Genomic DNA, 288,358 nt, shown 5'->3' on the forward strand with positions numbered 1-288,358 from the left:
AAACACTAACGGCAGCTAGCGCTACTGGCATTTGGTGGTAGCTTCAGGCAACAAACAGTTTTCATGGGGCTGGCTGATACCTATTTCAACGCTTTTTTTGTGAAAAGGGCGATACTTACAAATGTAAACATAAGGCTTTTTTTTATACATGCGAATGAGGGCTTTAAAACGCAACAAATTAACCTAAAAATTTGGATTCTACGATATTGCTTTCATAAACTACAGCAAAAAATACATCGGGCGAAACTGTATTTTTGTTTGTTTATTTAAAGTTTCGCCCTCCACGCTCCATGCAAACAAGAAGGGCGATACTTATTTTGCTAGCAGTTTAGAGGCGAAACTGTTTCATTCGAATTTTTTTTGGATAATCAAGCTGATACCAGCTGTAAATACCCACTGAGACGTTCAAAAAATTGTTTCAAAATCGTTCAACACGGGTCCAACGATGGACGTTCGTTGAACGGTTATTTGGACGTTGTCCAAATTGGTCCAACGAACGTCATTCATTGGACGATTTCGAAACCAACCGTTCTTAGAGGGTAGTAACAATGATCGCTCTTGAAAAAACCCGGACGAAATCGGTGGTGCAATACTGTAGTTATTGTAAAAAAAACATAAGGGCGATACTTCAATGCTGATAGGTGGGACCGAAAAAGTAAACAATCGCCAAAGGGGCGATACTATCATTTTGTCGATTTAAATAGCAAAAACAAATTTTAATTTAATAATTTCAAATACTTTATGCAGTTTTGGGTTTCGATCACTGAATCATGCGATCTAGGATGTAAAAAATTAAAGGGTTGTGTACAGGACACGACCACGGTGACATTAAAAATATAGCTTTTTTATCTATCACACATATCGACACACGTTCTTGTTCACTCGCCTGTTTTCATATGTTACAATTTGCTATATACCCTCCCCATTAAAACATAATTTATTGAAGGTCTTTTAACGGTAATCTATTAATTAATCAAGTATCTCACTAGGTGATTGGCATTATTTGGCTGATCCATCTAGTAAAAATAGGCTGGTCTGTCCAGAAAATATATTCAAAAGAAAAGTTCCATATTGAGAGCTGTGATGAGGAAACCCACGCCCGCCAACGGAAATATACAGATTCTCCATAAAATATGAAATTTCATTTTCCATTTAAATTTTCAATAATGTACTAATGAACTTAAGTAAACAATCTTAAGTGTAAGTATTTCTTGATCGATTAGTGGTGGAAAAATGAAATTATTTGATAAATTACATTGTTATGCAACGTTCGCACTACCAGTTAAAACGGGTTTTTATGCTATCTTGGTGACATTTTTCTTGTTGCTAATTATTAAAACGTGTTATAACTCTGTAGTGTAAACATTGTATTATTAAACCAATTCTGCAGCGTTTTATGTTATGTAGGTGTTTTATGTGGTAATAGGACTGACATAATTATATCTTCAGTACAGCGGTTTGTTTCATAATTTAAAACAGATTTATTTTAAAATTTAAATTAGTATACCCAACCGTATTTGTTGTATACCTTAAAACGCAATTAGAACTGTGTTTTAAATACATAGGGTAGGACAGATATTCTGACTGGTTAAACTGGGAAAACAATTTTAAGTTCAGTAACGCTTAAGACATGGCTTGAATTTGAATCGAAAAAGAACACCCGCTTCAACTGCTGCTGGGACGGTAAGTTCTGTTTTAAAATTTTCCGTTGTGTGCAGTACGAAACAAAAGTGTTTGAAATTAGAAAACAAAAAGTTCTGCTGGGAATGTGATTGTTTCCGATGCAATTACACTAAGATTTTTCACGCAGGGGATACAGGCCGTGTAAATGAAAACCGCGTAAATTTAAAAAAACGCGTTAATGAAAACCGCGTAAATTTCAAAATCCGCGTAAAAACCTGAGTGTACTCTCCTATATAAAATACTACGCTGCTGAACAGTGCAATAACTACAGAAGCACGTTGTCAGATGCCTTACTGATAAAAAACATATAACCGAAATATGAAACATATGAAAACCAATTGGCTCTTTACCCTACGCAGCTACAAAGCGCCGTAAACATGGATTAACAAGTTACAACGCACACGCATGCATAAAAATAAATATATTTTTTTCAAACGCAACACTCTTAAGCAGCACACACCGTATTGAATTAAATCCAAACCACCCCGCCCACCCACTTTGCAAATCATTCTGTGACACCATGCTGGTACCCGACAAATCCGCACACGGCCACCGCTGTCGAAAATGCATAGCGTCTACCGCTTATTGTAGTGCCCAAACACTGCAGCCATGATCTTACCCGTTCGACATAAGAACAAAAACTGATTCAAACGGGTACGCGTCACCTCTATTTATAAACTAACCGTATATGGTTTAGTCACTTAGGTGCGAGTGTGTGCAAATGCCAACGTTACCGAAAATCGATAGCGCTTATTGCATCGCCCGGAGACGACGTTGCTCGTGTGGGATAAGAGCAACAACTGATTTAAACGGACATGCGTTGCTTCTATTTATGACTTTTCGTGTTTCATTGAGCAACTAAGCTGCCCTCTTTTGACGGCTGTGTCTGAGAAATCTGCCTCTGTTTTTTGTGTTTTTTGTGAACTTTTTAATTTTACCAATTTCCAAAAGTCTACTTTTATTGTCATTGTCATTTCTCAGCCCACACCCTGGCAGACGTTCATCCGCCCATCTAGACTCTGTCAAGATGAGGACCTACAAAGCCTAACTGTTCGTATGTGCTAGTCCGTATAGCACACCAGTTTCTTCCACAAGCAGGCGCCGGCTGTTAACCAGTCCCACAAGTTTCAGATACATTACATAGAGGATAGTTGGAGACAGAAAATGAAGAGATAGTAAAGAGATTTTGGTTTGCTGAAACGAGACAAGAAAAGCAAAAGCAAAATAATTGATTAGTTTTTTTTTTATCGGGCAGATGGGACTGCAGCTTAACGTAACGTCAAGTTCTCTATTTTGTCTGGTCCAATGTATCCTGCTCCTAACAACGCGTGCTAAGTCGTCAGTGATGCAATTAAAACTTCGCATTGATTCCGCTTCTATTTTCTTCCTGATCTCCTCATTGGTCCCCTAGGTCAGAAGCGGATCAATCGACTGTTAAGTAAATTAGAGATCGCAGTCAGCCGTGATGTCCGCGAATTTCATACATACATACAAACTATTTGGCGCAAGTTCAGAGCGTGTAACGTCGTGTCATCTAGTCTGTCATCCTATGGAAAATCATCCAACCATCGCCTTGGGGTCAACGTCATATTGGCAAATTTCGCATTGAATCCGCTTCTGTCTCTTCCTAATCTCCTTTTTGTCTGCTAGGTCCGAAGCAGAGCAATCGACTATTAATTGAAACGGTAAACGCGAATACTTTTCCTTCGACTGTGCTGTTTCTTCTCTATCTTATAACATAACTCGATTATCCCTGTTCTAGTCAATATACATATTCATTACATTATGGACCAGGCAAACCCTTAATTTTTCTATTATTATTATCCTGAGTAGCTATACCAGTGAAGGTATTTTAGGATTTCGCAAAAGAATCTCTGCCAATAAAGGCGTAAGCAATATTTATCCACATAAAGTTTGCTCAAACCTAATGTCCGCCTAGTTCGACTCGAATAGACCACACCGACCCGAAAGGGTTGCTCATCATTTGTGAGAGCCGGTGTGCTTGGTCGAGTTTAATAATCATAAGAACAAATACTGAATAATTAACTATCTCTTAGGTGCCAGTCCTGCACTCCTTTCCTGAACTAGCCTCATACTCACGATCAAAAGAGTCGACAACTAGTAGGATCCACATGTCCCCTACCCAAGCGAATTGATCAACTTGTAAGTAGGAGCACATATCTACCAACCAGCCAAGAAGACTTCCGAATCAATGAGAATGGACCATGCCAGTCGAAGGCCACAGGCCCAGCGCCACCTCGTACAGTGTCATTGTCATTTCTCAAGATGAGAACCTACAAAGCCTAACTGTTCGTATGTGCTATTCCGTATAGATTTTGGTTTGCTGAAACGAAACAAGAAAAGCAAAACAATTGTGATTAGTATCGTAGCTATAATAAATAAATAAACGATTTCTCCTCTGTTGTCGGTTTCCCTGTTCGCAGTCCTCCCTCCTGTTCCTGATCTGTTTGGGCCACTGGCTTTCCGTTTCCTTGGCCGTCCCGCTCTCCCGCACACATCGTAGCAGGAGAAACAAATGAAAAGACAAAACAAAACATAATGAAAATAAATGGAAGTCTGCTATCTGTGCCTAAATTGATGTTGCTTCTCAGTTTTGCACGACCCAGGGGGGACTTGGCCTTGATCCCAATGCTCTGTCACCGATGTTACGTGATATTCGTTATGGAATATTCTTTGTTTGGGGGCCATTCATAAACAATGTTGTACGTTTTTTTATCCCTGATCCGCTGATACGTCTAAAATTCATTTTTAGTTTTTTTTATCTCGTTACGTGACGCTCTTCCCTATTGTCAATATCCAACATCATTTATGAATGATCCCCTGGTGATATATTTAGAGCAGACAATCCAATGAGAAATAGGATTGACAGGATTTTAGTGCGCTCTTGGCACCTTGTGTCACATCTTCATGTTTGTTATACATACTAAGTATACCAAAGCATGCGATGTGATGACCGGAAGATTAGAGAAGCAACTCCTCCCCTTCCCCCCCAATTTCCAAAAGTCTACTTTTATTGGGGAGATATTAAATTATTACCAATATTTAAGTTAGGTGTTTCTGAATCGGTTGGTGTATGAATGATTAAAATCCATCTAGTAATATCGGAGTTATAAGCGTGCAAACCTTACATAGTTTCGTTACATGGGAGATAGTTTAGATTTTAGAATGACACCTAGCCCCAGATAGTGGAGTAAGACATTTTTAATGTCAAAACACAATAGTTCTTAAATAGGAAATAAAACCAAGCCTTGAAATATTCAGTATTGATTTTCTGTGAATGGTGTCACTGCTAGAACCGCCCTTTTCGAGAAAAAAGCGTTGATTTCATCGCAATCCAATAACTGTAAGCTGTGTTACAATCGAAATAGTGTGATAAATAAAATACATAAAATATATAAATGTATTCACTACGGAGCTATTAACGCGTTGTGGTTGTTGCCATATGTGACTGGATAGAACAAAATGCACAGTGAACAGTTTGGGGCGAGGTGATATTTAGTTACGTCGCACACAGCGGAGACTAAGGGTGTTTATGTATTTTGTACTTGAAGTGATCGTAACCTAACAGTACCAAAGTTTGAAACGGTAAAAAACTGGATCTAATTTTGTTGCACGATATTTGAAAATCCGTCGATCCCATCAACTTTGGGGAGCGTTTGAAATGCAATGAAAATCCCAACCCAACCTAAAAATAAAACTCAAAAAATACTATCATTACCAACGTTCATTTAACTTAGTTTGCGTATATTACTAAACTATAAAATATAACATTTAAAACGTACTACACAAAGTTCGTGGAGCAGACTGTCAATATCACAGTGCAGTTGCTATCTTTTTGTTTGTTTTATACCATTTATTTTTCTTTTTCTTAGGGTTATCTGCTGACCCGTCTATCGCTTTACGGTCCTCTGAAGATAATCCGAACTTGGAGTACCATTTTTGCTTCTTCTGTTCAAGTTCCCGGTCTTCCGATTTCGATGCGAGTTCCGATGTACTCGAATGAGCTGGTTTGGGTTTGCTTCTCAGTTTGAATGTGTTGGTAATATCCCACGAAGAATGTGACTTTTTGGCTGATTGTTGAGTATTCACTTCACTGGAAACTGCAAATTTGACTTCTAATTTCTCATCATTCGCCACAAGTGATTGTTCAGTTATAAGTCGTGCTGGTGTGTTTACATCGTTTTTATGTTCAGGCACGATGACAGAACCGACGGGATTGGTTTCACTCCTATGAAAATACAACACAATCAGAAGCCGTCTTTTATTGATTTAATGTACATTTATACCTGAATTGAACTGATGGCGATTCTCCTTTCACTTTAATAGCATCCATTAATTTGTCCCAAAAATTGTATAGTTTGTTCGATCGTTTGTAGTCCAAGATAAAATAAAATTTTAGATTTGCTGGCAGCTCAAGGCGTTCGTAGACGCATGGTATGATTTTGCGTTTTTTCTGCTCAATCTGCAAAGCTTGAGCGAATGTAACAAAAAATTCGTTCAGCGGACTTCTCAAGAATTCTTTTGAAATGACCACAACCAGGCGTCGGCAGCGCTCGGAAATTAGACGTATTATTGCCTCGTGCTCAAAACTGATTCCAGCAAGAAGATCTCGATCCTTAACACAAATCTGACACAATTTTAAAACAGTAAAATCAATATAAATACACAGTTTGAATAAAAATCATTTACCTTCAGTTTTCTCTCCTCCAAGCGTTCAATAATTTTTGTAGCAAATTCAACATCCGCATCTGCAAACAACACGAAGGCATCGTAAAATTGCTTATGGTTATGAGAGTCGTCAATAGTAATAATATCTTCATCCGAGCCACATTCGTCCAGATTCTGTTTCTGCTTTTCTGATTCGGCTTCTCGATTCATTATTTTTTGTCGTTGAGTTAAAAATGCTTCGGCATCTTCATCTGAAATTTAAGAACGAATCAAACATGTGTGGTAAAAATAAAAATACTATTCAATTGAGCATTGAAAACTTAAAGCACCTTTCACCGTCCACATAAAATAAACCACATACTTACAAAATAATTTGCTGCTACTATCCAGAACATCCCACCGATCAATAAAACCAAGAATGTTTTGAAGTTCCTTTAAATTAGGTGAACTCTTTGCTTCTCTGGCAGCTTCTTGCCAAAGATCAATTACTCGTCTTGTAGGATTGACATGATTCTCCAACTCGGTAACGTAGTGGTTCTGTAGACTTAGTACTTGAAACAAACCTCGCCAATCACGGCAGTAGCCTTCTTCGGATTTGAAAATCTTCTTGTTGTTTAATAGCGCAGATAATAATTGAATTGTGCGCTGTCGCAAGGCGTTCAACGGAATTGTTCCTAAGTCGATGCGTTCGGCGATAGAAACCTCTACCGGCTGTACAATGGAAGAGTTAACCATTTTCTGCAGCCTCCAAGAATTTAAACTAATTAACTTTTATGGCAATGCCACAATATCAAAATGCGTATTGGACACTATCGAAACGTTTTATCTTATCAGTGACAAATTAACTAAAGTTTTTGTAACACAAACAAAGAAACATGAGATATCTATTTACAATAATACTTCGTGTTTATCTAGGTGTTTATTTGAAAGTTTGTATATGTATACCTATGAGAGAAACTAGCCACCAAAATATTTAAGAGATACTACCCGGTAAAGTTCAGCCGGAAAATGAGCCGGAATTCTGGCAGGTTCCAGTTAGTATTACGGTTGCAGTGGCTCAACTGGTTCATTTTTCGACTGAACTGACTGCATGCATGGGTAGTAGCCAGCGATGCCAGATTTACAGACATGTCTGTATTTTACAGACTTTTGATGTCTCCTACAGACGTAGCCAGAGATCTACAGACTTTTAAAAGTGTAATAGTGTTTAGTAAAATTGCACTAGAATAACTGTTTTCGAATACGAGTGATTCCTTCACAGTAGAATTCTACTTTCAATCTATTTTTAAAGTAAAATTTTAGTGTAACTAGGATTTACACAACCATCTACAGACTTTTACAGACATTTTATTCTTCTACAGACATTTCAAAAAAACATGTGGCATCGCTGGTAGTAGCAGAACCTACCCTCTAAGAACGGTTGGTTTCAAAATCGTCCAATGAAGGACGTTCGTTGGACCAATTTGGGCATCGTCCAAATAACCGTTCAACGAACGTCCATCGTTGGACCCGTGTTGAACGATTTTGAAACAATTTTTTGGGCGTCTCAGTGGGTACCCTCTAAGAACGGTTGGTTTCAAAATCGTCCAATGAAGGACGTTCGTTCGTTGGACCAATTTGGACAACGTCCAAATAACCATTCAACGAACGTCCATCATTGGACCCGTGTTGAACGATTTTGAAACAATTTTTTGGACGTCTCAGTGGGTAGTGGCAAATAGCCGTACGAAGAGATTATAACTACTAGAGGGCGCATGTCGCTGTTGACATTAGCCCAGTTAAACTCATTCCGTAACCGGTTCGGATTTCTTAATGGAGTCATTATGGATTCCAAATCAAATGCAACAACCGACTCAGAATCGGTTGTTGCATTTGATTTGGAATCCATACTGACTCCATTCAGGATTCCGAATCAAATTCCGAATGGTTTGACCGGGAGGCTGTGCACGCTGACAAAGTATAGACTTTTCTACGGCCCACTAACACTACATCACTAGCTGGTGGAAAATAATAAACAAAGACGACAAAATAAAATGGGATTGTTTTCGACCAGGAAGCTGCAAATGTGTTCGTGAGACCGGGCGACAAGAACTCAATAAGATCAGGGATACCAGGTAAATTTTTCCTCGAATTTTTCAAATGTCTTGCCTTTTCTTAAAAAATGTCTTCATTTATCTTCAGCGGGCAGGATTCTGAATCGGTTATTGATTTTGAGCAAGAATTCTGCCAGAAATCAGTCACAGATCCGAATAAATTTGTCTTCAAAAAGAAAATCACGTCTTCAAAATGAAGACAAATCTTCAAATCTGGCATCTCTGCATAAGATTGACTTTTTCTGTAAGTCGTTTTTACAAACATTGCTTCACAGTTTAATGGCAATGTTGGTAACCACGGCTCACAGTATAGCGGCCTTTACACGTTCAATATTTTTTTCAATACTAGAGAGTATTGACAAAAGTATTGCCCGTGTAATGGAAATTTTTTATTGACGATGTTGATTTCAAACGGGACTGAAATATTGTAACAATATCGTCAATACTGGTATTGACAAAAATATTGAACGTGTAAGGGCCACTTATAAGTCAATTTATGTCGTCTTGCTGATCAACTTCGTCTGCGTGCACAGACTAATTATGATGACTTATTAGGCTGTGCACGCTGACGAAGTCGACAAAAAATTGCGTTAACTGTGAGCCGTGTTAACTAACACTGTCGTTTAGCTGTGTAACAATGTTGGTAAACATGGCTCACAGTAAAAATAATTTTATGTCGACTTGCGTCAGCGCCCTCTAAGCAGGGTGGCCAGTCAGAATTCCTTAATATCAGTAGGGTCACTAAAAATTTATCGGTAGGCCGGGTTTTTGTCCCAAAAACGTAGTATTGACATAGAATTGTAAAATACTGACAACACAGATCTCTGACTAAATCCAACCCAAAAAATGAATGTTGAGTAGAATGTGTCCAAAATCAATAAAAATCGGTAGGTTTCGGTAGGAATAACAAAATATCGGAAGTTTTGCCGTGGTCGTCTGTGAATCGGTAGGGAAGACCAAAATCGGTAGGACTACCGATAAATCGTTAGGTCTGGCCACCCTGCCTCTAAGAACGCCTTCTAAGAACGGTTGGTTTCAAAATCGTCCAATGAAGGACATTTGTAGGACCAATTTGGACAACGTCCAAATAACCGTTCAACGAACGTCCATCGTTGGACCCGTGTTGAACGATTTTGAAACAATTTTTTGGACGTCTCAATGGGCGGTTGGTTTCAAAATCGTCCAATGAAGGACGTTCGTTGGACCAATTTGGACAACGTCCAAATAACCGTTCAACAAACGTCCATTGTTGGACCCGTGTTGAACGATTTCGAAACAATTGTTTGGGCGTCTCAGCCCGGTCAGCGTGGCAAGCAGAAAGTTAGCAAAAGTTGAGCAAAGCGAAATTGATGCTGGCAGAGTTTCTGCGAGCATTTTGCGCGATTTGTGCGAGAATTCTGGCAACGAATTCGCTCAAATGCAACAACCGTTTCTGACAGAAGCGGTTAAACCAACCGGTGCTGCTCACTTTTATCCACAATCGAGCCAGAAATGTACGTCCAAGATCTCTGCACGCTTCCTGCCACATCTTTGTCAGATGTTTCGCTCGATTCGTGCTAAATTCACAGTTTATGTCCGAGTTATGCCAGGGTTTAGCTCGGTTCCTATCAAAATTTGCCAGAAAACGCCAGCGAAACCGAGTTCGCCCTAGCTCAACTAACCCGACAGGATACGCGCAGAAATCTGACAGGGCTGCCAAACCAAAACTTACAGAAATCTAGCAGAGCGGTCTCTGTCAGAAAATTTGCTCACTGGGAGTGGGCGTGCACAGGCTAATTCGATCGTGAACCGACAAATAGGCCTAAATAACAAATGTAAACAAACGGATATTTTATTAATATCTTTAAGGAGAGTAAAAATACTTCATAATAAATGTAAAAACTCATTTGTAAATGTTGCACACATCATGAAAATCAATTGAAAACAAAACGGCGGATTCGACTTTCATTTGTAAACAAACCGAATGGCGCGTTACGCCTCCGCATTTCTAAGGTAGTGTATGCAGGCAAAGCATTATTGTTTACCAGGCCCGTAAACAATGACACCCCTATGTCAAATGCCGAAATGACCATTAGGCAATCCATTAGACATTTGTTGGGCAATTCAGCGGTGGGTTCTTTCAACAAGTCTACTCCTGCGAACAGAAAAAATCGTCCGACAAACATCTTTCGTTAGTCCGATTCGTTTGATATTGGTTCGAATCAACGATATTGGTGGACGTCGCACCCCTTGAAGTAACGTCAGAAGAAGTAAACGAGAAATAATCAGCTGATCAGAAACGTCTCATGGATTGCCTAATTGAGTTCTTTTCGGCTGGTCTCACGAACATGAATGAAGTTTCTTGGTTGAAAACAATCCCATATGCTTTTGCCGCCTTTGTTTATTATTTTCCACCATCTAGTGATGTAGTATTTGTGTCATATGGCGTGTACGTACATGAGCCGTAGAAAAGTCTATAAGCCCGCTCCGGACGTGCACGCTGTTATTGTTCACAAACACTAGTAAATTTACATTTGAATTCACAGGTATCCATAGGTAAGCATTCTATTTTTCTCTAGAGAGTCAAGGGAAAAAAGGACTAGGGCTGCAGTGTCCGCCGATACGATGTACCGTGCGCAGTATGAGTTTTATGAGAGAACCACCGGGATAAAGCTACCTTGTTCATCACGGTAAAAAATCGTCACGTTGAGGTAAAGTGATTTACTGTTGAATTAACACTACTTTCCAAACATTACAATACGATATGCCAATCCATTGGAATAGATCATATCCAAGGACTACGAAACCAACAGCAAATCACTTTAATTTGGAATGCTTTGCCCATTGCTGTTGAGTGATCGTGTATTGAATCATGTAGATTTCCGTAATCCAAAAATAAATAAAGGCATAATAAAATTGACCACAATAAAAGCTTATAACAATCACGCTCTAGAATAATCAGGGAATACCGATTTTCCACTTTTCGCTACCATTTGTGAACATTTATTTGTGATTTATTAGAGATATTATAGTGCTGGTACTTTTGACAACTTAAAGAATGAAGAATCTATTCAAAATCAATATATTTGTACAGTGGTGCGAATTCAACAGATATACATAGAAAACTAAAGGTGGATTCCATTAAATAGCTTTCAAAGGCTACATTAGATTGGTGCGGATTGTGAATTATTAGAAAATCAAAACTAAATCACTTCGTTTGGTAGTGATAGAAGACAATATGATTTAAGTGCATTGTCGTTTGGATTAAACGTGACAGTTTTTTTACCGTGATAGAACGGGAAAATCAAACGTCACTGCAGATTCAACTACGACCACAGTGACCTACAAATACGCAAAATATTCAACATAAACCGGTGATTTCATATGCAATGGAAACGTATTGATTTATGATTTTCGTTTCACTAGAGAGGATAATTAGAGCACTCTAGGTAGAGTGCAAACAAGACGAATTTGACGTATCCAAACGAGCGAAAATTTGATGTATCCGAACGAGCAGAGCTTCTTGTTTTGGAACTACGAGAACGAAGTATTGTGATCGTAGTAAATAACATTTGAAATCGCGAGCAATTTTGATCACTAGACTAAATAATATTCTGATTCAAAAGAAATTGTGTTTATCATTTAATAAAAGTATGTTCATAACCAAACCACTGCTGGATTTTCACAATCGAAATATTACTGGTTCTGAAGACTGACTCAGTAGCGGTTAAAATAAGTTTCGTAAATTATTGTTCACTGATAAAATTAATTTAGCGAGTACACATTGTTGTTCTCAGATCAAAATACTATTGGAAGTATTTCACATGGAACATTTTACCAGATAGGAACAACATGGTCAAGATTAGCCATATCAGCCAAATATGTATATTCTGGTTTGATACTTACTGTTTTCACCAGCTCCGATAAAAGATCGAAAACATTATAAGGCAATTTATTCTTCGTTTCAAAGAATACACTTAACAGCTTGAACATTTTCAAGCGATGACAAGCTTTCTTCTTTGCCAGCACTGCTTGCCAACTTATTTAATGTTCTCTTACACGCAGAAAAAGATTTGTAGGTTCAATAAAATTATGCATTAAATTCAATAAATTAAATTATTGGTCGGGAGACAATAAAATTATTTATTGAATTCAATAAAATTTATTTATTGTTTCAATAAAACAAAATTATCGTTCCGTTTTTCAATAATTATTTTATTGAAATTAAAAGAAAATTATTGATACTAAAAATGTATTTATTGAAAGCAAAAATTTGTTGTTGTTCTAATAAAGAAATATTTTCAAACCAATAAGTTTGCCGTGAAATATACGACAAGTTGTGACATAGAGGGAGGGGGAGTAAGCTAGATCGTTATGTAACATGTTATCACCGAAGAAAATTTTTTTTCAAGGAATTGGTTACGTAAAAGAAGGGGGATGGAGAAATTTGTGACAATTTGTTACAGAGGGTAGTCAATTTTGGGTAATTTTCGCGTCACGTAATTTATGAATGATCCCTTATCACCGGCGCCTTTGTGCGTGCGGCTCACAATCTAAATATGCCTCGATCAATCTCGAACAACGCGCCCATTCCCCTCATTTAGGCAGAGGGCGGGGAACAAGATATTATTTTCTGACTTTTACAAATATTTTCAAGAACATTATAATCGTACGCTGTTTTGAAATTCAAATTTTTTGCATCGATTCATTTTTCAATTCAAACTATGTTGGATCCTTTCTAATCAATACAAAGTAATTGAGGTACCGTCAAACGGGGTAACTTGCAACAGCAGGGTAAATTGGCACACTTTGACATGTTTATTGCCCGTTTCGTCTGTAGATAGACTTTCGTTCACATTTTGAAAGCAGCAAAATAAATATCATCACATCAAATGCACGGGGGACAGCAAATAAACAAACCGAACATCTTATGCACAATCCTAGAGAGGGCGTTAAATGTTGTTTTTGTTAGCCACTGCAACAACAAAACTGTGGTAGATGCGGTGTGAGCATATTTTCGTGCGACAAAATTATTTTGCTGTGAGTCTATCTGGGGGTAAAATTCGCGGCTGGATGTTGTTGGCTCGAATCAAAACTTGTCGAAAGTAAAAGAAGTTCATTTCATATCGTCAACCTGGCGTCCAGGTGATTAAATCGTTTGAATTAGGTTTTACACCAACCGACATAACCCCGCAAAACGAGCCGGATGAATTTCTTTTGACAATTCTCGGTGGTTTGTTTACATGGAAGTTACGTGAGTTCGAATGTAACAGATGAGCAACCGTTGCGCTCGCACTCACGCATCTGACAAAGTAAACAAACCACCGAGAATTGTCAAACATGAACTTCATTCATTATGAGTTCATTCGTGTCGTCATCTTGTAGAACTCAATTCAACGGGGTGCTGGAGCGTTGGCAGAAAATTTTTATTTCCAGATTAAATTTGACTAAACTTCCCAGTTTAACTCAGCCGGAATACTGGCTGGTTCTAATTCATATTCCGGCTCCGGTGACACAACCGATTCAAGTTAGAATGTTTAAGGGGTACCATTTCGATGCGGCTTAGACGCATAACTGAGGCCTAGGAACTGAAGCGGCGCAAAGCCGCTGAGGATCCGCCGGGCGAGGTGGCCACCGACCCGCCGTTGGAAGCAAGCGAACCTGTGATCCACTCGTTTGCCCGGCTTACTCAAACATAGGGGCTATTCCTAGTTGGCTGGATGTTGTTAGCTCGAATCAAAACTTGTCGAAAGTAAACAAAGTTCATTTCATATCGTCAGCATGGCGCCCAGGTGGTGAAATCGATAGAATTCAACGGGGTGCTGGAGCATTGCCAGAAATTTTTTATTTCCAGATTAAATTTTACTAAACTTCCCAGTTAAGCCCAGCCGGAATGCTGGCTGGTTCTAAGTCGTATTCCGGCTCCGGTGACACAACCGATTCTAGTTAGAATGTTTAAGGGGTACCATTTCGATGCGGCTTAGCCGCATTACCGAGGCCGGGCGAGGTGGCCACTGACCCGCCGTCGGAAGCAAGCGAACCTGTGACCCACTCGTTTGGCCGGCTTACTCAAACATAGGGGCTACCCCAGTTTAGACAGCACGCGCAAAAGCGATGTGGCGTAGCCACATTGGGTGGTGGACACAAAATAAAATTGGCAACGCTAGCAAAATGTAAACACAAATGAACACTCCGAATGAACCTATCGTCAATTGACATTTCGACGAGTTTTGATTCGAGCCAATAATATGGGCCCGGGAAGTTTAGTAAAATTCAATCTGGAAACAAAAATTTTCTGGCAACGCTCCAGCACCCCGTTGAATTCTAACGATTTCATCACCTGGGCGCCAGGTTGACGATATGAAATGAACTTTGTTTACTTTTGACAAGTTTTGATTCGAGCCAACAACATCCAGCCCCTAAGACAAGACTTGACAATAAAGGGGGGGGGGGGGAGTTCGTTTTTGTTCCAATTGTACCTCAGTATGGGCCAGTTCCTGATTGGTTGATTCTGACTTTTTGCACTGAGCGCAATTGAGTTCTACAAGATGACGACACGAATGAACTCATGATGAATGAAGTTCATGTTTGACAATTCTCGGTGGTTTGTTTACTTTGTCAGTTGCGTGAGTGCGAGTGCAACGGGTGCTCATCTGTTACATTCGAACTCACGTAACTTCCATGTAAACAAACCACCGAGAATTGTCAAACGAAGTTCATCCGGCTCATTTTGTAGGGTTATGTCGGTTGGTGTAAAACCTAATGTTATTGCAGGGTTAGCGAAATGATGTTTGGCAGTGTTGCTATATTTATAGGAAAATATTGTAATTACTTTTAACAAATAAAATTATTATCGTTAAAAGAGTAAAAACGATAAAAATCAACAGAAATTGTGCGCCAAAGAAGAACAAGTGTCTATCAAACATTTGCCGTATACGTGGTTGGTTATCTTTAACAAAAATAAGACATCAATCAAACTATAATCTAAAACTTTTCAGAAAATGGCTTCATCAAACCTTATTAAACACCAATGACATAGAAAAACGGTACCCGTCATCGATATAGTGGATTAAAGATACAAAATATTACGGGCATCAAATAAATTAACAAGAATCTATTTTCATTAATATAAATAGCAACACCGTTCGGAAAATTTCGGCAGGTTAAAAATGCGCGAAAAGAAGAATGTCGAAGGAAAATAAGAAGCCGATTGTCATGTCTTGTCTTAGAGTATGACAGAGTAATTCTTTAAGTTTCGAGTTTTCCCAATAGAAAAGAAGCCCGTACGTCGTGCTTTGGTCCACTTCAACGGTAAGACCATTTCATTTGTCCTTCTTTCGTACATGTTGAGTAAACAATCGCAAACGTTATTGTTTGAAAAATGTTTGTTTACCATCTTTAATCAACGTGATAACGTCAACGCACTGGCGATATTGATTTCCCATACGCGGTAGCATGCAACACTATTTTGTTTTATTACAATTAATCCTACAGCCAGCAGGCAGAATAAATCATTTAAGATAATAGTTTTGGTAATGTTTTGAATCGTTTTACATTTCTTACAAAAGAAATGTATAGAATTCGCTCAAACTTTGAAAACTTTTTTCGAGGCCACGGAGGGCTGAGTCTTATAAATCAATCGACTCAGCTCGCCAAATTGGGACAATGTCTGTATGTGTGTGTTTTTTTTAAGCAGTAAAAAATTTTTCAGGAAAACCTTGAGACTCGAGGGAAAATGCACAAAAACCCCAATGTCTCAGGGAAAGGGTTTGGGATGCCATCTTTGACCCGCTAAAAACCACTGCTCCTGCCCAGAACCTGATTCCTCCCCGGCACTACCTTACGGCATTACTTCGGGGAGGGGTTTTTATGTGCATAGCACACACTCTAATTCAACTATTTACTAGTTCGTTTCTTCCGCAGGGTTACAGTCCCACTCCTCGACACACCACCAATTCTCCACCATCCACACAGACTGGCAATTTCTGCATGGCAGTCGGAAAGCTGGCTGTGAGTCGAGACTTAGAGCCCTTTGGCTTCCTCTCGTTCCGTTTCGCTCTACTTTCCCGTAGAGCCATTCAGCTCTCGCCCTCACCTGTTCGCGAAGTACTCGGTCTAGTACCCAACAATGGATCTAGCCTGTTCTCCTGCAACCAAGCGGTAGATTTCTCCTGATTCCGATGTTCGTTTTTGTGAGCCATTTGGCTCTCTGCGTCGTCCCGATCTACTCGATATAGTCCCCGGCGGTGGATCTAGCCTACTCAACGGGCCATACAGTAGGTGCTGAGGCTAGGGGCAGATCACCCTAAGAATGTATAACAAATTTGCATCAAATTGAAAAAAATGCATTTTATTTCCATTTTTGCATCAGCTTTGCACTGCCCCACAGAAAACTTTGTTTAACAAACGTCCTACGCCGATCCACTTTATTCGACGTTTTGTTGAATGTAGGGCTAGTTTTTCTGTAGGGTTTTGACGTCTTACACGCAACACAAACAACATTGCACGCAACACAAAATACATTATGAATTTCTATTTTAAATGAAATAAATGCATTTAATTTCGCTGATTTTTAAAAATGCATCACAAGTGATCTGCCCCTAGTGCTGAGGTCTATCCGGCGATTCCGGGTGGAGCGTAACTTCCGGTTCACCAGCGCCCCAACGCCCACTGCTAGCTCTGCGACGCGGTCTACTCGGTCTAATCCCCAGCGGTGGATCTAGCCTACTCACGAGCTACCCGGTAGGGTGTCGAGATCGGTTCGACGATTCCGGTGAAGCTTGACGTCCGGTTCACTGGCGCCGCGACAACCCAATTTGGTGGTACGTCACGTACTACTCAACTGGTCCCCGGCGGTGGACCTAGTCTACACAGTCGGAGAGTTCCTCGGCGGTGTGCGTGTTTTTTTTTGAGAGAGCGGTAAAAAAAATTTCAGGAAAACCGTGAGACCTGAGGTAAAATGTACAAAACCCTAATGTCTCAGGGAACGGGTTTTGTCTGCCATCACCCGACACGCTAAAAACTACTGCTACTGCCCAGAACCTGATTCCTCCCCGGCACTACCTTACGGCATTACTTCGGGGAGGGGTTTTTATGTGCATAGCACACAGTCTAATTCAACTACTTACTAGTTCATTTCCTTCCGCAGGGTTACAGCACCACTCCTCGACACACCACCAATTCTCCTTCATCCATTCAGACTGGCAATTTCTGCATGGCAGTCGGAAAGCTGGCTGTGAGTCGTGACTTAGTGCTCCTCCCCTACGAAGACAATCTGGGCGGCAAATTTCAGACTGTCTAATTCACCGAGCCCTTCGGCTCCCTTGTGCCAGTTAGCACCGCAACTCCCTTCTCGCACCATTCAGTGCCGTTTACTCGATGAGCACCAGACTTGTTCGCGAACTACTCGGTCTAGTCCCCGACGATGGACCTAGCCTACTCCGACGGAGAATTCCCCGGCTAGAGAAGTTCTCCCGAAACCGAGCCAACCAACCAGGTGTCGAGGTCAGTTCGGCGATTCCGGGGGAGCAGGGCGTCCGGTTCGCTGATGCCCCGACGACCTGCGACTGGTGGTATCTCGTCGCGGTCTACTCAGTCTAGTCCCCGGCGGTGAATCTAGCTTACGCCGACGGAGAGTTCCCCGGCGAAGGAAGCTTTCCCGATACCGATTCTTTTTTAGTTTTAGCACCACAATTTCTTGAGGCTTTTGGCTCCCTATACGGTGCCATTTAACACCGCAACTCACTGGGCCCTCCATCTCCCGCCCTTACTTGTTCGCGAATTACTCGGTCTAGTCCCCGACAGTGGATCTAGCCTACTACGACGGAGAATTCCCCGTCGGAGAGGTTCTCCCGAAACCGAGCGGTAGAATTCCGCCTATACCGTTGTTCGTTTCCGTCAGCCATTTAGCTCTCCGCTTCGTTCCGATCTACTCGATCTAGTTCCCGGCGGTGAATCTAGCCTACTCAACGGGCCAGCCAGTGGGTGCTGAGGTCCATCCAGCAATTCCGGGTGGAGTGTAGCTTCCAGTTCACTGGCGCCCCAACGACCCACTGCTAGCTGTACGACGCGGTCTGCTCGGTCTAATCCCCGGGGGTGGATCTAGCCTGCTCTCGAGCTACCCGGTAGGGTGTCGATGTCGGTCCGGCGATTCCGGTGAAGCCTGACGTCCGGTTCACTGGCGCCCCGACGACCCGAACCCGGTGATACGTCCAGGCTTGTTATTTGCTCACACTATGAGCCACAAAGAGCGAAATTCACCGATTGAAAATAGAGCAGCACAAAAACACTGCGATGTGCAGAACGACCGCACAAAGAGAAACTTGAAAACGAAAAAGAGTAAGATCTGTGCACCAAGAGCTGCACAATTTCGTTCAAAGAGTCACCTTGAAGAGCCACTTTTTTGTGCCTCCCCTCACTGGCAAGCAGGTAGGAAGGCGAATCAAACTACAATTCAGATAAAGTTAGATCGGAAGAAAGTTTTAAAAATGTTTTATGGTTACCTCCTCTACTTACGTGCACGTGGGACCAAGATACACATTAAAGAGCCTCTTTATTTCTACTCTCTGTGGCGTGCAGCCATGGAGTAGAATACACGTGTGGGAGCAACACGCATCGGAGTGAAGAGGTTTATTGTGAAAGAGAAAAGCGGTGGTTCGCATGAAAAGTGCAAAGAGCGTTTGTTATTCTTCTCTTTATTTGCTCTGAGGTGCATAACATCCCTGGCTACGTCGCGTACTACTCAACTGGTCCACGTCGGTGGACCTAGTCTACACCTGGGACGGGACGTGCAAAGTGAAATAAAGTAACTGTCACCGAGAACCGGCAATGGCCTGTCACTGCGAACCGGGCCTTTCTTGATGATTTTCATTTCCTTGTAATAAACAGTGTCTGGGTAGTATCGTAATATTCTGGCTCTATTCAAGGTGTTTTTAGAAAATATACTTTACATGTTGCTTGGATGCATGTACATGCACAGAAACAAATCTAAAAAATGCAACGACGGCAAGTGCAATATTATTATTCTGCTCAACAGTTATTTAGTTCAGTTGTTTTACATAGCACAGAGATACGATAACATCATTCATGTCATGTATGAGCTCTATTATTTTCGGCAGAAATCTATGCCGCATCGGCACAGCACTGTCGTCGACATTTGCTTGAAATTATTTTGCAAGCTGATTTTTCACAGCAAAATAATATAAATATCGGGAAGGAAAAAGAAGGCCGTCTTCGCATGTCCCGTCCCAGGTCTACACCATGGTCGATCCGGCGATTCCAGTTGGAGTGTAACTTCCAGTTCATCGGAGCTTCGATGGCTCGAAGCCGTGCTACGTTGATGGTCGTTGCTCCTCTCGCCAGCATCGTTGCAACGCTGACATGATTTGAACGACTGTTCTGTTCACCGCGTCCCATTTTTCTTTATCCACGCACATTCTTTGAACAATATTGTTCATGTTAACGTCCTCACCGACAAAGGTTCTCATTTCGTTTTGCTCGTGCTCGAATCGCAAGCATTCGAGGACCACATGCTCAGGTGTCTCCTCTGCATCACAGCACGCGATGCAGAACGGCGAACTCGCGTGGCCGAACCTGTGCAGATACTTTTTGAAACAGCCGTGACCAGACAAGAACTGCGTCATGTGGAAGTTCACCTCCCCGTGCGCTCTGTTCACCCAGACTGACAAGCGTGGATTTAGTCGATGGGTCCATCTACCGTTAACGGCGTTATCCCACTGATGCTGTCACTTGATTAAGGTGTCAGCTCGGACTCGTTTACAGACTTCTCTCGTGCCACGATCCCTATAACACTCGCTATCTTCTTCGAGTAGGAGGTTTATGGTGTAACCCGTCAGGGTAACAATTGAGCACTGGGTGGAAATATACCCTTTCGTGCGTACTCTCTCCGTAGAGTGTATTGTTTAAGAAAATTTATGCTCACCGCTGTTTTGTACCGTTTACACTAAAGTTGTAAATTTTTGTTCATTTTCTCGTTTGTGAACGGTTTTGTTTGTGCAGATAGGTGTAGTAATCTTTGTTGAACATTTGTATATAAGAAACATAGGGTTTAGGTAGGTCACCGCTCTCCTCTCGCTGTAAAAGTGATTGCTAACTATGCTGTACCATGGCAATGACAGCTATGCGGCGGTGTGTTTTTTTGGTGGTTGTTTGGTGGAGTGAAAAAGGCGGCCATCGAGATAAGGCAGATAGTGACAGACCACGGTAAAATTCAGACGTCCCCGTTACACCAGTTCGGGACAGTTTCCAGCCACAATAGCCGTAGTGCGAAGTGCGCGTGTGTGACGGAAAGTTATCCGTCGTAAAGTGCCGGCCCGTGGTTTGGGCGCTTGTTTATTTTGTGGTGCTGGATCGCCGTCGGGGGAAACTAATCATCAAGGAATTTTCGCTTCCCCGGCTAACCGCAAAGGATCCAGACGTACCAATCCGCCCTCGCTGGGAAGGATAGCCGAACGAGCTTTGCTCTCCTTCTCAGCTAATAGCCAAGGAGGGTGAAGCAGGGTGGACAGCGGCTCCCACTGGGAAGAACACTGTGGTGTCTTCCGGGATTCTTTGCGGGGAGCAAAGAATCCGGTGATTCATCACCACCGTCGCTAGGGAGGTTCCAACAAAGGAGCCAAGCTCACCTCCCTAGCTAAAAGACAAGGACCGCTGCCGGAGCAGCCAACGAAGATACGACCGAAGGAGAACGCGGCCGTTGTTGACCCGGCCGGTCGGAAGAAGCCGCACGCCTTTCCGCCCGCAGCAGTGAATCACCAGCAGCCGTAGTGAAGTGGAGGGAGAGTGGACACAGCAAATAAAAGTTGGTAAATTTAGTTTATTTGTTTGTTTACTTTTTGTTGTGAAACGAAAATCCGAAATTCTGTAGAAGCACCTAGGCCGCCCTGAAAAGAAGGGTACGCCGGGCAAACAAGAACCCGATTAGTGGGCAAACCCCTACTTACAATATATATATATATATATATATATATATATATATATATATATATATATATATATATATATATATATATATATATATATATATATATATATATATATATATATATATATATATATATATATATATATATATATATATATATATATATATATATATATATATATATTAGAGTGGCACGAGCCTGTATGAAAAAATTTGAATACCGCTGAACCAAGTTAGAAAAATTCGTAATTCTTCAACGAACTCCTACGCTTAATCTGAATCAAATCTGTTGGAGCATGTTTTAGCACAAATGATTCTAAGTTTGTATGAAGTTTACTATGAGAAAATAATACATTTTCATTAAATTCATAAATATGCCGCCTGGTGCCCCTGAAAAATATATTGTATGCTACATTCTATAGATTCAGTCAAGTAGAACAACTTCTTCTAAAGACAGTTCATAGCTACACTCAGGCAAAAAATACAGCGAATTTCATAGGAATATCGTATACTTTTTAGCTACAAGTAGCGCGTATGAAAATCATAAGATTATCTTATGAAACGGCATGTATTTTGTCAAATCGGTTTGCTATGATTCCATGTTCCATAAGGCATCTTTTATTTATCATAAGACAATATTATACATTTCTCATATGTTTATGAGAATCATAAGATACTCGTATGAAATTCAAACGACTGGCATATGCAATACCTTATAAAATAATAAGATAATCATAAAAGCCGTATGTTTTTCATGTTAATCTTATGAAAACATAGTTTTGTTACTTTTCTATGCATCATAAGATAAATCTTATGAATTTCGTTATACGTTTTGCCTGGGTGTACGACAACTGGTTCATGAATTGTTGCAAAATTCAAGTTTCGTTGACTTGAAAGTTATGAAAAGAGGGCTGTCTCTGGCTACCCGGCGTGCTGAACCTTCAATCAAGTGAACCTTGACGTATTTGTTGTGGTCACTAGTTATACCGTTGGTGTAAAGCGGAATTATAGTCCAGATGATATCATCCGAAACATGTGATCTAAAGGACTTGGGATCGAATCGTAACAGAATTATTTTTTGTATTTTTTTGTGTACAATAATATACGTTGAGCAAATTGAAATTGAAACGAGACTGAAGCGGGAAAGAATTCCATTATTTTGAAGCTCAACTGGTGTTCACCACATCCCTATGGAGCTGGAACTGGAACGGCTATAGAGTGCCTTGTAAACTGAAGGTAGGTTAATTGAGTAAGCCGGGTAATATCTGTCACTATATGTCAGCAAGAGTGTCTCCAGCCATGAAGCACGATTTGATTTCAACTAAAACTTTTGAACGAATCATCTAGGGATTAAGATTAGAGTAGCATCGTGAATATAGCGTTAGAACATAATTTTGCTAAAATAAAATAACACGTCGGAAATAACGGTTACGATCTCCCTTATTACTTTATTTGAAACGAACAATTCTACATAATAATTTTCCCACTTTACAGACAACAAAAAAATTAAAAAATTAAGAACCGAACTCATGTCCTTTAGATTGTCTATTTATGACGTTCGCATCTCAACTATAAAACCGGCTATGTTGATAGCTGCCTAATTCGGTTTATGACTAGCATATCACGGTTAACTTGATTGAAGTATCAGCCAGAGTATCCAGATAAATTCAATTTTCACCAACGATGTAGACACTTAAGCATTGTATAAAGAATAACTTTTGAACCAGAAGTCGCAGCCTATTACACTCTTCGGGGAAGTTGTACATTGTACTCGTATCTACCGAAATTAGCATAGCATATATTTTTAGAATACATAAGAACGTATCTACGAAATATTAAATAAAGTGGATCGTTTATCCATGTTAAATCACATACAAACTTTAAACCATTTGTGCTAAAATATAGTGCAACCTACCAAATCAACATTTTGCATGGTTGAATGAGGTCGTATAGCGAATAGTTTTAGATCGGTTCTACTGAATTCTAAAATTTGTGCCACCCTAATATATATGCATTACCTACACGTACATAACTTGCGATGCAAATGAATTTTCGGTCCTACCTCGAAACTTTCAAATGTCTGCCCGAGACACATGTATGGCAAAATTCAATTGCTAGGTTTGTTCCCTAGTTTCCAGTGGATAATTACTTTTCAAGTGGATAGTACTACCGTTACTACTCACATTATTGAATATTTCATTACACATATGTATAGTGGGATCAAAAGGCATTCGTCTAGCTGCTTTATTTTAGAAATAGGCCACTTTAAAGCATGGCATGCACAAATAAAATAAAGGCCAAATCGGTTAACAAATACTATTTGAACTGACTGGAAGTTGAACTCACTACACATTTTTTTATAGGACATTCAGGCGGATGTCCTATAAAAAAAATATATTCAAACCTTAACCACTTAACCAACCAGGTTTCTTCGCAATAACTCTGCAATTGTCACGTATAATAATAACCGACAACAAATGTAGTGCCAGGACATTACTTTTAACGGAGCATTTCACTTGTAGAGAAGTGAAATTCGCAAACAAAATAAGTGAAATGAAAATCCCGTTTCACACTTCCCAGTTTGCAGAATCAAACCATCAACAGAAACTTATATCAGTATTCAACAAACCAACATAATCTTCTTCACATCTTCAATCATAGCCACACTACCGTTTGCTATAAGAAAACTAATAAAAGAGCACACTCCTTCGTAGTGCGCTCTGGAGCGCGCGCCGTGGTGAATTCTTTGAGAACGCCACACATAATTGAAAGAGCAAGAGAGCGCGGTCTTTCTCACCCAACTACGCCACCGTCAGCAAACACTTGAAATTCATTTATTTAGCTCCGATAGAAAGAGCGTTCTGTTTTTTTCTGTGGTCTGTGATCATTGAATGCATAAAACAGGTGTGCCTGTACATCATTGAAATGATGCCTGGCGGCAGTCATGGATTTTATATGTGAGTCGCGGTTCATTGGACGCAAAGAGGCGGTCCTAGCAACGCTCGCTGCTTGGTTGAATTGTTCGGACCAATGAACGCTGATAATTACCACTTTCACATAATATATTATTTTTGTTATTTATAGTAGTAGTACATTTTAAGGAATCAAATACAATATACGTGCACATATTTCCGATCAGATAGTGTAAAAATATAGCGATTTCGATCACTACAACAGAAGTTATTCGCATTTGAAAACTGGGAAAATATCTCAGCAGAAACTTTGAAACGGGACCCCTATACACAGTGGGACGAACCCGGACTTAAGTCCGTATATGAAGGTTACGCGATATTCTCGCTAGTATTTTTCTCGTATCAGCTGAGCCATCAGATAAATTTTGGCGAGATTTTTGGTGATTTTGACCTAAAATGAATGTTTGTGTTTTTTGCATTATTTGAACATAGAAACTACATCACGTTATTTTGGTTTATCAAAGAAACGGTTGATTTTATGCATTGAATTACTTCACCAAAATTATCCGTGTGATGAAATTGCATCTTAAAATCGCCAGAAATAAGTCACAAGTTGGTTTAGTTAATGTTTAGATAACTGTTTGTCATAAATTTTGATTGAATTGGAACTTCTAATGCTGTAACAACAGCGACGCCCGTGGATGCCCGCGATCACACTATACTCATTCAAAAGCTTTTAATTTTCTCTTCAAAGTAAGTCTATGCTAGTTTTTTGAAAACTTGCGATAAGCAGTCAAAATTAAAAAAAATAATTAATGGAGACGCATGGTTATTACTGATATTGAAATCGAATAATAACTTTATAGTTAGAACAATGACACGAATACATGCACAATTTTCAGACAGTATTGAGAACAAGATCTACGAGGCTTTTACTAGTGAGAGCCGAGTGGGAAGTATGGTTTTTAGATGGTGAAGAAAAAAATGTTAAAAAATCAGTAAATATGTTCAACCAGTTGTAATGTGTCATTAAATGTTTCTGAAACCATTTCATGGTAACTGACGCAGTAAGGTCAAATTGAGTGAACACAGTTGAGTTCTAGTCATTTTGCAAGACTATTTTGATCCGAATTAGTATAGCACTGATATATCTTAAGGGTACGCGATATTATCCAAATAAAATAAGACCATTTTTAAATGAATTATATACGCGAAAAAAGGGTTTTTGATTTTTTTATATAAGATATGAAATAAGCAATATAAGTAAATTAAAACACAACTGCGAAAAAAATCCTTAACCATCTTGTTGAATAGTGAATGTCATAAAACATTCCACTAAAACACTCAAAATGTTTGTTTTGAACTGTATCTAGCCGGCCCTCTGAAACCCCTTGTCTTTTTGAGGGTTAAAGAAAATGTAGTTTTCATATCATGTAACCCACTAATGAATTGAACGTTTCAAAATTAGTCGAACACATCTTATTTGATCCGAAAAAACTAAATAATCATTTCTGAAGCACCATAATGAGATATAAATCAATTCGTTTCAATATATAAAATAGATTCTATAGCTTACCATAATTAATATTGAAAATATCATTATAAAAGACAATACTTACTTTTGAGCCACCCTAACAAAAAGTAAAGTTAATTTCTATTTTTATAACCTAAATAGGAATTGAGCGTACAAAAAGTTCTTTCAAAAACTTTTGGAACCTTCGCAACAAAATAATTATTTTGAGCCACCCTAATGTATGATGAAAGTTTTTTTACAAGTGTTAATATCAAAAACGATTTGGCACATGAAAATTAATATACAAAAAGTTTAAGAACAATTTCGATAAAATATATGTTTTGGAGACACACTAATGAATAGTAAATGTTTATTTTTAATATGTTTTAATATCAAAAACGAATTCAGCGTACCAAAATTACATAATACCACCGTCCTATTTGAGCCGATACAGAAAAGTTTTGACTTTAGTCCACCTTTTGTTCTAAATCGTGCAACTGTGCTATATTGAAACGTTAGAAGTATTCTACTTGAAAATGATTCCGCTTAAGGTGTCGGACTTGCCCCTAGTTCCCCTATCTAGAGTTCCACCAGTCCAGCGTTGCCATAGTAGCGGATTTTTCCGCAATCCTGCGGAATTTCCGCAATTTAAAATAGAGTGGCGGATTTTTCTGCGGATTTTCTGAATTTGCGGATTTTTTGCGGATTTTTCATGAATGAATCAAATGGTTGGCCTTAATTTTTGAATTTTAAATTGTATGTTTAATCACAATACCTACATTATATTATTTTTATAAAGTAAACAATTGATTTCGAAACGGCAAAGTAAATTTCGGTTGCTGAATTTCAGCGAAATGGTTTCAGAGTTTCAGCAACCATTGAGAACTCAATAAAAATATAAGTGTTGAAGTTCGACAAAAATACTATAAACTGAGATTGTTTCTTCGTTCCCGCTTTATTAAATTTTTAAGCGTTCAAATTTAAAAACGCTAAAGTTTTAAAACTTTAAAGATTTCAAAGTCAAAATTTATGAATGTTTAATTTTTTTGTTTTGAATTTCTGAATATTTTCCTTTTTGATTTTCAATTTATTAAATTTCAAAAGTCTTGGATTCTTAAATTTTTATATTTCCGATTTTTAAATTTTGAGAAGGAACTCCAAAATCATTGAATTTTAAAGTTTTTAATGTATAATCCTTTAAATTTTATGTTTTTAAATTTTATAATTCCCAAATTCTGATATAATTTTTACATAATAAAATGTTAAATTAACAAATCTTCAAATTTTAGGATCTATGCATTTTTAAATGTTTAACTTCTTGAATTATGAAATATATTTATTTTTGAATTTTCAAATTTTTTAACCATCATATTTTTAAATTTTCATGCATTTAAATTTTTTAAATAAAAATTTTTTTAATATCAAATTAAATCTACAATTAAACATCCAAAAACTTTTAATATCTTAATTATTTATTAGGTTTTTATATCTTCAATTTTTTAAATTTTTGGGTTCCAAACTTTTAACCTTGAAAATTTTTGAATCCTCAGATTTTAATATTTTTTTTTTAAATCAATTTTTTATACCTTTAAACTTTTAAACTTTTGAATTTTGAAATGATTTTCTTTTTGAAATTTCAAATAACTTATTTTTTAATTTCATAGTTTTTAGATTTTTAAAGCATTTAATTTCTAAAATTTTAAATAATTAAGCTTGAAGTTTTGAAGCATTTTGATTTTAAAATTCGTGAGTTTAATATCTCTTCTGAGACAGATACTCCCGAACAAGCTCACAGATCAAGAGACCGTGGATACTGTGATCTCCAGGTCGGCTTGCTACTGGGTAATCGAAGGGGCTTCGCGAAACAAGGTTGTGCACAAAACTATTGTATTTCTAGGATGTGGAAAAGGGAAATTTATTTAAATAAAAATGAGCAAACAAAGTGTTGGTGTGTGGTGTGGTTTATTGGGCTATTGTAGGTTTCAAGTTCGCTTTCTGCTGCGGTACGTACCGATGCTGGGCTGCTCGTGGTGTTCGCTGATGGCGAGCGCTCGCTGGTGATTCGGGCGATGCTCGCAGTTCGTTGGGTTTGCTGTTGGTGCTGGTGGTACAGCTATGGCGTCCCGATTTGCGGGGGTCGCAAAGGCTCCAGTCGATTGTAACGGCGGATGGGTGGCGTGGCGGGAATGGAACTTTACGGCGTCTTCCTTCTTTGGCTCGATCAATGGGCCACGGACGATACCGTATTGGATTAACCGAGAAGGGCCCTCCTTTACGTTTAGGGCACAATACCCGAGGGTTCACAGGGCTCTGCGGCACCTGTACGCTAATTCCTTGGCAGTTAAACGTCAGCAGATTCCTCTGCCTAGGCCGAAACGTGTTCGAGTGAGTGTTTTATTCGGGTATAAAAAAGGTCCTGAATGAACAGCACGGTTGGGATCTCCAAGATGTCCGCTAAATATTATCTCACTACTTATAATTCTTTTCACTCACTTCCGACGCACACGAATGTCGCGGTACTAATGACCAATGGCGGATTTTGCATGGTCCCCTTTCCTTACTACTGCCACCCACCATTACCATTTCCATCCCAGGTGTAACCTATCACCACCTCATTCAGCGGTGTATTATCTCTCAGTGAGCAACTGTTAGCTCACTGTTCAACCCATTACAGCCCGATGTTGTTATTTACAATTGCTGTGATGTGTATTTGTCCCTACTATTTAAAATTCATATTTATTTATTTATTTACTAACTAATACTAACCCTACTAACAGTAACATTAAGAAACACAACAGTTTTAAAAAATACAATAATGCACATAAAAATCATCGTGACTTGTAACGACGGTTATAAGTTCCTGAGTTAGATTGTTTTTACTTCGATTATAGACGTTTTAGCCTTTGGGTAATTTGCCTCCATTTTCAGGATAGAAAAATCTCTTTAGAAATCTCTCTAACTCTATGTGCGAGATTGATAATTGAACCCAAGTGAGCTGCGAACGAGGTAAACGATTTGTCATCTACGCTATGCCCGCCTTTTGAATTTGATTGACACATCCTTAAATTTTTGTGCATTTTGGTATTTTTTTTAGTTCAAGTTTTTTTTTTAATTTTCGATGCTTTTATTTTTGAATTTTAATTGTTTTATTTTTTTTATTTTTGGAATTTATTGGATTTTAATTAGGATTTTTCGATCTTTTAATTTGCAATTTTTATATTTCCAATTCTTGTTTTTTTAAAATGTTCCTTTTTGAAAATTTCTGGAACAAGGTGCGCAGAACTAAATATGCGTCCGGTCAAATTTCCGCATCTTCTTTAGTTCACTGAGAAAGAGGATTTTCTCCCAAATTCGGCGGCGAGTGTGGAGTTTCCAGTCAAACATTTGAAAATTGAAAAATAAAAGTGATTCATACATAATGATAATAAATTGTAAAAAAGCTCGAAAAGCCCTTAACCCTTTCATGCCCAACTTTTTTCTAGTTCAGGTAGGGTTTAAAAACTATTTTTCCTTGAAAACGGTGGGGTCAACAAACACCAAAAGCCTTTTTTCATAAAGCTAGGTGGTACCCTCGCAGTGCTAGAAGCTGCTCAATTTTTACCTTCCAATGCTCAATACAATTTTTCTAGAATATTTACAAAAGTCCACTTGCGTGGAAAATGTAGGCAAAGACTGTCTAAATTGATAGGTTTTATCACTTCTCAAAAATATTGCAACATAACGAAGATATATGAAAAATTCATTTTCCGTCTTCAACGTAAACTGTCCCTGGCAGCACTGCTCCATCTGAATCCAATCAGACTAATTACAATAACTTCAGTTCTAGAGCTGATCCTTGTAACTTTTAATACTCAAATGAAACGCAATAGTCACATTCATTAGGCTTACTTATTTTTGTGAGCAAATCTTGCCTCAACCAAAAGTTATAGCTGTTTAAAAACGTTGTTGTCCACAAACAACATGGGCATGAATGGGTTAATGGTGGAAAAAAATAAAAAATGGGGATTTTATTACTTGCGGATTTTTGCGGATTTTGACGTCAGCCGGGGATATCACATTTGCGGATTTCCCAAAATAAATAATGGCAACGCTGCCACCAGTAGAAGTTTGGACAAGACAAAATAGACAACCATAATTTCAATGCACTTGGCTTAAAGAAGTTGGGTTATGCTTGAAATGGTTAAAGGAAACTATAGCCATAGAAATAAATGTTCTAGTTTTGTTGAACATTAAATTTTGACAAAAAGTTGCCTAAATTTTGTAAACATACACCGATATTTGACAAAGTATAAGGTAATTCAGGGCAAATGGCATACACTGCATTTGCCCTGAATTACCTTATACTTTGTCAAATATCGAAAGATCTACGGTCCGACTGTAAATCGTTTCATTTTCGGAAATGGAATAGTTTATTAATCAATGTGATAATAAATCCCGAAGTTGTTGTAACGGCATTTAATTATCAAGGGACTGGAAGGTGAAGTATATTTTTCAATATTAAGAGCCATAGTACTCAAGGGAGAGCAAGAAGTTGAAGGAAGAAAGTTTAGAAAGGCGTGGAATAGGGTTATTTGAACAAGTTTAGCGTGTCCCGGCGACTTAACCTTTTGCCTGCTATCGCAGGAGTTAGGATCTTTTGGCATTAGAATGCAAATCACCTGAGTCTGTGGCATGTCCGAACGAGCGTAAAGTAACTTTGTACTTCATGCTGTTGGAACCGACTTGAAGTTGATTCAATTTTTTCGATGCACTTTTCATGGAATTAACCAGAGAACAAAGCCTGTCAATACCACAATACTTCCTACTTGAAACGTTAATATACGATGCTCCGCTCATTTGAATTCGAAAAACTTCTGCTCGTCTGAATATGTCTTGTCCAGACTTTTTCTAGAGGCCATTAGTGTTGTTTTACGAGAGACGCGTTAAGAGATGATGTGTAACTCATTATGCCGATGGAGCTACTGTTCCGAGTTTAAATTTGCCAAAATTTTTCACCGAAATCGTTCTAGTTGTCATGTCAGTTTGTCGGTGTTATAGTTATGGAATGTAAATGTAAGATTAATATTTCTTGAAAACACACATTAGGTTTATGTGCCAGCAAATAGTGTCTATCTGCCTCCGCTAATTGCAAAAATCTATGTGTGAAATCAATAGGCATTAAGTTTACATTTTTTGAGTGTCAAATCTACTACCCAGTAAAGTATCCATTATTCCGGTCGAACTTTACTGGGCACTTATGTGCTTTTCCCCAGTCAAAAAGGGCAAGTTGCTGGCTAACGGGGGGCTATTTGCCAACTCGGATGCGCCAATTGCCCTTCAGGTTGCCAGCGAATTGCTGCCAATTAGGGGGCTATTTCAAATACAACATTTGAAACGCCATCATTTTTTTGCCGCTCTACCCGCCCTTAAATCGCCGCAAAATCTCCCAGAGAATGCACCATTAAATCGCCCTTAATTTCCTAATATGAAAATTACAAATAATACTTATTTTCGGATTCATTATCTACTCACATAAACTTATCAGTATACTAGGTAATCACCACCAAACTATAGGAAATTGGTATTGCACACCAAAACTTACCACAATCTGACTTTCATTAAGTCTTTAGGTCAGAGATCTTGTTCCACTATACTTACACATGATTCCACAATTTACCACATTCGTTATTTAGCCAAGTGCACTAGATAAACAAAATACAAGCGGGAACCTTTTAAAAAAGCCAAACATGAATCGCCATGTTTGAAAAACTCAAAAAAAACAACTAAATTAACTGAAATTATGTTTTATTGCTATATTGGTTTTGTATTTAAATAGCACACTATTGAATAACAAGCAAATATGAATAGATTTTGGAAAACGTGAAAACTGCCATACATCAGTCAATCTATCCCGGACAGAGTCTTCAATAGGGAGCACCTAAGCAATTCAATCAGATACATGAGGTTAATATTTTGAGAAGACTTTACAACCTGTCTACAAACAGAATAAAATTTTATATCATGAAAAATCCAAAATAAAATTTGGATGTTTCGTGCCTGCTAGGCGACACTGTGCGCGTGTTCCTTTGCGTCAGTCGCTGCTCGATCTTCGCACGAGCAGGTCCTGGACAATAATGTCTGGACGATGCGATAAGTGTGGACGATGTGAAAGAAGAGTACGCGATACACTTTGCGCAATTGCATACAGTAAAGCTATGGATGCGATAAGTTCGAGTCGTGTATACACGATGATTTGCAAAGTGGGTGGGTTTTAGTTTTGTGTTAGGTGTTAGGTTAGGTGGGTTTGAACACTGCGACGTGTGTGCATGCCGCTTGTAAATTTACGTTGGTATTGCGACAAAGGGAACAAATTAATTTATTTTTATGATTGTGTGCCCGTTCGGGTAATGAGACGCCAAATGTTTTGGTGGTTGGTATGTACGTAGGGTAATTAGCCTATTGGTACACTCGTTTTATATTTCGGATATACGTGATGCGTTCTTGGCACTAAGGTATCTGGCATGTTTCTGTATATTTATAGCACGGGCAAACTTAATTGGGTTTGCGTCTACTGAAATGCAGTGGTGTGTTGAACATGTTGGTGGGTGAGCGGAGGTTTTTGTTAGAGCAGTTTCAGAATTGATTTTTATTTTAAAAAGGGTAAACTAAAGCGATCTTTGGTAGTCAACCTACACTGATAATATAAATTCGTAAATATAATAAAACCGATCATGCAATGCACGAGTTCATTCGTCGTTTTCTTCAACGAAGTATTTTCGTGCATTTTAAATATTAGGTTTCGTTCATTCCATGAACAAGAATGGCCGGATGGTAAACCAAAGCTTTTGTAAATTTTACATATTTAGTATAAATTGCACGAATGTATCGTTGATAACGACATTATTTTTCGTGAATGAAATGAAATGTTTTGTTTATTTTAATAAACGTTTGTGTGTATTACAAACGATTTCGTTGGTCACACGAATTAAATTCGCTCATCTTACAAAAGTTTTCGTATTTATTAGCATGTTATTTTTTCAATCGATCTTTTGATATTGATGTTTGAAAACAACGATTTCTTTTAATTTAAAAAAATCGATCTTGCCAAATCCATTTTATTGTGGTATGAATAAATGGCCACTTGATGAACGAAACTTTTCGTAAATTTTACTTATTTAGAGTACATTGCACGAATGTTATCGTTGATAACGACATTATTTTTGGTGAATGAAACTAAATATTTCGTATATTAAAATAAACGGTTGTTTATATTACGAACGTTCTCGTTGGTCGCACGAATTCATTTTGTTCATCTTAGAAAAGTTTTCGTATTTATTAGCAAATTATTTTTTCAATCGATCTTTTGGGATCGATTTTTTTAACTAATAGGATCGATCTGGCAAAATCGAAAATCTGGCAAATTTTATTTCATCCTGCTCCCTTTTATTGAGGACTAGAAAGATTGTGGTGTGAAGAAGTGGCAGCTTGATGAACGAAAGTTTTCGTAAATTTTACATATTTAGTGTACATTGTACGAATGTTATCGCTGATAACATTATTTTTCGTGAATGAAACGAAATGTTTCGTTTATTTTAACAAACGCTTGTTTACATTCCGAACAATTTCGTTAATCGTACGAATTCATTTCGTTCATCTAAGAGTAGTTTTCGTATTTAATAGCATAGTGATTTGCATTGCTCCAGCAGAGAAAAACTCAAACTTATTCATACAAAATCTATGAGCAGTTCGCGATGGCTCAACTGAATCCGTACTGCTTCGGATTCTGGATCAACTGGAAGCGAAAGATGTTCAGGAAATCTTCCTGAAACTGACGGACATGGATACAGTTACTAAATAGCCAGACTGAAACCGTCGTGATGGTAAACAATTATCTGACGTATAGCAACAAGGACTCCATGTTCTACCTCTATTGAAGCTCTTTCACGGTGTGTTTGATAGAACAATTTTATTCGAAAAAAGTGGCATCGTTAAGACTTCAGCATGTGATAGAATTGGCTTTTCCCTTTCGTTTGAAAGTAAAATTAAAATATTCTGTCGGGGGCTCCAGAACAACTTTTAATTTTTAAGTTTTTTTTATTTTTAAGTTTTTTTTAAGTTTTTTTAATATTATTTTTGATTAAACTCGATTGGATATTCAGTCATTTAATTTTATTTCGATTGAGAATCCTGATAGACAGTTTCATGAAGGATAGAAAAATAATTCGATGAGATTTATGTTTAAGTTTGTTAACTTTTGGGAATCGCTGCACATTGAACAGAAATCGCAATAGTAAATGAGAGATAAAGGTTTTGTCTATTGTACGAAGATGGCGATCTCAATATAAAAGTAAATATAGTGAGTATCACCTTTACCCGAAAGACGTGTTGCTGTTAATGACTCCAGATTCTGAACTGAACTGGCAACTCTGTCTTCTTGATATGTGGTCTTATTCCATATCATGAGGGAAATGAGGGAAATCTTCAATAAACAGACTTGTATTACTCTGTGAATTTACTGAATGTATGGTCCAGCCTGATATTTTCTTGTTCGTTTTCTGTTGTGATCCGTGTTCAACGAGTTACGTCTCCGGAATTTCTTCTTAAAGGAAATTATGAAACTTGGTTTTGTTTTTTCTAAGATTATGTGAAGTGTGTTGGATTTGGTAATAAAATTTGAGGACAAGCAAAGCTCTGCATCTATAAATTCTGATGAAATGAGTCTACCCCAAAAGATAACAAACATGGATCCAAAACTCAAAGAGCTTTTTTCTCTTTCAATCATTCAATTCAAGGACTCTCAACTCAAAGTTGCAATAAAATCCGTCGTTTATTATGACTCGAACTGTCTACTTTAGTTCATCAAATATAAAGCTTTGAATTTAAGCCAATTGTATTTTACCAGGCAGGGTAGGATCAGGAATAAGGGTCATTCTAGTTTACATTAGCTATCTCCTAGAGCGAGAAAAGAAATGAAAAGGGCATGATAAAATCCATTACTACATTAATTAACATCTTGAACAGGTATAAGATTATCGAATAAATTTGGTCAACACCTTTCCACACCTCCTTGTTCATAAGTGTCACCCAAGAACCGGAGGAATCTGAAAATATATTTTTTCTGCTGAGAATGGGACTTTGTAAACATTGAAATTTATCTGAATTTACTTTTCATTTAAACCCAACATTTTTTGAAAGTCAGGCGCGGGGCGCTCCAAAAAACTGGTAAAATTTTAATAACTTTTTCGGGTGATTTTACATCGATTTAAGGCTTTCTATGAAGTTGTAGACAATAGGATTGTTCATCAGATTCTCAATTTTAGTATTTTTTGAATGTCTATAGTACCAATTAGTAGCAAAAATGCGATTTAATTTCTTTAACAAACTTAAGTTTTCAATCAAAAACTTTATAATAAAAAGTTGTTTTAGACCCCCCGACAGAGTATTTTAATTTTACTTTCAAATGAAAGGGAAAAGTCCATTCTTTCATATCCCGAACTTTTACAGATGCCGATTTTTTTTGAATAAAGCTGTTCGACAAAGACACCGTGCTTTTGACGTTGACGGTTCGACGAATTGTGCTCGTAAATATTATTAAGACTTTCGTATATAGTAGTGAACAATTCGTTTGCCTAATGAAGCCGTTTCGTATTAAGCCAATGAAAGTCGTTTCGTGGTTTTCACGAAAAACTCGTAATAAAAAATAAATCAATCAGTGTAAAAGTAAAGCCATCTGACGATGAGAAAAGATCGCATAGTTTTTGTCCAAGGTTTGCAAGCATTAGTATTTTATGTTGTTCAAATTCCGTAGGACTTATTAAGCAGCGTAGTATTTTATATAGCAGCTTTCCTTCAACGCCAACTGGTAACCTTTGCGGAATGGTGCGAGTTCAACCGAATGACCCTAAACCCCAAGAAATGTACGGTCATTACGTTCTCGAGGAAAAAAACGCCAATTCGATTCGATTACTGTCTAGTTGAATCCACGATTGACAGAGCGAATTGTGTCAAAGATCTCGGAGTTTTTTTCGATGAACAACTGACGTTTAAACAGCATATCAGCTATATTGTCGCAAAGGCATCACGCTGTTTGGGGTTCATAATGAGAATATCTAAACACTTTTTAGATATTTACTGCTTGAAATCTCTCTACTGCTCACTCGTTCGATCAACTCTGGAATATTGTTCAGTTGTGTGGAACCCTCATTATCTTAACGGCGTCCATCGAATTGAGACAGTACAGCGCAGATTTGTTCGTTTTGCCCTTCGTCGATTGCCTTGGAGCTACCCTCACCAGCTGCCAAGTTACGAAAGCCGGGGTTTGCTTATTGGCCTCGATACATTGCAAGTGCGGCGGGATCTATTCCGTGCTATGACGATTTCGGATATTTTGCAAGATCGAATTGACTGCCCCGAGCTTTTCAGTGCGATAAATATGAACGTTCGCCCTCGTGCCCTTCGCAATAATTTTTTCCTCCGATTACCTCTTCGCCGGACTAACTATGGAGTAAACGGTGCCATCATTGGTTTGCAGCGGACCTTCAACAGAGTGTCATCCGAGTTCGATCTTCACATTCCACGTAGCAGATTACAATTTGACCTTTTAAATAGATTAAGAAATTATCATTAGGACCACACTGTGTCTGTTGATATTAATTGAAAATAAATAAATAAATAAATAAATTACTACAAAAAATGATGCAAACATTGTTACTCACGCTTACACGTTGTATTTTTTTCTACTTTGTTTAGCTGAGCTATAGCTCGGTGCAGCGTGCTAGCTATCGCCGTGCTAGCGAGAGCTCTCGCTCATCGGTACTCGTGCTACTTGCTAGCTCAATGAACTTAGCTCTGACACATTATGAGCCAGTGCATAAGAAGAGCACACGGTGCAGCACCGTTCTTGTGCATGCCTGATGTGCCGTAACCTGTTTTTACTGAAGACACGCACGCTCTTGAAAAGTTGCATTTCCAGTGTCATTACGGTTGTGTCCTGTAAACAACCCCTTTTTTAACAACAGCTAACGATAAACATTAGACAACACCACAGTTTGATTTCCAAAGCGGTAAGAAACTTCGAAAACCGACATTTTACAGAGCAACAAAAATATCGATCGAGCCCAAAGCGAAATGCACTTTGTGTGAGGTTCGCTATGTAATGCATTTTTGTCTTGGAGCAATATCGTTTCATTCGCATTATACCAGTTACAATGCAAAAATCGCATTGCAATAAAACTTATTAGCATGTGAATCATACTATGCATATTTTTGTTTCTCAGTGTAAGGGTCCTATTCTCACAGTCACGTCATCTAGTAACTAGAACGAAATTTCCTTCTAGTCATTAGTTGATGTGACTGTGAGAAAAGGGCCCTAAATTCACAGCTGACTATATAATGGTTCCAGACTGGTCAACATAGTTATAACTTTAGTTGGAATAGGCTTGTAAGGCGGAACGAGTGTTTTCACGGATACTCGTTCAAATGATATAAACTATTTTTTTCAAACTTCGATGTCTGTTTTCTGTGGTTAAGGATTTCGAGGAAATGTGGTATTGAAACAATTACCATGTCTATAAAAAATACACACATTTCTACATTTTATTGTTTAAAAATAGAATTTTCACTAAATATTCATCTAATTAAGAATAATTAATTGATCATCAACTAATATACTCATTTCGGACGATAACTGTTCTCAGCTACCTCCGAGCGATCGTGATGATGGAAGATTTTTTAACCCCTTTTCGAGCTTGTCGGCGTCGCCAGCCGAAAAACGATTTTTAGCTGGTAGGCGTTCCTGCCGCCTTAGAACATGATTACCAGCAGATTGCTTCGGTTTTTGGATATTTTCATCAATCAGTACAGAGCAACTGGTGCCGTCCACAAGCCCCGTTCCGGCATTAATGTCAGTGAACAACAATGAAATTTTGTCTTGTTGTGAGGGTATCAATGAAGATATGTCATTATTATTATTGTTATTATTAATATTAACGTCATCAGCATAAACGTCGAAAGAGTTGTAAGTGATTGGTGGGTAATCTTTCAAACGGTTTTCCGCATGACGTGATTGGTTGGTGTTTGATTTATTGTTGTAGTCTTCTGATTGGTGCACATTATGTGCGATTGTCTCACCAGAATTGGCCATTTCCGAAATAGTATTCAACGGATATGTTTTCAGTTCAGAAACATTATTAAACACTGTATTGATGCCTAAGATCTTCAGTACTAGATGGGGATGCGCTAAAACTATTTTTTCTAAAGTTTCAAAATCAATCACATTTTCAGTCTGCGTCGAACAGGACATTTCCTCCGAATATTTTTGGGACATAATAGACTTTCGTCTGTACATGTTTTCGGAGAAAGTTTCAGTTCCATTGGGACTAGGAAGAGCTTCGCCAAACGCATTCATTTCTCTACACCACATTTCCGGGGGATGAGAGCTGCTTCGAGCTAATGTAGTTTCGGTATCCCGCATAATGCCAATAGCACCATTCTGCAGGTTGGGTATAGATCGTGCCGGAGGAAAGTGCCCCAAATCGAATTGGGAGTTAATTGTAGAGTAGGTCATTTCCTGGAGGGCTTGTATCGCATTTCGAACCTGTTCAGAAAAAAAATCAGTGAATGCTTTTTTCCATATATATATATATATATATATATATAAATATATATATATATATATATATATATATATATATATATATATATATATATATATATATATATATATATATATATATATATATATATATATATATATATATATATATATATATATATATATATATATATATATATATATATATATATATATATATATATATATATATATATATATATATATATATAATTCATGGTCGATTTACCTCCATACTCAATGCTGCAACATCGTTGTGAAGCGTGGTTACCTGGGTATCTAACCGTTCAACGGATGCTCTGGCTGGGTGTATCTTTTCTTTGCTACGTAGTTCCAGATTAAGTCCCTCGATGGAATTATTGCTCTCGGTTACCGGATTCATGGTGGTGACCTGAACCGAGCGTTGTCGTTCGACACGCTCTCTCAGAGCCACCAGAGATTTATTGCGGCTGCGGAAAAATACACGAATGAGTACAGATTGTTATTGTTCTGGTAAAATACACGAAAGGAATACTTCGTGAACGACGAAGCGTGAAAAACCCGGTTTGCCAAATCTGCATAATTGAATCTGTCTAACTAAAGAATGCTTTGATTTGGTACTACAGTATGTAAAAAATTAAACACACCCCTTTATCAATCCAGTATTTTTGTTCATAGGAAAGGTTTGTTGTATTGCATGTTGATTTTTGATTTACTCAAAGCCAACAAATTAAGAACTAAATAAGTTTGTCGTCGTAATAAAGTGTGGCAGTCAAGAAGTGGTAATGGGATTAAATAGAAAATAACGAATATACAGCATGTAAAATAATTAAAGAGTCTTTAATTATTTTACATGCTGTATATGGTCAAGGCTTCTGTCTGTCACGTTACAAGTTTACGCCAATTTCATGAGATAAGTCTGCAAATACGATAAAATAAGATTCTATCACAATTGCACATGATAGAGGTCCCCAAACCTCACATTTTTTGTACAGAAAGTTATTTTCTATAATGAACGGTTTTCGCTTTATTGTCATTTTAATACGTCTGTCACGTTACGCAATTTTCGCAGTGAGTTTGCAGGTTGTGCGACCTAATTGTAAAAGTCTGTTCCGTTGGCCCCCAAATCAGCGTGAACACTGTTTTAAGTTGAATCCTGGAAAACAAAGAAGAGTTTAAAATACAGTTCCCTGAAGAAAAACTTACTTTTTTGATTTTATGGAGCATTCTCAATGATCTGTCACGTTACAACCAAAATCTGTCACGTTACAGTTGTGTATTTTTTTTATTGAAGCAAGAATATCGGGACAGTCGTACACAAAACATCCTTGATCTGGGAACTAAGTATTTACGAGAAATGTCATGCTTATTTTGGAAAAATATTGGTTTTGATGAACAAACGTGAATAACTTATGAAAATATCGTGATTTCACGAAGTAATACGTTATGCCTTTGGAGGGACGATCTTTCATGAGCATTTTGAATTGATAAAAATTGAAATGCATTCTATAACTAAATTATTTTAAGATGTTGCAAATTAAATGAATTTTTGAAATACGTTTAATGTTTTTCTTATAAAAACTTTTAATGTTATTTTCTTCAAAATATAATTATATTTAAAATATATTTTTTTATTTGCAAGTATATTTTAAACTTGTTAGGTTTTTTTACGCTTGGTATTGTGAGTAATTTGTAATTGTAATTTGTTTATTGAGGGCTTTTACCAGATGGTCATTCGCCCTGCGAATAATTTATTAAAAATGCGTGCACACTCAATTCGGCTCTGTAATTTCCCAACAGCTGCATATTCAGCAAATTTAGAAACTGATATCTCAGTAAAGTGAGATTAGCTTTTTGATTTTCGGTGAAATATTATCCGAGTCTCAGCACTCGAAACGTCACTTTTACTGAGATCTCAGCAAAAAAAATAATGTTTGCTGTATATCAGCTGTTGAGATTTCGGCAAAAGATGCAAAAAAGCTGAAATTCGGCAGAAAAAATTACGTGTGTATTTTCACATTTTGATATTTTTGCTGAGTGAAAAACAAAAGATTTTGGAAAATTTTTCTCAAGAGCATTTTGTTTCGAAATGACATTTAGTAATAATATTTTATGAGAAAATTATGTTTATGACCGGTAAATACTAAGAAATTTAGAAGCATACTTGAAGTCGTTGTGAAAAAAAGCTTTCTAACTGATAGCTTCATCATAATTGAATTACAGATTCTTCTATTTTTAGATCATAGTTGTTTGTAATTGCACAACATATTTTTTGTTTGTTTTTTGAAATATTTCACCAAAACATGTTCATATAGAGAAATTAATTCCCTAGAACTCGCTATCATATAGTTTTTCTCCACAAATCGCGATTTTCGAACAATATATTTTTAAAGTAATGCATTCAAGGTCTCATACGCCCTTTTCAAATATTACTGTTGAATAAAAATGGTTTGTTTAATTGTGTAAAATACTTAGTCTCCCATACAGATGAAATGTAAAAAGTTTCATCAGAATCGAGGATGATCACCATTTTTAACACAATGGATCATATCGAAGAAATTGCTTTACATCAGAAAATATCTGTCACGTTACATAAGTTCAACTGGGTTTTCTCAAAAAAAGAATAAAACTTCAAGGTTTTCACAATACTGTTTCAAAAAATAGACTCGAAGTAGTAAGAAAAAAATTAAAGTGTTGTGTACAGGACACGACCACGGTGACATTAAAAATGTAGCTTTTTTCAAGAGCGTGCAAATGAATTTTATCTATCACACATATCGACTAACGTTCTTGTTCACTCGCCTTTTTTCATATGTTACAATTTGCTATATACCCTTCCCATTAAAACATAATTTATTGAAGGTCTTTTAACGGTAATCTATTAATTAATCAAGTATCTCACTAGGTGATTGGCATTATTTGGCTGATCCATCTAGTAAAAATAGGCTGGTTTGTCCAGAAAATATATTCAAAAGAAAAGTTCCATATTGAGAGCTGTGATGAGGAAGCCCACGCCCGCCAACGGAAATTCTCCATGAAATATGAAATTTCATTTTCCATTTAAATTTTCGATAATGTACTAATGAACTTAAGTAAACAATCTTAAGGTTAAGTATTTCTTGATCGATTAGTGGTTGAACAAATGAAATTATTTGATAAATTACATTGTTATACAACGTTCGCACTACCAGTTAAAATGGGTTTTTATGCTATCTTGGTGACATTTTTCTTGTTGCTAATTATTAAAACGTGTTATAACTCTGTAGTGTAAAAATTGTATTATTAAACAAATTCTGCAGCGTTTTATGTTATATAGGTGTTTTATGTGGTAATAGGACTGACATAATTATATCTTCAGTACAGCGGTTTGTTTCATAATTTAAAACAGATTTATTTTAAAATTTAAATTAGTATACCCAACCGTTCTATTTGTTGTGTACTTTAAAACGCAATTAGAACTGTGTTTTAAATACACAGGGTAGGACAGATATTCTGACTGGATAAACCGGGAAAACAATTCTCGACAAACATATGATTACGGCCTAAAAGCCAACTGTCAAAATCCACTTTGAATAGAAATTCCAGACAAACCGTTACTAGTCAAACACAGTTCACAACAGTTTATGAAAGAGAAAACTTTTCTCTTTCATTTACTACCAACATCTGTGAGTGGCGTGTAACGGTTTGTCCGGATTTTCCATTCAAAGTGGATTTTGACAGTTGGCTTTTAGGCCGTAATCATATGTTTGTCGAGAATTTTAAGTCCAGTAACGCTTAAGACATGGCTTGAATTTGAATCGAAAAAGAACACCCGCTTAAACTGCTGCTGGGACGGTAAATGTAAATGTAGTTCTGTTTTAAAATTTTCCGTTGTGTGCAGTACGAAACAAAAGTGTTTGAAATTAAAAAACAAAAAGTTCTGCTGGGAATGTGATTGTTTCCGATGCAATTACACTCAGATTTTTCACGCAGGGGATACAGGCCGTGTAAATGAAAACCGCGTAAATTTAAAAAAACGCATTAATGAAAACCGCGTAAATTTCAAAATCCGCGTAAAAAAACATGAGTGTACTCTCCTATATAAAATACTACGCTGCTGAACAGTGCAATAACTACAGAAGCACGTTGTCAGATGCCTTACTCATAAAAAACATAACCGAAATATGAAACATGAAAACCAATAGGCTCTTTACCCTACGCAGCTACAAAGCGCCGTAAACATGGATTAACAAGTTACAACGCACACGCATGCATAAAAATATATTTCAAACGCAACACTCCCCACCCACCCACTTTGCAAATCATTCTGTGACACCGTGCTGGTACCCGAAAAATCCGCACACGGCCGCCGCTGCCGAAAATGCATAGCGTCTACCGCTTAGTGTAGTGCCCAGACGCTGCAGCCATGGTCTTACCCGTTCGACATAAGAACAAAAACTGATTCAAACGGGTACGCGTCATCTCTATTTATAAACTAACCGTATATGGTTTAGTCACTTAGGTGCGAGTGTGTGCGAATGCCAATGTTACCAAAAATCGATAGCGCTTATTGCATCGCCCGGAGACGATGTTGCTCGTATGGGATAAGAGCAACAACTGATTTAAACGGACATGCGTTGCTTCTATTTATGACTTCGTGTTTCATTGAGCAACTAAGCTGCCCTCTATTGATGGCTGTGCCTAAGAAATCTGCCTCACGAATGGTAATTTCCCCGACTTTCGTGAAATTTTTAATTTTACCAATTTCCAAAAGTCTACTTTTATTGGGAGATATTAAATTATTGCCAATACTTAAGTTAGGTGTTTCTGGATCGGCTGTTGTATGAATGATTAAAATCCATCTAGTAATATCGGAGTTATAAGCGTGCAAATTCTCGATCTGTCACGTTACAAGTTATTTGTTTTTCATTACTTCACAATTAAAAATAAGCATTAATCCAATTTCATCTCAAATGTATAAGCAATATCGTCAAATTTAAATTAGACTACTATGGAAAAATGTAGTTTCATGCAAAAAGTTGAAAATATAGATTTTATTAGCCATTTTATCTCCTTGTGATCTTTTAGTCATTTTCATGTCATGTAAAAAGCATCAACAATGTAGATGACAGACATGGGAATTTTTTATGGACTCGCCATTCATATTGTTTAATATTAGAGGATATACACATACGAAAAAGAAACATTTTGGCGCGAAAATTGACAAAAAAAATTCACTGGTGGTCGCCATTTTCGGAGCCTTGACCATATGTAGTGATGTATCATAAATGTAAATGTATCTATCGTATAGAAGAGGGAGATAGATTTATTCCGATTTTGTAGCTAATCCATAGTTTTTTCCTTTTTTATAAACGACTCAGAGCGAGTCAATCTTTTTCCTTTTTTATATTGTAACGGCATTTAATCGGCAAGAGACTGGAAGGGGTGAAATATTTTTTAATATTAAGAGTTATAGTACTCAAAGAAGAGCAAGTATTTGAAGTAAGAAAGTTAAGAAATTCGTGGAGTAGGGTCATATGAGCAAGCCATAGTGTACAAAACAATGAAGAGACGTGCAACAATTGAAACCACCTGGTAGGGGATCAATCGCCCGTTGACCGATTGAATGTGAGTGAATGGAGCTCTTTGAATTCATAATCACATGCTGCTTGGTTTTTTGAAAGACTTCGGAATAATTGGCGTGGACCACAGATCAGTCGAAGATTACTGTATATAAATTCTGCCAAACAATATTTTACGATACTCTGATGAAGAATAGAAAATGGAAAATGCACTGAAGCATGAACCACGAGCTGTACGGTTTAAACAAGCAAGCTGACGTGTCATAAAGCTGATAGAAAACGGCAGGTTTTGGGCATGTAGCGCCCATACTCGCTAGTGTGACCAGTGGAGAACCTGCAATATGTCGAGTTTGTTGGAGGTATGCAATCGAAATACGTGTGGAGCTTATAATTAGATGTTTGACGACTGGTTATAGTATATCCAAAGATATTAACAACTTTCTTAGTGTCTTATATGTAAGCAAACTATATATTTGTTAAATTAGTTATGGAATTTGCCTTTCGACTTCGTCTCATCAGAATCCGACTCTAACGAACTAAGCTAGAGCCGGATTGACGCTAGCTCCAGAAAACGGAGACACAATTTGTGTTCCTGAGCGAACTCCTAATCAAGCGTGATGTCCCGCAAGGAAAGAAGCTCATTTTAAGCTGATGATAATTAATGAAATTAAAAAATTGGTTTGGCTTAGCAAACCAATGCAATATGCACTATGCTATATTTCTCCTTAGTGAAGAAATTTTTTTGAACCAAAACTCCATTTTTTAAAACAACCTTTGCGCGTGAAGAGCACAAAACCTATAACTAAATTAGGTATGGAATTTACATAACGACTTCTTCTCATCAGAATCCGATACTAGCTTTGTGACAGGACAAAGCTAGCGCCGGATTGAAGCTAGCTCCAAATAACGAAAACATTATTTGTGTTTCTAAGCAAACCCCGAGTCCAGCGTGAAGTCTCGCATCACTCTATCCCTTGAGGCACGTAGCCAGAGGGGGGGGGGGATGGGCTAGGGGGCTAAAGCCCCCCCCCCCCCAAAATGTTTTAAAACTAAATTTCAAAAAGAAGATTGTCAGCGACTTTTAATAATTTTGTAGCTCATTCGGTGTGAACAAATGCTTGAAAAAAAGTTAAAGAAGATTGCTGTTTCCAACAACCAAAAGCAATGGTCACGAAACTCGGTGGGGTTTATGCTTCTGTTCGAGCCAATGCGAAGCGAACGACAAATATATTTACTTTTACATTGTGTGCTTTGTCTTAAGAACAAAGGATACTCCTACTATACTTCTTGCTCTAATAATCTGTCGAGATGAGTAAGTCACAGAAGCAAAAAGTAGTGCTCCGGCCAAACACTGTGATTATTAACGATTCGCATAAGACCAAGTATTCGTGATGAGGAACATTTTCTGTAGGTGAAAATGGAGGTTAGACTTACGATAGTCACCATTATCGAGTTCTACAATGTCAGGTATTTAGCGCTCATAGCGTTCAACAAATTGAGCCAGGCGTAACTATTCATATTGAATAATTTAAAATACATGGTTGTGTGTGACAATGCTATAATTAAGAGCTTCATATATATATGAACAGTGTAAGCGTCGGAAGTCTCTTCCTTGAAGATTATTGACACTACCGCGTGTTTCAATTTGTCGTATTAGTATTTAAAATATAAAGCAGGAAATGTTTGTGCTTGTATGATGTGTTTACTGTAAACCGACCTTCCACAAGTCTCACAGTTGATGGACCTTTGGAAACCATACTACCATCAGCATGCAGCCACCATAGCTTTTAAAACCCACCACCAGATGTCATCGACGGAAAGGGGGTGGTGATAAGCTAAGGAACGGGTGGGGTGGCGATCGATCTGATTGGGTAGCTCGCTACGCGTTATATACCGTAGACGGGGGCATTGAACTTGGCCAAAGGGGAATTTTTTCGTTTTTATGCTTATCTAAAATATTTATTAATGTCCAATCATGTGATTTAATTGTGGAGGTTTAAGAAGACAAACCTATTTTTTCCGCAGTTACCCTTTAAATTTGTTTTGCATTTTAGTGTAAAAGAGAGCCATTCAATGAAAACAAGTTTTATATTACATTCTACTTGGCAAATAAAATATCGGGAATCCTGAAAAAAATTGCAAATTTTTTTTATTATGAGAATAGTTATTTTCAAATGTTCACACCCTTATGATGAAAGGTATATCCCTTCGAAGCGTCGCATTATGGGTAGACAGGTGACCAAAAATCGAAATGCACGGCAACTCCAATTTCATTCAGTTCTATTCAGAACTTTTATATACCCTTAGGAATGACCGAGTTTACTCTGGCTTGCTTTGATCAACTTCTCACGGGAAAAGGTCGATCTCTTCCCCGGAAAGCGGCGAAAGTAGAGTTGGTTCAAAGAGCAGATATTGTAGCTGAAAATTATAAAAGTGAAATTTAAATTGTAAGGAGCTCAAGCGGACACAGGTAAAGTCCTTAGATATGGTCATTCCCCAGAAAAATCACGAATAACCCGTCAGGAAATTAAATTATGATACATGTTCTGTTACCCACAGGACCCCGCAGTTTTTGCTAAAAATCTATACGACGCACAGTACGTTGGCGGTACGCTTTTGTACCACGCAACGCCATTGTTCCGGGTATTCCGGCTTGCCATCGATTAGCCGAGGACCAAGGTCGCAACCACCCTTGGTGTAATCCAAAAACCCCTCATCGGTTCCAGTCCAGCGGACGGCAAAGGCCGTAGACGCGGAGGGAAGAAGCGAAAAAGGTCAGATAGAATTAAGAAGTGGAAAGTGAGTTTGTGAATGTGAGGAGAATAAAAGTAGAGTTTGCATCGAAGAATCAGGCATTTCCTTGCTACCCGCGAGACTCCAGGATAAGCGTGCCGACCCCGAGTTCTTTGTTTCAGGGAGTCTCAGCAGTGCTCACGGCTGGGACTGGCCAACACTTACAACAGTGAGAAAATGAATGTTACACCGCTTACTTGCAAATACATTTTGGTAGAAATGCAGTACAAAACATAATGCGATACTGCAATGACACATAGTAGGGGAAACCGAGGTGATTTGAAACAGAGGGGAGTTGAACCCATTACTAGCGAAACAGTACAGTTAGAAATTCAACAATAATGTATTTGTTTTTGTAGCATATCGACGTATTACCATTCCCGGTTTCCGTGGGTACTCCGGGTTGCTCGGTTACCTAACGCTTGGCGCGGTTCGCTATCGTTCGCTTTAGTCCTCGCGAAGGTTCGTTCGTAACTGCCTTACAGAAGCTCACGCACTCCTCTCCCTATCTCACATCGCTCTCTCTCTCTCTCTCTCTCTCTCTCTCTCTCTCTCTCTCTGTCTCACTTGCACATTTATTATGCAGGGGTGAATTTAGTATAGCAGGAAATCGCTTCTAGGGTAAATTTGTTTATTAAACTTATTTAAATTTATTTATTATTTATTTATTTATTTTTAAATTTATTTAAATTTTTTTATTAAAGTGAATATGTTATAACATTATTTAATTTCTCGACCCAATAGGGTGATGAGCCCATTATTGCTATGTTTCTATTATCACGCTACCCATTTGAAGCCGTTGGTTAGAGCAGTGTCTGCCATCTTTGTTTAACGCATTGAGTCAAATGGTAGCGCAACAATAGGGGCACTCGATTCGTGTTTTCGTTGCGCTCAAACACGAGAATTTCACTGTTTTCAGCGCTTGTATATTATTATCTTGGTACTTAGCAACGAAGCAAAGCTATTGATGCCAATTTGTACGCATTCCATTGTTTGTAGGCCGAGTAATTAATGAATCAGCGAGGCGCCCTCCTTAGTATGGTGAAAATAGGCACTTCACCCTAGTTTTATTTATATCGTGCCAACGAAGTTAAATGAGTGGTTGAGTATTTACGGAAACCATACTACCATACTTCGTTATATTTTTTTCAAATTAGTGTAAATAGGGTATTAAGTGGTTGGATCATGACAATATCATGATTATGTAGTTAACATTTATGGATTGTATGCGTTTCTTTTCATTGTCGTATTGTAAATGTATTGTAAATCGTCCTTGAAGCTTCAATTCTCGACCTAGGAGGAATATGCATTTGTTCCAATTGTTTACTTCTATCAGATTTTGAAGCTTGGAGCGAAGGGACCATAATTCAAAATGAATCAATTCCTGCAGCTATGGATACCAATTTACTTATTTTAATCAACCTATAACAGTTATAAATAGTATCACTGGTCATATCAACCATTTTAATCAATGCAGAATGTCCTACGGGAACTGATTGAAAAATTATACATGCCCAAATCAATGACAAATAGGTAAAGGATCTTACTATTATTACAGTTAAGATCAGTGTAGAAATTCTTATATTTGAGGCCGAAATCAAATATTAATTTTCAAAACAAGTGTCATGTTAAACGTAGATATACATTGTTGAAAAATAATAATAAGAATGAATACCATTTTAAGGATTATCTTAGTGTGAATGAATAAAAATAACACAATTGTATCATTTGGTGCTTTAGAAAACGTTTTGATAATATTTAAAGTAATTGGTTACTTGTCACAAGTCACATAATTTGTTGTATCAACGTAACTTGGAGGATAGTTGAAACAAAGAGAACACTGTTATGAAAATAAATATATTGATGGTTTGTTATTGATTTGTATAATTTATTCTGACGTAATTTGATAAAGCGTAAACATAAATAAGAAATTTAAAAATAAGTAATCATCGAATGATAGTTTTTATTGATTTATCTAATAAAAAATGTTTCAAGAACAAACTAGTACGTTTCAGTTCTTTGAAAAAACGGCAGTTGGTGAGGAAAAACAGGCATTCACGTGCAATGCCTAAGAGTTGCGCAAGATCTGCTGGGCAACCATTGTAACTTGTTTTATTATTTTTATTGTTGGAAATAGATAAAAAAAAACCACTCTATTTAAAATTTTTTGAATTGCACCCAATTTGAATTTCTGTATTAGGTCTGTGCACTCTGTACTCTTAGTATAAATACTTGGCATTACATCCAAGCGTACTAGGCAAATAAATATTTAAATTTACTGAAAACGATATAGCTGAGACGACAGTTTTTGTTTTCGATTAGTGAACAGTCCTTTAGTAGATAAAACTCCGGTCAGTTGAGTAGATTAATTCATCGAAATATAACTTTTGTATTGTCCAGAATTCCGTGAATTCCTACTATTTTTCTAACATTGAAAAAATGGATTATAATATGTTGGATTAAAAGTATTAAATATGAGAATTATTGGCGGTTTCACAGCAAAAAAATCTTGTAACTTTGCGTTTTGTCAAATGTACATAAAAGGAGCGTCTCAATTCACATTTAATTACAGGTAAAAATGTGAGTTATTCGGCTTTTCCTAGGTCATTTAGTCGGAGTTTTACATCAAAAGAGTCATAATATAATCTGACAGAAAAATGCGTCACTACGTTGTTTTCGTCAAATGTAATTTTAATTTTTTCTAAAAGTGTATAGCATAGTTGGTAAACCGTTTAACGTGATTAAAATTAGTGTGTTTGCAGCAAAAGAGCGAAGTGTATATAAGAAAGCTATTATGTCACTGTTAGGTGAAAATTACTGTAAATAAACATTTATTTAAACAAATTGACGTACAAGATGTCCGAAAATCCATCGAATAAATTTTAGTCATATTTTTACATACTCCTATGTGCGACTTTCAACGGTGAAAATTGTAACTTGTAAATAAGTTTTTGAATTGTTTTTACTAAGAACTTTTCAAAATTATGTTCAGTTTCCAGTTACTATTTTAAGTCGCCGGAATTAACACATTATTATGCAACAAGTTTTAAGCCCTCCCCCCCCCTCCGAAGCATAATCCTGGCTACGAGCCTGTACCACTTAATATAATATTCAATAATAGCATTGACCTCTGGGTCATATAATATTGGATACTGTCCTTCTATATAACAGCCATCCCACTCCCTGTTTAGATATTCTTCAAAATAAAATAGTTCGAGCTGAGGATTCGGCAGTTTATCAGAAAAAAAACCTGTTTTAATCCACCTAGCGGTGCAATTGTGCCTTTCTCAATCATGAACACGAGAATGTTTGCGTTGTTTATATTCATTAAAAGCTTTCAAATGCAAATTATACATTTTATTATTATACATGACATGACAAATATACAAGAAAAGAAATCATTATTCGAATTCTAAAATTTTGTGAAAGAAAAAACAGCCACGGTAATATTGAACTGAAAAACCTGTTTTAATCCACCTAGAGGTGCAATTGTGCCTTTCTCATTTCTCCAAACTTTCATTTAATAGCTGGTTCGTACAATATAACATTATGGAAATGTCTTTCATTCTTATTACACTTGGTAAGTATATAAGAGCACCTTTTTGCATTCATCGCGGTATCGGTTTGAATCGGAGTTTTCTTTGTGATCGCACTCCACAACCCGTAACTCCGGAGCCGGAAGTCGGATGAAGATGGAATTTAATATCAGTTTCCGGGGACGCAACACCTTTCATTTGAGACTAAGTTGATCATATCGGTCTAGCCATTTTCGAGAAACCAATATAACCGTTATTCTGAATTTGGATGCTTCCGGATCCGTCGATGGTGGCCAGTGTGGCCAAAGAGACTTTGAATGACTGTTGGTGACCTAGATCTACAAATTCAACAGTTGTGTTTACATTTTGGAAAAAAATTCACCTTTTTACATTCATCGCAGAATTCGTTAGAATCGGGATTTGCTGCGTGATCGTACGTATCACCCTGTAATTCAGAAACCAGAACTCGGATCCACACAAAATTCAAATGCAGCTGATGGACCTTTCATTTAAAATCAAGTTTGCCAAATCGGTTCAGAAAACTCCGAGAAACCGATGTGGACAAATCAACAAATTTTGTTTTGTAACCATACTCTTCAACTCGTAATCCGGAACAAGATGTCGGTTGAAAATGAAATTCAATAGCAACCTATGGGAATATTATACCTTTCATCTGAATCTTAGTTTGTAAAAATCCGTTCAGCCATTTCCGAGAAACCGATGAGGACATTTTGTTAACAAATCTGCACATACACACATACATACATACATGCATACATACACACATACATACACACATACATACACACAGATATTTTGCGATCTCGGCGAACGGAGTCGAATGTAATATGAGACTCAGCCCTCCGGGCTTCGGTTTGAAAGTCGGTTTTTGGAGCAATTGCATAACCTTTCTATATGAGAAAGGCAAAAGAATAATATTTAATTAGCTTAATCAGCATGAGTTCAATGTTATCTTCATGTGATTATATTTTGAAATGTTGGTGAAATGGGTTTGAAAGTGGAGGGAATGGGTAGAGTGGGAGTGGAGGATGCGTCAGAAACCCTTCATCTTATTTCGGTATACAGGGTGGATGAAGGAAATGCGGGCGTGAGGGTGGTCCAAGAGGAGGGGAGTGATGAAGGAGGTAGGTGCAAGGGCAAGGCGGGGGGAGGGGCGGCGACGCAATACTCAACTGCATATTTTGCCTTCCATTTGAGACTTGGTTTGAGAAAATCGGTTCAGTCATCACCGAAGAACCGATGTGACCTTAATTGTAGAATATGCCCGGAATTCCGGACTTCCGGAATCGTCGATAGTGGACAATATATTCAAGGAGTGTTTGATTGGCAATCAGTTATGTAGATCTGCGATTAGAAGTAATTTGGTGACCATTTCAATAGTTTTTAGCCTCTGAGGTATTACGATTGTACCGATTTATATGGGAAATACCAGTGTATCCTTACTAACACCCCTGTAACTCCGGAAGCAAAAGTCAGAACAGAATGAAATTCAGCAGCAGTCAATGGTATTACTGTATCTTTCATTTGAAATCAAGTTTGTAAAAATCGGTAGAGAATTCGTTGGGGAATGGGTGTGATATTAGCTTAGGAACTTGGCGGTTTCCCCGGGGGCGTCATGAACCGTCATAGGTGGCCAATGTGGTCAAAGCTGCTTTGATTGATCATTAGTGATCCAGACCCGCAAACTAGAGTAATGTTACATCAATTTTGCTATGTTTTACTTCATTTGAACATCATGGTGGTACCAGTTTATATGGGAATTTGCTGTGTGATCGCACTCTTCAACCCGTAACTCCGGAACCGGAAGTCGGATCAACTAAAAATTCAATAGCAGCTTATGGGAGCGTTATACCTTTCAGATGAAACTAAGTTTGCAAAAATCGGTTCAGCCATCTCTGAGAAAATTGTGTGAGTTTAAATGACACACACACATACACACACACAGACATTTGCCGATCTCGACGAACTGAATCGAATGGTGTATGACACTCGGCCCTCCGGGCCTCGGTTAAAAAGTCGATTTTTACAGTGATTGCATAGCCTTTCTTTATATGAGAAAGGCAAAAAGGTGCGAAATCGGCAAAGTCCCAAAAAGTCGATTTGTTACAAAAAAATTTTTTTTCGAGATGACATAAAATCTCGACGTTTCATGCATTTTAAAGATGTTTGGCATCAAAAATACGAATTCGATTTCTGAAATTTCATGGGGTCCCCCTTTGAAAAAAAAAAATTGAGTTCCGGCTTATATGGGAATTTCATATGTGACCGGACGATTTAGTCTATATTTCCGGCTCCATATAAGCGATCCGTACGAAATTTTATAAACATCTGTGGGGATATTATAGCTATCATTTGGGACTAAGTTTGTGAAAATCGGCCCAACCATTTCCGGGAAACTGATGTGAGTTCGTAAATTTTGAAAGATGGCCGCTTTTCCCGGGCACTTCCGGAACCGTCTATGGTGGTCAATGTAGTCAACGAAAGTTTGGTTGGCCGTCGGTGACCTAGAACAGCAAATTTAAGTTGTTTGAGAGACATTTTAGCGAAATTTTTACCTTTTTTGCTTTCATCGGAGTATCGGTTTGAATCACAATTTGCTATGTGGTCGCACGCCACAACCTATAACTCCGGAACCGGAAGTCGGATCGGGATGAAATTAAATAGCCATTTACGGGGATGCAATACTTTTCGTTTGAGGCCAAGTTTAATCGAATCGGTCTAGCCATCTCCGAGAAACCGATGTGACTGTTATTCTGAATTTAGATACTTCCACCGGGGCTTCCGGAACCGATGATGGTGGCCAATGTGGCCAAATAGACTTTGAATGGATGTTAGTGACCTAATACTACAAATCGAAGCAGTTGTGGTAATATTTTCGAAAAAATTTTACCTTTATGCATTCATTGCAGAATTTATTAAAATCGACATTTTCTGCGTGTTCGTACTCATCACCCTGTAATTCCGGAACCGGAAGTCGGATCCATTAGAAATTCAATAGCAGCCTATGGGAACGTTGCACCTTTCATTTGAGACTAAGGCCTTTCTTTATATGAGAAAGGCAAAAAGGTGCGAAATCGGCAAAGTCCCAAAAAGTCGATTTTTACAAAAAAAATTTTTTTCGAGATGACATAAAATCTCGACGTTTCATGCATTTTTAAGATGTTTGGCATCAAAAATACGAATTCGATTTCTGAAATTTCATGGGGTCCCCCCTTTGAAAAAAAAATTTGAGTTCCGGCTTATATGGGAATTTCATATGTGACCGGACGATTTAGTCTATATTTCCGGCTCCATATAAGCGATCCGTACGAAATTTTATAAACATCTGTGGGGATATTATAGCTATCATTTGGGACTAAGTTTGTGAAAATCGGCCCAACCATTTCCGGGAAACTGATGTGAGTTCGTAAATTTTGAAAGATGGCCGCTTTTCCCGGGCACTTCCGGAACCGTCTATGGTGGTCAATGTAGTCAACGAAAGTTTGGTTGGCCGTCGGTGACCTAGAACAGCAAATTTAAGTTGTTTGAGAGACATTTTAGCGAAATTTTTACCTTTTTTGCTTTCATCGGAGTATCGGTTTGAATCACAATTTGCTATGTGATCGCACGCCACAACCTATAACTCCGGAACCGGAAGTCGGATCGGGATGAAATTAAATAGCCATTTACAGGGATGCAATACTTTTCGTTTGAGGCCAAGTTTAGTCGAATCGGTCTAGCCATCTCCGAGAAACCGATGTGACTGTTATTCTGAATTTAGATACTTCCACCGGGGCTTCCGGAACCGATGATGGTGGCCAATGTGGCCAAATAGACTTTGAATGGATGTTAGTGACCTAATACTACAAATCGAAGCAGTTGTGGTCATATTTTCGAAAAAAATTCACCTTTATGCATTCATTGCAGAATTTATTAAAATCGACATTTTCTGCGTGTTCGTACTCATCACCCTGTAATTCCGGAACCGGAAGTCGGATCCATTAGAAATTCAATAGCAGCCTATGGGAACGTTGCACCTTTCATTTGAGACTAAGTTTGTCGAAATCGGTTCAGCCATCTCTGAGAAAAATGAGTGACATTTTTGGTAACATACACACACACATACGCACATACACACACACATACATACACACGCTCAGACATTTGCCGAACTCGACGAACTGAATCGAATGGTATATGCCACTCGGCCCTCCGGGCCTCCGTTAAAAAGTCGGTTTTCAGAGCAATTGCAATACCTTTCTATTGAGAAAGGCAAAAATTTTACCTTTTTACATTCATCGCAGAATTCGTTAGAATCGAGATTTGCTGCGTGATCGTACGTATCACCCTGTAATTCAGGAACCAGAACTCGGATCCACACAAAATTCAACAGCAGCTGATGGACCTTCCATTTAAAATCAAGTTTGTCAAAATCGGTTCAGAAAATTCCGAGAAACCGATGTGGACAAATCAACAAATTTTGTTTTGTAACCATACTCTTCAACTCGTAATCCGGGACAAGATGTCGGTTGAAAATCAAATTCAATAGCAACCTATGGGAATATTATACCTTTCATTTGAATCTTAGTTTGTAAAAATCGGTTCAGCCATCTCCGAGTAACCGATGTGGACATTTTGTTAACAAATCCGCACATACACACATACATGCAAGCTTAGAGCTCACCGGCGACTTAACCCTTTGTCTGCTACCGTAGTGGTCAGGGTCTTTTGGCATTAGAAATGCGAATCACCTGAGTCTACGGCATGTCCGAACAAGCGTAAAGTAACTTGTTACTTCATGCTGTCGGAACCGACAAAAAGTTAAGTCACGGTAAACTTCCACACTAAGCATTTGCGACGTTGAAACTCATTGAATGAGCCAGTTTTGTTTGTTCCCTCACCAATTGCCTGCCTGAGTGATTTTATTTTATCGACTATTGTGACTGTCTCAGCGTGTGTGACAATATGGTCACATGTGTTGCTGATTTGCACGGTGTCAGCAGCTTTCACCCAACGCTGCAACGATGAATCCCCATCACGGTAAGTTCTATTTTTACCATTTTTTTTGTTAACCATTTTTGTTAACGACGTAGACTCAGGTGATTCGCATTTCTAATGCCAAAAGACCCTGACCACTACGGTAGCAGACAAAGGGTTAAGTCGCCGGTGAGCTCTAAGCTTGCATATATGATCCTTCCACGCTTTTCTAAACTTTCTCCTTTCAACACCTTGCTCTCCCTTGAGTACTATGGCCACCGACAAACTGACATGACACTGTATTTTCAAATTTGGCAAGATATTATTAGAGAGTCGACGCAAAATTTTGTAACTCGTACTGTCAAACGGACGTTCGTTTGACAGTACGAGTTACGAAATTTTCAGTCAACTCTCTAATAATCATCCAAGCTACTCTATGTAACTAGAGTTCCTCCAGTAGAAGTTTGGACAAGAGAAAATAGACAACCATAGTTTCAAGGCACTTGGCTCAAAGAAGTTTGGCTATACTTGAAATAGTTAAAGGAAACTATAACCTTAGAAATATATGTTCTAGTTTTGTTGAACATTTGATAAACAGCTGAATCAATTTTGTAAACATATATATAAACAATATTTGACAAAATATGAGGTAAATCAGGGCAAATGACATACACTGCATTTTCGGCGAAAGATCTACGGTCCGATGTGCAATGTGATAATAAATCCCGAAGTTGTTGTAACGGCATTTAATTAGCATGACACTGGAAGGTGAAGTATATTATGAGCCATAGTACTCAAGGGAGAGCAAGGATGTGAGGGAAGAAAGTTTAGTAAGCGTGGAATAGGGTCATTTGAGCAAGCTTAGAGTTTCCCGGCGACTTAACCTTTTGCATGCTACCGCAGGAGTTAGGATCTTTTGGCATTAGAATACAAATCACCTGAGTCTGTGGCATGCCCGGACGAGCGTAAAGTAACTTGTTACTTCATGCTGTCGGAACCGACTTGAAGTTGATTCAATTTTTTCGATTCACTTTTCATGGAGTCTCCAGAGAACAAAGCCAGTCAATACCGCAATACCGTGCTTTTCCAAAGGAGACACGACGATTATTTTTCGTCGCAGCAAGATTCGCAGCGCTATTCGGCGCACGATTCATCGCAATGTATTTCTTATGGAAGGACACTAATAAAAGGTGGTGCAATTTTGTGTAAAAAACATACAAAAACCTGAAACTTTAGAAGCACAGTTTTAGTCAGTTTTATTGAGAAATTCAGTTAAAGTAAATAATTAGCATACATTAAACTTGGGTAATGCATATTTTTTGACGTTTTCAGCATTTATTATCAAATGCGCCAATTCAATGCGTCGCCTCAAAATGATTAAACGACACGTTTCCAATAAAACGTGCAATACTTTCTACTTAAAACGTTAATATACGATGCTCCGCCCATTTGAATTCGAAAAACTTCTGCTCGTTTGAATATGTCTTGTCCAGACTTTTACTAGAGGACATTAGTGTTCTTTTACGAAAGACACGTTAAGTAATGATGTGTAACTCATTATACAGATGGAGTTACTGTTCCGAGTTTAAATTATTTGCCAAAAATTTTCACTGAAATCGTTCTAGTTGTCATGTCAGTTTGTCGGTGCTATGGCTCTAAATATTGAAAAATATACTTCACCTTCCAGTCCCTTGCTAATTAAATGCCGAAAAAACTGTTGACAAATTAACTCAATAGGTCGTTAACAAAAATGGTTAACAAAAAAAAAATGGTAAAAATACACACATACATACATACATACATACATACATACATACATACATACATACATACATACATACATACATACATACATACATACATACATACATACATACATACATACATACATACATACATACATACATACATACATACATACATACATACATACATACATACATACATACATACATACATACATACATACATACATACATACATACATACATACATACATACATACATACATACATACATACATACATACATACATACATACATACATACATACATACATACATACATACATACATACATACATACATACATACATACATACATACATACATACATACATACATACATACATACATACATACATACATACATACATACATACATACACACATACATACACACAGATATTTTGCGATCTCGGCGAACTGAGTCGAATGTTATATGATACTTGGCCCTCCGGGCCTCGGTTAGAAAGTCGGTTTTTGGAGCAATTGCGTAACCTTTCTATATGAGGCCCCGTGGTGGTGGAGGAACGCTACGTGGGAAGCTGAGCTGCAAGCAACCGGGCGGGTCATAGGTGGTGGATAATGCTTAATCGCGATAGCAACTAGTTGTGATTCGCGACCCGAACCAGCAGTGCGGGCTGTCTGCGGGTGTGGTAGGACGAGGTAGTGGGCCCTATACGTTCTAGGCCTAAATACCACATGCCCTAAAGCAGCCCTGACAAGGCGAGCCAGCGCCGCCTTTAAATAAGCGCTTAGCCCAAATCCCTCTCCTCCCGTTATCCTTCCTTCCTTCCTTCCTTCTGCGGCTGTTCGCCCATCTAAATATGGAAGCTGTTCTTCAATGTCAGCTTCTTTCACCAAACAGCCTAGATAAGCCGTCTAGTGTCGGTAGTGGTTGTTTCAACCGACTAAGAATTACACTACGGACTACCTGTTTCAGTGGTAAAAATCTACCAAACAGGGAACCCCAATTCCATAGTGTCATGCGACCCGTGCTATGGGTAAAATTGTTGAGGGGGTTTAAAACATTCTCAATGGCGAACGGAGCCTGGGAAGAGTTGGGCGAACTCCCCAGTATGCTGCATTACGCAGCGGAACGTTCACTCTACACACCGATTTTTTTTTCACCGATGATCCACTTAATTTTGCCGAATTTTTTTTTGGCTGGGGGTTTGCTGAGACTCTCGGCTGATGGTAGTTCGGTGAAGTTTTGTTGAGTTTCGATTATCAAATTTCGATGTGTACAGATGAACCTGCCCAGAGGCCGTGTGGTTTCCGGCCTATAATTGAGCCACTGGAGTCCTGCTCCCATGTCGTAGGAGGCGACTGAAAGTAGGAGACCCTAAGTCAAGGTGTAGTTCCGTGCCGAGGACTTAATGACTGGAGGGTCTAAAATATGCCAGTCGCGCACGGAGCGTTTTGGGTTTTGCCCTTGCTGTGTTATGCGAATCTCTGACACAGTGGACCATTATTTTCTTCGCAAATCGTGGGAATCAATTGATCATGTCCCATTTAAACCTGATATGGCTCGCTAAATGCGTTAACATCCCAACTCGCTTGGTGTCCTCTAGTTGTTGTGCAATTTGTGTTGGAGATGAAATGTACAGTTCTCTAATCAACAATGGTTAGAATAGCACAAATCAATCTCCAACATAAACGTACAGCAACTATGAATTTGTCTCGACTCATGCAGGAAGGTAAAGCTTCCATAGCATTGGTTCAAGAACCGTATTTCCATAAAGGAAACTTCTATTTTGGAAAGTTACTTAACACTGCCTTCATTGCTTACAACAAGACAGGCATGACTAACCCACGTGAAATGCCTCGTGCTTGCATTCTTGCAAATAAGGCTATTGACGCGTGTCTCATATCGGAGCTCACAACTCGCGATATCTGTGTTGTCACAGTTTCACTGACTGTCGGAAACGTAGACAAAAAATACATATATTGTTCAGCATACCTGCCGCATAACGAATCATCTCCTTCTGATGATTTCAAAAGCGTTGTATCATATTGTAGCAGAAATGGGCTTCCGCTCATTATCGGCAGTGATGCGAATGCTCATCACATCATTTGGGGCAGCTCAGACATCAATCTGAGAGGCTCTGAACTGATGGAGTACATAAGTAGTACAAATCTCAATATTCTGAATGTGGGAAACCGACCAACTTTTGCGAGGTCTGGGAGGGAGGAGGTGTTAGACATAACACTTTGCTCTGATAGAATTTTGCATGAACTGGGAAATTGGCAGGTTCCAAATGAAACTGAACCGTCTCTATCCGATCATAAATATATATTTTTCGATAATTTTGATGTCACCTTCAATGTGGTGACATATCGTAATCCTAAGTCTACAAACTGGGACCTCTTTTTGGAAAACTTGGCGACTAAATTTCATGGATATTTTCCAACAATTAGTCAACTAGACGACTTAGATGACGTCGTGGATACGACAAACTCATTCATATTAGCATCCTACGAAGAAGCTTGTCCACTTCGTACTGTTAAATCGACTAGGGGAACCCCTTGGTGGAGGGCTGAGCTTGAAAGAATGAAGAAATTTATGAGTAGAGCATGGAACCGGCGTCAGCGTGATGACTCCAGGGCTTTCAGGTCAGCTCGTAGTGCATATAAGAAATGTCTTAGATCTGCAGAACGGGCTGGCTGGCAAAGCCTATGCACTAATGTCTCTAGTCTGAACGAGGCTAGCAGATTAAATAAAATTCTCTCCAAATCGAATGATTTTCAGATGAACTCCTTGAAAACCAGAGATGATGTTTATGTGACGGACGAAAAAGATGTTCTTAATTGTCTCTTCGACACACACTTTCCAGGTTGTATCGATCCGGAGTTGAACAATGTTCACAGATCTCATTCTGGTGATTCGGACTCGTGGGCGTTAGCACGCACATTGGTTTCCACTGAATCGGTCAAGTGGGCAGTTGACAGCTTTGCTCCATACAAATCACCCGGAAAAGATGGAATACTTCCCGTGCTACTGCAAAAGGGATTCGATATTCTTAAACATGTCTTGAAAAAGATTTTGCTTTCCAGTCTTGCTACCGGGTATATCCCGAAAGCATGGCGAGAAATAACTGTTAGATTTATTCCCAAAGGGGGGCGCTCAAGCTATGAAGAAGCCAAGAGTTTTAGGCCTATCCGCTTAAGTTCTTTTCTTCTGAAAGCTTTGGAACGGATAATCGATCATCACATCAGGAACGTTAGTTTAGTTGAATATCCACTGCACAAAATGCAACATGCATATCAGTGTGGGAAATCCACGATCACTCTGCTTCACGATGTTGTTTACAACATTGAGAAAGCCTTCTCGCTCAAGCAATCTATGTATCTCAGGTTGGATAAACGCAATGTTTAGTAACCGCATACTTTGCTCGTCACTGCGACAGGCTGAGATACGGAAGTTGAGTATTTGCGGTTGTCCTCAGGGCGGCGTTCTGTCACCTTTGTTATGGAACTTAGTAGCTGACGGCTTGTTGAAGAAACTCAATGAGCTTGGATTTCCAACCTACGGGTTTGCTGACGATTACCAAATACTAATTACTGGATTTTGCATCGGAACAATCTTTGACTTAATGCAACAGGCATTAAGAGCTGTCGAACAGTGGTGTCGACAAGTTAAACTATCAGTTAACCCAAGCAAAACTTCAATGGTTCTTTTCACGAAGAAGCGAATAACAACCGGGGTTCGTCCCTTGCAGTTCTTTGATTCTGAGCTGCTGTGTGCAGATCAAGTCAAATACGTTGGAGTCATATTGGATTCCAAACTGAATTGGTCTGCTCACATTGAGTTCAGAGTCAAGAAAGCGTGCATGGCCTTCGGGCAGTGCAGACGAACTTTTGGAAAGACCTGGGGTCTCAAACCTAAATACATCTATTGGATTTACACGACAATTGTACGTCCAATACTGTCATACGGATGCCTTGTGTGGTGGCAGAGGGGAGAGGTGGTGACAGTCCAGTCAAAGCTAAACCATCTGCAAAGAATGGCGCTCATGGCGTTGACTGGTGCTTTCACCACGACTCCGACTGCTGCTCTTGAGGCACTTCTAAACATCAAACCATTACACATACACTTAAAACAAGAAGCACTATCATGTGCATACAGACTGCAGGTTACTGGGCTTTGGAACAGTAATCATGTTGATCTTGCTACCAGTCATACACGATTGTGGTCACAAATGGTTACATGGGGTGAAGATATTCTTGCTCCCAGCGATATTACACTCACTTGTAGTTTTCCTTACAGAACATTCCATGTGAAGATTCCCTCTCGAGAGGAGTGGTTGTCTGGCTTTATGGAAAGACAACAACAAACGCAAGTGGTTTGCTACACTGACGGTTCTCTGATGGAGGGACGTGCTGGTGCTGGTGTCTACTGTCGTGAAATGAGATTGGAACAATCTCACTCACTAGGTAGATACTGTACTGTATTCCAAGCAGAAATCTTTGCGATTATGTGCGGGGTGCAATCGGCCCTTCAACTGAGTTTGTCCGGCAGAGTTATAAACTTCTGCTCCGATAGTCAGGCTGCAATCAAGGCCCTTAGCTCAGACAAATCCCGGTCCAAGCTAGTGATCGCGTGCCGAACCCAAATCGAAGAACTAAGCATTGTCAACACTATCTACCTTGTCTGGGTGCCCGGACATTGCGGTATTACTGGAAATGAATGGGCTGACGAATTGGCCAGGGCAGGTTCAGCGATTAACTTCGTTGGTCCTGAGCCAGCGCTGCCAATTTCGACAAGTTGGATAAGGGAAAAAATACGGTCCTGGGCTTCGTCCGAGCACCGCAATTATTGGAGAAATCTTCAAACGTGTCGCCAAACAAAGGCGTTTCTAGAACAACCATGCCCAGTGGTTTCGAAAAATCTCTTACATTTTTCAAAGCTCCACTGCGGCATGCTGACCAGGGCTTTAACCGGCCACTGCAAACTCAATTATCACATGGCAACTATTCAGCGCGCTGAGTCTTTTTCATGTGATCTTTGTGAATCCGACTACGGAACCTCATATCATCTGATATGCAACTGTCCAGCGGTAGCGCAATTGCGATTTCGGGTCTTCAGCCGTCCTTATATAGACGAAACCATGTTTGGTCGACTGAAACTCAGAGACATACTAAAGTTTCTTGTCCAATGTGGTAAAGAGCTTTAGGCTTATTCGCAGGCAAGTTGAACTACTTGTGAGTTTAACTTACCTGTTGTTTATTTTTGTTTTGTGCTGTTATTTTTCCCACCCTTCCAATTCTACTTCCCTACACCTCCTTGTCCTTTCCTTCCGCTCAGGAAATGATGAAACACACGGCAAGGCACAAATCCCCGACTATGTACGGGGAACGTGCCATTTGAGCCAATATATTCTGATTCTGATTCTGATACATACATACATACATACATACATACATACATACATACATACATACATACATACATACATACATACATACATACATACATACATACATACATACATACTTACATACATACATACATACATACATACATACATACATACATACATACATACATACATACACACATACACACATACATACACACAGATATTTTGCGATCTCGGCGAACTGAGTCGAATGTTATATGATACTTGGCCCTCCGGGCCTCGGTTAGAAAGTCGGTTTTTGGAGCAATTGCGTAACCTTTCTATATGAGAAAGGCAAAAGAATAGTCATTAATTAGCTTAATCAGCATGAGTTCAATGTTATCTTCATGTGATTATATTTTGAAATGTTGGTGGAATGGGTTTAAAAGGGGAGGGAATGGGGGGTTAGTAGAGTGGGAGTGGAGGATGCGTCAGAAATCCTTCATCTTATTTTGGTATACGGGGTGGATGAAGGAAATGCGGGCGTGAGGGTGGTCCAAGGGGACGGTAGTGATGAAGGATGGAGATGTAAGGGCAAGGCGGGGGGGGGGGGCGGAGGGGCTCTGATGCAATACTCAGCTGCATATTTTGCCTTCCATTGAGACTTGGTTTGAGAAAATCGGTTCAGTCATCACCGAAGAACCGATGTGACTTTATTTGTGGAATATGCCCGGAATTCCGGACTTCCGGAATCGTCGATAGTGGACAATACATTCAAAGAATGTTTGATTGGCAATCAGTGATCTAGATCTGCGATTAGAAGTAATTTGGTGACCATTTCAATAGTTTTTAGCCTCTGAGGTATTACGATTGTACCGATTTATATGGGAAATTCCAGTGTATCCTTACTAACACCCCTGTAACTCCGGAAGCAAGAGTCAGAACAGAATGAAATTCAGCAGCAGTCAATGGTATTACTGTATCTTTCACTTGAAATCAAGTTTGTAAAAATCGGTAGAGAATTCGTTGGGGAATGGGTGTGATATAAGCTTAGGAACTTGGCGGGTTCCCCGGGGGCGTCATGAACTGTCATAGGTGGCCAATGTGGTCAAAGCTGCTTTGATTGATCATTAGTGATCTGGACCCGCAAACTAGAGTAATGTTGAACCCATTTTAATATGGTTTACGTCATTTGAACATCATGGTGGTACCAGTTTATATGGGAATTTGCTGTGTGACCGCACTCTTCAACCCGTAACTCCGGAACCAGAGGTCCGATCAACTAAAAATTCAATAGCAGCTTATGGGAGCGTTATACCTTTCATATGAAACTAAGTTTGCAAAAATCGGTTCAGCCATCTCTGAGAAAATTGTGTGAGTTTAAATGACACACACACACATACACACACACACACATACATACACACACACAGACATTTGCCGATCTCGACGAACTGAATCGAATGGTGTATGACACTCGGCCCTCCGGGCCTCCGTTAAAATGTCGATTTTTACAGTGATTGCATAGCCTTTCTTTATATGAGAAAGGCAAAAAGGTGCGAAATCAGCAAAGTACAAAAAAGTCGATTTTTATAAAATAAGTACAAAAAAGTCGATTTTTATAAATAAATTTTCGTGATAACATAAAATCTCGACGTGTCATACATTTTTTTCGATTTCTTAAATTTCATGGGGTCCCCCTTTTGAAAAAAATTTTGAGTTCCGGCTTATATGGGAATTTCATATGTGACCGGACGGTTCAGTCTATATTTCCGGAACCATATAAGCGATCCGTGCGAAATTTTATAGACATCTGTGACATTTATAGACATCTGATATTATTGCTATCATTTGGGACTAAGTTTGTGAAAATCGGCCCAACCATTTCCGGGAAACTGATATGAGTTCGTCAATTTTGAAAGATGGCCGCTTTTCCCGGGCATTTCCGGAACCGAAAGTTTGGTTGGCCGTCGGTGACGTAGAACAGCAAATTTAAGTTGTTTCAGAGACATTTTAGCGAAATTTTACTGCTTTCATCGGAGTATCGGTTTGAATCGCAATTTGCTATGTGATCGCACGCCACAACCTGTAACTCCGGAACCGGAAGTCGGATCGGGATGAAATTAAATAGCCATTTACGGTGCGCAACACCTTTCATTTGAGACTAAGTTTGGTTGAATCGGTCAAGCCATCTCCGACAAACCGATGTGACTGTTATTCTGAATTTGGATTCTTCCGCCGGGGCTTCCAGAACCGATGATGGTGGCCAATGTGGCCAAAGAGACTTTGAATGGATGTTAGTGACCTAATACTACAAATCTAAGCAGTTGTGGTCATATTTTGGAAAAAAATTCACCTTTATACATTCATTGCAGAATTTATTAAAATCGACATTTTCTGCGTGATCTTGCTCACCACCCTGTAATTCCGGAACCGGAAGTCGGATCCATCAGAAATTCAATAGCACCTTATGGGAACGTTGCACCTTTCATTTGAGACTAAGTTTGTCAAAATCGGTTCAGTCATCTCTGAGAGAAATGAGTGACATTTTTGGTCACATACACACACACAGACGCACATACACACATACATACATACAAACATACATACACACGCACAGACATTTGCCGAACTCGACGAACTGAATCGAATGGTGTATGTCACTCGGCCCTCCGGGCCTCCGTTAAAAGGTCGGGTTTCAGAGCAATTGCAATACCTTTCTATTGAGAAAGGCAAAAACACTATAACTATAATGCTGAGATATAAAATAGAACAATTCTCCCACTGAATAAATTAATAACTGCTTTGGGCGGTCAAAATAGGTGTAACCAATTGTACACTAGAATCAATCCACATCTCTACGCACCCCAGGTCTCATGTCAACTCTAGATTAAGGAATAATTTGTGAACTATAGTTACCTATGTATTAATTTCGCATGTCTAGGACTAGCGGTGGCGTTGTGGGCAGGAGATTTAGTTAAGGATGTATTTAACGGGGATGTTGTGTTGGACTCCGCATCCGACTGATTTTCGTCATCTTCACTAATGGACGGTAACGCTAGGCATGGTGCGTTGTTTTCCATTTCCTCCTCTGCTTCGTAGCCTTCGCGCAAATTGTATGTGAGATCGTGTTGGATGTCGTTGGCGAACTCCTGCTGGTACTCTGGATAGAGGCGCAAAACGTCCACCAGGCCACTCATATGTATGCTTTTCAAATCACAATAGGTGAGGGCCTGCGTAAGTTGTAAGGATAATTGAATTTCGTAAAATTTACATATTAATTAAGATCAGCATAGATGGATTAAACTCACTTTTACGTCCCCACTGCTCTTCACAATAGCATCCTGTGAGCCCTGATTTCCGGTGTTCCCCTGACTGCTATGCAGTAAATGTATGCTTATATCACAACCAACTAAATCACCTTTCCCTATTTTAGATTATTTAATTCAAATTACTCTCCGAGACTGCCTTGAATTTAAATTCCTCACCTAAGATAGCAACTACCATATTGTTCTGCATCACTTCCATGGATCCGTTGCAGATGTAATAAATATAGCTCAATGCATCTCCTTTATGAATAAGATATTCGCCTGGCGCGCAGAAATTCGCCTTGATATGTAGTGATAGAAGTTTCAAGCAGCCCTGTGGGAAAAGGAATATAGTGAGCATTAATAATAGGGGAAAGTTAGGCAATATGAGCACCCTAAAGTTGAAGGCTAATATATCTGTAGCAAAACGTGCAAATAATGTTTTCCTGAAAGCTCGACCGACTTCGCACACGTTCCTCTCAAACGGTTTTTCGCGATCGCGTATCAGCTCGTATATAGGGCAAAAGGTCCGAATTGGACCAACCCATATTATATTATTCATAAACCGATTAAACGAAAACAGTTGATAGTCTCGCCCAGATATTAAATAAAAGAAATTATCCTACAGATCCAAAATCACGATAATGAACTTGATTTAATTAATCGTTGGTGCCAACAAAAACGTGTTTTTCGGCTTACACATTTTTCAACAGTAGCGCTCCGTAGTAACATTCGCCCCTAGTGCACACACTAGAAAACTGAGAACCGCAAAATTTTGTGAGATAGAATTGAGCTACATGACAGCCATGAAAATGATATATACGCTTTTCATAATATTACTATAGCTGAGAAACAGCTGGGGTCCGAATTGGCCAGCGGTCCGAATTGGCCCACTTACCCCAATTTTTCATTTTCAAATATCAAACGAGGTTAATAGTTTTCAAACTCTTTGAAAATATTCATTGTATGTAATGACTGACTTTGGCGGGCTACTTTATTTTTGGGGCAAAATGAGCAATCTTGAGAGGCAAAATGATCATGTCGCCACAAAATCATATTTTATAACAAATTCAGAGTTAATTTCACTTCTTAGTACTAAGAATCTTATATATCATTTATTTCGTTACATATTTTTCTTACGGTTCATGGTTCATGGTACAGGCTTAACAGCTTTTTTGAAATATTAGATTCAAAAATCCATTTTGCTTAAATAATATCTTTGCGAGTACTCTTCGCGAGCAAATATTTTTTTCAGCCAATACATGTAGTGATCCAGGAAAACTAGATGTTCGTCTACAATTTTTCTTGTCAATATTAATGTTTGTGGTACATATAGTATATGACACAATCGTTAATGCGGCCAGGCCATTTGTACAGCCAGGCCAAATTGAAGATAATTCAAAATTACACGGAAATCAAATTATTCTTTTAATGAAGAATTTAATCAGCAAGTTATTTTGAACCTTGAATTAGGAAGAAACGTGGACAACCGACTGTTTCAATTTTATGGTGGCTTGATAAATCGTTGAGAGTGACTTGGTTATGAGAGTTAATGGCACTCCTTTGGTCGTATGTTCTTTGGATGGGATAGAGGTATTTAGCCTTGTTCTGGTTAATGAGCCTAATTTATAGCGCCGTAACACGCTCTCTGAAAGTTCTTTAGAAACCGAACCAACCAGCCAGGTGCAGAGGTCAGTTCGGCGATTCCGGTGAAGTAGGACGTCCGGTTCGCTGGTGCCCCGACGATCCACGACTGGTAGTGCCTCGTCGCGCTCTGCTCAGTCTAGTTTCCGGTGGTGAATCTAGCTTACGACGACGTAGTATTCCCCAGCGAAAGAAGTTCTCCCGAAACCGATTCTTCTTTGGTTTTTGCTATATTTCTATCAGGACAACCGGTAGGGTGCCATGCTCGATCCAGCAATTCTGACTCGCATTATCTTCTGCCCTTCGTTCGTCCAGCAAAGCAGCACTCTGCTCTGGAAGTAGCTTTTTAGGATCTGGCAGATTGGGCCGGATACTCGAAATGCGGAGAGATGGGTCATCTTGCGAGAGACGAGGTTGAAGTGGATGCTTTGCACCAGAGGACTGTAACAACCATCAGATGGGTATCTTCAAATACCCTGTCTACAAGACGGCGATTGTAGGTAATGGTGATAATCCAGATAAATTTGAATCACAGCGACACCACACAGTAACTGTTGTGTTAGACAACCACAGAAACTACGTGTGACGTTGCTTTGATTGCAGCCGTATCAATTCCCACTGATAACGGTAACTGGGTAGCGGATAGAACGGGAACGGCTACGATACATGTAATGGGAAGATTCACCATTCAAGGAGTAGTAGAATATTCATACGACGGCTTCGTGATGGCCAAAATCAACGGCGTCTTCGTGTACAGCTACTACTCGCCTTCAAGGTGGACAGTGGAGCAGTTTAGTCTAGCGGTTTCCTCATTTCCACAATATTTGGCGACCAATCCGAATCAGATGGCTCGATAATTCCCGTAGAATGCCTTTTGCCAACTTCTTCCCAGATCTTAGACAGTTTCTTTGGGCTCATGTGATAAGGATATCGGCAAACGATCACCGCACATTGGAATTAATTTTTGATGACAATCCTGTGCTCTGTAAATGTGGTTGGGATCTACTACACCAGTGCATAGGACCTTTGTCATATTTTGAAAAGTATACGGGTGATGAACTTCTCCAATGATTGGTAAGGATTGATCGTTCGCGAACCTGGAATGGTCGTTCCAAACTTTTTAAGGAAGTTTCCGAAAACTTTCGGTATAGCTTTTAGGCTTTGAAACGTCCACTGCGATTATTACAAATCGATGGTTATCGAACGGGTCACTAAGGACGATAGTTTCGACAGACAACAAATTGTCATAGCTCTCATCACGAGCCGGTCTAAACTGTCGTAAATCTGGGGATTAATTGTAAGATATTCCTCGGAACGCTGTTTTGTTGCCAACTGCAACTTCAGTTGGCTCTGATCCCGTTTTTCGGCATTCGTTTTTTGTTTGTTTTGTGGCGGATTATCAGAATATGCAGCAGCTTCCCGAGAGACCTTAAAACATTTTGAGTAAATCGGCATCTTGGAGGCGTCGATCGATTTGCCAAGACTCGTTAATTCTGAGACCTTGTTCACTAGACTGAGTATTAACATTTGTTTATAATCGACTTTCACGTTCAGTTTAAGTACGTTGAGTTTTTCGCTCGGTGCTGCTGGAACGGTCATAGCACTAAATATCTTTTTCTTTTCCAGGAAGTATTTGCTACGTATCTGCCGGTGCTGGAGAGCCTTCATCTTTTGCATAGCATCAGGTTCAGGGTGTACAAAAAAGTTCCTGCTCGCACATCTGTTAAAACGTAGCATAACTCGTTACGGTGTTCAAACATTCATTTAGTCCAGTTTCTTCATCAGTTTCAGCATATTTCCAAGTCTTGCCATTAGCGACGCGTTGTGGGTGTCGCGAAGAATTCTCCAGTCCCGCCTGGTTTTGGTGTAATTCTAGAACGTAATGCTGGTTCGAGAAATTTTTGGTGCATCGAGTGAACGACGCAGTGCCAGAAGTCGTACTTAATTAGTTTCTTTAACCTTCCGAAAGTCGCGCTAGTGCACTGAGGGCACGCTGCTCTGAAAATCTAGCGAAATCGTCTTAGCGCACCAGCTCGTTCAGTGGGCCATTTGCGCGACTTCCGGAGGGTTAAGTTCCATTACGTACCCTAAAGTAGGTTAGATACCGCCGATATGTGGGAAGCATGTGACAATTTTTTTTGTATAAAAGATTATGTCCGCGCAATATACATAGTGGATGTAAGAATTATAGATCAGTTGAAACAAATCACATTCGAGTAAGGTCGCGTTCTTTACTTCGAAAATAAATTGTATTTTTTAGTTCGCGGAAAATACTGTATCTGAAAGTGTCAAGGTGTCCGAAAATCTAGCCTATCGCGCGAACATTTTGGCCCTTCGGATACGGTACAGGACAGGTTCTTGGACTACTAGACTACTATATCGGACTACTTAGTGCGGGAAGAAGCCCCCAGAAAGTGCGGACAATCATCGGACCATTGTGTGGTGTACAAAGACGGCGAACAATACGCCGTGAAGATAATTGGTAGTTTTGAATACTGGTCGCCATCGCGGACGCCGAGTGACGCTACCGCCGCGGGATTGGACACCATCGCGACGACGATCGACGCCACGAGGACCTGAGAGCAGTGATCGAGGATTAAGGACAACGGCAGGAAATTTCGGTGAAGTATTGCATGAGTTTCGGTAGCCTGTTGCATGTGGCTCACCAAGGTGTGACGTGAATAAAGATTTCAAAGTATTTTTTTGTTCAAGTATTTTATTCAATTAGCACGTAGCACGGGTTGTGTATGCAATTAAATTGCTTGATCTCAGAATTTCTGCTGATTTTCGATTATCGATTTTCTTTTGGTTGGTTTCCCATAGCGGCTGTCAATAGGGTTGTAAGTCTGTCTGTCTTGCGGGTCGCGAAGAGGAACGTCGAGTCGATCGGTTGTGTTTTGAGCAAAACAAGTGAGTGCAAAGTTGTGTGATATTATTGCAGTGAAGTGTGATATTACCAGTGTAGCTAGTGAGATGTCCGGAGTACTGAAGGCGCTGCTGAAGCGCGAGAAGCAGCTGCACCATTTTACTGAGTTAATTGACCGCTTTCTCCACAACTTCGATGAAGAGCGTGATTCCCGACAGCTTAGTATTCATCTCCAGAAGCTGGATGAGGTTGCGAAGGAATTTTATGATGAGTGCGGAAAAATTGAGGTACTGCAAATAAACGAAGAACTGAAGGAAGTTGCTGGAAAAGATCCCACGGCTAAAGAAGAGGCAGTGCAGGCTCGCAAAGATAGCGATTTCCAGGTGATGCATCAGTTTTATGATAGGTTTTGCAATCTTAAGGCGGAATTGATAGAGCTTCAAGCGGGGACGGCCCATTTGTTATCAGGTTCCGTTAACCATCAAGCAGCAGGACCGGTCTCACGAGTTAAGCTACCTGACATTCGGCTGCCTTCGTTCAGTGGAAAAATTCGTGACGTGACGTTCAGAAACACTTTTCGCAGTCTTATCGACAATAACTACCAACTGACCGATGTAGACAAATTTACGTATCTCCGATCTTCGCTGTCTGGTGACGCATTGCAGGAGGTCAATTCTTTGGAGCTTTCGGCAGACAATTACAGCGTAGCGTGGAAGGCAATGGTGAGGCGCTACGAGAATAAGAAGCTGATAGTGAAGGCACATTTGGACGCAATATTATCGCTGGAGACTCTGAAGAAGGAGAGCTACGACGGAATCAATCAGCTCATCGGGGAGTTTGACAAAAATCTGCAGATGCTGGAGAAAATCGGAGAAAATACGGCTGGGTGAAGTACTCTTTTGGCGTACATGCTACTCTTCGTCTCTGGGAGACTCATCACGGTTCTACTGAAGTCCCACCGTATGATAAAGTGATCGAGTTCCTCCGAAATCATTGCTCTGTACTACAGTCGATCAGCACATCAAGACCTTCCGTTCCAGAACACCGACCAACAAAGACTTCATTCTGTCACATTACAGCGATGGCAGATGTCCGTTCTGCAGTGAGCCGTGCTGCCCACTGCTTTCCATTGCATGAAGTTCCAACGAATGAAGGTTCCAGAGAGAAGTGAAGCTGTGATAAGAACATGTTGTGTCGCAATTGTCTGAGCTCTGGTCATTACGCACGATCTTGTGCCATCACTGTCGTCAGAATGGTTGCCAAAATTAAATCTGTATTTTTGTCCTAAAAAATCTTTTCATCTGTATTTACTCTTCGAAAAATCTGTGTCGATATCTGTATCGAATCAGTTGAGTCGTTTAACCTTTTGCTGGAATATCTATCAAAGATATTAATTCTTGTGGTTTAAATCAGTCAAACAAGGACCTGTTTACATTTTCATAAAAAACGCTACAAGTCTGATATTTTACATCCAGAAACTTGAACTTTATCGATGTGCACAATGGAAACTTTTTTACATTTCTTATGAAAGAAATGTATAGAATTCGCTCAAACTTTCAAGATTTTTTCCGAGGCCCGGAGGGCCGAGTCTTATATACCAATCGACTCATCTCGACGATTTGGGACAATGTCTGTGTGTGTGTATGTAACGGACAAACTCTCATTCGTGTTACTCAGCAATGGCTGAACCGATCTTATCCAAACTAATTTCAAATGAAAGAACTATCAAACAGTAAGAACGCTATTATTTGTTTTGGATTCTGATGTTTAGTTTCCAAGATATGAATGTTTGAATGCGTAAAAATGGCATTTTTTGCAGTTTTTTCAAATTATCTGCCGAAATTGACAATATAGATTAACAATTTATATGTTTTTAGACAGCTTTAACAAATACCTTTTGTACAAGCTATAGATTGTTGAAATCGGACTATTATCAAAAGAGATATTTAACATTAAATGCGGACGAAAGATTTTTATCATTTCCCATTGCCAGAAATATAACCAAAAACATGTAATCTATTATTAACGCCAAAATGGCTTATTTTAGGTCAATAGTATCTTCGGAGAATTTAATGGAGGCAATATGTCCTTTCTTTTGGTATTGTGCTTTTGCTGATTAATCCCCCTATGAGTGAGATATTTTCACAAATTTTCTTGGAAGTGATTATATCGAAATGATGCCTTCAGAAAATTTGTAGCTCTTACTTTTGCGAATAACTTTACTGAAGACTTCACATATCTATTTTGAATACTTTAAAAGTTATGGCTTGTTGTTCATTGATTACTCTTTGTCGCCTATTTATTGTCCAATATAGTAATAATCCATTGAAATAAGCCAAACATTATTTCGATAAAACGAATTTTGTATTTCATTTTACTATCTACAACCGCTAGAAATAATCACTGAACACTTCCAAGTTGTCTGGAAGGAACTTGATAACTTATCAGTGCAAAATTGTTCATTTGTGCGAACCTTCTGACTGCAATTTTTCTAACTTATAACCATCGGATCGATCTGAAACATATCGGAAAATGAAAAGCGAAATAAATAATTCCAAGCAACGGCGTAGCCAAGAGAAGGTTTTGGGGTTTAACACCATACAACCCCCCCCCCCCGCAACACCAAAAAAAAATTATTGAATTGAAGTTGAAAATTTATTGATGCAAACTGATTTAATTCAATATTACAATAACAATTATCTGATCCGTAGATTGATAACCTGTTGTTGTAAACATCATGAGGACTTTTGATAAATTGTCCTGATATGTAACTGATGTATTGGTCTTGATTTCACAGTTGTCTAATAGCATAAATATCAAATTCCTGCCTGAAAACATTCCAATTGAAAATTCCAGAGTTCTTTAATCAATCATAATACTCAGTTTTCATTTCAAATTGAGCTCGCTTTTGTAGAGATGTACTGTAATGAGGGTCTTTATTTAATAGAAAGCGAAGTTAAAATTGATTTAATGTCTATGAAGCATAGAACTGCTCCCCAAAAAAATGCATAACTTTCAACATTTGCTAAAAATGTTTTTGCCTTTCTCATTCACTCTAAAATTCGTCAATCAAATCCCGACCTGGAGAGCCGAGTGTCATATGCCAATCGACTGAGTTCCTCGAGATTGGAAAATGTCTGTGTGTGTATGTATGTGTGTATGTGGAAAAAAAATGTGACCTCTGTTTCTCAGAGATGGCTGGATCGATTTGCACAAAGTTAGTCTCAAATGAAAGGTACAACCTTCCCATCGGTTGCTATTAAATTTTTTATTGATTGGACTTCCGGTTCCGGAGTTACGAGTTGAAGAGTGCAATCACACAGCAAATTCCCTTATAAACTGAAATGAAAAATTTTCAAAATCAAATTTGTATTTTTGATGCCAAATGACTTTAAAATGCATGAAACATTGAGATGTTTGACAAAAATTGACTTTTTTGGACTTTGGTACATTTTTGCCTTTCTCATATAGAAAGGTTATGCAATCATTCTAAAAATCGACAATCATACCGGCCCGGAGGGAGTATGCAGTGAGGGGTTGCTACTTTAAAATTAAAACTAGTTTAAAATTTCTTAACAAGTTGAAAATTTTCGGCAGGACCTGGACCTCCCGGATCTTTCTCCATGATCCGCCGCTGGTTTCAAGCGATGTTTCAGTATCACATAGTATCCCTATATCGTGGCTGTCGATCCGTTGTATGTATGTGCAAATCGTATTGTACATGTAATATTCATTTCCACCATTGTATTAAACATAACCAGCCATGGAATCGTAGGCTGGACAAATGAAAAAAGCACAATTGCACCACTAGGTGGATTAAAACAGGTTTTTATTTTGGGAATGCGTCGAGTTGAGACGAAAACGTATTATGATTAATAACGAGGATAACACTTTCCGAATGTAGAGAGAAATTTATGAAAAATGACGATTTCCATTCGATTCTAGCAGGTTCTGATCGATTTTGATGAGCATTTGATTTTTGTTGTATGACCAATTATATGTATAGGTCAAATGTTTAAAAATAGTAATTTAAGGTCAAAATAGCATCATTTTGAAACCGCCAATTTCGGAGGTTTAGTATCTTCGATGAGTTTTACAAACGTTAAACAGCGCATAATTTGATAAAATAATTTTGACGGCATATCGTCCAAGAAGTATTTATGGTGATTTTTCTCAGGTTAATATTCATGACTACAATAAAGTTTCAACGAATTCGCTAAAGACACGAACTCTGTTACTATTTTCTGAAAAATTAATTCTGCATAATTTTAAAACTTCAAAAATTACGGTTTCGGAATTATGCCGTTTGGACAGTATGATCGATTTTCACCAAACCCCCACCAAACCGAATTTCTGGCTACGCCGCTGATTTCAAGTAAGTATAGAAACAAAGTCGTTCTACACTCGTTCACAAGAAACTTTTTCGAATGCTGAATATCTATTATAATACATTGAAACCCCGATTTTATCAGCCAAATATGAACATATGTTTGATGGGCTCTAGCAGACGAACAAGACTGAATTCGAGAAAATCCTTTCTTGAGCATGTTTTCCTTATCATGAAGATGGAAATATGCAAAAATAAAAAGTTCATCATAATCAGAAATAGTTATCAGATTACATCAAGGGATGGGAAGAATATTTTAACAGCTTCAGTTTATTATAAAGAAAAAAAATGCCCGATTTAGTCCATGTCCCCATTTTGTCAGCCTAAAATACGCCATGAGACTGATAAAAATGGGTCTTTATTGTATGTATTATTCACTGTGTTTCACATTAATAGGTACATTTCATTTTTGGAGATTTTTTTATTGCATCGAACTCCAACAATTTTTAGGTAGTTTTCAAGGGGTTATTTTATAGACTTCTTCCAAAATTTGGCGAACCTATTCCAATTCGTATACCAATTAATTGGTGTACTTAAGGGTTTATATGTTGCAGATAGAGAAAATACTGAAATTTTCAGCTTTTTTCCTACACAATATTACGAAAGCTTATTAAACAATTTTTCCTAATAAGGTTGTGAAAATTATAAACTATTTGAAATTTTTTAATAGTTTAATTTTTTATTTAACCGTGATTTTTTAATAAATAGTGATCATTTCTTCACAACTTAGTCTATTTTTCATGGCTTGAGGTGAGCACGATCTCTCGAATTGCTGAACTGAAAATTATGGAATAGAAATTAATTTTTAGTATTCTTTACAGATTTAACTCGCCGCGCAGATAGCTCTGAATTAGACCCGCTGATGCCCTAAGACGATTTCGCTAGATTTTCAGAGCACTGTGCACCCAGTGCATTAACGCAAGTGACGGAAGGTTATCGAAAAGTTTCGTGAAAATGAAAATTCCAGTAATGATGATGATTTTCCCAAACGGTTCGTTTTCGAGAGGTTTTTATTTGTTCTTTGGCATTAGGATTAGCGATAATAATTTAAATCAAGGATACTACTGGGAAGTAGTATCCTTGATTTAAATTATTATCGCTAGAAAAAGTCGATGTCGAAGTAAAATCTGGAACTATGGACGCATGCACTTCAGAGATAGCGTGATATCAGGAGCTGCGATTTCATTTCAACGCTTTTTTGTAAAAAGGGCGATACTTACAAGTGTAAACATAGGGCTTTTTTCATACATGTGAATGAGGGCTTTGAAACGCAACAAATTAACCTAAAAATTTTAATTCTACGATATTGCTTTCTTAAACTACAGCAAAAAATACAACGGGCGAAACTGTATTTTTGATTGTTTATTTAAAGTTTAGCCCTCCACGCTCCATGCAAACAAACAGGGCGATAATTTTTTTGCTAGCAGTTTAGAGGCGAAACTGTTATTTTCGTATTTTTTTAGGATTATCAAGCTGATACCAGCTGTAAATAGTAACAATGATCTCTATTGAAAAAACACGGACGAAATCGGTGGTGTAGAACGGTAGTTATTGTAAAAAAACGTAAGGGCGATACTTCAATGCTGATAGGTGGGACCGAAAAAGTAAACAATCGTCAAAGGGGCGATACTATCATATTGTCAATTTCAATAGCAAAAACAAATTTTAATTTAATAATTTCAAATACTTTATGAAGTTTTGGGTTTCGATCACTGAATCATGCAATCTAGGATGTAAAAAACACAATAGTTCTTAAATAGGAAATAAAACCAAGTCTGGAAATATTCACTGTTGATTTTCTTTGAATGGTATCACTGCTAGTATCGCCCTTTTCAAGAAAAAGCGTTGATTTCTTAGTTCTCAGTCGCGTTGGAAATTTGAGTAAAGTATAAACTTCAAATCGATTCAAAAAAAAATTCCATTTTTTTGGCTCAGTACAATATATAACCCCTTTAGGAAAATTCAGTTTTCCCACCACAATTTAGATATTTTATTAACACAGCATTAATAATAATTCGTTGATATGTCTATTTTATGGGCCATTTTTTCGCTTTCCCATTGATTTGGTTTGAGATTTCTAGCACTGATGTTGTCCTATGCTGATTTGAGCGATTCTCTGAGTCCTGCAACTATCCCATGTAGTATGTGTTATCAAAAACATCGCGATGGATCAAGTTCTAAATGTTCTCAAACGATATAATATCCGAAGAGAGTGATAAGAGTTATAAGAAATGTCTCATCACACTGTTAGGTGGATTAAAAACGTTTTTAAAGTAGCAACCCCTTATTGCATACTCCTACCTGAGCCTTTATTGGTAAAAAAAATAGTAGACGATTTTTAGAGTGATTGCATAACCTTTCTATATGAGAAGGGCAAAAATGTCCCAAAGTCCAAAAAAGTCAATTTTCGTTAAACATTTTTTTCGAGATTTCATCAAATTTCAACGTTTCATACATTTTAAAGTCACTTGGCATTAAAAATGCAAATTCGATTTTGAAATTTTCCCTTACCCCCCATTGAGAAATTTTCATTTCAGTTTATATGAGAATTTGCTGTGTAGTCGCACTCTTCAACCCGTAACTCCGGAACCAGAAGTCAAATCAATAAAAACTTCAATAGGATGGGGTTGTACCTTTCATTTGAGACTAAGTTTGTGCAAATCAGTCCAGCCATCTCTGAGAAACAGAGATTCCTTTCTATGTGAGAAAGGCAAAACAACTGTTTTGCGGGCATTTTGCATGACCTTCACACTTAATTTTCACTCAAAGAAATTCTTCACCAAATTACGGATTGTCTTGTTTGTAGGCCTGCAGGCTTGTCGAATACCTGCCATATTTTTTAGGATAAGCGCGCACAGTTTTCACTATTGAACGATCGTTTTCAATCTAAAACGTTACGATTTCAGCGAGTTCTTTTGATATAAATTGACGCATAGCTAAAATGACACTAAATGACTTTTCAGAATTGTGTTTATCTGTCAAAATCGGCTGGAAAATGGTGGAGTTGTTCAATGTTGAAATAGAATACATACAGACAACAGTGCAAAATATTGATTTTCCAACTTACACTTGTATTTATCAATAAAAACCTGCTCTATCTCAAACTTTAGAGCATCCATTTGTTCTAGGAATTTGATCATCGATAGTCATAGAACAATACTGTATACTTAGATTTTCGAGCTTTCATGAAATTTTTTTCACGACCGATGCAAACGCTGCGTTTGGGACAAAACCAAAAGGAACACAAACGGTCGCACATGAAGTGTTGTCCCCGAACACGATTGAAGTGTTTGTTGAAGCTCAAACAAAGCGATGTATATTAACTCTAAACCTGTAAATAACTCAAAATGAAGATTTGAAATGCCAAACCAGATGTATTTCTAGTTTCATGTGTATTTGGGAACAACGCAAAAATGGTCAATTTCTGTCCCCCTTTCATCCGGCGATCTATTCACTCAATAAATCTACGTCCAAAGATGAAATATTTATACAATATATAAACAATAAAATGGCATTTAAGATTTCTCCAAATTAATTTTATTACAAACCTACCGGTGTGATACGGAAAAATCAATTCAATTATTAAAAACGAGTCATAAATGTATTACTGATTTTTATTGACGACCGTCAAAAAATCCTTTAAATTTTTTTATAGATCTATGATTTGGGAGCCTTAAGCCTATACCAACATATTTCAGAACAACTTTCACTTATATTAGCACATTAATTTTCATGAGGTAAACGATACAAGTGCGTGGGATGTATCTAATGCGATTCTAATTATGCGTTCAATGCATGTCGATCGGAAAAATATCTTATTTTGGATCCTGTTTAGATCTGAATTTGCTTTCGTAGACTGTTCCCCAAAGCTTCAATTTGATAGTTGGATTGCAGACTATGTGTTAAATATGTTAAAAAACTTTTAGGCGAATTAGGGAAACCAACAATAAACCGTCCTAAATCGTTATGATCGTGGGATAAATTAGACTATCGTATGGGGTGAATTACGCGAGATAAAATTTAACTTGTTATCCCAGCATTTCCCTCGAATATTTGTCTTTTTGTATTGTTTCACTGTGTAAGGGACTAAGATGCTTAGTCCCTTACACAGTGTTCAGGAACAGGTTTCTGAATGTAAAATTATGTTTTCACCCGACTGAAAATCATCTTTTTCTGACAGGGTAATGATGGTAAACAATTTTCAGCAAGAGGTACGTCATGGGGAACAATATTCGGAAAGAGGTACATGGAACGAAAAAGGTTGAAAACCATGTAGAAGGTCAATTTTTACCAAAGTATTCAGAATGTTGCAAAAATTATTTGCGTACTGTTCGTGAAAAAAGAGTTCCGCTTTCGACGGTTTTGTCATTGGTGCAGTTGAAGTACAATATGTGACCAAAGATCAATTCCCCGAGACCGTCCCTGTCGAAATTTTTAGTAAACGCTTAAAGGCAGCGCTATGAATTACTATATATATGTATATATAACTATAAATTCGCGGCATAGAAAGCAAGACGTAATGCTTGATGCTGTGGTGATACATGAATCAATTTTAAAAACACGCTGACATGACGAGGTTTGCAAAGACGACGGAGTTATATATTGTACATGAGCTCCACTTCGTTTTACATACCTGTGACGCGGATTCAAATATAGGTAGCTGTAAAATCTCCCGATGTAGATGCATTGAAATGTCACCTCTCAGCTCCTCTGGAAATTCCTTAAGAATCTGAAGTAATACAAAAACATCTCTTTCGTGATTTTAAGTCGTATTCACACATTACAACCATTAACGTACCTCGTATATATCGATTCCGTGATTCAGTGACCACATCGTTTGAAAGTAGTCCTGCATCCGCTGCTTCAGCTCTTTTGGCATCTAAGTTCGTTTCAAAGACATATGTAAAAAAAACAAACAGAACTCATGATAATTTGTCCCCGTTACACAACCAGCTCCGAAGGGACATCTGTTCAAAAGCGGAATGGCACATTTACCTGGTGCAGCGCGATGAAATCTTTCAAATCACGCCACTTGCTCTGGTAGAGCGAACGACGTGAATACATCCTTTGAATAATAGCTGTCACGTTTCCGAACACCACCGCATGCATGAGAGCTGAAAAAATAGTAAAAAAGAAGCGCAAATCCATCATCATGTTTTTTTCTGTCGTACCTGCCCATGTAGAAGATGAAAACATAACACTGCCAGAAAGTCAGTATCATTTCCAACGAACTGCATCAGGAACCATTCTCGTACTCGAGAATTCATTCTGCTATGTTTTTTTTCAACATAAAGCCCATTAAAATGAAAACCCTTATGTTGCATATTAAAGAGATAGCCAAATTGCAAGACGCGTCTAGCACATGTGCTGCTCCATCTCACAAATTGGATCAAACTGAAAAGGTCCTCCTAGCCTTTTAGGTAATAGCACAATACGCTTCGAATAACGGTTGTATCAATCCAGATATGTATTTTCAATGACTTCAAATGAGAGCTATTCGATTCGCAAGAGTAGCTTCTGCAAAAGTAGTATGCACTAAAAATTTTGCATTTTGCCAGTTGTATAGTGTTCATGGCATCCGGTCTTTTGGGATTTTTTTCCAATTTTCATCCATACTCGATTTCTTACAATCTACAAAGACGCGGTTACTATGAACTCAGCTACAATATACACTTTCTGTAGAAATCTGCATTAAACTACCCTCGGGCATCCCATCATTCCGCATCGAAATCGTATGACACTTTTGGTTCCATCACATGAACAATGTTTGCCGTCTGATCCACGAATGATGAATCACATCGATATCGCTGAGGACAGAGAAGTGGCACAATTTTGAATCAATATTTATGTTGAGTTTTTCGTTATAAAAGATCAGCACCCTTGAGGTTATATATCTTAATATTTGTTTGCTACAGTGTATCAGGTAAACCTTTTATATTAAATTTTTCGGACCCAAAACGAGCACGTTGTTAAATTTCATCGTTAACCATGATGCATGCACCATAGGACATATTTCCAGTTATACTCTGCGCATTTTGGCAATTGCATCAACTTTATTTGTTGCCAAATATACACTCAAGTTTTTTGTACCTGTTTTTTGCGCGGTATTTTTACGCGATTTTTTACGCGGATTTTGAAATTTACGCGGTTTTCATTTACGCGGATTTTGAAATTAACGCGGTTTTCATTTACGCGGATTTTGAAATTTAGACGGTTTCTATTTACGCGGTTTTCATTTACGCGGCCTGTATCGCCCACGTAAAAAAACCTGAGAGTATTGAGGTACTATTAATCGGGCTGATGGAGTATTCGAACCACTACTTGTAATCGAAACGTGATTTGTCTTATGATTGACTTAAAAAAAAACCCTTGTTGAAATAGTTATTACCAGAAAAGCCCTTAGTTATTCAATATCGGACCAATTTTCGAGTTTCGTTCTTTGTAATCCATATAGTTTCAAAATATCTTACTTCATAAACTGGATTGCGCAAGTATTAAACATACACTTAATAAGTTATCAAGATTACCCCGATGTACGTTGTTAGTTATGGATTTAGGCATCTTCAACTCATATCTGTCAACATTTAACTGTGCTACTGCAGTCGTAACTGGTTTACCAACCTTAATAGTACACCTTTTGGCATCATCTGTGACATAAAAAAGAAGAGCTACAAACCAATCACGTGAAATCACTATCCTTTCATACACTCAGGTGCAAAATAAATTTCTAGAACATATTTTCTAGCAGAATAGATCAAACCAATCGTTTTTAACGAAATCGAATTTCAATTCAGTGAAGACCCAATTTAATCAGATCCCGATTCCATCTATTCCTGATTTTGTGAGCTTTTTCATCCGATTTTTTCAGTCTCGCGTGAAATTCCGTTTAATGATCTTTGGTAGAAAACCCAAGCCAAATTCGAGTAAATCCTTTGTTTAGCATTTTTTTCCTTTGCAACATATGCAAAAATATAAATATTTCTTTTAAATCTTGCACTGGAAGACCGCCTCAAGGAAAACTTACATTAAATAATAAGAAAAGGTTATTCGTCGGACAAAAGAAGAATATTTTATCAGGTTCGAAACAAATACGGGTGTATCAATGTCCTCATTTTTTATCCCTTTATGGGCAGCTAGGGACGAGGGTGGTGGCAAGCGGGTTTCATCTATCCTTGACCTGACGGACGAAGCTATGGTGCCTTGAACACAGGCAACGCAGATCCAAGGCCATCATTGATATGATAAGTTCTGCGTTTGAGATGTACTTCACCCGGTTGCCAGACGAATACCTGTAATTATTACGTGTGATTTTGTATGTATATGTCTAATTGTGAGTCTTACTGTGGTGGTTTGTGCGTGGAATGTGTAAGTTTTAGCGTTCGGGTTCAGGGATGCATACTAGAGTGGCTTGCGGTTGTATGGGAAAACTTCAAAATGATTTAAACTAGCGAGCACAGCACTTTTTGAGTTCCTTTTGTGGTCCCAAATGCCTGTGCAAAGTTTGGTAGCGGTTGGTTGCTTCCCGGGTTTGCGCATTGCGTTCGCAGTTTGCATGGGATTTTATATGGGGAAATCAATTATTTTGCATTTTAATTAATAAAGATCTCTATTTCACTGATAATGAAAAACCAGTATGCACTATAGTTCACACCTTGGTTAACAACTTTGTCGAAGACCGTAACTAGCTACGAGTTTTCAAAAAATAGTTATAACGATTTTAAAACTTATGGTAAAATCCAAATGCAGAAATTGATTGGTTTTTCCAACACTGCCGACATCGACATTAAAAATTTAGATAAATGAGAATATATTCATCGCAGAGACTTGGTATCTTTGAATGAAATGTTCAGAATGAATTGCTGAATAAAATAGACGTAGTCAGAAAATGAAAAGAAGAGGGGGTGGGGGGGGGGGTCTTGTGTACTCCCCAGTCCCTTTTTAGATTGTTTTGTATAAGACAAAGAATCATTACGTCCTTGTAAAAGTCAACGACTGAACTTTCTTAATATTTTGATAGACCCAAATATGAATCATACTTTTACAATATTTAGGATTTACATCTACAAATTTATGTTATTTTTGCTTGATGCAAAAACTAACTCAGGTCTGGAAATCGCGTTGGGTTCCAACCTGAAGTATATTGCTGGTCCACCAAGATCACCTCTGTTTTGCGTGAACCTAACTCAATTTCATAAAAAACGCTTGTTTGAAGTAACTATCCTGGTTTCGTTCCTAGATTCTCAAACGAAAACTTCAATAAAGACAATTCCGAGACTTCAAGGAATCTAAGGATATGCATTTTTTTTTAAATTCTGACTCTGAACGGCTAAGAAATAGGGGTTTAAAATATGTAAAACTTATAAACCGTTGTACCATTTTAAATGAGATAACAGTAGAGCCCTTTAATAGTAGCACTCAAACACGTAAGATTAATTTTTAATTCGACGGTACAAACCTGCGTTGAAGATGTGCTCCTTATGTTATACTAAACTATCTAAAAAGGGAACTGGGGAGTACACAAGCCTCCCCCCTCCATCTTCTTTTGATTTTCTGACTACGTCTGTGTTATTCAGCAGTTCATTCTGAACATTCCATTCAAAGGTACCAAGTCTCTGCGATGAATATATTCTCATTTATTCAAGTTTAAAGTATCGGTGTCGTGGTGTACTGATAGTGTTGGAAGAAATAATTAATTTCTTCATTTGGATTGAACCATAAGTTTTAAAATCGTTATAACTATTTTTTGAAAACTCGTAGCTAGTTACCGGTTTCGACAAAGTTGTTAACCAAGGTTTGAATTGTTTTATAAACCTGGTTTTTCATATTGAGTGAAATAACGATCTTTATTAACGTAAATGCAAAATAATTGATTTCCCCATATAAAATCCCATACAAACTTTAAACGCAATGCGCAAACCCGGGAAGCAACCAACCGCTCCCAAACTTTTCACAGGCATTTGGGACCACAAAAGGAACTCAAAAAGTGCTGTGCTGAAAAATGTCATTTACGAGCCACTCTAGTGCATGCTTGTCTGAGTTGGCGTGGATGCTCAGTAGCCTGGCCTAAAATACCCTAAACCTCGAAATCAAAACCTTGCACCTGAATATGATAGTTTGGGTGGCTAATAAGCTTCCCTGAAAATTTCAGCTCATTTGGTACACTGGAAGTGGTTCCGCAAATGGCTCAAAGTTTGTATGGGAAAAATTGACCAAATGTATGGAGAAACGTATCAGTTTCACATTTTCGGATCTAGGTGGCGTTGCAATCGATCAATGTTTTTCGTGAGAAAAATGAAGAATCCTTTTGTAACAATCAATCGACTTGTGAAGACTGCAAGTCAATCCAACAAAAACTGACAAAGTTATAAGCGCGCAAAGTTGATGGTGTCATGGGTTGTCTGATGACTTTCTGATGAGGAACAGGCTACTGCAGAATTATCCCACTAGATGGCGCTATGGAGTATGCAAATGATCTATAGTTAACTTATATATTGGGTCATATCTCATGATCGGAAACACTTAGCGGGGTGGACGCTTCGGCAAAGTAAATCATAAGATCCAGGGCTTTCCGACTGAGCACATTTTAATTAAGAATTCTTCCACTGGGTGGCGCTAGAGTGCCTGAGCTTTTCTTATACATATAATATTGGGTCATATCTCGTGAGTGGAAACACTTGACGGAATAAAGTCTTCGGCAAAGTAGACTATATAAAATCAAGGGCTTTCCAACGGAGAACAATTTTATTTGAAATTCTTCCCCTGTGACGCTAAGGCTTATAAAAATGTCTGTTCGCATACGAAGAAGAATCTAGCGCCTTCTAGCTGTCATCGTCACCAAAATTCACCAATCATCGACATTTCATCGACATCTTTACCAATGCCCAAAATTAGACCAGAGAGAAGGGTTTCCGGGACAACTTGTTTCCGACTGAGCCACTATAAAAGGAGCAATGACAGCATTGGGCAACCTTCTTGCCCGACTGTAGAGGAAACGTCAGTGTCATCCGATGTCATAGAGAGTATTTTTCACAAAGTTTATATTAGAAGTTTTAAGTTATTTTATTTTGAAGTTATATGAAGAATATGTAGTTAAGTGAAGAAAAGCTGAAATAATAAAATTTAGTTTAACTTACCTGCTGTTTGAGCCGCGTTCCTGTCGAAAGTCCATCATTCCTGCACCGTCGTCACTTAGCTGCATCCACCATACCTGAAAAGGAAAAAGGGATCACTTACCTGTAAGTTCAACTCCACTGCTTTCGCTGATCGCCGTCATCTGGTCCTTCGAGCCGGATAAGTGTCGAAACTCCACTTGTCCGCAACCGCCATCCCATTGTGGCGAATCGAATCGCCATCTTACGTCCGCCATCCTGTGGATCCACTAGGCTGGGAATCGGCCGCCATCCTGTATTCAACTCTACCAGGAGGAATTCATTTGTACAAGGCACATTTATTGCCTCAAAAAGGTAATTAGTACTCCATTAAGTTTCACCCGTCTCGTTTGAGCTACGCGGTCTTCCGTTTGCAGTTCCCGTTCAAAATGTCTACAGAACGACGCATCAAATCGCTCAAACTACGGCAGCGTAGTATCCAGACGTCCTTCGATCTCATCAAGGCGTTCGTGAATTCTTACGAGGACGATACTGACGCCAGCCAAGTTCCGGTACGATTAGAGCATCTTGTATCGCTCTGGTCAGACTTCAACAAGGTACAAACGGAGCTTGAATCACTCGATGAAGTCGGCATTGGACAGCAGTTCAAGTATCGCACCAGCTTTGAATCGTCCTACTACAAAGTAGAGGGCTTTTTGCTCACCATTAATAAAACACCCGTTACACCATGCGCCGCTTCTACTTCTCCTTATGCTGGTCATTTTCCTCCATCGGCATCGCACGTGCGTTTGCCCGATGTAAAGCTCCCAGTGTTTAATGGAAACTTAGACAATTGGCTCAACTTCCACGATTTGTATTTGTCACTTGTCCACTCATCGGCAGAACTATCGAACATACAAAAATTCTACTACTTACGCTCTTCTCTGACTGGGGACGCTTTTAGGTTCAAACAATACTCATTAGTGTCAACAATTATGCGGTAGCCTGGAACATGCTAGTGGACCACTACCAGAACCCTGCGAGGCTGAAGCAGACCTATGTGGATGCCCTGTTCGACTTTGCCACCATCAAGCGAGAATCTGCGTCGGACCTACATTCGCTCGTGGAGAAGTTTGAAGCCAACGTCAGTGTGTTGCAGCAGTTGGGCGAGCAAATGCAATATTGGAACATCATTCTTATTCGCATGCTCAGTATACGACTGGACTCAACAACACGGAGAGACTGGGAAGAATACGCGTCAACTAAGGACACAATATCGTTCAACGACCTCACAGCTTTCATTCAGCGTCGCGTGACTGTGCTGCAAAATATTCACCCCAAGGCCGTCGAAGCACCGGCAGTAAATAATAACGTGAAGAAGCCAAACTTTCGTCCAGTTGCTAGTAACGGAGCTAGTCAGTTTAATCCCCGAAAGTGTGTCATATGCAGTGAGCATCACCCGTTATACCAGTGTTCAACATTCTCGAAAATGCCCTTAGAAGACAAGGAGAGGGAAGTACGTCGTCATCAGCTGTGTCGTAATTGTTTGCGTAGGGGACATTTAGCCAAAGATTTTTCGTCATCCAGTACGTGTCGCAAATGTCAAGGTCATCATCATACTCAATTATGTGCTGGTGGGGTTAATCATGGGAAGTCAATAGATTCGTCTGTCTCCAAACAATCATCTTCGCAATTGCCCGAACAGCAATCAGCACCGTCAATATCAGCCACTGTCGTCGAACGTGCAAACTACTCGACATCGAGCCACGAGCGGCAATGCGTTCTTTTAGCTACTGCCGTCGTTATCTTAGTAGACGACAACGGAAACCAGCACACTGCAAGGGCACTTTTAGACTCCGGTAGTGAGTGCTGCTTTATTAGTGAGGCTCTCGCCCAAACACTCAAAGTTCAGCGAAAAAAAGATATCACTCCCGATCGCAGGAATCGGGCAATCATCCACTCAGGCCCGCCAGAAATTCGCAACGACACACAGTGATCAGTGAATTTGATGAAAACTTCACACTAAGGTAATTTTGTGACGCTGAATTCATATTTGATGTTTATTGTTTGTTTTTTTGGTTGCCTGAAAATTTAGGCACCAAGGGTGGTTCCAAAATTCAATATTTACGAATATAAAGTGCACATCTGAAAGTTCATTTTCAAAAAATTGGGTGTGGTGAATTTTTAAGCAGAATACACATTTTTTCAATTGTTGATAATGATAAGACACATCCAAACATTATATTACGAACCCTGGGTAATCAAAGGCTACCAGGCGTCTCCTTCAGACATATCATGAAAAATCACCTTTTTTTTACCTCGGGGCAGAAAGGGGCAAAACAAGATATTCATTTTCGGAAAGTACACTAATTTTTAAGTATCATGAACAACAAGCGATCTTTCCGAACTGTTTCAAAAAAAGTACAGCCACTTTGAACATTATAACTTTTATTTATTGCACGATTTATTATTTGTTCTTCATGTCCGAGCGAGAATAAACGCTTGCATCGACTATATCGAATGGCAACTATAAGTCCAGTGAGTAACCTTTCAAATGAAACCAGTTCGACCCTAATCGGAGGCTTGACTAAAAAGATATATTCATTTGAATAATTTTGGTTTGAAAACAGCTTTTCTCTGAATTCATCATCTATTTCACTTATGAAGTTCTGTAAAAAATCGAACTTTCGTCCTCAGGACTTAATATTTTGAGAAGACTCTATTCAACCTGTTAAGAAACAGAGAAAAATGTTAAATCATGAAAAACCTAAAATAAAATTTTGAGGTTTTGTCCGGCTAGGCAATACTGTGCGACAGTACGGTCACGCATCAGCAATTACACTGCTAATGTAGAATTTCTAGTGTTCCCAAGGCTCACTGTAGACTAGGGCATTGCAAAAAAAACTTTTTTTTGAATCCTCAAAGGCCCCCCCTCTCATATTGTGACAAATGTCAAAGTAAGCTCAGATGCCAAATTTCACATCATTTGGACAATTTTAGACCCCCGCCCACTTCGCTTGAAATTTTTTGAAATTGGTACTATGGGAAAATATGGAGGAAAAATACATTAAATGCTTTAACTTTTGAAGTAGCAATCAGAAAATTACAATTTATACCTCTTTTAAAAGGAAATAATCTAAGTATTTGAATGGAGATATATTTGTTTCTAGAAAAATACGGGAAAGTGGGGTACTGGGTCATTTTGACCCCAAAATCCCCTATTTTTAATGATTTTTCTGCTCCGTGATGCAAATCATACATATTTTGTAGTTTTTCTAATGTGAAAAAATCTCAGAAATCGAACGGAACCATTTTGACCTTAGTTCGAATACGAGAAGTTGGGGTTATAGGACTTTTTGTCAGTCATATTAAATTTTATCATTTTCTCATGCATATATCTCTATTATTCTTCAATCAATTTTCATAAAATGTAACTTATTGAACGTGTAAAATTCTGAGGAATAAAACAAAAATAAAAACGTTGAAGGTAAAATTTAGAAACATCATACTTTTTGATATTTACTCTACAAATCTCATTTTTTTCATTATTTGTCATAATACCTCAACTTCCCCTATTTTTCCAGGAATGGAACTTTTCTCATGTGATCCCTAAGCAAATTTTACACTAAAAGTAGTAAATTAAATAAGAATTTTGTTGTTAAATGGAGTTAATATGTGCGATTTTATGATAAAAATGTGAAATCGATACTATATGTCAGATAATTTGATGTTCCTGAATTTTACCGGTAACGAATCTATTTTTGTTATAATCCTAAGGATTTTCCACGTTCAACAAGGTATAGTTTATGAAAATTGAGTGAAGAATAATAGAGATATATTCACGAGAAAATGATGAAGGTTAGTATTAATGTCAAAAGGCCATTTAACCCCAACTTCTCGTATTCGGACTAAGGTCAAAAGGGTTCCGTTAGATTTCTGAGATTTTTTTACATTAGAAAAACTACAAAATATGTATGATTTGCATCACGGAGCAGAAAAATCATTAAAAATAGGGGATTTTGGGGTCAAAATGACCCAGTACCCCACTTTCCCGTATTTTTCTAGGAACAAATATATCTCCATTCAAATACTTAGATTATTTCCTTCCAAAAGAGGTATAAATTTTAATTTTCTGATTGCTACTTCAAAAGTTATAGCATTTAATGTATTTTTCCTCCATATTTTCTCATAGAACCAATTTCAAAAAATTTCAAGCGAAGTGGGCGGGGGTCTAAAATTGTCCAAATGATGTGAAATTTGGCATCTGAGCTTACTTTGACATTTGTCACAATATGAGAGGGGGGGGCCTTTGAGAATTCAAAAAAAAGTTTTTTTTGCAATGCCCTACTGTAGACTTACCAACAGCTTCTGTTGACATCACATCTTGGCGAATCCCACCTGAAATCCAATTAGCAGATCCATCATTTTGTAAGGCCAATCCAGTCGACCTCATCCTAGGCGTCGAAGTCTTTTTCGATCTCTTCAAGGTGTCAGGCAGAATTCCATTAGGCGACTCGATGCCAGTGCTTGTAAACTCGGTACTTGGCTGGATAGTAGCGGGAAAGACCACGCACTGCAAGCCCATCACTCCCGTCGTGGCGAACGTAGCTACAATTTCTGATATACATAAATTGATGGAAAAATTTTGGACATTAGAGGAAGGTCATTCGTCTCCCTGCTATTCGGTAGAAGAAGCGGAATGCGAGGAACATTTCCGTCAAACCGTCTCTCGTGCGCCAGAAGGACGGTACATCGTCAGACTCCCACTAAAACGGGACACACTAGCCAATTTAAGCGATAATCGCGGCACTGCTATCAGACGGTTCCATTTGTTAGAACGTCGGTTAGCACGTAACGAAGAGTTAAGTCAAAGCTCAACAACGAAAGTACGAGTCGTCTTCGATGCTTCGTGTAAGTCAACCAGTGTACCACCTTTAAATGACGCTCTGATGATAGGTCCAATCGTGCAAGATGAGTTAAGGTCCATCATCATGCGTTCTCGGAAGCATTCTGTAATGCTCATCGCAGACATTAAGCAAATGTATCGGCAAATTCTGCTGCACGAGCAGGACACTCCTCTGCAACGAAATGTTTGGAGAAATTCAACTGACGCATCCATCGACACATTTGAACTCAAAACCGTTACTTACGGAACGGCCAGCGCCCCTTTCCTAGCCACACGAGTGTTAAAACAACTAGCCGAAGACGAACGAACTAATTTCCCTGAAGTAACTGCTGTACTCGAAAAGGACTTTTACGTAGACGACTTGTTCACTGGCGCGAGAAATATTAATGAAGCTACAACACTACGGAAGCATCTAGAAATTCTCCTAGCGAAGGGCGGATTCGAGTTGCGTAAATGGGCATCGAACGAAGAAGCTGTTCTAGAAGGCATCCCGAATGAAAATCGCACGCTCCAGCCATCCGTCGATTTCCATCGTGATCAATGCATCAAAACACTTGGCTTGCATTGGGAACCGGCTTCAGATGTACTGCGATACAGAATCCAACTACCCAGTTCAGATACAACCACCTCACTCACCAAACGAATTGCACTCTCACAAATTGCTCAAGTATTCGACCCACTTGGATTGGTGGGTCCGGTTGTTACAACGGTTAAACTTTACATGCAGGCACTATGGACGATGAAGAACGAAAATGGACACTCTTGGGGATGGGATCAGGTACTGCCGAAGGCGATGATAGAACGATGGATCGCATACCAATCTCAACTTACCCTTTTGAACGAACTGAGTATCGAACGCTGCGTGCTATGCCCAAATCCAACATCGATTCAACTACATTTGTTTTCTGATGCTTCGGAACGTGCCTACGGGGCATGTGTTTATGTACGGTCAACAAATTCAGCAGGCACCTTCAAGGTCGCCCTGCTAACAACTAAATCGAAGGTTGCACCACTCAAGCAACAAACCATCCTACGATTGGAAACGTGTGGGGCTCTACTAGCAGCACAACTTTATGAAAGGGTCGTTGAATCTCTTCAACTACCAGTCCAAACATTCTTCTGGTTGGACTCAACTACGGTACTTAGCTGGCTCAAATCACCACCCACAACTTGGAACACCTTCGTAGCAAATCGTGTTTCCAAAATCCAACAAGCAACGGTGAATTGCACCTGGCGACATGTAGCAGGGAAGGAAAATCCTGCCGACCACCTATCTCGAGGAATGACAGCAGAGATACTCCTAGAATGTGTCAACTGGTGGCAGGGAACAACCTGGTTGCACCTTGATGACAACGAATGGCCCATACAATGTCCGCTTGCAATCGAGGATCCTGAAGCTTCCATTGAGGCGCGCAAAGTAAGTTGCACAGTAGCACCGGTGGAACCCGAACCATTCATCGACCAGCTCGTCGGTAGATTCTCCCAATATCAACGAATGCTGCGGATCGTCGCATATTGTCTTAGATTTACTCGAAACTGCCAGGTCGCAAGGGAAAATCGACCAGAGAACACCTGCGTTACTGTAAACGAAACACATGAAGCAGAAACAATTTTAATTAGACTCGTTCAGCAGCAATCATTTGTGGAGGAATGGCGATTAATCGAAAAGTCAATACCTGTTTCCACGAAATCACGAATCAAATGGTTTCATCCTATGCTATCATCCCCTGAGCGCCTGATGCGAATCGGAGGAAGGATAAATCAATCACAGCAACCCTACGACGCGAAACATCAAATCATCCTACCGTCATCCCATCATTTGTCAACTCTACTTGTAAGAAGATATCATGAGCGACACCTTCATGCCGCTCCCCAGCTGCTAGTCAGCATTCTACGTCTCCGGTATTGGATTATAGGAGCTAGGAACTTGGCACGCAAAATTGTCCACAAGTGTGTTGTTTGTGTCAGAGCTCGTCCAAAACTAATCGAACAGCTCATGGCTGAACTACCAGCGAAACGCATCATCGCAAACGCATACATAGCAGTCTTTATATGTTTCTGCACGAAGGCTGTGCACCTGGAATTGGTGGCAGACCTCAGCACTCAAAATTTCATACAAGCACTTAGACGTTTCGTTGCTCGTCGTGGATTGTGTTCCAACCTATACAGCGACAATGGTAGAAATTTTGGAGCTGCTAACGAACTAAAAACTCTCATTCGCAGCAAAGAACATCAGCAAGCAATTTTCCAGGAGTGCAACGAAACCGGAATCAAATGGTACTTTAACCCACCTAAAGCTTCACATTTTGGCGGCTTATGGAAGGCTGCCATTCAATCGGCACAGAAACATTTCGTTCGAGCTTTGGGAAACCGTACACTAGCTTATGACGACATGGAAACACTATTAGCGCAAATTGAATCCTGCCTCAATTCGAGACCAATCGTGCCTCTCAGTGACGATCCTTCGGACTACAATCCACTAACACCAGGACACTTCTTGACGTGGTCAGCATTGAAGGCCGTTCCTGATGTCGATCTGTCCACTGTGCCTTTCAATCGCCTAAGACAATGGCAACAGACTCAAAAAATCCTGCAAGATGTATGGACAAGATGGCACACCGAGTATCTTTCAACTCTTCAGGCGAGAACGAAGTGGTGCAATCCACCGGTACAGCTCGCCAAAAACCAGCTTGTTATCATCAAGGTGGAAAACTTGGCTCCCATGCGATGGCCAACTGCTAGGATTCACGAACTGCATCCCGGTCCGGATGGCATCACCAGAGTAGTTACACTACAAACACCACAAGGGAAATTTACTCGTCCTGTTGCGAAGCTTTGTTTTCTTCCCGTCGTGTCATCGGATGAATCAAATGCAGCAGAAGCAGATCACCTGAAATAAAATACAACGCCCTTTAAAAAAGGGACAAGGTAAGCACCTGTCCAATATTCCCTAAATCCTTTGAACCCGCTACCGGGTCTGTTTTATTCGCCAGAAATAATTGTCAACAGCAACCGTCGAACTCGTGGCAGCCAATGAAATAAAATGCAGAAACGTCATGTCAGATGATCATCGATTTTAGCGCGAGGGACAAACCGTTCGTTTCATCGACTGGCAGATAGCGGATAGTTGGGATGTTCAAAAATATGTTTTCTGAAGGGGTCAGGATGTTCGCATACGAAGAAGAATCTAGCGCCTTCTAGCTGTCATCGTCACCAAAATTCGACAATCATCGACATTTCATCGACATCTTTACCAATGCCCAAAATTAGACCAGAGAGAAGGGTTTCCGGGACAACTTGTTTCCGACTGAGCCACTATAAAAGGAGCAATGACAGCATTGGGCAACCGTCTTGCCCGACTGTAGAGGAAACGTCAGTGTCATCCGATGTCATAAAGAGTATTTTTCACGAAGTTTATATTAGAAGTTTTAAGTTATTTTATTTTGAAGTTATATGAAGAATATGTAGTTAAGTGAAGAAAAGCTGAAATAAGAAAATTTAGTTTAACCTACCTGCTGTTTGAGCCGCCGTTCCTGCCGAAAGTCCATCATCCCTGCATCGTTGTCACTTACCTGCATTCACCGTACCTGAAAAGGCAAAAGGGATTACTTACCTGTAAGTTCAACTCCACTGCTTTCGCTGATCGCCGTCAATGTCCTATTCTGTTTTTATTAGGTTATGCTACGTAACCCTAAACACTTGACGACGCGAAGTCTTTATAAATACAATTCGGGTTAATGAGTTTACTTTCGCCTTGTTGCTATTATCACCCTACTAAACGCCTTGTTGCTAGGGGCCGTACACTAATTACGTAAGGCTTTTTTAAAGTTTTTCAACCTCCCCCTCCGCCCCAGATAAGAGCTCGTAAGATTTTGGTGAACTCCCCCTCCCCCTACATAAGATCTTATCATGATTATCGTAATTAAAAAATCGAATTGTTAATTCATCAAATAATTAGATAGCGAAAACGATATGTATAGAACTATTACAATAAAACTCATGACAAAATTTAACTGTAATCACCTGAAGAATGGTAATTGCATGCCAATCTCGCCCAGTAGAAAGAATAACTGTTGTCAGATATTCAATTTGGTCCACATGATCTGCTTTGCTATATTCCACTTCCTTTGAATCTATTTTCTTGTGATGTAGAATTTAAAAGAGTTTATAACCTCTTCTGGCATGAATTTATTCTGAGTTCCAGCTGCGACGTTTATCGTACGCATAGCTCCGAGTTAACCATCTTCAAATTTTCTTGAATTAAAATACATTTCACACTCTGGAAATATTCGACATTAAAGGTCTTTGACAATCGCATGTTAGAACATTTTCCAGATACCTTGCGGGTTTGAATCGAACATTTGAAAAGAACAAAGTCGGTCTAACAACACGAAGGGTATCAACACTTCTTAACTTGTAAGGCATATTGGTACTCCAGTTTCCTAACAGAACAATGTACAACCAAGAGCCAAAAAATTACTCATATTGTTTGATATACAAGGATTACATGGTACAAATGAAAATAATTCCCTTTTCTTATCAAAAAGAATATTTTCCTTATGGATTTAATTTTTTAAACTTGTTTTGTGATATTACGTAACAAAGGACAAACCCTCCCTTCCCCTCAGCTAAGAATTTGTAAGATATTTTGAAACTCCCCCTCCCCCCATATGCCCTTACGTAATTAGTGTATGGCCTCCTATTAGTACCCTACTAATACCCTAATCCGTTGGTTAGAGCAGCGTCTGCTATCTTTATTCAACGCATTGGCTCAAATGCTAGGGCGATAATTGCGAATTAAGACTTTGTTCATGGTTTAACACTCCTTCGTCATTATCAACAGCTCGAGATGATATGTGCTTGAGTACAAAATTACTTATTTGAAGAAAAATTTATGTCGGAAATTCCGTGTTATTTGAGGAAGCCACGCAAAAGTTTTTTTTAATAACAAGCAAATTTGTTGAAGTTTTGGATTTTTTAATGGCTCCTCCAATTTATTCCGTCAAGTGTTTCCACTCACGAGATATGACCCAATATTAAATGTATAGGAAATTCTCAGGCACTCTAGCGCCACCCAGTGGAAGAATTCTTAATTAAAATGTGCTCAGTCGGAAAGCCCTGGATCTTTTAATTTACTTTGTCGAAGCGTGCACCCCGCTAAGTGTTTCCGATCATGAGATATGACCCAATATATAAGTTAACTATAGATCATTTGCATACTCCATAGCGCCATCTAGTGGGATAATTCTGCAGTAGCCTGTTCTTCATCAGAAAGTCCTTGACATTCTGTTCCAGTTTGCTGAAGATACTACCCTTCCAAATGGTCAGCATTTCGTGTTATTGAAAGTTGAAATTCATGTAGTTACCTCATGCAAATCGTGTGTTCATCATAAGCCGCTTTTTTCACTTTCTACAGAGCCACCCCAACTACAACCCATGACACCATCAACTTTGCGCGCTTATAACTTTGTCAGTTCTAGTTGGATTGACTTGCAGTCTTCATGAGTCGATTTTTTGTTACAAGAGGATTCTTCATTTTTCTCACGAAAAACATTGATCGATTACAGCGCCACCTAGATCTGAAAATGTGAAACTGATGCATTTCTCCATACATTTGGTCAATTTTTCCCATACAAACTTTGAGCCGTTTGCGGAACCACTTCCAGTGTACCAAATGAGCTGAAATTTTCAGGGAAGCTTATTAGCCACACAAACTATCAAATTCAGGTGCAAGGTTTAAAATTCCTCACATTGCATTTTTTCATACAACAATCGCGATTGATTTTTCGCAAACCCGTCTTAGACCTTCAGTGCGAGAGGTGGAACAGTTGGTCAATGTGAAAATGGAACTTCATCTTACAGAGATTTCACACGTCCAGTTTCACCACACCAGGAATGCACTACTAATAAGTTATTAGTAATAACGTTCAACTCCTCAGCCGAGGCAGAAAGCTTCGTAGCAAAGAACAACATGCAACATGAAGTTGAATATGAAAACGTCAAAACCAAGGTCCCCGTGTATATGAACCTTGATCTAACGGAAATACGCCTCCATGATCTGACACCTCGTACTAGCACGGATTATATTAAAAGATTCATGTCGAAGTATGGAGAAGTGGAATCCGTCTCTAACGACACTTGGAGAAACTTTTATCCTGGCATTCTCAACGGTGTTCGGGTTGTGCGAATGCGGCTGTACCAACTTATACCTTCTTACTTGACTTTCGAGGGCAGATCATCTCAAGGTGTTAACTACATACAAAGAACCCTATGCACATACTCTGGGCAGACGCCCATGTGCCAGTTCTGTAATCAGACTGCACATAAAAAGCACCAAAAATCTAACAGCGACAACCTTTCTAGCGATGATGATATGGGCACAAACACGAGCGAGGGGGAAGGCAGACAGATTAATCAAAACCGTCAGGGTCGATGTCAAACAAGCCTTTTAAGAACAAACTCACGATCCGATGCGTGAAATCATCGAACTAGTAGAGTAGGAAAAAGGAAAAAATCTGCGGTTCTCACATTAGTGATGCGTCATGCCGAGAACATCTCCACTAGTTAAGACCTGCAATGAGAGAACAATTATCTGTTAGATAAGTACATTAAAAAAATCGATATAGCGAGAAACGACTGCATCACGTTTGTTGACCGTGGTTTGGTTGTTTTGTGCTTGCGGAATATTTTGAGGTTAAGCGAGGCACAGGAGGGATGACATTTCCAGATCGAGCCAATTCGGTCATAAATCCATCCCCGTACCGGTCGGTGTCGGTTCGAGTCGCAAGCAAATTGGTGGAATGCTAGACGAAAAGCACGATGACTTTGCCGCATGGTGGTGCGCATATCGATCTTCATAACTCAAACCCATTGTTGGCGTGATCTTGTGATCTTGATCTATGCAACTTGGCGCTAGTTCTTCATTTTTAATAAAGTTATTACGAATTGATTGCTTGCCTAGCTCTCGGCATGGGCTGGTTGGTTGCCCCGGCGGTATGCGCCATGAAGCGGTTAAGGTGTCAGTTGACTTATTAGATAGTTGTTCACGATTGCCTGGATGTTTCATTCTAAATAAAACGGATGATATTGACACGGAGGTGATGAAGATGATTTTGCAATTTACGTAATGGACCATCGTATCGGTGCATGAAGAGATAATGTGTTCTGAAAACAGTGTTGGCGCTAAGACGCCAATGAGATCTCATTTTTAAGAATCCTCATTGTGGAGAATAAGGCCTAGATAAATGAGTCATACCGGAAAGCGTAAAATGTTGGTATCATTTTATTTTATTTCACTCCTGGTGAATACAGACCTTGCATGTATTATTGGTTGGCCTCTGATATCGCATTCTCTTAAAAATATACAACTATGATCATTGCTTCGGCTACCTTCGAGAGAGATAGACGTGTTTTCTGCTATCGTCTGCTCGTTGTGAGTTTGGTTCGTGGTACGTTGCCCTTTCGGGACAGTTTTGAGCGGTAGTGGTGTTGGCATCGCGTTGGTTTTCTCCCGCGCAATTCGTTTGCGTGGTTGTAACGCGTCGGTTCGGCAAGACCGTTAGTGCACAGTGCTGGTTGTGTGAGTTTTGTGTCGGGCGGTGGGTGGAGACGGCGTCTTCGCTTTCCGTCAGCGATAGTGTTTCGGCGGCAGCTTGGTTGTGCTGTGGAGACATCGATAGGCGGCGCGGCGTTATTTTGCTTGTGGTGGTGACGCTACACATTTCAGGCGGGAGCCAGTAAGCAAAGCAGTAGAAGTCAGCAGCGGTGTTGCAGCGTAGGCTGATTGGACTGCGTTGGGCGTCTTGACTTTTCGCGCCATTCAGCAGGCGCTTCATTGAGCAGCAGAAAAGTTAAGTTTTTATCTTTTATTTTATTATCTCCTCATCTTTGATTGTATCTGATTTTCTTAATAAAATTTTTATTTGTGACGGTAACACCTGCCGTCCCAATGTCTGACGAGGACGACATGGGCGTCACTCCCCTGATTAACCCAACCGGTGCAATACCGAAAATTCAAAACTCTAACCAAAACTCTTCTTTCCCCCTACCTCCCCTGATTCCCTTGGGTTTGGGTACTGGTTCTGGAACGGGTTTAGGTACGGGTTCGGGTAGTGGTACTGGTGGTACCAGTTACAATAACATCGTCCCTAACCATGCTCCGCGCGTTCGACAATATAATGACCGCCCAGGCGATCGATTCGTGGTCTATTTCCGGCCAAAAGGAAAACCTCTGAGGGTCTCCCAAATTAGTAAGAGCTTGACTGCCAATTTCTCTAGCGTGCGCGAAATTATTAAAGTCAACGCGAATAAACTTCGTGTCGTGCTCTCAGATCGGAAACAGGCCAACACAATAGTTAATGATCCACGCTTTAATATTGAATATCGCGTGTACATTCCGGCCAACGTAGTCGAAATAGATGGCGTTGTAACGGAAGAATCATTAACTTCCGCCGACCTAATGAATGGTGTGGGAATTTTTAGAGCCCAAACCCTTCTGCAGGTTAAGATACTAGAAGTTAAACAGTTGTACTCAGTATCAGGCACAGGCGATACAAAAGTTTACACTCCTTCGAGATCATTTCGACTGACATTTGAAGGGGCTGCACTACCAAACTACGTACTTTTGGACAAGCTACGACTTCCAGTCCGCATGTATGTACCCAAAATAATGAGCTGCACTAATTGTAAACAGCTGGGACACACAAATACCTACTGTTGCAACAAAGTGAAGTGTTCAAAGTGCGGAGAAGCACACAACGATGACACATGTACAAAGGATGCTGAAAAATGCCTTCTTTGTGGTGGCATCCCTCACTCTACACATGATTGTCCGACATACAAACTACGTTCTGATAAGCTTAAGCGTTCCACGAAAGAGCGATCCAAACGCACTTTTGCGGAAATTCTAAAAGCATCGAATCCGAACCCCATACCGTTGCAAAACACATTCTCAGATTTATCTGACGATGATGGATGTAGCTCGGAAGGGGACACCGATTATGTACCTACTGTCGGTGCCAAAAGGAAGAGAAGTGCTGCCTTCTCCCAGAAGCTCCCACGCAAAAAAGGGCGGACACCGGCCAAGCCATCTACCTCAAAAAAGCCATCGACAAATAAACTAGCAGCCCCTGGTTTCCAAATTCAAGGCAAGGACTTTCCGAGTCTTCCAACTGAAAATAAAAATCGCAGCGCTCGACCACAGCAGGAGAAAAAGACTGACACAGGTCTGATCTCCTTCAAAACAATTGTAGAATGGATTTTCAATGTTTTTGATATTCCGACGCAATTCAAGAGTATTATTTCTGCCTGGCTTCCAACTATTAGTGATTTTGCTAAGCAACTAGTCGCTAAATGGCCCCTCCTGTCTTCACTAATCAGTTTCGATGGCTAATACGTCGAACAGTATTAAGAATACCGTCATAATACAATGGAACAGTAGAAGCCTCATCCCAAAATTAGACACATTCAAGCAACTTCTGCACCACACACATTGTGACATTTTTGCAATTTCTGAAACATGGCTTCGGCCCGATTATACTTTAAACTTTCGTGACTTCAATATTATTAGACTAGATAGGGACGATCATCATGGAGGAGTACTTTTGGGAATACGAAAATGTTACTCCTTTTATAGAGTCAACACTCCTGCCTTCACAGGTATTGAAGTGGTGGCCTGTCAAATACAGATCAACGGAAGAGACCTATGCGTTGCATCAGTTTATATCCCACCTAGAGCCCCGATAAACTTCCAGCAGCTCAAAGGTATAACTGAAGCTCTCCCTGCGCCCCGCTTAATCTTAGGGGACTTCAATTCACATGGTCTCGCTTGGGGGGAGTCTTACGATGATAATCGTGCCCCTCTCATCTCTGACCTTTGTGATGAGTTCAGCATGGCCATCCTGAATACTAAGGAAGCCACAAGAGTCCCAGCCCCTCCAGCTCGAGCAAGTAGGTTGGACCTCTCTCTATGCTCGAACTCACTGTCGCTTGATTGTACTTGGAAAGTTATTCAAGACCCTCACGGCAGCGACCATTTGCCGATCGCTATTTATATTTCCAATGGACCCAGTCCAGCGGAGCCAGTAGGTATTTCGTATGACCTTACACGTAATATTGACTGGAAGAAATATGCGGAATCGGTAGCAAGGACAATTGAGTCTACTGCAGTTATGTCACCATTGGACGAGTATAACTTCCTCGTCAGCCTATTTTACGACAGTGCAGTTAAAGCTCAAACTAAGCACTTCCGTGAAAACACCTTTCATGCACGCCCCCCAAACCGATGGTGGGACAAAGAATGCTCGGAATTGTATGAAAAAAAATCTAATGCATACTACAAATGGCGTCGAGAAGGCAAGCAAGAACTTCGTGCCGAATATACCTCACTTGAGCGTAGGCTGAAAAACCTTATTAAAGCAAAAAAGAGAGGTTTTTGGCGTCATTTTGTGGAAGGCTTATCAAAAGAGACTTCAATGAGTACTCTTTGGAAGACAGCCAGAAACATGCGTAATCGGTCAACGACAAATGAGGATGTTGGATATTCAGACCGCTGGATCTTTGACTTTGCTAAAAAGGTATGTCCAGATTCGGTCCCCGCACAAGAATTCTCCCGAGATACTTCAAATGACACCAAGCTTTCTTTCTCGATGGTGGACTTTTCAATAGCTCTACTATCGTGTAACAATAATGCCCCGGGGCCGGATAACATCAAGTTTGCCCTGCTCAAAAACTTGCCTGACTCGGCTAAGAAACGCTTGTTGAATTTATTCAACTGTTTCCTCGAACAAAACATTGTTCCGCACGAGTGGAGACAAGTTAAAGTCGTTGCTATCCAGAAGCCTGGTAAACCAGCTTCAGACCATCATTCGTATCGACCAATTTCTATGTTGTCCTGCATACGAAAGTTGCTCGAGAAAATGATCCTTCGTCATCTTGACAACTGGGCCGAAGCAAACCAGTTGCTCTCGGAAACACAGTTCGGTTTTCGCCGAGGCAAAGGAACAAACGACTGTCTAGCGCTGCTCACAACGGAGGTGAACATCGCTTTCGCCAAACGTCAACAGATGACCTCGGTTTTTCTGGACATTAAAGGAGCGTTTGATTCAGTTTCCATCGATGTCCTGTCAGAGAAACTTCACCGTAGTGGTCTTTCACCCAAGCTGAACAATTTCTTAACCAACTTGCTACGTGAAAAACACATGAGTTTTGCGCACGGTTCTTCGTCGACGTTGAGATTTAGCTACTCGGGTCTCCCCCAGGGTTCATGCCTTAGCCCACTTCTGTACAATATTTATGTCAGCAGTATTGATGATTGCCTGACATGTAATTGCACATTGAGGCAGCTTGCAGACGATGGCGTAGTGTCGGTAGTAGGCACGAACGGCAAAGATATGCAAAAGCCTCTGCAAGACACCCTAGACAATTTATCTGTCTGGGCTAACGACCTGGGCATTGAATTTTCGGTGGAAAAGACAGAGATGGTTATTTTCTCGAAAAAACGCGATCCCGCTAAATTCCAGCTTCTGCTAGATGGCAAACCAATTACCCATTCGATGTTTTTCAAATACCTAGGGATCTTTTTCGATTCCAAAGGCACATGGGGTAAACATATTGGTTACCTGAAACAAAAGTGCCAGCAGCGAGTAAATTTTCTTCGCTCTATTACTGGAACTTGGTGGGGTGCTCATCCTCTCGATTTGATCAGATTGTATAAAACAACTATCTTATCAGTGATTGAGTACGGAAGCTTTTGTTTCAGATCCGCTGCCAAAACACACATCCTTCAGTTAGAAAGAATTCAGTATCGGTGTTTACGTGTAGCTTTGTGCTGCATGCATTCTACTCATACGATGAGCCTTGAGGTAATAGCTGGAGTGCTACCTCTTGCCGAACGGTTCTATGAGCTCTCACTTCGACTTCTGATACGCAGTGAAGTAATGAATCCGCTCGTAATCAACAATTTCGAAGCGCTGCACAGTTTAGAAGTGCATACAAAGCGCATGTTCCCTTATTACGACTACTTAACGCTACCTAGTCCATCAAAAATAAATCCTGCTGAAAATATCCCACTGCATTTTAACAACCCACAGATTACTTTTGATCTAACCATGAAACATTTCACACAAGGTATCCCTGATCACCTGCGACCGTCGATTATACCAGCTATTTTTTCGGCTAACTATAATCATATCGATCAAGACAAACAATTCTTCACCGATGGATCAAGTATTGATGGATCAACAGGTTTCGGAGTATTCAACGTGAATCATAGTGTTTTTCGCAAATTGGAAGAGCCATGTAGTGTGTATGTTGCAGAGCTGGCAGCAATACATTGTGCTCTTGGCCTAGTAGAGGTTCTGCCTTCTGCCAAATACTTTATTTTTTCGGACAGCCTCAGCTCTATTGAAGCTCTCCAATCAATGAAACCGACCAAGTACCCTTCGCATTTTCTGTTGGAAATACGAAGGAGTCTTCGTGCTTTGGTCGACCAGTCATTCCACGTGACATTTGTGTGGGTCCCGGCCCATTGCTCAATACAGGGCAATGAAAAAGCAGACGAACTCGCCAAAAAAGGTGCAACCGAAGGCAATGTCCTCGAAAGGCCTATCACGTACAGCGAATACCTCAACTTCCCTCGGCAAAAGGCCCTTGCTGCCTGGCAAACGAGATGGACAATGGGCGATAAAGGGCGGTGGTTGTATTCTATTGTCCCAAAGGTTTCAACTAAACCTTGGTTTAAAAGTTTCGATCTACCAAGAGACTTTATTCGTTTCGCGTCAAGACTAATGTCAAATCACTACAATAGTAATACTCACCACTCACGTATAGGACTTGCCGAGAGCGCCCTTTGTGATTGTGGTAAAGGCTACCAAGATATTGACCATATCGTCTGGTCGTGCTCAGAGCCTGGCTCCGACCATCGTGAAGCCAGAGAAAAACTCAATAGAGTTCTACAAGCGCAAGGAAGGCCGCCCGATATGCCAATTCGGGACGCCCTGGCAACTCGAGACCCCCAAACCCTTTTACCCATATATCTCTTCCTCAAGTCGATTAATGTGAATCTATAATGTTTTGTTTTTCTTATACTAGTTATACTTAGCAATGTATCACAATTCATCAGCAGATATCTACATCAAGTACCCCTTCTCCCCAGTTCTCGTTACAGACATTTTGACTGTAACGAGAACTGGGATTTCCTTGTTGCAGATACACCATCCGTCACGAGATTCGACGTCGGCGCGCACGAGGGAGTTGCGCCATACCACCCAACGAGCGATCCATCCCAAGGACCACCAATCAGCGTAATGGACCACCGGTTGCTGCCACACCTGCCAGGAAGAAAAGCGGACGATTCGATAAGCGGACGCGCCACCTAGATACACGTCATGACCCACAGACCAGCAACTATATTATTTCTTATATTTTATAATATATTGTAATGATACTCCGGCTCATTAACACCGAAAGGCTCCCGAGCCAACCAAATAAAGTCGAAGGAAAAAAAAAAAAAATACAACTATGATCCGAATGAATAAACGAACGAACACATATGTTGAAGATGTACGAAGCGAACATTTTATTCTTCGTTCACTTTTCTACCTACATGTTTATGCATGCACGAAAGCGAACCATACTGAGAGAAAGAGCGGTAAATAAACATTAAAAGACGCTCGATACTCGAATCGGGAGAAACTGGCTGATGTGTGCATGTAAGCATCTCGTTGCTTCTATACCGCAGAGCCTGTCGCCGTCTCATCGTCCTATCTGCAAGGGTATGTGTGCATCGTGCATGAAAGAATCGCGATAGAGCGGCCGAGAGCAATATTCTGATGCACGAGAACTATTACCCGAGATCGGAATAACGAGAGGCCAGTGTGCGCGTGTGAGTATGTACGATGCATACAGATCGACGAGCGAAAATACATAAACCTCGTACGTCATTCACCCAACCACGTTTACCGCGAATAGACGCGTCCGTACAGTGTTCTCATCGATTCACGACATCAGCAAGCGGCAGAAGGTACACCCGACCATCGCTCACCACCAAGAAAGAAAGTTAACACAAGAACCGGAAAGCAGTGCGCCCAGGACAGTCGACAAAAATAATGTTCGATGGTTTATACATATTTTGTTATCTATTTTGAATGAAATTTTGAATTTGTAATTTTTGAAATGCACATTATTTTCAAAAAGGCGAATGACCCTCGAGGTTAAAGTCTTAATAAATAAACAAACAATTTGAACAATACAACGAAAAGTTATTTTTGCTAATTTTTGATGTGTGTTTACCAAGTTTACCGTAAACACTCCATCACTCATTAAACGTCGTTGGCGTTGGAGGATTTGTGGGCGCGATATAAATAAAACAAATGCATTTTTGTTGAATCTCTAACGGTACTGTTTCACTTGTAATGGGCACTGTTTCAATTCTCCTCTGTTTCAAATCGCCTCGGCTCCCACTACTTTTTAGGTATTATCCGAACTTTTGGTTGCTTGGATAGTTTCCGTTCCGTCGAGGCGGAACACGGACCACTTTGTACAAAAACGCAATAAAACCGGTCAAAGATGACGCTGATTGATTATAATGCACGGAAACCGGATCATAACATTTTACTTATGGAGACAACATTCTGGAATAAACCCAAAGGTGCCCCACAAATGTAAAGTTTGCTGCTGTCTTTCGGCAGCTAACACCACCTGCTTTATGATGGACAATCGTCTCAGTGGCGAGTACCTCCACCTCTTCTAGTGATTTCCCGACCACTTGGAACACCACATCATCCGCGGAACCGACAATCGTTACATCTCAGGGAAGGTTCAGATTCAATACTCCATCGTATACTGCGTTCCACCGCATCGGGCTGAGAATAGAGCCCTGAAGAACGCCCGCTGTGATTGCCATTCTTCCATCTCCCTTGTCTGTCTCGTAGATCAGTGTTCGGTTCTGAAAGTAGTTCTTTAATATCCTGCAGAGGTACTCAAGAACCCCCATGCTCTACAGCGAAAGGGCGGTAGCTTCTCAGCTAGCACTGTTGAAGCATTCGTCATGTCTAAGGTAACCACCACGCATTAGCAATATCATTTTCTCTGCTGTCTCCGCAGCTACCACAACCGTTCAGATGGCAATCATGGTGGACCTGCCTATAAGGAAACCTGTTCAGGATTACATCCAGCTTTCCAAATTCACCAATAGACATATTGATCTGTACGCTAATAGATCTCCAGGAGATTTTCCCGGCATCGGTAGCAACATCAGCTTCTGTCGGCTTCAACTATCGCAACATTGTAATCTTTTGTATTGTTGTTTTCAGAACCAAGTTTCGCCATCTCGATCAGCTGTTCGTCGATAATTTGAGCTTCTTGTGGCCAGATCGTTGGTTCAGGCTGCGGGAAAAACCTTTCTATGATGACCTTCATCTTCCTCGGGCATTCGTGTTTGCTTTATGGCAAAGCTCCTCAATGCAAGCTTTCTTGCTCAGCTTGACTGCTTTGTTAAGAGCGGTTCTTGCAGCACGTTCCCCTCTTTCGGTATCATTACGAGCCCTCGATTATAGAGGTTTAAACATAAAGGTCATTCGCCTCGCCTTCGGGTTAGAAAAATCTTTTATGAAAAATTTCTAACCCTATGTGCAGGATCGGACCTCGAACCCAGGTGCGCTGCGTACAAGGCAAACGATTTACCAACTACGCTACGCCTTACCCGATCCTCTGACTTCTTCTCCAGGTTCGGAAGTTTACAATCGTCGTTTTGTACCAGGCCACCGTCTCTCGGTTTCCCATTCCTCGGCATGGTCGCATTGCACGCCCTGGTGAGTACTACTGTCATCTCGTTCGCATTTAGGTCGAAGAGGATATCTTCAAATTTACGGATTTGAAGATAAAAATAAGATAAATTTGAAGATATCCTCGCTATTTTCCACCTTCACTTGTTTAACTCTCTTCCACATGATTCAGACTGTGTCCTGTTACCAATGCTGTACCGGATCGCTTGAAGGTAGCTATGGGTATTTCCTCGCACACTCTTCAGTTCATCTACAAAAAATGAAATCGGTAATGGGTTCCTGGCACTCCCTGTTGTTAGTGCTACCTTTCTTTGTAAGATCTACATTTAGCTTTACTAGAGCCTTCTTGATCGCCGATGGCCAGTTAAAATCCTTTTGAATCCAGTATCCATCCCAATTCCATAAGTTCTGGTTTTTGGAATATTTCAGAATTTAAGTCTCTTCGGTTTCTCGGGAAACTTTATTCGATTTTCACAAACTTAGTCTCGAATGGAAGGTTTATTAGCGGACTTAGATCTGATGAAGTTCATACGAATCGCACATATGGCTGTGCAAATACGGTCTGAACATACGATCCCATATGAAATCTTTAAATGTCAAAAGCCTATCAGCAAATCCCATGCATATTGAATATTGAACCACATATAAATCGCCAGGAATTTGATTTTAATTCAAATTATTTCCCTATCGAAATTAATTTCGAATGCAACCACCGATTCTGACTCTAACGACTGTTACATTTAAAGTGGAATTGATTCAGAAGCCACTCTGTATGAGCCTTTCCATGAGGCGCTTGTTTGACAATTCACAGGTGGGACCTTCCTTCTGCGAACAGTAAAACGACGTCTATCATTAATCATATTCATTTGATGGTAGGCCGGATCGACAATTTTATTCGGACATCGAATCCACCCGAGGTTGATCAAAACAAAAAAGAACGATATATCTCATGGGATAGCAAATTACGAATCAAATCCCGGATGGTTTTTGATGATAGGATGAAAACGTGCTCTCTGACAATGCATAATAAAATAATGAGGGAATGTACATTTCAAAACTATTATAATTGTGTTCAATGACGAAAAGAAAAATTATATGAAAGTTATTGTTTTATAAAACGTATCCATTTTTTTACTTTGGTTTAAAAAAACCACTGATTTTTTCAGCGATTTTGAAGAGGGGGGGGGGGGGGGGGTTAGGGCGATAATTCAAAAGTAAGTGCACAAAATTCATATTTTTTGTGTGTAGAATGAGAGTCCTATTTTCCTTTCTAAGCAGCTTGGATTCCTTATTGGACATTCAACTACTCATCAACTTGTTAGAGTAACTAACATGATAAAGGAAAATATGTCGGAGCCGTTGCTCTGCAGTTGCTCTTCTAGACACTGAAAAAGCTTTCGGCAAAATTCAGCACAAAGGATTAATTGCAAAAATGTGCGATTTCAATTGTCTAATTTACATTAAAAAATATCTTACCCATCGTACCTTACAAGTATCTTATCAGAATTGTAAATCTAATATGCTACCCTTTAAATCAGGCGTCAATTTTGGGTCAAGCGATGCTCGAATCCTATATCCTATCCTCTGATCTTCCAAATTTATCCGCCAGCTGTAAACAGTCATTTTTCTGTGAGCCTGAAAGCAATTTGAGGCCGACTGCAGCGAAGCTTAAATATTTTCAATGATTATCTATAAATGGAAAATTTTCACTAACGCAGTAAAAATACAATTGCTTGTGTTTCCACATAAACCGAGAGCTTCTTCACTGAAATAATTAAAACATAATCATATTACTAAATTTAATGGTTCAAGTTTAACGTGGTCGCATCTAGTTAAATACTTATACATAAAGTAAATATTTTTGGTAAAAAGTTTACATTTAAGGATTACATTGAAGCAAAATGCAACAAATATATAAAATGATTATACCTTCTTATAAACAGGAATTGTAGGCTCTGCCTAAAGAACAAATGATTAATTCGCTAAACAAATATTTAGACCGACAATGCTATATGTAGGGCAAATTTGGCAATTTGTTATGCTACCAGAAAGAAAACGCTTCAAAGGATTCAGAGCAAAGTGATATAGTGTTTTTTCGCGCATTCGAGGTGTGCTTCTGAAGTGAACCTTGAAATGGGCTTTTCCCATACAACAACATTAAATTTAATGTGGACCAACATGGGTCAGATGAAAAATGAAAATAAATAAATAAATATTGATGCGTACTCCCTGGTTAGGGGCCGTACACAAATGACGTAGCTTTTTTTCGGCGATTTTTGACCCCTCCCTCCCCCCTCGTAGCATTTGGTCACAAAATTCTAACCTCCCCCTCATAAATAACGTAGGATTTACCTACCCCCTCCCCCTAGTCCCATGCAAAGCGGCCGGGGATGAAAATAAGTTACATATGTTTTTCAATTATTTGAAATACATGTCCTTTCAAAATGTTTGACGACTTTTATCAACATTTTCATTATAACAGAAAATTGCGTGCAAAATAAGCCCATTTCATGACAAATATAGTGTTGATAGTTTTGTTTTGAATTTTATATGTCAAGGGGAGCATGAAGAGAAGTTCCCCCAGTTCACAATCCTGCAGCTGCCAATGATTCTAAGAAGCATACGTTCATCTAAATTACTAAATTTTGTTTGGTTGAATCCGAAGTGAAAATTTAATTCAGCTTCCAAACTAAGTCTACTAGTTAGCAACATTAGCTAAATCCGTAGCAAGCTATAATGTAGCAAGTTAAATCCGCCTACAAAATCATTTCGTATTTTTGCGTAACTTGCAATTCCGTAAATCGTAATTTACCTCATGAAAAACCGCATCAAAAGTAACTTGTTTGAATTTAAATTTATTTCTCTTGGGAATGGAGTATCATTAAATTATTGTGTGTAAACAATGGGTTTTAAACTTAATGCTACGTCGCACAACTTTTGACCCTACCCTCCCCCTCGTCACACTTCGTCTCACTTCGTCACAATTTTGGTATACCCTCCCTACCCCCCAAAATGCTACGTCATTTATGCATGGCCCCTTACGCACAAACATATAGCACCGATTCGCAAACATAGAACCATTAGAAATTATGGCGAACAGTATAATAAGCAATTTCCGACAAAAATCATTGCAATCGTCATTTGTAACGATTTATGTTAGTTTTAAAAAGTTTTTAAGTTGATTTTAAAATCTTGTTTAGTTCCTTTTTCCACTTGACAGGTAGGCTTTAAACTTACAACTACAAAAATCATCTAACTGCGAAAGTAATAATAATTAACGGAATCATGTAAGCAAGAGGGATGAAAAGTTATCACTTGTGGCTGAACACCTACTTTATTAAATCAGAAATGTAATAAAATATAACGCAGGTTCGCTTAGATCTAACCTTTTAATAACAAATTTCGAAAAATTAGCCTCACTACCAGATTGTTGGTTTGTTTTGTTTTTCTATAGGAATCTACAACACTACAACAAACAAGTTGCCATTATATCGTCCCACGATATATCTTACTCAGATAATTTTGTCGAAATCAATTTTCGCTTGCGGGAAGAAATCTGATTGCTGTCTGCTCAACCATGAATCAGAGGGTGGTGTACGGTTTTTGTCGGACGGATGAGCGAACATAAACAATGATTAACTGTGAGACTACTACCGGACAAAAAATTTAATTTCATGACAGGCAATGGCGTTGAAGGGAAGAATAAACGATTTGGGCACGGTGTAAAAATGGTTATTGTTATTCTAGCCGGTGTTTGAGCAATTAAATTTTATATAACTCACGGGAGTAATTTGATATAAAACTCCAGTAAAAATTATCGAGCAGCTTTAAAAATGTGTTTAAAAACTAGAAACTGACCGTGGCGGTTGAACACAAATTACGATTTAATTAGAAACCAGTCGAATAATTTTGTTATGTTTTTAAAGTGCAATATGCAAAGTTCATATTGACCAATTAACAGAGGGAGTGACAACTTACACTCGGATACTGGATCAAGAAGGAATTATACAATTTGGATGTTAAGTATTCCGTATTTAAATATGTGTTTCTTTGAAGCATTCCTACTTCTATTCGCAGAATATACTTTATCTCATGAATGACAGATACTTATAAATAATGCGCAATAACTAAACGCATGAACTTATTAGGTTAATAATAAAAATAAATGTTCAAACTCTGTAGTGCTATTTTGGTTTACCAGGGTAAACGTATTGTGCTGAAGGCCATGTGATTAATGATCCTAATCTGAAACAAAACGTACACCACGGTGTATACCATTTCTGTTCGTTCAATCTATCACGTGCTTATCTGCTCATGCATTTAATACTCACACAGTGCGTGAATGAGTGGTATGTGGGAGATACACTTACCACCAATCAGCATCATGATGATACTGAAGATTTTCTCGCTGATAGTTGTGGGTGACACGTTGCCGAAGCCAACCGACGTTAGACTAGTAAACGTGAAGTACAACGACGTTATGTACGCTTCACCGTGCGTTACGTTCGTTACCGGTATTTTCAACCGTTCTGCCAACGTGTGGATCCAACCTGCGGCGAAATGTGAAGAGAAACATGAACACGAGAGAATTATTTAGCACACTTTGTATGAATACCGCTAGTTAAATTTGAGTTCCGTGCCAAACTACCATTCATTCTACCAAACCGAACCATTGCAGTCACATGGTTATACACACCTAGGGCACGTTCGAATGATCGACAATCCATGAAATGTAAAATGCTTGATAGCTGAAAATGACATGTCGATTCAATTTCCTCTAACGACTAAAACGATTTGTAAGTAATAATGATGTGTGAAATCGGTCGTACCGTCTACAGATATGTAACACAGAAGCGACTTGAATTCTCCAAAATTGTACATGTGCCGTAAATGATTCAGTTTCTTCTGAATAAGTGAATAACCTACAAGTTCTCGAACATATTTATATGCAAAGACTGTAAACACTATCGTTTACGTGTTACTTGTGTCCGCTATTAACCTTCTAATCCTAGTGCTCTCATTAATCAGAAATTCAGTAGTGGTTTCATCATACACACTTATTTTGAGAAATTTGTCGTCAAGTAATTTGCAGAGGACCATGCTTTTTCTCTACTAGTTACATAAACATAAACATTCTTAATTCAAGTCGATCGAATCAATAATTCCAAACTAATATAACCTAAGAATACATTTTGCATAATCACACCCACTACAAATAATCCTGCTAAAAAGGAATAAAGCTGTACACACACGAGGCGACAGAACACACTCCACAAGTATCTATTGTGGGTTTCTTGTTCTTGCTACTCCAACGTGATAACAGCAATAGCGTTGGAATAGGTGGAACATAATCCATAGTGAATATTTTTTATGGCGTGTGTCCTGTCGCCTCGTGTGCGAACAGCTTAAGGGGTTATATACAGAGTTGTGGCGAAAAAGTGAGCTAAGTTCGTGATTTTTTAAAAGTGTTTAGCACTTTATAGAATAGAAAAAAAAAGTTGAATAAAAAAAAATATTCTAGGTTGTCGGAGTTATGGCTCATCCTCCGAATCGTGTTTTTTTGGCAGAGGTTTGCGATCAACGCTCTCATAGCCGAAGCATTCAAATGAATCCAAAAACTGAAAAGATTATTGAAGAAAAATGTATTGTGGTGTAGTTGAACGGATCGGTTTTTCTAATAAAAAAAATTCTTTCAAGAAACATATGTTGACCAAAAAATTGAGTTTTGTGTTGCTCATAAATTTAAACAAAAATTCATTGCAAAGAATCGAATTTTTTTTGATGAATAAGGAAATTAAAACACACGAGAATGTAAATACAAACAATTTTTTTTTTGAAAATCGGATGAATAGTTTTTCACGTTCATCGCAACTTTACTTTTCAAAAAACTCCATCACGAGATAATTGCGTTTAAACTTTTGTGTTAACTTCATTCGTGGAAAATCCAGCGGGCTACAAATGGCTGCAATTTGAAATCTAGTGCTTCGATCTGGATGAAATTTCGCACAGATATTTTCAAAAGTATGTACTTTCAGAATAGTCGATAATTTTTTTTTCAATATTTTGAGTTCCAATTTTTTATATAATCCCTTGACAATCAAACGAAACTTCCTAAATTAATAATGATAGTTATCTAGAAATATGTATTGAAGTGAGAACCGTTACCTAGTCATCTGAAAAAGGTACTTTTTCGATATTTCAGTTATGGGCCAACTTGTTTTCATGCGGAAGTCTATTTATTTTCCTCATTTCTACTTCCGATTTCCCTTCCTTAGAATGCTTTCGGAGGACTGTTTAATGATGGCTCAGTATTACCCAATTGGCCGCAAGTCCGGTGCGTTCGAGAGATTAAGACTTTTTGGAACAAAATTGACCTCTTTAGTCTTGTATAGCTCCAAATCACCTTTCGAGTCATGGCTTCAGGGTATATTCGACTAGATAAGCGAATGACTATCATGAGACCTCAGAAGTGGACACTGACGTCGGCGGTACACATGATGATGAGTTATGTTCTACCTATGAAATGTAACTTGTAACAAGTTACTTTACGCTTGTCCGGACATGCCGTAGACTCAGGTGATTCGCATTTCTAATGCCAAAAGATCTTGACTCCTACGGTAGCAGACAAAAAGTTAAGTCGCCGGTGAGCTCTAAGCTTGCATATATGACCCTTCTACGCTTTTCTAAACTTTCTCCCTTCAACTCCTTACTCTCCATTGAGTATTATGGCTCTTAATATTGAAACATATACTTCACCTTCCAGTCCCTTGCTAATTAAATGCCGTAACAATCGCTGAAATACTCACTAATCGAAAGCTTAGATACTCCTCTCTCATCTGAGACTAAATTTAAAATGGTCTATCGGGGAGTGCAGAACAATAATTTTTTATCATTTTAATGATTATTTTTGGAGATTGCGTTTCAATGAATAGCTCTCAGAAGATATCTCACTTTTAGGGGGATGAATCTTTAGACATACAGTATCAGAGGAAGGGACTTGTAACGTAAATAAATACTGCCAATGACACCAATGATCGACATTCGCGTTAATTAAACTTTTTAATTTGAACATGGCATATTTTTTGTCTCTGGTAGAACAATATTACCACAAACAAATCAATATCACTGATGTACACACTATCCGGAAACTTACTTCTCTTTTAAAGAAGACAAGTTTTGAATTATTCTTCCTAAGGTTCTAGAACTTTTTTATTTTGGAAAAAAATATCTAATTTTATGTAATATAGTTACTATTAATTATTTGTATGTCGATCTAGGAAACTTTTTTTAACATTCATGAATAATTGGTATCAGAAAATATTTTTTTTGTTTATGATGTATTTGTGTTCGTTAAATTCAATTGGTTATGTGTATGTATTGGATAATATTTAAATTTAGATTTTTTTTTCACAAACGAGCATCCCTTTGATCAAGAAGTAATTTATATATATCGACTTCAATGATTACAGTGTTTGTTAGTACATATGTTATAAGAACATTGGCTTCTGCTTCTTATTTCCTAATATCTGCCTTCTACTTCAATGATAAGTGGGAGAAAACTATCTTTGTGAATCAACCTTCCGAAATTGGTTGACATTTTGAATACTTTCTTTTTGGATTTGCGATCAATACACTAAAATATTATTACATTTTACCTTGAAAATACTAGGGGAATTGGGGGTAAGACGGACATTTTAAGGTTATACTCAAATAAAACATAGTAAAAGCATGTTTTTGTCAACATGAAATACTCTATGTTGTAGCTCCATATGTTGGCTTTTGGATAGTTTGTGGTTCTTCTTAATATATATATGTGCAATTCGAGGTGAAAAATAACGTTTTGGGGTTCAATTTAAAGTTGAAGCAAATGATGTATTTTCTAATATCGTTTTTTCCGTTGTCATAAAGAGGCTACACAATCACTTCCAATGATCAGTCAAATCATTTATACAAAACTGGAACGTTACATATTAAATACGCAATTGGTAACATCAGTTCCTCGATTACACATAGCCAGAACATGTCTTCTACCTTTTCCAGGTCCTAAGAATTCCGTATTCAGCCTCGGTCACATTAACGTACATCTTGCAGTCTACTACATGTGAGACTTCAGCTAACTGGATATTTCGTTTGACTGCTAGAATTTCATTTCTACACGCGAGACATTCATATAAGGATGAATCAATAGAATTAATCAAGACTGGCCGTTTTGCCCCACCAGTACACATATTTTTTAAACGCTCGCACTTATTTACTCGTATAAAAACTTACCTTCTATTTTCCACAAAGATGTCATTTAAGAGTTACATTATCGAAATACAAGAAAAAATCCGCGAAAAAATTGATTTTGTCCTCGATAAACCTTAAAATCAGAGACTTAAGTAGGTCTTACATCAACATTTCCTACCCTATCCTAAGTATCGGTGAAGATGGTCGTGGCCGGCAATAACAATTCTCATGCTATTGGTTTACTGAACTCATAAGAGATAAAGTTCATTCCCGATCATTTATCTTACAAGCAAGATGAGTTGAGCTACCTATAGACAACATGATAATCGTTAGTATGCAATCTACGAATAGCACCGTGCTTCGCAACGCAACGCAACGCAACGATAAACCTTAAAATCAGAGACGTAAAAATTACATCCGTACTAAGATGCACTACTGATTATCAATGTTTACTTAAATTTTTCGCTTTTAACAATATTCAAGGCCTACTGAGTTCTTCATAATTCAAGGATATCCATAAAGAGAGAGTACTCATATAATGCAATTGAACTTTATATGCTATATGCCTAAAATAACCATGTGTCCGTCTTACCTAACCTGTCCGTCTTACCCACAGTTCCCCTACTATATAAAAAACGTTACAATTTTTCGCATCTATCGAGTTGTGAAAAGACTTAAATAGTTGAATTTTTGGGCCAATATAGGGTTATAATCCTGTTAAAATAACTTTTTAGAAATTCTCCACGTCCGCGACACAATACCCTTTTGTTTATATCTGAAGTTATTAGAGTTTTTTTGCTCGGGATTCTTTTCGGACCCTTTTTTATTCAAAATTATACCATTTTCGGATTTCTCTAACCACTTTACCTTTATTTGATGTATTTGGATCCTTTGTTTCGGCTATTAATCAAATCGAAATACTTGATAAAGTGCACTTTAAAATTTCAACTTTCCCATATTTCCTATAATAGGATTACAACTTTGAACAAACATATAATCCATAAAAACAGGTAACATCCTGCTGCTTCCAAACATTTTCTCGGTGACTGCAAAACAGTTCATGAAATGATTTTGCGGAAAATATAATGTTCTACTAAAATGTGGACCATTTATCTTATGTGTTTCTAAAGATGGTGTCTAAATTTTTAATTGTCAACGAAGCTAAAAACGAAAACAAATCTAATTGAGATAAAATTGTTCAAAGAATCCATAGAACAATGGTAGAATTTTGGATGTAACATCTGTTACATAGGAGCCCCGAGCAAAAATAGATTGGTCCAAGAAATTTTGAGATATGATTTACACCGCATTTCGTCGAGGTGCCTCCTGAAGATTCACTGTCTGCATCCAGTAAATGGTGTCTTTGAAGGTTTTCATTAACGTTACAAGTCCGTTCCTCTGACAGTGTGTGTTCACTGATTTAACCTCCTAACAGGGAGATATCTGTTTTGAGCTACAAATTGAAAAATTGCCTAAAAATTGATCATCAAAATGGAAAAAAAAATGTTCTAGACCCCCCGATAGAACATTTCAAAGTTATGTTCAGATGAAAGAGGAGCATTCAAGCTTTCGATTAGTGAATATTTTAGCGATACTGATTTTTTTGTCTAAATATTTTCTACTAGAGACACCGTGTATGGTGTACTTTGATCCAGGATTTATTTTTGGAAATTTGCGGCATCTCTCCCGAAATTGTGCTACAACAACTATGAATATATCTTGCCTTGCGCAGGAAGGAAAAGCTTCCATAGCTTTGGTTCAAGAACCGTATTTCTATATCGGAAAGCTACACTATCTTTGTAGCTTTCAACAAAATGGCATGACAAATCAAAGTGAAATCCCTCTTGCATGTATACTTGCGAATAGCACTAGTCTTTTATCCGACCTCACAACTCGCGATATTTGATATTTCGCTTCGTGTTGTCGGTCTTACCCGCAGCGTTTTTAAAATGTAATTTTTCTCCATTTTTTGGCAACCAATAATTTTTAATGAACCCAATTTTTTGAAACGCTGAAAAAATTCTGTGTTAAAAACCATCTAAACAAGGATTATGCATAGAATATATAATTTTTGGAGCTTTGCGGTATTTTAGAAAAATGATTGCGCTTAAGGTGTCGGACTTGCCCCCGGTTCCCCTACATCGTTTATACGTCTCCCAAAACTACAAACTGTGACCTCTGCGAAGAGGGATTGGCGACTAAGTTTCATATGAGTTCTTCAACGATTGATCTCCAAGTAACTTGGTGAGATCGTAAATAAAACGGATTCACTCATAATAGCAGCATACTAATAGTGGTAAGCTTGAATCTATTTGGTCCCGCCACACGATTTGATTTTAGACCTGAGTTTAGTCCGGCCTAAGACGATAGTACCTGTCATTGCAGAAATGGCTGCATCCTGAAGCCAAACGAAAACTGTGTAAAAGGCCGTCATCTTCCACTTGCATACATTGTTCCTCTTGCATACATCTCAATAATTTGAATCAATTCTTTGACCTTTATGTGTAATATTATGGCCCATGTTGCACACAAACCATATGAGGGCAAGTAAGCAAGTTTTTTCCCGTACGAAAAACAGGTGTAATCGAATTTTAAATGCATTTTTTTAATATTTTTATCGTCCTATATCTAGAACGTGCCACACGCTTATTTCAAAACGCCACATCGAAGAGTTATATTGCAGGTTAGCAGCAGTCGAACCATTTTGAAAAAAAAAACGTCGAACGAAATTTTATAATTGGATTCAGAGATGAAAATTGTTTTCGTTTGTTATTAGAAAAGATTATATAATCACAATTTGTACCGTTTTCTAGTTAAGTCTTCTCACAAAGAACACAATAAGCAAGTTGAAGTTTATTTATATTTTTACTGCTTTCGAAAGAGTTCAAAACTAAGATTGAATAAAAAATTGTAAATGAAGCCATGCCATATAGCCTAATTAACACTTTTAAAAATGACGGAAAACAAGGTGCTACAAATATTCTCATTTTGATCGTTATTTAAATGTTATCGGAGCTTGCTTATATTGTTTCGCAATTTATAATTTCTAGCATATCATGAACGACTTGCATTTCCGCTGTAGTACAAATTTTCGTTTAATTCTTAATGATAGAACAGATATGCACAGGGTATGAAAGAGTTGAGAAAGCTGAGACTAGACAGATGACTTGGCAAAATGACGCAAAAAGTTAAATACGGAAAAATCGCCTAAATCGTGTCGGAACTTATGGGGGGTTGTGTAAGGTATTATCGGCCAAAAGTTGGACACTTTAATTTTTTTTTCGATACAAAGATTGTTTGTCTTTTCAATCAGGCGCCACATCGAAAACTTGTTTTGCGGTATACACTATAATTCAAAATTTACTGGACCAAACGACATTTGCACAGTTGTTTTTCACAGCATTTCAAAAGTAATTAAGGGAGCTTTTATTTTTTGGTCGATTTTCGATTTTTTATAGCACTTTGTAACCAAAGTCCGATTATTGCTAAAGCAACGATTAACATGTTATTGTAAAATAATAATATTAAGCAGTTTGAAAAAAGCTCTTGTGGTTGCCTGGGCAATGATGTGAAGAAGAACTGTGCAAAATTAAGAACGATTGGTCCAAGAAATTTTGAGATATGATTTACACCGCATTTCGTCGAGGTGCCTCCTGCAGATTCACTGTCTGCATCCAGTACCAGGTTCAATTTGTAAATCTATAATTGTCAATTCATTACCAGACAGATCGCAGACTATAGGAAGTAACTAATTGAAATTTTTATTAATTAAAATTACTGGACTTTTGGTATTTCAGGCTTGATTGGGTATTCGTGCTGATAATTTGACAATCTGCATTTTCAGCAAAGTAGGTCTGTCAAATTCTATATGCATGGTTAGTAGAGTAGTTGAGTATGATGGTATAATAAGCTCTACCACGCTAAAATGTCAGATTTCTATTCCATGGACGAAATAATTATCTGAAGCAAATAAATAATTTTGTATGGCATTTTTCATGTGTTGCAGAACAGCAACTGATACAAACATTTCAAAAGATGTAAGCTTCCACTCTTTTTCTATAAGCATTTGATTTAATTTGAAACGTCAGATTTGGCTGAACTGTCTGACTACTAAGTGTAAAGTTGGAGAAGCTCTCTAAGTCCTTGGAGTGGCTAGTGCCTAACAATACAACTCTATAACGTTCTCGATAGTATGCATCATTATTAGCAAAATAGCAAAATAACGTTTTATTAAATTAAATAATAAATTAATAATAAATAAATAATTGTTAAGGCGGTTACACCAATGTAGAATTTTAAAACAATCGATTTTCAATTTATTAGTCTGAAATGTGCTTTAAGATGTTAAAAATTATATCCTAAAACATGGAAGACGAAAACAATTCATAAATGTACAAATTTCCAACACGTTAAAGTTCTAAGTTCAGAAAAATCGGCTACAAGTTGACAAAATTGTTCTCAAACGCTACGGAACGAGAAATTTGACGAAGAAAAGCTATTTTACAGCAAGAAAATATCGGAATGAAAAACAATTTTCCATGTTGTCTAATTTACTCATTTTCTTTAACTTGAATTTGTTGTTCTTTAACAGTGACGTGTAACGCAGATCAGAACGCAGCCATACAAATGACAACATCGTTTGATTAAAGCTTACCAAATATTTTAGGCCGGTTTAAAAGATAGTCCAGTTTTAAAACTGTTGGTACGCTTTTGTGCTTACGGGTATAAGAGTCCTCATAGGGATGGATCGAAATGCCTTCGAGTTGGCTCGCAAAGCATACATCAAACCCCTTTGATCCTCTGAGCGAAGCGGTTGGAAAAGCCTCTGCACAAATGTCTCAAGGATCAACGAGACCAGTAGATTAAATAAGTTATTTTCGAAATCGAAAGACTTTCTTGTCAGTTCGATTAGGAATGCAAATGCTGAATACTCGTCTGACAAAGATGTACTCAACTGTCTTTTTGACACACTCTTTCCAGGTTGTACGGAGCCATCACCGACTACAAAAGATATCCAGAATAGTGGTCGTAGCGGCAAAGTTTCCCCTAACAAAAAATCACCGACGACTGCCCCTGAGTTCGTTTCGGCTAGTTCTGATTCTTGGGTATTTGCTCGAAGAATTGTGACAACCGAATCGATCAAATGGACGATTGAAAGTTGAAATCCATATAAGCTTCCAGTAAAAGATGGAATCATTCCAGTTCTAACTCAAAGAGGATATGTACATTTCAAGCATATTTTGAAAAAGGTTCTTACTTGTAGTCTTGCAACAGGATACATTCCATTAGAATGATAAGAAAAAGTTGTAAAACTCATTCTCGCGTTACTTATGAGGAGATAAAGCACTTAAGACCGATCAGTTTTCCTTCCTTCTCTAATCAGTGGGGCGTTTACTCGACCACTACTTTCGGGATGTTAGTTTGGGCGAGCACCCGATGCACAGTGGTCCCAAATAGCAAAAAAGGGGGTTTTTTAGATTGCGTCCAAACGGTTGACTTTAGCAATATGGTGTCTTTGAGAAAGTTTCTTGGAGTAGAACTGACCTTCTTTCTGTCTTATCGGATTGATGATCAATCCCCCTAATAGTGAGTTACGAAATTTATTTTCTTCAATAATTCAGATAGATAAATACTTACTTCATCAAAGTTGTAGAGAAACTCATTACAAACATTTTATCTGAAAACTGCAACTCTCTATCTTTTGAGCTTTTTGAGATATGGGACATTATTTGTAAAAGGCCCCTTAAAAACAGTTTTTTCATCATAAGTTTTCTGCTGAATTTTTTCCATTATATAAATGTTCTAGAACATTGTTAAGAGTTTTAAACTGCATTACTTTGCCGAAGACGGAAATTTGCTATCACTAGTACGTGTGGAGATATTCACGTTTTGCCTTTCTCAATAGAAAGGTATTGCAATTGCTCTGAAAACCGACTTTTTAACGGAGGCCCGGAGGGCCGAGTGACATATACCATTCGATTCAGTTCGTCGAGTTCGGGAAATGTCTGTGTGTGTATGTATGTATGTGTGTGTATGTGCGTATGTGTGTGTATGTGACCAAAAATGTCACTCGTTTTTCTCAGAGATGGCTGAACCGATTTTGACAAACTTAGTCTCAAATGAAAGGTGCAACGTTCCCATAGGCTGCTATTGAATTTCTAATGGATCCGACTTCCGGTTCCGGAATTACAGGGTGATGAGTACGAACACGCAGAAAATGTCGATTTTAATAAATTCTGCAATGAATGTATAAAGGTGAATTTTTTTCCAAAATATGACCACAACTGCTTCGATTTGTAGTATTAGGTCACTAACATCCATTCAAAGTCTATTTGGCCACATTGGCCACCATCATCGGTTCCGGAAGCCCCGGCGGAAGTATCTAAATTCAGAATAACAGTCACATCGGTTTCTCGGAGATGGCTAGACCGATTCGACTAAGCTTGGCCTCAAATGAAAGGTATTGCGTCCCCGCAAATGGCTATTTAATTTCATCCCGATCCGACTTCCGGTTCCGGAGTTACAGGTTGTGGCGTGTGATCACATAGCAAATTGTGATTCAAACCGATACTCCGATGAAAGCAAAAAAGGTAAAAATTTCGCTAAAATGTCTCTCAAACAACTTAAACTTGCTGTTCTAGGTCACCGACGGCCAACCAAACTTTCGTTGACTACATTGACCACCATAGACGGTTCCGGAAGTGCCCGGGAAAAGCGGCCATCTTTCAAAATTTACGAACTCACATCAGTTTCCCGAAAATGGTTGGGCCGATTTTCACAAACTTAGTCCCAAATGATAGCTATAATATCCCCATAGATGTCAATAAAATTTCGCACGGATCGCTTATATGCGTCCGGAAATATAGACTAAATCGTCCGGTCACATATGAAATTCCCATATAAGCCGGAACTCAAATTTTTTTTTTCAAAGGAAGGACCCCATGAAATTTCAGAAATCGAATTCGTATTTTTGATGCCAAACATCTTTAAAATGCATGAAACGTCGAGATTTTATGTTATCTCGAAAAAAAATTTTTTCTAAAAATCGACTTTTTGGGACTGCCGATTTCGCACCTTTTTGCCTTTCTCAATAGAAAGGTATTGCAATTGCTCTGAAAACCGACTTTTTAACGGAGGCCCGGAGGGCCGAGTGACATATACCATTCGATTCAGTTCGTCGAGTTCGGCAAATGTCTGTGTGTGTGTATGTATGTGTGTATGTATGTATGTGTGTGTATATGTGCGTATGTGTGTGTATGTGACCAAAAATGTCACTCGTTTTTCTCAGAGATGGCTGAACCGATTTTGACAAACTTAGTCTCAAATGAAAGGTGCAACGTTCCCATAGGCTGCTATTGAATTTCTAATGGATCCGACTTCCGGTTCCGGAATTACAGGGTGATGAGTACGAACACGCAGAAAATGTCGATTTTAATAAATTCTGCAATGAATGTATAAAGGTGATTTTTTTTCCAAAATATGACCACAACTGCTTCGATTTGTAGTATTAGGTCACTAACATCCATTCAAAGTCTATTTGGCCACATTGGCCACCATCATCGGTTCCGGAAGCCCCGGCGGAAGTATCTAAATTCAGAATAACAGTCACATCGGTTTCTCGGAGATGGCTAGACCGATTCGATTAAGCTTGGCCTCAAATGAAAGGTATTGCGTCCCCGTAAATGACTATTTAATTTCATCCCGATCCGACTTCCGGTTCCGGAGTTACAGGTTGTGGCGTGCGATCACATAGCAAATTGTGATTCAAACCGATACTCCGATGAAAGCAAAAAAGGTAAAAATTTCGCTAAAATGTCTCTCAAACAACTTAAATTTGCTGTTCTAGGTCACCGACGGCCAACCAAACTTTCGTTGACTACATTGACCATCATAGACGGTTCCGGAAGTGCCCGGGAAAAGCGGCCATCTTTCAAAATTTACGAACTCACATCAGTTTCCCGAAAATGGTTGGACCGATTTTCACAAACTTAGTCCCAAATGATAGCTATAATATCCCCATGAAATTTCAGAAATCGAATTCGTATTTTTGATGCCAAACATCTTTAAAATGCATGAAACGTCGAGATTTTATGTTATCTCGATTTTTTGCCTTTCTCAATAGAAAGGTATTGCAATTGCTCTGAAAACCGACTTTTTAACGGAGGCCCGGAGGGCCGAGTGACATATACCATTCGATTCAGTTCGTCGAGTTCGGCAAATGTCTGTGTGTGTATGTATGTGTGTGTGTATGTGTGTGTGTGTGTGCGTCTGTGTGTGTGTACGCGAACACAATCTCACTCACTTTTCTCAGAGGTGGATGAACCGATTTTGACAAACTTAGTCCCAAATGAAAGGTGCAACGTTCCCATAGGCTGCTATTGAATTTCTAATGGATCCGACTTCCGGTTCCGGAATTACAGGGTGATGAGTACGATCACGCAGAAAATGTCGATTTTAAGAAATTCTGCAATGAATGTATAATGGTGAAAATTTTTCCAAAATGTGACCACAACTGCTTCGATTTGTAGTACTAGGTCATTAACAGCCATTCAATGTCTCTTTGGTCACATTGGCCACCATCATCGGTTCCGGAAGCCCCGGCGGAAGTATCCAAATTCAGACTAACAATCACATCGGTTTCTCGGAGATGGCTAGACCGAATCAACCAAACTTAGTTTCAAATGAAAGATGTTGCGTCCCCGTAAATGGCTATTAAATTTTATCCCCAACCGACTTCCGGTTCCGGAGTTACGGGTTGTGGCGTGCGATCACATAGCAAATTGTGATTCAAACCGATACTCCGATGGAAGCAAAAAAGGTAAAAATTTCGCTAAAATGTCTCTCAAATAACTTAACTTTGCAGTTCTAGGTCACCGACGGCCAAACAAACTTTCGTTGACTACATTGACCACCATAGACGGTTCCGGAAGTGCCCGGGAAAAGCGGCCATCTTTCAAAATTTACGAACTCACATCAGTTTCCCGAAATGGTTGGGCCGATTTTCACAAACTTAGTCCCAAATGATAGCATAGATAACATCCCCATAGATTTATATAAAATTTCGCACGGATCGCTTATATGGGTCCGGAAATATAGACTAAATCGTTCGGTCACATATGAAATTCCCATATAAGTCGGAACTCTAATTTTTTTCAAAAAATTTCAGAAATCGAATTCGTATTTTTGATGCCAAACATCTTTAAAATGCATGAAACGTCGAGATTTTATGTTATCTCGAAAAAAATTTATTTATGAAAATCGACTTTTTGGGACTTTGCCGATTTCGCACCTTTTTGCCTTTCTCATATAAAGAAAGGCTATGCAATCACTGTAAAAATCGACTTTTTAACCGAGGCCCGGAGGGCCGAGTATCATACACCATTCGATTCAGTTCGTCGAGATCGGCAAATGTCTGTGTGTGTATGTATGTGTGTGTGTGTGTGTGTGTGTGTGTGTGTGTATGTGTGTGTGTGTCATTTAAACTCACACAATTTTCTCAGAGATGGCTGAACCGATTTTCGCAAACTTAGTTTCATCTGAAAGGTATAACGCTCCCATAAGCTGCTATTGAATTTTTAGTTGATCCGACTTCCGGTTCCGGAGTTACGGGTTGAAGAGTGCGGTCACACAGCAAATTCCCATATAAACTGGTACCACCATAATGTTCAAATGATGTAAAACATATTAAAATTGATGTAACATTACTCTAGTTTGCGGGTCTGGATCACTAATGATCAATCAAAGCAGCTTTGACCACATTGGCCACCTATGACAGGTCATGACGCCCCCGGGGAACTCGCCAAGTTCCTAAGCTAAGGTCACACCCATTCCCCAACGAATTCTCTACCGATTTTTACAAACTTGATTTCAAATGAAAGATACAGTAATGCCATTGACTGCTGCTGAATTTCATTCGGTTCTGACTCTTGCTTCCGGAGTTACAGGGGTGTTAGTAAGGATACACTGGAATTTCCCATATAAATCGGTACAATCGTAATACCTCAGAGGCTAAAAACTATTGAAATGGTCACCAAATTACTTCTAATCGTAGATCTAGATCACTGATTGCCAATCAAACATTCTTTGAATATATTGTCCACTATCGACGATTCCGGAATTCCGGGCATATTCCACAATTAAAGTCACATCGGTTCATCGGTGATGACTGAACCGATTTTCTCAAACCAAGTCTCAAATGGAAGGCAAAATATGCAGTTGAGTATTGCGTAGCCGCCCCTTCCCCCCCTCCCCGCCTTGCCCTTACACCTCCCTCCTTCATCACTCCCCTCTTCTTGGATCACCCTCACGCCCAGATTTCCTTCATCCACCCCGTATACCGAAATCAGATGAAGGATTTCTGACGCATCCTCCACACCCACTATACTAAACCCCCATTCCCTACACGTTCAAATGCATTCCACCAACCTTTGCAAATTATAATCACATGAAGATAACATTGAACTCATGCTTATTAAGCTAATTAAATATTATTCTTTTGTCTTTCTTATATAGAAAGGTTATGCAATTGCTCCAAAAACCGACTCTCTAACCGAGGCCCGGAGGGCCGAGTCTCATATAACATTCGACTCAGTTCGCCGAGATCGCAAAATATCTGTGTGTATGTATGTGTGTATGTATGTATGTGTGTATGTGTATGTGTGTATGTATGTGTGTGTATGTGCGGATTTGTTAACAAAATGTCCACATCGGTTACTCGGAGATGGCTGAACCGATTTTTACAAACTAAGATTCAAATGAAAGGTATAATATTCCCATAGGTTGCTATTGAATTTCATTTTCAACCGACATCTTGTTCCGAATTACGAGTTGAAGAGTATGGTTACAAAACAAAATTTGTTGATTTTACCAAATCGGTTTCTCGGAATTTTCTGAACCGATTTTGACAAACTTAATTTTAAATGAAAGGTCCATCAGCTGCTGTTGAATTTTGTGTGGATCCGAGTTCTGGTTCCTGAATTACAGGGTGATACGTACGATCACGCAGCAAATCCCGATTCTAACGAATTCTGCGATGAATGTAAAAAGGTGATTTTTTTTCCAAAATGTAAACACAACTGTTGAATTTGTAGATCTAGGTCCCCAACAGTCATTCAAAGTCTCTTTGGCCACACTGGCCACCATCGACGGATCCGGAAGCATCCAAAGTCAGAATAACGGTTATATTGGTTTCTCGAAAATGGCTAGATTTGCTCAACTTAGTCTCAAATGAAAGGTGTTATTGATATTAAATTCCATCTCCATCCGACTTCCAGCACCGGAGTTACGGGTTGTGGAGGTCGATCACATAAAAAATTCCGATTCAAACCGATACCGCGATGAATGCAAAAAGGTGCTCTTATATATACTTACCAAGTGTAATAAGAATGAAAGACATTTCCATAAAGTTATATTGTACGAACCAGCTATTAAATCATAGTTTGGAGAAATGAGAAAGGCACAATTGTACCTCTAGGTGGATTAAAACAGGTTTTTCAGTTCAATATTACCGTGGCTGTTTATTCTTTTACAAAACTTTAGAACTCGAATAATGATTTATTTTCCTGTATATGGTTGTCATGTGATGTATAATAATAAAATGTAATATATGCATTTAAAAGTTTTTAATGAATATAAACAACGCACACATTCTCGTGATTCATGATTGAGAAAGGCACAATTGCACCGCTAGGTGGATTAAAATAGGTTTTGCCTTTCTCATATAAAGAAAGGCTATGCAATCACTGTAAAAATCGACTTTTTAACCGAGGCCCGGAGGGCCGAGTATCATACACCATTCGATTCAGTTCGTCGAGATCGGCAAATGTCTGTGTGTGTATGTATGTGTGTGTGTGTGTGTATGTGTGTGTGTATGTGTGTGTGTCATTTAAACTCACACAATTTTCTCAGAGATGGCTGAACCGATTTTCGCAAACTTAGTTTCATCTGAAAGGTATAACGCTCCCATAAGCTGCTATTGAATTTTTAGTTGATCCGACTTCCGGTTCCGGAGTTACGGGTTGAAGAGTGCGGTCACACAGCAAATTCCCATATAAACTGGTACCACCATAATGTTCAAATGATGTAAAACATATTAAAATTGATGTAACATTACTCTAGTTTGCGGGTCTGGATCACTAATGATCAATCAAAGCAGCTTTGACCACATTGGCCACCTATGACGGTTCATGACGCCCTCGGGGAACCCGCCAAGTTCCTAAGCTAATATCACACCCATTCCACAACGAATTCTCTGCCGATTTTTACGAACTTAATTTCAAATGAAAGATACAGTAATGCCATTGACTGCTGCTGAATTTCATTCGGTTCTGACTCTTGCTTCCGGAGTTACAGGGGTGTTAGTAAGGATACACTGGAATTTCCCATATAAATCGGTACAATCGTAATACCTCAGAGGCTAAAAACTATTGAAATGGTCACCAAATTACTTCTAATCGTAGATCTAGATCACTGATTGCCAATCAAACAATCTTTGAATATATTGTCCACTATCGACGATTCCGGAAGTCCGGAATTCCGGGCATATTCCACAATTAAAGTCACATCGGTTCATCGGTGATGACTGAACCGATTTTCTCAAACCAAGTCTCAAATGGAAGGCAAAATATGCAGTTGAGTATTGCGTAGCCGCCCCTTCCCCTCCCCTCCCCACCTTGCCCTTACACCTCCCTCCTTCATCACTCCCCTCTTCTTGGATCACCCTCACGCCCAGATTTCCTTCATCCACCCCGTATACCGAAATAAGATGAAGGATTTCTGACGCATCCTCCACACCCACTCTACTAAACCCCCATTCCCTACACGTTCAAACGCATTCCACCAACCTTTGCAAATTATAATCACATGAAGATAACATTGAACTCATGCTTATTAAGCTAATTAAATATTATTCTTTTGCCTTTCTTATATAGAAAGGTTATGCAATTGATCCAAAAACCGACTTTCTAACCGAGGCCCGGAGGGCCGAGTCTCATATAACATTCGACTCAGTTCGCCGAGATCGCAAAATATCTGTGTGTATGTATGTGTGTATGTATGTATGTGTGTATGTGTATGTGTGTATGTATGTGTGTGTATGTGCGGATTTGTTAACAAAATGTCCACATCGGTTACTCGGAGATGGCTGAACCGATTTTTACAAACTAAGATTCAAATGAAAGGTATAATATTCCCATAGGTTGCTATTGAATTTCATTTTCAACCGACATCTTGTTCCGAATTACGAGTTGAAGAGTATGGTTACAAAACAAAATTTGTTGATTTTTCCAAATCGGTTTCTCGGAATTTTCTGAACCGATTTTGACAAACTTAATTTTAAATGAAAGGTCCATCAGCTGCTGTTGAATTTTGTGTGGATCCGAGTTCTGGTTCCTGAATTACAGGGTGATACGTACGATCACGCAGCAAATCCCGATTCTAACGAATTCTGCGATGAATGTAAAAAGGGTATTTTTTTTCCAAAATGTAAACACAACTGTTGAATTTGTAGATCTAGGTTCCCAACAGTCATTCAAAGTCTCTTTGGCCACACTGGCCACCATCGACGGATCCGGAAGCATCCAAAGTCAGAATAACGGTTATATTGGTTTCTCGAAAATGGCTAGATTTGCTCAACTTAGTCTCAAATGAAAGGTGTTGCGTCCCCAGAAACTGATATTAAATTCCATCTCCATCCGACTTCCAGCACCGGAGTTACGGGTTGTGGAGGTCGATCACATAGAAAACTCCGATTCAAACCGATACCGCGATGAATGCAAAAAGGTGCTCTTATATATACTTACCAAGTGTAATAAGAATGAAAGACATTTCCATAAAGTTATATTGTACGAACCAGCTATTAAATCATAGTTTGGAGAAATGAGAAAGGCACAATTGCACCTCTAGGTGGATTAACACAGGTTTTTTTTTAAATCGACTTTTTGGGACTTTGCCGATTTCGCACCTTTTTGCCTTTCTCAATAGAAAGGTATTGCAATTGCTCTGAAAACTTACTTTTTAACGCAGACCCGGAGGGCCGAGTGACATATACCATTCGATTCAGTTCGTCGAGTTCGGCAAATGTCTGTGTGTGTATGTATGTGTGTATGTATGTATGTGTGTGTATGTGCGTATGTGTGTGTGTATGTGACCAAAAATGTCACTCGTTTTTCTCAGAGATGGCTGAACCGATTTTGACAAACTTAGTCTCAAATGAAAGGTGCAACGTTCCCATAGGCTGCTATTGAATTTCTAATGGATCCGACTTCCGGTTCCGGAATTACAGGGTGATGAGTACGAACACGCAGAAAATGTCGATTTTAATAAATTCTGCAATGAATGTATAAAGGTGATTTTTTTTTCCAAAATATGACCACAACTGCTTCGATTTGTAGTATTAGGTCACTAACATCCATTCAAAGTCTATTTGGCCACATTGGCCACCATCATCGGTTCCGGAAGTATCCAAATTCAGAGTAACAGTCACATCGGTTTCTCGGAGATGGCTAGACCGATTCGACTAAGCTTGGCCTCAAATGAAAGGTATTGCGTCCCCGCAAATGGCTATTTAATTTCATCCCGATCCGACTTCCGGTTCCGGAGTTACAGGTTGTGGCGTGCGATCACATAGCAAATTGTGATTCAAACCGATACTCCGATGAAAGCAAACCTCCTTCGCACCTTTTTGCCTTTCTCAATAGAAAGGTATTGCAATTGCTCTGAAAACCGACTTTTTAACGGAGGCCCGGAGGGCCGAGTGACATATACCATTCGATTCAGTTCGTCGAGTTCGGCAAATGTCTGTGTGTATGTATGTGTGTATGTATGTATGTGTGTGTATGTGCGTATGTGTGTGTGTATGTGACCAAAAATGTCACTCGTTTTTCTCAGAGATGGCTGAACCGATTTTGACAAACTTAGTCTCAAATGAAAGGTGCAACGTTCCCATAGGCTGCTATTGAATTTCTAATGGATCCGACTTCCGGTTCCGGAATTACAGGGTGATGAGTACGAACACGCAGAAAATGTCGATTTTAATAAATTCTGCAATGAATGTATAAAGGTGATTTTTTTTCCAAAATATGACCACAACTGCTTCGATTTGTAGTATTAGGTCACTAACATCCATTCAAAGTCTATTTGGCCACATTGGCCACCATCATCGGTTCCGGAAGCCCCGGCGGAAGTATCTAAATTCAGAATAACAGTCACATCGGTTTCTCGGAGATGGCTAGACCGATTCGACTAAGCTTGGCCTCAAATGAAAGGTATTGCGTCCCCGCAAATGGCTATTTAATTTCATCCCGATCCGACTTCCGGTTCCGGAGTTACAGGTTGTGGCGTGCGATCACATAGCAAATTGTGATTCAAACCGATACTCCGATGAAAGCAAAAAAGGTAAAAATTTCGCTAAAATGTCTCTCAAACAACTTAAATTTGCTGTTCTAGATCACCGACGGCCAACCAAACTTTCGTTGACTACATTGACCACCATAGACGGTTCCGGAAGTGCCCGGGAAAAGCGGCCATCTTTCAAAATTTACGAACTCACATCAGTTTCCCGGAAATGGTTTGGCCGATTTTCACAAACTTAGTCCCAAATGATAGCTATAATATCCCCACAGATGTCAATAAAATTTCGTACGGATCGCTTATATGGGTCCGGAAATATAGACTAAATCGTCCGGTCACATATGAAATTCCCATATAAGCCGGAACTCAATTTTTTTTTTCAAATGGGAGACCTCATGAAATTTCAGAAATCGAATTCGTATTTTTGATGCCAAACATCTTTAAAATGCATGAAACGTGGAGATTTTATGTTATCTCGAAAATTTTTTTTTTATAAAGATCGACTTTTTGGGACTGCCGATTTCGCACCTTTTTTCAGTTCAATATTACCGTGGCTGTTTTTTCTTTTTCAAAATTTTAGAACTCGAATAATGATTTATTTTCCTGTATATAGTTGTCATGTGATGTATAATAATAAAATGTAATATATGCATTTAAAAGTTTTTAATGAATATAAACAACGCACACATTCTCGTGATGCATGATTGAGAAAGGCACAATTGCACCGCTAGGTGGATTAAAATAGGTTTTTGATTGAAAATAGCTCTTTTTCCAATGCCGAGAACTTTTAAACGGGCAAAAACGGGCAAACCACTTTGTAAACAAATTAAAGTGCAAGAAAAGCACAACAAATGCTGGAAAAATCAGATCTCCCCATGGCGGCCCTCTATGGAAATACTAGAGCTGAAATTTGTCCATACTAGAGTTGTTCCGGCATTAAATACATCACTATATATTACTGTTAGTTCTGAAATAAAGGGTTAAAGTCGCAATAATTAGCCTTTCTTACTTTTGTAAGCACGTTTTGAGTAAATACCCAAGCAACCAAAAGTTGATATAAAGGAGCTGCATAAGCTTCTCGTTTAAAGTAATTTTGCAATACGTTTTATGTTCTAATAGCGGGTTAAGCAGTTCTATGAAAGCTTGAGCAGCTTGAAAGTTCCCTAAGAACTTTTTGTGAATTTTAAAGTGTGCTTTTAAAGTATTATCCAAGCTTCTGTTTGCTTGGGTCAAAAGTTACAGTTTTTCAAAAACTCAATGCATACGCCTGACACCGGAAACTGACAATTCACTTGCGCCTACTTCATAACAATGGCGCAAGTGCAACCAAACGGCAAGTAATTAATAGCATTTAATGACGGAATTAGACAAACTTCAGCTCTAGTATTTCCATAGAGGGCCGCCTTGGGGAGATCTGATTTTTCCAGCATTTGTTGTGCTTTTCTTGCACTTTAATTTGTTTACAAAGTGGTTTGCCCGTTTTTGCCCGTTTAAAAGTTCTCGTCATTGGAAAAAGAGCTATTTTCAATCAAAAAAACCTATTTTAATCCACCTAGCGGTGCAATTGTGCCTTTCTCAATCATGAATCACGAGAATGTGTGCGTTGTTTATATTCATTAAAAACTTTTAAATGCATATATTACATTTTATTATTATACATCACATGACAACTATATACAGGAAAATAAATCATTATTCGAGTTCTAAAATTTTGAAAAAGAAAAAACAGCCACGGTAATATTGAACTGAAAAAAGGTGCGAAATCGGCAGTCCCAAAAGTCGATTTTTATAAAAAAAAATTTTTTCGAGATAACATAAAATCTCGACGTTTCATGCATTTTAAAGATGTTTGGCATCAAAAATACGAATTCGATTTCTGAAATTTCATGAGGTCTCCCATTTGAAAAAAAAAATTGAGTTCCGGCTTATATGGGAATTTCATATGTGACCGGACGATTTAGTCTATATTTCCGGACCCATATAAGCGATCCGTACGAAATTTTATTGACATCTGTGGGGATATTATAGCTATCATTTGGGACTAAGTTTGTGAAAATCGGCCAAACCATTTCCGGGAAACTGATGTGAGTTCGTAAATTTTGAAAGATGGCCGCTTTTCCCGGGCACTTCCGGAACCATCTATGGTGGTCAATGTAGTCAACGAAAGTTTGGTTGGCCGTCGGTGACCTAGAACAGCAAATTTAAATTGTTTGAGAGACATTTTAGCGAAATTTTTACCTTTTTTGCTTTCATCGGAGTATCGGTTTGAATCACAATTTGCTATGTGATCGCACGCCACAGCCTGTAACTCCGGAACCGGAAATCGGATCGGGATGAAATTAAATAGCCATTTACGGGGACGCAATACCTTTCATTTGAGACCAAGTTTAGCCGAATCGGTCTAGCCATCTCCGAGAAACCGATGTGACTGTTATTCTGAATTTAGATACTTCCGCCGGGGCTTCCGGAACCGATGATGGTGGCCAATGTGGCCAAATAGACTTTGAATGGATGTTAGTGACCTAATACTACAAATCGAAGCAGTTGTGGTCATATTTTGGAAAAATTTTCACCTTTATACATTCATTGCAGAATTTCTTAAAATCGACATTTTCTTCGTGATCGTACTCATCACCCTGTAATTCCGGAACCGGAAGTCGGATCCATTAGAAATTCAATAGCAGCCTATGGGAACGTTGCACCTTTCATTTGAGACTAAGTTTGTCAAAATCGGTTCAGCCATCTCTGAGAAAAATGAGTGACATTTTTGGTCACATACACACACACATACGCACATACACACACACGCATACATACATACACACATACATACACACACACAGACATTTGCCGAACTCGACGAACTGAATCGAATGGTATATGTCACTCGGCCCTCCGGGCCTCCGTTAAAAAGTCGGTTTTCAGAGCAATTGCAATACCTTTCTATTGAGAAAGGCAAAACGTGAATATCTCCACACGTACTAGTGATAGCAAATTTCCGTCTTCGGCAAAGTAATGCAGTTTAATAGTCTTAACAATGTTCTAGAACATTTATATAATGGAAAAATCTAGCAGAAAACTTATGATGAAAAAACTGTTTTTAAGGGGCCTTTTACAAATAATGTCCCATACCTCAAAAAGCTCAAAAGATAGAGAGTTGCAGTCTTCAGGTAAAAAGTATGTAACGAGTTTCTCTATAACTTTGCTGATGTAAGTATTTGTCTATCTGAAGACAGAAAGAAGGTCAGTTCTACTCCAAGAAACTTTCTCAAAGACACCATATTGCTAAAGTCAACCGTTTTGACGCAATCTAAAAACCCCCTTTTTTGCTATTTGGGACCACTGTGCGATGGTTGCAATACAACATGCATATCAGCAGGGGCACTGGCGGCTCCATGGGGACGCACGAGCTGGCTTGTACACCCCCCCCATATTCAACCAAAAAGAGGATTCCTTAAGAAACATATAAAATAATTTCTATGTTTCATTTCACAAATTCTTCGCCAAACTCCACGCCTGCCAGGAGATGCGTGTCCAAGATTTGAAATTGCATTTTCCAAATCGTGCATCAGATGCATTATTCCAAGCTGTACATGAAGATACTGACGAAGCTTGATTGCGTAGTACAGGGCGACGACATCTACGTCACGGCAGCCTTCGAACAGCCTTCTGGATAAGAATATAATACATCGACTGGAAGAGATAAGGTGGTGAAGATTTTCAAACTGTTGCCTTTTCTCAAGCAACACAATTGTTCCATTCTGTTTTAGCTGGATTTGGCATCTTGTGATTACGGAAAAGACAATCGTCAAGCGGAATCTCAAGAAGACGCGAAGGACAGTTGTCAGCGACATGTAGTTTAAAGGAAAGGAAAGTGACCAAGGAGACCGTGCAAAATTTAACGGGAAGATTCAATTTGCGTTCACTAAAAAGGAAGCTTGAGTGAAATTTTCTCTTTATTTTTTATTAATTGAACTTGAAAAAAATGATTTGATTTTTTAATGAATAGTTTGACTACTTTACACACATTCTTCTTGCATGAAATGTGTTTCAAGTAAATTTGACTAAAATCGACTTTTAAGGACTTGCCTTTTTTCCTTTCTCGTTCCACTCAGTTCGTTGAGATCGAAAAATGTTTATTGCATGCGACCCAAATTATTACTTCATTACATATAGTTTTTTTTGCAAAACGAAAATGTTTGGCACAGTAGAGCTTTTTTACTTTTTCAACCTGAGTTTTGAATTCCTTTTGTGATCTCAAATGACTGCAAATTGTGAAAGCGATTGAATTTAATGTTTAGTGCTTAATGTTTGTGTGGGAATTAGTATGGGAAACAGTTGCTTGTAAGGAGTTATTTTTTAGAATGATATAACGATTCTAAAGTACATAGAAAGATTTCTGCATATAATCTGTTGACAGAATCTGTCAACACTGAAAATATGCAGTTCAATCCAAAATATTACTGAAAATGTTCTTCGCAAATATTTTATATCTTTTAAATAATTATTTAGAATGATTCACTGAATCGTATCTATGTAGTTAGGATATTTAGGAATGTCAATTTGAACTATTCTGGTATCATTCATCAGAGGTGTTTTCTTAGTATTTGCTCAATCAATTGGCACGGTCTTAATATTTGTAAACAAATTGTCATTTGTTTGAACCGCTATTAGGACAGTTGCAGTAAAAGCGTTTAAATTTTGCTCGATAATTATTAAGCTATTAGTTGTTTAAGGTTCCGTCTTAAAGGATATGTTAATCGTGGAACATTTTCATGATATCGGGAATTATTCCTGATTAGCCGTCGAAAGAAGAACAGCCCAATTATGAAAATTCTCATTCACATTTTTCAACAATCTTTAAACACGATGCGCAGAGCCTGGGAGTAACAAATCGCCCCCAAAAATTTCACAATCAGTTGAGACCAAAAAAAGAAACTCGAATATTGTTGTGATCGCTAATTAGAATTATTTTATTTTTCATACTACGAGTCTTATGCTCAGGTTTGGAGTTTGAAATACCTTAGAGTGTGCCTTCTAGTGACAACACCGAAATTAATTGGAGGGCGGTAAATAAATTACTAGTCCTCCGTGAAATCGTAGCTTCTGTGCCACATTTCGGATAGTTAATTACCCTCGCGAATATCTAACAGCGACGATAGAATGATGGAACCGCTTAATCTATCGATTAAAATAATTAATCTCGGGTAGGCGACCCGCTGAGTGCACAACGGGGAACATCGAGCAAGCACAAACATTTTCACTTACCAATGTCCCAGTCAACATCATTAACGAGTCTTTCTTTCTCTGCTATCACAAACCAAACGCAAGCCAGCCAGTGTGCAACTAAAGAGAAGCATAGCATCAGCAAAGTTAAAATCATAGCCGTGTATTGCGAATATCTATCCATCTTTTGAAGCAATCGTGCCAGCCGTAACAATCGTGTTAATTTGACTAAATGAATGTGAGATTCCTGTGCGTGAATGTAATAATCGGATAAATACGGGGAGATAACCAAAATGGGAAAGAAAGAAAAAACTTAATTAGTATCATAGCTCCCAGCGTGGCTAGTCCTAGGTGTAGGACAGTGACAGCATTTCAGCGCAAGGACATCTAAATGTACAAAGTGTGTTTGTGTACGTGACATATTAGAGATGGTGTGACTTAACCACTCTCTGTGTACAGGAAAATCTGCATAATGAAATCATCTAATACAGACACAACAAGGATAATAATTGCATTAGGGCTTACCTCCCCACTGATTACGTTACTCGCATAGAGATGATCAAACGGCAGGGCAGCCAGCAGATCAACCACGAACCAACCTCTTAGATAGTTAACTGCTATACTTTTAGAATCTGATACAACCTCACCCTTCCGGGACACGTACGTGGTGCGAAAGTTTACTAAAATATCTGCAACGAAAGCGAAACAAAATTTAATTAAATTGCTGAAACTGTTGGCCTGAACCTCTTGAACCAGATTGAAAAACTATTCATTTCTGAGAAACGATGAGCAGAAGATTGTAGATGAAGAAATGTTTTAGTTTTAATCAACTTCCTTGCAGGAACATGTTCACGCAAAATATTCCCTACAATGGTAGTAAAGTGGATCAATCCTATCGGAAAGTTAATGAAGTTTTGTATGATGATAACATTCACCTAGTTTCTTTGCAGTAAATGTATTGATGCTGTGTTATCTTCGGAGTAGAATGAAAATCTCTCCAGTGTGCAAACGATTTGTTATCGGTCGAGCTTTTCCTTTGATTTATGGGTTCACAACGATGAATAAAAATACAAATTGGATAGTTGTTTCGGAATTCGAAATTTTTTTAACATGAGTTTAAATTTTATTTAGTTTCTTGCTATCCGTTACATCGATCCTGCTTATTTTTTAACTAATTAAAAGTAATGAGGTGTTCTTCCATTTAAGGATCATTCATAAATTACGTAACGATTTTATGGAGTATGACAAAGGGGATGGGAGAATAGGCTAAAACATCTCGTAACATGTTTTTTACAGAAGAAATTTTTTTTTGACAATTTGTTACGTAATAGGGAAGGAGTGGATAGAGAAATTTGTGACAAATTGTTACATGCGGGGAGAAGCGAATAAATTTTGCACAATTTTTGCGATACGTCATTCATGAATGGACCATTAAAATTATGTAGGACGGATAAAAAGTTTACTGAAAAAAATATTAGGGGAACCAGAGGCTATCCGAACCTACCTAAGCAAATCGCCCTTTTAGATGAATAGATGTGAAAAAAATAATCGGTCAAAGGTCGTCATTGTTAGTTTGTAACCTCAGCTACATTTTGATGCCCTTAAAACTCATTTGCACCACTCCATGGCAGCGCTAGGCGATGATTTGCAAAACTCTACGTTTTTCCATCCTTTTACAATGTAGGGGTAGGTAATTCGGATCTCCCCACGGGACTATTCAGACCGCCATTTTTTTTTAAATTTTGTTGCAATAGAATTATGTTTACCTATGAAATAAACTGCGTTACAACAACTTAATTTGGTTAGTCACAGCTGTCGATTTACATATCATATGTTTTCTTTGCTGTGGTTTATGCAATCGTGTGCGTAGCCGCAAGTCGCTGAACGGTGGTAGATGGAACAGGGGGTCCGAATAGCCCCGTACACTCATTTCGCTTAAAAGTGATGAACGTCTTGAAAATATCTGTGTTTCCACCCAAACAAAAGTCATTCCATAACATAGGAGCCTCAAGCTTTCCAAAACACTTCCTGATATTTTTTCACTTTTATTTGTTACTTTAATCACGATTTTACTGCTGAATAAGACTCATCTGTCAAAATAATATTTCAGGATGGCGCTTTCACGAATAAGTACGATAGTCAGAAAGTCTGACGATTTTCTGCGGAATAGAGGGGATCCGAATTACCCCCACGGTCTTAATAGCCCCGGATCCCTCGAATAATTTTTATAAACAAATTGAAATAACGATGATTTCTCAATATATTTTTAATATCTTTTCAGCCTAATATTGTTGAATACTTCTTAATAAAGCATTAAGTCAGACCGGACTAAGTGACAATATAAACGAGTTCAAAGTTTGAACCGCAGCATCCTTTACATTATAGTTGGAAATTGATTTTTGCCATAATTCTTGTTTATTGTTACATATTTCAAATCTGGCAAAAGTCGAATACAGCTGAAGAAATTGCACCATATGTTACCGACCATATGTTAAAATAAAATCGATTTTAATCCACTGAACAGTGTGAGGAGACATCTTTGCCTTTCTCATATAGCCCGTTCCAAACATCGACTTTTAAACCATACACTATTCGACTTAGTTCGACGACATCGAAAAATGTTTGTGTTCGCGTATATATGTATATGCCAATTAATGTCACCTATGTTTCTCAGAGAGAGCTGGACTGATTTGCACTAAGTTAGTCTCGAATGAAAGGTAGAGCCTTCCTATCAACTGCTATTTATTTTTTTTATTATTCGGACTTCCAGTTCCGGAGTTACGGGTTGAAGAGTGCGGTCACACAGCAAATTCCCATATAAACTAGTACCAACATGATGGCCAAATGATGCAATACATATTAAAATGATTACTTGGAATCGCGAGTCTTGCTCACTAACGATCAATTAAAGTAGCTTTGACCCCATTGGCCGTCTGCGATGGTTCTTAATGCCCCGGGGGATTTGCAAAATTTCTAAGTTAATGCCATATCTATTTTACAGTAAGTTCTTTGCCGATTTTCACAAATTTGATTTCAAATGAAATATATGACACTCTAACAGCTAATGAATTTTATTTAATTTTAATTTTTTTTTTTTGGCTTCGGAGTTATAGGTTAGTTAGTACGGTTACACAGGAATTTCCCCTATTAACCGTTTCAAGCGTAATACCCCAGAGATTAAAAATCTACTGAAATGAACATCAAATTACTTTGATTTGCAGATCTAGATCACTCATGAACAGCCAAAGATTTTTTAAGCTATTATCTATTCCGGAATTAAAGCCACGTTGGTTATTCAGTGATGACTGAACCGATTTTCATAAACCAAGTATCAAATGGGAGTCAAAATTTCTTATATGGGCCACTTAAATTAGGCGATCGATGGAAGACCAAATTTTTTGACAGTATTTAGCATTGCAAATTATGGGGCTTTGCGAAAAAAAAAGTTTTGTTCGTTATATTGACATTAAAGGTCTTTGGCTCGTTTATTTAAAAAATACTACGGGTGACCTGATTGACCAATTTTAATTAACTAACCAGAGACGAAATTGTCAATTGTTTGTGATTCGAATTGTCAATTGCTTCCGATTCGAAAAGTTACTATTTGTATATTTTTTAAACAATTTTTTATGACAAAATGAAATAAAAAGGACCTCTTTTTTGTTCGAAAAAATACCACATATACTAATTTTAGTACCTAACACCATGCAGTCAAGAAATAAAATTACCCGCCATTTGTGACTAAGGACGAGCAGGACGAAAAAAAAACGAAAATTTGGGGTCCCAGGAAACCCCTGGTGAAGAAACTAAAAAAAATTGGAACTAGGCTTTACAGTCCAGGAATCAGGAATCAGTAGCGTCTGGCTCAAATGGCACGTTCCCCATATTGATCGGAGATTTGTGCCTTGCCAAGAATCGTCTTTTCATCATTTTCCTGTTGGGAAGCATTGGGGAAGTGGTAAGGTTAGGGGTAAGGAAAACAACGACACAGAACAATTAAAACAGAGCATTCTGCACCCCCGGAGTGATGCTGAACGATCTGCAGATGTTACAACAGCAGGAATAAAACTTCCAACCCCCGGAGGGATTTAGAACCTCTACCCAAACAGTGAGCGGATATATCAACACCCCCGAGGGGATATTGAGATAACAGAACGACAACACCCCCGAAGAGATATTGTCATTCAAATACGGCTAAAAAAACTATAGCTCTTTACCACACAGGGTTAGGAACAAAAGCATATCCTTAAATTTCAGCTCTCTGTACATAGGTTCATCTATGTATGGAGAACCAAAAAACCGGATGCGCAATTGCATTAATACAGGGCAATTGCATATCAAATGATATGATGTTCCGTAATCGGATTCACAAAAATCACATGAATAATACTCAGCGCGCTGAAATGTAGCCATGTGATAATTGAGTTTGCAATGTCCAGTCAGTGCCCTGACCAAAATACTGCAGTTGTGCTTGGAAAAATGCAACAAATTTCTTGACATTTTCGGACTCACATCCGGCAGAAAAGCCTTTGTTTGAACGCAAATTTGCAAGCTACGCCAATGTTTGGCATGTTCGAATGCAGCCCAAGAGCGAATCTTGTGCTTTATCTAACTTATTGACGGTGGTAGAACTGGTTCTGGGCCAACGAAATCAGTCGCAGCGCTAGCTCTAGCCAATTCGTCCGCCCATTCATTTCCAGTAAAAACCGGAATGAGCGGGTACCCATAGAAGGTAGATAGCATTTGAAATGCTAAGTTCTTCGATTTGAGTTCGACATGCGATTACTAATTTCGATCTCGAATCTGCCGAACTAAGTGCTTTCAGGGCAGCCTGACTGTCAGAGCAAAAATAGATTCTTTTACCGCAAATTCCCTGTTGAAGTGCGGATTGTACGCCACACAGAATCGCAAAGATTTCTGCTTGGAATACGGTACAGTATCTACCAAGCGAATAAGATTGGTTTAATCTCATCCCATGACAATAGACACCAGCACCGGCTCGGCTCCCCAACAAAGAACCGTCCGTATAACAAACTACGTATTATTCAAGTTGTCGCTCCATCCAGCCAGACCGCCATTCCTCACGAAGAGGAATTCTCACATTGAAAGTTTTAAAAGGAAAACTACATGTGAGTGTAAGGTCACTGGGAGCAAGTGTATATTCATCCCAAGTAACCATTTGGGGCCACAGTCTTGTGTGGCTAGTTACACCACTTTGAGGACATCCGCAGACACTCAGTTTCCTCATCTCTACTTGTCTTAACGATGAGCACAGATGTCGGTTGCTAAGCGTTGCGTGTATCCAGTTCGTGATATATGAAGGTACTCCATGATCTAGTGCTGTTTCCAAAATGGATTCGAAAGACACGTTGTCAAAAGCACCTTCAATATCGAGAAAAACTCCTAAACTTGATTGCTTTTGTGAAAAAGCTTTATCAACGTTGTAGACAACATTGTGTAACAGGGTGGTAATAGACTTCCCCCGCTGATATGCATGTTGCATTGCATGCAGCGGGTGCTCGCCCAAGCTACCATCCCGAATGTAGTGGTCGATTAAACGTTCCACTGATTTGAGAAGGAAGGAGGTCAGACTGATCGGTCTTAAGCTCTTTGCCTCCTCATAAGTGACGCGGCCACCTTTGCGAATGAATTTGACTGTTATTTCCATAACTGACATACTTCAAACCCACCGGATGCCACGCGGCCTCTAGGCTGGTTTTGTCCGGAGAAAGATAATAGAGTTATCAACCTCCTGGTGGACCACAGCCAGTTACTGGGGAGTTCGCCCGGCTCTTCCCAGGCTCCGTCCGCCATTGAGAATATTTTAAACCCCCTCAACAATTTTACCCATAGCACGGGTCGCATGACACTATGGAATTGGGGTTCCCTGTTTGGTGTTACCACCGGAACAGGTAGTCCGTAGTGTAATTCTTAGCCGGTTGAAACAACCACTACCGACACTACACGGCTTATCTAGGCTGTTCGGAGAAAGAAGCTGACATTTATGGACAGCTCCCATAGATGGCCGAACAGCCATTTGTGACTAAGGACGAGCAGGACGAAAAAAAAACGAAAATTTGGGGTCCCAGGAAACCCCTGGTGAAGAAACTAAAAAAAATTGGAACTAGGCTTTACAGTCCAAGGCACAACTGAGAAAGTTTGGAAAGCCATCTTGGAAAACGAAAAAAGGCAGTTTTTTCTCACACCAGTGGAAAAATCTTCATGATAGTGAATCAGTCATAGTCAAGCTGCTTTTTTTCGTTTTCTAGTTATATCCAGTCTTGAATATAAACTCAAACAAAAAGCGGAATTGGGGCAAAACGAGCGTGATAGTGCACCGCGGTCATTGTATATGCAAGCAAAAAAATTTTTGAGACCATTTTACATAGAAAACATCTAATTTGGTCAACTTTATCCAACCTGTTCAAAAAAGTTTTGGGTTCATTTTTTCCCACTATATGACGTGCGTGAGCTTTTGTTTCGTGAAGGCTTTTTAAGAAGCAATTTTGTGTAGATTTTTAGGACATTACCATTTCGCAAATAATCAAAATATCGAAAAATACCATGTACATCGCTTGCCATCATTCTAAAGAATCGAAAAAACTTTAGTTTCAAGCGCTAATAGAATCGGGAAATAGATTTCTGGTTGTGGACTCTTTCCAGAAAAAAAACGCACCTACCTGAATATGTTGCACAGCCACAATCTTGCGACAAACTTATTTTTTGTGCTTCACAACTATTTTAAATCCCATTTTACAAGATCTCGAATCACCTTTTTGTTGCTTCAAGAAAAGTTTGCGAAATATCAATTTTTTTTGTGTTCTGCAGTGAAGCAACCCCTTAAACGTGTTACCAAAGGTCAATTAATCAAAAATCAATATTCTAGTATAGCTTTTGCAGTTTTCATTTTCAGCAAACATATCCTTTGGACGATTTTCAGAGGATTTGATGATAAACATTTTCTTCTAACAGATCAATCCTCTAGAGGGTGTGCGGAATCAAATTGAATCACAAGAAAAGATTTGTCAAAATTCACTAATTCAACTGATCGTTTTTCAAACTTTCTCAGAATACAATTTAATATATTAAAAACACTTGACATATTGGTTTTATTTTACTTCATAGCTATATCCAAATGCACATACCTTTTTCTCAACACTACTCATAATATTTTGTATAACATGTGGGCCAACTTGTTTTCCTGTGTGAATCCATTTTTATTTCATTCCTGCTTCCGATTCCATGCTCCCAGAGTGCTTCATAATGGCTCAATTTTTCTCATTTAGCCGGAAGTCCGAACCGTCCGAAGGATTGAGTTTAACCTCCTTAATCTTGTACCACTCTAGAACATCGTTCGAGTAATGATATTGGCTTAATCTGGCCAAAAAAGCGTAGAATCATCGTGAGAAGTGGAAGTTGACGCTTTTGGAGGTAGTATTTTAGTACACCAGCTCATTGACTATTCCGGTTGTCACGAATGGGATGCTTAGCTTCCACATGAGCAAATTGCCGGCTAAATATTTTTCTTTGTTGGCAAACTTAGACATATTCTGCTTCCTTACTTCCTTAGGGTCGTTTAACATATGACCAGCAGTGAAGAATAGGAGCCCGAGAATGTGCCGGAAATCTACCTTCACGTAAGTCTCATCAACTTTGACGAGTCAATACGCTTTCGTCTTCAGATGAGTGAAGAGTTTACGCATACTTGATTTTCTCACTGCATTCTGCCGTTTATTTATTTTGAACTTTGTAGGTGTGTAGTCACATTGTTTTACATGTTGCACAAAAGTTTCGCTTGAATGCAATTTTTTCACCACGTCTCTCACGGAACTATTGGGATTCCTTTCGACAGCTTCAACTATTTGCTTATGTTCCTTCACGCTATAGGGAGACCTAAATTGACCACTTTTTTTCTTCCTGTGGATAGTCAAGCGTCCGTTGTAAAATACGACATACCGCAGGTTGGACCATACCCAGATTTTTACTAATGGTTCGGTGAGAGAGATCCGGATTTTTTGGGTACGTGTGCAAAATTTATATAAGCCGCTGATGTTCCTCCATTTCCGCGACGGTTACACAATAGCTAGTAAAATTTACAAATTTACATTACAGACATTAAACTAATTTCACCCAATATTTCAATAGAAGATACCTAATGGATGAAAAGTTACAGCAATTTGAAAGTGATACAATTTGATTCCGTGCACCCTTTAGTTTCTATTGTCGATATAAGTACTTATAATATAAAATTTGACTTTCCTTTATCAATTTTATGCAGAAATTTAAAAAAATATCATAATCATTATCTTTTTTTATTTAATTATACTTCGAATCCCTTCTATGTAGCTGTAAATAAATTTACTTTCGTTTGCCACAATCAGTGATATTGATATTCAATAAGGGCTCATAACTTTTCAACGATAATGTTATACAGTGAAATCCCGTTTTTATCATCCTCTTGATGAATTTTAGGCTAATAAAGCGGGACATTGACAAAATCGGGACATATATTTTCCATTCTTTTTAATAAACCGAAGCTCTTAAAATATTCTTCTTTAGTCCTTCTTTAGTCGTAACCCTTTCTGATTATTTAGTTGAAATTTTCTGTCCTGGGGGTCTGACAGCGCAAAATAAAAAAAAATTAAATTTTTATTTTTGCATTTTTCGGATCGCTAAGATAAGAAAAATATGCTCAAGAAAGGATTTATTCGAATTCAACACGGTGCGTCTGCTAGAGCTCATCAAATTACCAACTATCAATTTTCCTATGAGGCTGATAAAATCGGGTCAAAAATCGGGGTAGACAAAATCGGGTGCTGATAAAATCGAGTCTTCACTGTGTATGTTTCGCCATAAAATAAATTATTCGCCCTAAAACAATTTTAACGTTGTCTGAAGACTGCTTAAGTTTGTAATGCATACCGTAATAATTATATGAATAGAGCAATTTTTCTAAGACAAAAATGAAATTTCTTACATCTCTTCAGAAAACTCTTCTAAAAATTGTTCTACAACTTTACTGAAAGTAAAGTTGTAGAACAATTTTTAGTAAAGTAAAGTATGATTAAACAGATAATTTTTTGATCTAGGTAAATTAGAACACCGTAACTGTTGTTTTAACAAAAAAGAAGAGGCTCACAAATTCCGAAAACTTTCACAAACTTTTTTGCGATAAGTCTGAATGAATTCCGCTGGAGCAGTATTGCCAGACACAGTTTCTGTTAACGGGGCATAATGAAATTCTGATATACAATCTTCGTTCTCATACGACGTTACTGAAAACTGATCGATCAATTCAGAGTGCTTTCGACTACGTTTTCCACGCAATAAGACTATTGTAAATATTTTATGAGAAATGTTTTGAGCATCTCCTAGCACTGAGAGAAATGCACTTATTTTGATCACTGAACAAAAATATCTCATCCACTTATCACAAATCCACCACGCTTCGGTATTCTCGTTTCGAATTTTGTCTCCGGTATGATGTTAACAGAATAAATTAAGTGGAACACCAGGCTGTTTTCATTCAGCCTTAGTTGAACAGGACATCAAAGCAAATCATTTGCATATTATCCGATTCAAGCAGCTAGCGCACTGAATCAATAGAACTCAATCAAGCGTCAGAAGCGATATAAAAGTAATAGATCTATGAAACCTTACCCTGGATTGAGCAACACGACACAAAACTCAGCCCCCGCACCTTTCCGTATATAATCGTTTTACTTACCAACAATAAATAATGCCTCAACGATAACATCGGATGCCATGGTTAAACGATCAGTTTTGACAAATGCGGCGTTGTAAGGTACTGCGACGGCGACGTAAAATGTGGCCACCAGAATCATCCAGTCCCAGCATCCCTTGAACATTCCGTAATGTGACAATATGAAACGTGATTTCTTTAAGGCTTGCGTTTTGTATTCAGGTAGCGGGGCATCGCTAGAATGTAATATATTCTAATAAAAATATAAACAGGAAGAAAAAACAGGACATAGAGTCAGAACAAAATTAGATTAGACCACGTGGGTAGTTGTTTGTGATGTGGGAGTCGGTATGTTCTACTGAATCATATTCGAATAGGTATGGGGTAATGGCAATCAGGATAAAAAATCACGCATTCTGTTTATACTTACACTATTAAGTTTAATTTTAGTCTTCATTTTTTCCGGCTTATAATGACCAGACAGCTGATACAAAACCGCACGCGACCGTCGTCGGCCCATGTTTACTCCCGGGGGTATTTCCAAACTCTCATCCTCTGCCCCATCGTCTGCAAGCAAAGAGGTTTCAGCTGATCGAAATCGTGCTCCCAATAAAGCAGCTAAAATTACCGATGATACAAAATGTAGGAAAGAATGGACTTATTAAAAATACATCGAGATGCAGAAGAAAACAGGTTCTAAAGGTGATTGCTCTGAAGAATCGCACAAGTACTATTGAATAATGCTGATATAAACAGTTGAAAATGTGCAAATCCAGACGGACTACTGCAGTCGAGAAGAGAAAGAGTGACAAGACACCGACGTAACTCCACCACTTATATATCTTCGAACAAGTGCTTTTCCACGGAAGATAAAAACTCAAAAGATTGTATAATATTGTAAAAGATTCTAACTAGTTGCCATCCTAAATAGCTATGTTATATTTTCTAATGTGTTTGTTGAAAATTTCAAAGAATTAAATATTTACATGTGTATGAAGATCGCTATTTCAGGCCTGAACCGTATGATTTTCCATATGATTTTTATTTGTAAAGATGTCCATAGTTTGTTTTTGTACTTGAGGAAGATCGTTGCGTAGATCGACCTATTATGATGAAATCGTTTGAGCAAGTCTCAAGAATGTGTTGTGTGATTCACGTGTGAACACAAACTGAGGAGAAAATTCAATCGTGTAATTTATCTTGTCAGGATATTCAAGGTGACAATATCGGATGTCGACAACGACCAATAATTGTGAACTATACCGTTTAACAATATTCTTGTAATGTGGCTTTCATTCGTAAAATTTTTCTAATAGGGGTCATGGTAACTCTAAAAAAGATCAAAGCATGCGTCAAAATTGTTAGTGATGGTGACTGCTTATAAAACGTGGTAATGATGACGCCGTCAGTACTAAACGTTGAGAAAACTGCTGCACATATAAACACAAAAGTTTTCATTTTAACGGATACTAAAAACTTCCTATTAAAGAAATTTGAATGTGGATAAAAAGTATAAGTAGATTTATTTTCCTTTTTTTTAATTTTTCCTGCTAAATTTCAATCATATCAGCTCATATTCCACTATTTTGAAACAGACGATATTTGAAGCATCTAATTACTTTTTTCCAGTCAAACAGATTGACAAAACTATAACAAACCATTAAGGCATTCCCCTATTTTAGCATCTTCTGAAGAAACTGAGATACCAGATAGTTTTCTGAAAATAGCTACGTCTAATATTTGAAATACCTCGAAACATTTTTTTTAAAAGCTAGTTGATAAATTCTATTTTATTCGAAATTGTGTTTCAAGTTTATTTAGTATGCTTATTTGGCATAGCACTATATGTTGAAGTCCAAAAGAAACAGATTTAGATCCGCTTTGAACTTGGTAGATAATTTTAGAATTTTTTTTTCGAAAATAAAGGAAACATTACGGGATGAAATTAGGAATAAGTCTGATGGTTGTAAATTAATTGAATTCAACGAAAATTTAATTTCTTTATGATTAACTTTAATTGATCGGTGTTAAGTCAGACGAGACTAAGTCGCAAAATCTTTAAAAAATGAGATAATTATAGCAATGGATAAAGAATTTCTTCAGATACATTTGGACATTGAACATGTAAAAAGTTAATGGCGAATTATAACGTAAAGCATACCGCGATCCAAACTTTGAACCCGTTTTTCTCGAAATCAGTACAATGCACAGTGTTTTAAAACGTCGTTTTCGTGCTCAAAATTAATAGCTAGACGCCGTTAACTTTAGCAGTATAGCTTGTTCGGAGAAGTTCGTGCCTTTATAGTTGCGCATCTACAGCAATATATTTTCAGTAATTAATTCATCTATAAGTGATATACGAAATTTATTTCGTGAACTAATTAAGATAGAAACTTTGTATCTTCGGCAAAGTTGTAGAAAATATTACTACAAATGAAATTGCTGAAGACACTATATATCTAACTTTTAAAGTTTGCGAATTATGGAACATGTTATATATATGTTATAAGACTCCTTAAAATTGTTTTTTTTTCATGATAACTTTTTTAGTCATTCTCCTACGTTCTTAGAATCTTCCACAAATTTATTTACGGTACCGAATCACATATTTTTGAGGAAGAAAATAACTTCCTGTCTGTTGTATTTACAAAAATATTCCAAATTCTGCGATATTTTTAAGGTAACTCTCACCTTTAATAATCCGTTAAGAAGCAAACAACATCACAAAATACTGAAAGTACTACCTATTTACTTTCATCTAGTGGCTGATTTCCCGAGTATTATGTTCAGAACAAGTCAGTCTTCCCGAGTATTATGTTCAGAACAAAATATTTTGCAGGGGTATAAAATATGACAGGGGTATAAAAGATGATTGAAAATACCGTTTCTGAGAGCAACATTTAATTTGTCCGATAAATTATGCACCACTGTGCATACCAAAAATCAGTATGAAGTTCCAACTACCTCATAAGCACCTTACTTAAAGTTTTCAGCGTGAAAAAACACTTTTTTTGTATTTTTTAGAAATTTGCGTGAAGCAAATTTGTCAAAACTTTTGTAGGTATATTATAGTGTATCATTTCAATAACATGGTGTAATTTTTCTATTCTAAAATATCGACAAGTGGCTCGGTGACGAAGCATTTTGTAGAACGTCTCTAGAAAAACATGATTTGCGGTATTACTTGCCATTCCATAACTACTTGATCGATTTCTTTCAATCTTTGCATAGACATTCTATTTAAAATACCTAACTCCTACGTTGAGTTTTTGAGATAAATTTTCAATTACTATTCTTACTAAGGGGTTCAACGTCGATAAATGTAAGGAGATACGTTTTTGGCGCTCGGACATTCTAAGGCGCTGCGAATGTATCCGTAAGCCTGTGTCATCGAGTGGATGAATTCTATCAGTGACTTGGGAGTGTTATTTGACACTTCGCTTCGCCGCCCACAACATTGCCACAATGGATGAAGCTTTTGATCCATTGGGCTTTATGAAACGGAACACTACTGATTCCGAGGACTTAACGCGTTGAAATGTATATATTGCGCAATGATCCGGAGCATTTTGAAATACGCTGTTCAAGTATGGACGCTATATAACGCCGCTCAAAGTAATCGATTGGAGCGTGTTCAAAGAAGCTATGTACGATCTGCTCCAAGAAAACTGCCATGGAACGACACAATCCGTTTGCTATCATATAATAATAAATTTATGCTGCTGTATTTACCAACGCTTGAGTCTCGTCGTACCTTCTTGCGAAGAATGTGCATTTTCGATAGGTTGTCGAGAAATATTATTTGTTTGTTCCGCCTGAGTTATAAGAAATCGTTCGTTGGGCACCCTACAGTATACGGCCAGAATAATCCGGTAGACAGATATTGCAGCACATTTAACGAGTCTTACGAATTGATTGACTACCATTCTACTAAATCCAGGTATAAGTTAGCATATATAAACTTTTAACACTATAACAATAATTCATTTACACTTAATATGTTACCGTACCGAAGCCCAATGCCCCTCTCGCTCTGGTTGTTATACATGTACTGTTTATGATCTCATGATCGCTTTTAGTGGCCCAATCGTCATTAATTTAAGTCTACTTTGTGCTTTATTTATAATATCTACTGACGACTATGTTCTAGGAATAGTGAAAAAATAATGAGACAGATTGTAAACAATTTAAAATGAATGAGTGCATTTTAGTACCATATAGAAAGTGATCGCATGTCAGTCCCATTCCAAATTTAAATTATATTTCTGAAATTACTTCAATGGCTCAGTATTGGAAATCAAAATGTTTTAAATAATTGAATCCACCTCAACCTTCTATGTAAAAGTTTGACACTAAGTGTCGCTCCTCTCTCCACTCTTGCAGTGATAACTTGCATTCGTTGCTTCGTACCACACACATGTAATTTTAGAGAAATTCATGGGACATACAGGCGACCCGACAGGCGCGAATATCTCATTGAATGTCAATCTTTGAGAAAAAAACCAACCCCTAAATCGTCTTTTCGAAGTAGCTGAATGACCGGTGGATAAAATTCGTGTTTACTAGCCTGTTTTCAAGAATTTATTATAGTACAACAATCAGGAGCGGATCCAGAAAAAAATTTCGGAGGGGGTCCAAAATTTCGACTTTTAAATGTTCATTGTACAATACGTAATATGTAATACCCTCATTTAATTAAACTCAGTTTTGGTAATCGAATCTGGTTTGCAAAGATTTTGAACTTATAATGAATTTAAAAAAGAAACTTTTTTAAAAATTCTCAGGATGTTAAAAATTTTGGGGGGGGGGGGGGGTCCGGACACCCAAGACCCTCCCCCTGGATCCGCCACTGACAACAATGACATTAGACTTTTCAAGGAAGGTTTACAATGCTACACCCGATTGGCACACCCTAATTTCACTACCGCCAAAAGAGATCACCCGAAAAATGTGATAGTGTTGCATGCACTATGGGAATCGTATTGAGCCTGTGATAGAAAACTGATTTTTACTGAAATTTTACTCGTCTATTCCCAAGGAAGATACTTTACAGATATTCGCGAACTATTAGGTACTATCTTAGCTCTATGCTTATTGTGTTAACACTCATATTGTGCCAAGTATTGAATGCATAGGTTTATTCGATTCGATGTTATACTGATTTTGGCAAAGGGCCTTTTGGACAAATAATTTTGCGAACCTTTCACCACACGGTCACAAAACATACAAGACTGCGCGAATAAATTTTAAACAATTTTCATGCAGTCTTTCGAACCACAGTCATATAAAACTGTTCCATTTTTTGTGTTAAAGTTCATTTATATTTTCTATGCAATAAATTCCCATCGGTGTGCCGGAACATTTGAGATTGGTCAATTGAAATAACTTCACCCAAATTTCTAAATTGAAATTTCAGAAATCTTTTATCTTATTTCGGGGTCGATGAAAGGAATGCTGGTGTGAGGGTGGTTCAAGGGGAGGGGGAAGAGGGTGGTATGTGTAAGGATAAGCGAGGGGAGGGTGGGGGGTAATGCGACGCCCAACTGCATATTATATCTTCCATTTGAGATTTGGGTTGAGAAAATCGGTTCAGTCATCAGCGAAGAACCGATGTGACTTGTGAAATATGTCCGGAAGTCGGGACTTCCGGCATTGTCGATAGAGGACATATATTCAAAGAGTATTTGATTGGCAATCAGTAATCTAGAAGTAATTTGGTAACCGTTTCAATAGATTTTTAGCCTCTGAGGTAATACAATTGTAAAGGTTTATAAGGAAAATTTCAGTGTGACCTTACTAACCAATCTGTAATTCTGGAACCAAACGTCATAACCGAATGAAAGCCAATAGCAGTTAGTGGGAGTATCTTATCTTTCATTTAAAATCAAGTTTCAAAAAAATCGATGAGATATTCGCTGTGAACTAATCTTGCATACATTTTAATATGTTGATCCGTAACTCCGGATCCGAGAGCCGGATCAACTTAAATATCAGTATCGGCTTATGGGAGCGTTCTTCCATTTAAAGCCAATTTAGTGTAAATCGGTTCAGCCATCTCTGAAAAACTTGTGTGAGTTTGAATGACACATACCCATATACACAGACATTTTCCTTTCTCCCGAGCCTCGGATAAAAAAGTCGATTTTTAGAGTGATCGCATACCCTTTCTTTATATGAGAAAGGCAAAAAAGTATCGTCACAAACATTACATCCGCAGCCGAATGTGGATTGAGGAGACCGAGGCTAGTTGGCGGTGTTTTCAGTTTTCATTTTTTACCGCTTTCATTTTGGTAGATCTTGCAAAGTAGAACACGTTGCATGAAAGGGCAGACTGTTGGCAACATCTCCTAATTTTATGAAAATGTTTGATACGTTGTCTTCATTTCTAGAGACAAAAATATGCGACGCGGAAAAGCCACCAACGTACTCCAGCCCCGGGGTAAGTTGGCGGAATGCCAGAAAATAAGTAATCAAATGGAAATTCGATTACATCAGTGGTCTTTATGAAATGTGCCAATTGTCTTTTTAATAAAACTGTACATTATTCGACACTTTTCATTGTATTTCAGTCTTAATACCCCGTAATTTTGACTTCGACGAGTACTCCATATTCAAAAGCAAATTTTCGAAATTCTTCAGGCGATTGTCCGAAGTAATTTTCCCCTGTATTGACAAGAGACACGAGAGAAAATTTCTCTTACTTTGGAGTGAATTCCAGAAATGAAAATATTTCATGGTTATTTTTGCATTGTAAATAATACCGCCAACTTGCCCCGCGAGCATCACCGCCAACTTGCCCCAACCGCACATCTTATAAAAAATGATTTAAAAATTACTTTTGTGTATGGATAGGTATAATATCTATACGGATACTAAAAGCTCTTTTCACGCACTATCGAAAAATATAATCATTCTGCGAATAGATTGGTAACAACCTTAAATAACACAAAATGTTTTAAATTAAGAAAATTTACAAAGTATGCTCAAAAACACAATACCGCCCACAGCTTCTACAAAACAAAATGGTGTGCAACAAGAACACAATTGGATAATGAGTTTTACATTACTTGAGGTTCACATAGAGAGACAGCGCTTTATGTCTAATAGAAACGGAGAAAAAAGGATTCTGCCAACTTACCCCAACCACCAACTAGCCCCGGGCTCCCCTACTGTCCATAACATTATAAGTTTCCATACCTCTAAAATTTAATGTTTGTTCGTTATTTTGGTTTATTTTTCAATATTCAGATACAATTGTATTGGTAATGTATCAAATGGGTATGAAATGTGCTTGAACTAAAACTGTTCACCTCAATGAAGAAATCCACGGAAAAACAAAAAAATGGTAAGGGATAAGTATCTCGCATAGTCTCTCGGTAAAGTTCTACGAAGGTATGGTTTAGCAAAGCGTAGTTTTTTCTAACCTAACGTACATTATGCCAATCGTCCATTATGCCTAACGTATATTTTGCCAATCGTCCATTGTGCCCAACGTCCATTATGTCAAATATCTTTATGGCTGACCCTCACATTTCAATAATAACGATCGCCGTTAATTTTCCTCAGGACATTTATTTCGGTTAAGGATCTATTCTACAGAATATCTAATTAAAAGTGCAATTCACAAAACAACTAATGTAAACTCTCACTACAACTACAAAACTTCCAAAGTTCCTCAGCATATAAATATTATTCATGGATGGTTCATGGCCCTGCTGGATACGGATCACTATTATGTATGACTACATTTCAAAGCGTTCAAATTACAAAGGCAAGCATTGAGTGACACCGAGGGTATAATATATGTATATAACCACTTACCGCTATCACACTCGTCCGACATCGACATCTCCGACATCTTTGCGGTGGTAACATCCTTGTGGGAGGCGAGAAACAACACCACTTCCCGCTTCTCGTTTTTGATGGGGACGATATCCAGCAAACACCAAAACGGCGTACCTAAGAGAGTGAGTGAATGAGCAATTAGACCAATCCTGTTCCTGTCTAAACCGTAGCTGATATTGTAAATTTTAATCTTTCATGCAAACACATTTAATTTAAAACTTTTATTAGTACCATTTTCCAGAACATTTACAGGAAATTATCCATTAACTGCAAGACGTGAATCTACGTACAAAAAGTAGAAGAACAACGTCATAAAATATTCACTTTGTTAGGACACGGCTCTGTAACGCTTCAAGCTTACGCGCTGTAATAAATTATTTATATCCGCAGGCAGCATCTCGACTTCGTTTAGCCGCTGGTACTATGTGCAGAAATGAAATTACGTACAAGCGTTCAAGCTACATTCAAACACATGTTTTTTCAACAACCACGCAATGAGTGTCAATAAAATTATAAGAATGGTAAATTATTCCTAATGCATATAATGGTGTAATTATTAGAGTGGGCACAGTTGTACGGAAAAACGTAGACTTGGCCACAAAAAGCCAGTACCAATTTTTTTTTGGTTCCATGCCAAATTTTAGGGTCGATTGCTTATGACCCGGCGTAGCGCAATGCGTTTGAAATTTGTATGAGAATTCGTATGGTAAAACCTTATTTCTTGTATTTTCATTTCTAGAGACTCCAAATTTACCTGGTTAACCCATTATTGCCCAACCTACTATATATAGTAGGTGCTAAGAAGAACTCCTATTACTAAAACAATAACGCAGACCAGGCATTATCAATGAGTTAATATTGTTAATATACTCTTGCAGAATACGTTTAGAGAAGTTAGAGTGGTTAAACTGGTGTTTATGTTTTGTTTTCAATCAATTTTTCCTTAAGGGGTTACACATTTTTGTCATGATGAAAAAAATCGAATTTTTGTAAATTAGATATTCTGAAACTACATACGCTGAGGAAAATTTTCTCAAAATTTCATTAAGATCGGAATACTACATCTTGAGTTACAGCTATTCAAAGACAGCTACCCATCGACCACTGGTAGGCGGCGCGTAGTGCTTGATACGCTAGACCGTTGACTCGCTGCACCGACAGTAAAACTCGATTATCTCGGAGTTGTATTTTGTTGAAAAGTTCATTCGCGGCGATCACGATATCTCAAGAACCAATTAATCGATCAATCTGAAAATTTCACTAATTGTTCCTTATTATATCAGCTACCTTAAGTACAGAAAATACAGTAAGTGGGTTGAAGTTAAGGTCACTTCTACACGAACAACAGTGGAAACAATCCACATCCTCGATGAACTTTTCTCTGCCTATGGAGTACCTACAACGCTTGTATCCGATAACGGACCGCAGTTTACCGCTACAGAATTTAAACATTTTCATCAGATGAGTGGGATTAAATATCACAAACTTTCTGCGCCGTACCATCCAGGTACGAACAGCCAGGCGGAGCGATATGTCCAGACTATGAAGCAGGCTCTTAAATCCATGGGCACAACGAAAGGTTCTCTTAAAACGAACATCAATGAGTTTCTTCGGCAATATCGAAAAGCTGCACATTCCGAGACGGCCGAATCATCCGCCAAACTTTTTTTGGGGCGCAATATTCGTACTCAGCTAGATTTGGTGAGACCACTTGATGCGAATACGAGAATCACGGAGAAACACAAAGCGAACTTTAACACGCCATTCCGATCATTCACTCCGGGAGTAGTATATTTTTTTCTGGAAACGTCCGAAGGGATAAGTGGATTCCAGGAATTATAATAGAGCAGATTTGGGAGATTTACACTACAAAATTGAATACCGCGGAAAGTATGTAAAACGTCATGTCGATCAAATTTAGCTTTATCGTCACAAGGAAAGCAGCAATGAGTGCTCTGACTCGTCAACTTTTCTCACACCATTACATGCACCACGGGTACCCGATGAAAAAGGTGAGCTGCCACGGCGGGTGCGTCACTATGATTCTGTAATGACGTCACAAAATCAGTCATCCGATTCGATGAACAGTTAAGAATTTTCTGTTGCACTCGGATCTCCAGAGGAGCGTTTCTCAACACCGTGCAGTAGTCCAGAAATGCAGACTAGAAACGCTGATCTAACAGTTCTGCGCCGTTCAGAAAGACAACGCCGTCCACCTCTGAAATTTTCCCCGTAGAAGGGTAGAAATGTTGTGTATGTCCTTTTAACTTACTGTTTTTGGTTCAGTGCATGCTGCACGTGAATATGTTGAAAAAAATAGCAATCAGTTCTTCGCCATGTTTAAAATAGTCGACGTTATAGTCGGATGTAATTTCTGTTTGAGAATAATAAATGTTTCGGTCGAAAGTTAAATCGCGTCGTTTCGATTAAATAAGAAACTCTCACATACACGACAACTATTATCACGATAATGATCAATACTATGAATAGTACGACGAAGTCGAAGAGCTCCCCAGCACTTCAAGCGCCGACGTCGCTGAAGAAAATACAGCATAAAAACCCGATACAACTGCTTGCGAGAGGAATTTTGTAGAGTGGAACCCTATATGGTGAGGCCTACCTTACCATATAGAAATTTAAAGACCACAATAGGCACCTTTCCATTCCTGATTGACACAAGTGCAAACATCAGCATAATTGATCCGAAACTAGCCTATTCATATAGCATTTCTAAACCACATAGTTTTTCAGCAAATGCCATATCCAGTGCGAATGGAAAATTTGACGCAACGTCAGCAATAGACATTAATTTTTTACCCAAAAATTTATCATACAGCGAGGTTTCACTTCATTAGGGTGACCATACGTCCTGCTTTCCCAGAACATGTCCTGGTTTTGCATTAACTGCCCTGGTGTCCTCGGAAGTCGAGGAAAATGCTTGATTTGTCCTGGTTTGCTCCTGTAAGCCTAATATATTTCTATTTATTCAGTCTTCGCAGATCGCAGTTACGACCGACCGCAACCATAACTGCAACGTATACTCATCCTCAATCGGAATGCGACAACAAAACTTAATACAGTCGGTGTTTGAAACTAAACAGTAAATTCAACAGCAAATTTGCAAAGGCAGTTTAGAATAACTGAAGTCGTCGTTATACAAGCCCACCACACTCGTTACTAATAACGTTTAAAACCTTGGCCATAAAGGAAAGATACGCTATGGAAGACACCATGCAATACGTCGTTGACCATGATAATGTTAGGACCACGATACCCGTTTATATTGACAATGATAAGATTGATATGCGTCTGAATGATCTACACCTGGGTACTATTCATAAATGTATAACAACCATTATGTCGGAATACGCAACGGTGGAATCCTTTAAGTTTGAAACCTGGAGAAAATTTTTCTAGGTATTTCCAACGGTATTTGTTTCGTGAGAATGCGAATGACGGAACCTATTCTTTCATATCTGAACTTTAAATTCAAAGCAAAACGCGTGACCAAATCTCAAATCACGTTGTGCACGTATGCAGGACAGACCGCTACGTGCCCTTCGTTGTTACACGAGAAGACACACTACGAGAAACCATGTACACAAACCTCTAACGAAGCAATATCAACTGCAAGCATACCACACAGGCCTTCATCAACATCAACTAAATCACAAACCACCGGGGATGCAGCTCGGGCACCAATGAATACTGGAACAACAGAACATACGCACAACGTGAACGATCGTTGTGATGCGCCCACTACTTCCCAATCAACTACCAGTACCACCGATAATAAAGTAAATAACAAAGAACACGGATAAGCGATCGTGACCCGTAGGCCCCACAAACAATTCAAACGAGGTAATCGAGAAAGCCCATACAACATTAGCAGCGAGGATAGCATGAACTAAAATGATAAACCGAGAGAAAGCGATTCACAAGCAACAAGAGACAATGAAGTAAATGGATCTTCAACAAGAAATAAGATCTTTATTCAAAGTAACAAATCGCGTACAAAAAATCCGATGGATATACAATAAGATTCGATTTATTTATTTTTATTTACACATTGATAATATTAAAAGTTCCACGGCTCAAGTAATGCATTGAGGCGTGTCAAATAAATGAAATAACTAATGGACGATTAACATGCCTTCACGCCTGGACGCTGAACAGCGACTAACCGCCGAGTCTAGCATCCTACATAACAGGGAGTATATTATGTCGCGCTTAAACCAGTGCTGCAAAATTTCAAAATCAGTTACTTATTTCTGCTTGTATTTACCGAAACCAACATTCAGATTCACCGCCTCCCTCATTCATTAACTTCCAACTGACTGAAACTTCATGTAGAATTAAATGCTTTAGTGCAGAGGACATATTAATTCCTTCATCAACCAAAGCATTTATTTGTTTTTATGTAGACAGTTTGAAGGCAGAAGCTGGCATCTTCTACATTTTCGAGCATAAGTAAACTGAATAATCTATATCTGGTGCACTTTTGCTCAATAATCCCACTCATAGGTAGAATGGAAACATAATTCAGTTTGCTTCTGAAACCGAACATGTCCGAACCTGAATGCGCTGTGTCGGGAGAACGAATGACGAGGGAAACGAACCGAACATTTCATTCATCGCGACGGGCATGAATTGAATTTGGTTTTCTTTCAAGTTCACGAAGGGATGTCATTTTTTTGAAGCTCGGGCTCAAACTGATATCATTTACACCAAGCTAACCGCCAGTTTTCATATAACAATCGATTAAATGGACAATTTTTTGGTAACAACGGTAGATTTTGCAGCTCTCAAATCGAGGGATAATGGTTATCATTGGAGATTGCCAGGCATAGCGCAGGGAAGCTACTTGGGATCGCTGATGTATCTGATTTACGTCAATGTCGTGTTTTTAGTACTGAAAATTCCTCGCCGGTCCTGCACAGACCATCTCAGCATGAAACGTTTGCTGATAGTGCATGAAACGTTTGCCTTCGTCTAAATCCGAAAAAGTTCTTACTGATCGAATTCCGATGAAAGACTTTCTGGTAGAGCGCTTCCTCCCAGACGCCCAGAACTTTTTTACTGTCGAAGCTCTCCCTGCCAGACCACAAAACTTTTTAACTGCCGGAAACATGCGGAAAAGGTAATGTCGATAGTAACGGGGGGAAGCAGTACCCTTTCGACTGTCCTGGTTTTTTACTCGTCTGATATGGTCACCCTACACTTCAAGCACACATTGATCTAAGTAACAACATTTTGTACCTTAAGAATCACGACGGGAAGCTGACAATACCCCTACTTCAATATATTCCCAAGGAAAATTCTTCTAACAATCTCTTCAGAACATCACATTTATCTTCAAACGAACAAGAAAAAATTACATGAAATACTTGAGGGCAACAGATCAGTTCTTCACGAGCCAAACTCGAAATTAACGTGTTCTACGACACTTGAATGCTCGATCAATACCACAGACTGCATAATCGAGCACCAAAGAGTTTATCCCTACCCAGCAGCCTATACGGAAGAAATTCATTCGTTATCGAGCACTCAGTCGAGATAGAAGTCTTTTGTCATCGGTCCGTACACTCTATAGCGACAAATAGTGTTAATCCGCGTTCAAGGTTATTTACACACTCTGCGCCTAGTTGAGGTTTCAGTATTTTTTCCCTTCTTTTGTGTTTCTGTTTCTGAGTACCGTTAGCCGGTCAGTGAAGTGAAACGGTGTTCTTCTAGTAAGCCGTCTGGATACCGTTACATACACAAGCTAAGTATTAGTTTTCGTTTCCCCTTCTTGGTTGTCTTAATAACGTGCACTGGGCAATAGGCCCGTGCAAAAATGACTTCCCCTGACGGCGGTTCATCTCAAGGTGAGATGGACGTCGAAATAAAATCGGCTCCCCGGCTCAAGGTATATCCGAGCTCGGCCACCGGGCCATTTGTGATCTTCTTTCGGATCAAAGAAAAAAAGTGTTTGAATCTGTTGCAGATTTCTCGAGTTCTGACGGATCGGTATTCGGCCGTGACAGAAATATCGAAAATTCGGCCTGATAAGCTTCGGGTGGTGGTTAACAGTTCAACTCAGGCAAACGATATTGCTGGATACGAGCCCTTTACGAGGGAGTACAGGGTGTATATTCCAGCTAGCAGGGTTGAAGTCAGTGGGGTCGTTTCCGATTCGAGTCTGAATTGCGAGGACCTGCTAAAATATGGGACTGGCTGTTTCAAAGACCCCATGCTTAAGCCAGTGAAGATACTGGAATGCAAACGTTTGCATTCAGCATCAGTCGCAGCTGACGGGAAGAAAACATACGTCAACTCAGACTCTTATCGGGTGACCTTCGCCGGCTCTGCCCTGCCTAATTACCTCCTTTTTGACAAGGTTCGTCTACCTGTTCGCCTCTTTGTGCCGCGGGTCATGAACTGTACTAATTGCAAACAATTGGGACACACAGCCTCCCATTGTAGCAATAAAGCCCGCTGTGGGAAATGCGGTGGGAATCATGCGGATGATTCCTGTGGTAGAGATGTCGAAAAGTGCCTTTACTGTGGGGGAAACCCACATGATCTCCCTTCATGTCCCGCGTACTTCAGGGACGCTCTAAGCGATCTTTTGCAGAAATGCTTAAGATAGCTACGCCACCTGTCTCTACGAACATCTTTACCAACTTGTCTACTGACGAAGGCGACTGTGATGAACCCCAGGAGGGAACATCTTCTGCTGTGCCTAGAAGTAGTAGAAAAAGGAAGAACATTTCCTCTTCCAAGCTTCGTCGTAAAGGCCAGAAGGTGTCTCTTCATGGTCCCCCTAAAATAACTACTCAAGGAAGTACTGGTGCAAAACCGAAGCAAGTCGCTCCCGGTCTCAGTAACCTGAGCTCAGAAAAGGAGTTCCCAGCACTTCCAGGAACATCAAAAACCCCAAGTGTTCCCATATCTCAGCCAGAGAAAGAAAACAGTGCTGGCTTAATAAATTTCTCTGACATTGTGGACCGTATTCTTACAGCGTTAAACATTTCTGACCCCCTTTAAAGTATCTTGATAAGCTTTCTCCCCGCAGTAAAAACATTCTTGATGCAGTTCACTGCGAAATGGCCCCTCCTTTCAGCGATTGTATCCTTCGATGGCTAATTCATCGAACGAGGTCAAGGATTTAATCACTGTTCTACAGTGGAATTGCAGAAGCATTATCCCGAAAATCGATTCGTTTAAAATCTTACTAAATAATTTGAAATGCGATGCATTTGCCCTATGCGAGACATGGCTCACTTCAGAAATGACCCTACACTTCCACGATTTTAATATTATTCGCTTGGATCGAGAAGACTCTTACGGAGGAGTACTTTTGGGGATCAAAAAGTGCTATTCTTTCAATCGGATCGACCTCCCCTCGACACCAGGCATTGAAGTTGTCGCTTGCCAAACCAGAATTAAAGGCAAAGAACTTTGCATTGCTTCCACCTACATCCCCCCTAGAGCCTCAGTTAGCCACCGACGTCTTTGCGATATTGCGGAACTCCTCCCCGCACCGAGGCTAGTTTTAGGTGACTTTAACTCCCACGGCACGGCATGGGGTTGCCTTCATGACGATAATCGATCTACCCTACTCCATGAGCTTTGCGACAACTTCAATATGACTATTTTGAATACGGGTGAAATGACACGGATTCCTGTCCCTCCAGCGCGACCGAGCGGCTTAGATCTGTCCCTCTGCTCGACATCGCTGCGGTTAGATTGCATGTGGAAGGTAGTCTCTGATCCCCACGGCAGCGACCATCTGCCAATCGTAATTAATATTGCTAACGGTTCAGGGCCACCGAATACAATCAATGTTTCGTATGACCTCACACGAAATATTGATTGGAAGAGCTACGCGTCCGCGATATCCGAAAAAGTAGAATCGACACAAGAGCTTCCTCCGGAGGAAGAGTACGGGTTCCTGGCTGGCTTGATTCTCGATACCGCGATTCAAGCTCAGACTAAACGCGTACTAGACGCGAATTCACGCGGGCGTCCTCCCAATCCATGGTGGGACAAAGAGTGCTCAGACGTGTACGCGGAGAAGGCCGCTGCGTATAAGACCTTCCGGGACGACGGGCTGCCAGCTAGCTACCGACAGTACGCGATGGCGGAAACGCGCATGAAGAGTTTGATAAAAGCCAAAAAACGTAGCTACTGGCGCCGGTTCGTCGACGGACTAACGAGAGAAACATCGATGAGCACTCTTTGGAGTACGGCCCGGCGCTTACGAAACCGAAACAGTACCAATGAGAGCGTGGAATATTCAAACCGTTGGATATTCGATTTTGCCAAGAAGGTTTGTCCGGATTCCGCCCCGGCACAGAAGATCTACCGCGCCGCGTCCCCTCACAATAACGCGAACGAAACACCGTTTTCGATGGTGGAGTTTTCACTTGCTCTCTTATCATGTAACAATAAAGCCCCAGGGCCAGACAGAATCAAATTTAACTTGTTAAATAATCTGCCAGACTCTGCCAAGAGACGCTTGTTGAATTTATTTAATAAGTTTCTTGAGGGTAATATTGTTCCTCATGACTGGAGGCAAGTGAAGGTCATTGCCATTCAAAAACCAGGAAAACCAGCCTCCGACCACAACTCGTATCGACCGATTGCGATGCTGTCCTGTATCCGAAAGTTGTTCGAGAAAATGATCTTGTTTCGCCTCGATAATTGGGTTGAAGCAAATGGCTTACTGTCAGATACACAATTTGGTTTCCGCAAAGGCAAAGGGACGAACGATTGTCTTGCGTTGCTCTCAACAGAAATTCAAATGGCTTATGCTAGCAAAGAGCAGATGGCATCAGTTTTCCTAGATATAAAGGGGGCTTTTGACTCAGTTTCTATCAAAATTCTTTCTGAGAAGCTGCACCAGCATGGTCTTTCACCGACTCTAAACAACTTTTTGCTAAACTTGCTGTCTGAAAAACATATACATTTTTCGCATGGTGATTTATCGACATCACGAATTAGCTACATGGGTCTTCCCCAGGGCTCATGTCTAAGCCCCCTTCTCTATAACTTTTACGTGAATGACATTGACGAATGTCTTGTCAATTCCTGCACGCTAAGGCAGCTTGCAGATGACGGTGTGGTCTCTATTACAGGTCCCAAAGCCGTCGATCTGCAAGGACCATTGCAAGATACCTTGGACAATTTGTCTGCTTGGGCCCTCCAGCTAGGTATCGAGTTCTCCACGGAGAAAACTGAGCTAGTCGTATTTTCAAGGAAGCGTGAACCAGCGCAACTACAGCTTCAATTAATGGGTCAAACTATTGCTCAGGTTTCAACTTTCAAATATCTCGGGGTCTGGTTCGACTCTAAAGGAACCTGGGGATGTCACATTAGGTATCTGAAACAGAAGTGCCAGCAAAGGATCAACTTTCTCCGTACAATAACCGGAACATGGTGGGGTGCCCACCCAGGAGACCTGATCAGGCTGTACCAAACAACAATATTGTCGGTGATGGAGTACGGGAGTTTCTGTTTCCGCTCCGCTGCGAACATACATTTCATCAAACTAGAGCGAATCCAATATTGTTGTTTGCGTATTGCTTTGGGTTGTATGCACTCGACACATACGATGAGTTTAGAAGTGCTGGCGGGCGTCCTTCCGCTGAAAAATCGATTTTGGGAACTCTCCTATCGATTGCTCATCCGATGCGATATCTTGAACCCGTTAGTAATTGCAAATTTCGAAAGGCTTATCGAGCTCAATTCTCAAACCCGATTTATGTCCTTGTACTTCGATTACATGGCACAAAATATCAATCCTTCTTCATACTATCCCAACCGTGTCAATCTCTTTCATGCTTCTGATTCAACTGTTTTCTTTGACACATCCATGAAAGACGAGATTCGTGGAATCCCGGATCACATACGCCCGCAAGTGATCCCAAGCATCTTTCATAGTAAATTTCGAGAAGTCGACTGCAACAAGATGTTTTACACCGACGGGTCAAGCCTCGACGGCTCCACTGGCTTCGGTATATTCAATCAAAACCTCACCGCCTCATTCAAACTCAATGATCCTGCTTCAGTTTACGTCGCAGAACTTGCTGCTATTCAGTATACCCTTGGGATCATTGATACTTTGCCCACCGATCATTACTTTATTGTCTCGGATAGCCTCAGCTCAATCGAGGCTCTCCGTTCAATGAAACCTAGAAAGCACATTCCATATTTTCTGGGGAAAATCTGGGAGCGCCTGCGTGCTTTGTCTGCAACATCGTACAAGATTACCTTAGTTTGGGTTCCCTTGCATTGCTCCATTCCAGTTAATGAAGAAGCGGACTCTTTAGCTAAGGCGGGCGCTTTGCAAGGTGACATATATGAAAGACCAATTAGCTTCAGCGAATTTTTCAGTATTACTCATCAGAGAACCCTCGAAAGTTGGCAAACATCATGGAGCAATGGTGAACTGGGAAGGTGGCTACATTCGATAATCCCTAAGGTATCGACGAAACCTTGGTTCAGAGGGATGGATGTGGGTCGGGATTTCATTCGCGTGATGTCTCGGCTCATGTCCAATCACTACACGCTGGACGCACATCTCCGGCGTATTGGGCTCGTGGATAGCGGTATCTGCGCTTGTGGCAACGGTTATCACGAAATCGAACATGTTGTCTGGGCATGCGCCGAGTACTGTTCTGCCAGATCTCAACTATTCGATTCCCTTCGGGCCCGAGGAAGATCACCCAATGTCCCGGTTCGAGATGTACTAGCAAGCCGCGATATTCTCTACATGTCCCTTATATACACGTTCCTCAAAACCATCAATATCCAAATTTAAATGCCCCTATCTTTTCTCTTATCATTCCCAGAAGTGCCCTCTTCCGCCTACCGTACCCCAACGATGGTTTGATACGACTCCAAGACGAGACAAAACATCTGTCGAATGAACCAACAACACGAGATCTACAGTACAACATCACACGCGCAGCGCGGTGTGTTCCCGATCCGTATCTGAGCCGTACTACGAAATCGTCTCGAGGAACCCCTGCCGGCTCGAGGAAAACCGCCCGGCGTCCCAATACTTGATACATCCGTTCGAATCTGTAATCCGGGCCGTTGATTCCTGATGCCGGAAACTGAAGTTTATATCCCCCCCCGTTCAGTCTTGTCCACCCTCTCTCCCATGTCTCTGATACACAGATGTATGTCTTCACCCCCTTCTCCCCTTGAATATCTTCCCAAAACTTATGTGCCCCCCTATCTTCTAGTGTTAGTTGATCAATCCATTCGAATCTGTAATCCTGGCCGTTAATTCCTGATGCCGGAAACTGAAAGTTTATATCTCACCCCCCCCCCCCCCCCCCCCCCCCCCTTCAGCCTTGTCCACCCACCCTCCCATGTCTCTGATACACAGATGTATGACTTCACCCCCTTCTCCCCTTGAATATCTTCCCAAAATTTATGTGCCCCCCTATCTTCTAGTTTTAGTTGAACAATATTTAATCTCGTTAAGAAATGCGCAACAGTACCACTACTTTAAAATAGTCCTAATTAATTCCCCTTAATCTTGAACCACTCTTTCTAGTTATCTCTAGTTAATAAGCTTGTAAAATGTTCCGCTTAGTTAATAATTATTTTTTCTACAATCTCCCTTCTAAAAATCATAAAGTGAATTACTATACAAAGAACACACAAATGACCCGTCCCCCAAATCTTACGAATATTATATTATACCCTCTTTGATATGTATAAGTTAGCTGTAGTTTTTTTTTAGTTTTATTTTATAAAACAAAATAATATTGAAATGTGTATCCCCCTAGTTTTAAGAAATTCAAAATGTAAAACAATGAAAAAATGGCACCTTTAAGCTAACGCATACGTGCCTTATCAAATAAACAAATTGAAAAAAAAACGGAAGAAATTAACAAACAAATTGACAAATTACTAGCCGATGGCATTATACGACGATCGCATTCCGCTTGGAGTTTGGATTGTTCCAAAGAAAACAGATGCATCAGACAAAAAAAGTTTAGAATGGTAATCGATTATAACAACAAAAAACAATAGCAGACCGATACACCATGCCAGAAATTAATTATATAATAGAGCAGTTAAAGGGTCAAAAATATTTCACCACTCTGGACTTAGCATCTGGTTTTCACCAGATACGAATGAAAGAGATATAGAAAAAACAGCTTTCTCAATTAACAGTGGGAAGTATAAATTCACACGAATGCTATTCAGGCTAAAAAATGCCCCGACTATTTTTCAACGAGCCATTGATGATGTGCTAAGAGATCAAATCGGAAAGATTTGTTACGTCTAGATAGACGATGATATATTTTTTGGAAAACTATACTATACCGTATCACTTTAGCGAAATCAGGGCTAGTTAACGAAAAGATTTTAAGTCAAAACGAACTTCATGTGATAGTACAAAATTTACTAAGACAGAATTTAACAATTCACACACGAAGCAATAAATTGAAACATCAGGAGCAACCAACGATAGGGAGATGGCTCTTCTCATAAAAACACCCGTATTGGACAGAGGGCAGCATAATTTTTAAGAAAGCGGAACTCCATCCAGTCTTACGAGATAAACAACAAATCCATTTGAAGCACTCCTTTTATTTAACACATACGAACAGAGACTACATAATCAAAACTATCGCAAACTATTTACGACAAAACGACATACGTGTAGCAGAGCTATAGACCAACCTTCGGTAATCAGATTGCTGAGTGGACATTTATGTAAACAGATAGCTAGGTAGCTTAGTACCAAGTTGGATATAATAAAATCAGTCTTGTTAGAACCGCAGTAAGTTACGTTTGTGTTTTTAAAAAGCCTTTCCGATCGCGGAAAATTTATGTCGCGCTATTCATTCAACTTTCAGTCAAAATATCTTATTTTTGCACGAAACGGTTTTGAGCAGAGAGAAAAACTAACTGCGTTATAGACATAGGGGAAGATGGGGTAAAACGCACGCCCTAAGGAAATATGATCACAACTCAGCTAAAGAACATCAATTAGAAGAATTTAATTAATGATATCGTTTAGGCAACATTTTCCTCTGTAATCACAATCATAACGCTTTGCAAAATATTCAAAAACATAAAAATAATTCCGTTCTACAAAATTATTAAAAATTACCATTTGAAAAATAAGCGGGGCAAAACGCACCTGTGCGGGGGCAAAATGCACCACAACAACGGGGCATAATACACCACAATAACGGGGCAGAATGCACCGCAACAACGGGACAGAATGCTCAGTGAACAAGCAAGTAGGTTTGTTTTCTGACAGGATTTCACCAAAGTGTGCCATTAAATAGCCTTAGGTGATGCAATCAGTAGGTTTTCAGAATGATTTTTCTGTTTTCGATTAAAAACCAGCAAAATCAAAGAAAAGGGTATTTTGCCCCCAATGGAGCAGAGATGTAAATTTAGCAAAAAGTGGATTATTTTGCAGATTTTTCATATGTAGTCCGATAGAATAATGAACAACTGCATAAATAGAACTGGAATGCTCTGATATAATAGTAAAACAGCATTTATAAAAGCTAAAAATCCTTCTTACACGAGCCACAATAATCAAATGAGAAGAGTACGTTATTGTTTTTTGTTTATTTATCGAGGTGTTATTGATTTACGATTATCAAACTTTGACAGTGTATGTTTACTATGGCGGACTTCCGACTGGTGTTACCTTTCTTTACAAATTTTCAGCAGTTTTCGATATAACCAAGGGGTGCATTTTGCCCCAGGGGTGCGTTTTACTTCATTTTCCCCTATATGCACTAGCCGCAGCTCAATGCGCTTGGATCGTTCACGCCACTTTGCAATCACGTTGTTATATGTCGCTTTAGCTCAGTCAGTAAGGGGGTCTCTTTGATGATTCAATGATTGTCGGTCCAAGTCTTGGTATACTATTTGACGGAAATTTTTTTACGTCGGTATGATCACCAACATATGTACATAAGCTTTTATTGCGCGATTTGTGGCCAATGTAAAATTAATCACACGCATAATTTTACATTATTGGTCGCGTTCCCTTTATGTGCAGTATAATTAGTATAATTTTACATGATTTTTTTTATCTGTGATGATATCGTTTAGCCAACAATTTCCTCTGTAACCACAATCATAATGCTAACTAAAAATATTCAAAAACATGAAAATTACTCAATTTTTAAAAATCATTCAAAATTATTCTTTGAAAGATAAGCGGATCCAAACGCACCTATGCGGGGCAAAATTCACCACAACAACAGGGTAGCATGCTCAGTAAACAAGCAAGTAGTTCTATTTTCAGACGGCATTCATAAAAGTGTGCCATTAAATCGCTTTAGGTTATGCAATTATTAGTTTTCAGTCTACTTTCTACTTCTGCCCAAGCCAGACGTACAATCGAACCAAGTGAACAACAGCTAGCAACCTCTCGATCTAGTGTGCATTGTCTCGAGAACAAAGGAAACATTCAATTTATTCGTGCCGTCATGAGTAAAGTTGACGAAAAAAGTCTGCTCCGACCCAACACAGCGGTCGTTGACTTTAAATTCTGTTCAATAAGATTGAGTTTTAGTGAAGTGGAATACCTGCTGAAGGTGAAGATGCAGCTTAGGCTCAAGGAGGTTATGTACCTTCAGTATCATCATCTTCGCAATGTAGTACTCATATCATTCAACACGTTAGCCAAAGCTGAACGTTTTGTTTTGCTGAACAACTTGAAGCACGTGGCTGAAAGTGATAAAGTTGGAATTAAGATTCCCGTGTATATAGAAAAAGACTATGTAGATGTAAAGTTACATGACCTATCACCACGTACCCCTCCTAATCTAGTTGCAGAATACATGTCGCGATACGGAGAAGTAGAATCCGTTACACCTGATACGTGGAGAAATTTCTTCCCGGGTACACCTAACGGTGTTCTTGTGGTAAGGATGCGGATCGAAAAACCTATCCCCTCCCACTTGACTATAAAACTTAAAACCCACGAATCTACTATTAATCAAACTACGTTATGCACCCACGAGGGGCAAACTCCTACCTGCAAGTATTGTAATCAGACAGCACACCACGGACAACCTTGCGCGGAAGATACAGAGGAGAATTCATCACTACCGATTCCCAACGAATCCACGGAAAACCAACCCAAAAAAGAGTTTTCAATACCAATACCTGAACCACAAACGGTTGCAAAATTTGTGGCAGCTGTTCAGTCCATATTGACAACTGCAAAAGCAGCATCCAGCGCCCCAAATACCACTGTAAGCAATATCGGCGAAGAAGATAAAAATAATGACGACGGATTTACACTGGTCACCCGTAAGGGTAATAAGCAGGAAAGACCATCTGAGCACCAAGACGATAGAAGAGAATTAAATGATCCCCATGACGCAGTAGGCGAGCCGCGAAAGAAGGTCTCCGCTCGCAATAAAAAGTTGCGCGCACGAGATCCATCGGGTAATCAATAATATTTGCTTTTATTTTTAATTTTCACATATTGTTAACATATGAAAGATCCACGGCTCCGTTTAGCTACCGCTATGAGCCGTGTCAAATAAACGAAATATAAAAAAAAAAAAAAAATTATTAGTTTTCAGAACGATTTTTCAGTTTTCGATTACAAAATCAGCAAGATCAAAAGGGCACATGGAGCAAAGATATAAATTTTGCAAAATGTTAATTATTTAGTCCATTTTTCATATACAGTGCGACAGAATAGCGTAAACAGTAAAAATAGTACTGGAACGCACTGATATAATAGTATTTATATGGCTGAAAATTATTATTGCGCGAGCATGATTACATGAGAAGAACACGTTATTGTTTTTTGTTTATTTCTCGGACTGCTATTAATAAACGGTTATCGTACTTTGAAAATGTATGTTTACTATGCCGGACTTCGAGCTGGTGTTAACTTTTTCTAGAAATTTTCAGCAATTTTCGATATAAGCAAGGGGTGCATACTGCCCCAGGGGAGTGTTTTATACCATCTTCCCCTACTGATCATCAACATAATGTATAATTTGTATGAACTAAAATGCACCATCCAATATGAAAAGTAAAACTTTTTATCAAGCTTTGTGGTAAAAATCAATAAAGAAATCAGTAGCCTATTGAATTAAATAATAAATTAAACCTTGAAATACGTTTTTAAAAAGAAAAAAAACCTGTTTTAAGCCACCTAGAGGTGCAATTGTGCCTTTCTCATTTCTACAAACTATGATTCATTAGCTGGATTTGTTCAATAGAATTGTGGCAATGTCTATTACATTCTTATTTCACTTAGTACGACTACCACGAAAGTAGACGCAGACTCATTTTAAACAAAAAAGTATAGGGGAGACCGGGGCTAGTTTGCGGTGTTTTCAGTTTCCATTTTATAGCGCTTTGATGTACATAGATCTTGCAAAATAGAACATGCGGCTGTAGCCAAAATCCCTCAATTTTATCAAAGTGTTTATTGCATTGTCTTTGTTTTTATAGACAAAAATTTGTGACGCGGAAATCCCTCCAATTTACCCCGGCCCGGGGTAAGTAGGCGGTATGTATGAATACGCCAGAAAATGGAGATTCAATGATATCAAAGGCTCGTGCTGAATGTCTTTTCAATAAAATTGTATAATAACCGACAATTGCTAATATATTTCAGTCTCAATACCCCGGCATTTTACTTTGACGCATATTCCATATTCAAAAGCATATTTTTGAAATTCTTCAGACGATTGGCAGAAGTAAATATCACCTACATTGACGAGATACAAAAAAAATCCTTTGGAGTGAATTCCAAAAAATAAAAATATTTGATGACTATATTTGCACTGTAAATAGTAGCGCCAACTTGCCCCGCGTGCGTCACCGCCAACTTACTTCAACCGCGCATTTTACAAAAAACAATTTTAAAAAATAACTTTAATTCATGGATAGATTTAATATCTATACGGATACTGAAATCTCTTTTTACGCACTATCGAAAAATAAAATCAGTTGGGAAATAGATTTAAAATCACCCAAAATAACACAGCGTTAAAATTTTAAAAAAATACTTGGTATGCTCGAAAACACAATATCATCCACAACATTTATAAAACAAAATGTTTTTAACAAAAATACATTGGATAATAGGTTTCACATAACTTGAGGTAAACAATGACTTAAGACTTTGTTTGAGAACATTGGTTCAGTCATCACCGAAGAACCGATGTGACTTGAATTGTGAAATATGCCCGGAATCCGGGACTTCCGGAATCGTCGATAGTGGACAATATATCCAAAGAATGTTTGATTGGCAATCAATGATCTAGACGTGCGAATCGAATTTTGTGACCATTTTAATAGATTTTATCCTCAGCGGTGTTACCATTGTACCGATTTATATGGTAAATTCCAGTGTTACCTTACTAGCCAACCAGTAACTTCGGAACCATGCGTCAGAACCGAACGAAATTCAGCAACAGTCAATGGCATTACTGTATTTTTCATTAGAAATCATGTTTCTAAAAATCGGTAGAGAATTCGCTGGGTAATAGGTGTGATATCTGCTTAGGAACTTGGCGAGTTCCCCGGAGGCATCATGAACAATCCTAGGTGGTCAATGTGGTCAAAGCTGCTTTGATTTATCATTAGTGATCTAGAATCCGCAAACTAGAGTAATGTTGAACCCATTTTAATATGTTTTACGTAATTTGGGCATCATGGCTGTACCAGTTTATATGGGAATTTGCTGTGTGACCGCACTCTTCAGCCAGTAACTCCGGAACCGGAAGTCGGATCAACTAAAAATTCAATAGCAGCTTATGGGAGCGTTATACCTTTCAGATGAAACTAAGTTTGTGAAAATCGGTTCAGCCATCTCTGAGGAAATTGTGTGAGTTTAAATGACACACACACTTACAAACACACATACATACACACAGACATTTGCCGATCTCGACGAACTGAATCGAATGGTGACACTTGGCCCTCCGGGCCCCGGGTGAAAAGTCGATTTTTTCAGTGATTGCATAGCCTTTATTTATCTATCTTCAACGATTCGCTCAGCATCTCATTTCCATCCTTACGCATCATACCAATCCTAATGCTGGTTTCCAAATGCAGAAGAATCTGGACAGAAATCGCACAAAAAACTTCAAGCAAAAAGTGAAACTATTTTACCTCGGACCAGTGGAATGCACCACCAGAAGCCATATTCTCCATCTGCTCAAAATATACTATAATCTCCACTTTTCCACTCTCTAAGTTGAAACTGCAATCAAGTTTATCTGGAACTGGCGATGTGAATATATTCCCAACTTTCATTCACATATTCATAAAGCTAGTGTAGAATGATTTTAAACATGCATAAAACAATTCATCTTCGAGGAAATGCAATGATTTAAACTTCCCATATGCACACGATTACAAAACCGGTGGAAATAAAAAGCATTTTTTATGATTCTTCCCCAAGCGAATGAATATCACAAACCGTGACTGTGAATAAAAAGAGCTTCTGGGATAAGGGGATAATATTATAAAACGTACCATCAACCGACTTGGGCGATGATGGGTGCATCGTGCATAATGAATATAAATAAACTTACCATTCTTTTTATAGAATATCACCTCCAACTTCAGCTCATTTTTTCCATCGAGACTGCTTTCAATTTGGCTTTTATGTTCTTCCTTCGTCTCCGGGCCATAGAGAAACCGACAAGCGCAACCTGGAATGTACAGTTAGTTTAGAAAAGTTTCAACACCCGATGTGTTCCATTTGGAAGGCGAAATATTCGAATTGAATGCAAACAGCACAATTTAGAAACACGTAGGAAATTACCTTTCTGCATAATTTGCGCTCGTGAAAAACCTGAAAGCTCCACGAAACCATCGGAACAATACACGATCGGATATCCGCTAACTTGTGCGTTGCCAAGAACGAAGTTGGAATCTGTCGACAAAAGTGAAGAAAGGTGAAAAGGTTGGTATTGTTTGTATATACGTTCCCACAGATTTTTACTTCCACTAGGAACAATGTACTGCAACTATTTATTTCCATGCAATATAAAATTTCTCAGAGGAGAGCATTTCAAACTTTAGCCTCTATTCTAATGACGTACTATGATATATCGCGCTGATTTTAAATGTTAAACTGTCAGTTGTAAAAAATAAAAGAAGCAATTCGTCTTATCATTTTGTCGTTACAACAAAAGCACCGATTCGCATCGATTGCATTGTGACGAGCATCGCACATAGATATTCAAATTTCTTTTCATACCCTTTTATGATGTGGGGGGGGGTAAGGGATTCAGCGTGGAAAAACACTTTTGTGATTATTTTAGAACTTTGGGTGAAGCGAATTGATCAAAATTTTTTGTATATTATAGTGTATCACCTAAAAAGATTTTTAATTTTTCTATGCAAAAATATCGATCAACGACACGGTGACGAAGCTTTTTGTAGAACGTCTCCGAAAAAAAACATGATTTGCGGTGTTACCTGCCATTCAAAAACTACTTAACTTTTAAACTTTGCATACACATTCTATGGAAAAAAACCTAACCCCTACGTTGAGTTTTTGAGATAATTTTTCAATTAAGGGGTCTTGTAGTCATAAAAAGGCCGAATTTTTTGATAAAAACAGAAACTTTTATTTAAAATGAATAAAAAACCCCTTAATTGGAATTTTAATTTTAATCGAAAACTTAACGTAGGTGGTAGCTTCAAGTATGAAGCCTTTATCTATGGATAACTTTTCGGAATTGAATGCATATGCTCATATGAGGTTTGCGTGGTGTTCATTTTGTACCATGCTGTAGAGCTATTTTCGCAGATTTTTTTATGGAAACCAGAGTTAAAAATAATCGAAGCTCTTTTTTGACGGCTGAAAATGAACCTGTTGCGACTCGCGGTGAATAGAAAAAAATATTGATTCAACTATCCCTCTTATTCATTCAGTTGAATATCGTACAATATATTCATTACACTAATTATCTAGGAAAATGTTTTCAAATGCCGATAAAGCATATGAAACAACAATCATCATCGCTTACATTGTGCCAGAGCTTACTTCGATACGTTTGATTCGTTGCTGCACGGTCACTTCGTGTAATAATCGGAGCCGACAGTTTGTTCGTTTGACGTTTTCAGCTGAGGTCACTGAATATTGAAAATGAATGCGGCTGAATATGATCAATTTTCATTCAATGAATTTGAATATTTTTAACTCTGATGGAAACTGCAAAGTCTTGTTAAATTATTTGTAGGGTAATTTGGGGAGAGACGCCGCACATTTCTTAAAATCGATCCTGCATCAAAATAAACCATTCAATATTTGATGAAATCATTTTTATCAATTGCGAATATTAGTGTCTGAAACTTTAAAGAATAAACCGAAGTAACTAATACTTAGATACACATTACCCGTTTAAATATATAGATAAATAGACTCATAATCCTATATGTCACTGTGTTAGGTCCATTAGTTTGTGGATATACCTTATTAAGTACCTACACCTGACGCAAATGATCATTTAATGACATTCCGAAGTGAAACAAATACATTTTAGCTTCATATCCTCCGCCATCGAGTGCGGCATCTCACCCGAAATTTTGATGCAGCATCCATCCCAATTGTATGGGAAAGATGCCGCACGACGACATTCTCCTCTGAAATTATGGATGACCGTGCTTATGATCAGAATGCCTTCTAAAAGGTCCCAGCTATTCAACCGATACATCATTTAACAAAAAAAACGACCGTTTAAAAAAAAAAACAAATTTTAATGTGGTACTGAAAAACTTTCGGCACTCCGTGATGCAACTGGACGCACATAATCATTAGTAAAATTTTTCATGAGTTAATAATAAGGATTATTTTACATCTCCAGTGTTGTAATTCTTTCGAAAGACAAACTCACAATATCATATTACCGTATAAAAGTGAAAGTACGGCATCTCTCCTGACGCGGCATCTCTCCCGAAATTACCCTATGTTTAAAATGGTTAGAAAGCGGCCAAATATTACGGAGATTGCATTTTACAATTACCGCACATATGCTAGGGAAAAGTGAGAGTAACATAACTTGGTGTTCTAGTTCTTATTGTTATGTAGCATAGATTCAAATAATATGACTAACCTAATCGCAAAGGGGCAAAGCCAGTACACTTGTTGAATGAATAATCTTAGTCCATTAAATTCTAAGCAGTTACGCGTACCTAGACAATCATCTCACAGAAGGTTTAAGACGGACGTATCAGGTACTATATAACGGCCTGTGACACAACCATATACTCTTCCACCGCCTTCATATTTTTGAGAGGTATTTCATAAACCATATGAACTCGTGTGTGCCTGCGAAGGAGGAAGGTATAGCAGTCATTTCGCGACTGATTGGCAGTTGCATATCAGATGATAAGATGATCCGTAATCGAATTAGTAGAGATCACTTGAAAATGGCTCCGCCTGGTTAGTACTTATGTGATAGTTATTATTGTAGTTGGTTGAATCCCTAAACAGCACCCGGAAAATATCATCTCCCAAGCGATTTGTAAAGACCAAAGCTCTCAAACCATCTTACCGATTCAGTAGTAACCAATATACGTGCCAATATCACGAGTCCGAATCACCCTGCTGCGGCGGTTCAATGGTTATGTGGCAGGTCTCCTGAGCCAGTCGTCTCATGTCATAGACTGATCACGATGGATTCTTAGTATCAGTAGGATAATAGCACTATCCATTGAATTGTCCTGTACACTAAGATCTCGCTGCGAAGTTTGTTGACTTCCCCATCAGACATTTTAGTTCAGGCAACCACTGCATAACCAGTTTTCATTCATGTTCTAGCTTTTGTTTTCAAAGGTTGTGTTTGCAAGTTATTTGTAACAACCAAGACTGTGCTAGCCGTAAACAGGCCGTAAGAGTAGTTTGAGTGTCGGGTCAGTGCCTGGTGCTGTATTGGTGCACAGAGCTAGGCAGCATGGTTGGCTGCGAGAAGGGTCGTTTGGTGGTGGTGCCACACAACGGGCGAGTGTTGGTGTGAAGAAGCAGGCTGCGAAATTTAATAACGCCACCGAATTTGTCCCGCTTCATCCCCTCGATTACTGATGGCATTGAGGCTGTAGCTGTCCAAACGAACATTAAAGGCAAGACATGTGTATTGCTTCTATATATACACCTCCCAAAGCTCAAATTGGACAACATCAGATTTTTGAATTAGTGGAACCCATGCCCAACTTTAACTCGCTCGAAGTATTGTGGAATTCCCTCTTCAATGATAAGCGTTTTTCTTTGATATACAATGTTTGTGACGAATTCAATATGACAGTTTTAAATACACGCGAAATAACACGCATCTCCAGACCACTTGCACGCTCAAGTGCATTAGATATATCTCTATGCTCTGCATCAATTCGGTTAGATTGTTCGTAGAAGGTTGTATCTGATCTCCACGGTAGCGATCATTTGCCTGTCGTTATTTCAATTAACAGCAAATTAGGCCTTACGAATTTAATGAATGTTTCTTATGACAACATGAAATATGATTTGAAAAAAAAAAAAAAAATTCAAGAGAAACATCAATGAGTACTCTTTGGAACACAACCAGAAGAATGAGGAATCCATACGTGATTAATGATAGCGAAAATTTTTCGGATCGCTGGATATTTAATTTTGCCAAGAAAGTTTGTCCAGATTCCGCCCTGTGCGGAAAATCACTCCCGATGCTCCCACAAGAAACTATTCTATAATTTCGCCATTGACAATAATGGCATTTTCAATTGCACTCTTTTCATGTAACAATAATGCTCCGAGTCTAGACAGAATTAAATTCAACTTGGTGAAGAATCTGCCTGACCTTGCCAAAAGACGCTTGTTGGATTTATTTAACAAGTTTTTTAGGCAGAATATTGCCCAGCGACTGGAAACAAGTGAGAGTCATCGCAATTCCAAAACCGGGAAAACCAGCCTCCGATTATAGCTCGTATCGGCCGATTGAAATACTATCCTGCATCACGAAATTGTTGGAAAAAATTATCCCACGACATCCCGACAATTGAGGCGAACGGCTTGCTATCAGATACCCAGTTTGGTTTACGGAGAGGAAAGGGAACGAATGATAACCTGCCGCTACTCGCCTTCGCAAAACATAACAAATGGTGTCCGTGTTCTTGAACACAAAAGGAGCATTCGACTCTGTTTCCATTCACTCGGAGAAACTACATCAATGTGGTCTTTCACCAATATTAAATAATTATTTACACAACTTATTGTTAGAAAAGCACACGTATTTTCCATAAGATAGATTGGATTGATAGATAGTTTGGATAATTTATCAATTTGGGCTTTGAAGCTAGGCATCGATTTCTCTACGAAGAAAACAGAGTTGGTCGTTTTTTAAAGGAAGCTTTATCCAGCTCCGCATCAGTTGGTTGGTAGAATATCATGATCTTTAAATATCTCGGAATTTGGGTCGATTCTTAAGGTACACGGGGATACTACATTAGGTATCTGATAGCGAAGTGCCGTCAAAGGATAAATTTTCTCCGAACAATAGCCGGATCTTGGTGGGGTGCTCAACCAAGTAACCTGATAAGATTGTATCAAACAACGAAACTTTCAGATAGTGGCGTAGGCAGAAATTTGGCTTGATATTTATTTTTTTTACAGCCAGTTCATTTCAATATTTTGTTAATTGTAAGCTACAGGGGCTACCTTGAATAAAATGTGATTTATATTGTTTATACACAGCAGGTGAGATTTATCAATTACAGTAATATCAGAATAACTGGTTTTGCAGGTTTTCTTTCACATATAGTCTAAAATAATTCGATATTCTGAATACACGGAGTATTAATGTCTTCAACAAAATTAGTTGTGGAATGTCTTCAATAAAGTTTTTTTTATTTTGATTATAGAGACTTTAGGTCATTTGGCTCTTTTTTCAGGTTCGAGAGATTTCAAACCTGACGTACGGGGGCTGGGAATCGAACCAAGGTGAGCTGCATACAAGACAATCGACTGACCACGTACGCTATACCTAGTGAGGAGACTACTGACCTTCTTAAAGGATGCCAGGATCCTCCAGTTTAATTATACGGGAAACAACATTCCCCGGGTATCTTCCACTACACTTTGGAGAGTGCTGGGAAGTTGAATCAAAGAAAAACCCTCCCCATGCTGTGGGGCCTCTGACCCACCCAAAAGGCAAAGCCACAACCCGCAACAACACAGATGAGGAGAAATCCGCAATACCCACCTACAAACACACAAAAAGATATCTTTACAAGCCTACAAAAAATCAATAACAAGACTTTTTTTCTTTATCAACCTTTTAACTACTTGATCATTCGCGTCCTTCGAGTATTCGATACATGTAATAATATTTACATTTGCTTATATCTATCTTTTTAAATGTATTAAATGTTATGGTATAGGTTGATCTTCTTCATGAATTGTATTACTGCTTCTGCTTTCTGCTGATCGTCTGTTAATGCTTCCCTCAAATTAGATGGCAATCCTACGGCATTACGTTCATTGTCGAGTCCCGCACAAGTGTTGATAATATGTTTCACCGATAAATTGTCGTTGCAAAATGGGCATCGTGGTTTGTCCGCTCCAGAAGATACGCATGTGTGAACTGTGTGTGCCCTATGCGTAGTCTCGTCAGGGCTGCGCTTTCTTTTCTAGAACTTCCAATGGCTGTCTTATACGGTTTAATGCTGTTTTTTACTTCTCTGATTTTATTTCCTATTAGTGCCGTCCACTCCGCTTGCCATTTGTCGTGTATTTTTGTTTTTATAAGCGTTTTTATCTCCTTTATGTCGACCCTCTGGTCATTTACCCTTGGCTCGTCTAACGCCAATTTCGCGTGCTGGTCTGCTTTTTCATTACCTGGGATACCTATGTGGCTGGGTATCCATACTAATACTATTTCTGTGCCATTTCTTGCTGCTTCGTTATACGCCAATGAAATTTCGTTTCTCCACATGCTTTGTACTTTATGCCTTGTAACACTGGTTATGACACTCAATGAATCAGATTATGTAGGCCCCCACTCGTTGCTGGTTTGCCACCCATGAAAGAACCTCTTTTACTGCGTTACATTCTGCACTGTAAATGCTACATAGATTGTTGATTCTTCGCATTATCACTAGATCATCACTTATCACATTAAACCCGCACCTATCATCTTTTTTCGAACCGTCTGTATATATTGCGCAATGTATTCTATGCTGGGTATTTCTCATTTCAGCAAAAAGTCGCCTTAATTCTGATGAATTGGCACCGCTTCGCATTGCTGTTAGTAGTGTTGTATTCGTCCGAATTGTAGGTCTTTCCCAAGGTGCTATTGTTGGTCTTACGAAAATATTTATCGGAGGCAGAGTAATTTTAGTTTGCCTAGATTTTTTTTACCTCTTTCTAACGATGTCTCTGCTTCAGTCGCTACATTATCTCCCCAAAGTTCTTCGGAGCTGCTATCTCCGTCCATTGATAGATCCGAGCTCTCCTCTGAAACCTCGTTCGATTGCCCATTGTCACTGAGTTGTTCATTATCCATGGCGGTCTTTCTCGCTGTATATGTCGCTGTTCGTTGGTCTAGCCATGTTCGAAAGCTCGGTATTCCTGTCTCCGCCTGTATGCTTGAGATTGGGCTGGTATGGAATGCTCCGCATATAGGTCGCAGGCCACGATTATGTATGGTTTCCAATTTGTTGACGGCTTTATTTCTTGCTGCTGATATAATGGAAGCGACGTCTAAAAGTTTCTCCAAAACGGTCGATCTGTACAGTTTAACTAGGGTGGCTCTATCGCCTCCCCAATTTCTTGCTGCTACACTACGGATGAATTGAACTCTCTGTATACAGACAGCTCTGAGCTCTTCTATGTGCTTGTCAAATTTCAACCATTGGTCAAAGACTACCCCTAAGCACTCGTGTGAGGTTTTTTGTGGTATATTGGTTCCGTTAAGGTTTAGCGTGTTTGTGTTTACTGGTTTACGTGCCCGGCTGCTTCGAAACACTATCGTTGCATTCTTCTCGGCTGACACTTTGAAGCCGGTGTCCTCTTCCCATTGCTTAATGTTGTTTAGTGCGGCTTGTAACTGCTTCTGCATTTTCTCCGCTTGCTATGAGCACCACGTCATCCGCATATATTAGGCATGTTACGCTCGATGGGATAAAACTGGTTATTGTTGCGATGGTTACGAGGAATAGTGTTACACTTAACACCGATCCTTGGCACAGCCCGGTTTCCATTACCTTTTCGCTAGATAATTTGCCATTTGCTGCCACTCGGAAAGATCGTCTCCGTAACATCTTCTCCAGATTGCTCAACATTAACCTTCCGATGCCAAATTTTACGAGTCTGCCAAAATCAATCTTCTCCAGGATGTGTCGTACGCTTTGTGTATGTCCAAGAAGACTGCCTGTACACATTTTTTTTCATTTTTATTTCGATTATAGAGGTTTTAACCTTAAGGTCATTCGCCTCTTCGGGTTAGAAAAATCTCTTGTGAAAATTTTCTAACCCTATGTGCGGGGGTCGGGACACGAACCCAGGTGCGCTGCGTACAAGGTAATCGATTTACCAACTACGCTACACCCACCCCCTGCCTGTACACATTGTTTTTTGCTGAGTGGTGTTCGTATCGCTTTTTCGAACATTGATAAGTGGTCAGTTGTTGTTTTCCCTTTTCTGAACACGTATTGGTGCTTGTATAGTAGGTTTTTCATTTCTAGTAGGTGTATCAGTCTGTTATAGATCATTCTTTCGTACACTTTTGCTAAACAGCTATTCAGAAAGATCGGTCTATAGTTTGTGGGATCAGTACGGGACCCTTGAAGATCGACACTACAATTGATTGGTACCAGTCTGCTAGGTATTCCGAATTCGTCCACAGTCTGTTGAAGGCTGCCAGAAGCTGAGTTTGGCAATCTGGCGGGAGCTGTGATATAATGGCGTAATGTACGTTGTCTTGCCCTGACGAAGTACCTGTCAGTCCTTCGAGGGCTTCTTTTAATTCATTCGCTCGGAATTCTGAGTTGTATTGTTCTTCGCTTTTGTTAGTTATGTGCAGCGGCGTGTTTTCGATTCTCTTTTTGTTGGGTTGAAATTTTTCTCCGTACGCAGCAATACTTGATGTTGTCTGGAAAGATGTACCGATCGCTTCGGCAATTTAATAATCGTCAGTGGCCGTCAAGTTTCCGGATGTTATCGCACGTATTCTTGTGTTTGTTCCAGTGCCTTGAATTCGTCTGAATGTATTCCACATTTTTTTTATTGGAGTTTGTACACTGAAGCTATCTGCAAGGTTCATCCAGCTTTGTTTTTTGGCATTTTGTGCTATTTTTCTAGCGGGCGCCCGCTTTTTCCGAAACTCTTCCAACAGTCGTTCTTTTGCTTCTGCGTCCGTTGAAGATTTTAGCTTTCTGAGGGCTTTTCTTCTAGCACGGGTAGCTGAGGCTACCTCTTCGTTCCACCAAGGAACACTTTTGCTGGTATGGTATCCATTTGTGCGAGCAATAGTGTTGTCTGCTGCTTTTATCATTTCGTTGGTGATGTGTGTTATTTGTTCCGATATGCACTTCTGTCGCGTGAACAGAACAGAACTCTGATACCGTTGTCAGTTCGCGCATTCGATTTTTCATCTGCTACGATGTTGAAACGTTGCCGTTGAACCCGGGAATTTTGCCCACATTGGTCACTTCCGTGTGCGCTTTCTGACACCGACCAATCTAGTCGACCGGCGAGTTCCGACGAACAGCATGCTACGTCGATGCAAGAGATTGTTCCATGTGCTTGGTTTATATATGTCCTATCTCCGTTATTCAGTGCGACTAATTCACTTTTTTCTATCACTTGTTCAAACATCCGTCCGCGTTTACTTATTTTTGTTGATCCCCACAGGGGGTGGTGAGGGTTCATATCACCGACAATTAGGAGGGGTTTAAGAGTGTTTTCTATCAGGTTTATTAATTCACTTTCGTCTCTGGGTGGCAAGTATACGTTCATGATGTTGCAATTTAGTGGGGGACCTACCTTGGTTATCACTACTTCTAGCTGAGATTGCACTGTAACTTCTTCACTATCTAATACGATCTTAACAGCCGTTATTACACCGCCTGCGGCCCTGCTACCGCCGATGCGTTTTCGATGATATGTTGTGAATCCACTAATTTTAGCTTAGTTTTTCGTTTGACACATAGTTTCTTGCAGACAAATGACCAGTGGGTCGCTTTCCCTGACAATTATGTCCAGATCAGCTTTCCCGGTTCGAAGTCCTTGGATATTCCATGATACTAGTGCATGCCTTGTTTCATTTGATTGGTGAGTTGTATTTATCATTAAGGTTTTGCGAGTTTGAGGTTACTGGTGCATCGGTTGTTCCTGTCTTGTCAGTTTTGATTTCCTTGGACGGTTGCTTTTCCTTCTCGCTATCGCTGCTGAGTCTTTTTTGTATTGGTTTCGGTCTGAGGTGTTGTATATGAGCTTTTGCTGCGTGATTCCGAAATTGTTTTTGTTTTCCTTGTTTTTGGTGATTGGTTGCTATCGGTGCGTAGAACTTCTGGTTGTTTGGTGCCTTGTGCTTGTGCTGGTGCTTTGGGGTTTGGTAGTAGTTTCTTTTTCTTGGCTTTCTCTTTTTCACTTCGTTCATTTTTTGGTTCCTCGGTGTCCTCCTTATCTACTTCATCCGTTGGATCATCTTGGTTGTTCTCAGCTTGTTGGTTTGTTTCAGTTCCGCAGGTGCATTTACAGTTGCATTTTCGAATGCCTCGATTGGCTGCTTCATAGTACTTTCTTTTTGAAATATCTGGCTCTTCTACAAGACGGCGTGCTTCGAAGAAGGTAATATCTCGGTTAATTTTAGTTTTTGCTATGTCTACTTCCTTGAGCCAGATTGGGCACTTTTGGTCAATAGCACTGTGCTGATCTTGGCAATTCGCGCATTTTGGGGTTTTGTTACATTTCTCGCCGTGTTCTTTGCTTCCGCGGTTTGCACATAGCTTGTCCTTATTGCAGTTTTTCCAGATGTATCCAAAAGGTAAGCAATGATAGCATCTCATTGGACGGGGGTAGTATGGTCTTGTTTTTACTACCAAAAACCCTATTTTGATCTCTTTTGGTGGTACTGTTCCTTCCACGGTGAGTATGAAGGTTGACGTTTTAGATAGGATTCCGTTTATTTTCCGTAGAATTCTTTCTAGCTTAGTTATTTTCTGCGAACGTAATTACTCGAGTATCTCATCATCATCAATTTCGAGAAGGTCTCTACACGAGATGACCATTCGACGTGTGTTTAAGGTCTTGTGTTCAGCGATTGAAACGTTGACACTTTCTGTAAGGGAGTTTAGCTTTTCCAGTTGTGATGCTTGTTTATCAGTTTTGGTGTGGATCAAAATTTTGCCATCTTTAATGCGCTTGACACCAACAACTTCTCCGCAGCAATTCCGTGTGGTTTTGTCAATAAAAAATGGGGAGAGCTTTTCTAGCGTCTGGCCTTCATCCGTGCGTTCTAGCACGAGGTACCGTCCTTCGGTTCGGTGAGGGAGAAGCCCCAGCGCCGGGAAGTCCCTTCCACTGAACGACGGAACAGCAGCCATGCCGCCATGTGGCGACATGCCTGACTTCGACACTCAACAATCACCTATTGTTCTTCACTTCAACTTCGTTATGTGCGTATGGTAGTGATCACACCGATCGTATTATGGAACCGCGATGATGAGATGCAAGAATGCAACTTATTAGTGGCCTTATGCACGATTATATCCGACAATTTCACTTTTCAGCAATGAGTCTGAGTGCACCTTTTGACCTTGTCGTACTTTCCACTAATTTCGAATAGTAATTCACGCGAAAAACCCGAACTTCACTTGGAGCTATACGCACGTGTGTACACCCAAAGTCCGACGGGCATGTTTCTATTACTTTTGGGTAAGATTCTATTGTCTTTTCGGTAACAGACCACGCAATTGCACATTGCGGTATTAAACTCATATTCCCGCAAAGGTAGTAAACGGTGGAATGACGAATTTCGGTTGCTGTTCATGTATGCGCATCACACAATCAAACACTTTTTCAGTATGTGTCAACCTCGGCTCCGTTCGGATGTAGGATAATTCGGTCGTATGCTATGATAGTATTAGTACCGAGCTAAACCAACCGGAATCCTGGTGGATCTCTGACCAAATTCAGGCTGGAATCTGGCCCAATACTGGCAGAAACCAGCCAGAATTACGGATTTTTTACTGGGTAGGTTGGATAGTGAAATAAAAAGTTTAGTCGGTTTCCGGATCCGGCCTAGCTGCCAGATCCGGACCAGTGCCCAAATCCGGACCTCCCGGATCCAGACCAGTGCTCAGATCCGAAATTCCGAACCAGTGCCCGGATCTGGACCAGTACCCGGAACCGGACCAGTACCCGGATCTAGCCCATCCCCTTTTCCCCTTACCAAGTCCGGACCTGAACCAGACCCAGACCTGGTGCTTAGATCCAGACAAGTGTCTGGATCTGGACCCCTCGGTTCGGAAACGTGGATCCAAACCATAGGTCTTGCTTCCCATACATGACGGGAAGGACTATTCATGTTTTGTGCAGTCGCTACCTTGCTGTTAACGTCCGTGATAGAAAAGAAATTTCAATTTAACACCGGCCGAAGTACCCCACCACTATTCCGAGTCGTTTTTTTCTGACTGTGCTTTGAAGCTAGCCGAGTGTGAGCCGATCTTCAAATACACCGAGGAAAAAGAACTTAAGAATTTCATAAGTTTCGACTTATGACCATGTACAATTTTGATTCCATTAGATGCTTATGCATTACATAAGCATGCATATGAATTTCATAAGTTCGCCTTATAAAATTCATACATGTGTCCTAAGATTATTATAAAAATATTATTGTGAAAATACCATAAGTCAAGAAAACATTGTTAGATTTAGTTTTGATATGGTGCTCTGCTTTAAAAAATGTAAGTATTTTTTTGTTAAATGATTATTGCCTCATTTTTTGTTAATGTGTTACAGTATCTCTTCAATGTTGTGCAATAACAGAAGTTTCTACCGTAGGTTATTGGCCAATTCTGGGCCCACCCGGAAACATTAGCTTCCTAATACGTAATCTTTTTCCAACTGGAGACCATTGAATATAAGGGTAATTATAGTTATTTTTAAAAATCAAAAAAAGACATGAAAAAATGAATAAAAAATGTTTTCTTATTTATTATATCAGGCGCATAACATTCATGAACATCACAAGAAATCTCTTTTATAATTTATATTTGAATACTATGATTAATATAAGCATACTTGTATGAAGATCATAAGAACGTCCTAGGAATTTCATAAGCATATCTTATGAAATCCGTAAGTGGCTAGATGGCCATTTTCTTCGCCAAATCATAAGACAAACTTATGATTTTCATATGAGATACTTGTGGCGCAAAGTCATAAGCGATTCTTATGGATTTCAATAGTTATTTTACGCCGGTGTACGGAATGTGTCGCGTAGAAAAAATCGAAACTCGTCTCTATCATCATTATGTTTGCTTTGCTCGATGCGCAATACAATGACAAGCGAAGTGCTACATACTTCCAGACAATTCGACGCGTTAATATTTATTGAATAAGAATTGATGAAACATGAGTGTGATGCAGTAGAGATTTGAATGTGATGGTATTGCCGTTTGGGGAATTTTTTGTTGGGACCGTTTGAGCATGAAACGTCTTGCTATTAGAGCATTTTTTTATTATTACCGTAAAGGTATTACGGCCGAGTTTTAGGTGTACGAACAATCGAAACCCGAATGAACAAGAATTTATGACATGCGATGTAAATCACTCTTTTTTCTCTGTTTATCTTTGCAAGGTGAATGACCCATTAAATAAACAAACAACTGATGGGCGTTAGGGTCTCAAATTACCCCACGATATTTGGAAAATCTTCACAACTGCAACATTACCTTCATTGAAAATAGAAGCGGAAGTGAAAGATGCGATTTCGACTGGAAAACACTTTCAGGAAAATCCTTGGACTAATTTTTAAGATGAGTTGATTATATCTCTCATTACTGTTTTGCGAGAATCTGCAAACACATCTTTCAAGCAACTTACTTTTCGAAAGATGTACATTATGTACTAATGTACATTCTGATGAAAGTGACTTCCGGAACGAACATCATTCACTACGCAATGCAAATATATGCGCATTATGTCTTTTGTGGTAAATCCTGAATAAGCCAAAATTGAGCAGCCACTCAGATCGCAGGAAGCCTTTGGCTATTTAGTTCCAGCACTTCAGTTCTAGTAGTCAGATTCTTTTGAAATGTTGTGGAAACATTCCTGAGGGAAAGTACATTAAGGAAACGTAAAAGGTCGAATTTCTCGACCCACTCAACACACCAAAAATAATGAAATTTAATCGACCTGTAAATCAATACGAATGTAAACATACAAAGCTTAAATCGATCGATCATTTGATTGGAAATTACGTTAAAATCAATTCACTCAATTGGAGCATTAAAAAGCATACAATTTTACACTTTCGTACGTGTAATGTTATATGTCATTCATTTTACAGCAATATTGGAGTAAAAATACACTGAAGTACATTGGTTTTCCGTTTAATGAATCTGTAGTTTTCAATGAACGTGTAAAATTATAATTAAATTAGTTGAAGAAAGCACGACAAGTCGTGTGGATTTGTGGTGGAACTCAATTTTACATTTATATTCATGCTCCAAATATGTGCATGAAAATAAACTTAAAATTACAAAATATTTTTTTCTGTGTTAAGTACATATAATATTTTTGAACAACTTTGCAAGCCCAGGATTTCCTGTGGATAATTCAATATGTTCAACAATAAAAACATATTTTAATACCAACAAAAGCACTTCACCTCACTGATCGAGAAAGAAAACATGCAATTATATACCGATTAACCGTATTTTACTTTTTTTCGTTTTCCTTATTTTCCAACGCAAACAACAAATAGAAACATTGCTTGGTCCATGATCAATGGTGCCTGGAGCAACTGCTCACATAACAGGCAGTCGGTAGTAAAAATAATATACTCACGTGTTCCGTCAAAGCGTGTCGCTATTGTATCCAGAAACGTATTTTGGGGCGCCAACAGCCCCTTCCTGGCAGGCATTGGCGGATGCTTTTTACGGTTCGCTCTTCGCAGGGAGCCTAAAAAGGGAACGTAACAAAAAAGTATAAATGTTATAATTGAATGTTCGCTACAGTTAACACGTTAAACGTGAAAAGAGAGGCAAATGTCGTACGCTTTTGACCCCGCTTGGGCTGCGGCTTTGACACAACCATTATTAGTGCGTTGGAAGCAACTGCCTGCTGTGATTATTTCTCGTAGAAGCCAACGCCAAAATTTTCATTCTCTTTGTTGCTGTTTTAAAATAATAAAACATCGTTTTATCGAAATATTTTTTATCGTCTGAGCTGATAACATAGTGCACTGATATGACAGAACAAGTCTCCTTTGGCGATTTAGTCGAATCTGGTTCGTGTACTAGAGAAGTAGGTTAGTGTTGCTCTGACACTCGCTACTTGAAAACAAGATACATATCTATTTTTAAACAATACAAATGTATGAAAAGGTCGAAGGTCTTCGTTAAGACCAATCCATGTTTTAACCGGAATGCTGCTCAATTCCTGTCCTATTTATTGCTCCGCTATATAGAAATCGAATGCATTGAAAATCGATCCTGTATTGTTACTATCATGAAACGCTTCGGCATTCGCTTAAAGTTTTACGGACATACTATTTTTATAATTATACAACAATGTTATTTACGCAAAAAGTACAAATATTCACGAATGCTTATAACGAATAGGTAAACGTATGATAGGAAGGCACATGGGTCGATCATATCCATCAACGTTTAATATTTCAGATAAGATTAGAGTATTTACTTCGATATATGATAGCAGCGGGTTGCCCTACGTATGCACGAGAAAGAGAAAAAAGGGGGTGTCACTGTGCACTTTGAGTCCAGGGAAACAACATTGTGATGTAAATCGTTAGTATTCTATACAACTATGCAAGCTTTGTTTGTGTAAACGATGTCTGGTTATCCCTAACACAAGCCCTATGACGATGAAAGGCCTTAAATGATTGAAACCTGTAGGCCAGTGAGGAGCTCAAAGAAACACAGATTTCTCCCCCTTGAGGAATATGTATTTCACCTGAAATGGATGATGCAAAACTTAGACTGAATATAATATGATATAAGCCAAATTGAAAAATTTTATGTAATGTAAGAAATTACTATTGTACAGTTTAATTTTTTAGCTTTGGTAGACCGGTATTTGCCGGTATTTGCATTTGGTATTGTAATTGGCCGAATGAAACAAAATGTACAAATGTTGTGTTAGTGCGAGATTGAGGTTAAATCGAGTGGAATTTTTACTAAACGAGTTTAAATCAGATGGCGAATCGTAAACATCGCGTATACATATATGTATATACACTTTGCAACTGTGTTGGTGTCCTAGACGTCAAATAAGTCAATGAGCTAAATGATAGATACTTGAGATAATTAGGTGCAAGACGTTAGGCATAAGCATGTTAGGCATAATGTACATTATGCTTAATGGATGCTAGGCATTATTTATAAAGTTTTATGATAATCATATAACTATTTTGATTATAGACCTTAGGCACCATTCATAAATTATATCACGCAAATTGTACGCAACATTGAAGATTTAGTTGCCGCCCCATCGACGTCAATTGGCGAAAACAGCTAATCCAACAACGCTGCAACAAATTGTTCCTGAATGTTCTCGCACGTCATGTTCGAGACTCTATAATCGATGAAGAACAAACCTGTCAACAATACATCCATTCTGCACACGTCATCAATAAACCATCGCGGTTGATGGATTCCATGAAAAAATGGCCGACTGTGAAATATAACCATCTTCGCTTCGAACAAAACTTTGAAGTTGGATTCGGATCATAAATCTCCATTTCCTTTGGCAATTGGAACACGCAAGAGTGAAGGTGTGCAATATTACCCAAAAAATCATTCGATTACCGTATTTTTAGCTAAACTGTCTGAGAATGACATTTTTTCAGAAAAACAAGATTCTGTATTGTTCCAATTTCTTAATTTTTTAACTTTTTTGTTTTTTAGATTTTTTAATTTTTTATTGCAGGAAATTTTGTAATTATCTTATTTTAAAATTTCTTGATTCTTTAATTTTCTAATATTTTAAATTTTAATTTTTTAATCCTTTATTTTTTTAATTCTTTATTTTTTAAATATGAGGATCTTTGATTTTTAAATTTTTTGATGCCTGATTTTTTTAATTCAATATTTTTTTATATTATTTTTTTTATTTAATTTTTTTTGGTTTTTAATATTTTTATCTTTTAATTTTTATGTTAAAATTTTTGAATTTTTTAATTTCAGAGAATTTTGATTTTTTATTGTTTAATTTTTTAATTCTTCAGCTAAGATTGTAAAACGGAATTTTTCTTTGACATTTCTATTAAGTAATATTGAAAATGTGTTTACAATGTTTATTTCAAAATCGAAATGTAGACCCCCACTCCACATTTTTTTTCTAGATCAGCCCTTGAAAGTTGAATAGACTGGCACAAGCTTCCAGTTTCCGGAAACCACACTTCATTGGTTTCTTCAGGTGCTAAATGATTTGGACAGGCATTGTAATTCTCTCTCTCTCACTCACGCGAGAAGAAGCTTTTCGGATGTCCAACTTTTCAGAGATGAGATGAGTCGCAAAATCCTCGCTCTCCACAAATAGCGTGAGAATAATTTTCCGGATAAAATTTGTTTGATTTTTTCCTTCTCGCCGGAGAAGGTGATAATATTTTAATTTCGTTAAAATCAATAAAAGCATCAAAATATACACTTAATTTCAAAGAAAAGCAACAAAGAAGTACGATAGACTTGTGTTCAGTCCGCAGTGCGGTCTGAAGGAAGCAAATCAAACAGCCAATCAGAAGCCAAGGAAGAAAATTTGCTCCTATATAAGGGAACGCCGCATTGCATCATTCATTCAGTCAAACCAACGCCATCAAACGTGAATCATCCCAAGAAGCCGCAAGCAGCCGAAATCGTGCCACCGCACAGTGGGGCCGGGCCGACCAAAACCTCCAAAATTTATTGTCGATTTTCACACCTTTTATATTTTCTCCAAATGTACATTACCTAAAGCTGTATTCGCCAAATTTTGAGTCAATCGATTGAAAAATATAAGTGCCACATTTTTTTGAACCGTACAAGGTCTTGAAAATCTGCAAGAATTTGAGTGACAAAAAGTTTTTGTTCATTCTAATTCATCTCGCTCCAATAGGTACTACAACGTTAATTTAACAACACATATAGGCGTTTCTAATAGAAAATCATCTCAGGAATTCAATGGTGTATTTCGAATTGAGAAATAATGAGTATTTTAAAAGTTACCAATAAAATCATTATAACTATGTTGTTTAACGCGGACTTATTTACATTCAGAGTGTGATCTCTTTATCGGTAAAACCGTGTTGAAGGATCTCATCTGGTACAACTGACGTAGAATTATACACCGCTGGTCAATAAAATAGGTGTGAGATAAAAATACATGAAATTTTGAGTTTTCTCTAAAATATTTCTATATTCAAATATTTTATAGTTAGGCACAGTCGTAAATATGAAAAAGAACACTTTTATTTGTAAATTAAATGTTATGCTTTTTCGTAACTCTTTCTTCTCTATGAAATCCAAAAAAGTACCTGGTCAATGAAATAAGTGTATTGTAATCCATTGCATTAAAAAATTTCAAATCCAAAGATTTTAAGACTTCAACATTTTTAACAACTAGTAACCTGTGTAAGCTCCCTTATTCAACCAAATTTTATTCATTTGTCTTGACATTTAGTCATTCAAACGCTGATAAGTTTCCGTTGGTATAGGGTAGCATTCCTTTTAAGCTGCTTCCCACAAAAGATCCTTATTTGTGAAATTTCGATCGAATAACATCTTTTTAAATACATTCCGTAAATTTTCTACGGGATTGATGACAGAAGATTGGCATGGTCCGAAATTATAGTCACTTTACTATCCCGAAATCATTCCTTTACATACTTCGATGTGTGTTTTTAGTCAATATCTTGCAGAAACTGTCATGTAAAGGCACGTTATCTTTGGCATAGGACTGCATGACATCCTTTAGGATGTCCATCCTTTAGCCTTGCATTCGAATCTTGCCATTATAGTGGCGTTGCGAAGAATAGGACCTGCGCAATTCCACGAGAAGCAAGCTCCATACCTCATTGTTCTCGCCTCCGTGCTTTACCATATTTTGCGTGTGTCGCAGATCAAACTATTTGCACTTTGGACGTTTAACGTTTCGTTGTGCATCGGAGGAAAACAGGTTTACCTTTGATTCGTCCCTCCGAAGGATATGTCGCCATTTTTTGATTCCTTCTGAACCAGGCCTATTAACGCTGTTGAAAAGCAAATTGCATTTTTCTTCAAAGGCTTTGGCTTCGAAATAGTGGAACCTTCTTAGCAATTCTTTCTGGAAGATTGGAATTTTACGACCTACAGCGAACTGTTCTCGGACCTGCCACTTTTCCAATTTGTGCTGAATTGGTTTTTGATGACGCGAATGGATCAGATTTCGCTAAAATTACAATACGATGGTCAGCTGCTGTAGTTGTTTTCTTGGGTTTGCGTGTTTCCTTTATTCAAAGGTTTTAAGGCATATAATGGAATCATGTAAAATAATAACACGTTAATATATTTCACACACACACCTATTATATTGGCCACACGAAAAAGCCTGCGGTAGTCTTGTTTTGCATCTTGACAAAGATTGCAAATATAATCTGCGCCAACAACCCACTAGTAACTTGACAGATCCCAAGGCTTCTGTGTGCGGTAGGTGTGATTCAGACTGCTGCAACTTGGTATGCGTAATTGAGAGAAAAACAAAATAATTTATCACACACCTATTTTATTGGCCAGCAGTGTATCTAGTTTTCAAAAATCATAGTGCCATCTTGCGCCGTTTTGCGCCGAAGGTTGATATTTGGACATTAGTTAAATTAGTTCTTTAATGGAGACGCATGGTATTTTTTGATTTCGTGAAGCTTTGCATTATTTTTCACCGGTGGATTTCTTTTCTAAAAACTGCTTGTAAATTCAGGGTTTGGGGCGATTTCCTTGATACAAATATAAATATGCCTTAACCGTCTTGCAACTGTGACTCTTGTTTCTACATTTTCACAGTTATCTGCAGTATAGAAAAATCCAAATAAATGCAAGCCAACGAGGCAAACTAACTGCAACTATTATCATATCTTTCCATGAACACTATTTCTTCAGTAGGAATTGGTTGTTAGCTTTACTGGTGACCGATGCAAGGTAAACACGTGAGTGTGGGAAGTGTTCTTTTTTACCCGATTTTTAATTATTGGTCAGTAATGCAACATTTATTTTCAATTGAAAACTCCCTATTGAATCTTTCAAAATCAACAATCAAATTCAAAATCTCCCTCAATAATTCACTTCTAAATTGATGAGAGTTTCATGCAAAAACGCTCACGCCTCTATTTCAAAGCATACACATACAGTGCAAAGTATGCTCAGGATGTTTTCGTACAAAAAACCAAGTCAATACCCACAAGGAGAGATATTCATATCATCATTGGAATTGAAAATCAATGGAAAAGTATTGAGCGGCTTAGCTGCAGTATGCATCGTATGAGAAACTGTGAATATAGCATTGTAGGGCATGATTTGAGATCTTCATTAAAATCAAATAAACCTGTCATCTTTTAATAGCTTTGGCGATAACTATAAATAAATAAACCAATAAAACAAAAATTTAAAGCATTCTATCAAACACCTTAAGATGTGCTATCTTTTATAACTATTCTAAACGCATACGTTTATAAATAAGTAAAAAAGAGCTATGAAGGGATTATTTTTTCTACGATGGTATTCAGATTGAACCAACGACACGACCTGAAACTTCATAAAACCTTCTGCTGAAAAAGTGCGCGAGTAATTTTTTGCCAGTTACCAGTATATTGAGTGACCCCTCGATACGGCCAAAAAATAAATTCTCCAGTAGCACTTCTTTGTTTATTTGATTTTCGGTTGCTGTATAGCAACCATGTTATGTTTACAAAATAACTTCCGTGATACTGGAAAGAATTCTGTAGGAACTAAAAAAACAGATTTGCTAGCTCCCGATGCGATGATCCAGATCAGCGAGTATGTTTCGAGTACGATGATGGGCTGGCATATGAAGCAAACGGTAAGTTTTGAATCTTAGTGACATATTCCTGGTATAATTTTCGTTTTTTTATGTAGATAAACGCGACCAATATTACTTCGCCAAACTGGTTCTAAAGTTTACAGAGCTACCAAATGACTGCAGGAAGAGGAAAACGAAGATCGGCTGCGGAAGGAAGAATCATGTGAAAAACAGGACTATGGGCACATTCATGGTAGTGGAGATCAATTTTCGTATTATGACGATTTGGTGGACATGGAGGCACACGACGAAGGAAGAAAGATCAGGAAAATGTTTCTTTTTGTTTCCTCTGCGTGCGATTTAATTCGTTTCACCATCATCGCGTGCATCTAACTTGACGATGCCAAGGAACAACGACGGAATCTGCTAAAGTGACAGAACGAATAGTTGTTGTAAGGAGTTGCTGTTAGACCGGAATAGTCAATGAAAGGATTTTTTAATTATTTAGATTGAGGTAAAAGTGCCTTTGTCCGGAGAGCATTAGTTCGTCTGCACCAGCAGCAGAGGTAGTACGACAGCTGGTCTGGTTATCCATTAATTAGATTAGTGCATCCGATCATTCAACCTTTCACAGCTGCGAGTCGACTACTGTAAACGATCAACCCAGCCGGAAACCGTAACATTGAAAAGAAGGAAGGCAACAGTTACGTTTCACTTTAATCAGGAGTACCTACGACATACTCATATAATAAAGCCAGTATATTGCTTTTCAATTATCTCTATCACATCTCTATCTATCACTAACGCTGTGGCGCATCTCGTACATAAAATCACTAACGTATGATTAGAATTACTAATCCCTAAACCGGCTGGTCGGCCATCTATGAAAACTGTCCTTCAATGTCAGCTTCCTTCTCCGAACAGCCTAGATAAGTCGTGTAATTTCGGTAGTGGTTGTTTCAACCGGCTGACAATTACACTACGGACATCCTGTTCCGATGGTAAAAACCCCCAAAGAGGGAACCCCAAAGCCATAATGTCATGCGACCCGTGCTATGGTTAAAATTGTTGAGGGGGTTTAAAATATTCGGAGCCTGAGAAATATCAGGGCGAACTCCCCAGTATGAATGCCTTCCTGCATTACTATGTCAGTGATGCAATGGATTGTTCACTCTACAGACCGAATTTTTTTTTCACAGAGGTTTGGCAAAATATTGCTGGGTTTTCAACCGTTGGGGGTTTGCTACGGTTTTCACCTTATGGAAGTTCGCTGAAATTTTGCTGGATTTCAGTCTTTGAATTTCGGTGTATACGGACGACGTGTCGTGTTGGCTCTGATCCACTAGAAGGCTGATAAGTCTGTTATCTTTCTCTTAAAAACAGCCTATATGCCGTGTGGCATCCGGCGGGTTGAAGCATCTCAGCCAAGAATGGATCCACTGGGTTCTTGCTCCCAGGTCGTAAGAGGCGACTTAAAGTAGGAATCCCTAAGTCAAGATCTATCTTCGTGTCGAGGACTGAATGGCTGGTGGGTATAAAATATGCCAGTCGCGAACAAAGAATCATGGGCCTTGCCTTTACTGTGTTAAGCGAACCTAAGTTATAAGAGTGTCACTATCGTCGGGAAATGAATCTTGAGGATTCGCGAACGAGGGGAAAATTCGGCTTTTTCGCTAGAGCTGATATTTTGAGAGTCTATTGACTAAACGATGCTCATATCAAGGTGATTAGCATAGGTGAAAAATAAATTTCAAAATAAAAGCACTAAACCGTGAGATAAAAAATTTTCGAAAGTCAAATACCACTTTTGATAATTAGTGGAATTATAGAGAGCAGTACTGTAACATTGTGTTTTCGGATTGTGTGACACGTGAACCATGAACCGGTGTCCTCGTTGTTGCTAATATCCAACTGATTGTTACCAAGAGAGCAATCGTGATAGCCAAATGTTTCACAACGGAACCTTTTAGATATCCATTCACAAGTCTGTTGAGCTGCATAAGCTGTGGTAACAGGCGGATCCCGTATCATACTAGCGTTAGAGTCAACGGCTAACTCTTCTGATTGATCTCCTGGGAGGTGAAATTAAGTTATCAATATAATAAATTGCTTATGTAATCATACATGAGAAATCTTAAATAATTTGTGACTTTATCCACTTTAATTAGAATTTTTCTCTTAGCGGCATTATGTATTATATTAGTAAGAAAAAGTTTGTTTTTATTTTTTTCTTGGTAACCAAGGGTTGCAATAGTAACTAAAGGAACAACGATAACAGGTTCATCAGTGCAGCTGGTTTCTTGCATTTTCTACCCAAATATCAAATTTGACAGTACCAGTTACCTGAATCACTGAAGGGTAGTCAGATTTGCGATACAGTTTTGGAATGGCAGTGTCTAGTCGTGTCGTTGATTGGACTGAAGATCTACAAACAAATTTATAAAATTATATCATTTTTTATTCACCAGATTTCGATAAATTGGAACCACCCTATCTAACTCGTTACTAAGGACTACCCAAGGAAATCAAAATGTTTCTGTTCACTTACGAAGTATCTGTTTTGAGAAGTTAATAAAATTCACTTTCACGAATAAAAAAAACTATTGGAACCACCCTAGGATATCTAATTTTCATTTTAGCGTCCTAATTTAATCAAAATCGAGTTCAGCGCACCAAAATTACCCTTAGATGATATTTTCAGACATTTTAAACTACTTTTGAGGTTTTGTCCAGCTTTTGTATGGAGTGGATCCACTGTGCACCGAATAAGCAACCGCGAGAGGAGAGCCAGCACGCCAGAGAGAGAGAGCGGAAAAACGCCAGCCGACGCTATCAGAGAGCCGTGGGGCTTCGACGAAGTTCATTCGAGTTCGTCCTACAAGGTGGCTGATTCACTGGGGATCTGCCAATCAACTCGACCAGCAGTAAGGTACAGTCCACCCTGGATGCAATATCCAATTGGTCCTTCAACCCGGATATAAGTGAAGTGAAGAGTAGCCGCAACGTTAGTGCGAAAATTAATTGCGGTCGAAGAAAACGAACATTAGTGATACATTGAAAACTGAACTTGAAAATCAATCAAACAAATAACAAAGTGATAAAGTGAAAGTAAAACAACTAACAAAATGCCAACCAAAAGAACGCCTTCCAAGAAGAGTTCCAAGGCGAACGAAGATGCCGAAGAAACCGATCTCGAAGTGCTAGTGCATAACCGTGACATGACGCAACGAGTAATCACCAGAATAAAAAACAGTCTACTGAAGGCGGAAGCCGAGCAAACTGCGCTCAATCCAGCCCAAGTAAAAGTGTACCAACGAAGTATTGAAAATTCTTATGCCGAGTTCATCAAGCATCACCAGGAAATCAGCGCAGGATGAGCGGTTCTTGGAATTTATTGATCTTCACGAAGAAGTTTGTTTGTTCTGGAAACCTGGCTCCAGAATTTCGCCATTCCTCAAGTACAACAAGCTCCATTCAACAATTAACCTTTAGTGGTTCATCAGTCTCTGCCACGTGCTATACCAACGTTTGACGGCAAATATGAACATTGGGAAAAGTTCAAAATAATGTTTAAGGATGTTGTTGATAGAAGCAATGAGCCACCTCGTGTTAAGTTATATCACTTGGAAAAAGCGCTTATTGTAGACGCGGCTGGACTGATAGATGCCAAAACTATCAGTGACGGCAACTATGAACGCGCCTGGCAACTACTAGAAGAGCGCTATGCCGACAAACGGAGAATGATCGACAGTCATCTTTCTGGTCTATTGGAGGTGAAACGAGTGCCACATGAGTCATACAGTGAGCTTCGAACGTTGGTTGAAACCGTCGAAGGACACATCGAAAATCTTAAGTTTCTTGGCCAAGAATTCGCTGGGATTTCTCAACACATGGTGGTATTTATAATTGCACGATCCTTGGATGATGAGTCGAAGAAGTTATGGGAATCGACAATAACGCGAGGTGAACTGCCTGAGTACGAGCCAACAATCACATTTCTCAAAAATCGTATCGCTGTGTTGGAGAGATGTCATACTTCAAATGCAAGTCGTCAAATGAAACAGTGTCTTCCAAACAAGCTGCTTCAAATAAAACTGCCAACATCAACAGTGAACACCGCAACGACAACTGTCCAATCTGATTCTCGTTGTGTGTTTTGTAGCGGTAACCACCTTGCGTTCAAATGTCCGGATTTCAATGGATTGTCTGTAAGTGAAAGACTAGTAAAAGTGAGAGAAAAAAATGCTTGTTTCATCTGCTTGAGACGCGGATACAGAGTTGCTGATTGTTCATCCATAAAAACCTGTTACAAGTGTCAACGGAAGCATCATTCCTTGCTTCATTTGGAGTAGGGACCACCGTCGTCGATGATATGCATCGAACCAAGTCAACATTCTGAGCCGATTGACTTGTCTGACGTAGCATCAGTTCCAGCAACCATCCACCAGCAATCTACAAATGTTACACCGGTGAACGCCGTCCACTCGCGTGCTCCCGAGAATCCTGCCACACAAGTTTTACTGCTCACCGCGTTGGTAAACGTGCTGGATCAAAATCAGCAACCACATTCATGCAGAGCGCTTCTAGATAGTGGTTCACAAGTGAGTTTGATCACGGAAGCAATGGCTATCGCGCTCGATCTGCCGACAGAAGAGGTGAGTGTTCCAATTTCTGGTATTGGTAGTGTGAGGTCTATTATTAAACACAAAGGCATCGTGAACGTCCGCTCTAGGTGCAATGACTACTCCTTCAATTTAAATTGTCTTGTCTCACCGAGAATCACCGGTCATATTCCGTCGGTCAACATAGCCATTGATAGTTGGGAAATACCCCCTGGTATTCAACTTGCGGATCCCTCCTTCAATAAACCAGAGCAAGTAGATACGTTAATAGGGATTGATCATTTTTTCGAACTAATGAAACCGGGATACCTCAAGCTATCTGATGAACTTCCAGGACTTTACGACTCTCAGCTAGGTTGGTTAGTGGGTGGAAAATTCTTTAAAGAGCTTCATTCTGGTACAGTCATACGATCCTTCGCAGTGTGCTTTGATCCAATAGATGATTTATTGCAAAAGTTTTGGGACATAGAAAACGTTACTTCTGAGAGTATGGTATCAACCGAGGAAAATGAATGCGAAACCCATTATCGTGATGAAAATGGTCGTTATGTAGTCCAGCTTCCTTTAAAGAACAACGTCGCTCAACTGTCAGATTCTCGTGCCATGGCTTTGCGAAGATTTTTCCTTTTGGAGTCAAAACTTTCTCGTCTACCTGAACTGAAACTTCAGTATGATGCTTTTATGGAAGAATACGAATCACTTCAATATTGCAAAGAAATCCAAGAATCTAATGATCCTCCGGGGTTAATGAAATGGTATCTTCTGCATCATGCCGTCCTTCGACCATCTAACTCGACAACCAAATGTCGTGTGGTTTTTGATGCATCTGCAAAGGTTTCTGGTAAATCATTAAACGACGTCCTTATGGTGGGACCTGCAGTGCAAGCTGATTTGTTATCAATCATTATACGGTTTCGAAAACTTCGATACGTTTTAAGCGCAGATATTGCAAAAATGTATCGTCAAATAGCAGTAGACCCTTGTCACACCCCGATGCAAAGAATTTTTTGGCGAAAATCTTCAACGGAACGTGTTTTAAAACTCACAATTGTAACTTATGGGACGGCAGCAGCGCCCTATTTGGCTACAAGGGCACTTCTCCAGTTAGCTCGAGAAGAACGAGAAAATTTTCCATTAGCAGCTTGTATTATTGAAGAAAACTGTTACGTGGACAATGCCCTTTTTGGATCTGATGAATTGAAAAAGGCAGTTGATATGCAAACACAATTGACATCTCTGCTAATGTCCGGTGGAATGCACTTACATAAATGTTCGGCCAATGATAAACGTCTTTTATCGTCTGTTACCTCTGATGACAGGGATACATTTATTGTTGTTGGAGAATGTGGTGCTAACAAAATAATAAAACCTATTTTAATCCACCTAGCGGTGCAATTGTGCCTTTCTCAATCATGAATCACGAGAATGTGTGCGTTGTTTATATTCATTAAAAGCATAACATAAAATCTCGACGTTTCATGCATTTTAAAGATGTTTGGCATCAAAAATACGAATTCGATTTCTTAAATTTCATGGGGTCCCCCCTTTGAAAAAAAAATTTGAGTTCCGGCTTATATGGGAATTTCATATGTGACCGGACCGGACCGTTCAGTCTATATTTCCGGAACCATACAAGCGACCCGTGCGAAATTTTACAGACATCTGTGGGGATAATATAGCTATCATTTGGGACTAAGCTTGTGAAAATCGGCCCGACCATTTCCGAGAAACTGATATGAGTTTGCTAGTTATGAAAGATGGCCGCTTTTCCCGGGCACTTCCGGAACCGTCTATGGTGGTCAATGTAGTCAACGAAAGTTTGGTTGGCCGTCGGTGACCTAGAACTGCAAAGTTAAGTTGTTTGAGAGACATTTTAGCGAAATTTTTACCTTTTTTGCTTCCATCGGAGTATCGGTTTGAATCACAATTTGCTATGTGATCGCACGCCACAACCCGCAACTCCGGAACCGGAAGTCGGTTGGGGATAAAATTTAATAGCCATTTACGGGGACGCAACATCTTTCATTTGAGACTAAGTTTGGTTGATTCGGTCTAGCCATCTCCGAGAAACCGATGTGACTGTTAGTCTGAATTTGGATACTTCCGCCGGGGCTTCCGGAACCGATGATGGTGGCCAATGTGACCAAAGAGACTTTGAATGGCTGTTAATGACCTAGTACTACAAATTGAAGCAGTTGTGGTCACATTTTGGAAAAATTTTCACCATTATACATTCATTGCAGAATTTCTTAAAATCGGCATTTTCTGCGTGATCGTACTCATCACCCTGTAATTCCGGAACCGGAAGTCGGATCCATTAGAAATTCAATAGCAGCCTATGGGAACGTTGCACCTTTCATTTGGTACTAAGTTTGTATAAATCGGTTCATCCATCTCTGAGAAAAGTGAGTGAGATTGTGTTCGCGTACACACACACAGACGCACATACACACACACATACATACACACACATACATACACACACAGACATTTGCCGAACCCGACGAACTGAATCGAATGGTATACGTCACTCGGCCCTCCAGGCCTCCGTTAAAAAGTTGGTTTTCAGAGCAATTGCAATACCTTTCTATTGAGAAAGGCAAAAACGTTAGGCTTATTGTGGGATCTGCACAAGGATGAATTTCTTTTCCTCTCACAACTTTCGTCGAATCCTGAAGTTCCAACAAAACGTCAGGTTCTTTCCGTAATTGCCAAGGTATTCGATCCACTAGGACTTATTTCGCCGGTGGTGGTGATCGCCAAAATTCTCATGCAAAACCAGAAGTAAGTTAAAATGGGATGATCACTTGGACGAAGAGCTGTGTAACCAGTGGAAAAAATTCCTAGCCTCCTTGCCTGTTTCCGGGTAGATTAGAATCCCGAGACATATAGTTACAAATGATGCTGTTTCTTTCGAGTTGCACGGCTTTGCGGATGCCTCTAAGATAGCGTACGGTGCCTGTGTGTACGTGCGATCCATTCATGTTGATGGCACTGCAAGCATGAAGTTAGTGAGCAGTAAGTCCAAAATTGCTCCTATTGCCCTAGTCACGATCCCAAGGAAGGAACTTCTTGCTGCACTTCTACTTTTCCAACTAGTAAAGAAAATATTGAAAGCAATTGAAATAAACTGCGAATCAATCAATCTCTGGTCAGACAGCCAAATAGTGCTAGCTTGGCTAAAGAAATCCCCAGACAACCTTTCTGTTTTTGTACGTAATCGAGTTTCAGAAATTATTTCTGATGAGCGATTTGTATGGAGGCATGTACGAACTTCCGATAACCCAGCGGATACAGTATCTCTGGACAAACAGCTACAGAGCTAGCCAGTAATGACCAATGGTGGAATGGAACGACTTACCATCGGGTAGCAAAATATCAAGTTGCATTTTTCCAAATACCTAGTGATTGCGATATTCCCGAATTGAAACCAAGTGTATCAATACATCTAGTTATGAAATGCGACCAATTTCCAATACTGTTCAAATTTGAATCATTTCGCAAAACTCAACGAATATTCGAATATGTACTACATTTTATCTCAAACTGTCGAAAGCGAAAGGAAAATCGAATACTCAGCTATTCCCAAACATTCTAGAGCTTCAGGAGGCTCCAAGAAGAATAATTAGTGCGATTCAACATCAAGAATTTTTGAAAGAGATTAAATGCGTGCAATCAGGAGAATTCAACCATCGACTCAATTGCCTAAACCCATTTCTCGATGGAGATTTGCTACGCGTAGGTGGTAGAATCCGATACGCACAACTTCCTTACGAGACAAGACATCAGTTGATACTCTCTGACAAAAATCCACTCACACACAGCCTAATTTCAGCAATTCACCGAGAAAACCTCCATGTTGGATCCTCTGGAGTAATTTCAATCTTGAGACAACAATTTTGGTTATTGAGAGCCAAGAGCACCGTTCGAAGTGTACTTAGAAAATGTATCACATGCTTCAAAACAAATCCTGTCACCACTGATCAACAAATGGGAGAGTTATCATCCTATTGAGTCCATGCTGCCCCTACATTTCAGACTGTTGAAATAGATGTTGCCGGGCCAATTCTTGTTAAACAGTCGACACGACGAGCAATACCAGTGAAAGGATATATATGCGTTTTCGTGTGCATGGTGACAAAGGCCATGCACTTGGAAGCAGTCGAAGATCTATCTACTGAAGCCTTTCTTGCAGCATTTCAGCGTTTTGTATCTAGACGAGGTATACTTACAACATTTTTTCAGCCACAATGGAACCAACTTTATTGGTGCCAAAGCCGAGCTACATGAACTATATTTCATGTTCAAGTTAGAAGCAACTCAAAGAAAAATCTTCGAGCTATGTCAAGCGAAGGAAATTACCTGGAAGACTATACCCCCCACACTTCGGTGGAATTTGGGAAGCCGGTGTGAAAAGTGTGAAGTCGGTATTAAAAAAGGTCTATAAATCTAATTCGCTAACGATTTTTGAACTCTATACGCTTCTGTGCCAGATAGAAGCCATTTTGAACTCCAGACCCTTGTATGCCCACTCGAATGACCCACAGGATCCTGAAGCACTAACCCCTAGCCATTTGATGATCGATCGACCTCTTATTGCCATTCCTAAGCCATCCTACGAAACCATCCCTGTTAACCGTTTGTCCCGCTGGCAGCATGTTCAGCAATTACGCGATCACTTCTGGAGAAGGTGGTCAAGGGAGTATTTGACAGAAATGCAAGTTGGAGGTAAATGGACTGCCAAAAGAGTCAATGTTCAAACTGGTATGATTGTTTTGTTAAAGGAGGATAATCTTCCACCCCAATGCTGGAAACTCGGTCGTGTAGTCAAAGTGTACCCTGGCCCCGACAATCTAGTTAGAGTCGTAGATGTCAAAACCAAACTTGGAACCTATAATAGACCCATACACAAACTCGCCCCACTACCAATACCAGATAACCTCACTTCTCTTGATGCCAACATATATGCCCACACACTTTCTCGGGGGGAGTATGTTCAGTCCGCAGTGCGGTCTGAAGGAAGCAAATCAAACAGCCAATCAGAAGCCAAGAAAGAAAATTTGCTTCTATATAAAGGAACACCGCATCCCAAGAAGAAGCAAGCAGCCGAAATCGTGCCACCGAATAAGCAACCGCGAGAGGCTAGCCAGCACTCCAGAGAGAGCGGAAAAACGCCAGCCGACGCTATCAGAGAGCCGTGGGGCTTCGACGAAGTTCATTCGAGTTCGTCCTACAAGGTGGCTGATTCACTGGGGATCTGCCAATCAACTCGACCAGCAGTAAGGTACAGTCCACCTTGGATGCAATACTTGTTTTTTCGTATTTTGGAATAGCGACAGCAAGGCAGCGAGTGCAAAAATGATACCGTGAAAAACTCATTCGCCCATTCTCCGGCGGTTTTATTTATCCGGAGAAATAACACTTTTTATTTATCTGGAGAAGTTGTTTGAGTGACAATAACTTTTCGTGGGAAAATGTGAGTTTTTATAGTCGCAGTAGCAAATTATCCGGACGCATTTACTCATATGAGCGATAAATGCAATGCCTGGATTTGGATAAAAATGCTGCTTTTTTCCTGATCGCGTTGGTGCGCATTAGTGCACATTCGACTGTTCAACTTATTGAATACGTCCAACCCTTCGGCAATTACCATGTACTGGAAGTTTTTGATAGAATACGGTACCAAAATAAAACCTGTTTTCAATTGTTTGAACTTCTTCGGTAGCAAAAATTTAATGTCAAGTCACCATTTGCCAATTTTATCCTCAATCTCCTCTTTACTCAATGCCATTGGAATGAAAGGAAAAAATGAGAGAGGGCTCCGTATTTTCATGATCATATAGATGATTTGAAAAAAAAAACTGGGTCATCCAAACAGTTCCAGTTTTTTATAAATATAATGCATTTTTTTTTGAAAAATCGTTTGGCATCCCTGCACTAACACAAATATTTTATGTGTTTGCACTCGTGAAAATTCATGAAGTTCAAGCATTGCAATTTTTTTTCGCATAGCGATTTGTTTGACGTGACCCCCTTATTGAAAAATTATCTCAAAAACTCAACGTAGGGGTTAGGTATTTTTTTACGTAGAATGTGTATGCAAAGTTTGAAAAAAATCGGTTAAGTAGTTTTTGAATGATATATACAATGCACAAAAGTTTTGGTCGTTTCGCTTCACCCAGAGCTCTTTGAACGCTGAAACTCTTACCCCCTCTTAAACGTATTAGGATGACATATTATTCATCTGAAAAGCAAGTCCGTAAACAATCGTCAACATTTCATTTCAGCCTTATTCTACATTCTACCATGATCGGTGGTTAAAATTAAGATACTAGAACCGGTGTAATTCTTCGACATTTCTTCGTTCTATGCGTAGACAGGAACAATTTAAACCGTGTGATATTGTCGTGAAAGGGGAGCGTTTTCATCGGCTACCCAGATTCCATAGTCCGGAATAATAATCTTCAGACAAGATAAGCAAGTATCTCTCCTTTCATGTTCCCAGATCTTTGTAATCCGGTATCCAGCTGGTATTGATAATGCCTGTTGCTTGTCAAAGTGCCGTGTTTGAAGTGGATCGAGATCTAAGGTCCGGTTTTGCATTTTTTTCTCAATTCAACTAAAAAGCGTTTGTCGTCCCACTGAATATTATTCTGGTATTCTACACACCGCGGGTACGTTCACCATCATGCTCCCTGTTTCACAGTAACTGCTCTTTGCAAATCGTTGTAAGTTGCATGCTCAGTTGCTTTGTCACAATTGATTCAACTCTTGATCAAATAAATTTATCTGCTAGAATTTTCTCGTTAGAATATTGTATTTTTAGTAGGAAGGGTACCATAACCACATTGCATTGCATCTTGTTACCCTTCCCTTTGATTGAATTAAGGCAAATCACAGAGAATAGTGAGGTCCCTGCATTACGCAATCTACTAAGTTTGGAAACTACGGTGATGACGAGCATTCTGATTTTTCCACTAGATCTGGTCTGCCAATCAAAATATCCTCGACAACTCGAAGTGTTGTTAGTCTTTAGTACTACTGCCACGCTTTTTTACGGTTACCGCCACAGAATCCCATTACTTTAAGCCAACATCCAGCCAACAGGGCTACTTGGGAGGTTTCAGAAGCTTCCGTTGTTCCGTAAAGATTTTCGTTGAATTCCACCGATAATGCAAAACCGTACCACAACTTTCATTAATGAATCGGATACGAAGGGTTTTCTATCATATTTCCTAGAATCACATTAGGAGCTTCCATGGGTGGTTCATAGTGACAGCCTTTATTTCTGTACAAGACTACGAAAGAGATCGTTAAACTTGGTATCGTATTACCGTCGCATTCGCCAGTCAGCAGTTTTTGCTCGCAAACTGGCTCGCCAATAGTGTACGCTATTAATGCTTAAATCGGATTCAAACACAAGTTTCATTTTGTCTCCATTAAACTGAAATTAATAGTTCAAAGATTTTAATCGGAATATTTAAAATTTGTAGAGACCTTTGTGTAGCGAGAATCGTTTTTGCCGTAAAGTTTATCATCTCACAAGATAACACGCAATAATGTGCTGGCACCATGAAAACCCCACTGGGTGATATTATGGTGACTAACTTTCAGCGGAGGTTAGCGGTAGTGGTCTCTACAATTAACTAGTGGGTGTTAAATTGATATAGACTTGCCCTAATTTGTGGAAAAATGATCAACTGGATTGTAAAGAATAGGAAAGAACAACTGGTTGTTGTTTCATCATATTACCGGATATGTACATAGGATAACCAGGTCTAATACGCCCCCCTTAAGCAAAAATACTTATATTACAACATTCGACACTACGATCTCCGCACCAACTACCCTAATTTATTGTTATATTAGTTAGAAATTAGTACACGTATCATTTTTTATTACAAACATGCTGATACAAGTATGATTAAACATTACCCTTTTACCCTAAATTCGTCTTCGCTGTTGTGGCAGCTGATGCGGAAAGGACAGGATTTTGATGTGTACTCCAAGAAGAACGTCTTCTCATGTGGTTCCAGATTATTTCTTTTTCATTCTGGTCGTTCCACAAGCGTAGCAGCTACTAAAACTATAATTGCTTTGCTATAATATTAATTTACCGGAATGTTAATGTTAACGTTCGTTGTTTACTCACTAAATATGATGCAAAGTTTGTTGGCATCAACATTGTAAAATAAGGAGATGATCGTTTTGTATCTTAAGTGGCTGCTATTTTCTATTCTAGCAAATTCGCACATAAGCGGGTGCACGTTGATCGCCATTTTATTTTATTTAATTATTATTTTTTTCATATTTCTGACAACTAAGAAAATCAAACGACGCTCCAGTGAAAATTATATATGTAATTTGATAATTTGATTCAACCCATATATACATATATATATATATATATATATATATATATATATATATATATATATATATATATATATATATATATATATATATATATATATATATATATATATATATATATATATATATATATATATATATATATATATATATATATATATATCAAATCGAAACACTAGGGGAGACCGGGGCTAGTTGGCGGTTGGGGTAAGTTGGCGGAATTCCTTTTTCTCTGTTTGCCTCTTTTTGTGTGCCTCAAGTTATGCGAAACCCATTATTCAATGTGTTTTTGTTGCAAAACGATTTGTTTGGTGGAAGTTGTGGGTGATATTGTGTTTTTGAGCATACCAAGTAAATTTTCTAAATTTTAAATACTTTGCGTTATTTTGGGTGATTTTCAATTTATTTCCCGAATGATTATATTTTTCGATAGCGCATGAAAAGAGCTTTCAGTATCCGTATACATATTACATCTATCCACAAACAAAAGTTATTTTTAAATATTTTTTGAAAGAATATGCGGTTGGGGTTAGTTGGCGGTGCTGCACGCGGGGCAAGTTGGCGGTACTATTTACAGTGCAAAAAAAAGTCATCAAAAATTTTTATTTCTGGAATTCACTCCAAAGTAAGAAAATCTTTTTCTTGTGTATCTCGTCAATGCAGGAGACATTTATTCCGGCTAATCGCATAAAGAATTTCGAAAATTTGCTTTTGAATAGGGAGTACGCGTCAAAGCCAAAATACCGGGGTATTGAAACTGGAATATAATAGCAAATTTTGGTTAATATGCCGTTTTCTTGAAAAGACATTCAGCACGTTCCGAAAGGACCCTTTAAGTAATTGAATCTCCATTTAATTGCTTAGTTTTTGGCGTATCCACACATACCGCCAACTTACCCCGGGGCCGGGGTAAGTTGGCGGGTTTTCCACCTCGCAAATTTTGTCTCTAAAATGGAGACAATGCATCAAACACTTCATAAAAAATCAGAGATGTTGCCAACGGTTTGCTGTTTCATGCCGCGTGTTCTATTTTGCAAGATCTACCTACATCAAAGCGGTAAAAATTTAAAACTGAAAGCACCCTGTCTCGCCTAGTGTAATTCATTTGGCGTTGTGTTAATCGTTTGAAAAACACGAACCTCTTCATTTAAATACAGACATGGCATCATTCGATTTTCAAATGATTGCCATTCGAATTCATCAACGTGAAGCTTTTAGGTTATTCATATGGCAAATCATACGCTATATTGCAACACCTTTTGTTCAGTGTAGGTCTGACTCCGGCAGAGGTAGACAGTAGACGGGGTGGCAATGCTGATAGGTGGGATGAGAAAATTCCATAACTAATTTATGTGATATGAGATTTGCACATGTGTGATAAGAAAAACGAGACTTATTGTTGCTAAACTGGAATATGGCAACAAAAATATACTGTTGGTTAACTTCACTAGATGTTCAGAGATTCGCGTATTTTCTAAACAAAGATTACAATTTCTTCTATTTGCCATCGTCACAAGAATGAAAAATAGCAAAGGATGGTTGGTTTAGAGTATTGTTGAAGAGAGAAGCTTCTATTGATCCATCTCCGTGAAAAATACGAATTGGGAATGCGTAATAGTGGAGTCTAGTTACATCTAGATAATACACCGAAGAGAAATGCACGAGCTGTTGTCGTCAATTACTACGAATTTTAACCTCTTGGGTGTATCAATCTACCCAGGGTCCGGGGTAAATTGATAAAAAACGAAGATGTTTAAAAAATTTATTTTATCAACATTGTTTTAAAAATCAATCAGAAAATAATTTTGAGAGTATATGTACGGTAGGGTGTAAGCTTCCATTTGGTACATTTAGTTGTTAGTAAAAAGCAACTTCTAGTGTCTTATAGTCTGAAAGACGAAGTCCGCATCGACTTGCATGACCGAGGGGAAATTGTGCAGCTGCATATTAATAATTTTCCGCAAACACGTTACTAAGCATAAATACGCAGCTATATAATTTCCAAAAAATAAATGTCTTAAGCACACTTAGCTTGCTACATATTGACAATTGAAAAATTCAAACAGGGCCATCCATATACCATGGGGACAACTCAACAAACAACGAAAGCTGAATAAGCTTTTGATACAAGAGAATAAGCTGAACAAGAATTGGTCAAGCAATTATCCATCTAAATTGTTTGAATTTAGGGGAGGGAAGGGGTCACAAGAAAGTCCACGTTTATCCACGCGGAGGAGGTGGGGGTATAGCAAATGTTCACGCTTTTCATTATTTTTTTTTAATTTGTTCATTTGATAAGGCACGTATGCGTTAGTTTAAAGGTGCCATTTTTTCATTGCTTAACATTTTTTTTATTCATTTCGTTTACTTGATAGGCACAAATACGTTAGCTTGGCGGTGTCAAATTCTTTTGTTTTTACATTTTGGATATTTTAAAACTAGGAGGTTACAATGTTGAAATATTTTGTTTATAAAAGAGAAAAATTTTACAGCTATCTTAAGACTAGAAATAAGATTATATATACAAGAGAGAGGACAAGATTTTTTTTATTAAAAATTTTAAAACAAGGAATTCAATAGTAATAGTTTTTTAGGAAATATTTACAGTTATCTTAAAACTAACAATATAGTTTGATACACAAAAGGGGGAACAAATATTTCACATGTGTTTCAAAACTAGGAATACAATTCTATTAACAAGATGGGGGACAATAGTTTTAACAAAGAGGTAAAATTTCAACTATCTTGAAACTAGGAATACATATTTGATTTTTTATCGGAGACTTATGATTGGTCAAGATATTCAGAGGGGGGCTTATTTCCAAAATCGGTGTAAAAGCAGTTGTATCAAGGACAGGAGAGAGAAGGCGTAGATGGTGACCGGGAGAGAAGAGCAAAACTTGCAACGTTCGGACAAACGGGAGATCAGCGAAACAAATTAACGCCTCAGTCTAGTAGGTCGGATTGGCGGATGGTATTCTTCGGATCCGCGGGGAATCTTTCAAAAGTCATCGGACCTCTAGTCGCTCTCACTTCAGTTTCCGTAGTGGTAAGGGCGACGGCGGTTACATAGTGGCAGTCTGGAGCTGATCGGTTCCACAAGGCAGGAGGAAACTTCTAAAAACGAGAAACGAAAAGAGAGGGGCTAAATTGGGATATTTATCGTTTTTATGAAAGTATAAATAAGGGACATATAGGGGAAATCACGATTTGCCAGCATGTATCGCACTGGGACTTTGGGTGGTCTGCCTCGGGCCCGAAGGGAATCCTTTAACTGAGACCTGGCGTCCAAATACCCGGCCATGTAGCCATCGTCCAAGTTCACCATTGCTCCACGAAGTTTGCCAACTGTTCTGACGACAAATACTAAAAAATTCGTTGAAGCAGATTGGTCCTTCGTATGTCACCTTTGCTAATGAGTCGGCCTTTTCATTGACTGGGATAGAGCACTGAGAGGGGATCCAAACAAAGGTAATCTGATAAGATTTTTCAGATAACGTACACAAGGACTCCCGTATCTTCCCCAGGAAATATGGGAATTGCTTTTTGGGCTTCATCGAACGAAGAGCCTCGATAGAGCTGAGGCTGTCCGAAATGATGAAGTAGTGGTCTGTGGGCAGAGTGTCGATGATCCCAAGGGTGTACTGAATTGCTCTGCGACGTAAATTGAAGCGGGATCATTGCGCTTGAATGAAGCGGTGATAGTATTGTTGAAGATACCGAAGCCAGTGGACCCATCGAGATTTGATCCGTCAGTGTAGAACATTTTGTCACAGTAGACTTCTCGGAATTTATTATAAAATATATTGGGGATCACTTGCGGGCGTATATGGTCCGGGATTCCACGAATCTCTTCCTTCAGGGATGTGTCGAAGAATACAGTAGAATCAGAGGTATCTAGGAAACGAACACGATTGGGAGTATATGAAGAAGGATTAATGCTCTGTGCCATGTAGTCGAAGTACAAGGACATAAATCGGGTTTGAGAATTAAGCTCGACGAGTCTCTCGAAGTTTTCAATCACCAACGAGTTCAGAATGTCGCATCGGATGAGCAATCGATATGAGAGTTCCCAAAATCGATTTTTCTGCGGTAGAACGCCCGCCAGCACTTCGAGACTCATCGTATGGGTCGAGTGCATGCAACCCAAGGCAATGCGCAAGCAACGATACTGGATTCTCTCCAGTTTGATGAAGTGTATGTTCGCAGCGGAGCGGAAACAGAAACACCCGTACTCCATCACCGACAATATCGTTGTTTTGTACAACCTGATCAGGTCTTCTGGGTGAGCACCCCACCATGTTCCAGTTATTGTTCGGAGAAAATTGATCCTTTGTTGGCATTTCTGTTTCAGTTACCCAATGTGACATCCCCAAGTACCTTCAGAGTCGAGCCAGACCCCGAGATATTTAAATGTGAAGACCTAATTGATCGTTACACCCATTAATAGAAGCTGGAGTTGCGCCAGTTTACGCTTCCTAGCAAAAAAAAACAACCAACTCAGTTTTCTCCGTGGAGAACTCGATACCCAGCTGAAGAGCCCAAGCAGACAAATTGTCCAAGGTATCTTGTAATGGTCCTTGCAAGTCGGCAGCTTTGGGCCCTGTAATAGAGACAACCCCATCGTCTGCAAGTTGACTTAGCGTGCATGAATTGGCAAGACAATCGTCAATGTCAATCACGTAAAAATTGTAGAGTAGGGGACTTAGACATGAGCCCTGGAGAAGACCCATGTAGCTAAATCGCGATGTTGTTAAATCGCCATGCGAAAAGTGCATGTGCTTTTCAGACAACAGGTTTAGCAAAAAGTTATTTAAAATTGGTGAAAGACCATGCTTGTGCAGCTTCTCTGACAGAATGTTGATAGAAACTGAGTCAAAAGCCCCCTTAATATCCAAGAAGACTGATGCCATCTGCTCTTTGCTAGCATAGGCCATTTGGATTTCTGTAGAAAGCAACGCAAGGCAATCGTTCGTCCCTCTGCCTTCGCGGAAGCCAAATTGTGTATCTGACAGTAAGCCATTTGCTTCAACCCAATTGTCGAGGCGAAACAAGATCATTTTCTCGAACAACTTCCGAATACAGGACAGCATTGCAATGGGCCGATACGAGTTGTAGTCGGAGGCTGGTTTTTCTGGTTTTTGGATGGCGATGACCTTCACTTGCCTCCAGTCATGAGAGACAATGTTATCCTCAACAAACTTGTTAAATAAATTCAACAAGTGCCTTCTTGCAGTATCAGGCAGATTCTTCAGCAAGTGTAATTTGATTCTGTCTAACCCTGGGGCGTTATTGTTGCATGACAAGAGAGCAAGTGAGAACTCCTCCATCGAAAAAGGTGTTTCGTTCGCGGTATTGCAAGGAGACGTGGTGCGGCACGTTTTCTGTACCGGGACAGAGTCCGGACAGATCTTCTTGGTGAAAGCGAATATCCAACGGTTTGAATATTCCACGTTCTCGTTAGTACTGTTTCGGTTACGCATACGTCGAGCCGTACCACAAAGAGTGCTCATCGCTGTTACTCTCGTTAACCCGTCGACGAACCGGCGCCAATAACTGCGTTTTTTGGCTTTCATTCGCCTTTCTAACGACGCGTACTGCTGATAGCTAGCGGGTAACCCGTCTTCCCGGAAGGCCTTATATGCAGTGGACTTTTCCGCGTACAGCTTTTAGCACTCATTATCCCACCATAGCAGTGGCGGGTCCAGGGGGAGGGTCCTGGGGGTCCGGACCCCTTCCGAAACTTTTCAACTTGTTGAGAAATTTTATATTAGGTTGCATTTTATATTAGTTTCAAACTCAAAATCGTTTTAAACCAAATTTGAACGCCAATATTGATTTTCATTAAAAGAGGTTTCTACATTGTACAATGTTTATTTCAAATCGAAATTTCGGACCCTTCCCGAAATTTGTTTCTGGATCCCAACCGGGCATGATTTAAGAGCATGCGGAGGGCCCCCGCAGTAAATACACTTTTTCAATTTCTCCACCGCAAGCGTCATCCTCATGCTCTCCTTCGCATTTGCCGCGCCGTTTTTTATTGCCACAATAAGTGGCTGTGTGGCCCAGTTGCTTGCAATTGCTGCAGTTCATTACCCGCGGTTCAAACAGGCGAACAGGTAGGCGAACCTTATCCAGGAGGACATAGTTGGGAAGAGAAAACCCGGAGAAAGTCACCCGTATCGAGTCTGACGGAGAATAAGTTGTCTTATCATCTGCAGTTTTTGCGGAATACAATTGCTTGCATTCCAGAATCTTCACCTGTTGAAGTGAAGGGTTCTTAAAGCAGCCAACCCCGTACTTCAACAGATCTTCGCACTTCAGACCCGGTTCGGCGACGACCCCATCGATCTCCACTGCCCTACAAGGCACATACACCCTGAATTGCTTCGTAAAACGCTCGCTGCCAGCAATCTTGTTTGCCTAGTCGAGGTCATTTACTATAACGCGTATCTTATTATCTCGAACACGTGTTATCTGGGCTACGGACGGGTAGTTAGCAGTCAGCTCCCGTGAGATCTCTAGAATATTGGACGATTTCGTGTTGGGCCGGAAATACACCACCCAGGGTCCATTTGAACTGGCTGGGTATGTTTTAATACGGGGAGGACTGTGGGAATCAGGGGAGGGAGTAATTTCGGGTTTATCCGGTAAATTCATGGGAATATCATTCCCATCCAATGTTACTTCGCCCAGCGAACAAAGACTGCCTCAAACAATGGTTGACCTTCACTGACAATATTTATTCTTATTCACCTTATGCACGGCACCAGAAAACGAACTGCTTCGATCGAGAGCTCGGAGAGTTATGATTGTTTTACATTTTGAATTTCTTAAAACTAGGGGGTTACACATTTCAATATAATTTTGTTTATGTAATGAAACTTCAAAAAAAAAATTTACAGCTAACTTATACATATACAAGAGGGGATAATATATTATTCGTAAGATTAGGGGGACGGGTCATTTTGTTTGTTCTTTGTATAGTAATTCACTTTATGTTTTTTATAAAGGAGATTGTTGGAGCAATTAATTATTAACTAAGCGGAACATTTTACAAGCTTATTAACTAGAAATAACTAGGGAGAGTGGTTCAAGATTAGGGGGAATTAATTAGGGCTATTTTGAAGTAGTGGTACTGTTGGGCATTTCTTAACGAGATTAAATATTGATCAACTAAAACTAGAAGATTAGGGGGTATATAAGTTTTGGGAAGATATTCAAGGGGAGAAGGGGGTGAAATCATACATCTGTGTATCAGAGACATGGGAGAGAGAGTGACAGGGGGGGGGGAGATATAAACTTTCAGTTTCCGGCATCAGAAATCAACGGCCATGATTACAGATTCGAACGTATGCATCAAGTATTGAGATGCCGGGCGGTTTTCCTCGAGCCGGCAGGGGTTCCTCCAGACGATTTCGCAGTACGGCTCAGATACGTTTCGAAAACACGACGCGTTGCGCGTGTGATGTTGTACTGTACGTCTCGTGTTGTTGGTTCATTCGACAGATGTTTTGTCTCGTCTTGGATTCGTATCAGACCATCGTTAAGATACGGTAGGCGGAAGAGGGCACTTCTGGGAATGATAAGAGAAAAGATAGGGACATTTAAATTTGGACATTGATGGTTTTTAGGAACGTGTATATAAGGGACATGTAGAGAATATCGCGGCTTGCTAGTACATCTCGAACCGGGACATTGGGTGATCTTCCTCGGGCCCGAAGGGAATCGAATAGTTGAGATCTGGCAGAATGGTACTCGGCGCATGCCCAGACAACATGTTCGATCTCGTGATAACCGTTGCCACAAGCGCAGATACCGCTATCCGCGAGCCCAATACGCCGGAGATGAGCGTCCAGCGTGTAGTGATTGGACATGAGCCGGGACATCACGCGAATGAAATCCCGACACACACCCATCCCCCTGAACCAAAGTTTCGTCGATACCTTAGGGATTATCGAATGTAACCACCTTCCTAGTTCACCATTGCTCCATGCAGTTTGCCAACTTTCGAGGGTTCTCTGATGAGTGATACTGAAAAATTCTCTGAAGCTAATTGGCCTTTCATATATGTCACCTTGTAAAGCGCCCGCCTTAGCTAAAGAGTCCGATTCTTCATTACCTGGAATGGAGCAATGAAGATCGTACAAGATTACCTTAATTTGGGTTCTAAGGTAATCTTGTACGATCTTACAGACAAAGCACGCAGGCGCTCCCAGATTTTCCCCAGAAAATATGGAATGTGCTTTCTAGGTTTCATTGAACGGAGAGCCTCGATTGAGCTGAGGCTATCGGAGACAATAAAGTAATGATCGGTGGGCAAAGTATCAATGATCCCAAGGGTATACTGAATAGCAGCAAGTTCTGCGACGTAAACTGAAGCAGGATCATTGAGTTTGAATGAGGCGGTGATGATTTGATTGATTATACCGAAGCCAGTGGAGCCGTCGAGGCTTGACCCGTCGGTGTAAAACATCTTATTACAGTCGACTTCTCGAAATTTACTATGAAAGATGCTTGGGATCACTTGTGGACGTATGTGATCCGTGATTCCACGAATCTCATCTTTCATGGATGTGTCGAAGAATACAGTTGAATCAGAAGCATGAAAGAGATTGACACGGTTGGGATAGTATGAAGAAGGATTGATACTTTGTGCCATGTAATCGAAGTACAAGAACATAAATCAGGTTTGAGAATTAAGCTCGACAAGCCTTTCGAAATTTGCAATTACTAACGGGTTCAAGATATCGTATTGGATGAGCAATCGATATGAGAGGTCCCAAAATCGATTTTTCAGCGGAAGAACGCCCGCCAGCACTTCTAAACTCATCGTATATGTCGAGTGCATGCAACCCAAAGCAATACGCAAACAACAATATTGGATTCGCTCTAGTTTGATGAAATGTATGTTCGCAACGGAGCGGAAACAGAAACTCCCGTACTCCATCACCGACAATATCGTTGTTTGGTACAGCCTGATCAGGTCTCCTGGGTGGAGACCCCACCATGTTCCGGTTATTGTACGGAGAAAATTGATCCTTTGTTGGCACTTCTGTTTCAGATACCTAATGTGACATCCCCAGGTTCCTTTAGAGTCGAACCAGACCCCGAGATATTTGAAAGTTGAAACCTGAGCAATAGTTTGACCCATTAATTGAAGCTGTAGTTGCACTGGTTCACGCTTCCTTGAAAATACGACTAGCTCAGTTTTCTCCGTGGAGAACTCGATACCTAGCTGGAGGGCCCAAGCAAACAAATTGTCCAAGGTATCTTGCAATGGTCCTTACAGATTGACGGCTTTGGGACCTGTAATATATACTACACCGTCATCTGCAAGCTGCCTTAGCGTGCAGGAAGACAAGACATTCCTTAATGCCATTTACGTATAAGTTATATAGAAGGGGGCTTAGACATGAGCCCTGGGGAAGACCCATGCAGCTAATTCGTGATGTCGATAAATCACCATGCGAGAAATGCATATGTTTTTCAGACAGCAAGTTTAGCAAAAAGTTGTTTAGAGTCGGTGCAGCTTCTCAGAAAGAATTTTGATAGAAACTGAAACAAAAGCCCCCTTTATATCTAGGAAAACTGATGCCATCTGCTCTTTGCTAACATAAGCCATTTGAATTTCTGTTGAGAGCAACGCAAGGCAATCGTTCGTCCCTTTGCATTTGCGAAAACCAAGTTGTGTATCTGACAGTAAGCCATTTGCTTCAACCCAATTATCGAGGCGAAACAAGATCATTTTTTCGAACAACTTTCGGATACAGGACAGCATCGCAATCGGTCGATACGAGTTGTGGTCGGAGGCTGGTTTTCCTGGTTTTTGAATGGCAATGACCTTCACTTGCCTCCAGTCATGAGGGACAATATTACCCTCAAGAAACTTATTAAATAAATTCAACAAGCGTCTCTTGGCAGAGTCTGGCAGATTCTTTAACAAGTTAAATTTGATTCTGTCTGGCCCTGGGGCTTTATTGTTACATGATAAGAGAGCAAGTGAGAACTCCACCATCGAAAACGGTGTTTCGTTCGCGTTATTGTCAGGGGACGCGGCGCGGTAGATCTTCTGTGCCGGGGCGGAATCCGGACAAACCTTCTTGGCAAAATCGAATATCCAACGGTTTGAATATTCCACGCTCTCATTGGTACTGTTTCGGTTTCGTAAGCGCCGGGCCGTACTCCAAAGAGTGCTCATCGATGTTTCTCTCGTTAGTCCGTCGACGAACCGGCGCCAGTAGCTACGTTTTTTGGCTTTTATCAAACTCTTCATGCGCGTTTCCGCCATCGCGTACTGTCGGTAGCTAGCTGGCAGCCCGTCGTCCCGGAAGGTCTTATACGCAGCGGCCTTCTCCGCGTACACGTCTGAGCACTCTTTGTCCCACCATGGATTGGGAGGACGCCCGCGTGAATTCGCGTCTAGTACGCGTTTAGTCTGAGCTTGAATCGCGGTATCGAGAATCAAGCCAGCCAGGAACCCGTACTCTTCCTCCGGAGGAAGCTCTTGTGTCGATTCTACTTTTTCGGATATCGCGGACGCGTAGCTCTTCCAATCAATATTTCGTGTGAGGTCATACGAAACATTGATTGTATTCGGTGGCCCTGAACCGTTAGCAATATTAATTACGATTGGCAGATGGTCGCTGCCGTGGGGATCAGAGACTACCTTCCACATGCAATCTAACCGCAGCGATGTCGAGCAGAGGGACAGATCTAAGCCGCTCGGTCGCGCTGGAGGGACAGGAATCCGTGTCATTTCACCCGTATTCAAAATAGTCATATTGAAGTTGTCGCAAAGCTCATGGAGTAGGGTAGATCGATTATCGTCATGAAGGCAACCCCATGCCGTGCCGTGGGAGTTAAAGTCACCTAAAACTAGCCTCGGTGCGGGGAGGAGTTCCGCAATATCGCAAAGCCGTCGGTGGCTAACTGAGGCTCTAGGGGGGATGTAGGTGGAAGCAATGCAAAGTTCTTTGCCTTTAATTCTGGTTTGGCAAGCGACAACTTCAATGCCTGGTGTCGAGGGGAGGTCGATCCGATTGAAAGAATAGCACTTTTTGATCCCCAAAAGTACTCCTCCGTAAGAGTCTTCTCGATCCAAGCGAATAATATTAAAATCGTGGAAGTGTAGGGTCATTTCTGAAGTGAGCCATGTCTCGCATAGGGCAAATGCATCGCATTTCAAATTATTTAGTAAGATTTTAAACGAATCGATTTTCGGGATAATGCTTCTGCAATTCCACTGTAGAACAGTGATTAAATCCTTGACCTCGTTCGATGAATTAGCCATCGAAGGATACAATCGCTGAAAGGAGGGGCCATTTCGCAGTGAACTGCATCAAGAATGTTTTTACTGCGGGGAGAAAGCTTATCAAGATACTTTTAAGGGGGTCAGAAATGTTTAACGCTGTAAGAATACGGTCCACAATGTCAGAGAAATTTATTAAGCCAGCACTGTTTTCTTTCTCTGGCTGAGATATGGGAACACTTGGGGTTTTTGATGTTCCTGGAAGTGCTGGGACCTCCTTTTCTGAGCTCAGGTTACTGAGACCGGGAGCGACTTGCTTCGGTTTTGCACCAGTACTTCCTTGAGTAGTTATTTTAGGGGGACCATGAAGAGACACCTTCTGGCCTTTACGACGAAGCTTGGAAGAGGAAAAGTTCTTCCTTTTTCTACTACTTCTAGACACAGCAGAAGATGTTCCCTCCTGGGGTTCATCACAGTCGCCTTCGTCAGTAGACAAGTTGGTAAAGATGTTCGTAGAGACAGGTGGCGTAGATATCTTAAGCATTTCTGCAAAGGATCGCTTAGAGCGTCCCTGAAGGGAATGCTTAAGATTTTCCTCGCGCTGTTTGTACGCGGGACATGCAGGGAGATCATGTGGGTTTCCCCCACAGTAGAGACACTTTTCGACATCTCTACCACAGGAATCATCCGCATGATTCCCACCGCATTTCCCACAGCGGGCTTTATTGCTACAATGGGAGGTTGTGTGTCCCAATTGTTTGCAATTAGTACAGTTCATGACCCGCGGCACAAAGAGGCGAACAGGTAGACGAACCTTGTCAAAGAGGAGGTAATTGGGCAGGGCAGAGCCGGCGAGGGTCACCCGATAAGAGTCTGAGTTGACGTATATTTTCTTGCCATCAGCTGTGACTGATGCTGAATGCAAACGTTTGCATTCCAGTATCTTCACTGGCTTAAGCATGGGGTCTTTGAAACAGCCAGTCCCATATTTTAGCAGGTCCTCGCAATTCAGACTCGAATCGGAAACGACCCCATTGACTTCAACCCTGCTAGCTGGAATATACACCCTGTACTCCTTCGTAAAGGGCTCGTAGCCAGCAATATCGTTTGCCTGAGTTGAACTCTTAACCACCACCCGAAGCTTATCAGGGCGAATTTTCGATATTTCTGTCACGGCCGAATACCGATCCGTCAGAACTCGAGAAATCTGCAACAGATTCAAACACTTTTTTTCTTTGGTCCGAAAGAAGATCACAAATGGCCCGGTGGCCGAGCTCGGATATACCTTGAGCCGGGGAGCCGATTTTATTTCGACGTCCATCTGACAGTCCCGTACAGGGGAATGCGCAACTCTTCATAAAATGATCAGTTCTTGAGAAAATTTTCAATAGGACCTTAGTAACACTGCGAGCCTCTCTTTATTTACTTTTTCTTTCGATTATTACGACGTTATTATAAGACTTTGCACTGATTTTTCAGTAGGGGACCCAGGGCTATTAAGATAGTTGGGGTAATTCGGACCCCCTTGATTTCTCAGGAAGTCGCAAGGCTTTCTGACTGTCGTGCATATTCATGGAACAGCTATTCTAAAACATTAATTTTGAGAGCTGGAATCAGGAATCAGGAATCAGGAATCAGAATATATTGGCTCAAATGGCACGTTCCCCGTTCATAGTCGGGGATTTGTGCCTTGCCGTGTGTTTTCATCAGCGGAAGGAAAGGACAAGGAGGTGTGGGGAAGTAGAATTGGAAGGGTGGGAAAAATAACAGCACAAAACAAAAATAAACAACAGGTAAGTTAAACTCACAAGTAGTTCAACTTTAGTATGTCTCTGAGTTTCAGTCGACCAAACATGGTTTCGTCTATATAAGGACGGCTGAAGACTCGAAATCGCAATTGCGCTACCGCTGGACAGTTGCATATCAGATGATATGAGGTTCCGTAGTCGGATTCACAAAGATCACATGAAAAAGACTCAGCGCGCTGAATAGTTGCCATGTGATAATTGAGTTTGCAGTGGCCGGTTAAAGCCCTGGTCAGCATGCCGCAGTGGAGCTTCGAAAAATGTAAGAGATTTTTCGAAACCACTGGGCATGGTTGTTCTAGAAACGCCTTTGTTTGGCGACACGTTTGTAGATTTCTCCAATAATTGCGGTGCTCGGACGAAGCCCAGGACCGTATTTTTTCCCGTATCCAACTTGTCGAAATTGGCAGCGCGGGCTCAGGACCAACGAAGTCAATCGCTGAACCTGCCCTGGCCAATTCGTCAGCCCATTCATTTCTAGTAATACCGCAATGTCCGGGCACCCAGACAAGGTAGATAGTGTTGACAATGCTTAGTTCTTCGATTTGGGTTCGACACGCGATCTTTAGCTTGGACCGGGATTTGTCTGAGCTAAGGGCCTTGATTGCAGCCTGACTATCGGAGCAGAAGTTTATAACTCTGCCGGACAAACGCAGTTGAAGGGCCGATTGCACCCCGCACATAATCGCAAAGATTTCTGCTCGGAATACAGTACAGTATCTACCTAGTGAGTGAGATTGTTCCAATCTCATTTCACGACAGTAGACACCAGCACCAGCACGTCACTCCACCAGAGAACCGTCAATGTAACAGACTACTTGCGTTTGTTGTTGTCTTTCCATAAAGCCAGACAACCACTCCTCTCGAGAGGGAATCTTCACATGGAATGTCCTGTAAGGAAAACTACAAGTGAGTGTAATATCGCTGGGAGCAAGAATATCTTCACCCCATGTAACCATTTGTGACCACAATCGTGTATGACTAGTAGCAAGATCAACATGATTACTGTTCCAAAGCCCAGTAACCTGCAGTCTGTATGCACATGATAGTGCTTCTTGTTTTAAGTGTATGTGTAATGGTTTGATATTTAAAAGTGCCTCAAGAGCAGCAGTCGGAGTCGTGGTGAAAGCACCAGTCAACGCCATGAGCACCATTCTTTGCAGATGGTTTAGCTTTGACTGGACTGTCACCACCTCTCCCCTCTGCCACCACACAAGGCATCCGTATGACAGTATTGGACGTACAATTGGTATTTAGGTTTGAGACCCCAGGTCTTTCCAAAAGTTCGTCTGCACTGCCCGAAAGCCATGCACGCTTTCTTGACTCTGAACTCAATGTGAGCAGACCAATTCAGTTTGGAATCCAATATGACTCCAACGTATTTGACTTGATCTGCACACAGTAGCTCAGAATCAAAGAACTGCAAGGGACGAACCCCGGTTGTTATTCGCTTCTTCGTGAAAAGAACCATTGAAGTTTTGCTTGGGTTAACTGATAGTTTAACTTGTCGACACCACTGTTCGACGGCTCTTAATGCCTGTTGCATTAAGTCAAAGATTGTTCCGATGCAAAATCCAGTAATTAGTATTTAGTAATCGTCAGCAAACCCGTAGGTTGGAAATCCAAGCTCATTGAGTTTCATCAACAAGCCGTCAGCTACTAAGTTCCATAACAAAGGTGACAGAACGCCGCCCTGAGGAGAACCGCAAATACTCAACTTCCGTATCTCAGTTTGTCGCAGTGACGAGCAAAGTATGCGGTTACTAAGCATTGCGTTTATCCAACCTGAGATACATGCAGGTATCCTATGACCGCGCATCGCTTCCAAAATAGACTGGAAGGACACATTGTCAAAAGCACCCTCAATATTTAGGAATACACCCAAGCTAGATTGCTTGAGCGAGAAGGCTTTCTCAATGTTGTAAACAACATCGTGAAGCAGAGTGATCGTGGATTTCCCACACTGATATGTATGTTGCATTTTGTGCAGTGGATATTCAACTAAACTAACGTTCCTGATGTGATGATCGATTATCCGTTCCAAAGCTTTCAGAAGAAAATAACTTAAGCTGATAGGCCTAAAACTCTTGGCTTCTTCATAGCTTGAGCGCCCCCCTTTGGGAATAAATCTAACAGTTATTTCTCGCCATGCTTTCGGGATATACCCGGTAGCAAGACTGGAAAGCAAAATCTTTTTCAAGACATGTTTAAGAATATCAAATCCCTTTTGCAGTAGCACGGGAAGTATTCCATCTTTTCCGGGTGATTTGTATGGAGCAAAGCTGTCAACTGCCCACTTGACCGATTCAGTGGAGACCAATGTGCATGCTAACGCCCACGAGTCCGAATCACCAGAATGAGATCTGTGAACATTGTTCAACTCCGGATCGATACAACCTGGAAAGTGTGTGTCGAAGAGACAATTAAGAACATCTTTTTCGTCCGTCACATAAACACCATCTCTGGTTTTTAAGGAGTTCATCTGAAAATCATTCGATTTGGAGAGAATTTTATTTAATCTGCTAGCCTCGTTCAGACTAGAGACATTAGTGCATAGGCTTTGCCAGCCAGCCCGTTCTGCAGATCTAAGACATTTCTTATATGCACTACGAGCTGACCTGAAAGCCCTGGAGTCATCACGCTGACGCCGGTTCCAAGCTCTTCTCATAACTTTTTTCATTCTTTCAAGCTCAGCCCTCCACCAAGGGGTTCCCCTAGTCGATTTAACAGTACGAAGTGGACAAGCTTCTTCGTAGGATGCTAATATGAATGAGTTTGTCGTATCCACGACGTCATCTAAGTCGTCTAGTTGACTAATTGTTGGAAAATATCCATGAAATTTAGTCGCCAAGTTTTCCAAAAAGAGGTCCCAGTTTGTAGATTTAGGATTACGATATGTCACCACATTGAAGGTGACATCAAAATGATCGAAAAATATATATTTATAATCGGATAGAGACGGTTCAGTTTCATTTGGAACCTGCCAATTTCCCAGTTCATGCAAAATTCTATCAGAGCAAAGTGTTATGTCTAACACCTCCTCCCTCCCAGACCTCGCAAAAGTTGGTCGGTTTCCCACATTCAGAATATGGAGATTTGTACTACTTATGTACTCCATCAGTTCAGAGCCTCTCAGATTGATGTCCGAGCTGCCCCAAATGATGTGATGAGCATTCGCATCACTGCCGATAATGAGCGGAAGCCCATTTCTGCTACAATATGATACAACGCTTTTGAAATCATCAGAAGGAGATGATTCGTTATGCGGTAGGTATGCTGAACAATATATATATTTTTTGTCTACGTTTCCGACAGTCAGTGTAACTGTGACAACACAGATATCGCGAGTTGTGAGCTCCGATATGAGACACGCGTCAATAGCCTTATTTGCAAGAATGCAAGCACGAGGCATTTCACGTAGGTTAGTCATGCCTATCTTGTTGTAAGCAATGAAGGCAGTGTTAAGTAACTTTCTAAAATAGAAGTTTCCTTTATGGAAATACGGTTCTTGAACCAATGCTATGGAAGCTTTACCTTCCTGCATGAGTCGTGATAAATTCATAGTTGCTGTACGTTTATGTTGGAGATTGATTTGTGCTATTCTAACCATTGTTGATTAGAGAACTGTACATTTCATCTCCAACACAAATTGCACAACAACTAGAGGACACCAAGCGAGTTGGGATGTTAACGCATATAGCGACCCATATCAGGTTTAAATGGGACATGATCATTTAATTCCCACGATTTGCGAAGAAAATAATGGTCCACTGTGTCAGAGATTCGCATAACACAGTAAGGGCAAAACCCAAAATGCTCCGTGCACGACTGGCATATTTTAGACCCTCCAGTCATTAAGTCCTCGGGAAGGAACTACACCTTGACTTAGGGTCTCCTACTTTCAGTCGCCTCCTACGACATGGGAGCAGGACTCCAGCGGCTCAATTCTAGGCCGGATACCACACGGCCTCTGGGCAGGTTAATCTGTACACATCGAAATTTGATAATCGAAACTCAACAAAACTTCACCGAACTACCATCAGCCGAGAGTCTCAGCAAACCCCCAGCCAACAAAATTTCGGCAAAATTAAGTGGATCATCGGTGAAAAAAACCGGTGTGTAGAGTGAACGTTCCGCTACGTAATGCAGCATACTGGGGAGTTCGCCCAACTCTTCCCAGGCTCCGTTCGCCATTGAGAATGTTTTAAACCCCCTCAACAATTTTACCCATAGCACGGGTCGCATGACACTATGGAATTGGGGTTCCCTGTTTGGTAGATTTTTACCACTGAAACAGGTAGTCTGTAGTGTAATTCTTAGCCGGTTGAAGCAACCACTACCGACACTACACGGCTTATCTAGGCTGTTCGGTGAAAGAAGCTGACATTGAAGAACAGCTTCCATATTTAGATGGGCGAACAGCCGCAATAATTACGACGTTATTATAAGACTTTGCACTGATTTTTCAGTAGGGGACCCAGGGCTATTAAGACAGTTGGGGTAATTCGGACCCCCTTGATTTCTCAGGAAGTCGCAATGCTTTCTGACTGTCGTACATATTCATGGAACCGCTATTCTAAAACATTAATTTTGAGAGCTGAATTTAACACTTTGTTTTTTTTTTGTAGAAAGGAGATACATGTTTTTGCCATCCTCAAAACAAAAATCATTATAATGGTAAAACCATGATTAATGCAACAGATAAATGTGAAAAAAATAAAAGGTAAGTGTTTTGGAAACCTTGAGACTTCTATTTGGTCGGTGTTAAGTCAGACCGGACTAAGTGATAAAATATTGATTTCGAGAAAAACGGATTTAAAGTTTGAATCGTAGCATCCTCTACGTTATAATTGAAAATTATTTTTTGCAATAATTTTTGTTTATGGTTACATATTCCAAATATGGCAAAAGTCGAATGTAGCTGAAGAAATTCTTTATCCGGTGTTATCGTTATCTCATTTTTGATGTTTTGCGACTTAGTCCTGTCTGACTTAACACCGACCATTTAATGGAATGATTTTTGTTTGGGTAAACACACAGATACTTTCAAGTAGCTCACTTCTTTTGTGCGAAATGAGCGTACGGGGCTATACGGACCCCCTATTCCACCAGCCACAGTTCAGTAACTTGCGGCTGCTCATATAATCGCACATGCCACAGCAAAGAAAATACATGATGCGCCAATCGACAGCTCGTCGCTGTTGTGCTATCATATGACAAACGCCATTTTGGGGTGAACTGAGTTAGATATGCCATGTTACTAAATTTTAAAATCTCCATAAAGTCGCGTTTTCAGAATTTTGAAATTCTGCTGGGTTACTGAGATATAGCGAAACACGATTATGACAAGCGCCAATTTCTCGAGTGATCGAGTTGTGCTATCATATGACAAAGAAAAAAGAGACAACATTCTTAGTTTGTTGGCTTGCTATAAGCCGAAAAGCTTATAGCAAGCCAACAGATGTCTCTGATGACATAGGTAATTCCTATGCAGATCAACCATAAGCATTAGCTAGGTTCTTGTCTCGGGAGCAAAACTTTTCCTACCATAGTTTTTTTCTGGGAATGGTTGGATTATATATTCAAGATTATTGAACAAATTTCCTTTTGAGATTTCCACTTGTTTTGGAAAGTATACCGAAATGTAGTGATGGATTATGCAAGAAGAATATTTGTTTCGTCTCCATCAACAATTGAATTGGTTTTGACAGATCAAAGTCACCTTTGTAGCGAACTGATTACACCTGCTGACTTTGATTCTGATCATCTTCCAGTAACTTTCTCAAGAAGCTGTTTCCAATCCCATTAGCTCAGTGTTCAATTATCACAAAGCGAATTGGGAAAGGTACAAAACTTATATTGAGAATAATTTTAATCATGACCTTGATTTACAAAATAAAGTTGACATTGATACGGCATTACAAAATTTAAGCAATTCTATGATTGATGCTAGAAATTTATCAGTACCAACAACACAGAAAAAATATAATACTCCTATTATTGACGACGATCTTCAACTTCTGATTCGTTTGAAGAATGTTCGTAGACGTCAATATCAACGTTCTCGTGATCCTGCTATGAAATGTATCTATTAGAATCTACAAAAAGAAATTAAGCATAGATTCACACTCTTAAGAAATGAAAATTTCGCGAAAGAGGTTGAACAAATCAAGTCAAATTCTAAACCTTTTTGGAGACTTTCCAAGGTTCTTAAGAAACCTTAAGCTGGTGACTGGGAAGGTGACCACCTACTTCTTACAAACGAAGAAAAAGCTCAAAAACTTGCTCAGCAGTTTGAAATCGTCCATAATTTTAATTTCAACGTTGTCAGTCCTATTGAAAGCGAAGTCTTACAAAAATATGAAAACGTTTCAAATCAAGTATTGTCTCTAGACGATATTGTTGAAACAAACTATGATGAGATCAAATCCATCATGAAAAAGTTAAAAAATATGAAAGCTCCAGGTTATGATGGGATTTTTAACATTCTTCTTAAAAACCTTCCCGAAATCACCATGAGATACTTGGTCATTGGTATTCAAAATAATGGAATTCGTTGGGAAATGGGTGTGATATTAGCTTAGGAACATGGCGGGTTCCCCGGGGGCGTCATGAACCGTCATAGGTGGCCAATGTGGTCAAAGCTGCTTTGATTGATCATTAGTGATCCAGACCCGCAAACTAGAGTAATGTTACATCAATTTTAATATGTTTTACATCATTTGAACATCATGGTGGTACCAGTTTATATGGGAATTTGCTGTGTGACCGCACTCTTCAACCCGTAACTCCGGAACCGGGGTCGGATCAACTAAAAATTCAATAGCAGCTTATGGGAGCGTTATACCTTTCAGATGAAACTAAGTTTGCGAAAATCGGTTCAGCCATCTCTGAGAAAATTGTGTGAGTTTAAATGACACACACATACACACACACACATACACACATACATACACACACAGACATTTGCCGATCTCGACGAACTGAATCGAATGGTGTATGACACTCGGCCCTCCGGGCCTCGGTAAAAAAGTCGATTTTTACAGTGATTGCATAGCCTTTCTTTATATGAGAAAGGCAAAACATGTTATTGATCAAGCTTATCTATGAATCTTTTCCTATCATTTAATTCTTAATATAATGCAACCATAACATTACCCTGACAAATACCTATCAATTTATCGCTTATAATTTCCGTATTGGTAACCATTTGCGTGCTTTTGAATGTATACGCACAGCGTTTTGAAATTGGTTTGGGAAAAACAATCAATACTTAGAAAAAATCGACCCATTAGTTTTTAATTTTAAACCATGTCATTTCAAATTCTAAAACGAGTGATTTGTTTATAATTAAGTAAGAAGCGTTTAGTTGGAAACATGATTGGTTTAGTAATTACTTATGGTGAAATTGTGTGAAAAGCTTTGATACACGCTAAGATGATTGAGCTAGTATAGATGAAAGAATTCGTCTCATAGATAATTTCAAGGTAATAAATCTAAGAAATGTTTTGAGTGCTTTATTTTCGAATTATTACAAATTGGCATCGTCCTTTTGAAGAATGTGGTAAATGCCATGAAAATGTAAATATAGAAAATTTTTATTAATTCTGTGAATATTTTTAGTTATGTGTTTTTAAAGTACGAAGCACGATCTAAAAATCTTTTACACTACAAATTTCGGAGGATTGCAAAATCTATGGTTTCAACATTCTTTAACCGCAATCGTAATTTTTTGACCTTACTTCATTTTTAAAGTATAACCTAATATGGTATAAGAGCCCTTATTCATTTTATTAGCCAGGATGTCACACTATTTCGGTTGTAACTCGGCTTGCAGTGATTGGATTGCACTTCCTACATAACAAAAAAAATGTAATGTAGCAAAACAAAATGTCGAATTCAACGCACCCTTAGCCATCTTACCATTTGGCATAATACGTTGAATAGAGATAGCAGACACTGTTCTCACTAATGCATTCAAATGGATGGGATGAATATAGCAGCTAAGGTGAATTGTGGCACAAACAAATCCAAAAAGATTCTCCATGTTGCTCTAAATAAAAGCGCAATCTAATTATTTATTCATTTTTCTATTTTCTCATTTTCATCTGCTAACTAATTAAATAGACCAAAAATCATAAATCCTCAAATGTTTATCAAAACCCATCCTGTTCGGCTTGAACCAAAGACCTTATTCATAATTTTCTTTATTTCTCATGAAAAACGAATTGTGGGCCCAGCACTTTCTCTAGCGAAGCATTTCCAAAGCTTATTTTTACAAATAGTTTAATTTTTGCATATATAATAATGATAATTTTCATACGTAGCTCAAAATTACATTCTAGAAATTTATTTGGCAAGTTATGTAAGAACTTTTTGGTTGTTTTATGCAAATAATCATTTTTGCCTTTCTCATATAAAGAAAGGCTATGCAATCACTGTAAAAATCGACTTTTTAACCGAGGCCCGGAGGGCCGAGTGTCATACACCATTCGATTCAGTTCGTCGAGATCGGCAAATGTCTGTGTGTGTGTATGTATGTGTGTGTGTATGTGTGTGTATGTGTGTGTGTGTCATTTAAACTCACACAATTTTCTCAGAGATGGCTGAACCGATTTTCGCAAACTTAGTTTCATCTGAAAGGTATAACGCTCCCATAAGCTGCTATTGAATTTTTAGTTGATCCGACTTCCGGTTCCGGAGTTACGGGTTGAAGAGTGCGGTCACACAGCAAATTCCCATATAAACTGGTACCACCATGATGTTCAAATGATGTAAAACATATTAAAATTGATGTAACATTACTCTAGTTTGCGCGTCTGGATCACTAATGATCAATCAAAGCAGCTTTGACCACATTGGCCACCTATGACGGTTCATGACGCCCCCGGGGAACCCGCCAAGTTCCTAAGCTAATATCACACCCATTCCCCAACGAATTCTCTACCGATTTTTACAAACTTGATTTCAAATGAAAGATACAGTAATGCCATTGACTGCTGCTGAATTTCATTCTGTTCTGACTCTTGCTTCCGGAGTTACAGGTGTGTTAGTAAGGATACACTGGAATTTCCCATATAAATCGGTACAATCGTAATACCTCAGAGGCTAAAAACTATTGAAATGGTCACCAAATTACTTCTAATCGCAGATTTAGATCACTGATTGCCAATCAAACATTCTTTGAATATATTGTCCACTATCGACGATTCCGGAAGTCCGGAATTCCGGGCATATTCCACAATTAAAGTCACATCGGTTCTTCGGTGATGACTGAACCGATTTTCTCAAACCAAGTCTCAAATGGAAGGCAAAATATGCAGTTGAGTATTACGTAGCCGCCCCTCCTACCCCCGCCTTGCCCTTACACCTCCCTCCTTCATCACTCCCCTCCCCTTGGACCACCCTCACGCCCGCATTTCCTTCATCCACCCCGTATACCGAAATAAGATGAAGGATTTCTGACGCATCCTCCACTCTCACTCTACTAACCCCCCATTCCCTCCACTTTCAAACCCATTCCACCAACATTTCAAAATATAATTACATGAAGATAACATTGAACTCATGCTGATTAAGGTAATTAAATACTATTCTTTTGCCTTTCTCATATAGAAAGGTTATGCAATTGCTCCAAAAACCGACTTCCTAACCGAAGCCCGGAGGGCCGAGTCTCATATAACATTCGACTCAGTTCGCCGAGATCGCAAAATATCTGTGTGTATGTATGTGTGTTTGTATGTGCGTATGTATGTGTGCATGTATGTATGTATGTATGTATGTATGTATGTATGTATGTATGTATGTATGTATGTATGTATGTATGTATGTATGTGTGTGTATGTGCGGATTTGTTAACAAAATGTCCACATCGGTTTCTCGGAGATGGTTGAACCGATTTTTAGAAACTAAGATTCAAATGAAAGGTATACTATTCTCATAGGTTGCTATTGAATTTCATTTTCAACCGACATCTTGTTCCGGATTACGAGTTGAAGAGTATGGTTACAAAACAAAATTTGTTGATTTGTCCACATCGGTTTCTCGGAATTTTCTGAACCGATTTTGACAAACTTGATTTTAAATGGAAGGTCCATCAGCTGCTGTTGAATTTTGTGTGGATCCGAGTTCTGGTTCCTGAATTACAGGGTGATACGTACGATCACGCAGCAAATCTTGATTCTAACGAATTCTGCGATGAATGTAAAAAGGTAAAATTTTTGCCTTTCTCAATAGAAAGGTATTGCAATTGCTCTGAAAACCGACTTTTTAACGGAGGCCCGGAGGGCCGAGTGGCATATACCATTCGATTCAGTTCGTCGAGTTCGGCAAATGTCTGAGCGTGTGTATGTATGTGTGTATGCATGTATGTGTGTGTATGTGCGTCTGTGTGTGTGACCAAAAATGTCACTCATTTTTCTCAGAGCTGGCTGAACCGATTTTGACAAACTTAGTCTCAAATGAAAGATACAACGTTCCCATAGGCTGCTATTGAATTTCTGATGGATCCGACTTCCGGTTCCGGAATTACAGGGTGGTGAGCACGATCACGCAGAAAATGTCGATTTTAATAAATTCTGCAATGAATGTATAAAGGTGAAAATTTTTCCAAAATATGACCACAACTGCTTCGATTTGTAGTATTAGGTCACTAACATCCATTCAATGTCTTTTTGGCCACATTGGCCACCATCATCGGTTCTGGAAGCCCCGGCGGAAGTATCCAAATTCAGAATAACAGTCACATCGGTTTCCCGGAGATGGCTAGACCGATTCAACCAAACTTAGTCTCAAATGAAAGGTGTTGCGCCTTCGTAAATGGTTATTTAATTTCATCCCGATCTGACTTCCGGTTCCGGAGTTACAGGTTGTGGCGTGCGATCACATAGCAAATTGCGATTCAAATCGATACTCTGATGAAAGCAAAAAAGGTAAAAATTTCGCTAAAATGTCTCTCAAACAACTTAAATTTGCTGTTCTAGGTCATCGACGGCCAACCAAACTTTCGTTGACTACATTGACCACCATAAACGGTTCCGGAAGTGCCCGGGAAAAGCGGCCATCTTTCAAAATTGACGTACTCACATCAGTTTCCCGGAAATGGTTGGGCCGATTTTCACAAACACTGTCCCAAATGATAGCTATAGTATCCCCACAGATGTCTCTAAAATTTCGTACGGATCGCTTGGATGCGTCCGGAAATATAGACTAATCCATCCGGTCACATATGAAATTCCCATATAAGCCGGAACTAAATTTTTTTTCAAATTTCAGAAATCAAATTCGTTTTTGATGCCAAACATCTTTAAAATGCATGAAACGTCGAGATTTTATGTTATCTCGAAAATTTTTTTTTTATGAAAATCGACTTTTTGGGACTGCCGATTTCGCACCTTTTTGCCTTTCTCATATAAAGAAAGGCTTTGCAATCACTGTAAAAATCGACTTTTTCAATTTAATATTAATGTAGCTGTTTTTTCTTTTACAAAATTTTAGAACTCGAATAGTGATTTTTTCTTGTATATTTGTCATGTCATGTATAATAATAAAATGTAATATATTCATTTGAAAGCTTTTAATGAATATAAACAACGCAAACATTCGCGTGTTCATGATTGAGAAAGGCACAATTGCACCGCTAGGTGGATTAAAATAGGTTTTTTAACATAAATGTACTTACCAAATAGGCTAACAAAAGCTGCTCTTATCTCATATTTGCACTAAGCCTCACGGCGGCCAAAGAAATTCAATATCTGTTGATTCAAACCACGAAGAAAAAAAGCAGATCCCCAAATTTATTGCAACTGGTAGTCAAAGGATGCCCAACTCAATTTAAGCTCCACTGAAGCGAACATAAAACTGTACACACGGAAAATTTGATATTTCACTTTGCCCAGACGTTGCTCTGAGTCTGGTTTCTTGCCACAAGCAGCACTTCGGGGTTGACTTCCCGCCACCGCACTTGATTCTCTCTCACTTGCCTTTACACTTTGTGAAGCTACACATCCCTGGGGCACCCCGACTGCGTATTTGTCCTTTCGATTTTCTGCACCAGTGGTCACAACTCTGAAACCTTTCACACTGCTCTGGGTTTATCAAAACCGCACGAGTATTCCAGCATAGAGCCAGCCAGGTGCAAAAAGTATCACCACTGAACTATTTGCAAGGTTAAAGAATGTCTATTATGTCGGTTAGACGGTCAGCATTTTTGCACTTTCTCCAGCCTGGGAAAAATTGCGTACGAATTAAGTTGTACGCAGAAACAGTATTGATAAACCAGATGGTAAACTGCTGATAACTTCACTTGGTTCAAGCAACCATACACAGTCACATTAATCCGAAATACCGAAATTGTGCAGGATTTAGCCGTTATGTGGATTGGTTCATACTTATAAAATAGCTGCTTGAAAATTCCTACAAGAAACACGACCTGCAAAACACGACCTGCAAAACACGTCCTGCATTCCCGGGAGCTGCAAATCAACTAAATAGAGTGGAGAGAGTGCAATCTTAACAGACGCTGCTTTACCCATACTTCGTAATTGTCTTGATAATATCCAGGGTTATCCCTAAATCAGAGCAACCGTTATTCCCTGGTCGAATGGTTCCTGCCAATTTGATCCGTAGTAGACATTCGTTTCCTATAGTCTCGCGATTCCACGAACCTGAGATCGAATAATGTGAGTTTATGACATTCTTCAATCCATAGGTCTCGGAACCGGAGCCCAGGCACTGGAATAAAAATATTGAACTTGCTCTGTCAGTACTACAATACAACGCTACTCTCTCTCGCCCGTGTTGTCTCACGTGCTTCAACAGGCCGTATATGAATAGACCATAGTTTAGTTCGATTTCGATACCAATCGGCCAATTGTTGATTCTAGAAAAAAAAAATCTTGTAATGAGTAGCTGTTAAACTTCCGACATGAACCCAACTGTTGCCCTGGGCCTAGCATGCTGGAACTCTCACTCACGTCGATTGTGTACATGCGCACTGTGGGCCTGGAAGCTCGAGGATGAATCGGCTACCTTCGGTAGTGTACGATAAGCAAATGATCGGATGCCATATGATTTCCCTTCGTTCGGGACACATTCCAGTCGAACTGTGCACTTCTATTTCCTGCTCGTAACACAAGGGGTAAAGTTTGATTAATCCGTTGCGCGCTACAAATTGTTCGATAATGGATGTGTAGATATGATTAGCTACATTAAAATCTCGATAGCCGGGAAATGATGTTCATACTTTATCAATCTGGCCCTGGTAGGCATCCCGTGAGTTTTGTTGATATTTTCTGTTGAACTTGATGATAATGAATTATTTAAAATTTTTGTTTCCAAGGCTGTTTAGCGGAATGATTTAATTTAATCGCACCATGGTGTTTTTCCCGAACTTTTTAATAGTCTTAAATAGTATCTTCTTTTATTTTATTTTACCCTAGATCGAATCGGTCATTTTTCACTGCGAGTAAATAAAGTTAGGTCCACTTAGAATCTGAGCTCTGTATTTATTCTACAGCAGTAGTCCAGTGGTGAAAATTTCGTCTCGATATAAGTACCGTCTTTAAGCATGGGCATCAGTGGTGGATATAGAGGAAGGGTCCTGGGGGTCCAGACCCCTCCCGAATAATTTCAACTGGTCAAAAAATTTAAATTTGTTCGAATTTTATATTTGTTTCAAACTCAAAATCTTTTCAAACCGAATTTGACCACCAATACTGATTTTCATTAAATGAGGTTTTACTTATTACGTATTGTACACTATTTAATTTAGAATCGAAATTTAAAACCCCTCCCGAATATGATGGGCACACTAGGCCAGGGCCAAGAATCCCATGGTTTTACGAGCCCCACAGTAAGGACGGAACTATTCACACTAAAACTTGCATTCGGTGGCCAAAATTCACGCCAAATCGACTTTTTCTGAAAGTGACCTCACAGTGAGCAACCTATTTCGATTCAGAATAGAGTTGAACAAAGGATTTTGATTCGAACCATTATTCTAATCTTAGTGCCAAAAAAATAAACTAGAACTCTCAATACCTGAACTGCAAATTAAAGCATAAAATATAGATTTTTGTCAAAAATGAGTTACCTGTTGAATTGTATTCTGTATTACCAATGAATCACAATGCACAAATGAGGTTTCCAGGTTTGTTTAGAAAATATCGAAAAAATACCAAAACATAGTTTTCCCATCCTTAAGGCTCAATGAAAATGTAAATCTTGAACAGCGTTTTTCTCAGCTTGCTGTTTTTTAATATGGGATTCTTATGACACATTCTTTCGTGACGTTACAATGATTTGACGAATCTTTATTCGACAAATATGTTATAACTTTATCAAATGAACGCCTACATCAAAACTTATTACAAATTCGAAAAGTAAACAAAATTTCACGAAAGATCCAATCAACATAAACTGAATGCACTGGAAGATGATTGTTTTATAACCGATAATGCAACGTGACGTTACAACGCGTTACAAATTAGAACTTTCAACGTATTTTAATAAAAGTCAAATTATAAAATTCCATTATAAATTGGCGTAGTTCGATGCAATAGAAAAAAAGATATCCTCAATATCCTCAAAAATCATCCTCAAGTAGACAGTATTCAAAATAAGTTTCTTGTGAACGAGTTTATAATGCCCTTGTTTCCACTTACTTGAAGTTATTTCGCTTCTCGTTTTCCGACATATGCTCTAGATCGATCAAAGGTTCATAAACTAGAAAACTAGCTGTCAGACGCTATTGGCAAATGAAAGATTGCACATTAAAAATGATCGATACACCATGAGACAACTTGAAGTTGTTTGGTGTTTATTTCTAGCGGTGGTAGATAGGAAATGAAGTACAAAATATGTCCTGATAACATCCTTTTCCGTTTTAAAATGCGGCTGGTATATTAAAACGGATCATTACTATATTGAATAATATATAACATGCTATAACTTTTAAAGCATACAAGATAGACACTTGATTTCTTCACCAAAGTTGTTCGAAAAAGAAGAGAGAGAGCTATAAATTTGCTGAATACGTAAAATATCTCAATATAATCAGTTAAAGGAAAATTAATGGAAATATCTCACTTATAGGGGGATTCATCTGTGAAAACATAATGTCAAAAGAAAGACCATATTAAATCCAATAAATTCTCCGAAGATACTATTGGCCTCAACTCAGCCGTTTTGGCGTTAATAATCAATTTCATGTTTTTGGTCTTATTTCCAGATACTGGTAAACGGTAATAATCCATCACCCGTATTTAATGTTATATATCTTTTTTTATTATAGTCTGATTTCAACAAAACTATAGCTTGTTCGAAAGGTATAAGCTATCTGAGGATATATCCATATCTTAGAAACTAAACATCAGAATCAAAAGCAAATTAATAGAGTTCTGTCTGGATGTTGGGCCTTTCATTTGAAATTGGTTTGGAAAAGATTGGTTCAGCCATTGCTGAGAAACACGAATGAGAGTTTGTCCGTTACATACACACACAGACATACACACATACATACCTACACCTACTCACACAGACATACACACATACATACATACATACATACATTGACCCAAATCGTCGAGCTGAGTCGATTGGTATGTAAGACTCGGCCCTCTGGGGCTCGGAAAAAAGTCTTGTATGCATGAGCGAATTCTATAGATTTCTTTTATAAGTAATGTAAAAATCTTATTAAATCATTTGTTATAAATAAATGTTGTTTTGTTATTATTTAACCCTTTCATGCTCAACTTTTTTGTAGTGCATGTAGGATTTCAAAACAATTTTTCCTTGAAAATGGTGGGATCAATAAACACGAAAAGCTGTTCAATATTTACCTTCCAATGATAAATACAAGTCTCCTAGAATATTTATAATAGTGCGATTGCGTGGAAAACGTAACCATAGACAGTATAAATTGATGAGTTTTATCAGTTTTTAATAATATTGCAACATAACGAAAATATATAGAAAATTCATTTTCTGTCGTCAACTTAAACTATCCCTGGCAGCAATGTTCCATCGGAATCCAATCAGACTAATTGAAATAACTTCTGTTCCAGAGCTGATCCTTTTAACTGGTAATACTCAAATCAAAGGCAATAGTCACATTTATCAGCCTTACTTGTTCTTGTGAGTAAATCTTGCCTCAATCAAAAGTTATAGCTGTTTAAAAACGTTGTTGTACACAAACAACATGGGCATGAAGGGGTTAAAAAAATGTGGGCGGGCGAAATATTTGGGCAAAACATCAGATAGCGTAATTTGGGGAGAGATGCCGCACATTTCTAAAAATCAATCCTGCATCGTTTTATATCAATATTGACATCACCACAAATCAATGCGTTCACGATAAATATTGTCTGAAACTTTAAAGAATAAACCGAAGTAACTAATACTTAGATACATATCGCCCGTTTAAATATTGTTACCCGACATTCGGCTACAATGAAAAGGGGTTTATGTGTGTGTTGTTTTAGCAAGTAAGAAATTATATTTAAATTTTGTTGTTTACCGGCTCTCGTAGGTTATTGTATGTAGTTTATTTCAATTATAAATATGTATTATTATTTTGTGATTTTTTTGTATTAACATAGGTTAAGTACACTTAAATAGTTTCAACCGATAAATAAGCTACGACAATTTGCGAAAAAAAAATGTAACTGTTATTGTTTAAGGAATTGCGGATCCCTGCCAAAATATCTCGAGGCTAAAAGAGGCCTTTTGTGCCCACCCCGGAACGTCCAGACCAGGCGTTGGGGTTTTGCGCGATTCCCCATATGAGATCGCGATTCCCCTCTCGAGCAATAAGCAGCCGTAATCCCTAAACGATATCAAAATAAATAAGAAAAAAATCATATGTACCGGAAAAACCGCAACGGCAAAGGACGGCAAAATAGACCGCACTAAAAAAACGATCATTTAAACCCAACCCTAACCCTGTCGATAAAACTTTTTATGGCAGAGCATTTCGTCGACGCAGAACCACAGTATCCGGCTACTAAGTGGGAGAGAGAGAGAAAATAGGAGAGAATGAAAGATGGGAAGAAGGTGATGTTGAGAGAGATGAGGATAAAGGAGGAAAATTGAAGGCATTCGATAAGAAGTGTTCAAAGCGAACGGAGTTAAAATTAGCAGAAAATAAAGTGTTGAAAGTTAGCCGATCGAAAAAGTGAAGAAGTTAGAAGCTAAATTTGGAAAGGTGAAAGGACAGTTGGAAAAGAAGCGTCTACAATAATCGGAGGCGATCGTCATAGTCCTCGGCGAGAAATACACAGGCCCGAAGGATAGTCCCGTATCGAAGCACGTTGGTGATCCGGATTAACTCGATCCTCGAATTCATTCCACGTGCCATCATCAAAATTTCACCACGGACGTCTTACGGATCTTTGGTTCCAGTCCACAAACCGCCGGATTGGTATACCAGGAGCATTCGACACCGATCCTTCCCTCGTCGAGTTACTAAGAACTCCACTGTTCCAGGGCCAACCGCGAAGCAAGACGACGAAACGACTTTCACTCCCGTCGTTGTCTTAGGAAGAGTCGTGGCCTTTAACTTCGTCCAGCACCGCTAGACGGCGGATACTAAATCGTGGGTAAGTCGCTCGAAGTGCGACACAGGTACGTGACCATCTTTACTCTCTCTCCCTCTCCTTCTGTACCCGAGGATCATCGATGGGCCCCACCGATCGACGATCAGCGCTGCACCTTAATCTGTGCAGATTCGAAATAAATATGATTGTAATCGTATTTTCTATTTAATTTCATGAATGAGAGCCCGGTCACTCCTAAATTCCTCTTCGTTGAAACTACAGAACAAACGGGTAAGTGTCGTGGTAGCTTAAGTCCTCCCCAGGTCGGATGCCGACCCTGAGAAATAAATAAGTTGAGCTAGCTGGGTCGTGTATCTCATAGATACTTTCAATTGGCGATCCTCGTAAAATAGAAATATTCCAATCATCTATTGGAATATTTCACCCGTAGTGGGGGAGACTCGAGATCAAATCGTCACTTGTCTCGATCATTTGCTTCATATTGCCTTTCGACAAACTAGCGTGGTTTCAGAACATAGAATCTGTTACTCGATACTCAATCGCGATCACGTTGTTCGGGGGGAACGAAACGTGGTTTGATACTGTTCGATCGGTAACTCGCCTCTCTTGAGCTCTAATTGTTCGTAGGTAGAAAATAACCAATACTTTTCAGATTTGCGGGTGAAGGGATAAAATAATGCAAGCCGATAGGATGTTCACTTTAGGGAACTTGAGAAAAAAGTACTTAGATTTGCGAGTAGATTTTCTTGACACAGACGAGTTGGATGGCGAACTGGCCATGAGAGGAATTACTCTTTCAGGAGAGCAGACGACGTCCCGACGGCGTCGAATGTTGCGTGAAGCTATGAAACAGGAAAAAGAGCATGGAACGATAGCTGCATTACTTCAACAACCGGAGCAAGAGTTAGAGATATGTCAGGCTAAAATCTACTCGTTTGAATTATCATCCATTACAAGTGCTCAGATCGCTCCAAAGAACCATTCCTTGCTTTTACATGTAGCTAATCGATTGTTGTTAGTATGTGAGTCGTCGGACGGTTCAGTGCGTAAAAGGGCCGAGGATTTATTGTTGAGGGTGATCGAACATCTTAACCGCCATTTTGGACAGATAAATGTAGAGATTGTTACTACGAGTACAGTTGAATCGTCTACTCAGACAGTAACAAGTGTTAGCCAGACGACTGTCCCGTCGGTAGAACTGGAGGTGGTGGAATGTTTTAAGCGTTTGGGTTTTATGAGCGGAATAATCGCTTCTGCCGAATCAACCCAAATACGTGATTCATTACTTAGTCTTGAAAAGGAGGTTGAAATGTTGAGGAGATTTCGTAGTGAACGTGAATTAAATGTTTCAAATGATATTCCAAATCTGGTCAGCCAGAACAGCGGTCCGATGAGTACCCAGACTAGTTTACCAAGTTCCATTTCATATCAGCCCCCTTCGCTTAGTACTAATAGTACAGCACTCTATACAGGTACGATACCTAAGATAGATCCTTCGTCGGAGTCGAATACAATGGTCATTAACCAGTACCCTAGGCCGATTGTGACGCCCATTATTCAATCAAGCTCAAACTTTCATCTGAGCCCCACCAGTACGTTGACGCCAATTCCGTCTTCACTAGCGGAGCCGTCATCGATTTCCATAATGAACTCAAAGCCGAATTTCACATCTTGTAACCAATTCGGTTCAGATATATTTCCAGATCAACGGTATTTTAACCCGTCATCCGTAGCATCGTCACTGGCGAACCCGCTACCGATTGCAGGTATCAACTCAGTATTACACACTTCGTCATATTATGTTCTCCCTTCCACACAAGCCTATCACCAATACTCCGCACCGATGCCTGTTTCGACCATGTTGGCACACGGAGTCAATTCCGCAACAAATCCTTCAGCAGATTACTTAGTTCCGACCATCAAGCAGGTTCAACAAAATTCAGCGTCACTACCTTTTCCGAATCCACCAACATCTTCACACCTCCCGACTAGCGAACATTTGCCACCCCATCCTCCACTAGATTACCAGTCGATACCTCAGACTAGATTGCAGGCCTCATCTGTACAGCCTCGATCAGCTCCAATGTCCCATCGAACGTTACCAGTTTCGCAATGGAACATTGAAAAATATTCGGGAACAGATCAGGGGATGAAGCTTAATGAGTTCATCGCCCTAGTAGAGCAGTTGTCTATTTCAGAAAGAGTGTCTGAAGACGAGCTTTTTGATTCTGCTTTTCACCTTTTTAAGGGTCCAGCAGCGAATTGGTACATGTCAATGCGCTCTGGCTATAGGTTGTTCAACTGGCCTCACTTGGTTCACGAGCTCAGGAAAGCATTTGTTCACCCAGAGCTGGACACGCTAGTGAGATCTAGAATATACCACAGACGTCAACAGCGAAATGAAACGTTTCAAGAATATTTTTTTGACATGGAAAAAATGTTTAGGTCCATGATTAATCAGATGGATGATAGGGAAAAATTAGACGTTTTAAAACGAAATTTGCGATGTGATTACATAAAAGCCTTGCTGTGGAAACCAGTAGCGGATCTTCCACAGCTAATCGAGGCCGGTCACCTGATAGATGCATCGAATTTTTCAATGTATCAAAAGGTTTTCGGACTGGAGAAATCAGTCAACGTGGTTGAACAAAGAAACCCGCCTAATTCTAGTTCGGGGAATCAACAGCGACAGAACCAAAATCGAAATAATGGAGGAAAACCTCTTAAGCCTAAGGTCGAACAATTTGAAAACACTCAGTCATCAGGCAAAGCGAACGAGGTTGGGAAGAAATATTCAGACTCCAAAAGACCTGGCGCGGAGAACCCCCAAGAGGGATCTTCTAAGCCTCCAAGAACAATAGATTATTTGGTTGCGGGTTTCAACCCGCCTCCAGCCAATGTATGTTTAAATTGTCGTCAACCCTATCATCAAGTCGAACAGTGTCGATCGTTGAAAGGGCTTATCTGCTATATCTGTGGGTTTAAAGGGTTCGATACCCAACACTGTCCCTATTGCAAAAAAAACGGCCAACAGATGACCGAAAGTCGCCGGTCGTCCGAGAAGACAGCGTAAACGAATCATCTATCGACTCAGAATCAGATTCAGTTGAATCTGAACTATACCTTGATCATTCACCACAAATTCTTCATATAACACTTCCCAACTTTAATGATAATCGCCCATATGCGTGGGTTCAAATTCACCAGTTCCGAATCAAAGGACTGCTGGATTCAGGCAGCAACCGCACTCTCATCAGCAACACCTTATTCATTCGGCTACGCAGTTTCGTCTTGAAGCCCCTGCGGGAGGCGTTAGAATTACGATCCGCTGACGGAGGTCGTTTGAATATTCTAGGTGAAATATATATCCCATTCCAGTTCAATGGCAATACTAAAATAGTACCGACTTTAGTAGTGGACGATCTTCTCATAGAATGTTTATTAGGGATGAATTTTTGGTCCCGTTTTAATATTTATCCGCAGGTACAGCAATGTGCACTCACCCAGACTGATGAAATGAAACATTTCGAACGAGAGCCACCCAGCATTCTCTCTCCGAGCGAGACAGTGGCCCTCGATCAGGTCAAGCAAATGTTCAAGGTCGCGGAGCCTGATTGCTTGCCAACAACGCACCTGATCGAACATTCGATCGAAATTCTCACGGAATGGAAATTAACTCCCCCCATTCGTCAATACCCATATACAATGTCACCAAAAGTTCGCGAAAAAGTTGCCGAAGAACTTGACCGAATGCTAAAAATAGGAATACTCGAGCGGTGCTCATCGGACTGGTCACTAAATGTGGTACCTGTTATAAAACCCTCAGGAAAAGTCCGACTGTACCTAGATGCTCGTAAAATTAACGATCGCACCGTCAAGGACGCCTACCCCTTGCCCCACCCCGGCCGAATTTTGGGCCAACTTCCAAAAGCACGCTATTTGAGCACTATCGACCTGTCGGAAGCCTTTCTCCAAATACCGTTGGAGAAAAAGTCAAGACGATACACTGCCTTCAGCATCCAGGGCAAGGGGATGTTCCAATTCACCCGGTTACCCTTCGGTCTTGTCAACAGCCCTGCTACCCTCTCTCGGCTAATGGACCAGGTACTAGGGCACGGTGAATTGGAACCGAACGTATTCGTCTATCTAGATGACATTGTCATAGTTAGCGAATCGTTCGAGGAACATTTGCGGTTGCTTCGTGAGGTAGCGCGGCGTCTGACTGATGCTAACCTTTCCATAAATCTGGAAAAGTCACGATTTGGAGTCGATGAGTTGCCATTCCTGGGATATTTGCTTTCCACCGAAGGGCTTCGAGCAAATCCGGAGAAAGTTCGTGCTATAGTCGAGTACGAACGCCCTAACACGGTGACAAAGTTACGTAGGTTCCTGGGAATGGCCAACTACTACCGCCGATTCATCGACGATTTCAGTGGTACTACGGCTCCACTCACTGATCTATTGAAAATCAAAGCAAAAATACTTGGGTGGAATGAGCAGGCCGAGGAGTCATTTTGCTCCATAAAGGAAAAACTCATTACCTCCCCTATCCTCGTGAGTCCGGACTTTACAAAAGAATTCACTATTCAAACTGACGCTAGTGATGTGGCCGTCGCCGGTATACTCACCCAAGACCAGGATGGTCATGAGAGAGTCATAGCCTATTACTCACACAAACTGACAACCCCACAAAGGAATTATCACGCGTGTGAGAAAGAAGCTCTGGCCGCTCTCATGTCCATCGAGGCCTTCAGGGGTTATATCGAAGGCTCACACTTTACACTGGTTACAGATTCCTCCGCGCTAACTCACATACTGCGAACCAAATGGAAAACTTCATCTCGCTGCAGCCGATGGAGTCTAACCTTACAGCATTTTGACATGTCGATTGTCCATCGGAAGGGTAAGGACAACGTGGTCCCGGACGCCTTGTCCCGGTGTGTTGCTGTGGTGTCCACCCGTTCTTCCTCGATCTGGTATGATGACCTAAAACAGAAAGTTCTTAAGCAACCGGATGAATATGCCGACTTTCAAACGGTTGATGGCGCCCTATATAAATTTATTTCCACCCCAAACCACCCCTTTGATCGAAGATTTGAGTGGAAATTGGTTGTCCCACCAGACGACAGGGAAAACATTCTAATTGAGTGCCACGATAATTCGATGGACATGGGAAACGATAAGACGCTAGCTCGTATTCGTTTAAAATACTATTGGCCCCGTATGGTCAGTGACGTTAAAGAATACGTCAAAAATTGTGCTATTTGCAAAGAAGTCAAAGCCGCTAATGTGGCAGTAATTCCACCCATGGGTGAGCAACGTGTCACCACCCACCCTTGGCAAATTATTGCCGCGGACTATATAGGCCCGCTCCCGAGAAGCAAAAAGGGGAACCAGCATGTGCTAGTTGTGCTCGATTTATTCAGCAAGTGGGTGATGCTTACCCCTGTGCGCAGAATTGACAGTAGCTCGCTGTGCAACATGCTGAAAACTCACTGGTTCCTACGATTTTCCACACCAGAGGCAATCATTACTGACAATGCTTCTGTCTTTCTATCTCGCGAATTTAAAACCCTACTTGAACGTTTCAACGTGCGACATTGGTTAAATTCCAAATACCACTCGCAAGCTAACCCTGTCGAGAGGGTTAATCGTACAATTAATGCGGCCATACGTACCTACGTCCGAGAGGATCAGAAGTGCTGGGACTGCCAAATTTACGAAATAGAAACGGTACTAAACACTTCAGTTCACTCAGCCACTGAATTAACCCCCTTTTTTATTATCCATGGTCATGAAGCCTTCGCAAAGGGTACTGACCATAAGTGGTTCTCGAAGGAAGGTGAGCCAACTCTAGAGCAAAGAGTTGAGGCAAAACAAAGCTTGTTCCAAGGCATTTACGATGTAGTGCAAACAAACTTAAGGAAAGCGCACGAATCAGGAAAGGCGCGGTATAACCTTCGCCATAGGCAACCGGCACACCCGTTTCAGGTCGGACAACACGTCTATCGCCGAAACATGAAGCAGTCTAACGCTGCTGAGCAATATAATGCCAAATATGGGCCAATGTACCTGCCAGCTAAAATTAAAACCAAAATCGGAACCTCTTCTTATGAACTAGAGGATACCTCGGGCAAAAACCTGGGAGTGTGGCCTGCCGCCCATCTCAAACCAGGATGATTAATTCGGAACACACACAAATTTTTCACACAGGATGGTTCACAGACCATTGCTAGTCAATCGACACTTCTCTTTCTCGGGGCTCGCGATCTGTATCAGGAACAGAAACAACAAAGCAAAAGCTAGGGTTAGCGTCACAGATACTATCATCCCCCTTTGACATCCTCCGACGTGGAACAACCATGCCGCCCAGCTGGCCCCTCAACGAGGCCATTAGTATCTCTTAGCATCCTAGATATTAATTCGTAAACCACTATTTTTAACTAAATTTTGCCATGAAAAATTAATACTCTGGCAGTCCACAATTTACCAGTCCCGAAACCAAAACCTTGCTGACAGCTGTCATTTTAGTTATTCGGTTCGTTTCATTTGGAAGTGCCACCTAGATTCAAAACTGGCTTACATCTCTCAACCATAATTAAGAGGTTGGTCGATAAAATAGATACGTTGGGCTCAACATTCGAATTTGTGATTCGAATAGTTTGTAGATTCCGATTAATTTCAAACAGAAAGTTTACTGCGATTCAACGCTGGAATGATGAGACACGAAGATTGTTTTCTTGGAGACCGGAGTCCGTACGACGCTGATGGTCAGTAGCAGGGCCTTCTCCGATTAGAAGTTACCCTGAAAACTGCGCGGAGTTGAAGGAATTCAATGATGAAGCCTTATGACCCGAAAACAACCGGTCTTTTCATTTTCATGCTCAGTAATCCGAAAAAAAATTTATATATAAAAAGGATACATTACCTTGCAGACCGACGTTGTACCAGGATTTAAGGGCAGGGAACCGATTTGGCCTTAATCCAAAGTAGAGGTAAATAGTTGTAAAAAAAAATAGAGAGGGAATGAATGTAGCGGAATGGATGGGAGTATGAATGTGAATATGGAGGACGCGTCCATTGAGTGGCAGAATGAGTGTAGATGAATGAATTGGTATAGGTTAATATGATAGGTCTTTCCTGTAAAAAAAGATAGGAGAATAAATAATAGAATATGGTGAGAAGTATACGGTTTTCTCCCAACTTTCAATAAAAGAGACATGGGTTCGCGAGTTATTGTCACGGGAACACAGTAAAAGCAGGTTAGGTTTCCCCCGGATGATAAATTACCTAAAATAATGTAGTTTATCAATACTGTTGCTAGTTTGGAAGAGAGGTGTTTGAACGGATGGAATTGAGATACATGACGAAAAATTTAATTCTAAATTTTTCTACCCGACCCGAGGGAGAATTGTTACCCGACATTCGGCTACAATGAAAAGGGGTTTATGTGTGTGTTGTTTTAGCAAGTAAGAAATTATATTTAAATTTTGTTGTTTACCGGCTCTCGTAGGTTATTGTATGTAGTTTATTTCAATTATAAATATGTATTATTATTTTGTGATTTTTTTTGTATTAACATAGGTTAAGTACACTTAAATAGTTTCAACCGATAAATAAGCTACGACAATTTGCGAAAAAAAATGTAACTGTTATTGTTTAAGGAATTGCGGATCCCTGCCAAAATATCTCGAGGCTAAAAGAGGCCTTTTGTGCCCACCCCGGAACGTCCAGACCAGGCGTTGGGGTTTTGCGCGATTCCCCATATGAGATCGCGATTCCCCTCTCGAGCAATAAGCAGCCGTAATCCCTAAACGATATCAAAATAAATAAGAAAAAAATCATATGTACCGGAAAAACCGCAACGGCAAAGGACGGCAAAATAGACCGCACTAAAAAAACGATCATTTAAACCCAACCCTAACCCTGTCGATAAAACTTTTTATGGCAGAGCATTTCGTCGACGCAGAACCACAGTATCCGGCTACTAAGTGGGAGAGAGAGAGAAAATAGGAGAGAATGAAAGATGGGAAGAAGGTGATGTTGAGAGAGATGAGGATAAAGGAGGAAAATTGAAGGCATTCGATAAGAAGTGTTCAAAGCGAACGGAGTTAAAATTAGCAGAAAATAAAGTGTTGAAAGTTAGCCGATCGAAAAAGCGAAGAAGTTAGAAGCTAAATTTGGAAAGGTGAAAGGACAGTTGGAAAAGAAGCGTCTACAATAATCGGAGGCGATCGTCATAGTCCTCGGCGAGAAATACACAGGCCCGAAGGATAGTCCCGTATCGAAGCACGTTGGTGATCCGGATTAACTCGATCCTCGAATTCATTCCACGTGCCATCATCAAAATTTCACCACGGACGTCTTACGGATCTTTGGTTCCAGTCCACAAACCGCCGGATTGGTATACCAGGAGCATTCGACACCGATCCTTCCCTCGTCGAGTTACTAAGAACTCCACTGTTCCAGGGCCAACCGCGAAGCACGACGACGAAACGACTTTCACTCCCGTCGTTGTCTTAGGAAGAGTCGTGGCCTTTAACTTCGTCCAGCACCGCTAGACGGCGGATACTAAATCATGGGTAAGTCGCTCGAAGTGCGACACAGGTACGTGACCATCTTTACTCTCTCTCCCTCTCCTTCTGTACCCGAGGATCATCGATGGGCCCCACCGATCGACGATCAGCGCTGCACCTTAATCTGTACAGATTCGAAATAAATATGATTGTAATCGTATTTTCTATTTAATTTCATGAATGAGAGCCCGGTCACTCCTAAATTCCTCTTCGTTGAAACTACAGAACAAACGGGTAAGTGTCGTGGTAGCTTAAGTCCTCCCCAGGTCGGATGCCGACCCTGAGAAATAAATAAGTTGAGCTAGCTGGGTCGTGTATCTCATAGATACTTTCAATATATACATAAATACACACCTAGAATAAATCGTGTAAATTTACGTTTCCTGACCCTGACGTATACGAGCATCAAGAATGACTTACTTTTAAGTTTGATTTTAATTTTACATGACGTTGAATTTCGTAAATCACGTAATTTTACTCCACATATAGCGTTTGTTCTGAATGGCAGTAAGTGTAATTTTATGTCTTTGCGCATGTAATGTATATGTTTCCTGTAAAATTAAAAGCAGGAAGGTTATATTTCGTCATTTCGTGAATTACGGTTTGTTAAATTCTGTCATACTTGCACTTACGTCAACGATAAAATTCATATTTTTTTGGTGTGTAGACATATAATCATATATGTCACTGTGCTAGGTCCGTTAGTTTGTGGATATACCTTATAAAGAGCCTATACCTAACGCAAATGTCATTTATTGACATTGCGAAAAAAAATTACTTTTTAGCTATGGATCCCCCACCATCATGTGCGGCATCTCATCCGCAATTTTGATGCGGCATCTCTCCCAATTCTAGGGGAGAGATGCCGCACGACGATATTTTCTTCTGAAATTATGGATGACTGTACTCATGATCGAATGCCTTCTAAATGTCCTAGCTATTCAACTGATACATGATTTACCAAGAAAAAATCGAACAATTTAAAAAAACTAAATTTAAATGTGGACTGCAATTTTTTCGACGCTCGGCGATGCAGCTGGACGTGTAAAAGTGACCCCATGTACGAGATATAGAGAGTGCGGCATCTCTCCTGACGCGGCATCTCTCTCGAAATTACCCTAATGTAATATCGTCTATAATCACAGCATCGGGCAACCATGAATCTCCATTAAAATTATTTTCGAAGGAAGCGCATGGTGCATGGTTTTTCCTGTGCATAATATCAAATGTTTCCGGTTACACATACCTAATGTAAGCTGTTTTACTTTGTATGCTGTGAATAAACAGAAAAGTTTAACGTTTGCATCATAACAAGATGGAAGCGTATTCGAGATTTTTCCTAATGCAAATGTCGCAAAAAGACGACCCAATCGACGTACAAGTACCCCGGTGGACCGTTGGAAACATTTAAGGCCGAGGACAGAAAAAATAATGTATCCGCAAAAGCTCCAATAAATCGATATAGATTATTTAGCTGGGGTTCTGACAGTTATCTCTGTCAATAATGGCAAGATTCGGGTTAATCCTGTGTATTCCATGAATGAAATGACGGAAAAACGTGGAATCAGCGTCTTTACGGCATGGATTATGAGACGCCGATCTACCTTCGAACCCTTGTACAAGTCCAGAACCGACCGCTTCGTATAAGAACTCTTTCGGTAAAAGACGTGGCTGACAATAATAAATGTGTACTTGAAAAAGCATCCCACTACTGTTGTGGTGCTTGAATTGTGACATGCGAATTGACCCGGTGTTTATTCTAGAAAATGATAAAGTAAATACGGAGGAATACATCCGCATTTTAAGTAAGTATGTCATTCTGTGTTGCTCCGCACCACATTCAGAAGTGGTTACAGGAACTGCCGTTCTATGCTGATAAAAACCTGATCGTTAATTCTATTTGCTTCAAACCACTTAAAATTGAAATGAAGAAGAAATGATTATGTTATCACGCGCACACATACCTTGTATGTGACAACTTTATGAACTATGTATGCACACACATAAGTTGTATGTGCGTGTTGTTATAGAATCGGTTTTATGTGCCTTATAGTTATGAAATGTGAATGTAAGATGAATTTTTCTTGTAAATACACCCATTAGGTTTATGTGCCAGCACATAGTGTCTATATGCCAACGCTAATTGCAAAAATCTATGTGTAAAATTAAGAGACAAAACGTTTACATTTTTATCAGTGTAGGTCAGTGGTATGTGCCCACCAACCATCCACAATCTTAATCTATTGGATTATTCAGAGTGGCGCGGTGGCTAGTCTAAACGCTACTCAAGCCTAGCAAATCTTAGAAAAATATTGATCCGTACCTACAGAGATATGGTTCCTGGCCTATGGGCAGATCACTGTAGTAATGTAGAACAAATATGCATAAAATTAGAAAAAATGCATTGCTTTCCATTTTTTCATCAACTTTGCACTCGCTCGCAGAAAAGATTGTTTAATAAACGTCCTATGCTGATACGACGTTCGACGTTTTGTTGAATGTAGGGCTTGATTTTGTAGGGTTCTGACGTCTTATGCGCAGCACAAAATACAACATAAATTTCTATTTCAATGAAAAGAAATGCAAGTGATCTAATACCGGGTTGTATTATGAGAACCTATCGTGCGTTACAGACTAGAAAAACTCTATTAAGAGAACTGCGGAGAGAAAAACAGCATTTTTGGCAGCGTATGCCCCGGCATTGTATGGCAACACGTCCAATGTTATAAGGATAGGCAATGTTCGATTGGATTCGTTTTTTGACAGTTAAACGCGAATCCAAGAAACTGTACTTTAATAACTTGAAAATTTGAACTCTTATTGTGGATATCATAACTTCATTTGATATTTGACATTTTCTTAAAATAAATGTTCTTATAGGTATCTACTTTATGTAGGGGAAAGTCGTCGGTTGCCGGCACTGGTCGGTTGTCGGCAGCCCTATGTAGCTTTTGACAGAAACCAGTTATGGACATTCTGATAAATATTATTTGTGTTATATTTTAGCGCAATCTTTTTGTGCCGATTGCTGAAGCAGTGGCGTAGCCAAGGGGGGGTTTTGGGGGTTAAAACCCCCTCCAAACCAAAATATTTGAATTGAAGAAAAAAAGTTTGATGCTGATGCTTATTTGAATATTCAAATAATATTTTTGGAAGTTTATTATCTGTTCATTACATTGAGAACCTAATGTTTTAAACGTTATGGGGACTTTTTGTAAATTGTGAGAATGGGATCTTGTAACTAATATTTTAGTGAGGATCCTATAGTTGATAAATCATGTGAATATCAAGCAAAATGGCTCAATGAAAACGCCTACATAGAAACTGATGCAAAATGGCGTTTTACGCTTGTCTCTAACAGGTCAGAATCGGTTTTTATGTGCATTTATGTAAAGTGCCACCAGCTAAGATCGGTAATAAAAATTTTTTTGAACGTTTTTCGCTTTTTATGATGTACATTTGGGTATCGAATTGAATGGCGCCAATATTCCATAATTTGGAAACCATCAGCTTTAGTATTTAGCAGCATAATTTTGTTGATTAATTTTTCCAGTTGGATGCAGTACTAATTCCAATAAAATTTAGTATCTTCAGCAAAGTTTTCAAGAATGTTATTGCAAATAGATTGGTTGAAGATATGAATGCAACCCGTATTTGTGCATTATAGGCCATATTGCACTACGAATTCCCTTACTAACGGTTATAGGCGGCAACAAAGAATTTGGGAGAATACCTTGTAGATGACTTTTACTATCCTAGTATGCAAAAGTGACTTCAACGCCACTTTGGTCAAATTTAACTTTTTCGTATTTTTATGTTCACTACGAAAATTCGCATCTTTCAGTGCAAACGACTTCAAATGAAAATAAAAAATTACCTGTTGAAATGCGAAAAGCAAAGTGGCGAAAGCATCCTTTTACCCGCACCATGCAAGATTTGAAAATTGATTTCCTGTAAAATATGCTGGATGGCGTTTATGTCACCTTTGCATACAAGGACAGTTCAGTAATGTGATTAATCGGTAATTAGTTGCAAAAATCCCGCTTAACACCATTTTTATAGATGGGACATACTACTCCCTACTTCCTATACTTCGGTGAAATCTCCTCCTTCCAGATTTTCAAAAGCACCCAGTGGAGTGCTCTAGCCAATTCCTCTACTCTGCGTTTGAGTAGTTCACATGACAGTTGATCATTACCAGCGGTTCAACCGTCCTATTTTTTCATGAATCTTAGGCAGATCCGGAATCCGTCGTCGACTTCGCTCGTCTCCAAGCTGATTCTTGCAATACTCTTGTCGTCTACTGCTTCGCTATTTAGGTATTCGTCATAATATACTTATCAATCGTGAGAATTTTTGCACATTATTTATAAAGTGTACAGACTATTCTGTGCGATAACCGATTTATACAATGCCCCCGGCGGATGTGAGGTCAGTGCACATTGATATGGCTTTTGATCCACACTACACACATCCATTCGCTGATGGTCTGCCACTTGATCACGCGTTGGCGCATTTTGTCCAGCTCTTGTGCCGTCGCTCGATCCCCGCATTTCCACACCTTCTGCCCCGTTTATCAAAGCTCCTCAAATGCTACGGTTTCGAAGTTGCGAGTTTTCAGCTCATGTTTTTGTTAGTAAAGTGGTGTTTTTGGGCCACTCGTTGAACTTGACCTAACCTGTCTCGTAGTCCGCCACCCAACATAACTGACACATGCGACAGGTATTTAGTTCTGCCTACGGTATGGTCATAGCGCCCATGCCCGCTCACACCATCCCATTTCGCTGTTACTGCAGAACACGGTAGTACCCAGTCGATCGCGACCTACAGATTAAATGTCATCAATAGACCCGCCATCATTTTTGAAAAATCTAAGATTTTCGTCAAAACCCCCTCCAAACCAAATTTCTGGCTACGCCACTGTGCTGAAGCAAACAGACTCGAATGTTCTGTTCTGCAACCAATATATTTTTTGAACAAGTGATACTCTACTTAAAAGTTTTTGCCTTTCTCATATAAAGAAAGGCTATGCAATCACTGTAAAAATCGACTTTTTAACCGAGGTCCGGAGGGCCGAGTGTCATACACCATTCGATTCAGTTCGTCGAGATCGGCAAATGTCTGTGTGTGTGTGTATGTATGTGTGTGTATGTGTGTGTATGTGTGTGTCATTTAAACTCACACAATTTTCTCAGAGATGGCTGAACCGATTTTCGCAAACTTAGTTTCATCTGAAAGGTATAACGCTCCCATAAGCTGCTATTGAATTTTTAGTTGATCCGACTTCCGGTTCCGGAGTTACGGGTTGAAGAGTGCGGTCACACAGCAAATTCCCATATAAACTGGTACCACCATGATGTTCAAATGATGTAAAACATATTAAAATTGATGTAACATTACTCTAGTTTGCGGGTCTGGATCACTAATGATCAATCAAAGCAGCTTTGACCACATTGGCCACCTATGACGGTTCATGACGCCCCCGGGGAACCCGCCAAGTTCCTAAGCTAATATCACACCCATTCCCCAACGAATTCTCTACCGATTTTTACAAACTTGATTTCAAATGAAAGATACAGTAATGCCATTGACTGCTGCTGAATTTCATTCTGTTCTGACTCTTGCTTCCGGAGTTACAGGTGTGTTAGTAAGGATACACTGGAATTTCCCATATAAATCGGTACAATCGTAATACCTCAGAGGCTAAAAACTATTGAAATGGTCACCAAATTACTTCTAATCGCAGATTTAGATCACTGATTGCCAATCAAACATTCTTTGAATATATTGTCCACTATCGACGATTCCGGAAGTCCGGAATTCCGGGCATATTCCACAATTAAAGTCACATCGGTTCTTCGGTGATGACTGAACCGATTTTCTCAAACCAAGTCTCAAATGGAAGGCAAAATATGCAGTTGAGTATTACGTCGCCGCCCCTCCTACCCCCGCCTTTCCCTTACACCTCCCTCCTTCATCACTCCCCTCCCCTTGGACCACCCTCACGCCCGCATTTCCTTCATCCACCCCGTATACCGAAATAAGATGAAGGATTTCTGACGCATCCTCCACTCTCACTCTACTAACCCCCCATTCCCTCCACTTTCAAACCCATTCCACCAACATTTCAAAATATAATTACATGAAGATAACATTGAACTCATGCTGATTAAGGTAATTAAATACTATTCTTTTGCCTTTCTCATATAGAAAGGTTATGCAATTGCTCCAAAAACCGACTTCCTAACCGAAGCCCGGAGGGCCGAGTCTCATATAACATTCGACTCAGTTCGCCGAGATCGCAAAATATCTGTGTGTATGTATGTGTGTTTGTATGTGCGTATGTATGTGTGCATGTATGTATGTATGTATGTATGTATGTATGTATGTATGTATGTATGTATGTATGTATGTGTGTGTATGTGCGGATTTGTTAACAAAATGTCCACATCGGTTTCTCGGAGATGGTTGAACCGATTTTTAGAAACTAAGATTCAAATGAAAGGTATACTATTCTCATAGGTTGCTATTGAATTTCATTTTCAACCGACATCTTGTTCCGGATTACGAGTTGAAGAGTATGGTTACAAAACAAAATTTGTTGATTTGTCCACATCGGTTTCTCGGAATTTTCTGAACCGATTTTGACAAACTTGATTTTAAATGGAAGGTCCATCAGCTGCTGTTGAATTTTGTGTGGATCCGAGTTCTGGTTCCTGAATTACAGGGTGATACGTACGATCACGCAGCAAATCTTGATTCTAACGAATTCTGCGATGAATGTAAAAAGGTAAAATTTTTGCCTTTCTCAATAGAAAGGTATTGCAATTGCTCTGAAAACCGACTTTTTAACGGAGGCCCGGAGGGCCGAGTGGCATATACCATTCGATTCAGTTCGTCGAGTTCGGCAAATGTCTGAGCGTGTGTATGTATGTGTGTATGCATGTATGTGTGTGTATGTGCGTCTGTGTGTATGTGACCAAAAATGTCACTCATTTTTCTCAGAGCTGGCTGAACCGATTTTGACAAACTTAGTCTCAAATGAAAGATACAACGTTCCCATAGGCTGCTATTGAATTTCTGATGGATCCGACTTCCGGTTCCGGAATTACAGGGTGGTGAGCACGATCACGCAGAAAATGTCGATTTTAATAAATTCTGCAATGAATGTATAAAGGTGAAAATTTTTCCAAAATATGACCACAACTGCTTCGATTTGTAGTATTAGGTCACTAACATCCATTCAATGTCTTTTTGGCCCCATTGGCCACCATCATCGGTTCTGGAAGCCCCGGCGGAAGTATCCAAATTCAGAATAACAGTCACATCGGTTTCCCGGAGATAGCTAGACCGATTCAACCAAACTTAGTCTCAAATGAAAGGTGTTGCGCCTTCGTAAATGGTTATTTAATTTCATCCCGATCTGACTTCCGGTTCCGGAGTTACAGGTTGTGGCGTGCGATCACATAGCAAATTGCGATTCAAATCGATACTCCGATGAAAGCAAAAAAGGTAAAAATTTCGCTAAAATGTCTCTCAAACAACTTAAATTTGCTGTTCTAGGTCATCGACGGCCAACCAAACTTTCGTTGACTACATTGACCACCATAAACGGTTCCGGAAGTGCCCGGGAAAAGCGGCCATCTTTCAAAATTGACGTACTCACATCAGTTTCCCGGAAATGGTTGGGCCGATTTTCACAAACACTGTCCCAAATGATAGCTATAGTATCCCCACAGATGTCTCTAAAATTTCGTACGGATCGCTTGGATGCGTCCGGAAATATAGACTAATCCATCCGGTCACATATGAAATTCCCATATAAGCCGGAACTAAATTTTTTTTCAAATTTCAGAAATCAAATTCGTTTTTGATGCCAAACATCTTTAAAATGCATGAAACGTCGAGATTTTATGTTATCTCGAAAAAATTTTTTTTATGAAAATCGACATTTTGGGACTGCCGATTTCGCACCTTTTTGCCTTTCTCATATAAAGAAAGGCTTTGCAATCACTGTAAAAATCGACTTTTTCAATTTAATATTAATGTAGCTGTTTTTTCTTTTACAAAATTTTAGAACTCGAATAGTGATTTTTTCTTGTATATTTGGCATGTCATGTATAATAATAAAATGTAATATATTCATTTGAAAGCTTTTAATGAATATAAACAACGCAAACATTCGCGTGTTCATGATTGAGAAAGGCACAATTGCACCGCTAGGTGGATTAAAATAGGTTTTTTTTTGATGATTTGCTTTGTGTTACAGAAAGAAGTAAATCGATCGAAAAAGTATGCGCATTGAATATTTACGATTTGAATTTATTCTATTTTGTTATTCAACATTGAATGGCACCGAAATGTTCGCCACAAATTTTCTTTGATCAGTATTCAAAAAGGATACTAAAATCGGTTTTCGGCACCCAAACATGGTCGGTTGGCGGTTCCCCCTTTTTGTGGCAAATACTCTCAATAACCTAATCAATATGGGTATTTTGGAACGAGCTTTACGAATAGATACCAGAGATCGATTTTTGGCACCATTCTGAAAACCAGGAAGGCGACTTCCGGTTTAGCGTTTTACGTTTACATGAAGAAAGCCCACCTGGTCGTCTTTTGACCGCTAGGTAGCACTGTATATACCAGATTGTCACGACCAGATAATTTGGTGCGGGGGGGGGGGGGGGGGGAGCTCGGGGTTACCCTGTAAACCCCCCCCCCCCTCCCTCTTTGACTGACTTATATCTGATCTGTCTGAAGCTTTTGTAAAAACTGGAGTGCCTGAAACTAACTCAATGGCAGTGAATGCGATCCGTCAGTGCATTAGCAGTGCGTAATATTCGCACTAGTTTTTCACATACACATATTGTGGTTCTGATGAAGAATGATGTTCATAATGCCTTTGATGGTTGTTGAACTGTAAAAAGTTTCCTTTTCCCTTTGATTCGTGATGATCATCATTCATATTTTTAGAAATTTTTTTAGGGTGCCGACAACAGACTACATTTTTCAAAATGGTAAACAATTACCATATTACTAAATTGTTAGAAACGTTTTTGGAGTTGACAAATAAAATTCAATTCTTCAATAAGTTATTAGCTAAGGCCTCTAGCTTTCCATTGGTATGCTTATCCCCATATATTGTTCATTTGGAGTAAAACCACCATCGGGACATGTGGCTTTAGGCTTTCACATATCGTCGCTGTTGTGCTATCTTATGACAAGCGCCATTTAGCACTTTTCGAGAAAAACGATTTTTAAAGTTTGAGATTGAATATCTTAAAATTTATAAATGCTAGAAGCTTTTCGGAGAAGATATTCGATACTTCTATCTTTTCTGAAGTAATCTCTCGATTTGTGTGAAGATCGGTTGACTACACTTACAGTTTTTGCTTAAAATGTAAACCAAAGTCGCTCGCATACGTGTCATAAGTGTGTATTCATGATAAAATATGTATGACGTGTCACAAATGTGCACAGAAGATTTCATATAAAAAAGAATTATAACTGATTCATAAAATTATGCGTTATAGATCACTATGTCCAATATTATACTTTTCCATGCGATAGCAGCAATATCAGGTTGCAAAATGATAGTATTGGAACACAAAGTTTTCCCAATTTTCCTCCTTTATTCAGGAAAAACAATAAACAAAAGTTGGTTTCATTGACAATTTAGAGACAATGTCTATCAAACAATGTTATTGTTGACAGGTGACTAGACGAAACAAATATTCTTCTTGCATAATCTATCACTACATTTCGGTATACTTTCCAAAACAAGTTGAAATCTCAAAAGGAAATTTGTTCAATAATCTTGAATATATAAGCCAACCATTCCCAGAAAAAAAACTATGGTAGGAAAAGTTTTGCTCCCGAGACAAGAACCTAGCTAATGGATCTGCATAGGAATTACCTATGTCATCAGAGACATCTGTTGGCGTGCTATAAGCTTTTCGGCTTATAGCAAGCCAACAAACTAAGAATGTTTTCTCTTTTTTCTTTGTCATATGATAGCACAACTCGATCACTCGAGAAATTGGCGCTTGTCATAATCGTGTTTCGCTATATCTCAGTAACCCAGCAGAATTTCAAAATTCTGAAAACGCGACTTTATGGAGATTTTAAAATTTAGTAACATGGCATATCAAACTCAGTTCACCCCAAAATGGCGTTTGTCATAAGATAGCACAACAGCGACGAATATGTCGTGTGAACTGTTTGGAATTTTTTGTGTCTAACTAGTGCTAATTTGGGTACTAGTTTAGATACATCGTCTAACTAGACACCCAGATGGTGCTAGTTACTGACGACATGAATTCGAAACACAAAAAAAAACAAAACATAATTAAAGTCTTTATATTTTCTTGAAAATCATTACACGACACTCGGAATATAATTCATGGATCCATTCTTGCTTCGTCAACTGGTTATAGTTGCGAGCATATAAGTTACAATTCACAATTCGTGCTCGTGGAATGGTTCACAAATTCAAAAAACAACTCCCACTTTCAAAATATAGTTTATGAAATTTACGATTATGTGCCTGATTTTAATCTTTGCACGTAATCAATTTCACTGGAACGTAGTTTATTATTCATGACAGTCGAGCTCGTGAAACTGTTCATGATATAGTTCATGAAGTAATTAATTTTCCACATAATCTTAATATACTTACGCAAACAATTACAAGGAACGCAGACTATTATTCATGGATTATTCGCTCTGCTCTTTGGTTTAGAAATTTCAATGTGAGCTATTGTGTACAACTTCTAGTAACAAGTCTCATAGGCGCGAGCATTAGACACAAGGAAACTACTAGAACCTGTAACCTAGAAAAACTCTAGAAAGAGAACTGCGGAGACTCCATTTTGGATCGATTGGATTCGCGTTTAACTGTCAAAAAACGAATCCAATCGAACATTGCCTATCCTTATAACATTGGACGCGTTGCCATACAATGCCGGGGCATACGTTGCCAAAAATGCTGTTTTTCTCTCCGCAGTTCTCTTACTAGAGTTTTTCTACTGTAACCCTGTTATGCTTTTGTTAAGATTCAGTGTAATGTTCGGAATTAAATGAAACTGCGCTGAGCACCAAAAATACATTACCTAGCCACGATTCATGTCTGTGAAATAATTAAGAAAACTATAAGACACGTCACTCTGGGTAAAAAATCCGACGGTAAGCTCAAGACTAAAATATCACGATAACACGACGAGAATTTACGAAAATCGTTGAACATCGTTCAATTCTTGACTTTTTAGTCAATAAAGTTGATACAACTCAATGTATCATCAAGTTATGAACTAGAATTATAAAAATATTAAACACAGACACAACTACCTACTAAACATTTGAGTATAATGCCATCTTTTTTTGTTGCGTGAACTAGTTTTGTGAAAACACAACAAACACAAATTATTTTCAATACGAGGTTTATTTATCAGTGATTGACTAGTGACCTATTTTGAAATAGTTGGGCAGAGTGATCTTGACTTTTGGCGATGCTGGTGTACTGATGTGGCGAGGGCGATGCAGAGGGTAAGATTTCTGGTCTCATATTTTACCCCCAAATACTCACAGAAATATAATTTTGTCACACGAAAATATGCTCACACCGCATCTACCATAGTTTGGTTGTTGCGATGGCTAACAAAAACAACATTTAACGCCCTCTCTAGGATTGTGCATAAGATGTTCGGTTTGTTTATTTGATGCCCCCCATGCAGTGTAACGTGAGAATATTTATTTTGCTGCTAATGTGCACGAAAGCTGACGAAAGTCAATCTACAGATGGAACGGGCAATAAATTATTCATCGTGTGATTTAGCCCACTCAGGAAATAAGACGTAACACGAGATGAATTTTTATCACTCGTAGAAAAAACGGTCGATTTAAATTACAAAAAATGCGCCATATCAGCGAGTGTGGATTTCACACAGAGCTAAATGCGTTACTTAGTTTCCGCTCCCCCCGAAAACGTTACTGTTTTTAATCTCATGCAAACCAAAACAAACAAAATGGGCCGGAAATGTGAAATTCATTCTTGTCGAAGTGCCCAAGGCGGGAGTTGTTCATAACCATTTCTTAAGTTACAACACGATGCCGATGGGTGAGTAAGCACATAATAGGATGTTAGTAATTTAATTGATTCAGTGTATCGAATCTAACTAGATGTATGCAATGGATTAGGATTTGTTGGTCCCCGAACTGCTGGAGAAATTGGCGGGGTGCAGGTGTTACGAAAACTAGAGATAGAACATTTTCAATCAGGCTTGTTTAGTGATTAGTTTCAACCCAACAGGAGCTAAAACATCAAGTCGTGGCATTATTATGAATGATATTAACCGTATATTTAGGTTTCGTCAGGGTGTAGATCTGTATGATTCCAATACATCGAGCATATTTTGCACTCAAGATAGAAGCAAATCTTACGTTGAAAGAAAATGTAGTGCCACGGAATCGTATGCCTTATCATCGCGGCGATTTTGTACTTACAAGAAGTAAAAGTAAAAGCCTGGAAAATAAAGTAAAGGTGTCCTTACACGAGCATTAAAGGTGATATTTCTGCGCAGTAATGCCAATAATAACGCCTCGTGTTAGGATACCTGATATCTGCGGGATTCTAAAAGAGAGACGGTAAAGAAGACTAAATAAAAACAAAAAGCAATGAAACGACAACAACAATTAATTTCTTCAAGCAAAACAAAAACTGTTTTACCGTTGTTTAATTTTCCATATATAGAACAATAAATAATTATTGTGGGTCATTGTAATACAGTCGTTACTCCGCATTCTTTTAATTTGTCCATTGCAATCATTATTTCATGCGAAGTCGTAGTATGCAACATCGACAATTATTTATTATCTTGCATTTGGCAAGCAGGGTGTGCACTTTTGGAGCTTCCGTTGAAAAAAAATATATTTGATCTGGTTGCAAGAATGACCTTTTGTGCAATGTGTTCAACAGATATCGGTAGTACATCGTGAGCGATGATTTTTTTAGAACTTTCTTCAAGCTGTAACGTCTGTTTGTATGTGCTGCGAAGTCACAAAGTGAGAAACCGAAAATTTGGGAAAGAAATTGCACTGCCAAGAATTTTTTTAGTTACATAGGCGTCAATATTCGGCGCACACCTCTAACTGGTTGTCTAGTTAGACAATGTATCTAATCTAGTACCCAAATCAGCACTAGTTAGACACTAAATTACAAAAACAACTGGCTTATACCGAGTGATATGTTGATAGTAAGCACAGAAGCTCTGTTAGCCAGAATATGAACCGAAACTGTCTTTTGGTATAAGAACCAAACGCCTGGTACTAGGCAAAATTCCCAAATGGAAAAACTTTTGGACAAACCCAAATTTTTGGAGATAACGACACAAGACGTTACATACAGTATGTTTTGCAGTGTTTCTGATTCTCCTCGTCAATAAATAAAGTTTTTATTGTTTGACGGAATACACTACAAAATATTCAAAAGCCAATTGACAGTATATTCTAAGAAAACAATAGCGCGCCAAACAGGAATTGGTTGTTGGTTTGGAGACACTGGACGCAATTTTTTTACTCTTGTTAGATACATAGGTATTGGTTTTGTAACCGTTTGTAGCTTGGCATAAGATAACAGTATGCTGTTTATTGTTCTAGTAGATGGGATTTTCTTAACTGCTGCTGCAAAACGTTTGCGGTGCAGTATCTTTTGAAAGAAGTTGCGCATAGGAACCTGCTCTGGGTGCATAACGTCCCATTTTCGGATGATCTGCATGAAATGGTTACATATAAAGGAGTTAGTTTGTTCGGAAGCATTCTCACCACACGAACATCATTAGGAAAACCTAGGAAAATGTTCCTCGAAGTTACAGCTGTTATGGAATCCACTTCTCCGTATCTTGACATAAATTTGTCAATCACGATGTCAGAGCTGCGCGGAGATAATGTAAGCTCACCTCTCTAGAGCCTTTGTCATATATACGGGATGCTGTAGCTAACGTTGCCGCTTTCGTTGGTGTGCTGCATGTGGTTCAGCGAAACGAACGACTGTGCTTGTTAATGTTTGATATGGTGCCTTTACAGGGCGTTTACTTCTCCCAGATTGCGCACTATCTATACACTTAGTAAGGGACCGTTCATAAACCACGTAGACCGAAATTTGACAATTTTTAACCCCCCCTCCCCCTAGTAGACCTTAGTAGACTTTTACCAACCCCCCCCCCCCTCCGCCAAAAGTCTACGTAGACTTTTAATTTTTTTTATTCGCGGGAAATGTGTAATTAGCAAGAAGCACATTATAATGTTCAAAAATTAGCGTTCAGATTTATTTCAAGCTTTTTAAATATTAAAGAAAGGTGTTTCACATTGGTTTTTTGTCTATGATTGATCAAATCAATTAGTACCAATTCAAGGTGCTTTCCAACGTTTGTGTACTTCTTTCGTTCAACGTTCGGAATACTTCTTTTCAAGGTTAGTCACTCAAATATATGTAAAAAGATATATTGCTATAACTAGCTTAAATTTTGGCCGAAGTGTGCGAACAATGCAGAATTGCAGAACACTTTTTGAGCCTTACTGAAACATTTACGAAATAATACTGTCGATGTGTACTATCATCTAGACTAAAATAATAAACGAAACATGCACACAAGTTTCACTATTCGTGAACAAATTTCAATATATAGACGTAAAATTTAACGGGTGTTTAAAGATTTTGAAATCAGTGTAAATGATTGCAAGAGAAACTGATTAACACGAGTAAACACTTTGTTGTAGAAGTTTAACTATACTACTGCTTTAACCACCGAAATCAATAAATAAAAAAATAAAATTAATCCACTTATTGTTAAAAATCGGGTGTTTTGCTGTTACAATGCTTAACTTTGACCATTTTTTACGTTTTTATGGTTCATGCATTTAATGGTCCATGCATGTCTGCTAACTAGTGGTGTCTCAGATGATTTCACAGTCAAAATCTTCCGCCGAGAGGAATTTTGGGCGATCGTCTTTGGAACTGTCATTTTGTATTATTCCTAGATCAAAACTATATCGAAATATACGCAAGAAACAACACTGTGTGAGGTTGTCCAAAAAAAATCGTGGGTTCTGGGTTGAGTGGTCGCTTAACGAGTAGTTACCTCAATAGTGTACTAGCTTTTAAGTGTCTGCATAAATACTGAATAGACCAATATTTTGAATACAACTCTCTTTAAATCCCATTTATAATTTGTAATACGAGAATAACAAAAAATAAAAGTCTACGTAGACTTTTTCAAAGACCCCTCCTCCCCCCTCGTAGACAAATGTAGACTTTTGCCAGACCCCCCGTCCCCCTTATAAGTCTACGTGGTTTATGAACGGCCCCTACTTGTTTCACTCCTCGAGGAGCTGGTCTTACAGGACATTTCAATTCGTCTGCAGTTGGACAAGTTTTTGCCGTGTATCTTTAGTGGAACGATTTTTAGCTTATAATTTGATTGCAGTTGAGTGATTTAAATTGATGTATTTCTATTTTTGTATTCTTTAACACGTTAAGGTAATTTTTCTCCTAAAATGCATTGTGTAGAGATAGAACGATGATTTTGGGCTCGCCAAAGATGCTTGTGATATCCATAAATAAAGAAATAAAATCAGTTCAATTCAGCGAACAACAGCAGTACTCGGTTGCTCGCTGTATTCGCAGTTGTTTCATTTGCGTCTAACTACTGCTTTCTACGTCTGTATTGTAATTCTCATAACGTATCAAAACCGACTCATACGTTAGACGCATCACATTGATTTTCAAAGGAAAAACCTGTTTTAATCCACCTAGCGGTGCAATTGTGCCTTTCTCAATCATGAACACGAGAATTTTTTAGTTGCTTATATTTATTAAAAGCTTTCAAATGTATACATTACAATTTTATTATACATGACTTTACAACTATATACAAGAAAATTATTCGAGTTCTAAAATTTTGCAAAAGAAAAAACAGCCACGGTAATATTGAATTGAAAAAGGAGCGAAATCGGCTAGGTCCCAAAAAGTCGATCTTTATAAAAAAAATTTCGGGATAACATAAAATCTCGACGTTTCATGCATTTTAAAGATGTTTGGCATCAAAAATACGAATTCGATTTCTGAAATTTCATGCCCCCCCCCCTTGAAAAAAATTTTTGAGCTCCGACTTATATGGGAATTTTATGTGACCGGACCGGTTATTACCATTTCCGAGAAACTGATATGAGTTTGCTAGTTTTGAAAGATGGCCGCTTTTCCCGGGCACTTCCGGAACCGCCTATGGTGGTCAATGTAGTCAACGAAAGTTTGGTTGGCCGTCGGTGACCTAGAACTGCAAATTTAAGTTGTTTGAGAGACATTTTAGCGAAATTTTTACCTTTCTTGCTTTCATCGGAGTATCGGTTTGAATCGGAATTTGCTATGTGATCGCACGCCACAACCCGTAACTCCGGAACCGGAAGTCGGATCGGAATAAAATTTAATAGCCATTTACGGGAACGCAACATCCTTCATTTGAGATTAAGTTTGGTTGATTCGGTCTAGCCATCACCGAGAAACCGATATGATTGTTATTGTGAATTTGGATACTTCCGCCGGGGCTTCCGGAACCGATGATGGTGGCTAATGTGACCAAAGAGACTTTGAATGGCTGTTAGTGACCTAGTACTACAAATCGAAGCAGTTATGGTCACATTTTGGAAACATTTTCACCAGTATACATTCATTGCAGAATTTATTAAAATCGACTTTTTCTGCGTGATCGTACTCACCCTGTAATTCCGGCACCGGAAGTCGGATCGATTAGAAATTCAATAGCAGGCTATGGGAACGTTGCACCTTTCATTTGGGACTAAGTTTGTGAAAATCGGTTCAGCCATCTCTGAGAAAAGTGAGTGACATTGTGTTCGCGTACACATACACAGACGCACATACACACACATACATACAGACAAACATTTGCCGAACTCGACGAGCTGAATCGAATGGTATATGTCACTCGGCCCTCCGGGCCTCCGTTGAAAAGTCGGTTTTCAGAGCAATTGTAATACCTTTCTATTGAGAAAGGCAAAACGTAAATAAAAGTTAGAATTAGAAACGATTTTTTGGATTCAATATGACACAAACTTACGTAAAGTGTAAACTTGTTTGAATTTATATTTATGAATGAGAACCATGCATTGGCTACCTTCTCATATTGCTTACAACAAATTCTAACACTGCTCCACCGCTGCCGGCAATTAAATCTACCTGAGCGTCGCTTTGTCTACACCGCAGAAGCAAAATATCGTGCTCCAACCTACTGTGTCGAATGTGCTCAACAATCAGTGATGATTACAAGCAGAAAGGGGCCTTCCGTAGTCAAAATGTATTCCTGTTTACTTTTCGAACTGTTCCTTAAAATCACCTGTTCGAGAAGTGAAAATATTATTAAAATTATAAATGGGGCTAAAGATTCCCAATGTTGCGCCATGTTAGACATAACGTGCTAATTATGTTCCAGACCATCAATCAAGCAGAAGCGTTTTTTTCGCGAAACGAAATATATCGTTGAATGTGGCAACATGAAATCAGTCCATCTAACAATGCCGATAACCGTTATGTAAGTACACCACAAATTGAAAAACTCATAACTATGGCAATTTTACCCTTGGTTCGCTCCACACTCAAATGTGCAGTGCAAGAGAGCGTCGACTGCTGTTGCGGCACTATCGAGAATGATGTCCAACAACTCAAAGGTGTGCGCCAGTAGACGTAGGTTACTGGCAGGCGTTGCCGTATCTATCCTCAGGTACGGCGGCCCGTCATGGTCAAGAGCACTGAGGGTAACCAGTTACCTACAGAAACTGGAGAGCACCTACCGCGTGATGTGCCTCAGAGTGATATCTGCCTACCGCACGGTATCACACGATGCATCCTGCGTGATAGCGAGCATGATGCCAGTCGGGCTGGTCATTCGGGAAGATGAGGAGTGCTTTGAGCTACGTGGAAATAGGGGAGCCCGCGAGCGCACCAGGGTGACCTCGGTCGCCAGATGGCAGCGTGAGTGGGACAACTCCTCGAAAGGTAGGTGGACCCACCGGCTGATACCTAGCATATCGAGCTGGGTGGGAAGACCCCATGGGGAAGTTCACTTCCACCTGACACAATTCCTGTCAGGCCATGGCTGTTTCCGTCAGTACCTCCACAGGTTCGGACACGCGGAGGTCCCAGTCTGCCCGGACTGCCCAGGTGTAGATGAAACTGCCGAGCACATACTGTTCGTATGTCATCGGTTCGACGTCGAAAGAAGAGCAATGCTTGACGTCTGTGGCTGGGACACAACCCCGGATACCCTTATTCAGCGGATGTGTCAAACGGTGGAGAAGTGGAACGCAGTCTCGGCTGCTACCATCCAGATTGCCAGTAGGCTACAGGTAATCTGGCGAACCGAGCAACAGACGGCGGGCACGGCTAACTAGTGATTGGTTAGTTGGAGCGAAAAAGGCCAAGCGCAAAATAAGAGAGTGAATGGTCTGTTCATGCCGAGGTAGGTTGGCGCAGCGAATGGCAACCGCGTAAGGGGTAAACCCAGCCACCCCGAAGCAAGACAGAAGAGTGAGTGTATAGGCGTATAAGTGGACTGCCTCATGCCAAGACGGGAGGGTCGTAGCGTAGTATGTTGGAACTAAGCTATCGATGCCTCATGGCGTGGCAGAGGAGTGAAAGGGTGAGCATCCAAGTCAGTCTCACACTGCATGTTAAGGGTGAGCATAAAAGTCAGCCTCACAGGTTGGTAGAGGCTAGCACAAAAGTCAGCCTAGCAAGGAATGAAAAAGGTGAGCACAAAAGTCAGCCTCGCATGGTATGTCAGAAGTGGGGCCTAAGAAAAATGTCCCACATGGGATGCCAGAGGGAGTGACAAAGGTACAATAGAGTGGCACGATTGAGAGTGAATCAGGTGATAGGGTGAGCACCCAAGTCAGCCTCACATGGATGGGTAGGGCGAGCACAAAAGTAAGCCTAGCAAGGAATGAGTAAGGTGAGCACACAAGTCAGCCTCGCATGGAACGTAAAAGGTGAGCACAAAAGTCAGCCTCATGTGGGAGTGTTTGAGAGTGAATCAAAGTGTGATTGAGAGAGCACCCAAGTAAGCCTCATACAGGATGTATGATCGCGCGAGTGAGAGTGAATGAGTACATTCAGTACAGCCATCCCCCCAGAAGTAATACCGAGAGGTAGTTCCTGGGAGGAATGATGGCGGAGCCCAATGGAGTTTAGTCGGTATTAATGGCTGGTCACCATTTGAGTCCGACACGCCCCCAGTGCACCCCGTGTGGTAGATTGGACCCTACCGTTAGCACGTGTACTGGGCTAGGACATAAAGGTCTTCTCCATTGTAAAAAAAAAAAAAAACACTCAAATGTGCAGCTGTTGTCTGGTCACCTTATTATCAAAACGATATTCAACGCATCGAATCTATCCAGCGTAAAGTTGTCAGGTTCGCCCTTCGACGTCTCCCGTGGAGGGACCCGTTAAACCTCCCGAGCTACCAGGGTCGCTGTTAGCTTATCGACCTATATCTCCTGTGTGTTCGTCGAGATGTCTCAAAAGCAACATTCATCGCAGACCTACTGCAGCCACGTATCGATTGTTCTGATCTTCTACAGATGTTAAATTTCGATATCCGTCGTCGTACCCTTCGAAATAATACTTTCTTCCACATTCCTTTCGCCAGAACTAATTATGGTTATAATAAGCCATTCGCCTGTATGTGTCGTCTATTAAATCGTTATTCTGATGCGTTTGACTTTAAGTTGTCCCGTAGCGTTACCAAGCGATTTTTCATTAATTCTTTGTCAATTAGCTTTGATATCAGTGTTAGTTATAATTTGGCAATTGCATAATGTTAGTATTAATTGTAGAAATAAGCGCTGAGATGTATCATTTGGATGTTTTTATTCTGTTAATGCAAAGGATGAGGAGGTTTTATGCCTCCTGGAAAAAAAAGTTCGAACAAATGAAACACAACTCTACCGGGGTTTTCCCTGCCCCTAAAATAAATAAATAAACGGTGGGTAGCGCTGTTCACGTGCACAATCACACGAGCAATCTATCTCGAAGTAACACACGCACTCTCAACGGAACCCTGCAAGATGGCGATCAGGCGTTTCATGGGACGCAAAAGAACACCAGTAGATCCAGCAGCGATAGGGGTACGAACTTCGTAAGATCGAGCAACGAACTTAAGCAGGAGATGAACAAAATCGACCATCAGCTCGCCGAAACGTTCACCAACGCAAGTACGAAGCGAGTGCTATATCAACTAGGGGCATCTCACATGGGCTCTCGTGGCGATGGAGATTTCACAAACGCTAGACGAAGAAACATTGAACATAATGCTAGTGGAAGCTGAGAGCTTCTGAGCGTGGTCAATTAGTGACCGCTAACATGCACAAGGAAGCTCTGACTCCGACCTACTTTCTACTACTGGAGTCGAGCGGTGTAACAGACTCCGAAAACGCTGACAGATCCAAGACAAGCCTGCAGGAGCGACTGGAACCTATGCCGAACAATAGTAAACCAATGTTGGCGCCGGTGGGTGCGAAATACCTTCCTACCGTCGCGCGTCGAACGAGGAGGTGAAACCAATCAAAATAGGGGATTTGGTGATTATCGATTAGGAGAAGATACGAAGCGGATGGATTCGAGGCCGTGCAGTGTAGGACGTTGTAGGTCGAGAAGGGCGAATTCGCGATGCCGTAGTGCGGACTTGCGACGGACTGGTTCGTCGGCCGGTAGCAAAACTGGCGCGAATCGATAGAACAGTGAGTAGAGTTGAATAGGAAATGCCTGTCCGGCCTAGCCGTGTAACTAAGACCTGTTGCGATGGTTAGATAAATGCAGATAGAAGATGTTAGATGATAGATATCAATAAAAAAAAGAAAAGGAAGAGTGAGATAAAGTGTTGATAGAAAGTCATAGTAAATTATTAGTTGATGGAAAAGTACCTTAATAGCTAATAGTGGAGTCGTAAGTAGCACTTTGAACGGAATTGAATTCCTTGAACACTAAACCTAATAACAGGTGACGGAGGCTGAAGATTGTACCATCCGTCACCCGTAAAGAAAAAGAATTAGTCCGAATGAGGTTGAGGTGAATGGTGACGCGATTGGTTCGTCCAAAATGTTTCCAACTTTAATTATAGGGATTATTGAACTAACCGATTAAAGTAAAAATAACATGCTGAAATTAGTTTAATCGCTCCTACCAGAAACCAAGAATATTTTGGTTAATCAAAATATGGAACTTGCAGCGTTCATTACTCTTACAGTCTAATTGCCTAAATAAGCTCTAAAGCCAAATTCACACCTTTTCGGTCTGATTCAGTGACAGTTCAATATCGTGTACGGACGCCAATATTCTTTCATACACTTAAAACGCAAGCATTCACACATTTCCGGTACGGCGCCTTTGTTTAAAAACGGGCTGCAAAAACGTTGCGCAAAATTACAAAACGCGCTCCATGTGGCTGGTGGAGCTCCAGAGCACCACTTCAGATTTCATGCTTAGTAGCCTTAGACTATGATTTGAGGGCGAAGAAAGCTTTTGCCCTCGGCATGATACTGTACCATGACTTGGTCCGGGGGCTTTTCATCTAAAGCAGTACTACAGTAATAGCACATGGAAACTTTGAGTACGACTACTTTCTATTTAGTTCAGCTGCATTGTGATCCAAAATAAAGTATTAAATACTTAACTTGACGACCTTCATTATCCACATAGCCATGTTCGAAATAATGTACAAAGTAGGCTTAGGGCCAAGTTAATCTTTGGCAGCCCTTCGCAATCATCTACGCATACTTACGCATCTCCAGAACATGATTACCCTTGTGATAAAGTGAACCGTTTAGAACTTATAAATTAAGAAGCGCGGTCTCAAACGTGAACCTACAAATGCCTGTGCTCGCGCGATCATCTATCGCACACGTCCTGAAGTCTCTACCCTTGGTCCTAGAGCCAATAGAAATCACTAGACAGCACGTTCCATGACGGCATGACCGGGAACACTAGTGATAGAGGGAAGTCACTCTCATCTTCAATTTGAACCGCACACAAAATTGAGAATCCTATTCACGATCCGCGCAATCATTCATGAACACACGCGAATATTCAAATAGCCACACGGTTACGAAATCGAATTTATACACACGAAGTTACATAGGGAAACTGTGGGTAAGACGGACAGCTGGGGTAAGACGAATACATGGTTATTTTAGGGATTTGACAATAAAACTGCAATTGTATTGTATGTATACCCTATCATTATGGGTAACCTTGAATAATGAAACACTCAGTAAGCCTTGAATACTGTTAAATGTGTTCAATTTAAGCAAATATTGATAATCAGTAGTGCAGCTTCGTGCGGGTGTGATTTTCGTTTCCAATTTTAAGATTCATCGAGGAAAAAATCAATTTATTCGCGGATTTTTTCCTTTATTTCGATTAAATAGCTCTTAAGTGACATCTTCGGGGAAAATAACAGTTAAGTTGATTTATGCGTGAATAAGTGCAAACGTTTAAAAAATATGTGTACTGGTGGGGCAAGACGGACAGTTTGCCTCTATTGATTCATCATTATATGAATGTATCGCGTGTAAAAACGAAATTCTAGCAGTCAAACGAGGAGTACCATCCAGATAGCTGAAGTCTCACATGCAGCAGACTGCAAGATGTACGTTAACGTGACCGAGGCTAGAATTTTTTTATAAATTATTGTGACTGATGAATGGAACTGATTGTATAGCTCTCTTTACGATAACGGCAAAAACGATATTAGAAAACACATAATTTGCTTCAACTCTAAATCGAACTCCAAAACGTTATTTCTCACCTCGAATCTATTCAAAACATCCGTTAGAAACAGTAAATTTTAATATTTTGTATTGTAATCATCATATTCGCAACATGTATTACCCCCACTATATGTCCGTTTCACCGGCAGTCTGGAAAATGTGTAGATATTTCTTCGTTTTCTAGTTCTTTAAAAATGATACTTAATGATTTTTGTAATAAAATCCCTCTGGACACTCGAATGTCAACATATGGTGCTGCAACAGAGTATTATATTGTTATTGTTATTTATCAGTGTGCAATCGGGCTGTCTCAACAACCTATTTCTGCAACCTATGTGCATTAACTGTACACCTATCGTCTATCCGTTGCACTTGACAATGTGTGCAGTGCTTTATGGTCACACCTACGACCGCGCACCCGGCTTCCCATGAGCGTTTTGGCGGCTCAGAGGCGTCCTTCCATGTTGCTCAGGGATACATTGGTCCTATACACATCCATGCATACAGGCATACATACGGGCTTACATTCATACATACATACAAACTATTTGGCGCAAGTTTAGAGCGTGTAACGTCGTGTCATCTAGTCTGTCATCCTATGGAAAATCATCCTACCACCGCCTTGAGGTCAACGTCATATTGGCAAATTTCGCATTGAATCCGCTTCTGTCTCTTCCTAATCTCCTTTTTGTCTCCTAGGTCCGAAGCGGATCAATCGACTATTAATTGAAACGGTAAACATACTATCAGTATTATTAGTCCTTACTCGCTAATACTTTTCCTACAACTGTCCTGCTTCTTCTCTATCTTATAACATAACTCGATTATCCCTGTTCTAGTCAATATACATATTCATTACATTATGGACCAGGCAAACCCTTACTTTTTCTATTATTATTATCCTGAGTAGCTATACCAGTGAAGGTATTTTAGGATTTCGTTAAAAAGAATCTCTTCCAATAAAGGCGTAAGCAATATTTATCCACATAAAGTTTGCTCGAAACGAATGTCCGCCTGGTTCGATTCGAACAGACCACACCGACCCGAGAGGGTTGCTTATCATTTCTGAGAGCCGGTGTGCTTGATCGAGTTTAATAATCATAAGAACAAGTTCTGAATAATTAACTATCTCTTAGGTGCCAGTCCTGCACTCCTTTCCTGAACTAGCCTCATACTCACGATCAAAAGAGTCGACAACTAGTAGGATCCACATGTCCCCCACCTAAGCGAATTGATCAACTTGCAAGTAGGAGCACATATCTACCAACCAGCCAAGAAGACTTCCGAATCAATGAGAATGGACCATGCCAGTCGAAGGCCACAGGCCCAGCGCCCTCTCGTACAGTGTCATTGTCATTTCTCAGCCCACCCCCTGGCAGACGTTTATCCGCCCATCTAGACTATGTCAAGATGAGAACCTACCAGGCCTAACTGTTCGTATGTGCTAGTCCGTATAGATTTTGGTTTGCTGAAACGAAACAAGAAAAGCAAAATAATTGTGATTAGTATCGTAGTTATAATAAATAGGTAAACGATTTCTCCTCTGTTGTCCGTTCCCTTGTTCGTAGTCCTCCCTCCTGTTCCTGGTCTGTTTGGGCCAATGGCTTTCCGTTTCCTTGGCCGTCACGCTCGATCGATTTAGACATCATAGCAGGAGAAACAAATGAAAAGACAAAACAAAACAAAATGAAAATAAATGGACGTCTGCTATCTTTGCCTAAACTGATGTTGCTTCTCAGTTTTGCACGACCCAGGGGGGACTTGGCCTTGATCCCAATGCTCTGTCACCGATGTTACGTGATATTCGTTATGGAATATTCTTTGTGTGGGGGCCATTCATAAGCAATGTTGTTCGTTTTTTTTATCCCTGATCCGCTGATACGTCTAAAATTCATTTTTAGTTTTTATCTCGTTACGTGACGCTCTTCCCCTATTGTCAATATCCAACATCATTTATGAATGGTCCCCTGGTGATATATTTAGAGCAGACAATTCAATGAAAAATAGGATTGACAGGATTTTAGTGCGCTGTTGGCGCCTTGTGTCACATCTTCATGTTTGTTATTCATACTAACAATACCAAAGCATGCGATGTGATGACCGGAAGATTAGAGAAGCAACTCCTCCCCTTCCCCCCAACATAGAGTATTATATGATGACAAAACATGCTCTATGTTATATTTTAGTATATCCTTAACATGCCCATCTTACGCCCAGTTCCCCCACGTGCCATGTTCCAAACGACAAACACGTGAACATACAAACGCTTGAACTTTTCGCGATCATACACACACGTAATACCACTGTGCTACAGCGAACTTTTCAAGACTCATAAATTGGCATCACTAAATACAAATATTTTATTTCAAACCTTATGAGGAAATATATTATTTTTATTTTTGAGCAACCAACAATAGTATTGCTCAATTAACCTTTTCATCACATTCTGCAGCGCAATCATTCGTCACGCATACATAAATTCCTTAACCCTACCTCATCCCACACTCTGCTCTTCTCCCATGGCGTTTTTGTGGTCTGCATGGACAATTCCGCCATTACCACTCCTATCATACAATTCAAATAGGATGTCATCGAATAATCACAACGCACATTGGTTTATTTGTATGAGAACTGCTATCCAGCTCTCATATTGTACTATACTACTTGCGTTAACCTCAATCGATAAACTCTGAAATATAATAATTAGGCGGAGATTAGGATCGCAGCTTGTTTACCAGACAATTTTTATAAAATTGAGATGCTGATTTTAAGTAGATTAATAGGATCATCTTTTATACTGCCCATAAAGGTGAAGAGTGAAAAATAATGATTGAAAGTACGAAATATCTTCACCTTGTTTCTGTACAGTCATTCGAACGTATCAAGATTACGAATATTAACTGACAAACCTAATTTATGAGATTTTCTTTAATTTCGCTGATTTTATAGATTTAGAATAGACATGCGTGTTTTTATTAGTACAAGTTGCTGAATAAAGGCGCACTAGTTCCACAGCGACAGAATCATCTCATCGCACGCTTTTCTGCCAAGTGCTTATTACAGTGTAACTGATAATTATTTTCTTTTAATTTGAAAACAAGTTAATTCCTGGTAATCCAAATGAAATTAACTAGAGATTAACATGAAAAAGAGGATCTTGTATAAAGAAAGCCGGGTGTATGAAGCAATATACTGACCATGATCGCAAACCAGTCCCATAAAGATAGGAAATCCCATAGAAAATGGGACAAATATGCGATCATGGGTAGTATATTTCCAATGACGAAAGGCACTGTAAGCTTTATTACGAATCAGAAGAGAGGCATTATGGTAATCCTGTGTAGCTAACTCGAAAGATCAATTTTATGCAAGATATAGAGTGCCACATGGTATTTCAATAGAATATACTCTTTTTCAGTTTTTATAGAATTATACGCCCTCTAACTCTATCGATGGGACTATTATGCCTTTATTTTTCGGATGGGAACTATACTAAAATTTGCTATCTTTTTCGAACTTCTGTGGAACATACCGACACAGATCTTTCATTAGGGCCTAAGTCGCACTGTACTCAAATGGAGAAAAATCAGTTTCAATATTCGACAATGCTTTCCTAAATGTAGTTTTTATTGTAGGTATAATTTACTTTATGAGCATGTTTTTCCTAAAGCATCTTTGGTTAAACCTTATAACAATATAATAAAGAATTTGATTGCTATGTGTTTTAGTGGGTAGAAACTAAAAGAATGGTTACTCCCAATTTGCATTCCAGTCGTGATTTCACCCTTCAGCAATCGCCATTTGCGAGAGGGCTAAACCGTGAACATGATTTTCAGAAGGGCGCGGTAAATGGGCTAAACTGACTCTGTCTTGCTGGGCAGGGCTGGGTAAATAGGCGAGCTTGACAGGATATTTTTAATAGCGCTCAGCAAATGGGCGCATAGAAACCCAATGCAAGTGAAAGGGCGCGTGCATCTTTACTTCAAATTTCATGAATATCGAAATATTTGAATATTTATGTGCAAGAACCACCAAGTAGACAAGATCACAGTGCATATTAAGTATCATTTACATAATAGAACCGCCGTTTACAGAATAATTTTGTGAATAATAACCATTCGCCTCTGGTTTGTCGAAAAATGTTAGTTTATGCTCTATGTTATATTTTAGTATATCCTTAACATGCCCATCTTACGCCCAGTTCCCCCACGTGCCATGTTCCAAACGACAAACACGTGAACATACAAACGCTTGAACTTTTCGCGATCATACACACACGTAATACCACTGTGCTACAGCGAACTTTTCAAGACTCATAAATTGGCATCACTAAATACAAATATTTTATTTCAAACCTTATGAGGAAATATATTATTTTTATTTTTGAGCAACCAACAATAGTATTGCTCAATTAACCTTTTCATCACATTCTGCAGCGCAATCATTCGTCACGCATACATAAATTCCTTAACCCTACCTCATCCCACACTCTGCTCTTCTCCCATGGCGTTTTTGTGGTCTGCATGGACAATTCCGCCATTACCACTCCTATCATACAATTCAAATAGGATGTCATCGAATAATCACAACGCACATTGGTTTATTTGTATGAGAACTGCTATCCAGCTCTCATATTGTACTATACTACTTGCGTTAACCTCAATCGATAAACTCTGAAATATAATAATTAGGCGGAGATTAGGATCGCAGCTTGTTTACCAGACAATTTTTATAAAATTGAGATGCTGATTTTAAGTAGATTAATAGGATCATCTTTTATACTGCCCATAAAGGTGAAGAGTGAAAAATAATGATTGAAAGTACGAAATATCTTCACCTTGTTTCTGTACAGTCATTCGAACGTATCAAGATTACGAATATTAACTGACAAACCTAATTTATGAGATTTTCTTTAATTTCGCTGATTTTATAGATTTAGAATAGACATGCGTGTTTTTATTAGTACAAGTTGCTGAATAAAGGCGCACTAGTTCCACAGCGACAGAATCATCTCATCGCACGCTTTTCTGCCAAGTGCTTATTACAGTGTAACTGATAATTATTTTCTTTTAATTTGAAAACAAGTTAATTCCTGGTAATCCAAATGAAATTAACTAGAGATTAACATGAAAAAGAGGATCTTGTATAAAGAAAGCCGGGTGTATGAAGCAATATACTGACCATGATCGCAAACCAGTCCCATAAAGATAGGAAATCCCATAGAAAATGGGACAAATATGCGATCATGGGTAGTATATTTCCAATGACGAAAGGCACTGTAAGCTTTATTACGAATCAGAAGAGAGGCATTATGGTAATCCTGTGTAGCTAACTCGAAAGATCAATTTTATGCAAGATATAGAGTGCCACACGGTATTTCAATAGAATATACTCTTTTTCAGTTTTTATAGAATTATACGCCCTCTAACTCTATCGATGGGACTATTATGCCTTTATTTTTCGGATGGGAACTATACTAAAATTTGCTCTTTTTCGAACTTCTGTGGAACAAACCGACACAGATCTTTCATTAGGGCCTAAGTCGCACTGTACTCAAATGGAGAAAAATCAGTTTCAATATTCGACAATGCTTTCCTAAATGTAGTTTTTATTGTAGGTATAATTTACTTTATGAGCATGTTTTTCCTAAAGCATCTTTGGTTAAACCTTATAACAATATAATAAAGAATTTGATTGCTATGTGTTTTAGTGGGTAGAAACTAAAAGAATGGTTACTCCCAATTTGCATTCCAGTCGTGATTTCACCCTTCAGCAATCGCCATTTGCGAGAGGGCTAAACCGTGAACATGATTTTCAAAAGGGCGCGGTAAATGGGCTAAACTGACTCTGTCTTGCTGGGCAGGGCTGGGTAAATAGGCGAGCTTGACAGGATATTTTTAATAGCGCTCAGCAAATGGGCGCATAGAAACCCAATGCAAGTGAAAGGGCGCGTGCATCTTTACTTCAAATTTCATGAATATCGAAATATTTGAATATTTATGTGCAAGAACCACCAAGTAGACAAGATCACAGTGCATATTAAGTATCATTTACATAATAGAACCGCCGTTTACAGAATAATTTTGTGAATAATAACCATTCGCCTCTGGTTTGTCGAAAAATGTTAGTTTAGCCTTTATATTCCATATGAGAAGAAGGGCCTAAGTCGAAATATCGAAGAAAATGTATATTTCGCCGTTTTGTTTTCTTTAATTATAAATAGATCTATAAACCATTTTTAATAATTTTCACCTAAATCTTGTAGCATTTTAGTCGCATAATGCCATAATAGCGAAAACGCAGTTTGTTTACATTTACGATTTAAGCCCTAATGAAAGATCTATATCGAAACATCTATTTTTTACATTGAATTGTGAAAGTATGTGTAAATTAGACTTTTTTTTACAGATCGATGAAAAGTCATACTAGACGAATATGCCTTCATGGGCAGCATAGATGAAAGTAGGCCAAACTGATACAATCAAACAAATATTCCAGTCTCGGGGTGAATAGTTATAGTAAAGATGGACCAAACAAATGTTGCGCGTCTACCAAACTTTGTTCACATTTCGATATCAAAAATCATATCAGCCTTAAATTCAATATCGCTTGAATCAACGCGTTTAGTAGCCTTATCGGGAGAAGATTTCGTTTTTTTGATGCTATTTTCGTTCTTGCTGTTGGAAATATTTTTAACAACCGCCTGACTGATATCTATGGGTTTCGTGGAGTCGCCTTGAAGTTGCGGCTCTATTACCACAAAAATCTGCTTTTCACTCGAGTGACCCGTATCGGAATCTAGCGAAATACCACTGTCATGTTCCTGTTCGGTTCGTACTCCAGAAATTGGGACATCGCTGTCAATCAGATGTTCCTATGAAACAAATGAAACGAAATAATAATACTATAGAAACGTCCGCAGTCAGAATTACCTTATCATCATAATCAGTGCTCTCCCCTTCACTCAATCGCCTAGTAAGTGATCGGCGCTTGCTTTTGTTTTTCTTCGCATTCTTCTTTTTCTGTGCTAGGATGCTGGAATTGGACCTAAGAAACAACATAGCTTGAGAATGAAATGTCCCTGTTAGATCTTCAATTTTCTTGTTTACCTAAATGTTTGGGTTTTGATAGAATCATTGAATCGAACAGTTTTCCTACAACTTTCAGACAGCTCGCCATGCGGATGCTCAACTGACTCTCCCAAGCTGGAACAATCCACAGATGTTGCCAAATAGAGAGGCTCATCAATAGACGAACATTCACTGATACTTCGGTCGAAACACGAACGCTTTAAAATCCCTTTACACTTGCGGTTGAAGTGTATCAACGCCGTAAGGTTGTCGACCGAGTCGGAATCTCCGCCGACAGAAGTACAATTTGAGGAAAAAGATTCTGATACACTGCGAGTTTTCCGTGGTTTCACATTGCTTGTCGATTCCTTGTTCTCGATTGTTTTTACAATTGATTGAGTTTCTGCAGTATTTTGCTCCGGCTTTGAGATATCGTTCTCTACTACCACCTGTTGAAGTAACATTAAAAGTTTATTAAAATAGGTTCGATTGTTGAGTTTATAAAACAAAATATAAAAATCGATAATATTGAGCGAATTTTGGAATTAATGTTTACTCGGTGTTTTTTTTTGAGGTCGCTAGCCGTGCATTGAAGAATGCCTAAAACTCTAAACTAGGCCCCGTCGAGTCCAGTCCGTCATCTGTCCGTCTCGTCCTGTCGTGTCTGGGGCTTCCAGGTTACATGCATTCACCAGACGAGACAAGCTTATGTCAGCTTAATTGTGCACTGGTTTCGTAGAATCAAGACGATCATCGAAATGATAGATCCTACGAGTGAATGCACTTGGCCCAGTCACCTGTCGAGCATTTATATATTTGCGTGTGTGAATGTTTACGTGTGTATGGGAAATGTTGCGTGTTGAGATATGTGTTACCTGTAAATAATATGTTAATACAAATATGCATGATGTTAAAATAAGACATGTGTAATATGCTACTTGCAGTTTGTTGTTCGTTCCTACTTAGCTGATTCAATTGAGTATGAAAGTACATCTCAATTTTTCTAAAACCTGGTGACGTCTGATGGCAGCGAATAGTCATTGTTGACAGCAATGTTGCCCTTTTATGTTAAATTATCTCGGAGAAGTCATCAGAGGAATATGACGCATGAGATCGAAAATAAATAAAGTAAAATAAAGAGTAGAATTAGTACTGTTATTGAATAATAATTGAACAACACATGTACCATGCAATAAAACTACTTGGAATCGTCTAAATGCCAGAAAATGATATATATTTACCATTAACGACAATTAATTCCGTTAGAAGTTTCTCATGCTATGCTGGACGGGAATAGATGATTGACGTGCGTCGGTAAATTAATCGTACCTTCATTTATCCAATCCGAATGAATCGAATCGAATGCACGAATTGAACACCAGTAAAAAGTGACCAACGAATCCCAAGAAGGATCATCTACTATACCATCATATAAACCAGTTCTGCATCCATTCCCTGGTCCATATGTCACAAATACTCAGACGCCCACATACACAGATAGACACACGGCTAGCACACAATTGTACACTAGTACCAAAAACTACAATTATTACAACACAACTAATAGGGTTCTACTGTTACTTTTTTTAATGCGCCTGTGCACGTTGACGAGGTCGACCGATAAATCGACACACAATGACTTCCACCGCGAGCCGTGCTCACAAAGACTGCCGTTAAGCTGTTGAACAATGTCTGCAAACACAGCCCACAGAAATCCACGGCGACCCGCCAATCGGCCACACCAGTGTGCACAGGCTCTTAGTTGACTGTTAGTTTGGGCTGGTGCAGAGTATGAAAAAACACAAAACATAAAAAAGGCCCATAAGCCCTCTCGGTCTCCTCGATGCACCACTATCGAGGCGTAATGCAATAACCATCTTAAAGCAGTTGTCTGCCAGAGCTTCTTTAAAACTGACTCTGAAATATGCTTGAAGATGTTTGCAATACCGTCAAACCCGTCAACCTAGGGGAGGGAATTAACGTTTACTCGGTGTTTGCTAATGAAAATTAATTATGGGGGAAGTTTTAAATTTGAAACTAATTACTTATATCAGTCGCCTTAAATAACTACACATGTAGGCCGTAAACTTATAAGTGCACATCAAAATGACCCTACATTTCATTTCAACCAAGGTTGTATAAAAAATTGGTAACTTCAGACAATAACGTTGCAAAATGTTACCTTCAGTTGATCACAGCATGACTCTGACAGAGATCGTTTTTTGTTCTTCTTGCGAGAATTCTTTTTCGACTTTTTGAAATCGTTTTCGGCTGCCTGTCTATTGATGGTTTCATCCTCTTTCTCCTCTCCCCGAGGATTTGTACTATTTTCACCACTATCCTTGCTCTCAATTGGGTATGACTCGCCACATAAGGTTTGATCAGTCTTGTGTTCTCGCTCAGCTACTTCCCCGCCATCATCGTCACTAGTATCAGTGTCGCTTTTTGTTTTGATCTCGATACTAAGCCCGGAGGATTTTCGTTCGCGCTTGACAGCAGCTTTGGAAACGGCTATGCACAAACTGTCATCTTCAATTTCTTTCCCAAACTTATCAATCTTATCGGCAATGTCTTCCATAATGGAATACTGTTCCATATTATTCTCGTCAGCTCCGGCATAGTAGCAATCAACTTGGGCACTGTCTAGCTCGACGTGAAGGATTAAATTATTGTCCCATTCTTCGTGCAACACCTCCGTGACATTTCTGTCCGGGAAACGCACCACAAATACGTAATAGCAAGGGAAAAATCCACTGCCAATATTAGTAAATCTGCAGCAAACTGTATCTATGCTTTTTTGCAGTTCAATTGACGCAGGATCGACGTTACGAACGTTTAGAGTAAATGCAAACACGTGATCCATTTTGTTTGTAGAAAATTTAGGAAAAACAATCTTTCTATTGCCAATCATTGATACTATTTGTGAACCTTTTTGGCAAATTGGTGGAATAACACGGGTTTTAGTAATCGTAGCTTCATCTTGAGTGCCCGACTTATTGACTGTATGGCTGTAATAGAAGAAAACGTAAACAAGTTAAAATAATAAACAAATATAATCTTTTCGACCTTGAATGACTTACCTATCAACGCGATTAGCACAATTGATATCGTTGAGTGTTACACGATTTCTATTTAAAACGGGCAAAGAAACTGTTAGGGTTTTTTCATCGGTATTAAACTTAGCATTTCCTTCTTTTTCCAAAACTTCGAACGGTAGTTTGAACTCAAGCTTGTACTTCGCTGGCTTTTCGCTGATTAAATGCAATTCTTTTGTTGTAACATTCAACGTACATTCAGCTGCAGATTTTAAAAGAGGCAAATTAATCACTAGCACAAGTACCTTCGGAACAGTGAGCTCCATTTTAGCGTCTAATTCTGCAGTTAGTTCTTGGTACTCAACATCCTTCCTGTGGATAACTTTGTATGTGGGTGTGACATAGTCTTCCACTTTCGTCTCAATTGTTTTTTCGCTTATATTCTCCTTATTATCGATTCCGTTTGGTGATGTTTCTAGCTTGGGCATGGAGGAAAACTTATTGATCAAACAATCTCCCTGGGAACCATCGAAATTTGAAGATTTTTTCCGAATTACAGTCATCTTTGCAACACCTTTGTACTGCAGCTTCGGGAATTTCAAATTAACCCTATCCAACGTTACGTTGAATGATTTTTCCACGGCATCAATGGCAGTGTCGGTCACCAACTTGCGAAAGACGGCATTTGTTTTGGTTAAATACAGTGTATCGTAATGAAATACAACATCGTACACCACACACTCGTTCCTTTTATTGTCGTAATCTTTTCTTGGATGACTTTGGGCGTACGGAATGCTCCACTTTAAGCCTTTTTGACCCTTTTCATTGGTGGAACATTGACTTACCGGTTTTTCTATCAAATCGCAGTGACAAACGTTAATAAAAGCTTTTATCTTGCCCTGGGAGACAGTTTTAATTACATAACCCGGCAAAGGTTTAATGAACTTCACATCATATCCCCTCTCAGCTTCCAACATCTTCAACTCATCTTCATACCGCTTGCGGTTTTCCGGATCATTCAGCTCTTCACAATATTCCACAAACAATTTTCGAAACTCTTCGTTTTCCAAACAACGGGTAATGTTCCGAAATTCATCACTAGAAAGTTTAAATTTTTCACTAACGTTCGACATTTTGTTCTGTGTTTTGCACTTTGATAGCGATACTTGTTATCCACTTTTAGTTTTTACACAAACCACTCACCACCGGCAACGGAGACCAAATTGCGCAGCAGGAAATCTGTCTATTTGCCAACAAGCGGCACTGTGAGTATATCGAAAAATCACATAAATAGACAGCCTACTTCAGGCAATCAAAATAAAACGCGGAGAAAGTCCCAAAAGGTCTCAAACAAACCAATCTAGTCGGGCCGGTCCACAACTGCACGGATGAAAAGAAAAATATAATACGTGACAACCTATGAGCAGACAGAACTTTTCTTCGAGGCGATCACTGGTATGCTGATTGTATAGGAAGCTCATGCATCATATCACTATTTTCACAGACTATTGATGCTAACAGAATAGGCGATAATACCATATTATTGTAGGTATATCACACCGAATATAGTTCAATATTTAAAAATAAGATAACAAAAATTAATCTCGTTTAAAGCAGAGATACTGTGCTTAAATACACTGAGCCAAATAATCACATACATTTCAAGTGAAAAAGAACGTAAATATCCAAGAGAAGAGACGACAACACCCTGTTAAAAAAATGCGGACGAATATTGTCAGGCGAAAAAGTTTGATGTTTGACTCAAATCGCCTGTGCTAATTGCCCCTAGGAACAAATGCAAGTTGCGAATGCGATTTAAAGGCAATTTCAATACTTAGACAAATTTTCTGGCGGCTGAAATGGACTGTTTTTTGTGTTTTTCAAAAATGGCGGTTCATGTTTGGCTTAAGTTTAAAATTATTTTTTTTTAAACAATTGGCGTGTTCCCGCTTGTATTTTATTTGTTTAGTACACTTAATGTAGCCAATGAATGTGGGAAATTGTGGAATCGTGTGCAAGTATACACTGATAAAATCAAGTACCCATTAATGCGTAGAAAACTACTCATTTTCAATAAAAGTGGAATAACCCATTAAATGGGTAAAGCGTTTGTGCCCATAAATGAGTATAGATCTTGTACGTCAACCTGGGTATGTTTCACCCATTATTTTTCGCAGAACGGTTACAACAAAATGCGTAAAAAATACCCATTCATGAAATTCGCGCCAGAATGAAAAATACTGTCAATAGAATAATTTCTGAATTAAAAAAACATAAAATAACATTCATTTCACATTATTGTTTCCTTATAAAAGTATAGGAATCTAGATAGAAATCCTATTCTAAAACTACTTAACAAAATAAAACCGCCAACTGGATATATTTTTGATGGCTGGATCTTTTGGCTGCTCTAAAAATGCCGAACTGGCGCATATTTTCAACATCCTCAGTCGTCTAAACAGATGTTGTTTTCGAAGCATTGCCGAAATGTTCCGTTTCCGCCACGGACTCCGATGCAGGGCGATAATTTGCAGGTTCCACTACGATCCTTTGTTTGCAGGTTAACTCGCTTGAAATAATGCTTAAGGATTTTTCACCCATTATCAAGATCAATACATTGACATTACCTCATCGAGTAGTTGTGAAATGGATAAAAAGTACTCATTGTTAGAAACAAAAAAATACCCATTTTTGGACAGCTCGAATAACTTCCGAAAATGGGCAATTTGAATACATAAAAGTAAGTAAAGTAAGTTTTTTTTTGCCGTGTAGTGGAACAAGATCTCTGACCTAAAGTCTAAAGTAAAGTCAGATTGTGGTAAGTTTTGGTGTGCAATACGAATTTCACAATTTATTCTTCCTATAGTCTGGTGGTGATTACGTAGTGTACTGATAAATTTATGTGAGTAGATACCCGAATAGAAATATACAGTAACAAAACCTTGATTTTCACTGTGACAGTACAGTATTTTTACAATAATTTACAGTAAGTTTTAGTGTTATGCTACAATACAAAAACAATAAACTTTAACGTTTTTATAGTAAATTTCAATGTAAAATAGACTTTTACAGTGAAAAAGGGGGGTGGTTATGTATCTTAACATTAAAAAAATCAGTTTTTCTCCATACATTTTTTTCTCGAAAACAGTAAAATTTAATGTGAATGCACTGTATCAGTTTTTTGCTGAACAGTGAAATTTATTGTTACATGAAATTTTATTGTAAATCTACTGTGAGAACTTGGTATCGAACAATGTTGAAACAGTAATAACTATAATATTTATTATTTTATGATTGTTTGTAGGGTAAATGCTATTGTAAAATTCTATCCGGGTAGTTGCATTTAAAATAGCCCCCTAATTGCCAGCAAATTGTAGGGCAATTAGCGCATCCGAGTTGGCAAATAGCCCCCCGCTAGCCAGCAACTTGCCCTTTTTGACTGGGCAGGCTTCTTGCTCTTCTTAATTTTATCTATCAGGCCATGTCGTAATTCCAAAGACAACAAGCATCCATCGTTGCCAGATTCCATTTGCATGTTTTCACAATTGCTGAAAATAATTCTCGACAAACATATGATTACGGCCTAAAAGCCTACTGTCAAAATCCACTTTGAATGGAAATTCCGGACAAACCATTACAAGCCAATCGCAGATGATGGTAGTAAATGAAAGAGAAAAGCTATCTCTTTCATAAACTGTTGTGAACTGTGTTGGACTAGTAACGGTTTGTCTGGAATTTCCATTCAAAGTGGATTTTGACAGATGGCTTTTAGGCCGTAATCATATGTTTGTCGAGAATTGTACCACAAATATCGACCCTCTGTCAAGAATTCACAATACTAGCTGCATTTAAAAATTGAATTTTATGTTTATTCGTGTCTCTCTTAACAAAACACGTAGTTATTCGTCATTCAGGATATCTATTCAATTTGCATAAAATGTTCATGTGTATAAAAAGTAGCCAAAATAAATTCAGCAGCACTGTTTTTCATCCCGTTTCAAAATATTATGAACGCTCTTGACTGGAAAAACGACCAATCAAAAGTAGAGCAGAGTTCTATGCAAATGATTTCACTCACACTACTTGGGGGTTTGTTTTCCTCCAGCTGTCATATGTAAAACTGTCAGTCAATTTAACCGTTTGAAATTGCTGGCCAAAAGTATTCATGATAGTGTTTAAATGCTCTGTATCACGTTGAAACTTATTTCGGAGACGTACAATACCGGCTGGTATGGATCTACAATGCAAATAATCCGACCGAAAAGTTATTTTCGATTCGTTTTCCTCCACCTATCAGAAATTATGAAAACAAATCGTTGAACACACTAATACACCCACTGAGACGTCCAAAAAATTGTTTCAAAATCGTTTAACACGGGTCCAACGATGGACGTTCGTTGCACGGTTATTTGGACGTCGTCCAAATTGGTCCAACGAACGTCCTTCATTGGACGATTTTGAAACCAACCGTTCTTAGAGGGCAGTTACAGATTGTCAAGTACTCTCTAGTTAGAGTGCGGCCAAGACGGGTTTGACGTATCCAAACGAGCAGAAATCTGACGTATTTCTATTGTGAATAGGTCAAATTTCATGTTCGTTTGGATACGTCATGGCCTCTTGGCCTCACTCTAACTAGAGTGCTTTAATTAAAAGTAGAGCACACTACACGGAAACGAAAAACTACCTAAAATTGAGTTCCTTTGACTCAATCTCGTGGTATCGTGGGGGAACTTAAAATAAGGTAAACCGTGTTGAAGGTAGTTTCCATTTAACCACGGCAAAAATTACATCTCATTGATAGGTTTTTTATACTCAAATTTAAGTTGAATTTACCTAATTTTGAGTATACCCCAAACAACTCAAAAGTACCTTCCTCCACGGAAGACCTCGACTTCTTTAACCGTGTAGTTAGAGTGTGGCCAAGAGGCCATGACGTATCCAAACGAACATGAAATTTGACGTATTTCTATTGTTTATACGTCAAATTCCATGTTCGTTTGGATACGTCATGGCCTCTTGGCCCCCTTCTAACTAGAGTACTCTAATCAAAAGCCGGTTCAATATTGAGGTTAGGACTGGATCAAATTGGCTACGCGATTGTCTTCTCTTCTCTTAGGAAAAATGACCAATCAGATTAGATTCATGTGCAGCAAATAGCATTCATACCTACATTGATGAATTTCAAATAAGGTACCAATAGCTTTCAAGTAGACAATGCATACATACTACATGATTGTCACATACTTCAAGTGTTATATGGAAAGAACGTAAGTAGTATGTGAATATAATATGTGAAAAAATGAACAGATTAATATGTCGTCACTTATTCACAGCGCACGGCAAATGAATTACAACCGGAGATTCTCGAACAGTCGATAAAATAGATACAGAACAGTAGATTAGGATTGTCGCTGGCATCAGTGGTAGGAACATCATTGTTTTGATTCCGGGATTTACCTGTCAAATGGGCCAATTAAAAAAAGCGAAAAAATAATCTTCTATCGTCGTTTCATTGAGACTAATCATTTTTGTTTTTTTTTTGACCAGTAACACAATGGCCATTCTTGGCTGAGTTATTTTCACTAATTAGAATGCACAAATTGTCTAAACCTGTACTGAATTTTGATGAATTTTTATTTCCTTGTGCGGTATAGACAAACTCTTTCATTTCATAACAATAACAGTTGGAAATTTACACCGAGAAAATTCGTTATATTGAATTTATCGATTTCACACATAATTCTCGACAAACATACGATTACGGCCTAAAAGCCAACTGTCAAAATCCACTTTGAATGGAAATTCCGGACAAACCGTTACTAGCTGAACACAGTTCACAACAGTTTATGAAAGAGAAAACTTTTCTCTTTCGTTTACTACCAACATCTATGATTGGCATGTAACGGTTTGTCCGGAATTTCCATTCAATGTGGATTATGACAGTTGGCTTTTAGGCCGTAATCATATGTTTGTCGAGAATTTTCTGCAATTTGTAGTAGCACATAAAAATTATCTGTCACGCATAGATATTTTAGGAAACTAATGAAATTAGAATGGTATGCCACATAGAAATTTGTTTCATAGTAGATATTACATCATTTTCCTGTTTGCTTATTGTTTATTCTACTGTAAATTTTATGCATTGGACATTTTCGGTGTCGAATGCATAAAAATCACAGTAGAACAAACGAAACTGAAATGAAAAAGGTAAACTCTCGACAAACATATGATTACGGCCTAAAAGCCAACTGTCAAAATCCACTTTGAATGGAAATTTCGGACAAACCGTTACACGCAAATCACAGATGTTGGAAGTAAACGAAAGAGAAAAGTTTTCTCTTTCATAAACTGTTGTGAACTGTGTTCGACTAGTAACGGTTTGTCTGGAATATTCATTTAAAGTGGATTTTGACAGTTGGCTTTTAGGCCGTAATCATATGTTTGTCGAGAACTCTGCATTTTACTAATTTGAAGTTCAACTAAACGGTTTGTGGTTGTAAGCAGGCGTATACCAATAGTGCGGACCAAAGACGTTTACTAGAGAGGCTTTCGATACTTTGACAGATATATACCGAAAGCAAAACAAACATGTTTCGAGACAAAAACAATGGGAACGCCAGCGACAATCCTAATCTAGTGTTCTGTATCTGCTGTCAATAAGGGTATTTGAACATAAATTCACATCAATATTTATGAGAAACAATAAAATTAAATCAAAATAACATTTCAGAATACGGGAAGGAAAGGAACTGCAAGCAATATTGATACCAATGGAAACAGCGAAAAAGATCACTGATCTTTTTTAGTACAATCGATGCCTGGCGAAAAGAATTTTCTACATCGTATATGTTATGGTATTATTAATAACTAATTTATAAATAGCGAATATATGGTGCATGTTAAATCAATTCAAGGTCTGCATATTTAGTTCCCGTCTTTATTCTTCTCGAACACAAGAGAAAAGTATTTGAATACTATTTGAAATGCAGCCAATAATCACATGAAAGTCACATAAAAAATATATGAACTTATTCTAAAAAATATGTGACGTTCCAAAGGAAAGTACCTGAACTTCACTTAACATGTACATGTAATCGACACTGGTTTTAATTCGATTGAAACCAAAATCTTCCATGAGCGAAACATGTAACATTTACGTGAAAAGTATTATGGAAAATATTTATATGTTTTTAACTGAGTGCATATAAGGAGAGTGACGATACTGTCAAAATTGGAACAATTATTATTTGTCAGTGTCATTCCAAACGAGTCAAATAATTTATTCATGCATTTTGACAGGTCATTTGTTGTTTGGAATACCCTGTCAAAAAAATGCGGACGAATATGGTCAGGCGATTTAACCAGTATGACGTTTAACTGAACTCGCCTGTGCTAATTGCCCCTAGGAACAAATGCAATTTTCGAATGCGATTTAAAGGCAATTTCAACACTTATGTGGTTTTCGTTTGAGGCGAAACTGAGTCAGTTCCTAACCCCAACTGCTGTCAAAATGTATGAACTGACAGCGGTTGGGGTTAGAACCTGACTCAGTTTCAGGTTCAAGCGAAATCGCCATTAGACAAATTTTATGGCGGCTGAAAAGGACTTGGTTGTATTTGCGTTTTTCAAATATGGCGGTTCATGTTTTGCTTAAGCTTAAAAAAGTTTTCTAAACGATTGGCGTGTTCTCGCTTGTATTTTGTTTGTCTAGTGCACTTCATTTAGCCAACGAATGTGGGAAATTGTGGAACCGTGTGTAAATATAGTGGAACAAGATATCTGACCTAAACTCTTAATAAAAGTCAGATTGTGGTAAGTTTTGGTGTGCAATGCCAATTTAACCACTGATTCTTCCTATAATTTGGTGGTGATTACCTGGTGTAGTGATAAGTTTATGTGAGTAGATAATGAATCCGAAAATAAGAAATATTTGTAATTTTCATATTAGGCAATTAAGGGCGATTAAATGGCGCGTTCCCTGGGCGATTTAAAAATGACGACGGCAAATCGCCCAAATGTTGCATTTGAAATAGCCCCCTAATTGCACAACACAGAAAACATTTGAAATTGATTCTACCAAGGGCAAAGATGTTGATTAATGTGTATTTTTCATAAAACTCAACTCTGTAGCGGAAAAACGAGCGAAATAAGTTTGTTTACAAAAGTCTCATTAGCCCTTTTGAAGAATTACTATTGAATTCATGTATTTTGACAGGTCTTTTGTTACACGGAAACGAAAAACTACCTAAAATTGAGTTCCTTTGACTCAATCTCGTGGTATCGTGGGGGAACTTAAAATTAGGTAAACCCAAAGAGAATAGGGAAAGAGACGAAGAGTGAAAATCAGTCAAAACGGCAACACGCCCTTTATGATGATTTCAACACTAGAATTTTGGCAACCGCTTCTATAGGCAGCACTTTAAATGACTCCTATTATATTTTGAAAACAAATCGTATGTCGATCGATGGATTTGTTTATCAAACGATGTGCATTTCGAAACAAAGAGATGAAATAATTCTAAAGCTTATTTTTACTCATACATATACTCTAGAATGCACCTTACAATCACGATTGAACTAAATTTTGATGAAAATTCAAATTTCTTTTTTGATAGAAGTACAATACTTATCTCCTCCAACTCAGGCATGAGTAATGTTTATTTACATTGCACTTCCTTGACCTGATTCAAAGTCTGTACTAACAGGTTATCGTGCTCAATAAAATTACAAATTACAAATTACGATTGGTCTGCTCAATAAGGTATTTTTGGCTTCACACTATTCGTCTCTTTCCCTATTCTCTTTGGGTAAACCGTGTTGAAGGTAGTTTCCATTTAACCACGGCAAAAATTACAACTCATTGATAGGTTTTTTATATTCAAATTTAAGTTGAATTTACCTTATTTTGAGTATACCCCAAACAACTCAAAAGTACGTTCCTCCACGGAAGACCTCGACTGAGTCGAATCTCTCGTTTTGTTTTTGACAACACTAATAAGTGCGAAAGCGACGCACAACTCAAAAGTAAGTTAAAAGAACTTATTCTGCAGGTTGTTTTATTTAATCGTGTACGGATAATCATGACAGTTCTAGGAAGATTTTTCAGAAGGGCGTTACAGCAATTGCATGCTTCCGAGAAAATCGACTTTGAAATTTTGCATGTTTTTTATTCTCTATTTAAACGAGTGATTGTTAGTAACCCAAACTAAAGATTAAAGTAAACTAGGTAGACATATTATTCATTCTGACCCTTCATTTTCTAGCGAGAATTTATTTATGAGCTGAAAAGCGAGAATATATACAAAGCGCCGTTTTCAAATGTTGGTATGTTTAACGCCCTACTTTGCCGCCTGTCGTCGACCAACTTTTGCTGCTAGGGCCGTTGACAGCCGCCGTGTTTTCATTTCAGTTTGCACTTAAGGCTTTTACTTTCAATGGAAATATGATAGTTTTCATTTAATTGAACATAAAACATTAAGAGAAAATGAAGTGGGAACATCGCACGAAACAAAGGCAACAAAGATCAACAGTGCTGCATTCTAAGAACTACGGAAAGTGTTTTTATATGCCCCTACCTCACATCAACCTGCTATCTTCATCGTATGTAGCCAACGTCACCTTTCTCAAGAAGAATTGAATAAAAGCCGAAGCAATTCACAAGATTTACACGGGAATTTTCTGCTGGCATCCAACGACAGCGCCAGAGTATTCTTATTTATCTAATATCGAATTTCAGAACGCGATTTGCTGATTGTACATCTTGCCAATTTCAGTAAACAAATGGACATTGCATTTTATAACAATATTATACAAATCAAGTACATTTAGCAATTGAAAAAATTAAAATATGAATTGAGATTAAAACGTTTTTATTTCCAAATATAGGTTCTGCGTGAATTTATGAATAATGTTCGTGTAAAGAATCGCATATAGCTACCTCCGTGAAAGATAGTGCCGTTCAAAGCTCGAAATATTTTTTTCTCGTATGTAATTGATATCTGCGCGATTGCTGCTGCTCAAATAGCTCTGTAAAGAAAAATGCGTTTGACCAACGAACATTTTCTTTCTGTTTTAATAATCCACCTGAAGTACTTCTCATTACAATTTTCTATTTCCCACCTTATAGCAAGTGCCGAGCATCCAACGATATCTGTTGTGAAATTAGATCGGCCTGTTGAGATTGACCATTTTCGGTTATTATTGATCAACTTATACTAAACTGTCTCCGATAAAGCAATAAACGAGCATTAATGTTTCGTAGGAGACGGTTTCGTGCGAGGGGCGACTCACTCTAGTATTTTCGATTCAGGCTAACGTATTGAGAGACGTATTTGTGTATTATTTATTATTTTATTTATTTATTTAAAGGCTTTAACCTCATAGGTCACTCGCCTTGCGAGAAAGAAAAAATATGTTAATTAACATCGCATTATATACATTTACAAGTTTGTTATATAGGTTTTGTTGCTTGGTGTGGTTGATTCCTCAGAGAAGGTCGAAAAGTCCCGCATTCTTGAGAAAAGATAGTAGCACTTCCTCTCGGGCGTGGTCGTTGGCAAGAATCTCTCTAATGGAGTTCGGTAGATTATGGTGCTGTCGGAGATCGCTGTACTCCGGACAGTTCACTAAGATATGTTCCACCGTGGTTCGGACTCCGCATGTGACACATGTTGGTGGAGGGACACGCGATACGGTGTGGGCATGGGAGACTTTTGTATGCCTAACTGCCTAACTGAGTCGCGACAGTACTCGTTGTTCTCTTCTGTCGGTACGATCCGTCCAGCGGTCGAGCGAGCCTTTGATGCGCTGGAGGTGTCCGCTATTGCTGCGCCAATGACGCACGAAACTTTCGGCTATCTTTAGCTTCAACTTGCCTAATATATCTGCGGCTGGGACGAGTCTGGTGAGGTGTCGGCGGGCGTGTCTCCCTCTGGCCGCCAAGCGGTCAGCCCTTTCGTTACCGTCGATGCTGCAGTGACCGGGGACCCAGCAGATTGTTGTGAGTGAGTCGTACTCGGCCTCGATAGCCTGGATGAAGGGGTGGCGGGATTTTCCCGACTCGAGGGCGGAGATGACTGACAGAGAATCCGACAACAAGACGACGGGTGTATCTTCCGGTTTCTGGACCATAGCGAGGGCGATAGCTGACGCCTCCGCTGAGAAAACCGAGCATTGTGCTGGTAGGCGAAAGGAGAGTCCTTCCCCTATTCCGCTTACTCCTATACCGACCTCATCGCCAATCTTGGAGCCGTCGGTGAAAATCCGCACGTGATTGCTATACCTGGTAGCCATTAGACGATTGTATTTGGCTCTGGCTTCACTGCCAGCAGCGCCGGCCCTCAGTTCTGCAGACAAACTTGTGTCTAGGTTGGGTCCGCGGACGTGCCAGGTCCGGTCACGAACTCGGTGTAAGCGGGCGATCGGTGGCAGATCCACGTCTGTGTATTCCTGGTGGATCTCGTTAGCTGTCTGTAGCAGGAAGCAGTCCTCTCCGGAGGTTCGTTCTAAAAATGCCAATGCTTTTCTAGCTATGGTGAGTGCAGCCGCCCAACGAAGGGGGAGAATCCCGGCTTCCATGCAGGCCGCCTCAGCAGGCGTGCTGGGTAGCAGACCAGAGGCAGCACGAATTGTTCCGTGGTATAGCGGGCCTAAATTGTTGGTAAGTCCTTCCGTATTGCAACATGTCAGCTCAACCCCGTAGAATATCTTGCTGTGGACTAGGGCCTGGCTAATATTCAATGCGGTGTATCGATTGCAGCGCTTGTGCCGGGTGCAGATTGTTTTAATTAGTCGCAACCGGCTCCGGCAGTCGGCTTTGATACGTTGGAAGTGTGGCGCGAAAGTGAGCCGACGGTCCACGGTTATCCCCAAGATCTTCGGTTCCTTACGGTAAGGAACGACCGCCCCGTCCAGAAGGATCGGCCTCCCTGTTGCAATGTGGTTTTTGTTGCAGCAGTGTGTAATTACGCTTTTTGCGGGTGCCATGTTAAAACCGACTGATACTGCCCATCGGCTCACCGCGCATATGGCAGCTTGAAGTTTTCGACGGGTTCGCCCGATTGTCCTTCCTATGGAGACCAACACGATGTCATCGGCGTAGACGAAAACGTATATTCCAGCCGGCAGGTTGGCGAACAAAGAATTCATGGCCAGCAGGAACAATGTTACAGCGAGAACGGATCCCTGGGGGACGCCGTTGGCTTCCGGAAAGGTGTTGGATTGGGCACCCCCTATTCCTACGCGGAAGGTACGGTCGGATAGGTAGTCGCTTAGGAAGCGGCCCATTTGTCCGGTGATCCCCCAGTTGGCCAGCTGTTGCAGTACTCCATGACGCCAC

The 288,358-nt window shown here is 39.3% G+C and overlaps 3 protein-coding genes across 5 annotated transcripts; all 3 read right to left on the bottom strand.

The window, feature by feature from the left end:
- Positions 1-5,255: 5,255 nt before the first annotated feature.
- On the bottom strand, positions 5,256-7,321 carry LOC131690902 (myeloid differentiation primary response protein MyD88). Its single transcript, XM_058976978.1, has 4 exons — positions 6,738-7,321; positions 6,394-6,623; positions 5,991-6,331; positions 5,256-5,932 (listed from the first exon to the last, which is right to left on the bottom strand). Exons 1-4 carry the CDS (start codon positions 7,105-7,107, stop codon positions 5,518-5,520), a joined length of 1,356 nt encoding a protein of 451 aa, XP_058832961.1. The 5' UTR covers positions 7,108-7,321; the 3' UTR covers positions 5,256-5,517.
- Positions 7,322-37,357: 30,036 nt separating this feature from the next.
- Positions 37,358-229,440, bottom strand: LOC131692392 (potassium voltage-gated channel subfamily H member 8). 3 transcript variants are annotated; one of them, XM_058979408.1, is made up of 18 exons: positions 228,636-229,440; positions 184,746-184,859; positions 170,514-170,624; positions 170,281-170,400; positions 151,700-151,837; positions 144,309-144,445; positions 143,903-144,131; positions 134,701-134,864; positions 134,218-134,422; positions 109,743-109,922; positions 79,592-79,710; positions 79,395-79,475; positions 79,230-79,325; positions 65,880-66,033; positions 65,703-65,818; positions 65,311-65,624; positions 38,652-38,871; positions 37,358-38,386 (listed from the first exon to the last, which is right to left on the bottom strand). In XM_058979408.1, exons 2-18 carry the CDS (start codon positions 184,819-184,821, stop codon positions 37,484-37,486), a joined length of 3,363 nt encoding a protein of 1,120 aa, XP_058835391.1. In that variant the 5' UTR covers positions 184,822-184,859; positions 228,636-229,440; the 3' UTR covers positions 37,358-37,483. The 3 variants fall into 3 exon arrangements, with proteins under 3 accessions (XP_058835391.1, XP_058835390.1, XP_058835392.1); XM_058979407.1 differs by having other exon boundaries at positions 144,309-144,496; positions 228,636-229,439; XM_058979409.1 differs by lacking the exons at positions 134,218-134,422; positions 134,701-134,864 and having other exon boundaries at positions 144,309-144,496; positions 228,636-229,439.
- Positions 229,441-268,531: 39,091 nt separating this feature from the next.
- Positions 268,532-277,679, bottom strand: LOC131690513 (protein kintoun). The gene is made up of 6 exons (XM_058976353.1): positions 277,558-277,679; positions 276,067-277,401; positions 275,169-275,994; positions 273,026-273,435; positions 272,849-272,963; positions 268,532-272,790 (listed from the first exon to the last, which is right to left on the bottom strand). Exons 2-6 carry the CDS (start codon positions 277,152-277,154, stop codon positions 272,479-272,481), a joined length of 2,751 nt encoding a protein of 916 aa, XP_058832336.1. The 5' UTR covers positions 277,155-277,401; positions 277,558-277,679; the 3' UTR covers positions 268,532-272,478.
- Positions 277,680-288,358: the final 10,679 nt, after the last annotated feature.

Source organism: Topomyia yanbarensis, chromosome 3 (genome assembly GCF_030247195.1).
Source record: "Topomyia yanbarensis strain Yona2022 chromosome 3, ASM3024719v1, whole genome shotgun sequence".
Lineage (NCBI taxonomy): Eukaryota > Metazoa > Arthropoda > Insecta > Diptera > Culicidae > Topomyia > Topomyia yanbarensis.

Bases quoted from the DNA above. Each gene is read 5' to 3' on its own strand.
- LOC131690902 (XM_058976978.1), bottom strand. From the start codon at position 7,107: ATGGTTAACTCTTCCATTGTACAGCCGGTAGAGGTTTCTATCGCCGAA. The intron at 6,624-6,737 runs GTAAGTATGTGG...CTTAAATTTCAG, and splicing joins TAGTAGCAGCAAATTATTTT to ATGAAGATGCCGAAGCATTT. The intron at 5,933-5,990 runs GTATAAATGTAC...GTATTTTCATAG, and splicing joins TCGCCATCAGTTCAATTCAG to GAGTGAAACCAATCCCGTCG.
- LOC131692392 (XM_058979407.1), bottom strand. From the start codon at position 184,821: ATGCCTGCCAGGAAGGGGCTGTTGGCGCCCCAAAATACGTTTCTGGAT. The intron at 109,923-134,217 runs GTAAGTGAAAAT...ATTTCGCCGCAG, and splicing joins TGATGTTGACTGGGACATTG to GTTGGATCCACACGTTGGCA. The intron at 66,034-79,229 runs GTATGTAAAACG...CTTTTCCCACAG, and splicing joins TATTTGAATCCGCGTCACAG to GGCTGCTTGAAACTTCTATC.
- LOC131690513 (XM_058976353.1), bottom strand. From the start codon at position 277,154: ATGTCGAACGTTAGTGAAAAATTTAAACTTTCTAGTGATGAATTTCGG. The intron at 272,964-273,025 runs GTAAACAAGAAA...GTTGTTTCTTAG, and splicing joins ATCAAAACCCAAACATTTAG to GTCCAATTCCAGCATCCTAG. The intron at 272,791-272,848 runs GTAATTCTGACT...TTTGTTTCATAG, and splicing joins GCACTGATTATGATGATAAG to GAACATCTGATTGACAGCGA.